Source organism: Triticum aestivum, chromosome 1D (genome assembly GCF_018294505.1).
Source record: "Triticum aestivum cultivar Chinese Spring chromosome 1D, IWGSC CS RefSeq v2.1, whole genome shotgun sequence".
NCBI classification, from domain to species: domain Eukaryota; kingdom Viridiplantae; phylum Streptophyta; class Magnoliopsida; order Poales; family Poaceae; genus Triticum; species Triticum aestivum.
In genome coordinates, this window is record NC_057796.1 from 401,574,779 (window position 1) to 401,863,136 (window position 288,358).

The following is a 288,358-nucleotide window of genomic DNA, read 5'->3' on the forward strand; positions in this document are numbered from 1 at the left end:
CACATTGTCTATCTAGGTCACTCTCTCCAACCCGTATCACTCTTTCGATCGCACGACGACCCACACTCGCCCAATCTCTCTCCCTTTATATATGTAATCAATTGACCTTGCTTCCTCCCACGTACAAAATATATCTACATGTCTGTGACTGGATCATCTCTCAAGCTCTATCTTACAGCCCTCACCCTTCCCAAAAGCTCAATCGGACAATATCTCTCCAGAGCATATATATCTTTTCAATGAATACCGGACCACACTCACTTTGTCTCTCTATCTATATGTCTCTCGATTAACCTCGCTTTCTCACGCCGTATCTTCCACACATTGAAGCTACCTCTCCATCCCTCGCAAAGCCGGAGCTATTTACATTGTGAGGGGGACTCCAACCTTGGATTAATTTGTGTAGGCATTTATTCCGGTGGTAGATTATATTTTCGTAGCATTCGGCCCACAACTACTCCAAACACCATTGCAACCCCCGCACCTCCCCCAATTGATTTCCCTCTGGCTCGGTCATCACTCTCTCGCACGTCCTTTCTCGCCTTCAATGTCGCACCATGGTATTATTGCAAAAAACTCTGATTATTACAAATAAGCTACAAAACTACACACCGATAGTCCACTTGGAATGGAACAAATTTTGACCCACAAATTAAATTTCCACAAACTACACACCGAGGGGCCCACCTATCATGAAACAAATTTGGACCCATATACAAATTAAAAAATAAAGGACGAGGATCGAACATGCGACGAGGGCCTTCAAGCCGCACGTCAATAGGCAACATACGTAGAACAACAATGTTTGTTGTACCCCCCTTTGTTCATATAATGTTTTGATATTACCACAGCCTATTTAATGGATAACATGTACTCCCTCCGTTTCTTTTTAGTCTGCATATAAGATTTGGTCAAAGTCAAACTTTATAAAATTTGACCAACATTGTTGGAAAAAATATCAACATCTATAATACTAAAGTTGTATGGTATGAAAATCAACTTCATGATGCATCTAACAATATTGATTTCATATTGTGAATCTTGATATTTTTTTCTTTAAACTTAGTCAAAGTTGACAAAGTTTGACTTTGACCAAATCTTATATGCAGACTAAAAAGAAACGGAGGGAGTAATATTATTATTAGTACATTAGTGGGACCGGCTCGTTAGCACGTACTATTCGCCTTCACTTACTGGTGGGTTCCATGTGTGGTCTCTCTCTCTCCTCCCCTTCTGTGTTTAGACGCACGGGCAAACACGAAGAACTCGCGGGCGATGTTGCCGTTGACCATATCTGAACGCGTTCACAAATTACGGCACCAGTTTCACGTACTAGTAGTACTAGTCAATGTGTACGTGCAATGCACGTTAATTTGGAAGTATATTAAGTGCATGCAGATATTAAGTAGGATATTATTTGCGTGTTATTATGTGATTAGCACTATTTTGGCATGAAATTAACTGCACGCTAAACGTGTTGAGCGCTCGACATTGAAGCAGTCTAGGTCGTTGGATGAGAAGGAATACATGTGGCTTGATGACGTTTTATATTTAATTTGATACGGCTCTAGCAGAACATTCAATCGATCAAACCATAGATTTCATTCAGTCTGACTCCGACTTTACATTCATACGATGATCGATCTAAAATAAATGGAAATGATAAACGTTCGGATTTTAAGCATGGCAATCCGAACGTTTTTCATGGCAAATTTAGATTACGCGGCGGCAGCGGGGGTGTCTTGCGGTGGGAAGGGGCTCCTCTGCCGTGCTCTGTGTGTCGCCGGGCCACTGACCGACGGCGACGGCGACGGCGGAGTCTTGCACCGTTGTTGGCATACTCCTGGACATTGGCCCTAGCTTCAAGGAAGGCCACAATGTTCTGGACTTCGGTCTCCAGGAGCGAGTCAACTGGCGGGAGGAGGCGACTGTCTTTGGTTCAAGGAAGCGGTCGACGACGGCCATCCATGCCGCTGAGGGGGGCACTGGCACCCGCGCGGGGATAGACGCTGGCAACGGCGCGGCGGAGACATTCGTGTGCACGGGCACCGACACGGGCGCGCACATCAGTGCACGTGCAGGCGCATGCGCTGGCAGGTGCACGGGCACCGGCACGGGCGTGCGCGTCAGTGCACGCACAGGCGCTGGCAGGTGCATGGGCGCGTGAAAGTCAGCGGGGACCTCGTGGAATCCCGTGGCATCAAGCTCGGCGACAATGTGCGGCTCCCAGCCCATCAATGCCACGGGGATGGGCGTTGGCGCAGTCGGGGCGACGGGAGCCTGAATGGGAGTGGGGATAGGCGCGGCGTCTTCCCGCAAGGCTGGTTCAAGCTCGTCCCAAAGCGCCTTATGTTCTTGAGACTCCGGCTGGGTGTCTTCCTCAGGAAACTGGAAGACTAAGGGTAGACCATCGTGATGCGGCATGGCGTACGTTTACGTCAGCCTGGTTGGAGGTAGACGACAGGAGAATCGGAGAGGGAGAGAGAAGATTGTAGCGATACCGGGTAGTGCGGGGTTGATTTTAAACTGCGGCGCCGGCGACATTAAAAGTGGGAGTAGTTGGGACGAAGGTGGGCGGCGGAGCCTGGTCAAAGGGCTCACCTCCCGGTGAGCTTGCGCAGCGGTCTGCTCGCATGCCTCCCTGTCAGCCGGCGCAGCGGTCTCCTCGCACGCCTCCCGTCGACTCACACGCTTGCTCGGACGGCACCTGCCGATGAGAAGCGGGACTCGTGGCGGCATGTAAACGCCCACGGTTTCAATAGTGAAAGCGTTCGCCTTAACGTGACAGGTCTTTGTTCCAAAATACCTTGGCTCTTCATTTGTGCAACTTGTCATAAGCAGCTTGTCTCAAATTGAAGAAAAAAATTACGAAGGAATATTTGTGCCATATCACGTGACCATGCTCAGTTTCATGAATTTCTGGTCACTTTTGGATTTTATGAAATTTAAAATCCAGGATTCGAAACAACATCATAACATGCATCATGCAATAAATTTTCAAGCGATACATCTGTCCTGTTGTATTTCTTAAGAAAGGATATGGTCAAACATTTTGCTTAGTTAGACTTCAGACAAGTTATATATGCAGAGTAAAAGGATAATCTGTCCGTACCAGTGCATTGCCTGATATATTAACTCAAGTAGTACTAGGAACGAACAAACGGGCTCAATTCTGTGCTCATCCTGGTGTAGTAGTAGTAGTAGTAGTAGTAGTAGTACTAGGCAATGCAGTTGACGGGTGACCTTGGGGAGCGACGACCGAGGGAATTGAACCTTGCTCGGCACGGTAGGTAACGTTGTCTAGTTACTAAATCATCCCTCCTTTGTTCATCGGTAGTCATTATGGACCAGGGACATGAGGGGAATTTCCTAGGGCCGGAATTCAGGCCGCCAGATATTGCGACTCGAAACGCGGAGGCTCGACTAGTTGGGGTTGGCTAATGTGTGTACTACGCACGCCAGCAGAAGGACACGAGCCCGGTTTTTTTTGAGGATTAACATGAGCCAAGGTCTGCTGGTACGCCGTTGGGTACCATTCGAGAATACAAAAGGAATCTTTTAAATTGCCGAACGAATCTATGTGTATTACAATGCCCGTATTTTCCTTGCAAATAGTAATCTGGACATGGTAATTGATTTATGACGAGTTCTTGAATTAGAGTGAGTTTGTGATATAATGATCTCAACGTGGATTTCACATTTCATGGTAACCCTAGTAAGTTTTTCATTGCAAATTCAAATTTAAAAGATGAACAATATGGTGGTGAGAAAACTTTGTATGTATCAAGCATATGCCCCCCCACACACACACACGAACACAACAACAATCCAATAAGTATAGTGCATCTATTTTTCCAAACCATGCATGTATGACACGAATTCAAAAATACTCCTTCTGTTCCTAAATATTAGTCTTTTAGAGATTTCAACAAGTGACAACATACGGAGCAAAATGAGTGAATCTACACTCTCAAATATGTCTATATACATCCGTATGTGCTAGTCCATTTGAAATCTCTAAAAGACTAATATTTAGGAACGAAGGGAGTAAAATGTAAGACATGCATGGTCCTCAATTCAATATTTAAAATGAACAGGAAACTGAAACAGGAATATTAAGTATAGTACTACAGTACATGCAAATGTTGTGTTTAGGCGGAGCTATGTAGATTGTCGGGGGTTAACCCCTCGACCTTAGATAAATTTGTGAAGCTCTATTTAGGAATGTTTAGATTATATTTGTCCCCATCCTAGCTCCCAAACACCGATTGGTCATGCAACCCCGTCCTCCCCGAGATAATATCATCTGCCCCCACACCTTAGATGTTATATGCTGATACGAGTTGCTTGGAGCCTGTAGATCTGAGATATAGCAGCTCACATGATGTCTTAATATTTTTACAGCAAACCTTAATGAGGTTGAGAATTGCAAACAATTTGTACAAAAACTACTCAGATGCCCTTGGATCCCATATCCAACGACCTCGAAGCTCGTATCACCGTAGCATCTAAGATGAAGGAGGACATCATATTCTCCTGTATGTAAGAATATCATGTGCTACCACACCTTAGATGCTTTGGTGATACAAGCTCTTCGGATCCGTTGGATTTTTGACCCAACAACTCCTCGGTGGTTTGAATGGTTTTTTGTAGAAAAGCCCCCAAAGAGTTCGGCCACTGCTTACAAGCACAAAGACTGCTCAGATGCCATTGGATCTCAGATCAAACGACCCCGAAGCTCGTATCACCGTAGCATCCAAGCTGCGAGAGCACCTGATGTTTTCTCGCACGGGTGAATATGAGGTGCTCCCGCACCATAGATTCTATGGTGATACGAGTTCACGAAGATCTAACGGCCCACAGTAGGAGGTTTGAATGTTTTTGTAATATACGACTGAGAGAGTTTGGGAATTGCACAGAAAGTACAAGTACTACGCATGTGCCATCTGATCATAGATCATACGACCTAGATGCTCGTATCACCGTAGCGGCTAATTAAGCTACGGGGAGCACCTAATATGAGCAACGGGGAGCCGTTGGATCCAAGATGCAGCGGCACACACGAGGCCTGAATCCTTTATTTGCAAAAAAACCTTTGGAGAGTTTGGAAATTGCGCATAATTACAAAGACTACTCCCAAGCCATTGGATCTCACTTCCAACGATGTAAAAACTCGTATGATCGTATCACCATAGCATCAAAGCTGCGGGGTGGATGTGATATTCTATGCCGTTGTCATTTTTGTTCATAAACTAGCAAAATACGTGTAACTCGTGCCGTTACTTGTCTAACCGCGCAAAGTGTTTGTTCAAAAAAACCATCCTACACTAAAATATCGGAACAACACACGGGGGTTCCACTTGTTATTGATCAAATTTGGACCTAAAACTAACAATCTGAAAGACGAGATTCGAACTGGCAACCTGGACTACAAAGCGTAAGTCGATAGCCTGAAACAACAACGGTTGTTGGCTTTGTCCCATAACTTGATTTTATACAGTATTACGCTGAGTAGAGTAGAGGGAGTGCCTCGTCAACACGTGCATGACCGTTGACTCACTTACTGGTGGGTCCCAGGTCTGCGATCTCTCTCTCCTCTCCATCGTCTAACCTTTAGATGCACGGGCACACACGAAGAGCGGCGCTAGCTTCCCGTGGTGTTATTATAACTAAACAAAAGCTTGGAAAATAGAAAATCGCCTAGAACAAGAGACGTTGTGGCTGGTCGAGAGCTAACCACACCTATCCTCCGTGCCACGTTAGCATGATGAAGCTGTGTGGCTAGTGGGGTGTTTTGGACCGACTGGCTGGGTCCCGAGGTCGAACCATAGGTACTACTGCGTCTGATATATTTTTACACGCACATTTTTCCTCCGTGCCGAGACGTGGCACACCCTACCGCGCGGTTTCGGGGTCCTCCCAGGTGGTGCTCTCATATATTATTCCTTGCCGAGACGTGGGATGCCCTACCGCGCGTTTTTTGGGTCCTCCTCTATCGTAGCGCCGAAGCAAGTAAATGAGTCATCAAATCATGAAAGACCACCTTTCCCGTCGCGAACATCAGTGAAGAACGGTGGCTAGCTAGTTGGGCTAGTGCGAAAGATTAGCTAGGCCGCCGCCACATTTGTTTTTTCACCCTTTTTTTATATCCTTGCCGGCAGGTAAATTTAAATATCCACCGCGGCGTTGCTCTAGTCTTTGGGTGCGGCAGGCGCAGCAGGATTTTTAATTTTTTGATTGACGGGAGCAGGCGCGGCAGGATTTTTAATTTTTTGATTGATGGGAGCAGGCGCGGCAGTAATTAGTCACGATGACTCCGCCTGTAAAACCCACTGCTCCTTGATGTGAGAAGTCGTCTACTGGTGTTTTCCCATGGTGAAAACCTAAAGATTCCCCGCTCCTCGGCTGGCTCCCTCCGCCTTCCCATAGATTGCATTGCCTTTCAGCCGTTTCGCCCCCTTTGCTTCCTCTCCCCATTGCTTCTACCGGGTGCCATGGCAGCGCAGCAGATCACGGAGTCTGAGGTGAGGCGCCTGACACAGGAGCTTGAGGCCAAGGATGCGGAGCTCGGGGCCAAGGACGTGGAGCTCCGTGAGCTCAAGGAGGAGAGGAGTGCCTGTAAGTGCATCTAGTGCCCCTTAGTGATTTTGGTGTATTGAAGACTTATAGGTTAAGGGACTGATGCGTTTGTGAGTGTACACATGACTATAAGTCTATGAGGAGTTTGATATTTACAGAGAAAGTCGACCCCTAAAAATGAATGTCTTCGACTGAAGACTTTGGATTTCTGAAGACTTTGAAAGTGAAGAAATTGGTGAAACCCTGAAGACTTCGATTTCATGCGAGGAACATGAAGCGTCAAGACTTTTGTTTTCGTAGTTTCATTTTCTCTTTCTTGAGTCATAGGAAACACCGTACTGTTAAAGGGGGTCGAGGAAATACTAAGGAAAAATTTCCAAGTGGTGCTCAACTCAAAATCCTACACCTACCAATCCTTTTGAGTGAAGCCATTGGAAATCTCATACAGTTCAGTCAATTTCTTCAGTGACAGAGACGAAGTTCTTCTGGTCTCTGAGGAATTTGTTCTAACTGAGGAGTTAGGAATTCGCTAGTGCGGATTGCCTACAAGGGAGGAACATGATAGCCCTGAGGAATTTGATAGTCAAATTTCCGACCGTTGCTGTGCTATGCGCCAGCAGTCCCAAAATATCTTCTCCACCTAACGGCCATATCATTGAAGGGCATTTATGTCTTATCATGTCGGGCTGCTCCCTAGGCCATAAATAGCCGCCCCCTACAACCACTAGCTGGTTGGCTGCTCCGAGAGAAACTGACACTTGTCATTTGAGAGCATCCCATCCTCCGAGGACTTTGTGCGAAAATCATCAAGTGAGGAAAACCCAAACCCAAACACCTACAAACCCAAAGTGATTGAGCATCACTTAAGAGATTGATCCTCCATGGATCCGACACTTCTTACCTTTGAAGACTGTGCCTCTTCCAGACGGTTAGGCGTCATGGTCTAGAGCATCCAAGAGGAAATTGTGGATCGCTGAGTGACCGAGTTTGTGAAGGTTTGGAAGTCACCAAAAGACTTACCACGAGTGATTGGGCGAGGTCTGTGTGACCTTAACTCAAGGATAATACGGTGAGGACTGTGTGTCCGGGACTGTGTGTCCTTAGGTTTAAATACCTAGCCGCTCCAACCAGACGTATGATACGTCTCCCTTGTATCTACTTTTCCAAACACTTTTGCCCTTGTTTTGGACTCTAACTTGCATGATTTGAATGGAACTAACCCGGACTGATGCTGTTTTCAGCAGACTTTCCATGGTGTTATTTATGTGCAGAAACAAAAGTTCTCGGAATGACCTGAAACTCCACGGAACATATTTTTGGAAAATATAAAAAATACTGGAAGAAGAATCCACGTCAGGGGGCCCACACCCTGTCCACGAGGGTGGGGGCGCGCCCCCCTGCCTCGTGGGCCCCCTGATGCTCCACCGACCTCAACTCCACCTCCATATATTCACTTTCGGGGAGAAAAAATCAGAGAGAAGGATTCATTGCGTTTTACGATACAGAGCCACCGCCAAGCCCTAAAACCTCTCGGGAGGGCTGATCTGGAGTCCGTTCGGGGCTCCGGAGAGGGGAATCCGTCGCCGTCGTCATCATCAACCATGCTCCATCACCAATTTCATGATGCTTACCGCCGTGCGTGAGTAATTCCATCGTAGGCTTGCTGGACGGTGATGGGTTGGATGAGATCTATCATGTAATCGAGTTAGTTTTGTTAGGGTTTGATCCCTAGTATCCACTATGTTCTGAGATTGATGTTGCTATGACTTTGCTGTGCTTAATGCTTGTCACTAGGGCCCGAGTGCCATGATTTCAGATCTGAACCTATTATGTTTTCATGAATATATGTGAGTTCTTGATCCTATCTTGCAAGTCTATAGTCACCTACTGTTGAGGATATAAACCTAAGAGTCACCCGCCCGGAGGGGCCGGGTTACTCATAATGGTCATCGCCTGAAGCCCGGTGCCAAGCTTGAAGACGGCGGGCCAAAGATGGGCTTAAGACCCGGAGATGGCTTAAGGCCCGTAGTTACAACCGCTATTATGGTAGAACTTGTAGTGTAAGGCAAGAATAGTTGAGAGTCCGAGCCGGACACTCTTATGAACCGGCCGGGACTCTGAGAGCTGCTGGGCGTCAACCTCTCTATATAAAGGGACGACCCGGCGGCGGTTTAAGGACAAGAAAGATCTCATCGAGAGCCAGGCAAAGCAATCAAGCTCCCTGCTCATCGAAACCCTAATCAATACCACCTCAACTGGACGTAGGTTTTTACCTTCACCGTAAGGGGCCGAACCAGTATAACCCTCGTGTTCCTTGTCCCGCTTAACCCCTTTAAGCTTCCTAGTTGCGATGGCTCCACGACTAAGTCCTAGCTCGAGGACATCTGCCATGACAATTCCACGACAGTTGGCGCCCACCGTGGGGCCAGCGCATGGTGGATTTGAGTTCTTGAAGGGCAGCTTCGAAGGGCTCAAGGGATACGCTGTGGGCCGGATGACCAAGAGTCGTCGCGGCAAGCTCTACATTGACGATGCAAACTGGGGCCCCGACGCCGGCTCAATTGAGTACGGGTACCGGGTCCCCTTCGGCGGAATTCATGTCTTCATTGGCAAGATTGGTGAGCCAGGCCCTGAGCCGGATCTCTGCGCCGATCTCATCGAGACGGCTCAGCGCGCACGACCCGCCCGGGCCCTGCCCACCTTGAAGCATGCTTTTGTGGGATGTGTCCATGGAGGGCTCTCTGATGGATCCGGATCTGGTGATGGGACGGCCGCCGGCTCTGACGGCGAATCGTCCACAGACGAGTTAAACTCGTTGTATCAAATTCAAGATGGCAGGCTCAGGGGTTGTTCCGATGGTGACAGTATTCCAGACCCTTTTGAGCCGCCGAGCCGGGTTGGAATCTTCATGGCCGGTGCATAGCCTGTTCAAAACCCTGCCGCCGGGTCAGGAAACCCGGTGCCCTCGCCGGCTCAGGTGCTGATGGATCTCACGGACAAGATGACGGCCCTGTTGACCGCCACGGTTGACCCGGCGGATCAAGCTCAGCATGACGCGGAGGTGGCACAGTTAAAGTTAGATCTAGTGAAAGCCAAGGAGGATCTGGCAGCGGAAGGGATCAGGATGGCTGCGGAGAGGGCGGCTCTCGACGCCCAGACTCAGTTGATTCAGGTGCAGTCCTTCCGGCTCACGATGGATCAGAACGCGTCCAATGAGGTCATGAGAAGGAGGCATCAAAAGGCCCAATCTCGACTCCCTCCGGTCTACGATCCTCGAAACCTCTTCAACACGCCAGGTGTAGGGTCTAGTAACCCGCCGGGGATCATAGTGCCCGGGTCTGGGACCCCTGTTCAGCCACAAGTGATGGGGCCTCCCCGGGTGAACCCTGCCCCGCCTCAGTATGTGCCAATACCACCGGGTCATTATGCTAACCTGCTGGAGAACATGGTCGCCGCAGCAGCACGGCTGGCGGCTCTCCCAATTGACGGCGACTCTCCAACGGCTATTGAAACTCGCCGGGTCAGAGAACTCCTTCAGAGAGCGCTGGCGCAGCAAGAGGCGTACTCTTACAGCCGGGACAGGATACATTCAACCCCTCGTCCGGGCCGGAGCCCGAGTTATAGCAGACACATGGTCTCAGCGACCGGCTCAAGTAATGTCCGACGCCATGATTTGCCCCCTGGCCATGGCCCGGCTCATAACGAAGCCTTTCACGCAACAGACCAAGACAGAGCACGGCAGGAGGCGGAGCAGGTGCCTCAGGTGACGGCTTACCAGACTCCCCCGGCTTATCCGATGACTTCCGTCGACGTGGGTATCCCTATGAGGACTGGAGGTGTCCCTTGTTTAGTGCCAGCTCTCCGCAATGAACGTCTACCCAAGGACTTCAAAGGCCCTAGGAAGGTGCCTAATTACACGGCTGATTTACAACCCGGAGCCTGGATCGAGAGTTACAAGATGGCCATGGAATTGCTGGAGGTCAGTGAAGCGGCGATGGCCAAGTACTTCACCGTGATGCTAGATGGGACTGCCCGCACTTGGTTGAAAGGGCTACCACCGAATTCCATCGGGTCTTGGGCTGAGTTGAAAGCCCGGTTCATCCAAAACTTCAAAGATACCTGTAGGCAGTCTATGTCAATTGTGGATTTGACTAACTGTAAACAGCAGGAGGGTGAGTCTACGACACATTCGGTTCGCCGGGTCAAAGAGATAATACATTCATCTGATAAGATGGATGCCGGCTCTGCAGTCTTAATGTTGGAACAGAATTGTCGTTTCCTGCCCTTGAAGATGAAACTCGGGCGGCTTAAGCGCGACTGCAATGATATGGGTACGCTGATGGCGGCTCTCGTCAAGTACGCCGACTCTGATAGTACCAAGGACCCCGCTTCAGATGATGAAAGGACAGGGAAGGGAAAGAAGAACGACAATGGCAAGGGTCCTCAGCATAACCCGGGGAACCAAGGAGGTGGCAAGCGTAAAGCCGACGGCAGCCTAGAGTTCGTGGCCAACGCCAGCTCACAGGGTAATAACCAGCGACGCAAGGGGAGGCCACCTCCCCGAGCCGGTGGGTCAGGCCCGACGCTGGAACAGCTGTTGAATGAGCCTTGTCCAAGGCATGGCTCTAGGGAGAAGCCAGCTACTCATCTATGGAAGGATTGCGCAATCATGAAGGCCTTTAAGAATTCCAATGCCTTTAATGGCAACAATGGCCCGGGCGGCGGCTCAAATTCTAATCCGCGGAACGGTCAAGGGGGCTTTAATCAGCAGTCTGGCCAGGGTCATCAACAGTAGCAGGGGGGTTATTAGACCAATCCAAAGTAGCTTAACGGTGGACAGTATCATGTATTTACCACCAGTCTGTGTAAGCGAGATCAGAAGCTTCATAAGAGGGCTGTGAATGCTGTTGAGCCGGTGGTTCCACGTTATTTAAGATGGTCTGAGCAACCTATTGTGTGGAGTAGGGAGGATCACCCTCCCCGGGTTGATAATCCGGGTCACTTGGCCCTGGTGGTGGCCCCTCAGGTGGGAGGATATAAGTTCACTAAGGTGCTCATGGATGGAGGCAGCAGCATCAACATCCTCTATTATGAGACCTTCCGTCGTATGGGGTTGATTGATAAGAATCTCAGCCAATCCAATACTATTTTCCGTGGTGTGGTGCCTGGTAAGTCGGCTTATCCAGTTGGTAAGATCGAGTTGGAAGTGGCCTTTGGAGACGAGCACAACTACAGGGTGGAAAAATTAACCTTTGAGGTGGTCAAGATAAGAAGTCCGTATCATGCCATATTTGGGCGGCCGGCTTACGCCAAGTTCATGGCACGGCCGTGTTACGTGTATTTGCAGCTCAAGATGCCGGGTCACAATGGGACCATTACGTTTCATGGCAGCCGGAAGGTGGCCTTGGAGTGTGAGGAAGGTGATGCGGCTTATGCAGAATCTGTTTGTGCAACAGAGGAGTTGAAGTTTTACAAGGACAATGTTGACCCAACAGATATGACCTCTCTGAAAAAGCCAACTACGGAGCATGAGCCGGCAATGAAATTTAAGTCGGCTGATGAGACTAAACTTGTTGATTTCGTTCCAGGTGATTCATCTCAGCAGTTTAGCATCAGTGCCAATCTGGATCCAAAATAGGAAAGCGCGCTCATCGAGTTCATCCGTGAGAATAGGGACATTTTTGCATGGAAACCTTCTGACATGCCAGGTGTACCTAGATAACTCGCTGATCACACTCTCAATGTTGATCCGAAATTTAAGCCGGTCAGACAATTCCTTCGGCGGTTTAATGAAGAGAGGCGGAAAGCTATTGGTGAAGAGGTGGCCCGGCTCTTGGCGGCCGGGTTTATTGTTGAAGTCTTTCACCCAGAGTGGTTAGCTAACCCGGTGCTCGTGCTCAAGAAGAATGGCACCTGGCGGATGTGTGTGGACTACACGGACTTAAACAAGGCATGTCCGGCTGATCCTTTTGCTCTTCCCCGTATTGATCAAACCATTGATGCTACGGCGGGTTGCGAGCGCTTAAGTTTCTTGGATGCTTATTCTGGATACCATCAGATTAAAATGGCAATTAAGGACCAGGAGAAGACGGCGTTCATCACTCCCTTTGGAGCCTTCTGCTATGTGTCTATGCCTTTTGGACTCAAGAGTACACAGGCGACTTATCAGCGTTGCGTGCAGAACTGTCTTCATAACCAGATTGGGCACAATGTTCATGCCTATGTGGATGATATTGTGGTTAAGTCCAGGGAGAAGGAAACCTTGATAGATGACCTAAGGGAAACCTTTGATAATCTCCGGGTCTACAAGATGATGCTTAACCCGGCCAAGTGTGTTTTTGGTGTTCCTGCAGGCAAGCTCTTGGGTTTTCTGGTTTCTAACAGAGGCATTGAAGCTAACCCGGAGAAAATCAAGGCAATCACCACTCTGGCTAAGCCGGTGTGCATAAACGATGTCCAGCGCCTGACGGGTCGTATTGCTGCTTTAAGCTGGTTTATAAGCCGTTTGGGTGAGAAGGCCATGCCATTGTACCAGTTGATGAAGAAAACTGATGACTTTGTCTGGAATGATGCTGCTAATACTGCTTTTGAGGATTTGAAGAGACAGCTGGCGGAGCCCCCAGTCCTTGCTGCTCCGGTTGACAAGGAGCCTTTATTACTGTATGTAGCTGCTAACACACGGGCCGTCAGTGTGGCTGTGGTGGTGGAGCGCAAGGAAGAGGGTAAGGAGCATCCGGTTCAGCGGCCGGTTTATTACGTCAGTGAAGTGCTCATCGAGTCCAAACAGCGGTATCCACATTGGCAGAAGCTTGTTTATGGTGTGTTCATGGCAAGCCGGAAGCTTAAGCATTATTTCCAGGGTCACCCTATCACTGTGGTCAGTTCTGCCCCCTTGGAGATATCATTCAAAACAGAGAGGCCACAGGGAGAGTGGCTAAGTGGGCTATAGAGTTCGGACCTCATGGTCTGAAATACATACCACGCACTCCTGTTAAATCTCAAGCCTTGGTGGATTTCATCAACGATTGGACAGAGCTACAAGTGCCCGAAGAAAAGCCGGATAACACATATTGGACTATTCACTTCGATGGGTCCAGGCAATTGGAGGGCTCGGGGGCTGGAGTTGTATTGGCTTCCCCTAAAGGTGACAAGTTCCATTATGTGCTACGGTTGATGTTCCCTTGTACTAACAATGCGGCTGAGTACGAGGCCTTGCTCCATGGTCTTCGGATGGCTAAGGAGATGAGCTTGAGCCGGGTAAGGTGCTTCGGCGACTCAGACTTAGTGGCTCAACAAGTATCAGGCAAGTGGGATTCCAAGGACCCTCTCATGGCGGCTTATCGCCGTGAAGTTGATGATATTGCTGGACACTTTCAGGGTTACCAAGTAGAGCACATCGATCGCAGGAAGAACGAGGCGGCTGATGCTTTAAGCCGGCTGGGCTCTCAGCGAAAACCGGTGCCGCCTAATACTTTCCTGGACGTCTTGCATAACCCTTCTGTTAAGTTGCCTACAGAGGAAGACTTGGCTGTCCCTGACCCGGAGGCACAGTTGGTGGCGGCTCTCCACATCACCCCGGACTGGACGGTGCCTTACTTGGCTTACATGACCCGGGGAGAGTTGCCTAAGGATGAAACTTTGGCCAGACAAATAACCCGGCGGTCTAAGTCAATGGTTGTTATCGATGGTGAGCTACATCGCCGTAGTGTTACGGGAGCGTTCCAGCGTTGTGTCTCCCGTGAGGAAGGTCAAGAAATCTTGCGTGAGATTCATGAAGGGGATTGTGGCCATCATGCCGGCTCAAAATCCCTTGTGGCCAAAGCTTTCCGCCATGGTTTTTATTGGCTGACGGCTCATGCTGATGCGGAGGACTTGGTCAGTAAATGTGACGGTTGCCAGAGGTTCTCACGACGGGCTCATGTGCCGGCTCAAGAGCTGCGGATGATACCAATCACTTGGCCATTTGCGGTCTGGGGGCTCGATATGGTTGGGCCTTTTAAAAGGTCCAAGGACAAGAAGACCCACCTCTTGGTGGCAGTTGAAAAATTCACAAAGTGGGTTGAAGCAGAGCCAGTTAGCAAGTGTGACACAGCCACGACGGTTCAGTTCATGAAAAGGGTGATCTTTCGCTTTGGCTTTCCACACAACATTATAACTGACAATGGTACTAATCTGTCCAAAGGCGCCATGGAGGAGTTTTGTCAACAAGAGCATATTCGACTTGATGTTTCATCAGTGGCTCACCCTCAATCCAATGGTCAAGCTGAGAGAGCTAATCAGGAGATTCTGAAAGGCATCAAGCCCCGGCTTTTGGTCCCTTTGCAACGGACGCCGGGTTGTTGGGTGGAGGAGTTACCCTCCGTGTTATGGAGCATCAATACTACTCCTAACAGGTCTACGGGTTACACGCATTTCTTCATGGTTTATGGAGCGGAAGCAGTCCTCCCCAGTGACATCCGTCATGACTCGCCTCGAGTGGTGGCTTATGTTGAGGCGGATAATGAACAGGCGCGCCAAGATGCTCTTGACTTGTTGGACGAACAGCGTGATGTGGCAGCAGCTCGCTCAGCGATTTACCAACAAGACCTGCGCCGTTATCACAGTCGCCGGGTTAAGTCCCGTGTCTTCCAGGAAGGTGATCTGGTGCTCCGGCTCATCCAAGATCAAACAGTTGCGCACAAGTTATCCCCGCCTTGGGAAGGGCCCTTTGTGGTCAGCAAGAACTTGCACAATGGGTCATACTACCTTATTGACGTTCGCGAGCATAAAGATTCACGTAAGTCGGAGGAAGAGACCCGTCGGCCGTGGAACATAGCTCAGCTTCGGCCGTATTACACTTGAGCCACCGGCTCTCATAATGTACATATTTCTATAAGCCATGTATATATTATGATAAGCAATAAAGCAGGACCTCTGTCCTTTCTTCTCCTCCAAAGGTAAATGTGTTGTTTCCATTACAAGATCACATAGTAACTTAGAGGTGGATCCGGCTTATGATCGTATTCGAATCTAGCCGTACGCAATATAGTCACTTGGGGGCTTCCTGTTCAAACATAGGTCGTATTCGAACCAAAGAGAACATAGCTGCTGATACCCATTTGATTGGCAAAGTGCCGAGCTCATTGGGGAGTTTTCTTTGATCATATTTGAATCATAGCTCAACCACCTTTGGGAACCGACGTGGATCGTATTCGAATCAACGTCGTTAAACAACTCTTAAGGTCATTTGGGGGCTTCCTGTTCAAACATGGGTCGTATTCGAACCAAAGAGAACATAGCTGTCGGTACCCTCTTGATCGGCATCGCCAAACCCACTGGGGGCTATATGATCGCATTCGAATCTTAGCTTAACCCCTTTGGGACGGGTCTCTGGTCGTATTCGAACCGGAAGCCCCTGAGTTTTGATTTTCTGATTTACAACAAGTTCTTCTGGTTGTATCAGCAGTGTACACGGCGGTTCTTGTTCCGCCGGCTTAACTTTGATTCACAGTGCTAGTCGTACACAATCAGCATTATCAAGACTGGTAAACCGGAGTTGAGGTACCAACCTTATTATCCGGGTTATATAAACCGGAAGTGTACTTGAAGGCCTGTAAGTGTGTTATTACGGTTATATCAAGGACATAATTGAGGACCAGTCTTTCGTGACTTAGATTTATATTCCGGGTTATATGTATGAGACTATGATTCTCAGTGCGGTAAGCCGCCTAGAGACTTGTGATTTGTTTTTCTATGCAGGATAGTTAAAGACAACTATATGACCCGGAGGAATATAAGGAAGCAACTTCAATGGAATTAAGCATTCAGCACGTGCACGATGGCACGACAAAGTTAAAATGTTGGTCCTATTCTATTACAAGACTCCCCGAGTCCAAAAGGGTGAAGCATTGTTTAACAAGCCGCCTAAAGAGTCAAGATGCTTGCCGGGTCGAAGCTTCCGGCTCATCCCTCTCCGCTCCTCCGGCTGTTCCCAAGACCTAGAAGGTTGACGATTTCCAGTCAATGCCGCTCAAAGCTTCAAATTGAGCTTCCTCATCAATTAACCCGGCCGGGTCAATTTCCGGGGCAAAGGTGTGCTTACGAGTCGGCGGGACTAAGCCGATGGCTTCATAACGCGGAGTGGGGATCCTCTGATTCTCTGCATTGTAGCCCGGCTGGTACTTGGTCAGATCAGTGTCATTCCCAATCAGGGTGGCCACCGGGCGCACGATCTTCACACAGGCAGCAAAGTCCTTTTGGTCGAAAGGGGTGCGGTCTTCCTTCAAGCTGGGGTAACCAAGTGCAATGTCCGCCGGGTCTAGCTCTGGAAGGAAAGCCTTGGCCCGGCTCAGAGCAGCTATGGCTCCGGCTCTTGCCGAGGCCCGTCGCAGCTCTTGGACATGCTGAGGAAGAACGGCCAGCCGGCGAAGTACTTCCGCCAGGTGAGTCGGAACCTCATTGGATAGGGCCACCACGGCCAAAGCGCGCTGTGACCCGGTGTAGAGTTGCTCCACCAGGGTGTACATGGCCTTCAGCTTGGTCAGCACGTTCTGATTGAGGTTGGCGCTTCTGGGACCTGTTTAACAAAGTAAGATAAGCCGTTCTCAATGATGGGAGTTATGAGACATAAAGACTGTAAACTTGTTCAAAGCCTGCAGAAGGACTTACCGAAGATTGCGGCGACCATTTGTGACACATGGCGTTTTAAGCCGGAGAGTTCGGCGGTTCTCTCCGTCAGAGCCTTCTCTGCCTGTTCGGCCCGGCTTACAAGAGCAGCCTTTTCTTCGGCCCAAGTTTTCCTCTCAGCTTCAAACTTCTTCTTCAGCTTCTCTTGAGCAGCAATACTGGATTCAAATTTGGCGTTGGCCTTCCGGGTCTCAGTTTCCTGAGTCTTCAGGCGGTTCTTCAGCTCAGAGATATCAACTTCAAATTTTTTCCAAGCAGCCTGCACAATTTCCGGGTTATAGTATGAGCAATTATTATGCGATTTTAAAGTCCCAAGCACTTTCCAAGCAAAGACACTTGGCACTTGGGGGCTAATGCATGTCGAAAGTTTCTATCTACAAATTACCGGTTCATGGAAGTAAGCCGGAAATTAAGTCTACAACATATTCTATCATAAGTCGTAGACTTGGGGGCTAGTATAGTAAAGATTATTATGCAGTAAGCAATAGAGTGGTACCTCAGACTTCTGCTGTATCTGTTTCACCATGTCAATCTCCAAGTCCCGGCTGCTGTGCTACAACATATTCTATCATAAGTCGTAGACTTGGGGGCTAGTATAGTAAAGATTATTATGCAGTAAGCAATAGAGTGGTACCTCAGACTTCTGCTGTATCTGTTTCACCATGTCAATCTCCAAGTCCCGGCTGCTGTGCACTTGATTGACATAGCCGGAGATGATCTCTCCAATGCTCAGGTTGGCGTAGTTGGTGATGTCCAGCTTGGCCCGATGGTGCTCTAGCAACTCTTCCTTCGCAGAGCACTTAGCCAGCGCAGTGGGTCTCCTCGGCTCGACAAACTCCGTCCGGGTGATTACCACGTCCGGCTCATCGGCCGGCTGAGCCGGGCTGGAGATATCCGGGTTGGTGGAAGTCTCCATGGCTGGCTCATCAGTTGAAGTGGTGGATTCAGGAGCAGAGGCAGCTGGTGGCTCTTGAGCTGAAACCTCCGGCTCAGGCAAGACTAGCTCTTCGACCGGCTTATTCTTCTTTGCTCTTTTACTGAGCTTTGCTTCAGCACTGAAAGGACACAAGGTTAGTACAAAAGTATGAGTAAAGATAAGCACAACAAGAGATGATCATCATTACCCGAGTACGGTCTTGAAAGCCGGCAGGTTCGATTGCATAGAGTTGCCAGAGGAGGGTGAAGTTTCCTGATAATTTGAATCGGAAGAATTGAGCGGTTGACGTATAACACCCGCCAAAAGATGAAAAGGATATAAGTTGGAGATAACCTCGGTCCGGCGCTTCCTTGATGCCTCAGGTAAACCGGAGGAGAGGTCAGCATCCTTGTTGGTCTGAGTGTGCCGCCGGCTCTCATGAATCTGTTGCTTCAAAGAAATTGAGGATCTTGATAAGCTAAAGGATGTGAAAATCTTACTTTCCGGGTTACTCTTCGGACTTTCAGCCTTGGCAAGGGCTCCGAGTCAGAGGAAAGTGTCATTACCTCTTCGGTCACCGGGTTACTTGCTCCGGTGTCATCCTGCTGATGATTAGTATCAATAAGGTGGACAGGAATAAACAAGAAATACAACAAGAGCTTACAGGTTCAGGGGTTACCTCTGACTCGGAGCTGTCACTTAGTTGAAGCAGCTCTGAGGCAGTAGGCCTGCTTCCCTTCTTGCGGGGAGCGGCTCTCCTGGCGGCTTTCTTAGCCTTCCTGGCCTTCTTGGCCGCCTCATGGTCATACTTGACCTTCCAGAATTTATCATCTGCCTGAAAAATACAATGAAGATTTCTTAAGGTTCAGATGAAAACTATCTAAAGGAGAAAATAAGATGTTCAGATCAGCGGCTTACCGCTGGGGCCGGGTTGGTCTTGCAGAAGGGGCTTAAGCCGGTCCTCCCGCAGTCTGCCAAGCTCTCATTCAAGAGGGCCTTGGTCATATCTTCAACAACTTCTTCAGGAAGATCGTTGCGGCTATGTCGCAGGGGGTCATCTTTCCGGCCCGTGTAATCACACATTAAGCCGGGGCGGCGGCTCAAGGGGATCACCCGCCACGAGATCCAAACCCGGACCAGATCAATGCCGTTGAGGCCGTTGCCCAGGAGAGCCTTGATCTTGTTGATGGTGGGGATCAGAGGTTGACGCTCCGCCTGAGATAGTTTGTCGAGCAGAGGGTGGTTTGGTTCCAGACGCACGGCACGAAAGCCGGGCAGAGGGCTCTCGTCAGCCGGAGACGTGTCCTGGCAGTAAAACCACGTCTGGTTCCAGTCCTTTGGATGGCTAGGCGGCTCAGCGTAAGGAAAGAGGCAGTCTCTCCGGCGTTGAATGGAGATTCCACCAAGTTCCAGGCTCGGTCCGTTGGCGCACTCATTCTGGCGGTTCAAATAGAATAGCTCTCTAAAGAGCAGAAGGCTGGGCTCTTCTCCAAGGTAGACTTCGCAGAATACTTGGAAGTTGCATATGTTTGACACGGAATTGGGTCCTATGTCTTGTGGCCGCAGATCAAAGAAACTCATCACATCTCTAAAGAACTTTGAGTCGGGCGGTGCGAAGCCCCGGCTCATGTGATCAGCAAAAATCACTACCTCACCCTCCCTTGGTTGCGGTCTCTCCTCTGACGGGTCGGGGGCACGGTAAGACATGACATCCTTCTTGGGCAGGTAACCCGTCTTTACGAATTCAGCTAAGGTGTCGTTGTTGACGTTGGACCTCATCCAGTTGCACGTAATGGGTGCTTTGGGAGCTTTGGGAGGCATTGTGAAAGATGAAGCCTATGACAAAAGGAAAATGTCCGGTTCAATTATAAGCCGGCAGATGTTTACAGTAAATACTCAGATGGCGGCTTATGAGAGGGGCCTAATGACATATGGTTAAGTGCATCGGGTTATCTAAGCTGCTGCAAGTATCGTGAGTAACTCAAATTATCTACGGCTTTATCATACATGAGCCGGAAAAATTTACGGCGCATGGCTTCTTTGAGCCGGAAACATAAGCCGCCATAGCTCAGCAGAGGCAATTTTTGACTAAGTCTGGTGAAAACAAGTTTCACAGATCGCAGTAAATATTTTGGATCAAACGGTTGGGTGAAGAGAATTTTTTTTTAGACCTAGAACTGACGAAGAAGAAGTCCATGGATTCAAAATGGGATCTTCTTTCAAACAAAGGGGATCTACTAGTGTTAAAATGGATGAGCAACAACTACCGCAGGAGTTCTGTGCTAATCTTGGATCGAAACATGGCCATAGTGGCAGAACTACAGGGAACCCGCGAAGAACTTACGAAGAACAGCGAAGAACAGTGGAACCCTAATGTGGATCTATGGTGGAGAGGTGCAGGGACTTACAGGTGCGGAGTTACGGCGGAGATCCGTCGTGTTTCTCTGGTCACGTCAGGGTGATGCAGCGGCCTGAGTTGGTGAAGCTGAAGAAACCCGCGGCGGCGGCGGCGGCGACGGAGCTCGGGCGGCAGCACAGTGGCAAGAGGAAGAAGAAGATGGAGGCGACGAGTGGCACGAGGCTCATGGGCCGGGCTACTTATAAGGGGAAGCTCATAAGTGGGCGCGAGAAACGAGGAGGCCACGGCGTGGTTATCTCTCCATAAAAACGCCTCGATTTTCGGGACGACAATTAAAGATAAGATCCGTTGCGGATATGGTGGAATAAAAAATGGACTTAATGGAAGATGATGTCACGGCGGGTTACCCGGAATCCAGAAGATGACGTCACGACGGGTTATAGCCTTTATACAATTGTAAGCCGAAGATTTTCTATCAAAAGGATTGAAGATTGACATGAGCCGGCTCAAATCAATCTGGGGCCTAATGTTGAGGATATAAACCTTAGAGTCACCCGCCCGGAGGGGCCGGGTTACTCATAATGGTCATCGCCTGAAGCCCAGCGCCAAGCTTGAAGACGGCGGGCCAAAGATGGGCTTAAGACCCGGAGATGGCTTAAGACCCATAGTTACAACCGCTATTATGGTAGAACTTGTAGTGTAAGGCAAGAATAGTTGAGAGTCCGAGCCGGACACTCTTATGAACCGGCCGGGACTCTGAGAGCTGCTGGGCGTCAACCTCTCTATATAAAGGGACGACCCGGCGGCGGTTTAAGGACAAGAAAGATCTCATCGAGAGCCAGGCAAAGCAATCAAGATCCCTGCTCATCGAAACCCTAATCAATACCACCTCAACTGGACGTAGGCTTTTACCTTCACCGTAAGGGGCCGAACCAGTATAACCCTCGTGTTCCTTGTCCCGCTTAACCCCTTTAAGCTTCCTAGTTGCGATGGCTCCACGACTAAGTCCTAGCTCAAGGACATCCGCCGTGACAATTCCACGACACCTACTATGTGTTATGATCCGGCAACCCCGAAGTGACAATAATCGGGACCACTCCCGGTGATGACCATAGTTTGAGGAGTTCATGTATTCACTATGTGTTAATGCTTTGGTCCGGTACTCTATTAAAAGGAGGCCTTAATATCCCTTAGTTTCCGCTAGGACCCCGCTGCCATGTGAGGGTAGGACAAAAGATGTCATGCTTGTTCTTTTCCATAAGCACGTATGACTATATTCGGAATACATGCCTACATTACATTGATGAATTGGAGCTAGTTCTGTGTCACCCTATGTTATGATTGTTACATGATGAACCGCCTCCGGCATAATTCTCCATCACCGATCCAATGCCTACGAGCTTTTCACGTATTGTTCTTCGCTTATTTACTTTTCCGTTGCTACTGTTACAAGCACTACAAAACCCAAAAATATTACTTTTGCTACTGTTACCGTTACTTCCATATTACTGTGCTACTAAATAGTTTGCTGCAGATACTAAGTTATCTAGGTGTGGTTGAATTGACAACTCAACTGCTAATACCTAAGAATATTCTTTGGCTCCCCTTGTGTCGAATCAATAAATTTGGGTTTAATACTCTACCCTCGAAAACTATTGCGATCCCCTATACTTGTGGGTTATCAAGACTATTTTCTGGCGCCATTGCCGGGGATCATAGCTCTATTCTTTGAGTCACTTGGGATTTATATCTGCTGGTCACTATGAAGAATATGAAGGATGCGAAAACAAAAATTTATCCCTCAACTACGAGGGGAGGTAAGGAACTGCCATCTAGCTCAGCACTTGATTCACCTTCTGTTTTGAGTAAGCTTGCGACACCTAAACCTGCTTCTGCTATTCATTCTGATATGTCGCATGTTATTGATGATGCCACTTCTGCTATGCATGATACTTATGATGAAACTACTTCTATGCTTGATACTACTGTGCCACTTGGTGAATTTCTTGATGAACAACTTGCTAAGGCTAGAGAGAATGAAATTATTGAAACTGATAATATTGAAGATAGTGATGATGAAGACTCTCCCCCTAATAAATATGAATTGCCTATTGTGCCTGAGGATTATGTTCTGGATGAAGAATCTGCTAGAGCCATTCTTGCTTGCAATGATAGAAGCGATCTTAAGAAATTATTAGCTAAATGGAAGCAGCGATCTCTTAATGCCAGAATGAAACATGGCCCTGCTTTTGCTACTTCCCCTATCTGTGTTACTGATAAGGATTATGAATTCTCTATTGATCCTGATATAAGTACTTTGGTTGAATCTGATCCTTTTCATGGCTATGAATCTGAAATTGTTGTGGCAAATCTTACTAAATTAAATGATATAGCCACCCTGTTCATTAATGATGAGAGAACTCGCTACCTTTATATCCTTAAAATATTTCCGTTCTCATTAAAGGGTGATGCTAAGATATGGTTTAATTCTCTTGATCCTGGTTGTGTGCGTAGTTCCCAGGATATGATTTATTACTTCTCTGCTAAATATTTCCCTGCTCATAAGAAACAAGCTGCTTTAAGGGATATATACAATTTTGTGCAAATTGAAGAAGAGAGTCTCCCACAAGCTTGGGGGAGGCTTCTCCAATTACTTAATGCTTTGCTTGATCATCCTCTCAAGAAAAATGAAATACTTGATATCTTTTATAATGGACTAACCGATGCTTCCAGAGATTACCTGGATAGTTGTGCTGGTTCTGTTTTCAGGGTGAGAACACCGGATGAAGCTGAAATTCAATTGAATAATACGTTGACAAATGAAAATAATTGGACACTTCCTGAGTCAACTCCTGAGCCTATTCCTAAACCAACTCCGAAGAAGAGAGGTGTTCTATTTCTCAGTCCTGAAGATATGCAAGAGGCAAAGAAATCTATGAAAGAAAAGGGTATAAAAGCTGAAGATGTTAAGAATTTACCTCCTATTGAAGAAACATATGATCTTAATCCTCCACCTATCAAAGAAACTCATGGTCTTGATAACCCGACACAGGTAGTAAAGGTAGATTCTCTCTATAGATTTGATGAAGCTGATATTCCTCACTATAAGTCTGCTAGACAATGCTTAGAAGAGTTTGATAATTTTATTGTCAAACAAGAAAACTTCAATGCTTATTTTGCTAGACAATTGAAATACAATTCCGATACGCTTGAACACTTGAGTAATTACATGGCTAATGTTAAAGGTGAACTTAAACTCATTAGTAAACATGCTTCTATGGTTACCACTCAAGTAGAACAAGTACTTAAAGCTCAAAATGATTTGCTCAATGAATTGAATAGTAAGAATAATGATTATGCTGTTAGAGTGGTTACTAGAACTGGTAAAATGACTCAGGAACCTTTGTATCCTGAAGGCCACCCTAAGAGAATTGAGCAGGATTCTCAAAGAAATAATTTAGATGCACCTAGTCCTTCTAAAAAGAAGAAAAAGAAAAATGATAGGACTTTGCATGCTTCTAGTGAACCTATTACTGAACCACCTGAGAATCCAAATGATATTTCTATTTCTGATGCTGAAACACAATCTGGTAATGAACATGAACCTAATGAAAATGTTGATGATGATGTTCATGATGATGCTCAACCTAGTAACGATAATGATGTAGAAATTGAACCTGTTGTTGATCTTGATAGCCCACAATCATAGAATCAACGTTATGATAACAGAGACTTTGTTGCTAGGAAGCACGGTAAAGAAAGAGAACCATGGGTTCAAAAACCCATGCCTTTTCCTCCCAAACCATCCAAGAAAAAGGATGATGAGGATTTTGAGCGCTTTGCTGAAATGATTTGACCTATCTTTTTGCGTATGCGTTTAACTGATATGCTCAAAATGAATCCTTATGCTAAGTATATGAAAGAAATTGTCACTAATAAAAGAAACATACCGGAAGCTGAAATTTCCACCATGCTTCCTAATTATACTTTTAAGGGTGGAATACCTAAGAAACTTGGAGATCCAGGAGTACCAACTATACCATGCTCCATTAAAAGAAACTATGTTAAAACTGTTTTATGTGATCTTGGAGCCGGTGTTAGTGTTATGCCTCTCTCTTTATATCATAGACTTGATTTGAATAAGTTGACACCTACTGAAATATCTTTGCAAATGGCTGATAAATCAACCGCTATACCTGTCGGTATTTGTGAGGACGTGCCTGTTGTAGTTGCAAATGTTACTATTTTAACGGACTTTGTTATTCTTGATATTCCCGAGGACGATAGTATGTCTATTATTCTTGGAAGACCTTTTTTGAATACTGCAGGGGCTGTTATTGATTGCAACAAAGGCAATGTCACTTTTCATGTTAATGGTAATGAGCATATGGTACACTTTCTGAGGAAACAACCTCAAGTTCATAGTATCAACTCTATTGGAAAAATTCCATCGATTATTTTTGGAGGTTTTGAATTTCCTCTTCCTACTGTCAAGAAGAAATATGATATTCTTATTATTGGGGATGTGCATATCCCCGTTGAGGTAACATAGTGTTATTCGAAATTTCTCCGGTTCCATGTTATTCGGAATGAGTTTGTTAACAAGACTTGATCAACCTTGTTAGTGGATTCCTTCTGATGAGCATGAGATGGATGAAACTAGAAGGCACAACCTTCTGTACCCTCTCTTTACTTTTTGTTATTTAGTTGAAATAAAGTAAAAATAGTAATTTTCTGTCTGTTTTCTGAATTATCCGTGCAATATAAAAATACCCCGAAAATAAAAGTTCTCCAAATGCCATGAAATTGGAATATGATTTTTTCTGGAATATTTGAGAATATCTGGCACTGAGAACACAGCAGGGGAGCAAGCACCTGGCCACGAGGGTCCAGGGCGCGCCCACCCCCCTGGGCGCGCCCCCTGCCCCGTGGGCCCATGGTGGCCCCCCTCCACTTATTCCTGCACCCACACACTTCTTCTTCCTCCCAAAAAAATCACCATCCAGCTCAAGCACGAGTTCTAGCTCATTTTGCTGCGATTTTCGATCTCCTTGCTCAAAGCACCTCTCACAAAACTGCTTTGGGGGATTGTTCCTTGGTATGCGACTCCTCCATTGGTCCAATTAGTTTTTGTTCTAGTGCTTTATTCATTGCAAATTTATGCTGCCTAGGTGACCATGTTCTTAAGCTTGCATGTCAAATTTATATGGTTCCAAGTAGTTCTAATGCTTGATATAGTCTCTAGGCACTTGTAGGAGTAGTTGCTATCAATTTTGTTGAGCTTGGTTCACTTTTATTTTGAAGTTACTAAAAATTTCAGAAATTTTTCAAAGGAAGAAATATGCTTAGGAAAATGTTCCAAGGTGGTTCTTCAAGGAAGCAAGGACCCAGGCTTGCAATGCGTGATGCCGACGATGAGCCACCAAGGGATGCACCAGTGCGGCCTTGTGAATGGCCTTCAGAAAACTTTATGGATCGAGCGGGAATCAAGGAAGAATTTAACGCATATTTGCGTAACGCTGATCTTGTGAGCTTCGAGGAAGAAAAGTGCCGCCAGTACCACTATCTCACTAGTTCCTTTGTGAGGAGGTTTGAATTTTCATCTTCACGTAATTCTCCAACTGTCCTGTTTGATCTTTATGAAAAATCTTATACGATGGACTTAGAGGATTTTACCACTGCTTGCAAACTTCCACATTGGGGTAGTGCTAGTGAATCTCGCAAATCTGCATTTAGAAATTTTCTTGCTAGTATAACTGTGGGGAATCTAGAGATATAGCACAAGCTACCATAGGGAGCATTCATTTTCCTGCTATACATTATTTTGCTCTCTTCATAGGTAGGTGCATAAATGGTAAAGATGAAGCATGTCATATGTGTGTCCCTGACCTCAGTATTCTTAGGAGTGTTGTGTTAGGAGACAAATCTTATAATTTGGGAGCCATTGTTGCACGTAGGTTGCATCATAATAGATTTAATGGAGATTTCTTTGGTGGAATTTATGCAACCCGCTTAGCTAATTTTCTTGGTGTGGACATACATGAGGATGATATTGAGTTGCCTCCTACTTATTTAGACTTTAATGCTATGGTTCACCACCAGTTTGTCGAGAGGAATGAATCACCTCTCCGGTATCGCTTATTCTTTGACAGACGTCGTGCTGTCCGTATTACTCTCCCTGCTCCTGCCTTCTTTGATTATCAGGCGAAAGGAAGACATTTTATTACCAGAGAGGAGGCAGATGAGTATGAGAGGAGGGCGGAGGCAGCTCGCCGCCACGCTGCAGCCCAGGAGGCAATAGCCGCTGCATCTCAGTACGACCCCGGCTACAACTATGGATATCCGCCAGGCCATCCGTGGCAATAAACCAACTTAAGCCAAAAGCCTAAGCTTGGGGGAGTACGTATTCCTCACCGACATTATATTCATGTTCACACACTTATTGCTAGATGTCGGTGCTCATACTTTTTCACTGTAATATCCATGCTAGTTTATTTTCTATTTCTTGCTTTCTTCTTGTGTGTTTGTTAAACCTTAAGAAAAACAAAAAAATTAGTGTAGCTTTTTATTTAGTTTACTTTTCTTGCTGTAGTAGTAATAATTAAAAGAAAACCCAAAAATATTTCCTGTTCTTCTTTTGCTTGTTGGGAGCTTTCCCGTGTAAATAGTTTTATTTCTTTTCTTTTCTTTGGGGGTCGATAGGAGAAGACCATGATGAAATTTTTGAAGTGGCTCTTATATGCATTATTGTTGATTTAACCAAGAGCCCATATTGCCTTGTCTTCTCCTGTTTATTGAATGCTCGCAGATTCCAGCTTAGTTCAATGCACGTGCACTCTTATTATTTTCACATCGTTCGGTCATGCAAGTGAAAGGCAATTATGACGATATATGATGGACTGATTGAGATGAGAGAAGCTGGTATGAACTCGACCTCTCTTGTTTTTTTAAATATGATTAGTTCATCGTTCCTGATTCAGCCTATTATGAATAAACATGTTTGCAATGACAATTAGAGATTATATTCGCTCGTGCCATGCTTAATTAGCTATGAGTTATAATGGTTTACCTTGCGTGCCAACATGCTATTAAAATGGTTGTGATGTGGTATAGTGGGGTGATATCCTCCTTTGAATGATTTAAGTGACTCGACTTGGCACATGTTCACACATGTAGATGAAACAAATCAACATAGCCTTCACGATATTTATGTTCATGGTGGATTATATCCTACTCATGCTTGTACTCAATGTTTATTAATTTTAATGCATGTTCATGACTGTTGTCGCTCTCTAGTTGGTCGCTTCCCAGTCTTTTGCTTGCCTTCACTTGTACTAAGCGGGAATACTGCTTGTGCATCCAATCCTTTAAACCCCAAGGTTATGCCATATGAGTCCACCATACCTTCCTATATGCGGTATCTACCTGCCGTTCCAAGTAAATTTGTATGTGACAAACTCTAAACCTTCAAAGAAATTCTGTTTTGTATGCTCAAATAGCTCATGTATCTTGCAAGTCTATAGTCACCTACTATGTGTTATGATCCGGCAACCCCGAAGTGACAATAATCGGGACCACTCCTGGTGATGACCATAGTTTGAGGAGTTCATGTATTCACTATGTGTTAATGCTTTGGTCCGGTACTCTATTAAAAGGAGGCCTTAATATCCCTTAGTTTCCGCTAGGACCCCGCTGCCATGTGAGGGTAGGACAAAAGATGTCATGCTTGTTCTTTTCCATAAGCACGTATGACTATATTCGGAATACATGCCTACATTACATTGATGAATTGGAGCTAGTTCTGTGTCACCCTATGTTATGATTGTTACATGATGAACCGCCTCCGGCATAATTCTCCATCACCGATCCAATGCCTACGAGCTTTTCACGTATTGTTCTTCGCTTATTTACTTTTCCGTTGCTACTGTTACAAGCACTACAAAACCCAAAAATATTACTTTTGCTACTATTACCGTTACTTCCATATTACTGTGCTACTAAATAGTTTGCTGCAGATACTAAGTTATCTAGGTGTGGTTGAATTGACAACTCAACTGCTAATACCTAAGAATATTCTTTGGCTCCCCTTGTGTCGAATCAATAAATTTGGGTTTAATACTCTACCCTCGAAAACTATTGCGATCCCATATACTTGTGGGTTATCAACGCACAACTGTCACAACAGCTGGAACTGGTCTACCAAATCATTATCTTCACCAAGCCTACTAGTTGTATTTCTTCAACTCTTTCATTTCCTCATAACTGTGTTGTGTGCTTGTTCATATCTGTTTGAAGACTTTGACTGAAGACATTCTCAATTTCCTTAGTTCAATTTCTTTAGTCTGTTTGTCTTCATCCTGTTTATCCTGTGTTTACACTTTCTGTACTCTGTGCGTGTTTTCATTTCATCATGATGACCATGCTTATGCTATGTTATGTTTGCATCTGAGTACTTATTCCGCTGCAAGTAGTTATTCTCTTAGGAATTTCCTCACCCTGAAATTCCTCAGTGAAGAATTCATAAAAACCGCCTATTCACCCCCCTCTAGTCGACTTAACGCACTTTCAATTGGTATCAGAGCAAGGTACTCCCTTGTTCTATGTGATTTTGGTTTAACCGCCTGGAGTTTTAGTTACGTCGACCGCAGGAATGAAGACCGTGCATGCCCTACCTTTGACGGTCACGATTATCCCAAGTGGAAGGCCATGATGAAGAAGCGCCTCATGGAGATGAACAGAGGACTATGGACCGTCACTGAGATTGGTCTTACCGATCTGTGCAAGATGGCGGAAGCCGATGACATTCGCAAGTACACTCCTCTCAACCTCACGGCAAAGGACGTGATGTGCTCATGTCTGTCTCAAAATCAGTTCAGGAATATCATGCATCTCAGCCATGCGAAGCTTATCTGGGACCGACTCTCTGAGGTCTATGAAGGTGATCGAACTCGTCATGATGCTTGGTTTGAGGATTTCAAGGAATCACTCAAAGCTATGACATTCGAACCAGAGTCATCATCCTCTACACCATGTCTTATGGCAAATGGTGCTAAGGTAACATAATGCTACCTATCCGAGTCCAGTGATATTGAATCTGGTGATGAATTTGGACCCAGTTATGCCAAACTTGCTTCCCTTGCCACTAAACAACAAAGAGCTTTGGAAAAAGTTTAATACATGTTGGGTAAGAGCGATGATATGTTGGGTGAAGAAATGGATCAGTCGAAAGCTTTGGCTGATAGTCTTCAGAGGCTTCAGTCTAAGTTTGACACCCTTCAAAGTCATCATAACACTCTCTTATCTGATCATGAGAAGCTTTCTTATGAATTTCTTCAAAGAAAGCAAGATCTTGAGAAGCTAAGGGAGAGTTATGAAGATCTTCAGAAGGAGCGTGGTTCATTACTTGCTCAACAAATCAGCGCTGCTCAGGAAGAATTTGTTCCTCCATGTTTGAAGTGCATTGAACGTGAATCTGCTAATTCTTCACCTGAATGTTCAAATGCTTCTAATGTTACAAATTCTTCACCTGCCTCTGCTATGACTAATTCCTAATCTGAGGACATTGCTAGTATCACTGATGATGCAGGGCTGAAGGAATTGTATATGACAGGCATGTACAAAAGCCTCAAAGGGCATCAGGCTCTTTGTGATGTGCTTAAAAAGCATATCCTCAACAGGAACCCTAGGAAAGAGGGTATTTCCATTGAGAGGAAACTCAATGCTGATGGGACATACTGGAAGCTTGAGCAGTATCCCAAAACCTCATGGGTTGCTGCAAAGGGACCTCCAGTAGATCCATCTACTTTATCTGGCTTTACATGTGAATCTCCTCATTCTCCTGATGAGTCATTTGACTCCAACTATAAACTGTTCAAAAATCAGAATGGTGAAGTATTTGCTAGATATGTTGGTACTAACTGCAGGAACGGTTCCCCTATGAAGAAAATCTGGGTTCCCAAAAGGTGCCTTGAAAGTCTTCAGGTAAATGTCATCATGACACCACCTGTGAAGAATAGGAACCCCAGATCAAATTCTTCATATGGACCAAATTCCTCACGTGGATCAAATTCCTCAAAAGGATCAAAGTCCTCATATGAACATCATCATGCTAACCCTTCTGTTTCGCAGGGAAGAGCTAAGGGCTATGAATATGATCATTATTCTTCTAACCATTATGTTCATAAGTCCTCAAAGAATTTCTCTGCTTATTCATATGCTTACCCTAACTCCTCTTATGTGAAACGAAGTGGACTGGATTCTATGCCACCGTTCTCTTATGGAGCTTGCAGAATGATGAACTCTTTGCCACCCCTTCAGATGTGGGTGGTGAAGAAAAAGAACTAATCTCTTATTCAGGGTCAGGTCTCCAGACGTGCTTAAACGTCTGAAGAATTTGCTGGAGACCTGAAAATGGCCTGAAAGGACGCAGGCTAAACATGAAGAAATGAATCCTCATTTCTCACGTCCTCCTACTGTGTTATCTATTCTATTGATTTGATGAAATTGATGTCATATTATTCATTGATGAAGTATATGAGTTCGTAAGTTGCACTAATTCATCTGCAGGATGATCTACCCAAAGCCGCTGAGTGGGTCCTCGATAGTCAATGTATGAATCACATGACTGGTGACAAGAATCTATTGATGGATGTTCCCTTATCTCCATCGCATTTGAAGCATATCATCTTTGCTAACAAAGGAAAAAGCAAGGTATTGGGTCTAGGTAAGGTTGCGATTTCAAAGGATCGACACATGGACAAAGTCATGCTTGTCGAGTCCTTAGGATACAACCTCATGTCAGTCTCAATGCTTTGTGATCTTGGTATGGTTGTTATCTTTGGCAAGTATCATTGTGTTGTGATCATGGAAGCTGAGAATTCCAAAGTCTTCGAAGGCTTTAGGAGAGGAGATCTGTATATTGTTGATTTCTCTACAGGACCACAACCAGCTATATGTCTACTTGCAAAAGCTTCAGAAGGCTGGCTATGGCATCGACAACTTGGTCATGCTGGCATGAGGAACTTGCACACGCTCGTGAAGAAGAAGCATGTCATTGGCATTGAGAATGTCAAATTCCTCAAGGATCACTTGTGCGAAGCCTGTGAAGCTAGAAAGATTACCAAGGCCAAGCATCCAGCGAAGACTATCATGACTACCACTTGACCATTTGAATTGCTTCACATGGATCTCTTTGGTCCTAACCATTACTCTGCATTCACTAATGAAGCATCTCTATATGGCTTTGTTATTGTTGATGATTACTCTCGTTACACATGGGTGCATATTGTCACTTACAAATGTGAAGTGCAGGCAGTCTTCAAACGATTTTCCTCGAGGGCTTCAACCAACTTTGGTGTGAAGATCAAGCACATCAGAAGTGACAATGGAACTGAGTTCAAGAATACTGGTCTTGATGACTATCTTGATGAACTTGGTATTACTCATGAGTTATCTGCTCCTTATACTCCTCAGCAGAATGGTGTCGTGGAGCACAAGAACAGGACTCTTGTTGAGATGGCTCGCACTATGCTTGATGAATACAAGACGCCTCGTCATTTCTGGATTGAGGCAATTGATACTGCATGCCACATCATCAATAGGGTATATCTTCACAAATTCTTCAAAAATACTGCATATGAACTCCTCACTGACAAGAAACCCAATGTGAGTTATTTCAAAGTCTTCGGTGCTAAATGTTGGATTAGAGATCCTCATCACAATTCTAAATTTGCACCGAAAGCACAGGAAGGTTTTATGCTTGGTTATAGAAAGGACTCGCACACCTACAGAGTCTTCAACAACGTTCACCACAAGGTTGTTGAAATTGTAGATGTGCGGTTCGATGAAACTAATGGCTCGCAAAGAGAGCACCTACCTCCTGTGCTAGATGAACAGTCACCTGAGGAATCCATCGAGTTCAAGGCTACTGAGGATGTCATTCCTACCAAAGAATCTGCTGAATAAGTCATTCCATAACATGAAGAACATCATGCTGATGCACCCGAGGAAAATGGTGCTGAAGAAAATGCTAATCCAATTCCTCGACGACAACCTGCTCATCCTCGCGTTGCAAATGAAGTGCAGATTGAGAAAATCATCAGCGACATCAACACACCTGGTCCTCTCACACGCTCAAAAGCTTCACATTTGTCTAACTTTTGTGGGCACTTTGCTTTTGTCTCTATCTCAGAGCCCACTAAGGTAGATGAAGCATTTCTGGAGCCTGAATGAATTCAAGCTATGCAAGAGGAATTACATCAATTCGAGCTCAACAATGTCTGGGAACTGGTCAAACGTCCAGATCCTCGCAAGCACAATATCATTGGCACAAAGTAGATCTACCGCAACAAGCAAGATGAAAATGGCCTTGTGGTGAGGAATAAGGCACGGCTTGTAGCTCAAGGCTACACACAGGTTGAAGGAATTGATTTCGATGAAACTTTTGCACCTGTTGCTAGACTTGAGGCTATTCGCATATTACTTGGTTATGCTAACCATCATAATATCATCTTATATCAAATGGATGTGAAAAGCGCATTCCTCAATGGTAAGCTTGAGGAAGAAGTATATGTTGCTCAACCCCCAGGTTTTGAAGATCCAAAGCATCCTGACAAAGTCTTCAGACTCAATAAGGCCCTCTATGGCCTCAAGCAGGCCCCTCGGGCGTAGTATGATTGTCGGGTGGTTGGTGCGACATATACCAAGGGATGGCTTATCATTGTGGGAGCCAATAAAACGTCGCCGGTGCCTGGAAACGGGATGAGGCGAAGACATGCACGCCGGCGAATCTTACCCAGGTTCGGGGCTCTCCGAGGAGATAACACCCCTAGTCCTGCTCTGCGGGGTCTCCGCATGATCACTAGATCGATAAAGAGTAGCTACAATCGCTCCTAGAGCTGTTGGGATCAAGGGAGAAGAAGGGCAAGGCTAGCTCTTGCTTCTCTCTGTCTATGGTGTGTGTGTATGTGCTATGCTTGGAAGCCAAACATGCAGAGGGGCGAACCAGAAGCGAACCCTTTGCATGGGTGCTCCAGGGGGGGGGTTTATATAGGACTACCCCCATGGGGGTACAATGGTAATCCGACTGAGAACTGGCCCCAGCCGTCAGTGTCTACGCCTGCCGGCTTCTCCGCCGGCTACTGGGTCCCGCCGGCTGGTGGGTCCCGCCGGCTGCCGGCTACTCGGTCGACAGGCCGGCCCCACCGCCTAGGGTCTTGTCGGCGGCTGCTTACTGTAGCTGCGCCTCTGATGATGAGGGCTTTGTCGAGGTAAGCATGGCAACAGTGATCCGCATCGGGGGCCATCACTGTAGCCTCACCTCGTCTTGTCTCCCTAATGGGGCTCCTGCTTCGAGGAAGGGAGTCGCCGGCTTCTGGAGGCCGGCTATGCTCCTGGCCGATTAGGAAAAACCGGGCCGCCTTCACGCCTCTCTCTGGCTGAAGGGGCCCGCGGTCCTTGGGCCGTACAGGAGGGGGTCGTGAATGACGTCGCGGCTGGCGTGGCTACAGTGCCGGGCCGCGCGGGAGACATCCCTCCCGTACGGCCTCCTGTAGCCATGCCTGCCTCGGGCTTCGGGAGTCGTGGGCCGCACTGTGGCCACACCCCGTCATGTCGCTGTTATGTAGGGGTGGTTGTGGTCTCGGCCGGCTTCTTGGAGTCGGCGTCCTTCTTGGCCGGCTTCTTCGAGTCGGTGAGGCTGGGTCGCCTTCCGGTAGTCGGCTTTAGTGGTAGCCGGCCGGGGAAGGCGGCCCAAATGCTTGGAGTGCTTGAAGGCCCAAAGGCCTGATAAATTTTCTGAAGAGCCAGGGGTAGTCGGTTAGGCTACCCGTGGCCAATTACTCCGACAATGATACTTTGAAGGAATTCCTCATGAAGAAAGGCTTCAAACCCGGTTCACTTGACCCACCTCTTTTCACTAAATCCTATGATGGTGAATTGTTTGTGTGCCAAATATATGTTGATGATACCATTTTTGGGTGTACTGACCAATGTTACAGTGATGAATTTGCCTACATGATGAGTGAAGAATATCAAATGTCTATGATAGGAGAATTGAAATTCTTCTTAGGTCTTAAAATTCGTCAACAGCGTGATGGCATTTTCATATCTCAGGAGAAATACCTCAAGGATGTATTGAGGAAATTCGGCATGCAAGATTGCAAAGGCGTCAAAGTTCCTATGCCCACAAATGGCCATCTATGCACTGATGAAAATGGTATTGACTTCGATCAAAAGGCATATCGCTCCATGATTGGTTCTTTATTGTATTTATGTGCATCTAGGCCAGATATTATGCTTAGTGTTTGCATGTGTGCCCGCTTTCAAGTGACACCGAAGGAATCACACCTTAAGGTTGTGAAGCATATTCTTCGATATCTAGCTCACACACTGGTACCTCTTGAGCACTGCGTTGGTTTTCCCTTGAAGAGGAAAGGGTGATGCAGCAAAGTAGCGTAAGTATTTCCCTCAGTTTTTGAGAACCAAGATATCAATCCAGTAGGAGGCTACGCGCGAGTCCCTCGCACCTACACAAACAAATAAATCCTCGCAACCAACGCGATAAGGGGTTGTCAATCCTTACACGGTCACTTACGAGAGTGAGATCTGATAGATATGATAAGATAATATTTCTGGTATTTTTATGATAAAGATGCAAAGTAAAATAAAAGCAAAGTAAAATGCAACGGAAATAACAAAGTGTTGGAAGATTAATATGATGGAAGATAGACCCGGGGGCCATAGGTTTCACTAGTGGCTTCTCTCAAGAGCATAGGTATTTTACGGTGGGTGAACAAATTACTGTTGAGCAATTGATATAATTGAGCATAGTTATGAGAATATCTAGGTATGATCATGTATATAGGCATCACGTCCGAGACAAGTAGACTGACTCCTGCCTGCATCTACTACTATTACTCCACACATCAACCGCTATCTAGCATGCATCTAGAGTATTAAGTTCATAAGAACAGAGTAACGCCTTAAGCAAGATGACATGATCTAGAGGGATAAATTCATGCAATATGATAAAAAACCCATCTTGTTATCCTCGATGGCAACAATACTATACGTGCCTTGCTGCCCCTACTGTCACTGGGAAAGGACACCGCAAGATTGAACCAAAAGCTAAGAACTTCTCCCATTGCAAGAAAGATCAATCTAGTAGGCCAAACCAAACTGATAATTCGAAGAGACTTGCAAAGATAACCAACCATACATAAAAGAATTCAGAAGATTCAAATATTGTTCATAGATAAACTTGATCATAAACCCACAATTCATCGGTCTCAACAAACACACCGCAAAAGAAGATTACATTGAATAGATCTCCATGAGAGAGAGGGAGAACATTGTATTGAGATCCAAAAAGAGAAAAGAAGCCATCTAGCTAATAACTATGGACCCGAAGGTCTGAGGTAAACTACTCACACTTCATCGGACAGGCTATGGTGTTGATGTAGAAGCCCTCCGTGATCGAAGCCCCTTCCGGCGGAGCTCCGGAATAGGCCCCAAGATGGGATCTCATGGGTACAGAAGGTTGCGGCGGTGGAATTAGGTTTTTGGCTCCGTATCTGATCGTTTGGGGGTACGTAGGTATATATAGGAGGAAGCAGTACGTCGGTGGAGCAACGTGGGGCCCACGAGGGTGGAGGGCGCGCCCAAGGGGGTAGGCGCGCCCCCTACCTCGTGGCTTCCTGGAAGCTTCCTTGACTTAGGGTCCAAGTCTCCTGGATCATGTTCATTCCGAAAATCACATTCCCGAAGGTTTCATTTCGTTTGGACTCCGTTTGATATTCTTTTTCTGCGAAACTCTGAAATATGAAAAAAAAACAGCAATTCTGGGCTGGGTCTCCGGTTAATAGGTTAGTCCCAAAAATAATATAAAAGTGAATAATAAAGCCCAATAATGTCCAAAACAGAAGATAATATAGCATGGAGCAATAAAAAATTATAGATACGTTGGAGACGTATCAAGCATCCCCAAGCTTAATTCCTGCTCGTCCTCGAGTAGGTAAATGATAAAAACAGAATTTTTGATGTGGAATGCTACTTGGCATAATTTCAATGTAATTCTTCTTAATTGTGGTATGAATATTCAGATCCAAAAGATTCAAGATAAAAGTTCAATATTGACATAAAAATAATAATACTTGAAGCATACTAACTAAGCAATTATGTCCTCTCAAAATAACATGGCCAAAGAAAGTTCATCCCTACAAAATCATATAGTTTAGTGATGCTCCATCTTCCTCACACAAGAATGCTCCCCGATGACAAGCCAAACAATTATTTCATACTTTAGTAATCTCAAACTTTATAAACCTTCACGCAAGACATGAGCGTGAGCCATGGATATAGCACTATGGGTGGAATAGAGTATAATGATGGGGGTTATGTGGAGAAGACAAAAAGGAGAAAGTCTCACATCAACAAGGCTAATAAATGAGCTATGGAGATGCCCATCGATTGATGTTAATGCAAGGAGTAGGGATTGCCATGCAACGGATGCACTAGAGCTATAAATATATGAAAGATCAACAAAATAAACTAAGTGGGTGTGCATCCAACTTGCTTGCTCACGAAGACCTAGGGCACTTGAGGAGGCCCATTGTTGGAATATACAAGCCAAGTTCTATAATGAAAAATTCCCACTAGTATATGAAAGTGACAAAACAAGAGACTCTCTATCATGAAGATTATGGTGCTACTTTGAAGCACAAGTGTGGTAAAAGGATAGTAGCATTGTCCCTTTTTATTTCTCCTTTTTTGGGCCTTTTTTTATTTGGCCTTTTTTTCAATGCTCTATTAAATGATGATCATCATTCTATTTATTTACAACTCAATGATTACAACTTGATACTGGAACAAGGTATGACTCTATATGAATGCCTCCGGCAGTGTACCGGGATATGCAATGAACCAAGAGTGACATGTATGAAAGAATTATGAACGGTGGCTTTGCCACAAATACTGTGTCAACTACATGATCATGCAAAGCAATATGACAATGATGGACGTGTCATGATAAACGGAACGATGGAAAGTTGCATGGCAATATATCTCGGAATGGCTATGGAAATGCCATAATAGGTAGGTATGGTGGCTGTTTTGAGGAAGATATAAGGAGGTTTATGTGTGAAAGAGCATATCATATCACGGGGTTTGGATGCACCGGCAAAGTTTGCACGAACTCTCAATGTGAGAAAGGGCAATGCAGGGTACCGAAGAGGCTAGCAATGATGGAAAGGTGAGAGTGCGTATAATCCATGGACTCAACATTAGTCATAAAGAACTCACATACTTATTGCAAAAATCTACAAGTCATCAAAAACCAAGCACTACGCGCATGCTCCTAGGGGGATATATTGGTAGGAAAAGACCATCGCTCGTCCCCGACCGCCACTCATAAGGAGGACAATCAAAGAATACCTCATGTTTCAAATTTGTTACATAACGTTTACCATACGTGCATGCTACGGGACTTGCAAGCTTCAACACAAGTATTTCTCAAATTCACAACTACTCAACTAGCACAACTTTAATATCACTACCTCCATGTCTCAAAACAATCATCAAGCATCAAACTTCCCTTAGTATTCAAAACACTCATAAGAAAGTTTTTACTAATCTTGAATACCTAGCATATTAGGTTTATTTAAGCAAATTACAATGCTATTGAAGACTCTCAAAATAATCTAAGTGAAGCATGAGAGATCAATAGTTTCTATAAAACAAATCCACCACCGTGCTCTAAAAGATATAAGTGAAGTACTAGAGCAAAACTATATAACTCAAAAGATATAAGTGAAGCACATAGAGTATTCTAATAATTTCCAAATCATGTGTGTCTCTCTCAAAAGGTGTGTACAGCAAGGATGATTGTGGTAAACTAAAAAGCAAAGACTCAAATCATACAAGACGCTCCAAGCAAAACACATATCATGTGGTGAATAAAAATATAGGTCCAAGTAAAGTTACCGATGGAAGTAGACGAAAGAGGGGATGCCTTCCGGGGCATCCCCAAGCTTTGGCTTTTTGGTGTCCTTAGATTATCTTGGGGGTGCCATGGGCATCCCCAAGCTTAGGCTCTTGCCACTCCTTGTTCCATAATCCATCAAATCTTTCACCCAAAACTTGAAAACTTCACAACACAAAACTTAGCAGAAAATCTCGTGAGCTCCGTTAGCGAAAGAAAACAAAAGACCACTTCAAGGTACTGTAATGAACTCATTATTTATTTATATTGGTGTTAAACCTACTGTATTCCAACTTCTCTATGGTTTATAAACTATTTTACTACCCATAGATTCATCAAAATAAGCAAACAACACACGAAAAACAGAATCTGTCAAAAACAGAACAGTCTGTAGTAATCTGTAACTAACGCAAACTTCTGGGACTCCAAAACATCAGCCAAAATATGATGACGTAGAAAATTTGTTTATTGTTTAGCAGCAATTGGAATCAATATTTTATCACGTTCTGGTGATTTTTAACAATTATTTTCGTGAACAGAAAGTTTCTGGAAATTACAGCAAGATCAAATACCTATCATCCAAGAAGCTCCTATAGGTTTAACTTGGCACAAACACTAATTAAAACATAAAAACACATCTAACCAGAGGCTAGATCAAATATTTATTCCTAAACAGAAGCAAAAGGCAAAAAACTATATATAAAATTGGGTTGCCTCCCAACAAGCGCTATCGTTTAACGCCACTAGCTAGGCATAATAGCAAGGATAAATCTAGGTATTGCCATCTTTGGTAGGCAATCCATAAGTGGCTCTCATGATAGATTCATATGGTAATTTTATTTTCTTCCTTTAGCGACCAGACCTCAAACAGTCTAGTCTCCATGCATTAGTGTCATCCCTGGATAGGTAATGCTGACACGCACAGTACTTTGAAGGATTTATAACAGAGTAGCAATCACTACCTTATTACATCGAATAGTTCAAGAGAACTCAATACAAATTAATATGGCTTAAGGCCATCTAAAAACGATAACAGCAGAAGGCTTGGAAGATAAAGTGAGTCCATCAACTCCAACGGCATCACTGAGTATAAGACCACGACCTAAGGCTCCTTACTCGTCGTCTGAAAAGTCTGCAACATGCTACGTTGCAGCCCGAAAACGGGTCAGCACATGGAATATGCTGGCAATGTAACACATAGAGAGTAATGAACAGAATAATGCTATCACTACATGCATATTTGGCTAGTGGAAAGCTTTATGGTTACAGTTTTGCGAAAAGCCAATTTTTCCCTACCACAAAGGAATAAATTTTATTTAACTATCATGGTGGTTGTTAAACGTTGAGAAGGTACCTCCAACTCAATCCCAATTAAGAACGTGATTAACCCAATCAAACTAAATTAAGTAGCATGATGATGAGATTCACATGATAATCCAAGAACTAGATACTCAAGATGTCCATAACCGGGGACACGGCTAACCATGATTAGTTTGTACACTCTGCAGAGGTTTGTGCACTTTTCCCCAGAAGACTCGATTGCCTCCGCTTGATTTCTCGCACTACATGGTGTTTGAGAAATGGATGACCGAGACACAGTCTTTCAGAAACAATACTCTTTACTCCGGGTGGACAGTTACACCTACTTTCCCCTACATCTGCTAGCCCACCTCTTCAAGAGATCATGTAACCTACTCAACTATGCTAGAGCCCATAATAGCTTGTGGCTGCACACGGAAGTTTCTAGCATGAATAATCTCATGATCCCTTTGAACCTGGGTGGCGGTCCATAGGATGATCACACGGGTACTCCGGGATATCCAAAAATACAGGCAACACTGGGTTCTCCAGGTGCCTCAATCCACCCAGATGTAAATTAAAGTAGCCACCTTAAGTTGATCCATTAATTAACAATCTCACATCTTTCATGAAATACACTCAAACCCAATCCACGTCTACGAGCATAGCATAGCAATATAAGCAAACGTAGAAGTAACTCCCAAAGGTTTGATAGTAAACAGGGCAATAGGTACTACCTCATCTACTTCCCAAAACCCACATATTAATCAGATCCTAATCATGCAATAGTTTGAGGATTGATCTAATGCAATAAAACTGGGTGGTAAAGAGGTATGATCAAAGTGTTACTTGCCTTGCTGATGTTCCGTGAAACCTAGAGACTCGTAGTAGCACGCTTCGCACTCCGGGTACTCTATCGCAAACAAACAATACATACATAGGCAATCAAGCAAGGGTGCATGAATACAACTCAAAATAAGAGATCTAACCAGAAAGTTCAACTTAAGAACTCTGGTTTGCAAAAGAATCAAATCGAACGAAGCAACGAAACTCAAACGGCAAAAGAAACATGCTTCGTTTACTAATCTGGACCTAAGTCAAATTTTACAATAGCAAAAACTTGTTTGAGTTGGTTAAACAGAAAGAAGGTTTCGAGATGAAACTCTAGGCGCTTGAATCGCCTGATTCCGATAAACGAGCGAAAAGTTAAACTGAAACGAAAATCGGATTAGAAATCTCGATCGAAAATAATCGCGGAAAATCCGAGAAAAAGAAAAACTGACCACGCGCCGTTGGTGTATCACGTGGCCGGAAAGCCTGCCAGCCCACGCGCGTGACGGGACATCGCCGCAGGGAGGGGGCCCGCCACGTCCGCGCCCCGGCCTAGGCGCGGATCCTTTGTATCCCGAAACCGCCCGCACGATCCGTGCGGCAGTTTCGGCTCGCACTTATGCGTAATAAACGCGAGACGTGGGGGGAGTTGGCGCAGTTAATCCCACGTCTCCCCCCACGTCCGGCCTCTTCGGCCGCGTGAGGCTATAAGTAGGGGGAGGTGGAGGGCGGCAGACCCTCGCACGCTCCTCCTACTCCCTTCCCCTTCTCGCCTTGCTTGTTCTTGCGACAGCGCCTCGCCGCCGCGCTCTTCCTTCGCACGCTCCTCCGCCGCCGTGCTAGCTTCCGCTATGCCTCCCCACGTTGAGCAGCTTGGCGGGGATTGGGATGGCTCCATCGTCCACAACGACCACATCGACTTCCTCCGCGACACCCGGCGTCTGCCCAGCGCGGACAAAGTGGAGGTCCGCCTCGCGCCGGAGAAGGAAGTCAGGCCGGCGCCGCGGGATGGCGAGCGGGTGGTCTTCCGCTCGCACTTCCTGTGCGGCTTCGGACTGCCAGTGAGCGCCATCTTCCGCTCCTGGCTGGACTTCTATCAGCTCCAGCTGCACCACCTCACCCCCAACGCGGTGGTGCTGCTGTCGGCCTTCGTCACCCTGTGCGAGGGCTATCTCGGCGTCCTCCCCACCCTCGAGCTCTGGGGGGAATTCTTCCAGTCGAAGCTGGGCACGCGCGTGCGGGGCGTGTCGGCTTAGACCGGCGCCTTCATCGCGTCACGGAGATCAGGCGCCGACAACCCCTTCCCCATCATCACGCTGATCCAATCGGTGAAGAAGTGGCAGAAGTCATACTTCTACGTGCGGAACATCGCTCCACGGGGCGCCTACATCAACCTGCCGGCTTACGTAGCCGGCCCACCGGCGGGGAGGCTGCCCCAGTGGTCCTTCCGGGCGGTGACGCTGTCGCAGGGAGGAAACGCCGCCATCGCCCGCCTGCGGGTGATGGTCCAGTCGGAGGGCCTGACGGGGCCCGATCTCCTGGCCACGTTCGTCACGCGCCGGGTCCTCTCGCTCCAGAGCCGGCCTCATCTGATCTGTCAGATGAGCGGCCAGCTCGATCCGAGCCGGATGTGCACCAGGGAGATGCCGCAGCCCGCCGCCGCCGACATGGTGAACTACCTCGCCAACTGCCAGCTTCCCGACGACTGGCAATTCGGCAAGGAGCCAAACAGCCGCGCCAATCCTCCGCCTATGGTACGCTCCCCTTCTCTTTTTCTCTTTTTCTCTCTCAGCTTTGTCGTCGAATTCCTCTGGGCCGACTCTAACTCAGTCGGCCCGCTCTTTTGACAGAATCCTCTGCTTCGGCCGGCCGGTGGAGCGGACGTGGAGTGCCGCTTCGTCCCCGACCGGACCGAGCACGACCAGGAGGACCCCGATCTGGGGGCGGTCCATATGGAGGACGCCACCGAGCCGGCCGGCGGCCAAGCCGGCGGCGAAGCAGGCGGCGCCGGGCTCTCTGCTACCTTTGAGGACTGGCCGGACGAGGACGAAGCCGAAGCCGTCCCGCATCGCCAGCCGGCGTCCGGACGCGGCGCGGGCTCCTCCGGCGCGCAGCCTGCTCGGGGTAGGGGCCAGAAACGTCGCGCCACCCAGGGCATGTTCGGTAGCCGGACGAAGAAGCCCAGGGGTGGGGCGGCGGCCACCAGGCGGGAAGAGGCGGCCGCGAAGGCGGCTCGCTTCCGCAAAGTGGTGAAGCAGCCGCAGACGGTGTCGGCATAAGTTCTCTCTTTCTATGTATTCTCCTTCTTTCTTTTCTTGGGTGGTTTTCTGAACCTTTGTCTTCTTTTTCAATGATCAGAGCTCCACTGTCACTCGAGCGGGCGGCTGCCGGCTCCGTTGTCGAGTCGCCAGGGGGCTCTGGGAGCACCACCCGCCACGTAGATCCCTGTGCCCCCCTCCTGGAGGCGACAGAAAGGAACGCGCGGGAGGTGCGGGAGGAGCAGGAAGCGCGGGAGGCGGAGGCACGGAGGGCAGCCGCCGCCCAGGCAGCTCGGGAGGAGGAGGCGGCGAAGGCGCTCGCCGAGGCCGCAGCCAAGGCCCAGGCAGAGGCCGAGGCCGAAGCGGCGGCAGGGGAGGCCTTGATGGTCACCCCCTGCGCACCATGGCGCCCGGGGGCGCGGATCCCTCGCCAGGGAGAGCCAGCGGTTCCCAGCCGGGTCTGGGAGGGAGCGGCGACAACGTCATCTTCTTGAGGGAGGCGTCGGGGCCGACTCCTCCGGCTAGGGCGGCCCAAGGCGGCCAGACTGAGCCTGCGCCCGCAAAGTCGGCGGAAGGCGAGCCGGACGCGGGAGCTGAGGTGGCGGTCCGGGTTCCGCCAAGCCGGCGCGCAGGGAAGGCCGCGTCGGAGCCGCAGAAAGCGGCGTCGGAGCCACGGCCGGCCGTGGGCTCCAGCTCGTCGGCCCGAGACGCGGAGGCGGCCAGCGCTACCTCAGGGTGGACGCCAGGCGGAGGGACGGCCGTGGTGAACATCGCTGCACAAGACGTCCGGACTCGGCTCCAGGGCCAAGCCGCGGCGCTGAGGCAGTTCACCGACGAATTCCTCGCCACGCGGGCAGCCATCCGGGTTAGTATTCTCATCTTCTTCTTGATTTCTCTCGTGGGGGCGCGTCAGCGCACCCACTGGGTGTAGTCCCCGAGTTTCGAGTCGGCTGCTGAGCAGGCGGCTTGGAACTTCTTGGAGATTTTGTTTTTGCTGCTTTTGTTCTTACGTCGGTCTTCTGTCCATCTTGCAGGACTACCACAACCTCCGAGCGGCCGCCTTCAACTCCCAGTCTCGGGAGCTGACGCAGAAGACCGCCGATCTCACTGAAAGCCGAGGTATGTGACTTGATCTTTATCTCATGTGGGGGCGCGTCAGCGCACCCACTGGGTGTAGTCCCCGAGATTCGGGCCGACTGCTGAGCAGTCAGCTCGGATCTTCCTTGATGATTTCTCATCGTTCTTCTTGTTCTTCTATCTCTGCAGCGGCCAACGCCGGTCTGAGGGCACAGCTGGGGGAGTCCCAGACTGCTCTTCGTGCCAAGGACACGGAGCTCGCCGCCTTGGTGCAGGAGCGCGACCGCCTGGTCAAGAAGCTGGCCGACCAGGAGGAAGGCCACAAGGCTGCGCTGAAGGCCGCGCAGGATCGCGAAGCCACCCTCCAGGCCGAGTTCGAGACGGAGGCGGCCGGCTGGGAAGAGGCCAGGCAGACCCTGGTCTCCGGCTATGGCCAGATTGAGGACCTGGTTGATGGTAAGTCGTCTACCCCTTCATCCTCTCTTGCCATCTGCCACTTTGGCTTGTTTTTCTGATTTTGGTGCTCTTCTTTTCTTTTCTTCTTTGCGCAGAGTACTTCCCCGGCTATTCCATTGCTGCCAACCAGGCCATCGAAGCTCGTCGCCAGGCGAAGAGGCAAGCCGGCTTCGAGATCTCGCCGACCGCCGGCCGCTCGCTGGAGGAGCAGCTCCTGGCGATCCAGGCTCGTATCCAGCCGGCTCACAGGCTACTCTGCCGGCTTCAGCATGCCGGGTCGCAGGTCTTGGCCGCCCTCTGGCCCGGCCAAGTGGTCCCGCGCACTCCCAGCCGGACCGCCGACTGGCTGGAGGTGGCTGTCGGCTGCTTCGAGGCTTGGAAGGCGTCAGCGGCTCGCTCCGGCGCCAGGCGGGCGCTGGAGTTCGTCAAGGCCTGGTATCCCGGCCTGAACCTGGACCAGCTGGTGACCTGGCGGCAGCAAGCCGACACGGAGCTGGAGCCGGCGCGGCCGGCCATCATTCGGCGAGCTTCGACGATCGCCGACTACACCGACACCAACGTCTTCGCCCCCGAGGTGGACGACAATGGAGTCGCCCAGCCGGAAGATTGGTTCGGGCTGGACCCTGCGTACGGCGAGGACTCGGCGGAGGAGATCGACTCCAGCGACGAGGGCGAGGAGGAGGAGGAGGAGGGTGAAGGCGCCGAGCCGGCTGGTGGAGAAGCCGGCCAGCCTGACCGCGCCTCCAGCACTACGTCGCGTGTGAGTGCGTCTCCTGCCGCGGGAGGTGGTCAAGCCGGGACCAACTAGGCGGCCACTCCTTCAGACGGCGAGCTGCCTTCACCGATCAGTTCGGCCTCCAAGTCGCACCTTAGTCTTCTTTCTGTTGTTTTCCTGTCTTGTTGCTTTGGAACAATGTTTGGTTAAGTCTGCACAATTCCACCCACTGGGTGTATTGAAACTCAAGTCTGTTGCCAGCCTTTAGGCGGCTTTATGTATATAAGTTATGCAATCGGCTTTTCCTTGTACTTTCGCTTTTCTGTCCTTCTGCTTTTTTCCTTTGCCGCCCTCCCTTGGTTGCCGCCTCCCTAGTCAAACAGTTGTTCTACAAACTGTAGCCGGGGAGTGCCTGGCCGATTGGGGAGGGGGAAGTACTTTTAGCTCTGCTGGACTTAATCTAAGTTTTTTAGGAAGCCGGCCAGCCGGCTGCTGTGACAGCCGGCAGGCGTATATGGAGGCCGTCTCTTTGCTATATAGGTTAGTTGTTCCTTAGCCATTTTTCGTGTGGGCGTCTTTTCTGTCTTTCCTCTTGCTAGTCGGACAGTCAGTTCTTTGAGCTGCGACTTTCAACAAGGGAGGACTTGGGAGCCGGCACACTACTTTGCTGACTTCGGGAAGAACTTAGAATATAGCTCAAGGCGGCCAGTCCCCGGGCCGACTAGTCGGACCCGGTGCCGGACAAGAGTTCAAAATGTAATAATACATTCATGGATATGACACTCGTCATTCATAGATAAATAAAAGGCAGTCCCCGAGTACTGTTCGGGGCGCCTGTTGGTTTGTAACTTAATACAAAGGGGGTAGCGTGATACATACTGCTTTTCAGCTGTAAAATCGCCTTAGGAGATTTGCGTTCCATGGTCGCTCTGACTCCTTGCCGGAGTCGTCTCTCTTGCGTGCTCTTGGCTTTTGCGCGTCGATCAAGTAGTAGGAGTCGTTGCGAGTGCCTTGCTGACGACGAAGGGGCCTTCCCAAGGGGCCGAGAGCTTGTGCTGGCCGGCTGTTCGCTGGATCAGCCGGAGCACAAGGTCGCCCTCTTGGAAGGATCTTGGCTTGACCTTGCGGTTGTAGTAGCGGTGTAGGCCTTGCTGGTAGATGGCGGACCGGCTGAGGGCTAACAGCCGGCCTTCTTCCAGTAGGTCGACGCCGTCTTCTCTTGCTTCTTTGGCTTCCTCCTCCGTGTACATGGTGATCCGAGGCGAGTCGAACTCGATGTCTGTTGGGATGACAGCCTCGGCACCGTACACAAGGAAGAATGGAGTGAAGCCGGTTGACTTGTTGGGTGTAGTGCGCAGACTCCAGAGGATAGCCGGCAGCTCTTCGAGCCAGCAGTCGGCCGATCGCTCCAGTGGTACAACCAGTCGGGGCTTGATGCCGGAGAGGATAAGTCCATTTGCTCGCTCGACCTGGCCGTTTGACTGCGGGTGGGCAACGGACGCTAAGTCCAGTCGGATGCCCTGTGTCACGCAGAAACATGCCAGTGCGCCTTTGGCGAAGTTCGTGCCGTTGTCGGTGATGATGCTGTGCGGCACGCCGTACCGAGTAGTGATGTCGGTGATGAATGTCACGGCAGTCGGCCCGTTCAGCTTCTTAATTGGTTTGGCTTCAATCCACTTTGTGAACTTGTCCACCGCAACGAGTAGATGCGTCAAGCCACCGCGGGCTGTCTTGAAAGGGCCCACCATGTCCAGTCCCCAGACGGCAAAAGGCCAGGTGAGGGGAATGGTCTTGAGGGCAGAAGCCGGCAGGTGTTGTTTGGAACTGAAGACTTGACATCCTCTGCAGCTCTTGACTATTTCTTTAGCATCCTCCAAGGCAGTCGGCCAGAAGAACCCATGGCGGAAAGCCTTGGCCACGAGGGATCTTGAGGCGGCGTGATGGCCGCATTCGCCTTGGTGGATGTCTTTGAGGATTGCCACTCCTTTTTCTGGCTCGACGCAACGCTGGAAGACTCCAGTGATGTTGCGCTTCACAAGCTCCCTGTTGGTTATCATGTATGCTGTGGCTCGTCGTTGCACTAGTCTTGCTGCGATCTCATCAGCCGGCAGCTCTCTGCGGACTAGGAACTTGAGGATGGGCTGGGCCCATGAGGGAGCTGTGACTTCTTCTGCTGTTAACGTGGCCACCATGACTCGGGAGGGTGGGTTGGGTGTTGCATTGGAGTAGTCCACCGCTTCTTGTGTCGTTGCAGTCCCCGGGCCGACTGCTGCAGTCCCCGGGCCGGGTTCTGAAGTCCCTGAGCCGGGTGCGACTATGTCAGTCCCCGGGGCAGTCGTCGAAGTCCCCGTGCCGCCTGCGGGATTTCTTGAGCCGGATCCGGCTGTTTCTGGCGCAGGCGGTACGAAGATGGAATCCGACTCTGGAGACGGCTTGATGGACGGCTTGAGGAGGCGCTGGAGGGAGACGCCAATCGGTATGGCTTGTCGGGTGGAGCCGATCCGTGCTAGGGCATCTGCTTGGTCGTTGTTGGCCCTTGGCACGTGAAGGAACTCACACCCTTCGAAGTATCCGCTCATCTGCTGGACGAGGAATCGGTAGCTTGCCATGTTTGCGTCCTTGGCATCCTAGTCGCCAGATGATTGCTGGACCACTAAGTCTGAGTCGCCATAGCACAGGATCCGGCGTATGCCGCGTTCTTTGGCTAGCCGGAGCCCATGTACGAGCGCCTCGTACTCGGCCACGTTGTTGGAGGCGGCGAATGGGATCTGCAGCGTGTACTTGAGCTTGTCGCCTTTGGGAGAGGTGAGGACGATGCCGGCTCCCAAGCCGGTGCGCATCTTGGATCCGTCAAAGTGCATCCGCCAATGGGTAGAGTCGGGAGCCGGCGGTAAGTACTGGGTCTCGGCCCAGTCGATGAGGAAGTCGGCCAATGCTTGCGACTTGATGGCGGTGCGGGGTTGATAGAATATTGTGTAGGGCGCCAAGGCAATGGCCCATTTGGCCACCCGGCCGGATGCATCCCTGCTGCCTATGATCTCGGCGACCGTGATGGGGTGCTCTTGGAAGTAGGGCTTCAATTTCTTGGCAGCGAAGTATACGCCATAGCACATCTTCTGATAGTGCGGGTAGTTTTGCTTTGAGCTGGACAGTACTTCGCTGAGATAGTAGATCGGCCTCTGGACCAGCTGAGCTCGGCCTTCCTCTGGGCACTGGACCACAACAACAGTGCTGACGACTCGGCTTGTCGCGGCGATGTAGAGGAGCATGGGCTCCTTCTCAGTCGGCGCAGCCAGGACAGGCGGAGTGGTCAACATTTTCTTCAACTCGTGGAAGGCTTGGTCGGCTTGATCATTCCACTCAAAGTGAGTGGACTTCTTCATGAGTCGGTACAGGGGGAGGGCCTTCTCTCCTAGTCGGCTGATAAAACGGTTCAGGGAGGCTAAGCAGCCAGTGAACTTCTGCACATCTCGCAGCTTGGTGGGTATCTCCATCCTCTCGATGGCCTTGATCTTGACAGGGTTGCACTCAATGCCGCGTTCGGATACCAAAAAGCCTAACAGCTGGCCGGCTGGCACTCCGAACACGCACTTCTCGGGGTTGAGCTTGATCTGGAATCGGCGCAAGTTGGCAAATGTTTCCTTCAGGTCTTCCAGCAGGGTACCGCGCTTCTCTGTCTTCACCACAATGTCGTCTACGTAGACGTGGGCATTTCTGCCGAGTTGTTTCAAGAGACATTTCTGCATGCAACGCTGAAAAGTGGCACCGGTGTTTCTCAAGCCGAATGTCATTGTCAGGTAGCAGAAAGCTCCAAAGGGTGTGATGAAGGCAGTCTTCAGGCGGTCAGCCGGGTCCAACTTGATCTGATGATACCCTGAGTATGCATCCAAAAAACATAACAGCTCGCATCTGGCTGTGGAGTCTATCACTTGGTCAATCCGTGGCAAAGCAAACGGATCCTTTGGGCAGGCCTTGTTCAAACTTGTGTAGTCTATACACATGCGCCACTTGTTATTCTTCTTCAAAACCAGAACTGGATTGGCAAGCCATTCTGGAAAGAACACTTCCATGATGAAGCCGGCTGCAAGGAGCCGGGCTATCTCTTCTCCCACGATTCTTCGCTTCTCTTCTGATAGTCGGCGGAGGGGTTGCCTGACCGGCTTCGCGTCAGCTCGGACATGTAACTTGTGCTCGGCGAAATCCTTCGGGACACCGGGCATGTCCTTTGGGGACCATGCAAAGATTTCTCGATTCTCACAGAGGAAGTCGGCGAGCTCGCCTTCCTATTTACTGTCCAAGTTTGCCCCAATCACGGCGAACCTCTCCGGGTGCTCTGGTTCCAGAGGTATCTTCTTTGTCTCTTTCGCAGGCTGGAAGGAGCCCTGCGCATCACAGTCCTTGGGGTTGGGGGACAAGGCCGGCTGCTTGCCGGCCATGGCCACAACCCGCTCCAACATCCTTTTCTCTTCTGCCACCACGAGGGACTCGGCCAGCCGGCTGCTGGCCATGGCACACTCGATGGACTTCTTGTAGTCGCCGGCTACCGTGATGATCCCCTTCGAGCTCGGCATCTTCATCTTCAGGTAGGCATAGTGGGGTACAGCCATGAACTTGGCCAAAGCAGGTCGGCCAAGTAGTGCATGATAGGGGCTCTCCAAATCCACCACCTCGAACCATATTGCTTCCCGGCGAAAGTGATCTTTGTCTCCGAAGAGAACATCCATCTTGATCTTGCCGATTGGAGAGCAAGATAGGCCGGGTACGATACCATGGAAGACAGTGCGGCTCGGCATGAGCTGCTTTGCTTTGATGTTCAGCTTGTCCATGGTGTCGCGGTACAGTATGTTGATACTGCTTCCGCCGTCTATCAGGACGCGGGAAAATCTGGCAGCTCGCCTCTCCGTCGCAAGGGTGACGTCCAAGACCATAGCATAGGAGCCAGGCGAAGGCATCACCTCTGGGTGGTCGGCCTAGCTCCAGCTGATGGGCTTTTCCGACCAGTGCATGAACTCGGCGGTGCTAGAGGCGACTGCGTTTACTTCTTGGTGTTGCCGGCGTCGGTTGCGCTTGTCGTCGACTTGACTCGTGAAGACGACGTAGGCGTCGCGCGCCTCGGGGAACTCGTCCTGGATGGCGCCGACTGCCGGCCGGGCCGCCGGCTGCTGGGGAGCTGGAGGCGGCGGGCCGGGAGGCGGAGGCGGCACCATCCCTTCGCCCTTGGTGATGCGGGTGAGCCAGTGGCATTTACGTGTTGTATGGTTGGACGGCTTTGCGCCGCTGTGGAACTTGCAAGGGGCATCGAGTGCTTGTTCGTAGGAGAAGGACGACTGCCAGGGCGGCCGGCCACCCTTCTTCTTGGGAGCGGGCCACTCCTCGGGCTGCTCGTCTTCAATTGTGGCCACCTGCCGACTGGAGGAAGTCGGCATGGGGCCCTTGCGCTTGTGGTCGTTCTGGTAGGGGCGCCGGTTAGGGTCGCCAGCCGGCGTCTTGGGAGCCGGAGCAACTACTTTCCCCGAGGCATCCACTCGGAGCTCGGTCTTCATGGAGGAGTCGGCAGTGGCATACTTGTCGGCGGTGATCAGCAACTCGTCGAGGGTAGCCGGCTCGTCGCAGAGGAGTCAGTGCTTGAGGAGGGTGCCCTCTCGGCACCCGGCAGTGAAGTACTCGATGGCCTGGACCTCGTGCACTCCCTCGCAGGAGTTGGGGAGCTCGGCCCATCGCGTGAGGTAGTCGCGGGTCGACTCGTTGGGCCCTTGGACGCAGAGGGAGAGCTGGCGAGGCTTGGGAGGCCGCTTGTAGGTGCTGGTGAAGTTGCGGACGAAAAGCTCGGTGAAGTCCAGCCAGCTGTTGATGCTGTATGGCTTGAGGCTGTTAAGCCACGTGCGCGCCGTCCCTTGCAGCATCAAGGGGACGTACTTCACGGCAACGCGCCGATTGCCGTTGGCGATGCTGACGGCTGTGGAGTAGTCGATGAGCCAATCTTCCGGCTTCACCGAGCCGTTGTACTTGGGCGTGTCTCTGGGGAGCGAGAACCCTTTGGGGAAGGGCTCGTCGCGGATGCGGGAGCCAAAGCATGGCGGGCCGACATCGTCTTCTTCTTCTAACGCCAAGGATCGAGCAAGGCGGTCGATCCTGTGGCGGGCGTCACTCTCGCCGACTCCTTCTCGGCGGCCGAGTCAGTCGCCAAGAGTCGGATGCGTGATGGGCGGCGGAGTGAGGCGTCTTTCTCTTCGAGGCGGGGAAGGCGGCAGGTTTCCTTGGTGTTCGACCGCCCGAGGGCGGCCATCCGCGTCGCGCTCGATAGTGATGCGAGTCCGGCTGCGGCTGGCAGCCGGCTCCTTGTCTTTCCTCTGGCGCGTGCCGCTTGCAGTCGGCGAGCGGGACGTCGCGGCGTGCTCCCGGCGCGGGGGATGACTATCAGCACGGGCGCCGGCTTCGTGCCGTTCTGCAGCCGCGTCGATCAGCTGCTGGATCCGTTTTTTCATGTAGGGGAGCTCATCGGCTCCCAGCCCATTGAGCTCCTCTGCAGCCGCCTGAGCGGCTCGCAGATTCTCGAGCGGGGTGGCGTAGATGGGGCGATCTGCGCCCAGCATGCTGGCAACGGCTGAAGCCGGCTCGGCTCGGGCCGCTAGGCGGCGGCGTCCCGAAGGCGGCGCGGTCGACTTCGCGCTGGTGGGCTCGGTGAGGCATCTCATCGAGGCTATCTTCTTGCTCTCCGTGATGAGGGCAAGACGGCGTGCCTCCAGGGTCTCGGTGTCGGCGTCGGCCGGGAGGGGGACGGAGAGGTCGTGCATCGCCGCTTGCTGAGCGCCGCGGGCGTCCTCGCCCGAGTTGGAGATGTGGCTGATGACCAGCACTTCGGTGACAGCGCTGCTGCCGCTGTCAGCTCGAGGGAGGGGGTCGTCGAAGACCACCACGTCGGAGGGGTAAGCGTCGAGCGACGCGGTGTCGGAGTCGATGAGCATCGGGTCGGTGGAGCCGACCGACTCCATGTCCGCAGCAGGCTCGCTGGAGACGTGAAGTTGGTCGAGGAGGCTGACGAGGCGGCTCTCGGGGTAATCGGTGCCTGCGTCGGACGCAGGCTCGTCGGAGATGCGGGTCTCGCAGAGCAGATCGGCGAGGCGGCTCGCTGCGCAGGCGTCGTCGACGCCTTGCAGCGCGTCGGGGCAAACGCCATCGGGCGCAGCAGGCTGGCTGCGCTCGCGGGGAAGGAAGAGGGTTCCCGTCCAGAATAGGTCTCCGGACAACGGTGCACCTGGCCCCACGGTGGGCGCCAAATGTCGGGTGGTTGGTGCGACATATGCCAAGGGATGGCTTATCATTGTGGGAGCCAATAAAACGTCGCCGGTGCCTGGAAACGGGATGAGGCGAAGACATGCACGCCGGCGAATCTTACCCAGGTTCGGGGCTCTCCGAGGAGATAACACCCCTAGTCCTGCTCTGCGGGGTCTCCGCATGATCACTAGATCGATAAAGAGTAGCTACAATCGCTCCTAGAGCTGTTGGGATCAAGGGAGAAGAAGGGCAATGCTAGCTCTTGCTTCTCTCTGTCTATGGTGTGTGTGTATGTGCTATGCTTGGAAGCCAAACATGCAGAGGGGCGAACCAGAAGCGAACCCTTTGCATGGGTGCTCCGGGGGGTTTATATAGGCCTACCCCCACGGGGGTACAATGGTAATCCGACTGGGAACTGGCCCCAGCCGTCAGTGTCTACGCCTGCCGGCTTCTCCGCCGGCTGGTGGGTCCCGCCGGCTGGTGGGTCCCGCCGGCTACCGGCTACTCGGTCGACAGGCCGGCCCCACCGCCTAGGGTCTTGTCGGCGGCTGCTTACTGTAGCCGCGCCTCTGATGATGAGGGCTTTGTCGAGGTAAGCGTGGCTACAGTGATCCGCATCGGGGGCCATCACTGTAGCCTCACCTCGTCTTGTCTCCCTAATGGGGCTCCTGCTTCGAGGAAGGGAGTCGCCGGCTTCTGGAGGCCGGCTATGCTCCTGGCCGATTAGGAAAAACCGGGCCGCCTTCACGCCTCTCTCTGGCTGAAGGGGCCCGCGGTCCTTGGGCCGTACAGGAGGGGGTCGTGAATGATGTCACGGCTGGCGTGGCTACAGTGCCGGGCCGCGCGGGAGACATCCCTCCCGTACGGCCTCCTGTAGCCATGCCTGCCTCGGGCTTCGGGAGTCGTGGGCCGCACTGTGGCCACACCCCGTCATGTCGCCGTTATGTAGGGGTGGTTGTGGTCTCGGCCGGCTTCTAGGAGTCGGCGTCCTTCTTGGCCGGCTTCTTGGAGTCGGTGAGGCTGGGTCGCCTTCCGGTAGTCGGCTTTAGTGGTAGCCGGCCGGGGAAGGCGGCCCAAATGCTTGGAGTGCTTGAAGGCCCAAAGGCCTGATAAATTTTCTGAAGAGCCAGGGGTAGTCGGTTAGGCTACCCGTGACCAATTACTCCGACAATGATACTTTGAAGGAATTCCTCATGAAGAAAGGCTTCAAACCCGGTTCACTTGACCCAACTCTTTTCACTAAATCCTATGATGGTGAATTGTTTGTGTGCCAAATATATGTTGATGCTACCATTTTTGGGTGTACTGACCAATGTTAAAGTGATGAATTTGCCTACGTGATGAGTGAAGAATATCAAATGTCTATGATAGGAGAATTGAAATTCTTCTTAGGTCTTAAAATTCGTCAACAGCGTGATGGCATTTTCATATCTCAGGAGAAATACCTCAAGGATGTATTGAGGAAATTCGGCATGCAAGATTGCAAAGGCGTCAAAGTTCCTATGCCCACAAATGGCCATCTATGCACTGATGAAAATGGTATTGACTTCGATAAAAAGGTATATCGCTCCATGATTGGTTCTTTATTGTATTTATGTGCATCTAGGCCAGATATTATGCTTAGTGTTTGCATGTGTGCCCGCTTTCAAGTGACACCGAAGGAATCACACCATAAGGTTGTGAAGCATATTCTTCGATATCTAGCTCACACACTGGTACCTCTTGAGCACTGCGTTGGTTTTCCCTTGAAGAGGAAAGGGTGATGCAGCAAAGTAGCGTAAGTATTTCCCTCAGTTTTTGAGAACCAAGATATCAATCCAGTAGGAGGCTACGCGCGAGTCCCTCGCACCTACACAAACAAATAAATCCTCGCAACCAACGCGATAAGGGGTTGTCAATCCCTACACGGTCACTTACGAGAGTGAGATCTGATAGATATGATAAGATAATATTTCTGGTATTTTTATGATAAAGATGCAAAGTAAAATAAAAGCAAAGTAAAACGCAACGGAAATAACTAAGTGTTGGAAGATTAATATGATGGAAGATAGACCCGGGGGGCATAGGTTTCACTAGTGGCTTCTCTCAAGAGCATAGGTATTTTACGGTGGGTGAACAAATTACTGTTGAGCAATTGATATAATTGAGCATAGTTATGAGAATATCTAGGTATGATCATGTATATAGGCATCACGTTCGAGACAAGTAGACTGACTCCTGCCTGCATCTACTATTATTACTCCACACATCGACCGCTATCTAGCATGCATCTAGAGTATTAAGTTCATAAGAACAGAGTAACGCCTTAAGCAAGATGACATGATCTAGAGGGATAAATTCATGCAATATGATAAAAAACCCATCTTGTTATCCTCGATGGCAACAATACTATACGTGCCTTGCTGCCCCTACTGTCACTAGGAAAGGACACCGCAAGATTGAACCAAAAGCTAAGAACTTCTCCCGTTGCAAGGAAGATCAATCTAGTAGGCCAAACCAAACTGATAATTCGAAGAGACTTGCAAAGATAACCAATCATACATAAAAGAATTCAGAAGATTCAAATATTGTTCATAGATAAACTTGATCATAAACCTACAATTCATCGGTCTCAACAAACACACCGCAAAAGAAGATTACATCGAATAGATCTCCACGAGAGAGAGGGAGAACATTGTATTGAGATCCAAAAACAGAGAAGAAGCCATCTAGCTAATAACTATGGACCCGAAGGTCTGAGGTAAACTACTCACACTTCATCGGACAGGCTATGGTGTTGATGTAGAAGCCCTCCGTGATCGAAGCCCCTTCCGGCGGAGCTCCGGAACAGGCCCCAAGATGGGATCTCGTGGGTACAGAAGGTTGCGGCGGTGGAATTAGGTTTTTGGCTCCGTATCTGATCGTTTGGGGGTACGTAGGTATATATAGGAGGAAGTAGTACGTCGGTGGAGCAACGTGGGGCCCACGAGGGTGGAGGGCGCGCCCAGGGGGGTAGGCGCGCCCCCTACCTCGTGGCTTCCTGGAAGCTTCCTTGACTTAGGGTCCAAGTCTCCTGGATCATGTTCATTCCGAAAATCACATTACCGAAGGTTTCATTTCGTTTGGACTCCGTTTGATATTCTTTTTCTGCGAAACTCTGAAATATGAAAAAAAACAGCAATTCTGGGCTGGGTCTCCGGTTAATAGGTTAGTCCCAAAAATAATATAAAAGTGAATAATAAAGCCCAATAATGTCCAAAACAGAAGATAATATAGCATGGAGCAATAAAAAATTATAGATACGTTGGAGACGTATCAAGCATCCCCAAGCTTAATTCCTGCTCGTCCTCGAGTAGGTAAATGATAAAAACAGAATTTTTGATGTGGAATGCTACTTGGCATAATTTCAATGTAATTCTTCTTAATTGTGGTATGAATATTCAGATCCGAAAGATTCAAGATAAAAGTTCAATATTGACATAAAAATAATAATACTTCAAGCATACTAACTAAGCAATTATGTCCTCTCAAAATAACATGGCCAAAGAAAGTTCATCCCTACAAAATCATATAGTTTAGTGATGCTCCATCTTCGTCACACAAGAATGCTGCCCGATGACAAGCCAAGCAATTGTTTCATACTTTAGTAATCTCAAACTTTATAAACCTTCACGCAAGACATGAGCGTGAGCCATGGATATAGCACTATGGGTGGAATAGAGTATAATGATGGGGGTTATGTGGAGAAGACAAAAAGGAGAAAGTCTCACATCAACAAGGCTAATAAATGAGCTATGGAGATGCCCATCGATTGATGTTAATGCAAGGAGTAGGGATTGCCATGCAACGGATGCACTAGAGCTATAAATATATGAAAGATCAACAAAATAAACTAAGTGGGTGTGCATCCAACTTGCTTGCTCACGAAGACCTAGGGCACTTGAGGAGGCCCATTGTTGGAATATACAAGCCAAGTTCTATAATGAAAAATTCCCACTAGTATATGAAAGTGACAAAACAAGAGACTCTCTATCATGAAGATTATGGTGCTACTTTGAAGCACAAGTGTGGTAAAAGGATAGTAGCATTGTCCCTTTTTATTTCTCCTTTTTTGGGCCTTTTTTTATTTGGCCTTTTTTTCAATGCTCTATTAAATGATGATCATCATTCTATTTATTTACAACTCAATGATTACAACTTGATACTGGAACAAGGTATGACTCTATATGAATGCCTCCGGCAGTGTACCGGGATATGCAATGAACCAAGAGTGACATGTATGAAAGAATTATGAACGGTGGCTTTGCCACAAATACTGTGTCAACTACATGATCATGCAAAGCAATATGACAATGATGGACGTGTCATGATAAACAGAACGATGGAAAGTTGCATGGCAATATATCTCGGAATGGCTATGGAAATGCCATAATAGGTAGGTATGGTGGCTGTTTTGAGGAAGATATAAGGAGGTTTATGTGTGAAAGAGCATATCATATCACGGGGTTTGGATGCACCGGCGAAGTTTGCACGAACTCTCAATGTGAGAAAGGGCAATGCAGGGTACCGAAGAGGCTAGCAATGATGGAAAGGTGAGAGTGCGTATAATCCATGGACTCAACATTAGTCATAAAGAACTCACATACTTATTGCAAAAATCTACAAGTCATCAAAAACCAAGCACTACGCGCATGCTCCTAGGGGGATATATTGGTAGGAAAAGACCATCGCTCGTCCCCGACCGCCACTCATAAGGAGGACAATCAAAGAATACCTCATGTTTCAAATTTGTTACATAACGTTTACCATACGTGCATGCTACGGGACTTGCAAGCTTCAACACAAGTATTTCTCAAATTCACAACTACTCAACTAGCACAACTTTAATATCACTACCTCCATGTCTCAAAACAATCATCAAGCATCAAACTTCTCTTAGTATTCAAAACACTCATAAGAAAGTTTTTACTAATCTTGAATACCTAGCATATTAGGTTTATTTAAGCAAATTACAATGCTATTGAAGACTCTCAAAATAATCTAAGTGAAGCATGAGAGATCAATAGTTTCTATAAAACAAATCCACCACCGTGCTCTAAAAGATATAAGTGAAGTACTAGAGCAAAACTATATAACTCAAAAGATATAAGTGAAGCACATAGAGTATTCTAATAATTTCCAAATCATGTGTGTCTCTCTCAAAAGGTGTGTACAGCAAGGATGATTGTGGTAAACTAAAAAGCAAAGACTCAAATCATACAAGACGCTCCAAGCAAAACACATATCATGTGGTGAATAAAAATATAGGTCCAAGTAAAGTTACCGATGGAAGTAGACGAAAGAGGGGATGCCTTCCGGGGCATCCCCAAGCTTTGGCTTTTTGGTGTCCTTAGATTATCTTGGGGGTGCCATGGGCATCCCCAAGCTTAGGCTCTTGCCACTCCTTGTTCCATAATCCATCAAATCTTTCACCCAAAACTTGAAAACTTCACAACACAAAACTTAGCAGAAAATCTCGTGAGCTCCGTTAGCGAAAGAAAACAAAAGACCACTTCAAGGTACTGTAATGAACTCATTATTTATTTATATTGGTGTTAAACCTACTGTATTCCAACTTCTCTATGGTTTATAAACTATTTTACTACCCATAGATTCATCAAAATAAGCAAACAACACACGAAAAACAGAATCTGTCAAAAACAGAACAGTCTGTAGTAATCTGTAACTAACGCAAACTTCTGGGACTCCAAAACATCAGACAAAATATGACGACGTAGAAAATTTGTTTATTGATCAGCAGCAATTGGAATCAATATTTTATCACGTTCTGGTGATTTTTAACAATTATTTTCGTGAACAGAAAGTTTCTGGAAATTACAGCAAGATCAAATACCTATCATCCAAGAAGCTCCTATAGGTTTAACTTGGCACAAACACTAATTAAAACATAAAAACACATCTAACCAGAGGCTAGATCAAATATTTATTCCTAAACAGAAGCAAAAGGCAAAAAACTATATATAAAATTGGGTTGCCTCCCAACAAGCGCTATCGTTTAACGCCACTAGCTAGGCATAATAGCAAGGATAAATCTAGGTATTGCCATCTTTGGTAGGCAATCCATAAGTGGCTCTCATGATAGATTCATATGGTAATTTTATTTTCTTCCTGTAGCGACCATACCTCAAACAGTCTAGTCTCCGTGCATCAGTGTCATCCCTGGATAGGTAATCCTGACACACACAGTACTTTGAAGGATTTATAACAGAGTAGCAATCACACACTTATTACATCGAATAGTTCAAGAGAACTCAATACAAATTAATATGGCTTAAGGCCATCTAAAAACGATAACAGCAGAAGGCTTGGAAGATAAAGTGAGTCCATCAACTCCAACGGCATCACTGAGTATAAGACCACGACCTAAGGCTCCTTACTCGTCGTCTGAAAAGTCTGCAACATGCTACGTTGCAGCCCGAAAACGGGTCAGCACATGGAATATGCTGGCAATGTAACACATAGAGAGTAATGAACAGAATAATGCTATCACTACATGCATATTTGGCTAGTGGAAAGCTTTATGGTTACAGTTTTGCGAAAAGCCAATTTTTCCCTACCACAAAGGAATAAATTTTATTTAACTATCATGGTGGTTGTTAAATGTTGAGAAGGTACCTCCAACTCAATCCCAATTAAGAACGTGATTAACCCAATCAAATTAAATTAAGTAGCATGATGATGAGATTCACATGATAATCCAAGAACTAGATACTCAAGACGTCCATAGCCGGGGACACGGCTAACCATGATTAGTTTGTACACTCTGCAGAGGTTTGTGCACTTTTCCCCACAAGACTCGATTGCCTCCGCTTGATTTCTCGCACTACATGGTGTTTGAGAAACGGATGACCGAGACACAGTCTTTCAGAAACAATACTCTTTACTCCGGGTGGACAGTTACACCTACTTTCCCCTACATCTGCTAGCCCACCTCTTCAAGAGATCATGTAACCTACTCAACTATGCTAGAGCCCATAATAGCTTGTGGTAGCACACGGAAGTTTCTAGCATGAATAATCTCATGATCCCTTTGAACCTGGGTGGCGGTCCATAGGATGATCACACGGGTACTCCAGGATATCCAAAAATACAGGCAACACTGGGTTCTCCAGGTGCCTCAATCCACCCAGATGTAAATTAAAGTAGCCACCTTAAGTTGATCCATTAATTAACAATCTCACATCTGTCATGAAATACACTCAAACCCAATCCACGTCTACGAGCATAGCATAGCAATATAAGCAAACGTAGAAGTAACTCCCAAAGGTTTGATAGTAAACAGGGCAATAGGTACTACCTCATCTACTTCCCAAAACCCACATATTAATCAGATCCTAATCATGCAATAGTTTGAGGATTGATCTAATGCAATAAAACTGGGTGGTAAAGAGGTATGATCAAAGTGTTACTTGCCTTGCTGATGTTCCGTGAAACCTAGAGACTCGTAGTAGCACGCTTCGCACTCCGGGTACTCTATCGCAAACAAACAATACATACATAGGCAATCAAGCAAGGGTGCATGAATAAAACTCAAAATAAGAGATCTAACCAGAAAGTTCAACTTAAGAACTCTGGTTTGCAAAAGAATCAAATCGAACGAAGCAACGAAACTCAAGCGGCAAAAGAAACAAGTTTCGTTTACTAATCTGGACCTAAGTCAAAGTTTACAATAGCAAAAACTTGTTTGAGTTGGTTAAACAGAAAGAGGGTTTCGAGATGAAACTCTAGGCGCTTGAATCGCCTGATTCTGATAAACGAGCGAAAAGTTAAACTGAAACGAAAATCGGATTAGAAATCTCGATCGAAAATAATCGCGGAAAATCCGAGAAAAAGAAAAACTGACGAACAGGCTAACGAACGAACGCTCGCTGTCTGCGGTTACACGACGAAAACCGTTCGTTAAAACGAACGTCCGCAAAATAAATAAACCAAAAAAATAAACCGAACCGATCTAAACAAAACCGAAACTAGGGTTTACGAAATAAAACCGATCGGTTTTATAAAAAAACCGGCGGCTACCTCTAACTCCAGCGAACGGCTCCGGCGGCGGTGGTTGGCGGCGACGAGCGGCGGGGCGGCGCGGATGGCGGCGCGGGCGGCGGGGCGGCGCGGATCCCGAGGCGGCCGCGGCGGCTAGCGTTTCGGGTGGGCTGGCCGCGCTGGGGCTTGGGGTCTCGGGCTTTTAAAGGCCGGCCCGAAGAGTCCCGCTTGGGTACGGCCCGGAGTCGGTTGACTTTTTTTTAAAGAATTCAGACGTGCAGAAAAAGTAAGAAACGAAATACTAAACGGACTCCAAAAATCCCGAAATAAATTTTCCCCGTCCTCTAAAAATAAGCCGGACAAGATGAACATTTATTTGGGCCTAAAATGCAATTTTGAAAAATGCGTATTTTTCCTAATTCAAATAAAATCAAATATTTTTTTTAATATTTTTCCTCCAATATTTCATTATTTGTGGAGAAGCCATATTATCTCCTCTCATATATTTTGATATGAAATATTTTCGGAGAGAAAAATAATTAAAACAAATGATCCCATTTTCAAAATTTGAGAAAACCCAAATATGAAAATAACGAAATCCCCAACTCTCTCCGTGGGTCCTTGAGTTGCGTAGAATTTCTAGGATCGCAAAAAAATGCAATAAAATATGATATGCAAGAATGATCTATGTATAACATTCCAAATTGAAAATTTGGGATGTTACAAACCTACCCCCCTTAAGATGAATCTCGCCCTCGAGATTCGGGTTGGCTAGAAAATAGGTAAGAGTGGTCCTTCCGTAGATCTTCCTCTCGCTCCCAGGTGGCTTCCTCCTCGGTATGGTGACTCCACTGGACTTTGCAAAACTTGATAACCTTGCTGCGGGTGACTCGGCTGGCATATTCGAGAATCTTGACTGGTTTCTCCTCATAGTCAAATCACTATCCAGCTGAATTGCTTCCAGTGGCACTGTATCTCTCAGTGGTATCTCAGCCATCTCTACGTGGCACTTCTTCAGCTGAGAAACATGGAACACATCGTGAACTCCCGACAATCCTCCGGGCAATTCCAACTTGTAAGCAACTTCACCCATACGCTCCAAAACTTTGTATGGTCCTACAAAACGTGGCGCTAACTTTCCCTTAACTGCAAAGCGCTACACTCCTCGAAGTGGTGATACTCGAAGATAAACTCTGTCTCTGACTTCATAAACTGTCTCCTTGCGTTTAGAATCCGCATAACTCTTCTGCCTGGACTGGGCTACCTTGAGCCTATCACGAATCAACTTCGCTTTCTGTTCAGACTCTTTAATCAAATCTGGTCCAAACAACTGGCGGTCTCCAACTTCGTCCCACAACAACGGTGTCCTGCACCTCCTTCCGTATAGAGCTTCGAAAGGGGCCATCTTCAAACTGGATTGATAACTGTTGTTATAAGAGAACTCTGCATATGGCAAATTGTCATCCCAACTAGATCCATAATCTAGCACACAAGCTCTCAGCATGTCCTCCAAAATCTGATTGACTCTCTCGGTCTGTCCGTCTGTCTGTGGATGAAAGGCTGTACTGAACTCTAGCCTCGTACCCAAAGTCTCGTGCAACTGATTCCAAAACTTTGAAGTAAACTGGGTTCCTCTATCTGATACAATGGTCCTCGGAACTCCATGCAGACATACGATCCTGGTCATGTATATCTTTGCCAACTTAGCACTTGTATAAGTGGTCTTTACTGGGATGAAATGAGCTACCTTTGTCAAACGATCGACTACAACCCATATTGAGTCATAGCCTGAACGAGTCCTGGGCAATCCTGTGATAAAATCCATGCCTAGCTTATCCCACTTCCATTCGGGTATCGGCAATGGTTGTAACAATCCTGCTAGCTTCTGATGCTCTGCCTTTACTCTCTGACATACATCACAAACTGCTACATACTCCGCAATATCCTTCTTCATTCCGGTCCACCAGAAACTGTCCTTTAAATCCAGGTACATCTTGGTATTTCCTGGGTGAATCGAATATGGTGAATCATGGGCTTCTTGCAAGATCAACTTCCTGATCTCCGGATCATTGGGCACATAAACGCGGTCCTCAAACCATAAGGTATCGTGCTCATCCTCACGAAATCCCTTGGCTTTTCCTTTACTCATCCTTTCTTTTATCTCAGCAATTTCCTTGTCTATCTTCTGGGCTTCTCTGATCTTATCCATCAAAGTAGACTGAATCTCCAATGCTGCTACATAGCCTCTCGGAACTATTTCCAAACATATTTCATGAAGATCCTCTGCTAACTCCTTGGGTATCTCTCCGGTCATGAGTGTGTTGACATGGCTCTTGCGGCTCAACGCATCGGCTACTACGTTAGCCTTTCCTGGGTGATAATGCAATCTCATATCATAATCCTTAATGAGCTCCAACCATCTCCTTTGCCTGAGATTCAACTCCTTCTGCGTGAAAATGTACTTCAAACTCTTGTGATCCGTGTACACCTCACAATGGTTTCCGATGAGAAAATGTCTCCATGTCTTGAACGCATGCACTACGGCTGCTAACTCCAAATCATGTGTAGCATAATTCAACTCATGGGGTTTAAGCTGTCGTGAGGCATATGAAACAACTCTTCCCTGCTGCATTAGCACTACTGCAAGTCCTCGACGAGAAGCGTCACAATATACTTCATAATCCTTGCGTTGATCTGGCAAAATCAACACTGGCGCTGTAACCAAACGTTTCTTCAACTCCTGGAAACTAGCCTCACATTCCTCAGTCCATTTGAATTTGGTGTCCTTCTTCAACAACTCCGTCATAGGCTTTGCAGTCTTCGAGAAATTCTCGATGAATCTCCGGTAATATCCTGCGAGTCCCAGAAAACTCCGGATTTCTCCAACTGTCGTGGGTGACTCCCAATTTGTCACAGTGTTAACCTTGGTGGGATCTACTGCTATTCCTTCTCCGAATATAACATGTCAAAGGAATCCAATTTCCTTTAACCAAAACTCGCACTTGCTGAACTTGGCATATAACTGATGTTCTCTGAGCTTTCCAAGTACCAAACGCAAATGCTCCTTATGCTCTTCTTCATTCTTCGAATAGACCAGAATATCATCAATGAACACTACGACGAACTTATCCAAAAACTCCATAAACACTTTGTTCATCATGTTCATGAAATAGGCGGGTGCGTTAGTCAGGCAAAATGACATAACGGTGTACTCATATAGCCCATACCTTGTGGTAAAAGCTGTCTTGGGTATATCCTGCTCTCGAATCTTCAATTGGTGGTATCCTGATCGCAAATCAATCTTGGAAAATACTTTAGCTCCTTGTAGTCGGTCAAACAGATCATTGATCATTGGCAGTGGGTACTTGTTCTTGATTGTTAGTTCATTCAATCCACGATAATCAACAACCATCCTCAACGATCCATCTTTCTTCTCCACTAGAAGTACTGGTGATCCCCAAGGTGATGAACTTGGGCGAATATATCCTTTATCCAGTAACTCCTTAATCTGCTTCTTAATTTCTTCCAAATCCTTAGCGGGCATCCTGTACGGTCTCTTAGATATTGGCCCAGTGCCTGGCAAAAGCTCAATCAAAAACTCAATGTCTCTATCTGGTGGCATGCCTGGCAGCTCCTGTGGAAATACGTCAGGGAAATACTTCACCACTGGTACTTCCTCCTGTACAACTCCTGATAAGGAATTTACTTGAGTCCTCTTCGGCACATACCGGGATACATACTTAATCCTTCTTCCTTCTGGGGTAGTAAGCAAAATCGTCTTACTGGCGCAATCGATGTTTCCTCCATACATCGATAGCCAATCCATTCCCAAAATCACATCCAAACCTTGCGACTCCAAAACTATTAGGTTTGAGGGGAAAACATGCCTACCTATGGCCAATGGCATCTGAAAACATCCTTGGCTTGCCATATACTCTGCTCCTGGCGAGGTTACTAACATAGGTGTTCTGATAACTTTGGTGGGCAACTTAAACTTATCCACAAATCCCCTTGATATGTATGAATGCGATGCACCAGTATCAAAAAGAACGATTGCAGTAAATGACTTAACCAAAAACTTACCTATTACTGCATCAGGCTGTGCTTCAACCTCCTCCACATTAACGTGGTTCACCTGTCCCCTGTTGAAAGGGTTCGGCTTCTTCCCCGAGCTTCCATTGCCATTTCCATTCTTAGCTTCCGGACATTCAGTTGCATAATGTCCAGTCTTCTGGCACTTGAAACAAGTAACGTGGCTTAGATCCCTCTTGGCTGGGGTTGATGGGTTGGTACGGTTCTGTCCATTGCTTCCTCCGTTTCCATTGCCATTCTTCGGGCCACTATGATTGTGTGAGCTCCCTCCATTGTGATTGTGACCTCCGTGGTTATGCTGAAGGTGTCCTCCTGAGTTCGGGGTAAAACGAGGCTTCTGGTGAGCTCCTGTACTGTACTTTCCTTGTCCATACTTCCTCTTACGGCTCTCAACCTGCTGCTGCTTCCCTTCAATCATGAGAGCTCTATCTACCAACTCCTGGTAGTTGTTAAAAGTTTCCACCATCAACTGCATGCTCAGCTCATCATTCAGTCCTTCCAGAAACTTTTCCTGCTTAGCTGCATCCGTAGCAACGTTATCTGGGGCATAACGTGCTAACTTACTAAAATCCTCCACGTACTGGCCAACGGTACGTCCTCCTTGGCGTAAGTTGCGAAACTCACGCTTCTTCATGGCCATAGCTCCTACTGAAACATGGGCAGTACGGAAAGCTTGCTGAAACTGGTCCCATGTGACAGTGTCAATGGGGTGAGTGGCTGTATAATTCTCCCACCATGATGCTGCGGGTCCATCGAGCTGATGTGCGGCAAAACGCACTCTCTCCGCATCTGTGCATCCTGCAGTGGTCAGCTCCCTTCCAACCTTGTGGAGCCAATCATCTGCCACAATCGGCTCGGTGCTACTGGAGAACACCGGCGGATTCAGCCTAAGAAAACGGGCTAAGTGATCAACAGGTGGTGGTGGTGGGTTGTTGTTGTTGTTGCCTTGGTTCTGAACTAGCACTTGCATCAGGCATTCTGCTGCTGAATCAACTGAGTGATCTCCGGTGGGAAAACAAATCCGGTGTCGCATCACGGAGGCATCTGATGGTTTAGAAAAGATGAGAAATAGGATAGAATGAGGTCTAAAGGGAAAACACTAACCATATGCACATGATACAAACACAATCATATCACTCCAATCAATTCAAACAAGGCATACAATCGATCTAACTATCGTTACAAAGTGCTTGAACTATACTATATTCATGGAGGAATACTACTACTAATTTGGTGGTCTACTAGAAAAATTGCTCAGTCGAAGACTCCATGATATCTGCTCCGGCTTCATCCTCCCAATCATCACTGGGGTCCGAGTCAGTGTCGTCGATGATGATGTAGTTCTCCGGGCAAGTAGAATCGTCATCATCTCCTCCTGGTGCGGGGTCTCCCATGAAAACTCCTAGCTTCTGTGTCAGGTCGCCATTCTTCTCCACTAGTGCGACGATTTCCTCCATATAATCCTCGCGTGTAGCCTTGAGTTCTTCCTCCAGTTCCATGATCCTAGTCTTTGCCTTCTTCAGTTCTATCATGTCAGTGCACATCTGGTTCTCCTGACGACGAATGTGCTGGTTTAACTCCTGAATGAAAGCTGCAATAGATTTATCCTTCCTGGTGCTGATCATCTCCCATTTCTCATCTCGGCGCCCACAAATCTGATAGATAGTATCCTTGAGATCATTGTGGTACACTTCTCCAATGCATCCCATGGTGATGTGGGCTGCCATGCTCTTTCCTAGACTCCAGGTTGGTGCATCAAAGGAAAACTCTATGGGCTCAGTGACTGGCATGAACGTCCTTCCTGGAACTTGAACTTGAATCATCCAGTGCTCCTCTTCTGGTAGTGTGCCGTTGTAGGTTCCGGTGGAGCTTGGTATTCTGATGTTCAAGTGTCGTCCAAAAGGTGTATCCTCATCTGGTTGCGCGAACTTGATCCTTGCATCCGCCATCCTAAAAGAGTGGAAGAGAGGAGAGGAGTCCGAAATGAGAAGAGAGTAGTGATCTAGGGCTTTAGCTTAGTGGTCGCGTCCTACAGTCAGTGTGTGCTCTGAACCATCTTTGTAGCGACCAGACCTCAAACAGTCTAGTCTCCGTGCATCAGTGTCATCCCTGGATCGGTAATGCTGACACGCATAGTACTTTGAAGGATTTATAACAGAGTAGCAATCACACACTTATTACATCGAATAGTTCAAGAGAACTCAATAAAATTAATATGGCTTAAGGCCATCTAAAAACGATAACAGCGGAAGGCTTGGAAGATAAAGTGAGTCCATCAACTCCAACGGCATCACTGAGTATAAGACCACGACCTAAGGCTCCTTACTCGTCGTCTGAAAAGACTGCAACATGATACGTTGCAGCCCAAAAACGGGTTAGCACATGGAATATGCTGGCAATGTAACACATAGAGAGTAATGAACAGAATAATGCTATCACTACATGCATATTTGGCTGGTGGAAAGCTCTATGGTTACAGTTTTGCGAAAAGCCAATTTTTCCCTACCACAAAGGAATAAATTTTATTTAATTATCATGGTGGTTGTTAAACATTGAGAAGGTACCTCCAACTCAATCCCAATTAAGAACGTGATTAACCCAATCAAATTAAATTAAGTAGCATGATGATGAGATTCACATGATAATCCAAGAACTAGATACTCAAGACGTCCATAACCGGGGACACGGCTAACCATGATTAGTTTGTACACTCTGCAGAGGTTTGTGCACTTTTCCCCACAAGACTCGATCGCCTCCGCTTGATTTCTCGCACTACATGGTGTTTGAGAAACGGATGACCGAGACACAGTCTTTCAGAAACAATACTCTTTACTCCGGGTGGACAGTTACACCTACTTTCCCCTACATCTGCTAGCCCACCTCTTCAAGAGATCATGTAACCTACTCAACTATGCTAGAGCCCATAATAGCTTGTGGCTGCACACGGAAGTTTCTAGCATGAATAATCTCATGATCCCTTTGAGCCTGGGTGGCGGTCCATAGGATGATCACACGGGTACTCCGGGATATCCAAAAATACAGGCAACACTGGGTTCTCCAGGTGCCTCAGTCCACCCAGATGTAAATTAAAGTAGCCACCTTAAGTTGATCCATTAATTAACAATCTCACATCTGTCATGAAATACACTCAAACCCAATCCACGTCTACGAGCATAGCATAGCAATATAAGCAAACGTAGAAGTAACTCCCAAAGGTTTGATAGTAAACAGGGCAATAGGTACTACCTCATCTACTTCCCAAAACCCACATATTAATAAGATCCTAATCATGCAATAGTTTGAGGATTGATCTAATGCAATAAAACTGGGTGGTAAAGAGGTATGATCAAAGTGTTACTTGCCTTACTGATGTTCCGTGAAACCTAGAGACTCTTAGTAGCACGCTTCGCACTCCGGGTACTCTATCGCAAACAAACAATACATACATAAGCAATCAAGCAAGGGTGCACGAATAAAGTTCAAAATAAGAGATCTAACCAGAAAGTTCAACTTAAGAACTCCGGTTTGCAAAAGAATCAAATCGTACGAAGCAACGAAACTCAAATGACAAAAGAAACAAGCTTCGTTTACTAATCTGGACCTAAGTCAAATTTTACAGTAGCAAAAACTTTTTTGAGTTGGTTAAACAGAAAGAGGGTTTCGTGATGAAACTCTAGGCGCTTGAATCGCCTGATTCCGATAAACGAGCAAAAAGTTAAACTGAAACGAAAATCGGATCAGAAATCGCGATCGAAAATAATCGCGGAAAATCCGAGAAAAAGAAAAACTGACGAACAGGCTAACGAACGAACGTTCGCTGTCTGAGGTTAAGCGACGAAAACCGTTCGTTAAAACGAACGTACGGACGAACGTCCGCAAAATAAATAAACCAAAAAAATAAACCGAACCGATCTAAACAAAACCGAAACTAGGGTTTACGAAATAAAACGGATCGGTTTTATAAAAAAACCGGCGGCTACCTCTAACCCCTGCGAACGGCTCCGGCGGCGGTGGTTGGCGGCGACGAGCGGCGGGGCGGCGCGGGTCGGGCGGCGGCGGCTAGGGTTTCGGGTGGGCTGGCGGCGCTGGGGCTCGGGGTCTCGGGCTTTTAAAGGCCGGCCCGAAGAGTCCCGCTCGGGTACGGCCCGGAGTCGGCTGACTTTTTTTAATAATTCGGACATGCAGAAAAAGTAAGAAAATAAATACTAAACAGACTCCAAAAATCCCGAATTAAATTTTCCCCATCCTCTAAAAATAAGCCGGATAAGATGAACATTTATTTGGGCCTAAAATGCAATTTTGAAAAACGCGTATTTTTCCTAATCCAAATAAAATCAAATAAAATCCAAATAAAATCAAATATTTTTTTAATTTTTCCTCCAATATTTCATTATTTGTGGAGAATTCATATTATCTCCTTTCATATATTTTGATATGAAATATTTTCGGAGAGAAAAATAATTAAAACAAATGATCCCATTTTCAAAATTTGAGAAAACTCACATATGTAAATAACGAAATCCCCAACTCTCTCCGTGGGTCCTTGAGTTGCATAGAATTTCTAGGATCGCAAAACAAAATGCAATAAAATATGATATGCAAGAATGATCTATGTATAACATTCCAAATTGAAAATTTGGGATGTTACACTTCCTAGGAAAGTGTTCCATGCCTTTCTTTAATGGAAATTGGAATCTAATATTCCCTTCCTTCGTATCAATAATTGCACCAATCGTTCTAAGGAAAGGTCTACCAAGACTAATAGGACATGAAGGATTGCAATCTATATCAAGAATGATAAAATCTACGGGCACATAGTTCCTATTTGCAACAATAAGAACATCATTAATTCTTCCCATAGGTTTCTTAATAGTGGAATCCGCAAGGTGCAAGTTTAAAGAGAAATCATCAAAATCACGGGAACCTAGCAAATCACACAAAGTTTTTGGAATCGTGGAAACACTAGCACCCAAATCACACAAAGCATAGCATTCATGATCTTTAATCTTAATTTTAATAGTAGGTTCCCACTCATCATAAAGTTTTCTAGGGATAGAAACTTCCAACTCAAGCTTGTTTTCATAAGATTGCATCAAGGCATCAACGATATGTTTGGTAAAAGCTTTATTTTGACTATAAGCGTGAGGAGAATTTTGCACGGATTGCAACAAGGAAATACCATCTATCAAAGAGAAATTATCATAATTAAATTCCTTGAAATCCAAAACAGTGGGTTTATTAATATCTAAGGTTTTGTTCTCTTCAATCCCACTTTTATCAATTTTAGCATCAAGACCTAAAAACTCCTAATTTTTGGAACGCCTTCTAGGTAAAGGTGGATCATAATTAGTCCCATCATTATCAAGATTCATATTGCAAAACAAACATTTAATAGGGGACACATCAATAACTTTTAGATCTTCATCTTTATTTTCATAGAAATTTGAAGAACACGCTTTCATAAAGCAATCTTTCTTAGCACGCATCCTAGCGGTTCTTTCTTTGCACTCATCAATGGAAATTCTCATGGCTTTGAGAGACTCATTGATATCATGCTTAGGAGGAATAGATCTAAGTTTCAAACAATCAACATCAAGAGAAATTCTATCAACGTTCCCAGCTAGTTCATCAACTTTAAGCAATTTCTCTTCAAGCAAAGCATGGAAATTCTTTTGCGAATTCATAAACTCTTTAACACTAGTCTCAAATTCAGAGGGCATCTTATTAAAATTTCCATAAGAGTTGCTGTAGGAATTACCATAATTATTAGAGGAATTGCTAGGATAAGGCCTAGGATTAAAGTTTCCTCTATACGCGTTGTTACCAAAATTATTCCTACCAACAAAATTCACATCCATAGATTCATTATTATTCTCAATCAAAGTAGACAAAGACATATCATTAGGATCAGAAGAAACACTCTTAGTAGCAAATAGTTTCATAAGTTCATCCATCTTTCCACTCAAAACATTAATTTGTTCTATCGCATGCACTTTTTTATTAGTAGATCTTTCAGTGTGCCATTGAGAATAATTAACCATAATATTGTTTGGGAGTTTAGTAGCTTCTCCTAAAGTGATTTCCATAAAAGTGCCTCCCGCGGCCGAATCTAAAAGATTTCTAGAAGCAAAATTCAATCCGGCATAAATTTTTTGTATAATCATCCACAAATTCAAACCGTGTGTAGGGCAATTACGTATCATTAATTTCATCCTCTCCCAAGCTTGTGCAACATGTTCATGATCAAGTTGCTTAAAATCCATGATGTCGTTTCTAAGAGAGATGATCTTAGCGGGAGGAAAATACTTAGAGATAAAAGCACCTTTGCACTTATTCCAAGAATCAATACTATTTTTAGGCAAAGATGAAAACCAAGCTTTAGCATGATCTCTAAGCGAAAAAGAAAATAGCTTCAATTTAACAATATCATTATCAAGATCTTTCTTCTTTTGCATATCACACAAATCAACGAAGCTATTTAGATGAGTAGCGGCATCTTCACTAGGAAGGCCGGCGAATTGATCTTTCATGACAAGATTCAACAAAGCAACATTGATTTCACAAGATTCAGTATCGGTAAGAGGAGCAATCGGAGTGCTAAGGAAATCATTATTGTTGGTATTGGTAAAGACACATAATTTGGTATTATCTTGAGCCATCGTGACAAACAGGCAATCCAACACACGAGCAAACAAGAGACGGGAAAAAAGAGGCTAACGGAAAAGAGAGGGCGAATAAAACGGCAAGGGTGAAGTGGGGGAGAGGAAAACGAGAGGAAAATGACAAATAATGTAATACGGGAGATAAGGGTTTGTGATGGGTACTTGGTATGTTGACTTTTGCGTAGACCTCCCCGGCAACGGTGCCAGAAATCCTTCTTGCTACCTCTTGAGCACTGCGTTGGTTTTCCCTTGAAGAGGAAAGGGTGATGCAGCAAAGTAGCGTAAGTATTTCCCTCAGTTTTTGAGAACCAAGGTATCAATCTAGTAGGAGGCTACGCGCGAGTCCCTCGCACCTACACAAACAAATAAATCCTCGCAACCAATGCGGGGGTTGTCAATCCCTACACGGTCACTTACGAGAGTGAGATCTGATAGATATGATAGGATAATATTTTTGGTATTTTTATGATAAAGATGCAAAGTAAAATAAAAGCAAAGTAAAAAGCAACGGAAATAACTAAGTGTTGGAAGATTAATATGATGGAAGATAGACCCAGCGGCCATAGGTTTCACTAGTGGCTTCTCTCAAGAGCATAAGTATTTTACGGTGGGTGAACAAATTACTGTTGAGCAATTGACAGAATTGAGCATAGTTATGAGAATATCTAGGTATGATCATGTATATAGGCATCACGTCCGAGACAAGTAGACCGACTCCTGCCTGCATCTACTACTATTACTCCACACATCGACCGCTATCCAACATGCATCTAGAGTATTAAGTTCATAAGAACAGAGTAACGCCTTAAGCAAGATGACATGATGTAGAGGGATAAATTCGTGCAATATGATTAAAACCCCATCTTGTTATCCTCGATGGCAACAATACTATACGTGCCTTGCTGCCCCTACTGTCACTGGGAAAGGACACCGCAAGATTGAACCCAAAGCTAAGCACTTCTCCCATTGCAAGAAAGATCAATCTAGTAGGCCAAACCAAACTGATAATTCGAAGAGACTTGCAAAGATAACCAATCATACATAAAAGAATTCAGAAGATTCAAATATTGTTCATAGATAAACTTGATCATAAACCTACAATTCATCGGTCTCAACAAACACACCGCAAAAGAAGATTACATCGAATAGATCTCCACGAGAGAGAGGGAGAACATTGTATTGAGATCCAAAAACAGAGAAGAAGCCATCTAGCTAATAACTATGGACCCGAAGGTCTGAGGTAAATTACTCACACTTCATCGGAGAGGCTATGGTGTTGATGTAGAAGCCCTCCATGATCGATGCCCCTTCCGGCGGAGCTCCGGAACAGGCCCCAAGATGGGATCTCGTGGGTACAGAAGGTTGCGGCGGTGGAATTAGGTTTTTGGCTCCGTATCTGATCGTTTGGGGGTACGTAGGTATATATAGGAGGAAGGAGTACGTAGGTGGAGCAACGTGGGGCCCACGAGGGTGGAGGGCACGCCCGGGGGGTAGGCGCGCCCCCCTACCTCGTGGCTTCCTTGACTTAGGGTCCAAGTCTCTTGGATCATGTTCGTTCCGAAAATCATGTTCCCAAAGGTCTCATTCCGTTTGGACTCCGTTTGATATTCTTTTTCTGCGAAACTCTGAAATTGGCAAAAAACATCAATTCTGGGCTAGGCCTCCGGTTAATAGGTTAGTCCCAAAAATAATATAAAAGTGAATAATAAAGCCCAATAATGTCCAAAACTGAAGATAATATAGCATGGAGCAATCAAAAATTATAGATACGTTGGAGACGTATCACACACCAACACTTGGATTCTGGTATCCCAAGGGCTCGGCTATTGATCTCATTGGATATTCAGACTCTGACTATGCTGGAGATCGTGTGGACCGCAAGTCAACATCAGGCACATGCCATTTCCTTGCCGATCCTTGGTCTGTTGGTCCTCAAAGAAACAGAACTGCGTATCACTGTCTACTGCTGAAGCTGAGTACATTGCTGCTGGTTCTTGCTGTGCTCAATTGCTATGGATGAAGCAAACCCTCAAGGACTATGGCGTCAATGTGAAGAATGTGCCTCTCTACTATGACAATGAGAGTGCCATCAAGATTGCTCATAACCCAGTTCAGCACTCGAAGACAAAGCACATTCAGATTCGTCATCATTTTCTTCGTGATCATGTGTTGAAGGTCGACATCTCTATTGAGCATGTGAAGACTGAAGAACAGCTAGCCGATATCTTCACAAAGCCCTTGGATGAGAAGAGATTTAGCAAGTTGCGGTGTGAGCTAAATATCCTAGAATCTTTGAATGTCCTTTGAAAAGGACACACATCATAACACTTATGCAAAATTGATGACTTAGATGTGCAACACGCGAAGAAACGTTTTCCTTCAATCAATGAAGACTAACACTCTAAGCGTGAAGAAATTAACGAAGAATTTGATTCTCAGAACCGTACGACAATTGTACGCGGTGTCTGAAATCATCATTCTTATACGGTGGGTCACGCCACCAACAAAAGTTGAAAATCTTTAATTTGAGTTTTTCTTCATTTTTGAAATTCCCCAGTTGTTAAATTTCTTCAACTTTGCATTTTCTTTGGTCTTTCCATTGTTGTTCTTCATTGGCAATATATATATATATATATATGAGTTTATGTCGTCTACAGCATTCACTTATTGCTATTTCTTCAAGTTGCTTTTTCTTCTAAGTGAATGTGATCGGACCCTTCCCCCTCTATGCTAAAACCAACCCAGTCTATTCACAAATTCTTCATGTGCGTTCTACTTGAAACTCATTCAAAATCTTCACCGTGTCCTTGTCAGCTGAAGAATTTGCGAACGAAACATTAATAATATCTTATCTGAATTTTTGGCTTTTGCCGCTCAAACCTTCCCACATTCCACGATGGACTTATCTATTCACCCACGATCTCGCACGATCGCCACCTCTCATTACGTGGGTGACACATGTCACGTGAATGAGAAGGGTCAGGGGCACGTTTGTCTAATTTCCTCGGGCGAGCAGTTTTTTTCCACGGCTATAAATACCCCCTCCCTTCCTCACTTCGTTTTTACTCCGCTCGACCTCGCTCCCTCGCTCGTGCTCTCAAAACCTAGCGCCGCCGCTACTTCCATCGTCGCCGGTGAGGAAGAGCTTCACTGCCTATACCTCGTCGCCGTCGTACTCGCCGGCCGCGGATTTCTTCACTCCGCCGCCGCCATAGTTGTCTTCCTCTGCCAAGTTAGGGCGTGGAAGATCTGAACTGACGAACTTCTAAATCTACACCTCTCAGTTCGTCGTGTTCTTCGTCAAGGGTAATTAAAGTTGCTTTTACTGCCCTTGTTGATTCTGATGTTCTCTTCAAAATATTCAAAAAGGTCTTTATTCTTCAAATCTTCACACACTAAACACCTCACACAACATCTGTTCTTGATCTTTTCCCTAAGCAACATTTTTCTTCAAGATTCCTCAGTTGTGTGGATTTTCAATCTATACAACTTTGGAACCTAAGTCAAAGAACGCTTAGTGAAATTCCTCAAGACTCATCTGGTCTTATTCCTCAAACTTGTCATATTTGCAAAAACCTCTGAGAACGCATATGACCTCTCCAAATTCCTCGCAACTATATTCTGTTCACAGGTACAAATGTCCGCTGCTGAATCTCTAGGTTCTCATCAACTTAACTCATTTGCAGCGTTCCTCGAAGAAAAGTTGCACACCTCTTCAGAGAATTCTATTGTTTAGATTCCTCAGCTGAAGAAAATGGCTGACGGCAAGAAACCTCAAAAGGGAGGAAAGAAATTGGAAGTCAACACTACGTTTGAAATTCCTGAGGATATCTATGATGAATATTGCACTCCAGATGAGGCCAAACATGGCAATGAGACCAAGAATGAGCGCAAAGTGCACATTCAGAGGATAGAGCGGAGATGGGCCAGAGAATGGAGGGAATATCGCTATGTTACACCCAAGTACATGAAGAATTCGCTGTACACCCTCCATGCCCAAGACCTCCATTGGCACTTGGCCAAGTTGCTGATCCCTCTAGCATCAGAAGAGGTGAAGAATCCCCAAAGGAATGGGCTAAGCGTCAAGCCAAGCTGGCCAAAGTGGCAAAAGAAGCAGTGAAGAGATTCAATGAAGATTCCGCTGCTGCTGCTGTTGAGGCCTATGCAAGCAAGCCTAAGAAGGCCATGCCAAAGAAGCCCACACACAAACCCATGACTTCTGCATCAAATTCCTCACAGCCAAGCACATCAGCAATGCCCTCACGGCCTAGCTCATCAAAGCCCTCACGGCCAACTCCTCAAGCTGCACCAGCTCCTCCAAAGTCCTGAGCTCCTCCTTCCAATTCGTCAGCACCTGCGCATCTTGCCTCATGCCAAAGGACAACAGGCATCTCCATTGCCTCAAGAGCCTCTGCAAGTTCTTCTGCTCCTCCGCATTCTTCAATTGGCCCCACTCTACTTAAGACTAAGGCCACTGCGGGACGAGGCTCTCGACCAAGTCCTCACAAGAAGCGGGTCGCCTTCCATGTGCCTTCTGATGATGATGAAGCTGATGATGAGGAACTAGCTGAAATCATCAGAGACAGGCAACACAGGCCGCTAGAGCCAAAGGAAGTAATGTGCCATTGATGCTGGATCCAAAGTTGATCCTTGACTTCATCGACTTGTGGCATAAGGACCCCAACACACCTCTGCCTGAGTTGAACCTCACTCCTGGTCAATGTCATGTGTTGACTGCCTTCATAGATGAAGAAAAATGGAAATTTGAGAAGGCCAGGCAGTTAAAGAAAGCGCAGTACAAGAAGGAGCGCCTTCTGAAGAAGAATATTGTGAAAATGACCACTGGTGAACTCATTGCTGCTCAGACTGAGATCAAAAACCTCAGTGATGAATTTGACGCATATCATGCTGATTGGCTGGGAGCCTAGGTCATATTTGTGAAGTTAGCTGAAAAATTCACTACCAATGTTGCCGCATCAACGCAACAAGAAATTCCTCAGGCTGAGACATCTGCTCAACCTACTGAAGAACATGCCAGCACCACTGATGAAAACTAGGCTGCTGATGAAACTGCTAGTACCAGGGCTGATGATTGCATTCCAGCCGCTAATGACTCTGCCAGGGCAACCACTAGTGTTGCGTCTGAAGAAACTACCAAGACAGCTAAATCTTCGACCGTTGTGCTTGAAGAAACTGATCATGCCAGGGCAACTGCATCAGTTGTGCCTGAAGAAATTGAACCAATTTCCACTGCTCCTCCTGCACCTACACCTAGTCCAATTCTTCCTTCTGCATCAGAAGCTAAGAAGACCAAGGCTGCAGAGCATGCAGCTGTGAAGAAAAGGAAAGCATCAACTTCATCAGAATCTTCAGCTCTGAAGAAGATGAAGAAATTGACCAGCTCTTTTAAGAATCCAATTGATGTTGTTCCAGTCTCATGCATGCCATCAAAGGAACTCGTTCCCTTTGGTGAAGACTATGTGATCCCAAGCGGATCCGATGAAGATATTCCTTCTGCTACTACTTGAGCAGTTGGATGAAGAAATTGAAGTGGATACCATCCCTTCAACTCCAGTTGTCTCATCGCCCATGCCTCAGTTCACAGCTGAAGAGGCCGGCGTTGAAGAAATGAGTGAAGAAGATGAGGATGTGGACATTGCGAGCACAACACTAGTGATGAATGATGACTTTTGGGAAAGTCAGCACCCCAATTCTCCTTTGTTCACTCCTCTACAACAAATTCCTCAGTCCCCAGTACTTACTGAAGTTCAAATGGGTTCTGCCGAACATCACTCCACTCCTTCCATTCATGAAGAGATTCCAGCCACTAGTGCTGATGAAATTGCTGCTGAAGAATTGAAGACCCGGGCTGCAACTGAAGAACGAACTGAAATTCCTCAGGCTGTGGATCCTGAGTGCGATTCCTGAGGTTGTGATGCAATTGACTGACACTCCTCAGCCCAAGCCAAAGGATCCTTTCTCAAAGAAGCAAACTTCAAGGCTGATGACTTCTTCCACGAGCATGTGTTCTTCACGAATTACAACCCATAGGACTCTGCTCGTCTTAGAAGGAAGCGTTTCTAGACTGCCAGCCAAGCCAACTTCTATTCTTCACTGCTTTTCAATAAAGACAAAGTCTTCGACCATGAGCATATTCCTCACGTGGACATGGAATCTCTTCCTTGCTTCACGCCAGTCCTCAGTGTTCTTCATGACGCTGGACTACTCAACTTCTGCACTGATATTGTTGATGGGAATGAAGAGCTAATTCTTCAGTTCTATGCAACGTTGCACATCACAGGAAATGCTGAAGATGTGAACTCTCGGGTGTTGGACTGGATGACAGAAAATACTCACTTCAAAGCACCCGCCTCTGAATTGCTTCATGCCCTGCCTGCCAGTCCTCCCCTTGAAGGTGCTCATTGTATATACCATGAACCTGAGCTTACAGATCACTACATGCAAGTGTTGATGAAGCCGCTGAAGTCCGGTCAAGCCTTAAGGGCCAAATTCCTCGTGAAGGAATTGTAGTATGTGCCTCGGACTGTCTATCGCATTCTGACGAAGACATTGAGTCCAATCAAAGGCTACAACCCGAATGATGAAGAAGTCATTGGCATCATGAAGAATCTGCTTTTCAACATCATTCATGGCGTTCCTGTCAACTACCATGATTTCTTCATGAGGACTCTGGCCAATGTTCCATTATCTCCATTTGAGTTGAAGCCTTACGCTCCTTCGATTATGAGATTCCTCAGACAAGGTCTTCACTCAACTACAAGGCTGACTTTCAAAATCATCTCAGCTACTTGCCCCCCATTGATGTCCTCAAACGGACCTTTTCCTCAGCTGATGAAAAGGGCAAGGCCACTTCTGTTATTGATGAAGGCATTCGTCCATTGGATGGTGAGTTCCGCAAAGCTGCATCCTACTCCACCAATGATGACTCTGCCACTCATGATTCTGCCGCAAATGCTTCAAAGAAAAATCCTCAAGGCACAGCTCCAAGGGTGATGACTGATCGTGAGCTTCTCCTCAGTCTTCACCAGAAGGTTGATCGCAACCACAAATGGGTTAAGCGTCAGTTTGGTTCAATTCTTCACAACATGACTGCTACACACAATGCAGTGAAGAAAAACCATTACTACCTCCATGAAGTCTTCGGTCGCACCTGGGCTGTTCTGTCACATCTTTATGGTGAAGAAGATCTGAAGCAAATGGGTCTCAAGCAGGACTTTGACTGGTCTCAACCACCAGCGAAGAAATTCAAGAATTCAAAGTTCCCTCCTTGGTGGCCAGCTCATATTCTTCATCACGCGACACGGATGAGGATGAAGATTTGGATGACACTGCGGCAGGCCCTACTACAACAACCGACCCCAACAACGCTGGCACTCCTCCTTTATCATGATATTCTTCAGGGGCGCTAGTCCTCATTTTTCGATCCTTTTGGTCATGCGATGACAAAGGGGGAGAAATTTGAGTTAGTCTTCAAGTATGTGCGTTTTTTTTGCTAAGTTACAACTCTCGTTCTTTTTGAAGACTTTGCTGGATCGAGTTGTAAACTTAAACCTGATGGTGGTCTGATACTTTTGCTGTGTTCTTTTGCTTGCTTATTCCTCATATATGTTAATACACGCATGCTGAATTACATCAGTCACCATATATCATCATGCATTTCAAATTCTTCATATCATATGGTAAATGCGTGTATGAATTACAAGATATAGGGGGAGATCTCCATGATTCTGCTCTTCAAGTGTGCATTGCTTCAAAAGCAAATTCCTCACTGTGCACATCTTCAGGGGGAGTTCTTCTATATCTTGCAATCAAATTCCTCAACATCAGTATTTACAGTTCATATGTTCCATACCCGTTGAAAACTTAACCTATATTGTCATCAATCACCAAAAAGGGGGAGATTGTAAGTGCATCTAGTGCCCCTTAGTGATTTTGGTGTATTGAAGACTTATAGGTTAAGGGACTGATGCGTTTGTGAGTGTACACAGGACTATAAGTCTATGAGGAGTTTGATATTTACAGAGAAAGTCGACCCCTAAAAATGAATGTCTTCGACTGAAGACTTTGGATTTCTGAAGACTTTGAAAGTGAAGAAATTGGTGTGTCCCTGAAGACTTGGATTTCATGCGAGGAACATGAAGCGTGAAGACTTTTGTTTTTGTTGTTTCATTTTCTCTTTCTTGAGTCATGGGAAATACCGTACTGTTAAAGGGGGTCGAGGAAATACTAAGGAAAATTTTCCAAGTGATGCTCAACTCAAAATCCTACACCTACCAATCCTTTCCAGTGAAGCCATTGGAAATCTCATACAGTTCAGTAAATTTCTTCAGTGTCAGAGACGAAGTTCTTCTGGTCTCTGAGGAATTTGTTCTGATTGAGGAGTTAGGAATTCGCCAGTGCAGAATTCCTACAAGTGAGGAACATGAAAGCCCTGAGGAATTTGATAGTCAAACTTCCGACCGTTGCTGTGTTACGCGCCAGTTGTCCCAAAATATCTTCTCCACCTAACGGTCATATCATTGAAGGGAATTTATGTCTTATCATGTCGGGCTCCTCCCTAGGCTATAAATAGCCGCCCCCTACAACCACTAGCTGGTTGGCTGCTCTGAGAGAAACTGACACTTGTCATTTGAGAGCATCCCATCCTTTGAGGACTTTGAGCGAAAATCATCAAGTGAGGAAAACCCAAACCCAAACACCTAGAAACCCAAAGTGATTGAGCATCACTGAAGAGATTGATCCTGCATGGATCCGACGCTTATTACCTTTGAAGACTGTGCATCTTCCAGACGGTTAGGCGTCATGGTCTAGAGCATCCAAGAGGAAATTGTGGATCGCCGAGTGACCGAGTTTGTGAAGGTTTGGAAGTCTCCTGAGGACTTACCACGAGTGATTGGGCGAGGTCTGTGTGACCTTAGCTCATGGAGAATACGGTGAGGACTGTGTGTCCGGGACTGTGTGTCCTTAGGTTTAAATACCTAGCCACTCCAACCAGACGTACAACTATCACAGCAGTTGGAACTGGTCTACCAAATCATTGTGTTCACCAAGCCTACTGGTTCTATTTCCTCAACTCTTTCATTTCCTCATAACTATGTTGTGTGCTTGTTCATATCTGTTTGAAGACTTTGACTGAAGACATTCTCAATTTCCTCAGGTCAATTTCTTTAGTCTGTTTGTCTTCATACTGTTTATCCTGTGTTTACGCTTTCTGTACTCTGTGCGTGTTTTCATTTCATCATGATGACCATGGTTATGCTATGTTATGTTTGCATCTGAGTACTTATTCCACTGCAAGTAGTTCTTCTCTTAGGAATTTCCTCACCCTGAAATTCCTCAGTGAAGAATTCATAAAAATCGCCTATTCACCCCCTCTAGTCGACTTAACGCACTTTCAGTGCCATGCTCCTCCGTTATGTGCGAGAGATCACGGAGCTTCAAAAGCGGCAGGCGTCCACCACAAAGATGCTGGAGGCGTCGGCGGCGTTGCTGCAGAAAGCGGGAGATACAATAGGCCGTTAGGGGAGGCGGCTGGAGCGCGAGCCGGCCGATCATGACGAGGTCCAGGATCGCCTTAGCCACTTGGTGGACCAAGTTGCCACGCACGTGTTGCGGCTGCGTGATGCCTACCGTCGTGCCAGCGCGACCATGCCGGCCATCGGGCTAAACCCATTCGACCACCCCGTCGACTTCAATGAGCTGCGGCTTCCTGACCTGGTCTCCTTCTTCACCTATATCTCCGTGGAGCTGAGCCGTCTCCGCGCGATGGTGGGGGCGGAGCTGGACAAGGAGGGGTTGCGGGCTGCTGTCGCCGTTGCCGGGAGAATCCTCTCAGGGCTCCGTCACCGGAATCCATTCATGCCATTGGACGCCATCTTTGACGTGCGAGCTCCGTCGAACGGGAGCAGGCTCTGCGGGCCGTTGCACCCTGCATCACCAACGTCGTGCGCCTCGAGAAGCAGAGGGACTTCGGTGGTATTTAGGCGTCCTCTGCATGGGCATGTCCATGTCTTGGCGCAACATGACCGTTGGATCAAAATCAGACGGTGCAGATCAATCACTGTAGCACAAAGCGTGTGGGTGTGTTTGGTTGCATTATCATCTCAATATAGTTACATTACTGTTCATATAGTTGACATGCGCACAACATAATTTGTTATCGTCATATCTTACTCCTACACTAGCAACAAGATTATGTAGTACTGACGTATGAACCACTGCACATGCCTAGTAGTAGGAGAATTGTGTATGTTCAAGTGGATACCGTGTTTCACACTCCTCCGTCGTAAGAGTGGAAACGCTTGTTGTAATCATTTTTTTTCTTCAGAAAAAATAGTGGACTCGCTCTACCATGCGCATCCTCCTCGACGGTCGTCGGGAACTTTGCTACTCACTTTCGCCGACGTGTGGGACAACCATCATCAGGGTCCACCAGCCATGCACTAAATTACTCTGTAGTAGAGTGCCCAACTACCGGGTAGACTTCCCCGATCGAAGCATCGCAGTAATGCCCAATGAGCCGTCAAATCACAAAACCCCCTCCTTTCCAGCAGTAAGTTGGACCGACGAAGCAACCATCATTTCACTCTTCTCTCTCCTCTCCTCTCTACCCAACCTTCGCTTCTCCCTCATCTTTTTCCTCATTTCTTCAAGAAAACCCCGACCTGCTTCTGCCATTGTTCTTCTCTCCCAAAGAAGGAAAGGTGAGCGCATCAATGGTGTTGATTCTGGCCAAGGCCCGGTCTTGCAACCCCGAGACTGATCCTATAAATCCCTCTCTGTTCTTCTTTTGGGTTTGTGATTATGGTTTCTTTTCTTTTATTTCTATTTGATAGTTTCTTGATGGACGTTGGAGCACCGGCCGAAGTGATGTCTATGGCTCTGGCAAAAATCGTCGAGGCTCATGGTACGAAGAAGCGCAAGCACCCCACTGAGACTACCGCAGACAAGCTCAAAGCCATCGCCCTGTCCAAGCCCCCCTCTCCGGGATCCGTCATTAAGCAAGTCCAGGTAATATCTCTTCTTGATGATCTTTTTCTCGATCTTGATCTTGTTTTTTCATCTAACACGCAGTACTAGTACTAATAGTACCACTTTCTGGGTGATCTTGCATGTGATTTTTGTGTGCCAAATGGCGGTTCTAAATTCCTCTTTTGACCAAAACATGCGAGAGGTTGACACTGATTTCTTATAGATTACTTTCAACTACTTTATGAACATCAATGCTACCTTTGAAGAGGGTATATTTGCATCAGTAACTTGTGTTATGGATATTGCAAGTAATCCCTCTGCTCTCATGCCTTTGAAGACATGTTATAGTGTCTTTGTTCACTCATTTCTGTGCGTATATGTAGTCATATATGGATTAAAATATCGAGAATCATATTATATTTTTGAACGGAGGTAGTAATAAAATATTTGGTTTCCGTCTGAATTAGAACCAGGTGCGCGGTGGAGATGAAGTTCTCAAAGTCATGCCGTGTGAACTGGAAGACCTGAGGATGAGTTCTACTGCTAAACTATCCAGCTGATGTGTCCTTGTCGCCACGTGTCCTGAACTAGTGTTTTCCTGTAGCATTGTTGTCAGGCGTGTTCTTGAGGCTGTACTTGACCACAACAGTTTCCTGGCTGTGCCTTCGATTACGAAGGGTGTGGTTCTTGTAAAGCTTCCCGACAAATCTGATGCGGCCTGTCTTCATCGTCATGTTTATGAGTGGAAATACCACTATGTTAGGTTCTCCAAGGTTGAGGAGATGGTGATGGTGCCGGTAGACATCTCTCACGAAGTCCATGGCCTAGTCAGTTATGCAGGGTTCATCCCGTAGGTCGGTGGCAAGAAATAGTCTGCAGAGTTTAATTAGTGCAACTTTGCTTGTCTGTAGTAAGTACTATTGTTCAGTACTTGATTTGTGTTTGTGAACCCTGTATTGTTTAGTACTGCCGCTTTTGGTGTGTGGTGAGTCCTGAGAACAGACTATGTTAATGTCTGTCCACTCAATTTAGTCTGTATATTTTGAAGTATCCAGCTCATCTTTTTTGTGAGGACGGTTTATCAATTATGGTTACACTCCAATATCTGTATGCATTGCAGGGTTTATCGCACCCACCAGGATTTCCAGTCCCATGGATGTTCGGTCCATACGATTTGTCATGACCTTTGAACTGTCTTGCTTGTGGGAGTAGGCGGGGGCCCTGCATGCCACGCGTAGTTGGACGACCAATCTTCTGTTTAGTACTTCAACATAGTGATTTCCTGGTAAGGATTCACTCGTGTCACATCAAGTAAATCTTATTGATTTACTATCTAAATCTTATTGATTTAATGTCATGTTTTCTTTCTTTTGCTACAATTTTATGATGCAGGTGTTGCCATGTGACATTCATCACAGAATAAACCGTTTGGTTTGCCTACAATGGATATTTTTGCAGGTTTCACTTCTTATGTCGTGTCATTAACGAAGGCACTGTCCATCACTTATATTACTAGAAAAAATTGGCTCAGTCTGTTGTCTGAGTACAAGCTGAATCCCTATGATGAACAGCAGTTTGGTTTAACAAACACGCCACAATTAGTTCATCCTGCGTTTAAAAGAAATGAAGAAAAATACTGGATCACGATCACGGAGCCTAGTCACATTAGAAAGTTGATCATAGCAGACCAGACACGATCGCCGCTGTCTCGCACATCGGTACCACCTTCAGCAACGGATCGAGCACCGGCAGTTGCTCTTGCACTGACAGCGGCAGCAGCTCAGTCTGATCCAGCTGAGGATTGGGCACCGACCGCGTCAGCGGATCAGGATGATCTACCGGAGGATCAGGCATCGACACCGGCACCTGCTCCGACACCGGCACCAGCCCTACAAGGAGCACCATCTCCGGTAGCAGCGGCGGCACTACCAGTCGCACCGGCATGGGCACCAGCAACGGCTTCGGCACCTGCACCAACACTTGCACTTTTTTCTGCTCCGGCCCGTGCAGCGGCAACGGAACCAGCAGTTGCACCGGCAACAGACTGGGCTGCAGTTCGCACTTCATATACCAAAGTTCTTACAAAAACCGACATGTCCACCTTCTTGGTAAGCATTGGTCGCCCAAGTGCTTCGTTCTTTTTTCTTTCCATGTTGTTTCACATGATTCACTGTGTTGATCTAACTGTTTGTGTATGTCGTCTTGTTTGCAAACAGAGAATTCCTAGAGCAACGAGGGAGTCGTTCAACAATCCGGGCGACCGTGGCCAAGTTTCTCTTACCATGCGCAGCCTTGGTGTGAATGAACCTGCTCAATATACCGTAAGTACAAAGGATGGTCGCATGATGATTGATGCTAAAGGATGGTCAAGGTTCAAATCTAAATCATATCTTGCGGTAGGGGATGATGTCAAAATCGAACTTTCACGGCAAGGAGAGCTGGTCCAAATCAACTTTGAAATTCTTTAGTACTGCCGAACTGATCTATCCGCCGAGAGATTTTGATGTAATACTCTGGCATGGTGAAACAAGTGTCCTGTGTGTATAAGTAGTACGACAGTATCGTTGATAGAATTGCAACTCCGATTGTTGGTTAGGAATTGTCGTTAGATTTCATTCCAACAGCTGTCGTGCTTTATTCAATTTTGTGTATTCGCCTTGCGACATCATCTAAAACCAGCGCCGTACCGACCGCTTGCAATATGAAAAGCGCTGAGGTAGAACACATGGGCCCCCAAACATGCAGGCCCACCGGCCTGTGGCCTAAACTCCAAAACCGTGAGCCTGTCTGAGTATTTCTTAGCTGGACCCCCATAATGCCCATGCGTTGCACGTAATATCAAGATGCATTTGTATGCGTATTTTATCTTGTGAGTAAAAAGGATGAACGAGGGAAGGCCTTATTTGCAAATGTGGAGAGGTGTGTGGGTACCTTTTTGCAAAATTACCATAGTTTCCTTCCTATCCGTCAGATATAAATCGGACGGCCTATATTGCAGGATGACATGCACACCATCATCACCAACTCGTCTATACTGTGTTAAAAAAACTCAGTTTTTTATAATTATATATGTTATATATATTCCCCTTGATTTTTCTTATGTATAAAGTTGTGATATAAAAGATCTTTATATTTCTTTACAGAGGGAATATCTCTCTGTCAAAAATATATTTATGTGTAATAACTAGTTACTCCTATCTTTCTACTTCCTTGCGCTGAGATGTGGGGCATCCGGCAACCTCGTCCATGTGCCATATGCACCAAATTAGAGTGCATAACTGCACGGCCGACACACCCCCGTCGTAGCGCCACATTAATGCCCAATGAGCCGTCAAATCACAAAAACCCCCACCTTTCCAGCTTTAGCAGTAAACTGGACGAATGAAGCGGCAATATTTCACTGGGCCTGAATCCCTTCTCCCTCGTCTTCTTGTTCAGAGAAAACCCCCGCTCGGTGATTTCATAGGGTTTTCTCATGGAGAACCTGGTACGAATTCTTCATCCATCCCCGATAAATCCAAGTCCCTTGGTCGCGGGTACTCCTAGGATGGCAGCCGCCGCCATTGATGCATTTTTCTTCCTACTAAATCTAGTGTGTTTCATTTGCAGTGCCCAAAGTGCGAGGACCCTACAGGTTTCTGCGCCCTCGGCGAGACGCCACACTTGTTCCTTCTCATCCTAACACAGGATTTTAAAACGCGCACAGTATGTTCCTAGAATCCTCTTTTCTATCCGGGAGGGTGGGTTTTTGAACATGCTGTCGACTAATTTGGAAATTTGGATTGCTATATTTGAATAAAAGGTACTAGTACCATGGTCAACACTGACGTGAAGGAGGAAATTATTTCTAGATTTGGATATAGGGAGTACATTGTGTTCTCATATTATTTTTCGTGCAGTTCATTCCTTGCTCTGCCAGAACACATGTACTCAAGATGCTCGGCCTTGCCATAACTGAATACACCAGTTTAATGGTAACAGTGATGACAAGCCATGGATATAAGTTTCGAGTTGGGTTCATGGACCAAGAAGATCGCTGCTTTTTTTATGGCCGAACTTGGATAAACTTTCTCAAGTGTTATGGACTGAAAGTTGGCGCAGGAATGTTGATAGAAATAGCAGAACCTGGTCTCATCTTCACTGCGATCTTCCACCCCCACGTTGTTCCAATTGTTCATCCATGTTAGTTTTGTATCTGGTTCTTGCTTCTTGCCTCCATTACTTCTTAATCCACCTATTCTGTCTAACTAATCACAATTTAACTTTAGAAGTAGCAACGAATCTCTCACGAAGATGCTACTTCTAACTAATATTTTCTTATAATTGGTGGCACATGTAGGTTTTTTCAGAGTTAAGCAGGCTACTCATTTGTTATTCTATATGAACTGGGCTGTTACTCATGGCACTGAAGTTGACTTGGACGACATCCACAAGTTCCTACACTTTATTGATCGTCTTGAGGTCCTTGTGGGGCGTTTCAATGGTGGAATGCCATGTGGGATATGTGTGCCACTGCTGCACTCGTTGAACAGGTCCAACTGTGTTGAGTAACTTATGGTACGAGCTATTTTCTGTTATATATGTTGTTCATAAACTCTTGCTTATGCACAATTTTATAGCTGTGATCTTCTTGAAACAGGAACTGCCCAGGTCTATTGTTCCTCTACAGATGCCTGACCATGGTCGGGTCAGACTTGCGCTTGGTCACAACATGATGTTTATGTTGACCTACTCCATTCCCCTTGGAGGTGAAAAGATACTTATTCATGGGTGGTCTCAAATAATGAAGGCCTGTCCATCTTGGAGAATAGGACAGAAGATTATGTTCCTGCTTTTCCATGGCTCTAAAGCGAATATCCTGTTTATTGACCACATTGCGAGATGAAGCCACTTTCAGAAGGTTGTGGATGTGCGGGGTGGCGCCTGGGCCTTGTCCTGGGGCTTGGCGGCCTCACCCTTTGGTTAACTGTAGGCAAAGTAGCACTGTTCGAGGCGTGCTTTATACGATTGAACCTGTATAAGTACTCATACTCCTTTCAGCTATGGTTGTTAAGTTCCCCTGCTGGTTTCAGTTAAGGTTGTTAAGTACTCCTGCTGCTTTTACAGTCTGTCACGTTTCTTCAGTCCTGTCTTCCTCCAGCCGCCAAAACCAAACCAGCGCCGGCGGGGCTGCCTGATTCCGCCTCACACGGCTGGCTGCGCCTCAGCGCACGCATCGCCGCCCCACCGTCTCCTAAATCGTTAACGCCGACCTCCGAGGCCTCGTCGTCGTCCTCCGCGCGCTTTGCTGCGCTCGCCGCGGCGCCGCCCTCTCGCGTTGTCAACATGGTCAACAAACAAGAGGAATCGGCAGAGGACTGTACGTGGAGAGGATGACAGTAGGGGCCCACCATGTCCATTGCCGGACGCAAGAAAGTTCCTCATTTTTTGTTATATATATACACTCCATTGTCAGCGTATGGAAAAAGAAAATGCTTCCTGCTAGTGGTTTCCTAACATCTGGGACCCACGACATTGTCAGCGTATATAGTCAATAGATCAGAGAACAACACAAGATCGGCTGACACCTGGGATGTAGCTGCTCGAGTAGTATTTCTTTTGTTATTGTTGAGATGGAGCAGGGTTTCAACTGGGCTGTGGCCCGTCTAGCCCAGGCTTATAGTTTATGTTCACCACATGACCAGCCCATCTATTTTCTTTTGTGAAAATGAGCCCAGTTTATTTTTTCTGAAGAATACCCAATCCAGGCCTACTTAATTTTCTACGCCTTGATGGGCTGCAACTCTTTCAAGACGCCTGCAAATCTTGAAAGTAATATGAAATGGGCTGTAAATATAAAAACAGATGACAAATTGGCAATTACTTTATAATTTCTGAATTTTTTCACATTTTCAGATTCCAATTTCACTGTGCTTTAACCTAATTTAAATATATCTTCAAAGTACTTTAAATCTGGCTCGACATTTCGGTATTAAAAATAGTTTGGAACCCACAGAAATATGCGAAATTTTGTTTAAATTTTTAACCATAGCCCTGGCCAACAAAAAAAACGGACTGCAATAAATTGTATAAGAAGTTGCAATGAGCTATATATAAATTATTAAAAAATAGGGAATGGTCTGACTTGTGGGCCTATTAAGTTGACGTGTATGATTTTTTTACTTATTATAGACGACAACAAACGATTCTAGCAGACGTAACCATTGGATGTCAATCCAACGGCCGTCGTGTTCTTCAATCTCTGATCTTCTTGCTCCAGCCGTCCAAACCACCGCGTGCTCTTGCCTCCCGTGGCCGGATGTGCTGCCACGGAGGCCTCACCGCCCGCTACTACTCCCACCGCTAGCCAGGCCCTGAGGTGACGGCAGCCTCACACCGCAGCCGAACTAGTGAAGAGTGTACCCTTGTACTCCTCTCCGCATGGGCATCCACTGCCGCGTCTTCCCCGGCTCCGCGTCGGTCCCTTCCTAGGCCTCACTGTCGTCAACCACCTTGGTGCTCTCGGCGCGGCGTGGTCAATGTGGTCAATGAATGACTTCCATCGGAAGAGTACTGTATGTTGAGAGGCTGACAGCTGGGTCCATGGTAGCAGCAAGGAAGTGCCTCCTTATTACGCGCAAAATAATTATTCATCCACCTGACAGCAGGGACCCACCGGACGGGCCACCGTATTTCGCGAAAAATAAATTCCCCCTGACTACTGGGACCCACCATATTACGGGCGAAAAAATGATTCGCCCCCCTGAGTGCTGGGACCCACCAACTACATCTTCGCACGCAACGAAGCGCCTGACAGTCGGGACCCACCCGGTCGAAGCGTACGTTGCGTTGTCATTCTGGTCGCGAACGTGTACGTACATACTGGTCGATCGGTCTGTATGCAGGGTGCAGCGATCAACCATGGTCATGCAAGGAAGGGCACGTGTCGTATTAGAGGCGCGTACGTGTCGTAGTAGAGGCGCGCACGTAGCATGTACACGTACGTACAGCGGCCAGGGTGCAAGAAAGAAAATACGGCCACGTATGTGTTCATGGGGAGGCAACGGAATGCGTCGTGTTCATCGGGAGGCAACGGAACGCGTGCTGTTCATCCGGAGCCAACCGGCTTGGACGGAACAGCTGATGGAAACGAGGCCTGGCGTACCGCAGAACGGAAGAAACGACATTGTGTTCGACCGGCCACGTTTGAAACGGGATCCTGTTCATCGGGAGGGGTCTGGCGTACCGCAAAACAGTGGAAACGGACCTCCTACGGTCGAAACGGGTGTCCTGTTGATCGGGAGGGGTGTGGCGTACCGCAAAACGGAGGAAACGGACTTGTGTTGGAGCGCTACAGTCGAAACAGGGGTCCTGTTCATCGGGAGGGGTGTGGCGTACCGCAAAACGGGACTCCATGGGATACTGTTCATCTCCACCGTCAACTGCCTCCATGGGCTACTGTTCATCCATCGTCGACCTCCTCCAGCCTCCACCTGCGACTGTTCATCCACGGGCTCCTGTTCATCCAGCCTCCACCGCGCGCTCCTCCACCGGCTACTGTTCAACCAGCCCTCTCCACGGGGTCCTGTTCAACCACCCCTCCACGCGCTACTGTTCATCCAGCCCTCCACCGGCTACTATTCATCCAGCCCTCCATGGGGTCCTGGTCATCCAGCCCTCCACGGGGTCCTGTTCAACCAGCCCTCCACGGGGTCCTGTTCATCCACCGGCTCGATCGATCGGGGTACTGTTCATCCAGCGACAACAGCCTCTACTACCACGGGGTCCTGTTCATCCAACCCCCACCGGGAACTATTTATCCAAACCCCCTCAACAACACTCATTGTTCATCCAGGGAAGGAGGCAGCAGTGTTCGATCGGCTTCAGTTAGCAGCAGTAGCGAAGGAATCACTCAGGTTCAGTTAACAGCAAGGGATCGATCGATCGCTCTGGTTCAGTAACGCGTAGCCTGCAGTGCAATCGCTCGGGTTCAGTTAGAGCCCAATGCCTCGCACACACGCACGTACATACGAGAGAAACGCGCATCGCTCGGCCCCCGACCACCGACCGTAACCGGGAACTCCCCGATATTTTCCTCGCCCTGGCTTCTACCACCGTTTTTCCCGTCATGGACGGCCCAAAGAATGTCATGCAGCTGCGTCTCCGGCCCGCCCAGAACGAAAAGCCCATTTTCTGTCATGATTTTTTGTCATAGAAGTAGGACCCCACCACATCTATGATGATACCGGGTTTTGTCACAATTATCGTCATAGAAGTGTCATGAGTATGACAGAATATTTTTTCGTTTAGCCCAAAATGTCACGGATGTGTCTTTTTTTGTAGTGTAGGTTGGCAGTCGCCCATTGCGGTTTCTTTTTTCTATCGTTGGTAGCACATGGACATGGCATTTAAGAAGTTGCACTTCAAATTTTGAAGGAGCTAAGTAAATGACACTCAAATACAAAGAGATTAGGGCATCTAAAACATAAAACACTGGAAGGCGTGGTATAGAATCAGATAGAGGGAGAGAGGCCACACATATTTATTAAGTAATGTATTCAGCATTCAATTGTGACATGAAGTGCTACGCCAAAACAATAAGAACACAACGACTGGATATTTAAGGGCTTCAAGCTAAATACTCAAATTGTAAAATCACCAAGAAATGCCACTCAGTTCCATGGATATTCTTCGCTACCAGTTCATGACATGGTGGATTCTGAGACATGCCCTACAAAGCAATGAGAGGAAGACACTCTTCAACATGTCTCCTTAGAACAGAGACGGGGATACATGCAGAGAAGAGAGACGGGGAGCTTGTCGCCAGGTTTAGTCAACAAATTTGCATTATCCATTTTCCATTTTAAGAGACAACAGAGCCAATAGTCACATTCCTATATATGGGCAGAGATCAGGCCATAAGAATTTAAGACAAACATATAAGCACTAAAGTATGTGGGACGGCCTTCAAAATTTTAGTCAACCTTTCATGCAAACCCAAGCAAATCTAATAAAGCTCCTTAATCGGAGATTGGTGAAAAATGATGGAACAGGAGGTGCCGCTACTTACCTCGTTGTGGTGCCATGGATCTAGAGCTCGGGGGAGAGGGGGCGCCATTGCTTCCCATCTGCCTTGCCTAACCTCGACCGATAGAAGGGGGCTCCTAATGTTATGCGTGTTAGGCTTCTTCAAACTTCCCAGTATCCGACACTCAGATTAGGATGGCAGGTTGGGTCCCGATCTTCAGAAATGAGGCTGGTTGGGTCCTGATATTTCGAAATGACCAACAGTCCCTGATCTCAGCTTAGCAAGGCAGAAATAGTTACAACATGAATTTAGAAATGACATCTAACATTCATATAAGAGACCGATCTCAATAGCTGTAGATACATGAAACGTGTCCAACGTATCTATAATTTTTTATTGTTCCATGCTATTATATTATCATTCTTGGATGTTTTACAATCATTTTATAGCAACTTTGTATCATTTTTTGGGCCTAACCTATTGAACCAGTGCCCAGTGCCAGTTGTTGTTTTTTGCTTGTTTTTTACATTGCAGGAAATCAATATCAAACGGAGTCCAAACGCAGCGAAACTTTTTGTGGATTTTTTATAGACCAGAAGACTCCCGATGGGCGACACTTGGGGGGGGGGGTGCCCCGAGGGGGCACAACCCACCAGGGCGCGCCCACGTGGGTTGTGCCCACCTCAGCCTCCCGCACCCCCTCTTCACCCTATAAATTCCCAAATATTCCGAAAACCCTCAGGGAGAACCTAGATTAGAAGTCCCGCCGCCGCAATGTTGGGATCTATAGTAGGGTGCGACGATTGCAAATTAAAATTTCCTACGCGTAGAACAACCAGGAACATGCTGCGGGAGATGGATCACAGATCGTTACCACTAGACGCGCAGTGCCGTGCAGCGGAAGAAGAGTTGGGGCAGCGCGTCCGCGTGGATCGTCTCCTCCTTGTTTGATCTCCCTCGAACAGCCGGTCGTCGATTCCCACGTACAAGTTCGCCAGAGCGGCGCAAGTGCACTGCCTCTAACGGTATCCACACGTGCAGGAGGAACATCGTGCGGGGGACTGGTAGATCCGATCACACAGTCGGCAGTGAGTGGAGGTGGCTATTCGCAACACATGCAAACCCTAATGACAGCGCCGAAGCGATCAACCGCATGAGTGTGCCGCACCTCCACTTTATATAGGCGTCCGTCGCAGGCTCAACACTTGGGCCTCGCACAGACCCTAAAGCCCACAAGTCTACTCGGCCACAATCCGAATACAGCTCAGATCACATCCGACCAGTGTCCTCGGATCCGACCTCGTAGGTTCCTTCCCTTAAGCGCGCGACCCCTTAGGTTCAAGCCGGCTTGGTCGCAGTTCGGATCACCTCCGAACTGCACTGTTGGTAGCGGCCTCTAGCAAGGCATGCCGAACACCAAGCAGACTATGAAGCTGGTTAGGCGAACCTGTACAATGTGTCACACTTCTGTTCCCTTTGCCACACGATATATGTCGTCGGGCTCAAGGCGATTATGTCATCCTTGTGCTAGCCCGACCTCTTTCTCGTTCCAGTGATGCCGACCACAAACCGGATTATCTCATAATCCTTGTCGCATCTCCATGCTTATGCCGGTTGGATCACACGAGGGGCCCAGAGTATATCTCTCCTGGTCGGAGGGGCAAATCCCATCTTGCTCGACCACGTCTCACAACATGGGTATGGACAAGCCCGAAACCTACCTTTGTAACTACCCAGTCACGGAGTAGCGTTTGGTCGGCCCAAAGCAGGTATGTCACCATCCCGAGTACATGTGCCAGCTCAGGTCTTACGACATAGAATGTATGTTGTACTAGAGACTCATAGATGACATATCGCTGCGTCTCATAGTTGGGTCTGTCCGACTCGGACCTTACGTCAAATCCGGCCAGAGCTTTCCAAGTCCATATTATCCGGTTAACATCCAATGCTGCATGGCTAGTGAGACCAAGCCATCGACCGTGTCATATGCTAGTCTAGTCGGCTGCATGTCCACACAACCCTTTCGACTAGGGACCTTTTAGGACAGTCATCATACAATGCATAGTCCCACAAACAAGTCCCGTACTTGCTGATACACATCATTGATAATGTCCAAGGACTATCTTTATTCATAAACACATAGGAAATATCATCATACATGATTGCCTCTAGGGCATATCTCCAACAGTCTCCCACTTGCACTAGAGTCAATCAAATAGACATCGAATGGCCATAGCTCTAACGTGCCCCTCATGCTTAGCTTGTGGAAGCGGCTTAGTCAACGGATCTGCAACATTTGCATCCGTTTGAATTTTGCATAACTCTACATCACCATTCTTTACGATATTCCGTATCAGGGATATTTCCGATCTATGTGTCTAGTCTTGTGGTGATTCCTCGGCTCCTTGGCTTGTGCGATGGCACCAGAATTATCACAATAAAGGTCCAACGGTTTTACCGAGGCTGGGAAAGTACCAAGATCATCCAGAAAGTTCCGGATCCAAACACCTTCCTTCGCTGCTTCACAAGCCGCAATGTATTCGCCTTTTGTGGTAGAATCGGCCACCGTATCTTGCTTGGAACTCATCCAGCTCACTGCTCCTCCATTCATGATGTACACGAATCCGGACTGTGATCGACAATCATCTCTGTCGGTTTGGAAAGTAGCGTCAGCGTAACCCCTTACGACGAGCTCTTCCTCACCTCCATAAACTAGGAAAATCTCTTTAGTCCTTTTCAGGTACTTCAAAATAGCCTTTACCGCTGCCCAGTGACTGTCACCTGGGTTGGCCTGGTATCTGCTTGTTAGGCTTATTGCAAAATCAACATCTGGCCTTGTACATATCATGGCATACATGATGGATCCAATTGCCGAGGCATACGGAATCCTACTCATCCTGCTTCGCTCATCAGATGTCGAAGGACTCTGAGTCTCGCTTAGCCTTATACCATGTGAGAGTGGCAAGAACCCTTTCTTCGCCTCACTCATGTTGAACCGCTTCAACACTTTATCTATGTGCGTGCTCTGGCTTAAGCCGAGCAGCCTCCTTGATCTATCTCTATAGATCTTAATGCCTAAAATGTACATTGCCTCACCAAGGTCCTTCATCGAAAACTTGCCATTCAATGACTCCTTGACCGAGTTCAGCATCGAAACATCATTTCCGATCAGTAGTATGTCATCCACATACAAGATCAAAAACACCATCGAGCTCCCACTTAACTTCTTGTATAAACAAGAGTCCTCTTCGCTTTTGATGAAACCGAGACCAGTGACGACCTCTTCAAAACGAATGTTCCAACTCCGAGATGCTTGTCTCAACCCATAAATGGATCTCTTGAGCTTGCATACCTTATTAGTGCTAGTCGAATCGACAAAACCCTCGGGCTATATCATATACACGTCCTCGGTTAAATTTCCGCGAAGGAAAGCCATCTTGACATCCATCTGCCATATCTCATAATCGAAATATGCAGCTATAGCTAGTACGATCCTCACCGATTTCAGCATCGCTACCGGCGAGTAAGTCTCGTCGTAGTCAATTCCTTGAACTTGTCCATAACCCTTAGAGACAAGCCAAGCTTTGTGGATCTGAACATTTCCATCCACATCGGTTTTCTTCTTAAAGACCATTTGCAACCAATGGCCGTTACGCGAGGCGGCGGATCAACCAAGTCCCAGACTTGATTCTCATCCATGGACTTTAACTCGGATCTCATGGCCTCCAGCCATGCCTCAGAATCTGGGCTCACCATCGCTTCAGCATATGTAGCCAGCTCATCACTTTCTAGCAACAATACATCACGCACTCTGCGCAATCTTTCTGACCTCTGTGGTTCCGGTGCCGCTTCCACTACGGGTTCCCTGACTGGCTCCGGTATGATCTCATCACTAGCCGAGCCATCCCCGAGTGGTCTTCAAATTTCTTCGAGTCGGACCGTCCTCCCACTGGCCTCCCGACTGAGAAACTCTTTCTCAAGGAAAACCCCGTTCCGAGCAACAAACACTTTGTTCTCTTCCCGGTTGTAGAAGCTATATCCCAAGGTTTCCCTCGGATATCCCACGAATATGCATTTATCCGACTTGGGTGTAAGCTTGTCTGACATAAGTCGCTTGACAAATGCTTCACAACCCCAAATCTTTAGAAAAGACAAACTGGGAGTCTTCCCGGTCCACATCTCATGTGGTGTCTTGTCTATGGATTTTGATGGTACCCTGTTAAGTGTGAAAGCTGCAGTTTCTAGAGTGTATCCCCAGAATGACAAGGGTAAATCCGATTTGCTATCATCGACCGGACCATGTCCAAAAAGGTCCTATTCCTCCGTTCCGACACGCCGTTTCTCTGTGGCGTACCCGGAGGTGTGAGCTGAGGTACTATACCTCGGCTTTTCAGATGATCCTCAAACTCCTCACTCATGTACTCACCTCCACGATCAGATCGTAGAAGCTTTATAGTCTTGCCGAGCTGATTCTCAACCTCGTTCTGAAACTCTTTGAACTTTTCAAAAGTTTCCGACTTGTGCCTCATCAAATAGATATATCCATATCTACTCAAGTCGTCGGTAAAAGTCACAAAGTACTGATAGCCACCTCTGGCAGTTGTGCTCATTGGACCACACACATCACTGTGTATAAGCTGCAATAGCTCGGACGCCCTCTCGCAACTCTTTGCAAAAGGAGACTTAGTCATCTTGCCTAGCAAGCATGATTCGCATGTCTCGAACGACTCAAAGTCGGACGAAGTTAGGAGCCCATCATCATGGAGCTTCTTCATGCGTTTCAGACTAATGTGTCCAAGCCGGCAATGCCAGAAGTATGTCGGATTTATCTCATTTGGCTTATGCCTCTTGACATTCATGTTATAGACTGGTTCCTGTTCCAGATTCAATATAAATAACCCATCTACAATGGGTGCATAGCCGTGGAACATACCATTCAAATAAAACGAACAACCATTGTCCTTTAAATTGAATTCATAACCCCGACTCATCAAGCATGAGGCAGAAATAATGTTCCGACTAAGTGCTGAAATATAATAACAATTATTCAGATCCAAAATAAATCCCGAAGGAAGCTGGAGCTGCATCATGCCGACCCCCAACGCAACCACTCTTGCTTTGTTGCCGACCCTGATGTCAATCTCCCCTTGTTCCACACGCCTAGTTCTTATCAGCCCCTGCATCGAGTTGCAAATATGAACAACCGATTCGGTATCAAATACCCAAGAGCTACTAGGTATGTCAGCAAGGTAAATGTCTATAACATATGCAACAAGTGTACCTTTGCCTGAAGCAGCATTCCCGGCCTTCTTGCCATGCTCTGCAAGCCACTTGCTACAGTTCCTCTTCTAGTGACCAGTTTCCTTGCAATGATATCAAATGGTCTTCGAGTCCGGTCCAGACTTCGGCGCAGCGGCGGAGGTCACCGTCTCTGTGCCCTTTGCCTTAGCCTTTTTCTTGGACCAAATCTTCTTGAACTTGGCCGATTTCTGCACCATCAACACTTGATGCATGCCTTTCTTAATATCCTGCTCCGCCACCTTAAGCACCCCATGCAATTCAGTGAGCTTCTTATCCATGCTATGCATATGATAGTTCAAGATGAACGTCCCATAGCTAGGTGGAAGAGAACCCAGAACTGCATCTGTAGCCAGCTCATCCAAGAGCGGGAAGCCCAACCGATCCAAAGCTTGCACATATCCGATCATCTTGATCACATGTGGGCTCAGTGGATCACCTTCCTTCAGCTTGCAATCCATCAAGGATCGCCATACGTTGAACCTTTCGGTCCTAGCCTGTGTCTGAAACATGCTCTTGAGACTCTTGATCATATCGTAAGCCTCAACATTTTTGAAATGCTGTTGCAAATCAGGCTCCATACAAGCCAGCATCAGACAGCTGATCTCCGTTGATTCATCAACGAGTTTCTGGTAGGCATTCTTAGTTGTGGCATTAGCATTATCAGCAAGTTTCTTTGGAAGTGGATCCTCTAGAACATGTTCCTTTTTATCATGCTTGAGAACAATTCTCAAATTTCTATACCAGGTAGTAAAGTTTGTTCCATTCAGTTTATCCTTTTCCAGAATTGATTTCAATGCAAAGTTGGGTTGAGCAGGTGGTGCCATTGATCTACAACAGAAAATATGCAATCACTAAGCAATGTGTTTATGTAGAGTAATTCTAGCCTAAACAGAAATACTCCCACTGAAGTTGGCATCCCTCTGCAAACTCTCAGTGATTCAGGATCCGACTAGCGCATGCGACTAGTGAGCTTTAGCATCACTGCTAGACAACATGCCTATCCGGTAAGCAACTCCTTGCTAATCGTATCTCTATACGACTCCTGTCGGTCGGGAAGGTATCTCATACCCCGGCCCCCAACCTTCTTTGCCACAAGGCCCAAAACCATTCTGATAGCCTTGTCAAGTTAACCTGATGCAGTGCATGTCCGTGTCTGACACGAACCCTTCAGTTCAAGGACACCGAGCAGCACCTCAATTTTATGAGCCCACTACTAGACGTACTTGACGTGCGAAGGTGCAACATCGGGGATGGCAATCCGCTTGATATTCATGAGGGATCTTTCTACCATTCAAACATGCATAGAAAGTAAGAAGCATAACAATCAGAAATAAACATATATTGTGAAATAGTATGGCTCCTTCATGGATGTTCTTCAAGGCCGGCTCCGACTCCGATGACCATCTAGGAACTCCATCTTGTTTGTCACGCCGGGACGCCAAGCCACCAACCTGATCTCTATTATCCAACTACTACAACTAGTAATGAATATTACATATAGTCACAAGTCGACATGCAGGTCGTTATACATTATAGTGACAACACTTTGGCTCCTGTCGGCTGACAAACATGACACGCAGGCCATGTATAAATTACATACATGCATCACATACACATGAGCCATACTATTCACATCAAACCCTTCAAAATAAAGTTATGCATAGATTCGCATTCTACCGGTTTGTGTGATCGTGTACAAAATACAAGGCGCTACGCACATGTTTTCAGAAATCACAGATACAATCTGAACTCCGATCACGCCGAATTTTCTGATCTGACCGATCTTATCGATCATCGCAAATCCGATTCGGATTTATGTTTCACTGTTAACCCCAATGGCGGATAACTGACCGGTAGGGGTAGGTTGTGTCACGACCACATCGATCCCGATACACAGACAACATCGCCTCATCGATCCCCATGTGCAGTTGATCTCATCAACCATGCACATAGCCAATCTCATAAACGACAACAGATCTCATCTGTCGCCTCCACATATCCAATATGCATACAATCTGAATCCAAATCCTATAGCAGAGGCTCTGATACCACTGTTGGGATCTACAGTAGGGTGCGGCGACTGCAAATTAAAATTTCATACGCGCAGAACAACCAAGAACATGCTGCGGGAGATGGATCACAGATCGTTACCACTAGACGCGTAGTGCGGTGCAGCGGAAGAAGAGTTGGGGCAGCGCGTCCGCGTGGATCGTCTCCTCCTCGTTCGATCTCCCTCGAACAGCCGATCGTCAGTTCTAACCGTACAAGTTCGCCAGAGCGGCGCAAGTGCATCGCCTCTAACAGTATCCGCGCGTGCAGGAGGAACACCGTGCGGCGGACTGCTAGGTCCGATCACACATTCGGCGGCGAGTGGAGGTGGCTATTCGCAACACGTACAAACCCTAATGACAGCGCCAAAGCAATCAACCGCATGAGTGTTCCGCACCTCCACTTTATATAGGCGTCCGTCGCGGGCTCAACACTTGGGCCTCGCACAGACCCTAAAGACCACAAGTGTACTCGGCCACAATCCGAATACAGCTCGGATCACATCCGACCAGTGTCCTCGGATCCGACCTCGTAGGTTCCTTCCCTTAAGTGCGCGACCCCTTAGGTTCAAGCCGGCTTGGTCGCAGTTCAGATCACCTCCGAACTGCACTGTTGGTAGCGGCCTCTAGCAAGGCATGCCGAACACCAAGCAGACTATGAAGCTGGTTAGGCGAACCTGTACAACGTGTCACACTTCCGTTCCCTTTGCCACACGATATATGTCGTCGGGCTCAAGGCGATTATGTCATCCTTGTGATAGCCCGACCTCTTTCTCGTTCCAGTGATGCCGACCACAAACCGGATTATCTCATAATCCTTGTCGCATGGCTATGCTTATCCCGGTCGGATCACACTAGGGGCCGAGAGTATATCTCTCTTGGTCGGAGGGGCAAATCCCATCTTGCTCGACCACGTCTCGCAACATGGGTCTGGACAAGCCCGAAACCTACCTTTGTAACTACCCAGTCACGGAGTAGCGTTTGGTCGGCCCAAAGACGGTCTGTCACCATCCCGAGTACATGTGCCAGCTCAGGTCTTAGGAATACTAGAGACTCACAGATGACATATCGCTGTGTCTCATAGTTGGGTCTGTCAGACTCGGACCTTATCTCGACTCGGTTCTGACTACGTCGAATCCCACCAGACGTTTCCAAGTCCATATTATCCGGTTAGCATCCAATGCTCCATGGCTAGTGAGACCAAGCCATCGACCGTGTCATATACTAGTCTAGTCGGCTGCGCGTCCACACAACCCTTTCGACTAGGGACTTTTTAGGACAGTCATCATACAATGCATAGTCCCACAAACAAGTCACGTACTTGCTGATACACATCATTGATAATGTCCAAGGACTATCTTTATTCATAAACACATAGGAAATATCATCATACATGATTTCCTCTAGGGCATATCTCCAACACGCAAGCCTCTGTATCCACGAAAACCAATCTAGACCCCGTTCCGGCACCCTGCCGGAGGGGGAGATCATCACCGGTGGCCATCTTCATCATCCCGGTGCCCACCATGATGAGGAGGGAGTAGTCCACCCTCGGGGCTGAGGGTTTGTACCAGCATCTATGTGTTTAATCTCTCTCTCTCTCTCTTGTGTTCTTGAGATGTGACGATCTTGATGTATTGCGGGCTTTGTTAATATAGTTGGATCATATGGTGTTTCTCCCTCTCTATCTTGTTGTGATGAATTGAGTTTTCCCTTTGAGATTTCGTTTTATCGGATTGAATACTTTTATGGATTTGAGAGCACTTGATATATGTCTTGCATATGAATACTCGTGGTGACAATGGGGTATCATATTGATTCACTTGATATATGTTTTGGCATTCAACTCATGGATTCCCAAGCTGACATTGGGATAATCCATGCATAGGGGTTGATGCACGTTCTTGTCTTTGTTTCTCTGGTAGATATCTTGGGGCACTCTTTGAAGTTCTTTGTGTTGCATTGAATACTATGAATCTGAATTTGCTTTGGTGTTATTTTAGTATGAACTCTTGGTTAGATCGATCGAAAAGAATAGCTTGGTGTTATTTTAGTACGAACTCTAGGATAGATTGATCAGAAAGAATAGCTTTGAGGTGGTTTCGTACCCTACAAACAATTCCGTCTTATGTTCTCTGCTAGATAGGAACTTTGGACTGATTTCTTCATCGCACTTTGAGGGATGGTTATATGATCCAATTATATTAGCATTGTTGAGAGATTGCACTAGCGAAAGTACGGACCCTAGGCCTCATTTTCAAGCATTGCGATACCGTTTTTGTGCCCGTTTACAATTTGGTACCTTGCTGTTTTTATTTATTCAGATTATAAAAATATATTTCTACCATCAATATTACACTTTTATCACCATCTCTTCGCCGAACTAGTGCACCTATACAATTTGCCATTTGTATTGGGTGTGTTGGGGAGACAAGAGACTTTTTATTCTTTGGTTGCAGGGTTGTTTGAGAGAGACCATCTTCATCCTACACCTCCCACGGATTGATAAACCTTAGGTCATCCACTTGAGGGAAAATTGCTACTGTCCTACAAAACTCTGTGCTTGGAGGCCCAACACGATTCTACAAGAATAAAGTTGCGTAGCAGACATCAAGCTCTTTTCTGGCGCCGTTGCTGGGGAGGTTAGGTAAGCGGCACTCACATTCCGTCAACGAAGCTCTTTTCCGGCGTCGTTGCTGGGGAGGTGAGTGCATGAAGGTATATCTTTAGATCTTGCAATCGAATCTTTTAGTTTCCTGTTTATCACTAGTTTGGCTTACAAAAAGAGAACTACAAAAAATGGAATTGAGGTTGCATCATATTATTCATCTTTATAATGTCTTTCGTGAAAATGATGGAAATAAAAATTGTGCTCAATTGATAGAAGAAGAATTCAATAAAATGTTTGGCATAAATGACAAGCATGATTGCAATGTTGTTGGTATAAATTCTTTGAATATCCATGATGCTAATGATATGCAAAGCTACAAGCTTGGGGATGCTATGTTTGATGAAAATGATATTTTTAGTCCCCCAAGTTTTGATGTTCAAATTTGCTATAATGATTGCATGCCTCCTATTTATGATGATTATAATGATGAAAGTGGTTTTGGAGAGGTCATGACTTTATTTAGTGATGAATCCACTATTTTGGAAGAGGTTGCAATTGACTATGACAACAAAGTTGCTATGTATGATGATTATGGTGATGACATGTATGCTATAAAGAATAATGATAACCATGGAACTTGTCATCATGATTTTAATTTTCACTCCCATGATAGTTATTTTGTTGAGTTTGCTCCCACTACTATTGATGAGAATAAACTTGCTTATGTGGAGAGTAACAAAATTTCTGTGCTTATGTATCATGAAAAGAATGCTTTATGTGATGGTTATATTGTTGAATTCATTCATGATGCCACTGAAAATTATTATGAGGGAGGAACTTATGCTTGTAGGAATTGCAATAATATCAATTTTCCTCTATGTGTTCAAAGTTTTGAAGTTATGCTTGTTTTGCCTTCCTATGCTAGTTGATTCTTATTCCCATAAGTTGTTTGCTCACAAAATCCCTATGCATAGGAAGTGGGTTAGACTTAAATGTGCTTTGCAATGTGATTCATGATGCTCTCATTATGTTTCAATCCCTATCTTTTATGTGAGCATCATTGAAATCATCACGCCTAGCTAAAAGGCATTAAACAAAATCGCTTGTTGCGAGACAACCCAACACTTTTACCTACTGTTTTTGTGTGTTCACATGATTAATCTATTGTAGTAATCATGTTTTATAGCTTTCTTTTCAATAAAGTCCCAAGTAAGACCTTTGGGATGGTCTATGGTGATAGTTGATTTGATCTTGCTAAAAAATAGAAAATTTTGCGCTCAGGAAAACAATTCTCATCTTTAACAGAAGCATGATAAAATACTGATTCTTTTTGCAGAAGATTAATAGACAAATTTCCCAGGCTTTCCTAATTTTTCGTAATTTTTGGAGTAGCAGAAGTATGGTTCGAGTACAGATTACTACAGACTGTTCTGTTTTTGACAGATTCTGTTTTCAATGCATAGTTTGCTTGTTTTCTAGTTTCTATGGATTATATTGCTCAATATAAATTGTGGAAATGATATGCTAAAGTAGGCATTGTGTGGAAACAATTATGAATCTTGTCTTTGGCTGTACCAAAAGTGAGTGGTTTTGCTCCTTATCATACTAACCTATCTCATGAAGTTCCGTTAAGTTTTGTGTGATCGAAGTTTTCAAGTTTTGGGTGAGATGTCGATATGAGGAGAATAAGGAGTGACAAGACCCTAAGCTTGGGAATGCCCAAGGCACCCCAAGGTAATATTCAAGGAATATCCAAGCAACTAAGCTTGGGGATGAAGCTTTTTGAGATTTTACTAACTTATCTCACGAGTTCTTGTTGAGTTTTGTGTGGATGAAGCTTTTTGAGATTTAGGAAAACCGTGATATGAGAGGAATTAGGGAGACACAAAAGCTCAAGCTTGGGGATGCCCAAGGCATCCCAAGATAATATTTCAAGAAGTCTCAAGCATCTAAGCTTGGGGATGCCCCGGTAGGCATCCCACCTTTCTTCTTCAACAATTAACAGTTAGTATCGGTTGAGCCTAAGTTTTTTGCTTCTTCACATAATGTGTGCTATTCTTAGAATGTCATTTTATTTGTTTTTGCTTGCTGTTTTAATAATTTACTTAGATCTGAAAGTTTTTAAATAAGAGAGAGTCCTCTCATTGCTACCTATTTACTTAACTACTCGCTTGATCTTCACGTATATCTTTTTGGAGTAGCTTGTCATTTTCTCTAGTGCTTCACTTATATCTTTTTGAGCACGGTGTGCTTTAGTATTTTTGAAAAAATTATCTCTTGCTTCACTTAAATTAATTTTAGAGAAAGAAATATTATGCTCATGATCTTCACTTATGTTTGTTTGAGCTTATCAATAGCAACACATGAGAATTAGTTCCAAAGTGATAGATATCCAAGAAGGATATAATAAAAACTTTCATCAAGATCATTGGACAAAATAAACTTGATTCCTCGTAATAGTTTTGAGATATGAAGATGTGATATGTGAGTCATGTTGATGAGTAATTATGCTTTAGTAAGAATATTGGTGTTAAGGTTTGTGATTTCCTGTGCAAGCACGGAAGTCAATAGTTGTGCAATGAAATTACATCCTACTTGTGGTGCATTATTCGGTGTTAATTATGCTCAATGCTCCCTTATGAGATTATTCGTTTCTTGGTTGGTCGCTTCTCAATCTTTTGCTAGCCTTCATTTTGCACTAAGTATGATCACTACTTGTGCATTCAAAATCCTTTAAACCAGTTTTGCCACATGAGTCCACTATACCTACCTATATGCGGTATTCTTTTGCCGTTCTAAGAAAATTTGTATGTGCCATCTCAAATTTTCAAAATAATTTCTCTTTTGTGTGCTCGTACCGCTCGCGAGGCGGTGAGGGTGGCTAATATTTTCCATGCTAGATGTGTTATTCTCATGATGAGTGTTTATTCACTTGTCATTGCACGAGACTAAGGCAAAGGTATTAGGGATGCCCAGTCCCGAAATGAAAAAATGAATTTACTTTATGTTGACAAATAATAAATTTCTTGGAAAGTGTTGGTATGGAAGGCACCCGTGGATACGGCTAGCCATGGAAAGTGAAAGTATGGTGGAAAAGGAATAAACTTTATCTTCTATTTGGGAACCGCCTATGATATATATAGCATGGAAAGTGTTGAGAACTCTAAGTCGTTTTCGTTGGTGGGAAAAGTATGCCTCCCAAAATGTTTTTATCTCTATGTTTTTCGCTTTGAGCTCTGGCACCGCTACAAATCCCTACTTCCCTCCATGAAGGGCCTTTCTTTTACTTTATGCAATTTTTATTTCGAGTCTCCATCTTCTCTTATAAAAACACCAACTAGGGGGCACCATTATCGTACTTGAGCATTAGGTATAGCTAATATGCAAGTGTGTTTCATGAATGGATCAATGATTGAGCATGATGGGCTAGGGATAACTTATTTTAGCGTTGATATTTTGAAAGACATGGTTGCTTGTTGGTATGCTTGAGTATTTAAGTCCTCATGTCAAAACTAGACTATTGCTTTGAACCATATAAAAGTCCTAATGTCCATTCTATAAAGAAAATAATATGAGATGACATGTTAGGCAGCATTACACATCAAAAATTCTGTTTTTATCATTTACCTACTTGAGGACGAGCAAGAATTAAGCTTGGGGATGCTGATACGTCTCCAATGTATCTATAATTTTTGATTGTTCCATGCTATTATATTATCATTCTTGGATGTTTTACAATCATTTTATAGCAACTTTATATCATTTTTTGGGACTAACCTATTGACCTAGTGCCCAGTGCCAGTTGATGTTTTTTGCTTGTTTTTTTACATCGCAGGAAATCAATATCAAACGGAGTCCGAACGTAGCGAAACTTTTTGTGCATTTTTTATGGACCAGAAGACTCCCGATAGGCCAGAGCAGCACTTGGGCGGTGCCCCGAGGGGGGCACAACCCACCAGGGCGCGCCCAGGTGGGTTGTGCCCACCTCGGTGGCCTCCCGCACCCCCTCTTTACCCTATAAATTCCCAAATATTCTGAAAACCCTCGGTGGCCTCTGTATCCATGAAAACAAATCTAGAGCCCGTTTCGGCACCCTGCCAGAGGGGGAGATCATCACCGGTGGCCATCTTCATCATCCCGGTGGCCACCATGATGAGGAGGGAGTAGTCCACCCTCGGGGCTGAGGGTTTGTACCAGTAGCTATGTGTTTAATCTCTCTCTCTCTCTTGTGTTCTTGAGATGTCACGATCTTGATGTATCGCGGGCTTTGTTAATATAGTTGGATCATATGGTGTTTCTCCCTCTCTATCTTGTTGTGATGAATTGAGTTTTCCCTCTGAGATTTCATTTTATCGGATTGAATAGTTTTATGGATTTGAGAGCACTTGATATATGTCTTGCATATGAATACTCGTGGTGACAATGGGGTATCATATTGATTTGCTAGATATATGTTTTAGCATTCAACTCAGGGATTCCCGAGGTGACATTGGGGTAATCTATGCATAGGGGTTGATGCACGTTCTTGTCTTTGTTTCTCCGGTAGAAATCTTGGGGCACTCTTTGAAGTTTTTTGTGTTGGATTGAATATTACGAATCTGAATTTGCTTTGGTGTTATTTTAGTACGAACTCTTGGTTAGATCGATCGTAAAGAATAGCTTGGTGTTATTTTAGTACGAACACTGGGATAGATTGATCGGAAAGAATAGCTTTGAGGTGGTTTCGTACCCTACAAACAATTCCGTCTTATGTTCTCCGCTAGATAGGAACTTTGGACTGATTTGTTCATCGCACTTTGAGGGATGGTTATATGATCCCATTATATTAGCATTGTTGAGAGATTGCACTAGGGAAAGTACGGACCCTAGGCCTCATTTTCAAGCATTGGAATACCGTTTTTGTGCCCGTTTACTATTTGCTACCTTGCTGTTTTTATTTATACAGATTATAAAAATATATTTCTACCATCAATATTACACTTTTATCACCATCTCTTTGCCGAGCTAGTGCAACTATACAATTTTCCATTGTATTGGGTGTGTTGGGGACACAAGAGACCTTTTATTATTTAGTTGTAGGGTTGTTTGAGAGAGACCATCTTCATCCTACACCTCCCACAGATTGGTAAACCTTAGGTCATCCACTTGAGGGAAAATTGCTACTGTCCTACAAAACTATGCGCTTGGAGGCCCAACACGAGTCTACAAGAATAAAGTTGCGTAGTAGACATCAATACACAACAACAACAACAACAACAACAACAACAACAACAACAACAACAACAACAACAACAACAACGACAACAACAACAACAACAACAACAACAACAACAAGAATATGTGAAAATCAATGAAAGCACAATCTGAGCATCAATGATGGCCTAAAGGAGCACAATCGAAGTACACGGGGATGGACGAGACACGAGAGTTAGCAGCGAGACGATCCGTCTAAATAGGTGCCTAGTGAAACCGGAGTGATGTATGCAACTAGGGCATCATAACGAACGGACAATTTGAACCATGATGCATGTCGTTACTGGGTTCGCGCCATGACTCCAATGTTTGTTTCCCTCTGCTCAAGCACCTAAGAAAGCGCCCTCTAGTGGAGATGGCCCAATTAGTGGTGTCAATGTCTGTGTGCTCGGCTATATGACACAATGTGGAGCAGGCGCTGCTGCATATCGCTCACGGTCAACGAGAAGCGCCGCATCTCAGTCCGGCAGGTACTACATGGCCCTCGGCCGCGAGTGCGACTCTCCAAGAAAGAGAGAGAGAGATAGCGACAGAGAGAGAGAGAGCAAGAGAGAGAGAGAAAGTGAGTAGTTGTGTTCTTTTTTGAGTTGTTTCATTTTCAATTAATTCAAATTTTAAATTTGGGAAAAGCTTCTCAAATTTTGTAAATGGTTTCATGTTTTTTAGTTCAAAAAATGGTCATGAACAAAAAAAGTTCACAATTTCAAAAATATCTTCAAGACTTCATTTTTTTGCAAATTCGAGAATGCTTAGGTGAATAAAAAAATTTCATAAAACTTTTGATAAATGCGAATACTTTTTGAAATTTATTATATAGGAAAATTGTGAACATTTTTGAAGATCCAACCATTTTTTGAACTGTAAAGAATTTTTGAAATTTCAAACATTTTTTCAAAAACATGAATTTTTTTGAAAGTTTGGAAAATTTGTAAAATTTAAAATTAAAATTAAAAATTGTGATTTTTTTCAAAATCCAAAAATGGAAAAATAAGGATTGTAAAAAACAGAAAAGGAAATAAAAGGAAAACGAAAATAGAATAGTAAAAAGAAATCGGTTCCCTTGCTCGCTTTCAGAAGGTTCCTAAAATCGGGTGTAACACTTCGCTCGCTCGCTCTCCAAATTGACCGGCGCAGCACCCACAATGAGCGATACCTAGGATTTGTGACTACGAGTTCTTCTATTTGGCGCATGGGATACATTATAGGGTTGGAAACACGTACCCGCTCCCCAAGGGGCCGCGACCCATTTTGACACAACATTTTTTCGAGCTGTTTAATTTCAATTAATGATAACTTTCAATTTTTAAAAAAATCTCAAATCTGAAAAATGATTTGTGAGTTTTTTGAATTCAAAAATTGTTCCTGGATATAAAAGAGTTCACAGTTTAAAACATACATAATTTAGAAAATCAAGACATGTCTTCGAAAACTATTGATGAATTAATGATTCTAAATTTGAAAATTGTAGGCAGATTCATAAAAAGTTCACGAACTGGTGGAAAAGTTCAGGGATTTTAAAATAAGTTCAGAACTTTCAAAATAACTATGTGAATTTGGAAGATATCACGAATTTGAGAAACATAACAAACGTTAAAAAGTAATTTCTTTTTTGAAAACCTGTGCAAGCATTGGGTGAAAAAGGTGAAAAGATTAAGAAAATAAAAAACAAAAAAGGAACAAAACATGATGCAGAAAAACAGAAACGAAAAAATGGGCAAAACCGGGATGAGTCTCCCGCCAACATGCCTTTTACATGGGCCAGTCTAGCTGCTTGGCTAGTGTGCTCCGAGTAACTTATTTATTGCCATTCGTTACACATAATAGCATAAGATTTAATATGATACGGTATCATGATATGATATGATACGATATCATGACATATGCAAATGCGGTTTATTTCCCTCTTTTTCACAAAAATATGTATGGAAAATAAAAAACCACATGCACATTTTGAAAAATGTCAGGAATTAACAAGTACTCCCTCTGTCCCAAAATAAATGACTCAACTTTGTACAAGCTTTAGTGTAAAGTTAGTACAACATTGAGTATTAAATAAAATTTAATGAAAATCATGAGTTTTAAAATTGTGCATGAATTATATATTTTATATTTCCTTATATCATGATAAATGTTTATTGCTATATGTTGTCATTTGATGAACGGGATCACAGCATTAGGAGAATTGTGTGATGGACAAGACCCATATGTTAGCTTAGCATATTGATCGTTCAGTTTTATTGCTATTGCTTTCTTCATGTCATATACATATTCCTTTGACTATGAGATTATGCAACTCCCGGATACCGGAGGAATACCTTGTGTGCTATCAAACGTCACAACGTAACTGAGTGATTATAAAGATGCTATACAGGTAGCTCCGAAGGTGTTTGGTGGGTTGGCAAAGATCGAGATTAGGATTTGTCACTCCGAGTATCAGAGAGGTATCTCTGGGCCCTCTCGGTAATACACAACATAAGAAGCCTTGCAAGCAAAGTGACTATAGAGTTAGTTGCAGGATGATGTATTATGGAACGAGTAAAGAGACTTGCCAGTAACGAGATTGAACTAGGTATGCAGATACCGACGATCGAATCTCGGGCAAGTAACATACCGATGACGAAAGGAATAACGTATGTTGTCATTATGGTTCGACCGATAAAGATCTTTGTAGAATATGTAGGAGCCAATATGAGCATCAAGGTTCCGCTATTGTTTATTGACCGGAGAGGTGTCTCGGTCATGTTTACATAGTTCTCGAATCCGTAGGGTCCACACGCTTAACGTTCGATGACGATTTTGTATTATATGAGTTATGTGATTTGGTGACCGAATGTTGTTCGAAGTCTTGGATGAGATCACGGACATGACGAGGAGTCTCGAAATGGTCGAGAGGTAAAGATTGATATATAGGATGATGATATTCGGACACCGGAAGTGTTCCGGAGTGTATCGGGTACATATCGAGTCACCGGAAGGGGTTCCGGGCACCCCCGGCAAAAATATGGGCCTTATGGGCCAAGAGAGGGACAGACCAGCCCACAAGGGGCTGGTGCGCCCCCATATAGGCTGAAATAGGAGGATAAGGAAAGAGTGGAAGGGAGAAGGAAAGGGGAGGATTCGGCCTCCCCGTTCCTTCCCTCGTCCCTCTCTCTTTCCTTTCCTCTCCGATTAATAAGGAAGGGGGGCGAATTGGGAGGAACCTCAAGTAGGATTCGCCCTACTTGGGGTGCCCCCTTGGCTGCTCCCTCTCCCTCCCACCTATATATATCAAGGGGGAGGCGCCTAGAACACACAACAACACCTGTTAGCCGTGTGCGCCGCCTTCCTCCACAGATTACACCCTCGGTCATATTCTCGCGATGCTTGGGCAAAGCCCTCCGCGGATCACTTCACCATCACCATCACCATGCCATCGTGCATATGGAACTCATCTAGTTCCTCGACACTCTGCTGGATCAAGAGTTCGAGGGACGTCATCGAGCTGAACGTGTGCAAAACTCGGAGGTGTTGTACGTTCGGTACTTGATTGGTCTCAACGAGAAGAAGTTCGACTACATCAACCGCGTTGTCACGCTTCCGCTTTCGGTCTAAGAGGGTACGTAGACACACTCTCCCCATCTCATTGCCATGCATCTCCTAGATAGATCTTGCATGAGCGTAGGAATTTTTTTGAAATTGCATGCCACGTTTCCCAACAGTGGCATCCGAGCCAGGTCTATGTGTAGATGATATGCACGAGTAGAACACAAAGAGTCGTGGGCGGTGATCGTCATACTTCTTACCACCAACGTCTTATTTTGATTCGGTGGTATTGTTGGATGAAGCGGCCCGGATCAACCTTACATGACCACGTTCATGAGACCGGTTCCACCGATAGACATGCAACTATTTTTGCATAAAGGTGGCTGGCGGGAGTCTGTTTCTCCATATTTAGTTGAATCAAATTTGACTGTGGCCGGTCCTTGTTGAAGGTTAAAACAGCAAACTTGATAAATCACCGTTGTGGTATTGATGCGTAGGTAAGAACGGTTCTTGCTAGAAGCCCGTAGCAGCCATGTAAAACTTGCAACAACAAAGTAGAGGACGTCTAACTTGTTTTTGCAGGGCATGATGTGATGTGATATGGTCAAGACATGATGTGATATACGTTATTGTATGAGATGATCATGTTTTGTAAAAGTTATCGGAAACTGGCAGGAGCCTTATGGTTGTCTCTTTATTGTATAAAATGCAAACGCTATGTAATTGCTTTACTTTATCACTATGCGTTAGTGATAGTTGTAGAAGCAATAGTTGGCGAGACGACCACGACGCTACGATGGAGATCAAGGTGCCGAGCCGGTGACGATGGAGATCATGACGGTGCTTTCGAGATGGAGATCAAAAGCACAAGATGATAATAGCCATATCATGTCACATATTTTGATTGCATGTGTTGTTTATCTTTTATGCATCTTATTTTTCTTAGTACGGCGGTAGCATTATAAGATGATCCCTTAACAAAATTTCAAGGTATAAGTGTTCTCCCTGAGTATGCACCGTTGCGACAGTTTGTCGTGTTGAGACACCACGTGATTATCGGGTGTGATAGACTCTACGTTCAAATACAATGGGTGCAAGCCATTTTTGCACATGCGGAATACTCGGGTTAAACTTGACGAGCCTGGCATGTACAGACATGGCCTCGGAACACTGGAGACTGAAAGGTCAAACGCGAATCATATAGTAGATATGATCAACATAGAGATGGTCACCATTGATGACTACTCCATCTCACGTGATGATCGGACATGGTTTAGTTGATTTGGATCACGTATCATTTAGATGACTTGTGGGATGTCTATCTAAGTGGGAGTTCTTAAATAATTTGATTAATTGAACTTAATTTACCATGAACTTAGTCCTGATAGTATTTGCATATCTATGTTGTAGATCAATAGCTTGCGATATAACTCCTATATTTTTTTTTGATATGTTCCTAGAGAAAAGTTGAAAGATGATAGTAGCAATGATGCAGACTGGGTCCGTGATCTGAGGATTATCCTCATTGCTGCATAGAAGAATTATGTCCTTGATGCACCGCTACGTGACAGACCTATTGCAGGAGCAGATACAGACGTTATGAACGTTTGACAAGCTCGGTATGATGACTACTTGATAGTTTAGTGCGCCATGCTTTACGGCTTAGAACCGGGATTTCAAAAATGTTTTGAAATCCACTGAGCATATGAGATGTTCCAAGAGTTGAAATTAGTATTTCAGACAAGTACTTTGCGTACAAGATGGAGGAGGATAGCTCAGCCAGTGAGCATGTACTCAGAATGTCTGGGTACTACAATCGCTTGAATCAAGTGGGAGTTAATCTTCCAGATAAGATAGTGATTGACAGAATTCTCTTGTCACTATCACCAAGCTACTAGAACTTCGTGATGAACTATAATATGCAAGGGATAACGAAAACAATTCCCACGCTCTTCGCGATAATGAAGTCAACGAAGGTAGAAATCAAGAAAGAGCATCAAGTGTTGATGGTTAACAAAACCACTTGTTTCAAGAAAAAGGGCAAGGGACAAAAGGGGAACTTCAAGATGAACAACAAACAAGTTGCCGCTCCCATGAAGAAGCCTAAAGCTAGACCCAAGCCTGAAATGAGTGCTTCTACTTCAAAGGAAATGGTCACTGGAAGCGGAACTGCCCCAAATACTTGGCGGATAAGAAGGATGGCAAAGTGAACAAAGGTATATTTGATATACATGTTATTGATGTGTACTTTACTATTGTTCATAGTAGCCCCTAGGCATTTGATACCGGTTCAATTGCTAAGATTAGTAACTCAAAACAGGAGTTACAAAATGAACAGGGACTAGTTGAGGATGAGGTGACGATGTGTTGGAAGTGATTCCAAGGTTGATAAGATCACCATAACATACTCCCTCTACTTTCGGGATTAATGTTGAACGTAAATGAATGCTATTTGGTGTGTGCATTGAGCATGAATATGATTGGATCATGTTTATTGCAAAACGGTTATTCATTTAAGTCAGAGAATAATTGTTGTTCTGTTTACATGAATAAAACCTTCTATGGTCATACACCCAATGTAAATGGTTTATTGAATCTTGATCGTAGTAATACACATATTCATAATATTGATGCCAAAAGATGCAAAGTTGATAATGATAGTGCAACATACTTGTGGCACTACCGTTTTGGTCATATTGGTGTAAAACGCATGAAGAAACTCCATGCAGATAGACTTTTGGAATCACTTGATTATGAATCATTTGATACTTACGAACCATGCCTCATGGGCAAGATGACTAAAACTCTGTTCTCCGAAACAATGGAGTGAGCTAATGACTTATTGGAAATAATACATACCGATGTATGCGGTCCGATGAGTGTTGAGGCTCGCGGCGGGTATCGCTATTTTCTAACTTTCACAGATGATTTGAGAAGATATGAGTATATCTACTTAATGAAACACAAGTCTGAAACGTTTGAAAAGTTCAAAGAATTTCAGAATGAAGTGGAGAATCATCGTAACAAGAAAATAAAGTTTCTACATCTGATCGCGGAGGCGAATATTTGAGTTACGAGTTTGGCCTTCATTTAAAACAATGTGGAATAGTTTCACAACTCATGCCACCTGGAACACCATAGCGTAATGGTGTGTCCGAACGTCGTAACCGTACTTTATTAGATATGGTGCGATCTATGATGTCTTTTAACAATTTACCACTATCATTTTGGGGTTATGCATTAGAGACATCTGCATTCACGTTAAATAGGGCACCGTCTAAATCCATTGAGACGACACCGTATGAACTGTGGTTTGGCAAGAAACCTGAGTTGTCGTTTCTTAAAGTTTGGGGTTGTGACACTTACGTCAAAAAGCTTCAACCTGATAAACTCGAACACAAATTGGAGAAGTGCATCTTTATAGGATACCCTAAGGAAACAATTGGGTACACCTTCTACCATAGATACGAAGGCAAGGTCTTTGTTGCCGAGAATGGAACCTTACTAGAGAAGGAGTTTCTCTCAAAAAAAGTGAGTGGGAGGAAATTAGAACTTGATGAGGTAATTGTACCTTCTCTCAATTTGGAAAGTAGCTCATCAGAGAAATCCGTTCCCGTGATCCCTACACCAACTAGAGAGGAAGCTAATGATGATGATCATAAAACTTCAGATCAAGTTACTACCAAACCTCATAGGTCAACCAGAGGATGTTCCGCACCAGAGTGGTACGGTAATCCTGTTCTGGAAGTCATGTTACTAGACCATGGCGAACCTGTGAACTATGAAGAAGCTATGATGAGCCCAGATTCCGACAGATGGCTTGAGGCCATGATATCTGAGATAGGATCCATATATGAGAACAGAGTGTGGACTTTGGTGGACTTGCCCGATGATCGGCAAGCCATAGAGAATAAATGGATCTTCAAGAAAAAGACTGACACTGATAGTAATGTTACTATATATAAAGCTTGACTCGTCGCAAAAGGTTTTCGACAAGGTCAAAGAGTTGACTACGATGAGACTTTCTCACCTGTAGCGATGCTTAAAGTCTGTCCGAATCATGTTAGCAATTGCCGCATTTTATGATTATGAAATCTGGCAAATGGACGTCAAAACTGCACTCCTTAATGGATTTCTTAAAGAAGAGTTGTATATGATGCAACCAGAAGGTTTTGTCAATCGTAAAGGTGCTAACAAAGTGTGCAAGATCCAGCAATCCTTCTAAGGACTGGTGCAAGCATCTCGGAGTTGGAATATACGCTTTGATGAGGTGATCAAAGCATATGGTTTTATACAGACTTATGGTGAAGCCTGTATTTACAAGAAAGCGAGTGGGAGCTCTGTAGCATTTCTGATATTATATGTGGATGCCATATTGTTGATTGGAAGTGATATAGAATTTCTGGATAGCATAAAAGGATACTTGAATAAGAATTTTTCAATAAAAAACCTCGGTGAAGCTGCTTACATATTAGGCATCAAGATCTATATATAGAGATAGATCAAGATGCTTGATAAGTTTTTTCAATGAGTACATATCTTGACAAGATTTTGAAGTAGTTCAAAATGAAACTGTCAAAGAAGGAGGTCTTGCCTGTGTTGCAAGGTGTGAAGTTGAGTAAGACTCAAAACCCGACCTCAGCAGAAAATAGAAAGAGAATGAAAGTCATTCCCTATGCGTCAACCATAGGTTATATAAAGTATGCTATGCTGTGTACCAGACCTATTGTATACCTTACCATGAGTTTGGCAAGGAGGTACGATAGTGATCTAGGAGTGGATCACTGGACAGCGTTCAAAGTTATCCTTAGTTACCTAAGAGGACTAAGGAAATATTTCTCGGTGATGGAGGTGCTACCTCTTGAGCATGCGTTGGTTTTCCCTTGAAGAGGAAAGGGTGATGCAGCAAAGTAGTGTAAGTATTTCCCTCAGTTTTGAGAACCAAGGTATCAATCCAGTAGGAGACTACACGCAAGTCGCCTAGTACCTGCACAAACAATCAAGAACCTTGCAACCAACACGATAAAGGGGTTGTCAATCCCTTCATGGCCACTTGCAAAAGTGAGATCTGATAAAGATAATAAGATAAATATTTTTGGTATTTTTGTTAAATAGATTGGAAAATAAAGATTGCAAAATCAATAAATAGTAAACGAGAATTATAGATCGGAAACGTATATGATGTAAAATAGACCCGGGGGCCATAGGTTTCACTAGTGGCTTCTCTCATGATAGCATATATTACGGTGGGTGAACAAATTACTGCCGAGCAATTGATAGAAAAGCGCATAGTTAGGAGAGTATCTACGCATGATCATGAATATAGGCATCACGTCCGTGTCAAGTAGACCAAAACGATTCTGCATCTACAGTATTACTCCACACATCGACCGCTATCCAGCATGCATCTAGAGTATTAAGTTCATAAGAACAGAGTAACACATTAGGCAAGATGACATGATGTAGAGGGATAAACTCAAGCAATATGATATAAACCCCATCTTTTTATCCTCGATGGCAACAATACAATACGTGCCTTGCTGCCCCTGCTGTCACTGGGAAAGGACACCGCAAGATTGAACCCAAAGCTAAGCACTTCTCCCATTGCAAGAAAGATCAATCTAGTAGGCCTAACTAAACCGATAATTCGAAGAGACTTGCACAGATATTAAATCATACGTATAAGAATTCAGAGAAGAACCAAATATTGTTCATATATAATCTTGATCATAGACCCACAATTCATCGGATCTCGGCAAACACACCGCAAAAAGTATTACATCAAATAGATCTCCAAGAACATCGAGGAGAACTTTGTATTGAGAACCAAAGAGAGAGAGAAGAAGCCATCTAGCTAATAACTATGGACCCGAAGGTCTGTGGTAAACTACTCACACATCATCGGAGAGGCTATGGTGTTGATGTAGAAGCCCTCCGTGATCGATTCCCCCTCCGACGGAGCGCCGGAAAAGGCCCCAAGATGGGATCTCACGAGTATAGAAGGTTGCGGTGGTGGAAAAGTGGTTTCGTGGCTCCCCTGGATGTTTTCAGGGTATAAGAGTGTATATAGGCGAAAGAAGTAGGTCGGTGGAGTTACGAGGGGCCCATGAGGGTGGGGGCGTGCCTACCACCCCAGGCGCGCCCTCCTGCCTCGTGGCCACTTCGTTGCATCTCTGACTTCCGCTCCAAGTGTCCTGGATTGCGTATGTTCCAAGAAAGATCCTCGCGAAGGTTTCGTTCCGTTTGGATTCCGTTTGATATTCCTTTTCTGCGAAACACTGAAATAGGGAAAAAAACAGCAACTGGCACTGGGCCTCCGGTTAATAGGGTAGTCCCAAAAATAATATAAAAGAGCATATTAAAGCCCATTAAACATCCAAAATAGATAATATAATAGTATGGAACGATAAAATATTATAGATACGTTGGAGATGTATCAGCATCCCCAAGCTTAATTCCTGCTCGTCCTCGAGTAGGTAAATGATAAAAATAGAATTTTTGATGTGGAATGCTACCTAACACAATTTTCAATGTAATTTTCTTTATTGTGGCATGAATGTTTAGATCTGAAAGATTCAAGACAAAAGTTTAATATTGACATAAAAATAATAATACTTCAATTATACTAACCAAGCAATTATGTCTTCTCAAAATAACATAGCCAAAGAAAGCTCATCCCTACAAAATCATATAGTTTGGTCATGCTTCATTTTCGTCACACAAAATGCTCTCATCATGCACAACCCCGATGACAAGCCAAGCAATTGTTTCATAGTTTAGTATTCTCAAACTTTTTCAACTTTCACGCAATATATGAGCGTGAGCCATGGACATAGCACTATAGGTGGAATAGAATATGATGATGGGGGTTGTGTGGAGAAGACAAAAAAGGAGAAAGTCTACATCGATGCGGCTAATCAACGGGCTATGGAGAGGCCCATCAATTGATGTCAATGTTAGGAGTAGGGATTGCCATGCAACGGATGCACTAGAGATATAAATGTATGAAAGCTCAACAAAAGAAACTAAGTGGGTGTGCATCCAACTCGCTTGCTCACGAAGACCTAGGGCATTTTGAGGAAGCCCATCATTGGAATATGCAAGCCAAGTTCTATAATGAAAATTTCCCACTAGTATATGAGAGTGACAACATAAGAGACTCTCTATCATGAAGATCATGGTGCTATTTTGAAGCACAAGTGTGAAAAAAGGATAGTAACATTGTCCCTTCTCTCTTTTTCTCTCTTTTTTTTGGTGGCCTTCTTTGGCCTCTTTTTTTATTTGAGCTTCTTTGGCCTCTTTTATTATTATTTTTTATTTTTCGTCCGGAGTCTCATCCCGACTTGTGGGGGAATCATAGTCTCCATTATCCTTTCCTCACATGGGACAATGCTCTAATAATGAAGATCATCACACTTTTATTTACTTACAACTCAAGAATTACAACTCGATACTTAGAACAAAATATGACTCTATGTGAATGCCTCCGGCAGTGTACCGGGATATGCAATGAATCAAGAGTGACATGTATGAAAAATTATGCATGGTGGACTTGCCACAAATACGATGTCAACTACATGATCATGCAAGGCAATATGACAATGATGAAGCATGTCATAATAAACGGAACGGTGGAAAGTTGCATGGCAATATATCTCGCAATGGCTATGGAAATGTCATAATAGGTAGGTATGGTGACTATTTTGAGGAATATATAAGGAGGCTTATGTATGATAGAGCGTATCATATCACGGGGTTTGGATGTACCGGTGAAGTTTGCACCAACTCTCGAGGTGAGAAAGGGCAATGCACGGTACCGAAGAGGCTAGCAATGATGGAAGGGTGAGAGTGTGTATAATCCATGGACTCAACATTAGTCATAAAGAACTCACATACTTATTGCAAAAATATACAATTCATCAAACCCAAAGCACTATGTGCATGCTCCTAGGGGAATAGATTGGTATAAAAAGACCATCGCTCGTCCCCGACCGCCACTCATAAGGAAAACAATCAAAGAACACCTCATGCTTCAAATTTGTCACACAACGGTTACCATACGTGCATGCTACGGGACTTGCAAACCTCAACACAAGTATTTCTCAAGTTCACAATTACTCAACTAGCACGACTCTAAAGTCACCATCTTTATATCTCAAAACAATTATCAAGTATCAAACTTCTCATAGTATTTAATGCACTCTATATGAAAGTTTTTATTATACCCATCTTGGATGCCTATCATATTAGGACTAATTTTATAGCCAAAGCAAATTACCATGCTGTTCTAAAAGACTATCAAAATAATATAAGTGAAGAATGAGAGATCAATAATTTCTATAAAATAAAACCACCACCGTGCTCTAAAAAGATATAAGTGAAGCAGTAGAGCCAAATTATCTAGCTCAAAAGATATAAGTGAAGCACATAGAGTATTCTAATAAATTCCGATTCATGTGTGTCTCTCCCAAAAGGTGTGTACAGAAATGATGATTGTGGTAAACTAAAAAGCAAATACTCAAATCATACAAGACGCTCCAAGCAAAAAACATATCATGTGGTGAATAAAAATATAGCCTCAAGTAAAGTTACCGATAGACGAAGACGAAAGATGGGATGCCTTCCGGGGCATCCCCAAGCTTAGGCTTTTGGTTGTCCTTGAATTTTACCTTGGGGTTCCTTGGGCATCCCCAAGATTAGGATCTTGCCACTCCTTATTCCAAAATCCATCAAATTTTTACTCAAAACCTGAAAACTTCACAACACAAAACATAAACAGAAAATCTCATGAGCTCCGTTAGTGTAAGAAAACAAACCACCACTTTAAGGTACTGTAATGAACTCATTATTTATTTATATTGGTGTTAAACTACAGTATTCCAACTTCTCTATGGTTCATACCCCCCGGTACTAGCCATAGATTCATCAAAATAAGCAAACAACAAACGAAAAACAGAATCTGTCAAAAAGAGAATAGTCTGTAGAAATATGTATCAAATAAATACTTCTGGAACTCCACAAATTCTGAAATAAATTGGTGGACGTGAGGAATTTGTCTATTAATCATCTGCAAAAAGAATCAACCTAAAATCACTCTCCAGTAAAAAATGGCATCTAATCTCGTGAGCGCTAAAGTTTCTCTTTTTTACAGCAAGATCGCAAAGACTTAACCCAAGTCTTCCCAAAGGTTCTACTTGGAACAAACACCAAATAAAACATAAAACCACATCTAAACAGAGGCTAGATGAATTATTTATTACTAAACAGGAACAAAAAGCAAGGAACAAAAATAAAATTGGGTTGCCTCCCAACAAGCGCTATCGTTTAACGCCCCTTGCTAGGCATACGGCAAGAATAGATCTAGGTATTACCATAATGATAAGGCAAATCGCGAAAACTCATCTCATACTCCATATGTTCAGCAGCAAGCTTTCTTTGCGGTAGGGAAAAGTAATCAAAAAGGCTAAATTTAATGGGACAAAAGTCCCCAAGATCAAGCTCGCGAGGTATTGGTTCCTCCTTTGGCCCCTCATATTGCACAACCAATTCATCATTATAAGCATTCTTTTGGCAAAAAGTCACGAGCCTTTGTTCAAGAGGAAATCCTAATTCATTATTCTGAATAGCAAAATTATCATTAAGTTCAGAGATTCTATCAACTAGAACATCGGTAGGAACCTTCTTTCTAAGGTTTTCTTTATAAGCAACATGATCTAAAGATCGTAAACGCATTATGTCTTGTTGATTAAAAAGGATAGCTTCTATGGGAGGACGGCCAGCATCCACCCTATAATGCGCAAAAATTTCATTGGCCTCTTTCATTATAAATCTGAACTCATGTGCTAAAAAGATAGTAGCTGCTCGCTTAACAGAAGAATGCTCAATATTGGAAAATTCTAGAAAAATCCTTTGTATGCAAGGATGCATATGAATAAACTATCTTTCAAGTTCAACTACGAGCAAAGATATATCATCCGCAAGACTACTAGTTCTATTAAGAATAGACCCACCCATGGTGGGCAGGGCACCGGCACAAGTAAAGAAATCTTGAATAACTCCTTTTCCAATAATATTACCACTACCAATCCGAAACTTTTTAGTGTGTAAAATAGTAGGTTTTTCATGAGGATTATCAAAAGCATCAAAGTTTCCCCCGCTTAACAGAAGAATGCTCAATATTGGAAAATTCTAGAAAAATCCTTTGTATGCAAGGATGCATATGAATAAATTGTCTTTCAAGTTCAACTACGAGCAAAGATATAGCATCCGCAAGACTACTAGTTCTATGAAGAATAGACCCACCCATAGTGAGCAGAGCACCGGCACAAGTAAAGAAATCTTGAATAACTCCTTTTCCAATAATATTACCACTACTAATCTGAAACTTTTTAGTGTGTAAAATAGTAGGTTCCTCATGAGGATTATCAAAAGCATCAAAGTTTCCCCCGTTGTTACTATTATCCTTTTCAACGATAACCTCCCCAGTTTCAGACATGATGGCAACAAACCGCACAAAGAGCGAACACACAAACGGAAGCAAAAAGAGGCGAATGGAAAAGAGCGAATAAAACAGCAAAGGTGATGTGGGGGAGAGGAAAACGAGAGGCAAATGGCAAATAATGTAATGCAAGGGATAAGAGTTTGTGATGGGTACTTGATATGTCTTGACATGAGCGTAGATCTCCCCGGCAACGGCGCCAGAAATTGGCAAGTTGACGGGAGATCAAATCTTGACTTGACTTGGCGTAAACCTCCCCGGCAACGGTGCCAGAAATCCTTCTTGCTTCCTCTTGAGCATGCGTTGGTTTTCCCTTGAAGAGGAAAGGGTGATGCAGCAAAGTAGCGTAAGTATTTCCCTCAGTTTTTGAGAACCAAGGTATCAATCCAGTAGGAGACTACACGCAAGTCGCCTAGTACCTGCACAAACAATCAAGAACCTTGCAACCAACGTGATAAAGGAGTTGTCAATCCCTTCACGGCCACTTGCAAAAGTGAGATCTGATAAAGATAATAAGATAAATATTTTTGGTATTTTTGTTGTATAGATTGGAAAATAAAGATTGCAAAATAAATAAATAGTAAACGAGAATTATAGATTGGAAACTTATATGATGTAAAGTAGACCCGGGGGCCATAGGTTTCACTAGTGGCTTCTCTCATGATAGCATATATTACGGTGGGTGAACAAATTACTGCCGAGCAATTGATAGAAAAGCGCATAGTTATGAGAGTATCTAGGCATGATCATGAATATAGGCATCACGTCCGTGTTAAGTAGACCGAAACGATTCTGCATCTACTACTATTACTCGACACATCGACCGCTATCCAGCATGCATCTAGAGTATTAAGTTCATAAGAACAGAGTAACGCATTAGGCAAGATGACATGATGTAGAGGGATAAACTCAAGCAATATGATATAAACCCCATCTTTTTATCCTCGATGGCAACAATACAATACGTGCCTTGCTGCCCCTACTGTCACTGGGAAAGGACACCGCAAGATTGAACCCAAAGCTAAGCACTTCTCCCATTGCAAGAAAGATCAATCTAGTAGGCCAAACTAAACCGATAATTCGAAGAGACTTGCAAAGATATTAAATCATACATATAAGAATTCAGAGAAGAACCAAATATTGTTCCTAGATAATCTTGATCATAAACCCACAATTCATCGGATCTCGGCAAACACACCGCAAAAAGTATTACATCAAATGGATCTCCAAGAACATCGAGGAGAACATTGTATTGAGAACCAAAGAGAGAGAGAAGAAGCCATCTAGCTAATAACTATGGACCCGAAGGTGTGTGGTAAACTACTCACACATCATCGGAGAGGCTATGGTGTTGATGTAGAAGCCCTCCGTGATCGATTCCCCCTCCGACGGAGCGCCGGAAAAGGCCCCAAGATGGGATCTCACGAGTATAGAAGGTTGCAGTGGTGGAAAAGTGGTTTCGTGGCTCCCCTCGATGTTTTCAGGGTATAAGTGTATATATAGGCGGAAGAAGTAGGTCGGTGGAGTTACGAGGGGCCCATGAGGGTGGGGGCGTGCCTACCCCCCAGGCGCGCCCTCCTGCCTCGTGGCCGCTTCGTTGCATCTCTGACTTCCACTCCAAGTGTCCTGGATTGCGTTTGTTCCAAGAAATATCCTCGCGATGGTTTCATTCCGTTTGGATTCCGTTTGATATTCCTTTTCTGCGAAACACTGAAATAGGCAAAAAAACAGCAACTGGCACCGGGCCTCCGGTTAATAGGTTAGTCCCAAAAATAATATAAAAGAGCATATTAAAGCCCATTAAACATCCAAAACAGATAATATAATAGCATGGAACGATAAAATATTATAGATACGTTGGAGACATATCAGGAGGTGATAAAGAGTTCGTCGTAAAGAGTTATGTCGATGCAAGCTTTTACACCGATCTAGATGACTCTGAGTCTCAATCTGGATACGTATTGAAAGTGGGAGCAATTAGCTAGAGTAGCTCCATGCAGAGCATTGTAGACATAGAAATTTGCAAAATACATACGGATCTGAATATGGCAGACCCGTTGACTAAACTTCTCTCACAAGCAAAACATGATCACACCTTAGTACTCTTTGGGTCTTAATCACATAGCGACGTGAACTAGATTATTGACTCTAGTAAATCCTTTGGGTGTTGGTCACATGGCGATGTGAACTATGGGTGTTAATCACATAAAGATGTGAACTATTGGTGTTAAATCACATGGCGATGTGAACTAGATTATTGACTGTAGTGCAAGTGGGAGACTGAAGGAAATATGCCCTAGAGGCAATAATAAAGTGGTTGTTTTATATTTCCTTATATCATGATAAATGTTTATTATTCATGCTATAATTGTATTAACCGGAAACTTGATACATGTGTGAATACATAGATAAAACACCGTGTCCCTAGTAAGCCTCTACTAGACTAGCTCGTTAATCACAGATGGTTAAGTTTCCTAACCATAGACATGTATTTTCATTTGATGAACGGGATCACATCATTAGGAGAATGATGTGATGGACAAGACCCGTCTGTTAGCTTATCATATTGATCGTTCAATTTTATTGCTATTGCTTTCTTCATGTCATATACATATTTCTTTGACTATGAGATTATGCAACTCCCGGATACCGGAGGAATACTTGTGTGCTATCAAACGTCACAACATAACTGGGTGATTATAAAGATGCTCTACAGGTATCTCTGAAGGTGTTTGGTGGGTTGGCATAGATCGAGATTAGGATTTGTCACTCCGAGTATCACAGAGGTATTTGTGGGCCCTCTCGGTAATACACATCATAAGAAGCCTTGCAAGCAAAGTGACTAATGACATAGTTGCAGGATGATGTATTACGGAACGAGTAAAGAGACTTGCCGGTAACAAGATTGAACTAGGTATGAAGATACCGACGATCGAATCTCAGGCAAGTAACATACCGATGACAAAGGGAATAACGTATGTTGTCATTACGGTTCGACCGATAAAGATCTTCATAGAATATGTAGGAGCCTATATGAGCATCCAGGTTACGCTATTGGTTATTTACCGGAGAGGTGTCTCGGTCATGTCTACATAGTACTCGAACCCGTAGGGTCCGCACGCTTAATGTTCGATGACGATTTTGTATTATATGAGTTATGTGATTTGGTGACCGAACGTTGTTCGGAGTCCCTGATAAGATCATGGACATGAAGAGGAGTCTCAAAATGGTTAAGAGGTACAGATTGATATATAGGACGATGATATTCGGACACCGGAAGTGTTCCGGATGGTATCGGGTACATATCGGATCACCGGAAGGGGTTCCGGGCACCCCCGGTGAAGATATGGGCCTTATGGGTCAAGAGAGGGATAGACCAGCCCACAAGTGGCTGGTGCGCCCCCATATAGGCCAAAATAGGAGGAGAAGGAAAGAGTGGAAGGGAGAAAGAAAGGGGAGGATTTGGCCTCCCCCTTCCTTCCCTCATCCCTCTCTCTTTCCTTTCCCCTCCGGTTAATAAGGAAGGGGGCCGAATTGGGGAGGAACCCCAAGTAGGATTCGGCCTACTTGGGGCGACCCCCTTGGCTGCTCCCTCTCTCTCCCACCTATATATATGAAGGGGGGAGGCGCCTCCCTCCACAGATTACACCCTCGGTCATATTCCCGCAATGCTTAGGCGAAGCCCTGTGCGGATCACTTCACCATCACCGTCACCACACCGTCGTGCTGACGGAACTCATCTACTTCCTTGACACTCTACTGGATCAAGAGTTCGAGGGACGTCATCAAGCTGAACGTGTGCAGAAGTCGGAGGTGTTGTACGTTCGGTACTTGATCGGTCTAAACGAGAAGAAGTTTGATTACATCAACCGCGTTGTCAAACGCTTCCGCTTTTGGTCTACGAGGGTACGTAGACACACTCTCCCCTCTCATTGCTATGCATCTCCTAGATAGATCTTGCGTGAGTGTAGGAAAGTTTTTGTAATTGCATGCTACATTTCCATCAGCCACGCCCATGCACGCGCCCTAGGAACCCGTCGTCCAGCACGGCGTTCAGCTCCGCTGTGTCTTCGCGGTCCACCACCGTCGTCTTGACCACCCACTCGAATGGACAGCCGCTCGCCTCTAGACCGGCGCCGATCTCGTGGATCAGCTCTAGCATGGCCGCGTTGCGGTTGCTGAAGGCCATGTACCCACATACACAACCAAGCGCACCGGCTGCTCGTCGAGCCAGGCGGTAGGTGAAGAGGCACCGCCATGTATCGCCTCTTCTATGCTCGTCGACTTTTGCGGGCCGACTACAAACACTGGAGGGAACCCGGAATGACCTTGCTGTCACGCAGGGCCGTGAGTGCCTCCGGCTCTAAGGCGTCGAACGTGCTGAGGAAAACGCCATCTGCCTCGACGATCTCGTGGCCGCTGGCGATGAACTGCTTGGTGAAGAGGTTGTCCGGGTCGCGCAGTGATACGTCTCCAACGTATCTATAATTTTTTATTGTTCCACGCTGTTATATTATCATTCTTGGATGTTTTACAATCATTTTATATCATATTTTGGTAGTAACCTATTGACATAGTGCCCAGTGCCAGTTGCTGTTTTCTGCATGTTTTTTACATCATAGGAAATCAATACTAAACGGAGTCCAAACGCAGCGAACCTTTTTGTGGATTTTTTTGGACCCGAAGACATCCAGTGGGCCAAAGAGGTACTGAAGCGGGAGCCCGAGGTGAGCACAAGACACCAGGGCGCGCCTGGAGGCCTAGGCGCGCCCTGGTCGGTTGTGCCCACCTCGGTGGCCTCCGGAACCGCCTCTTTGCTCTATAAATACCCCAATATTCCAGAAACCCTAGGGGAATCGACAAAAATCAATTCCAGCTGCCGCAAGTTCCAGAACAACCAGATCCAATCTAGACACCATCACGGAGGGGTTCATTATGCCCATTGGTGCCTCTCCGATGATGTGTGAGTAATCTTTTGTAGACCTGCGGGTCCGTAGTTAGTAGATAGATGGCTTCCTTTCTCTCTTTTGATTCTCAATACAATGGTCTCTTGGAGATCCATATGATGTAACTCTTTTTGCGGTGTGTTTGTTGGGATCCGATGAACTTTGAGTTTATGATCAGATCTATCTTTTTATCCATGGAAGTTATTTGAGTCTTCTTTGATCCCTTATATGCATGATTGCTTATAGCCTCGTATTTCTTCTCCAATATTTGGTTTTTTGGCCAACTTGATCTATTTCTCTTGCAATGGTAAGAGATGCTATGTGATGGGTTCGATCTGACGGTGCTTGATCCCAGTGACAGAAGGGGAACCGACACGTATGTATCGTTGCCATTAAGGATAACAAGATGGGGTGTATTTCTACATAAATAGATCTTGTCTACACAATTTCATCGTTCTTATTGCATTACTCCGTTTCTCCATGAACTTAATACACTAGATGCATGCTGGATAGCGATCAATGTGTGGAGTAATAGTAGTAGATGCAGGCAGGAGTCAGTTTACTAATCTCGGACGTGATGCATATATAATGATCATTGCCTGGATATCGTCATGATTATTTGAAGTTCTATCAATTGCCCAACAGTAATCCGTTTACCCACCGTTTGCTATTTTTCTCGAGAGAAGCCACAAGTGAAATCTACTGCCCTCGGGTCTCTTCTTTATTATATTTGTCTTTGCGATCTATTTTTCCTTGCTTTTATTTTTTGATCTATTAAACCAAAAATACAAAAATACCTTTCTGCACTTTATTTTATTTGGCGATCTATCTATCAATTTATTACAACTTTCTCTCATCCATTTGCCAATTTTTGGCGCCGTTGCTCGAAAGGGATTGACAACCCCTTTAATACTTCGGGTTGCGAGTATTTGTTATTTGTGTGCAGGTGTCGTTTACGTACTGTTGCGTGGTTCTCCTACTGGTTCGATAACCTTAGTCTCATCACTGAGGGAAATACCTACCGTTGTTGTGCTGCATCATCCCTTCCTCTTTGGGAAAATACCGACGTAGTTCAAGCTGACATCAAAAGGAATTTCTTGCGCCGTTGCCGGGGAGACATCATCAACATCTACCAGGTTCCTAATCACAAATCTTATCTCCTTGCAATTTACATTATGTGCCATTTGCCTCTCGTTTTCCTCCCCCCACTTCACAAAAATTTGCCATTTTATTCGCCCTCTTTTTCATTTGCCATTTTCTCGTCAGATCTCATGTTTGCTTGTGTTGCCATGTGTCTTCTATTTGCTTGCATCTTTGCTAGATAAAAATCAATTAATATCGATCCACATCCACTTGCTAATCTTTTGAAGAGATCCAATTATGATGAACCCATTGCTAGTGAATTGAGTTCACTAGATCATCTTTATGAAGTTTTGCTTGAGATTCATGAATCTGAAAATTGTGATGAAGTGTTAAAAGAAGGAATTTGTAAAGTGATTCATGATAGTTCCTTAGATGAATAGCATGATTGCAATGATGTTATTATAAATTCTATTAATGTCAGTTGTGATACTAATATGCAAAACCCCAAGCTTGGGGATGCTAATATTGCCATGTCTGCTACTTATTGCAATGATCATGATTGGGGTGATAATGATTCTTATGATCTTAAAATTTTATTTAAACCTCATGATGAATTTGCTTGCGATAATATTCAAAGTGGGTTTGGAAGAGAGTCAACTTTAGTTAAAAATAATCCCACATATTTGGAGAGTCTTCAATCTTATGATTTTTTTATGAAAGTGGGCTTGGAGAGTTCATGACTTTATTTGATGATAATCCCACTATTTTGGAAGAGTGTAACTGTTGCATGCATGTGGATCATGTAGAGAATATGTTATGTGATAGCTATATTGTTGAATTTGAATATGATCCCACATATATTATTATGAGAGAGGGAAATATGGTTGTAGAGATTTTCATGCTACTAAATTACCTCTCTTCATGTTGAGATTGTCTGTTTTTATTCTTCTTCCTTGCATATGCTAGTCTTTGCTTGTTTTGATAACTAGATGAAACCGCGCGCGTTGCTGCGGGATGTTTGGTTAATAATGTTTAAGAGATTGCATTAAGTGCAAATGAGATTATTTTGACAATATTGAGCAGGTTGCTATCTTGTGCAATCCAAACTAAAGTATAGCTATTGAACCATCAACAAATTCAGTTGTTTACGAAGCTTAAAATAATAGTTGAGTCTATAATGATCAAACAGAAGGAGTCTCTTGTTGTGCAATTCCCCCCCTGAAATATATGTGAACCAAATCCATACATAAAATCACTGGCTCTAAAATGTTTCTTGCTTATCTGGTTTTGGCTCAATAGTACAACATCTTAATCAAGAATGAACGTGGCAAATCAGTTTCTTTCTGCTTGGACTCAGATAAGCCAAATATCTTGATAACATGAATACCAAAAGAGAAAATTACAACCCTTTAGTGGAATTAGCATGGAAACATAAGTTGAGAAGGACAAACATAATATGCAGGTTGTAAAACAAATACAACATGAAGTGACTACTACCTACAAATCTTTGCATGTGGTGACTTAAGACACCATCAAAGTAAAAACAATGTCATCTTAGTAGCTCAATGATACCTACATACAAATCCTACTATCTGCACTGGAGATTGCAAAAAAACTGCAAGCATCATTATCAGAAGAAAGTGAACTAAGATACTAATACTCTATGGCCATGCAGGTGCAGCTAACATTCTTGAAGACATAACATCTATTAAGAAGAATTTTATGGAAACGCAAGAGATGAGAAACATGCTTAACAAAAGTATATATCATAATTCTTGCAATAAAAAAATCCATTAAGAGGGCTTCAGAGTTCAGAATAGCATACCTCTCAAAGTTATTTAAACATGGTTAGAATTTCAAAAACCAGCCATGTAAAGGAAAATCCTTACACTATTATATCTCACAATATAAACATCAGAATGTTTAACCATCCACGGGAGGCGAATATAGATGCATCTTCTGGATATACATGATAATCCGATTTATTAAGTATAGGAATGTTCATATGTGACATGAATCACCCTTCATGGATGTCTACAAAAAAAGATGGAAGAAATGATGGTAAAATAGCTAAGGCCATAGGGTTCATATGCTAATTTGGTCTAATGAGAAGAAGAAAACTGAACCCATGCCCTTGAACGTCACCTTGGTTCCCTTCTTCCACTCGGGCTTCACCTGAATAGTCTGCATCACCTCCTTCCTGGCGATCAGCCTGTCAGTCAGGAACCAAATCATGTAGGTGATGGTCAGTGATCAGTACCCAAACACAATGTGAGGTTGACAATGGGATCAGGTGGTACGAACAATGTCACTGTCTCCTGTACCAGCTAGGCCAGCACCCTCACATGAAGACAACATACATGAATTGCACACCACTTAATGCCGTGAAGGACCACACCACGCATTTCGGCAGGTGATAATCTCCAAAGTGGAGGCAATCAACCAAATGGATGAATTACTACATTGAAAAGTATGCTATTGACGTAAAAAAAAGAGTATGCTACGTACCTCTTATTACCTGCCCAAGAATCTCCTTTTTGATTAAATGCTGACGTTGTCCAAAATCCTATGGTTAAATTTTTCAACAAAACGCCTTCAGCATAAAAAAATCTGGGATCTCTCTCACCTTATTGAACTCTAGATGATCATGATTCAACGCCTGAAATTTTGGATCAAATCTTCCAATGATGCAGCAGAAACAAAATATCATTTTCCCTCACCTTTTCGGCAGAGCTCGGTTGAAAAAAGGGGTCATGCATCGTTGCGGTAGTAGCAGGGGTCAGATGTCGTCGTGCCAGGCCGTGCGCCGCCACTGCCGTCAGCAGCCATGCCGCAGGACGGGCATCGTCGGGAGAAGTGAAGGGCCAAGGGCCGCCAGGCCATGTGCCGCGCACCGCGAGCGGCCATGGATGTTGGCCATCTGAACATCGGACATGGACGGAGGCGTAGGGGCCGATTGCCATAGATCATACCGTGTAGACATCGTCGCTACGCCGAGATCTGGTAATTCGCCGCTGCTGCCGTTGGCAGCCGTGTGGCAGGTGGATTCGTTGGAGGGCACCATGTTGTTGCTGTCGGGCTACGCTTGGTGTGGAGAATCACTGGGAAAGGGGAGGGGAGGAGACGCTGATGCATTGGACCTTTGGGTGGTCCGTGGGGAAGGTGGGGAATATAGTGGATGTGTACGGGAGGTGGAAACGGAACGGTGCTAAAGATGTCAATAATTGCTTCGTAAGAGATGCGAAGGGATGGAGTAATGGGTATCTGTTGGGCTGCTTCTTATCGGTTGACGGAAGAAACCTTCTAGAGAGTCGAATCACATGAATAAACATGATTTTTTAAATGTTGATGTGGTAACCTGCATGATCAAAATAATTAAGAGCAACTGATGATGTGGCAAGCTGAGGTGGATAGGCTGCATGTCAAGAGAAATAGGTTAGTGGGGATGAACTATTTAGGTATTATAGATTTGTTTGCTTATAAAATTCCTATGCATAGGAAGTATGTTAGACTTAAATGTGTTTTCACATGCTACATGATGCTCTCTTTGTGTTCCAATTACTATCTTTCATGTGAGCATCATTGAAATCTTATGCCTAGCTAGGGGCATAAAACGATAGCGCTTGTTGGGAGGCAACCCAATGAATAAAATTTATTTTTGTCTCTTTCTATTCTTGAGTGTTTGCACAATTATGCTACTTTTATGATTGTGTTTTTTGTGTTTTAATTAATGTTTGTGCCAAGCAAAGCCTTTAGGATCTTGTTGGGTGATAATTGATTTGATCTTGCTGAAAAACAGAAACTTTTGTGCTCACGAAAATAAGTTTCATTTTTAACAGAAGAGCGATAAAATACTAATTAGTTTTGGACATACAGAAGTATTCGAAATATCCAGATTGCTTCAGACTGTTCTGTTTTTGATAGATTCTGTTTTCTTTGCGTTGTGTGCTTGTTTTGATGATCCTATGGTCTCCTTTGAAGAGTTTTTGCCATAGAAAAGTTGGAATACAGTAGATATAATGTAAGAATAAAATATGAATGGGTTTGACACAGTACTTATAGTAGTGATTTGTTTTCTTATACTAAGGGATCTCACGAAGGTTTTGTTGAGTTTTGTGTGATTGAAGTTTTCAAGTTTTGGGTGATATTATGATGGATGAAGGAATAAGGAGTAAGAAGAGCCCAAGCTTGGGGATTCCCATGGCATCCCAAGCTATTATCCAAAGAGAAGCAAGCAACTAAGCTTGGGGATGCCCGAGTGGCATCCCCTCTTTCTTCTAACGACCATCGGTATTTTACTCGGAACTATATTTTTATTCGTCACATATTATGAGTTTTGCTTGGAGAGTCTTGTATGATATGAGTCTTTGCTTGTTTGCTTTTTTTAAGTCTTGAATCCTTGCTGGACACACCTATTTGAGAAAGCCAAAATTATGCCATGACTTGTTAGAATTGCTCTCTATGCTTCACTTAAATTTTTATGAGCTATGGAATTTCTCTAGTGCTTCACTTATATCTTTTTGAGCATGGTGTGCTTTAGTATTTTTGAAGAAATGTTCTCATGCTTCACTTAGATTTATTTGAGAGTTAGTAATTTTTTTTAAGAAATTCTCTCTTGCTTCACTTAAATTAATTTGAGAGAAAGAAATATTATGCTCATGACCTTCACTTATATTTGTTTGAGCTTATAAAAAACCAACATATGAAACTAGTCTCAAAGTCATAGATATCCAAGAAGGATATAATGAAAACTTTCATGTAGATCATTGGACAAAATAAACTTGATTCCTTGTAATAGTTTTGAGATATGATGATGTGATATGTAATTCATGTTGATGAGTAATTATGCTTTAGTAAGAATGTTGGTGTTAAGGTTTGTGATTCCCTATGCAAGCACGGAAGTCAATAGTTATGCAATGAAATTACATCCTACTTGTGGTGCATTATTCGGTGTTATTTATGCTTAATGCTCGCTTATGAGATTTTTCATTTCTTGGTTGGTCGCTTCTCAATATTTTGCTAGCCTTCATTTTGCACTAAGTATGATCACTACTTGTCCATCCAAAATCCTTTAAACCAGTTTTGCCACAAGAGTCCACCATACCTACCTATATGCGGTATTTCTGTGCCATTCTAAGCAAATTTGTATGTGCCATCTCTAATTTTAAAAATAAATTTCTCTTTTGTGTGCTCGTACCGCTCATGAAATGGTAGGGGTGGCTAATATATTTCCATTCTAGATATGTTATTCTCATGATGAGTGTTTATCTTGTCATTGCACGAGAGTAAGGCAAAGGTATTAGGGACGCCCAGTCCTAAAATGAAAAATGAATTTCCTTTATGTTGTCAAATAATAAATTCCTTGGAAAGTGTTGGTATGGAAGGAACCCGTGGATACGACTAGCCATGGAAAGTGAAAGTATGGTTGAAAAAGGAATAAACTTCAATTTCTGTTTGGGAACTGCCTATGATATATCTAGCATGCAAAGTATTGGGAACTACTCATCATTCTCGTTGACAGGAAAAGCATGCCTCCCAAAATGTTTTTATCTCTATCTTTTTCGCTTTGAGCTCTGGCACCTCTACAAATCCCTACTTCCCTCTGCGAAGGGCCTTTCTTTTACTTTATGCAATTTTTACTTTTTATTTGAGTCTCCATCTTCTCTTATAAAGCACCAACTAAGGGGCACTATGATCATACTTGAGCATTGGGTGTAGCTAATATGCGAGTGTGTTTCATGAATGGATCAATGACTGAGCATAATGGGCTAGGGATAATTTATTTTAGCATTGATATTTTGAAAGACATGGTTGCTTGTTGATATGCTTGAGTATTTAAGTCTCATAGCAAAGCTAGACTATTGCTTTGAACCATATAAAAGTCCAAATGTCCATGCTACAAGGAAAAGAATATGTGATGAACATGTTAGGCAGCATTCCACATCAAAAATTCTGTTTTTATCATTTACATACTCGAGGACGAGCAGGAATAAAGCTTGGGGATGCTGATACGTCTCCAACGTATCTATAATTTTTGATTGTTCCATGCTGTTATATTATCATTCTTGGATGTTTTACAATCATTTTATAGTCATTTTATATCATTTTTTGGTACTAACCTATTGACATAGTGCCTAGTGCCAATTGTTGTTTTCTGCATGTTTTTTACATCGCAGGAAATCAATACTACATAGAGTCCAAACGCAGCGAAACTTTTTGTTGATTTTTTGGACCAGAAGACATCTAGTGGGCCAAAGAAGTACCGAAGAGGGAGCCCGGGGTGAGCTCAAGACACCAGGGCACGCCCCACCTCGTTGGCCTCCCGAAACGCCTCTTTACTCTATAAATACCCCAATATTCCTGAAACCCTAGGGGAGTCGACGAAAATCAATTCCAGCTGCCACAAGTTCCAGAACCACCAGATCCAATCTAGACACCATCATGGAGGGGTTCATCATGCCCATTGGTGCCTCTCCGGTGATGCGTGAGTAGACTTTTGTAGACCTAAGGGTCCGTAGTTAGTAGCTAGGTGGCTTCATGTCTCTCTTTTGATTCTCAATACAATGGTCTCTTGGAGATCCATATGATGTAACTCTTTTTGCGGTGTGTTTGTTGGGATCCGATGAAGTTTGAGTTTATGATTAGATCTATCTTTTTATCCATGAAAGTTATTTGAGTCTTCTTTGATGTCTTATATGCATGATTGCTTATAGCCTCGTGTTTCTTCTCCGATATTTGAGTTTTGTTTGGCCAACTTGATCTATTTATCTTGCAATGGGATGAGGTGCTTTGTGATGGGTTCGATGTTACGGTGCTTGATCCCAGTGACAGAAGGGGAACCGACATGTATGTATCGTTGCCATTAAGGATAACAAGATCTTGTCTACATCACGTCATTGTTCTTATTGCATTACTCCATTTCTCCATGAACCTAATACACTATATGCATGCTGGATAGCGGTCGATGTGTGGAGTAATAGTAGTAGATGCAGGCAGGAGTCGGTCTACTAATCTTCGACGTGATTCCTATATAATGATCATTGCCTGGATATCGTCATGATTATTTGAAGTTCTATCAATCGCCCAACAGTAATTCGTTTACCCACTGTTTGCTATTTTTCTCGAGAGAAGCCATTAGTGAAATATACGGCCCACGGGTCTCTTCTTTATTATATATGCCTTTGCGATCTATTTTTATTTCCTTTTATTTTCAGATCCGTTAAACCAAAAATACAAAAATACCTTGCTGCACTTTATTTTATCTGGCGATCTATCTATCAATTTATTACAACTTTCTCACGTCCACTTGCCAATTTCTGGCGCCTTTACGCCAAAGGGATTGACAACCCCTTTAATACGTCGGGTTGTGAGTATTTGTTACTTGTGTGCAGGTGCCGTTCACGTAGTGTTGCGTGGTTCTCCTACTAGTTCGATAACCTTGGTCTCATCACTGTGGGAAATACCTACCACTGTTGTGCTGCATCATCCTTCCTCTTTGGGGAAATACCGGCGTAGTTCAAGCAGGCATCACGCAGCACCTACAGCTGGTAATCCACCGGGAGGTGTTCAATGCCGGGGACGTCGACGTCCCCGGTGAGGTGATCTGTGTCGGCGCCGTCAACGTAGGTGGGCAACTAGGCCAGGAAGGACATCATGGTCGCGCATGAGATGAAGAGGATGTGGCACAGGAGCTGCAGCTCGTTCTTGGCTACGGGGATGACCTAGGAAGCCATGTTTACGTCGATGACGATGGCCGATGCTTACGACGCGGCACCACAGATGAGCGGGCCAAGGAGGTGGGCGGAGCGGCGCAGGGAATCCCACCGCAGGAGGAAGGGGACCATGCCGGCAAGGGTGGCGGCATCGAGCGGAAGTAGATTGAAGTCGATGCGTCAGATGGTGGGGAACGCCGTGAAGTGGTCGGCCTCGTCCTCGGAGACCGTCGGGAGCACTGTCACGACGGAGATGTCGACTACGCCTTGGCTCACGAGGGCGGCGATGAAGCGGGAGAAAGGGTGGATGTGGCCCATGTCGGCGCTTGGGATGAAGACCAGGTGTGGTTGTGCGCCTAGCCTGGTCACTGGAGCTTGGCGTTGCCGCGAGAGCCATTGAGAGCATCTCCAACAGGCGCGCTAGATTAGTCGCGAGTTGTATAAAACGACTATATTGCGCGTGTGGGACTGAAATTGGTGCTTCAGTAGCCGTGCTAAAATCGCTCGCACGGTAAACTTGGTTCAGCGCGCAAGAGGAGCCCTACACCAAACTCGGTTGCCTACTCCAAGCCAAAAAGACCAAATGAAGAAAAACTAGCAAACGAAAAGAAGAAGAAGAAGAAGAAGAAGAAGAAGAAGAAGAAGAAGAAGGAAGGAGATGAGGAGATAAAGAACGCCATGGAGTCTATTGTGCCGGCAAGAAAGGAAGCAATCGAGGAGAGTAGGGTGGCAAGGAGCCAAGAGTCGGCGCCTGTCGGTGTCAAAACCGGCAGATCTCGGGTAGGGGGGGCCCAAGCTATGAGTCCAAGGATCAATTGTAACAAGGGACAATGGGGATACGGTGTTTACCCAGGTTCGGGCCCTCTTAAAGCAGGTAAAACCCTATGTCCTGCTTGATTGTATTCGATGAGTATAGGGGGTTACAATAGTTGATCTACCTCGAGATCATAATGGCCAAACCCTAGTCGTCTAGCCTATGTTATTCTGATAGCCTCAATGGACTAAACCCTCCGGTTTATATACACACCGGAGGGGCCTAGGGTTATACAAAGTCGTTTCACAGAGGAAAGGAGTATTACACCTGCACACCAAACTTGCCGTCCTACGCACATAGGAGTTCTACCCGGACACAATAGGTGGTCTTCTGCTTCGTCTTCATGACCCATCAGTCCGGCCCATATCGAATAGACCGGACACCAGAGGATCCCCCTAATGCAGGACTCCTTCAGTAGCTGTCGGGGGAAACGAAACCTACGGGATCACGAAGAATCCCTTTTCCTACGGTTGGCGGGCGCGGTGTCGGTGTCAAAACCGGCGGATCTCGGGTAGGGGGTCCCGAACTATGCGTCTAGGATCGATGGTAACTGGAGATGGGGGACACAATCTTTACCCAGGTTCAGGCCCTCTCGATGGAGGTAATACCCTACTTCCTGCTTGATTGGTCTTGATGATATGAGTATTACAAGAGTTGATCTACCACGAGATCGTAGAGGCTAAACCTTAGAAGCTAGCCTATGATTATGATTGTTGTATATATCTATCGACTAGCCTGGCCTTGGTTTATATAATGCTCCAGAGGCCTAGGATAACAAGAGTCCTAGCCGAATACGCCGGTGGGGAGGAGTCCTTGTCTTGATCACCAAGTCTTGTGGAATCCTCTTTGTATGCGGCAGCTGCCCGAACTGGCCCATGAGTATACGGCCATGGGGGTCCTCGGCCCAATCTAACAGATCGGGAGATGACGTGGTGAGTACCCCCTAGTCCAGGACACCGTCAGTAGCCCCCTGAACCAGTCTTCAAGTTAGGGACGCTCCTCGATTCTTCCGAACTGTTCTTCATCTTCGGTCGTCAGTCTTGAAAACTGGTTCAACAAATTTTCCCATCATCTATCTTGAGGATTGCCGAGCTAAATCTGACGAGTTTATACGTCGGGTATCCGAGGAGCCCTTTATGTCTTCGGCCTTTTATCAATGCCTTGTTATTTTTATGCCACGCCTCGGGTTTAATGTTGTTCCCGTGCGGCGGTGTCCTCTTGCATCCGAGCCCCAACGCCGGACTGCATTCGAGGTATCCTTTGCAGCCAAGAACCAACGCCGGACTGTGTCCAAGCTCCAACGCCGGACTGTATCCGAGCTCCAATGCTGGACCATATCCGAGGTGTCATAGATCACCTTGGTTCAAAAAAGTTGAAGGAGTTTAGCCGAGATTAATGCCGGAAATGCCCTCTACGGAGCCAGCCATTCAAATCCGAGCTTTATGCCGGACTACCTCCAAGGTTGTGCACCACCTCGGGCTTGGGCTGTTTGTTTACGGATTTTATTTCCGATGCGCGTAAATTTATTAGCTGTCAACATGTATAATTAGTATCCCTCAAGGTGTGTGTCGGTCTAAAACCCGAGATGCACCTGAAGGAAAACATGAAACCGCTGATCCTGGAAGCCCCTGAGACTCTGGTCGGGTGGCAACTCCTAGCTCGGTAGCACACGTCGGAATAGAAACGCAGTGTAATACATTAGAGATAATAGTGATCGGCGAACGGGCCCCTGAGAGAGGATCGTGAGAAGTCGCCATGATATATTAGCTTGATGCCAGATAGGTCCAGATGGTACTTATTCTTGTCCGAAGACGCGCTTTCCCATAGTTCGATCAGGCCGAACACCGAGCCCTTTGAATTTTCTACATTGAATAGGCAATGCAGTAGCCCCCGAGACACTGGTCGGGTGGCAACACCAGATCAGGGGATTGATGTGCCCCTTTAATATTTGTAAATAATGAGTGCAAAGCCCAGTAGCCCCCGAGCCTTAATGTGGGCACGGGTGGCCGAATTAAGGATTGATATCTAGAGTAAAATCGAGAAATGGCCTGGGCGGTGGCTCAGGCACCGGCGGTTTTCATGGCCCGGGCGGCGGCTCAAATTCTAATCCTCAGAACGGTCAAGGGGGCTTTAATCAGCAGTCTGGCCAGGGTCATCAACAGCAGCAGGGAGGTTATCAGACCAATCCAAAGCAGCTTAGCGGTGGACAGTATCATGTGTTTACCACCAGTCTGTGTAAGCGAGATCAGAAGCTTCATAAGAGGGCTGTGAATGCTGTTGAGCCGGCGGTTCCACGTTACTTGCGGCGGTCTGAGCAGCCTATAGTGTGGAGTACGGAGGATCACCCTCCCCGGGTGGATAATCCGGGTCACTTGGCCTTGGTGGTGGCTCCTCAGGTGGGAGGATATAAGTTCACTAAGGTGCTCATGGATGGAGGCAGCAGCATCAACATCCTCTATTATGAGACGTTCCGTCGTATGGGGTTGATTGATAAGAACCTCGGCCAGTCAAACACTATTTTCCATGGGGTGGTACCTGGTAAGTCGGCTTATCCAGTCGGCAAGATCGAGTTGGAAGTGGCCTTTGGAGATGAGCACAACTACAGGGTGGAAAAATTGACCTTTGAGGTGGTCAAGATAAGAAGTCCGTACCATGCCATATTCGGGCGGCCGGCTTACGCCAAGTTCATGGCACGGCTGTGTTACGTGTATTTACAGCTCAAGATGCCAGGTCATAATGGGACCATTACGGTTCACGGCAGCCAGAAGGTGGCCCTGGTGTGTGAGGAAGGCGATGCAGCTTATGCAGAATCTGTTTGCGCAATAGAGCAGTTGAAGTTTTACAAAGACAACGTTGACCCAACAGATATGACCTCTCTGAAAAAGCCGACTACGGGGCATGAGCCGGCAATGAAATTTAAGTCGGCTGATGAGACTAAACTTGTTGATTTCGTTCCAGGAGATTCATCTCAGCAGTTTAGCATCAGTGCCAATCTGGATCCAAAATAGGAAAGCGCGCTCATCGAGTTCATCCATGAGAATAGGGACATTTTTGCATGGAAGCCATCTGACATGCCAGGTGTACCTAGAGAACTCGCTGAGCACACTCTCAATGTTGATCTGAAATTTAAGCCGGTCAGGCAGTTCCTTCGGCGGTTTAATGAAGAGAGGCGGAAAGCTATTGGTGAAGAGGTGGCCCGGCTCTTGGCGGCCGGGTTTATCGTTGAAGTCTTTCACCCAGAATGGTTAGCTAACCCTGTGCTCGTGCTCAAGAAGAACGGCACCTGGCGGATGTGTGTGGACCACACGGACTTGAACAAGGCGTGTCCCTAAGTTTCTTGATGTTACGGCGGGTTGTGAGCGCCTGAGTTTCTTGGATGCTTATTCTGGATATCATCAGATTAAAATGGCAGTCAAGGACCAGGAGAAGACGGCGTTCATCACTCCCTTTGGAGCCTTCTGCTATGTGTCTATGCCCTTTGGACTCAAGAGTGCACAGGAGACTTATCAGCGTTGCGTGCAGAACTGTCTTCATAACCAGGTTGGGCGCAATGTTCATGCTTATGTGGATGATATTGTGGTTAAATCCAGGAAGGAGGAAACCTTGATAGATGATCTGAGGGAAACCTTTGATAATCTCCGGGTCTACAAGATGATGCTTAACCCGGCCAAATGTGTTTTTGGTGTTCCTGCAGAAAAGCTCTTGGGTTTCTTGGTTTCTAACAGAGGCATTGAAGCTAACCCGGAGAAGATCAAGGCCATCACCTCCCTGGCTAAGCCGGCGTGTATAAACGACGTCCAGCGCCTGGCGGGTCGTATTGCTGCTTTAAGCCGTTTTATAAGCCATTTGGGGGAGAAGGCTATGCCATTATATCAGTTGATGAAGAAAACTGATGACTTTGTTTGGAATGATGGAGCTAATACTGCTTTTGAGGATTTGAAGAGGCAGCTGGCCGAGCCCCTAGTCCTTGCTGCTCCGGTTGACAAGGAGCCTTTATTGCTGTATGTGGCTGCTAACACACGAGCCGTCAGTGTGGCCGTGGTGGTGGAGCGCAAGGAAGAGGATAAGGAGCATCCGGTTCAGCGGCCGGTTTATTATGTCAGCGAAGTACTCATTGAGTCCAAGCAGCGGTATCCGCATTGGCAGAAGCTTGTTTATGGTGTGTTCATGGCAAGCCGGAAGCTTAAGCATTATTTCCAGGGTCACCCCATCACTGTGGTCAGTTCTGCCCCCCTCGGAGATATCATTCAAAACAGAGAGGCCACAGGGAGAGTCGCTAAGTGGGCTATAGAGCTCGGACCTCATGGTCTGAAATACGTGCCACGCACTGCTGTTAAATCTCAGGCCTTGGTGGATTTCATCAATGATTGGACGGAGTTACAAATGCCCGAACAAAAGCCGGACAACACATACTGGACTATTCACTTCGATGGGTCCAAGCAATTGGAGGGCTCGGGGGCTGGAGTCGTATTGGCTTCGCCTAAAGGTGACGAGTTTCATTATGTGCTACGATTGATGTTTCCTTGCACCAACAATGCAGCTGAATACGAGGCCTTGCTCCACGGTCTTCGGATGGCTTAGGAGATGAGCTAGAGCCGGGTAAGGTGCTTCGGCGACTCAGACTTGGTGGCTTAACAAGTATCAGGAAAGTGGGACTCTAAGGACCCTCTCATGGCGGCTTATCGCCGCGAAGTTGATGCCATTGCTGGGCACTTTCAGGGTTACCAAGTAGAGCACATCGATCGCAGGAAGAACGAGGCGGCTGATGCTTTAAGCCGGCTGGGCTCTCAGCGAAAACCGGTGCCGCCTAATACTTTCCTGGACGTCCTGTATAACCCTTCTGTTAAGTTGCCTACAGAGGAAGACTTGGCTATCCCTGACCCGGAGGCACGACTGGTGGCGGCTCTCCACATCATACCGGACTGGACAGTGCCCTATTTGGCTTACATGACCCGGGGAGATTTGCCTGAGGATGAAACTTTGGCCAGACAAATAACCCGGCGGTCTAAGTCAATGGTTGTCATCAATGGTGAGTTCCATCGCCGCAGTGTTACGGGAGCGTTCCAACGTTGTGTCTCCCCTGAGGAAGGCCAAGAGATCTTGCGCGAGATTCATCAAGGGGATTGTGGCCATCACGCTGGCTCAAAGTATCTTGTAGCCAAGGCTTTTCGTCATGGTTTTTATTGGCTGACGGCTCATGCTGATGCGGAGGACTTGGTCAGTAAATGTGATGGTTGCCAAAGGTTCTCGCGACGGGCTCATGTGCCGGCTCAGGAGCTGAGGATGATCCGAGTTACATGGCCCTTTGCGGTCTGGGGGCTTGATATGGTTGGGCCTTTTAAAAGGTCCAAGGATAAGAGGACCCACCTCTTGGTGGCAGTTGACAAATTTACCAAGTGGGTTGAAGCGGAGCGAGTTAGCAAGTGTGATGCAGCCACGGCGGTTCAATTTATGAAAAAGGTGATTTTTCGCTTTGGCTTTCCGCACAGCATTATAACTGACAATGGTACCAATCTATCCAAAGGCGCCATGGAGGAGTTTTGTCAACGAGAGCATATCCGACTTGATGTTTCATCAGTGGCTCATCCTCAATCCAATGGTCAAGCTGAGAGGGATAATCAGGAGATTCTGAAGGGCATCAAGCCCCGGCTTTTGGTCCCTTTACAACAGACGCCGGGTTGTTGGGTGGAGGAGTTACCCTCCGTGTTGTGGAGCATCAACACTACTCCTAACAGGTCTACAGGTTTCACGCCTTTCTTCATGGTTTATGGAGCGGAAGCAGTCCTCCCCAGTGACATCCGTCATGATTCGCCTCCAGTGGCGGATTATGTTGAGGTGGATAATGAATAGGCGTGCCAAGATGCTCTTGACTTGTTGGACGAGCAGCGTGATGTGGCAGCAGCTCGCTCAGCGATTTACCAACAGGACCTGCGCTGTTATGATAGTCGCCGGGTTAAATCCCGGGTCTTCCAGGAAGGCGATCTGGTGCTCCGGCTCATCCAAGATCAAACAGATGCGCATAAGCTATCCCCGCCTTGGGAAGGGCCCTTTGTGGTCAGCAAGAATTTGCACAACGGGCCATATTACCTCATTGACATTCGGGAGCACAAAGATTCACGTAAGTTGGAGGAAAAGACCCGTCGGCCGTGGAATATAGCTCAGCTTCGACCTTACTACACTTGAGCCACCGGCTCTCGTAATGTACATATTTCTCTAAGCCGTGTATATATTATGATAAGCAATAAAGCAGGACCTCTGTCCTTTTTCTCCTACAAATGTGAATGTGTTGTTTCCATGGCAAGATCACATGATAAATTGAAAGAGAATCCGGCTTATGATCGTATTCGAATCTGGCCGTAGGCAATAAGGTCACTTGGGGGCTTCCTGTTCAAACATAGGTCGTATTCGAACCAAAGAGAACATAGCTGTCGATACCCATTTGATTGGCAAAGTGCCGAGCTCATTGAGGAGTTTTCATTGATCATATCTGAATCATAGTTCAACCCCCTTTGGGAACCGACGTGGATCGTATTCGAATCAGCGTCGTTAAACAATTCTTAAAGTCATTGGGGGCTTCCTGTTCAAACATGGGTCGTATTCCAACCAAAGAGAACATAGCTGTCGGTACCCTCTTGATTGGCATCGCCACACCCACTGGGGGCTATATGATCGTATTCGAATCCTAGCATAACCCTTTTGGGACGGGTCTCTGGTCGTATTCGAACCGGAAGCCCCTAAGTTTTTCTGATTTATAGCGAGTTCTTCTGATTATTTCAAGTATGCACGGCGGGTCTCACTTTGCCGGCTTAACTTTGATTTATAGTACTAGTCGAATACAATCGGTGTTATTAAAACTGGTAAACCGGAATTGAGGTGCCAACCTTATTACCCGGGTTATATAAGCCGGAAGTGTGCTTGCAGGCCGGTAAGTGTGTTATTACGGGTATATCAAGGACATAATTGAGGACCAGTCTTTTTTGATTCATATTCCGAGTTATATGTCTAAAACTATGATTCTCAGTGCGGTAAGCCGCCTAGAGACTTGTGATTTGTCCTTCTAGGCAGGATAGTTAAAGGCAACTATTTGAGCTTAAGGAAAATGAATTATGACCCGGAGAAGTATAAAGGAGACAACTTCAATGGAATTCAGCATTCAACATGTGCACGATGGCACGGCAAAGTTAAAGTGTTGGTCCTACTCTATTACAAGACTCATCGAGTCCAAAAGGGTGAAGCATTGTTTACTAAGCCGCCTGCAGAGTTACGATGCTTGCTGGGTTGAAGTTTCCGGCTCATTCCTCTCCGCTCCTCCGGCTGTTCCCAAGACCTGGAAGGTTGACGACTTCCAGTCAATGCCGCTCAGAGCTTCAAATTGAGCTTCCTCGTCAATTAACCCGGCCGGGTCAATCTCCGGGGCAAAGGTGTCCTTCCGAGTCGGCGGGACTAAGCTAATGGCTTCATAGCGCGGAGTGGGGATCCTCTGATTCTCTGAATCATAACCCGGCTGGTACTTAGTCAGAACCGTATCATTACCAATCAGAGTGGCCACCGGGCGTACGATCTTCACGCAGGCTGCAAAGTCCCTTTGGTCGAAGGGGGTGCCGTCTTCCTTCAAACTGGGGTAGCCCAGAGCAATGTCCGCCAGGTCTAGTTCTGGAAGGAACGCCTTGGCCCGGCTCAGAGCGGCTATGGCTCCGGCTCTTGCAGAGGCCCGTCGTAGCTCTTGGACACGTTGAGGAAGAACGGCGAGCCGGCGAAGAACTTCCACCAGGTGAGTCGGCACCTCATTGGATAGGGCCACCACAGCCAAAGCGCGCTGTGACCCGGTGTAGAGTTGCTCCACCAGGGTGTACACGGCCTTCAACTTGGTTACCACACTTTGGTTGAGGTTGGCGCTTCTGGGACCTGTTTAACAGAATAAGATAAGCCGCCGACAAGGATGAGTTCTGAGATATAAAGATTATAAACTTGACGAAAGCCGGTGAAATGACTTACCGAAGATTGCGGCAACCATCTGGGACACTTGGCGCTTTAAGCCGGAGAGTTCGGCGGTCTTCTCTGTCAGAGCCTACTCCGCCTGTTCGGCCCGGTTCACCAGAGTAGCCTTTTCTTCGGCCCAAGCTTTCCGTTCAGCGTCAAAGTCCGTCTTCAGCTTTCTTGCGCAGCAATACTGGACACAAATTTGGCATTGGCCATCCGGGTCTCAGTTTCTTGCGTCCTCAGGTGAGTCTTCAGATCGGAGATGTCAGTTTCAAACTTCTTGCAAGCAGCCTGCATAATTTCCGGGTTATAGGATGAACAGTCATTATGCAATTTTAAAGTCCCCAGCACTTTCCAAGCAAATACACTTGGCACTTGGGGGCTAATGCATATCGAACGTTTTTATTTACAAATTGCCGGTTCAAGCGAGTAAGCCGGAACTTAAGTCTACAACATATTCTATCATAAGTCGTAGACTTGGGGGCTAGAGTATGGTAAGAATAATAAGATAACTATGCAGTAAGCAAGAAGAAAGAAGAGTAGTACCTCAGACTTCTGCTGAATCTGGTTCACCATCCCGATCTCTACATCCCGGCTCTTGTGCACTTGGTTGACATAGCCGGAGACGATCTCTCCGATGTTCAAATTGGCGTAGTCAGAGAGGTCCAGATTAACCCGGCGGTGCTGTAGCAATTCCTCCTTGGCGGAGCACTTGGCCAGTGCAGTAGGTCTCCCCGGCTCAACAAACTCCGTCCGGGTGATTACCACGTCCGGGTCATTGACTGGCTGAGCCGAGCTGGAGGTCTCCGGGTTAGCAGAAGCTTCTGCAGTTGACTTGTCGGTTGGAGCGGTGGCTTCGGGAGCGGAGGCAGCTGGCGGTTCTTGAGCTGCTACCTCCGGTTCAGGCAAGTCCGGCTCTTCGACCGGCTTGTTCTTCTTCGCCCTCTTGGTGAGCTTTGCCTGGGCACTGAAAGGACAAAAAGGTTAGTACAAAGGTATGAGCAACGATAAGCACAACAAGAGATGATCATCATTACCCGTGTACGGTCTTGAAGGCCGGCAGGCTTGATTGCATCGAGTCACCAGAGGAGGGTGAGGTTTCCTGATAGTTTGAATCAGAAGAATTGAGCGGTTGACGTATAACACCCGCCAAAGGATGAAAAGGGTACAAGTTGGAGATAACCTCGGTTCGGCGTTTCCTCGATGCGTCGGGTAAGCCGGAGGAGAGGTCAGCGTCCTTGTTGGTCCGGGTATGCCGCCGGCTCTCATGAGTCTGTTGCTTCAAAAGAAATTGAGGATCTTGATAAGCTAAAGGATGAGAAAATCTTACTTTCCGGGTTACCCTTCGGACTTTCAGCCTTCGCAAAGGCTCCGAGTCGGAGGAAAGTGTCATTACCTCTTCAACCACCGGGTTACTTGCTCCGGTGTCATCCTGGTGATGAACAGTATTGATAAGGTGGACAGAAATGAACAACAAATACAACAAGAGCTTACAGGTTCAGGGGTTACCTCTGACTCGGAGCTGTCGCTTAGTTGCAGCAGCTCCGAAGCAGTAGGCCTACTTCCCTTCTTACGGGGAGCGGCTCTCTTGGCGGCTTTCTTAGCCTTTCTGGCCTTCTTGGCCGCCTCATGGTCATATTTGACTTTCCAGAATTTGTCATCAGCCTGAAAAATACAATGATGATTTCTTAAAGATTCAGATGAAGGTTGTCTACAGAAGAAGATAAGATGTTCAGATCAGCGGCTTACTGCTGGGGCTGGGTTGGTCTTGCAGAAGGGGGCTAACCCGGTCCTCCCGCAGTCTGCTAAGCTCTCATTTAAAAGGGCCTTGGTCATGTCTTCAGCAACGTCTTCAGGAAGATCGTTGCGGTTGTGTCGTAGGGGGTCATCTTTCCGGCCTGTGTATTCACACATTAAGCCGGGGCGGCGGCTCAGCGGGATCACCCGCCACGAGATCCAGATCCGGACCAGATCAATTCCGTTGAGACCATTGCCCAGGAGAGCCTTGATCTTGTTGATGGTAGGGAGCAGAGGTTGGCGCTCCGCCTGAGTTAACTTGTCAGAAAGAGGGTGAGTTGGTTCCAGACGTGAAGGGCGAAAGCCGGGCAGCGGGCTCTCGTCAGCCGGCGACGTGTCTTGGCAATAGAACCACGTCTGGTTCCAGTCCTTTGGGTGACTTGGCGGCTCGGCGTAAGGGAAAAGGCAGTCTCTCTGTCGCTGAATGGAGATGCCGCCAAGTTCCAAGCTTGGCCCGTTGGCGCACTCGTTCTGACGGTTCAGGTAGAAGAGCTCTCTGAAGAGCAGTAGGCTGGGCTCCTCTCCAAGGTAGACTTCGCAGAACACTTGGAAGTTGCATATATTGGACACAGAATTGGGTCCTATGTCTTGTGGCCGCAGGTCAAAGAAATTCAGCACGTCTCTAAAGAACTTTGAGCCGGGCGGTGCGAAGCCCCGGCTCATGTGATCCGCAAAAATGACCACCTCCCCGTCCCTTGGTTGTGGTCTCTCCTTTGATGGGTCGGGGGCACGGTAGGACATGACATCCTTCTTAGGCAGGTAACCCGACTTCATGAAATCTGTTAAAGTCTCATCGGTGACGTTGGACCTCATCCAATTGCATGTGATGGGAGCTTTGGGAGCTTTGGGAGGCATGGTGAAAGTCGGATGCCTATGATAAAAGTAAAATGTCCGGTTTAATTGTAAGCCGGAGGAAATTTACAGTTCAGTGTTTAAAGTGGCGGCTTATGGAGGGGCCTAATGACATATATATCTAAGTGCATCGGGTTATCTAAGCTGCTGGTGTGCTTGAGAGTAATTTAAATCGTCTACAGCCTTGTTGTAAGTGAGCCGGAAAATTTTACGGCGCGTGGCTTCCTTTGAGCTAGAAGGTTCTACGGCGCGTGGTTTCTTTAAACCAGAAATGTAAACCGCCATAACTCAACGAGTGCAGTTTTTACTAAGTGTGGTAAAAACAGGTTTCTCACATTGCAGTAAATAATTTGGATCAAAATGGTCGGCTGAAAAAGAAAATTTCTAGACCTAAAACAGATGCAGGAGAAAGTTCGCAGGTTCAAATGGGACTTCTATGTAGTAGAAAGGGGTCTATGAGCATTGGAATGGGTGTGAAACCACTACCGCGGCCGTCCTATGCAGATAGATATCAAGAAAGGCAGTAAAAATAAAAGCTACCAAGAACTCGCGAACGACGGTGAAGAACACGGGAAGAACAGCGGGAGCTTAACGCAGATCTATCCTACGAGGAGGAAGGAACTTACGGATGCAGGGGTTCGCCGCGGTTCTCTGGATGGTTCAGGGTGATGCAGCGGCCAAGGACGACGAGGACGCGGAGCTCTGTTGCGGCGGTGGCGACGGCGGAGCTCGAGCAGCACGGGAGCTGTGAGAGGAAGGAGACGACAGAAGAGGGAGAATGAGAATGACCCGAGGGTCGGGCTATTTATAAGGCCAGTCTCATAAGTGGGCGCGAGAAACGAGGAGGCCGCGGCGCGGTTATCTCGCCTGAGAGGCGCCTCGATTTTCGGGATGGCAGTAAAGATAAAGATCCGTTGCGGATCTGGTGGAGTAAAAAATGGACTTAATGGAAGATGACGTCACGGAGGATTACCCGGAATCCAGAGGATGACGTCACGCCGGGTTATGGCCTTTACACAATTGTAAGCCCGAAATTTTCTGTCGAAAGAATTGAAAGATTGACATGAGCCGGCTCAAATCAATCTGGGGCCTAATGTTGAGGATATAACCCTTAGAGTCACCGCCCGGCGGGGCCGGGTTACACTTAAGGATCATCACCTGAAGCCCGGTGCCAAGCTTGAAGACGGTGGGCGAAAGATGGGCTTAAGACCCGGAGCTGGCTTAAGGCCCGTAGTTGCAACCATCATTATGGTAGAACTTGTAGTGTAAGGCAAGAATAGTTGAGAGTCCGAGCCGGACACTCTTATGAGCCGGCCGGGACCCTGAGAGCCGCTGGGCATCAACCTCTCTATATAAAGGGGCGACCCGGCAGCGGCTTAGGGGCAAGAAAGATCTCATCGAGAGCCGGGCATAGCAGTTAAGCTCCCTGGTCATCGAAATCCTAATCAATACCACCTCAACTGGACGTAGGCTTTTACCTTCACCGTAAGGGGCCGAACCTGTATAAACCCTCGTGTTCCTTGTCCCGTTAACACCTTCAAGCTTCCTAGCGGCGATGGCTCCACGACTAAGTCCTAGCTTGAGGACATCTGCCGTGACAATTCCACGACAGATTATGTGTAATGATTCTATGTATCCAAGTAATTTACATCATTATTTTGACTCCATTGCGACCGTTTATCAGTTGAAAGTGGCCCATCGTTGACTTCTATCCCTTTGTAGATACTACGCAGGGTGCTTCCGCAATAATAAGAGAACCCTTAGCCGACGTCTCGGTGCTCGAAGGCGGTTGTGTTAGCGGAAACGAGGCAATCAGATATGCGGGCTTTATAACTTTCGCTTAGTCATAGGAGCTTTAAACTGGGGAAGCTAGCTATGAGCCCCCGGTTAGTGTTCAGCAACATCCGAGGTCAAGCCGTAAACACTTCGGCCAATGTTATGAACGACCCGTCATTTAACATAGTCATCGGATCACTGACCAGTTTACACTTATTGTGACAGACAGTTTTTGGCTTTCTCCACTGAGGTGCTTAACCATATGAGCTGGAAGCACAATCGCAGTGGTTCTCCCTTTGCACACCTAGCCGAACAAAGCGGAACGTAGGAGGCAAGCACAGGAGCCGGGCAACCCAACTATTGACCAAAGACACAATTCGAAACTAATGCATATATAGTAGTGTCCGAGAATGTTTTTGCCGAATCTCTAAAGGTGTCCGGCGTTGCACTGCGAGACTTATGCTGGAAACACACAAATAGTTTAAAAGTGCCATAGGCTTGGAAAACCAAAAAAACTTCAGTAAAAACTGGACGTCCGAACTACAACAAGTGTTCGGTTCCAAATCGAAACTTGGTCTTAAAAAAAAGGTGCTTCTGTCGTGCTTTAACATGACACATCCTATCTCAAGACTCCAAGCGGGTCAGCCTACGGCTTCAACCTCCTATCCCGAAGGCGGAGTACTTCTCGTTAGGCCAGTTTAGTAAACTGATCTTTAGCGGTTTTGTGAGAGAAATTAGGCTCCCCGGCTAGTGAACACACACTCGTGTCGAAAAAGGGAGTGGTAAATAATAATAATAAAAAAACTTTGCAATGACTAAGAAGAAGAACACTTATTATAAAACGGCTCATATAAATTTAAGAGCCCCCAAGTGACTTGGGTAAAAGAATTTTATGTATAATGATTGTATGTACTGAAGTACTAATATCATATCTTTGTTCACCCGAACTTTAAACGCGTCTTAACCGACCGTCGGCTTCTCCCTCTTTGGTCAAGGACCGAAAAGTGCTATGTACTCCACCTGTCGAAAATATTGACGGTGTTTCCGATAAACAGGCAATCAGGCCATAAGGCTGTAACAGACAAAGCGCGCTCAGGGAACTTATGTTATATTAGTGACAAAGTGTAAGAAGCATCTTCGAAGAAAATAGTACCCCCACCGATACCTTTCTTCGGTTGCTCATTGCTACTATGAGACTTGTGCAATAGATTTTACTCATGAGTTCCGTTGTGTGCCGACCATAATTGAAAACAATAAGAGCGCTAGCTTTCGGCTTCACCCAGTCTGAGGTCCGGCTCGGATGACCCAATCATGACAATCGCAGAGGTGCTCCCTTTACTCCCTAGCCGAACAATCGGGAACGTAGGGGTAAACACAGGAGCGAGGCAACCCAGCTTGTGAATTGCTTAAGTCAACATGGTGCATATTGTGGCGTAATACACGAACAAGGAACGAAGCCGTACAAGTATAATCATATGCAAGAGGAAAAGCTTCATAAAGGAAGCCCCCAAGTAAACGGGGTATTTGAATTTGTGTGTCACAAACAAAGTTTCGACAAGGAAGTTTTTCACAAGCCACTTTTTGCCAAAAAGGTATAATGCTTGGTCGAATCGAACAAAATTTAAAACTGGGAGTTTTTGAGCGTCAAAGCGACTTAGCTGGGTAATGTGTTCGGCATTGATGACGCGGTACGAGCTTCGTGCGGGACAAGGTCTCAGCCCCCACGCCCGATGTGGCCGAGCGAAGATCTTGGCACTCCGAAGAGGTGACATAGCGCGACCAATGCAGGCCGCCGAAGTCCCCGGCGTGGGTTAATGAGGTGTTGACGAAGCCCCCCGTCCAGCCGAGGTGACGTGGTATGTCAGTACGCCGAAGTGATAACACTGCCCGACCCGAATCATTTACCTGTGCACAAAAAATAGTGCAAACCGGAGATAATAATAATAATGATAAATTAAAAAAATGTTGCATAATAAATAATTTATGCAAAGTGAGTAATAAAAGGATATGTCTTGGCGCCGAAGTCAATGTCGATAAAGGGCGTCGGCGTGATGCGGTAAGGGTGTGGTAAAGCCTGAATTCACAGGTCGGTCCGAGTTCCGGATGCGGCATTCGCCGGACTATGTACGGAAACTGACCAAACCACCACGCGACCGTCGTTAATGCGGCCATCATTTGATAGACCTGTGTACAGATGATGGACAAATCAGAGTAATGATTCCTTGGGAAAAATAAACCCAAACAAGCAAAAAATACTAGGATTAATAGCACCTGGTTTATTTGTTGTACCAATTGAAAGAAAAGTGACTCCCAAAATTGGGACTCGGTCCGCATTCTCATTGCTTGATGGGCGGTGAAGCGACGGCATGGCGATGCTGGTAAAGGTTGGCTCGCCGAGGCAAAGCCCCCGGTCCAGCTAACGTGACGAAGTCGGTTGACTGGTGACGCTGAAGTCTCCGGAGTAGGTTGACAAAGAGGTGGCGGAGCCCCCGATCCAGCCGAGGTGTTGAAGCCTCGATGTCAGCCGATGAGTCGAAGTAGGTCGGCGTGATGGACATCGGCTTGAAAAAGTAACAGTGCGGCCCTCCCGATGCAGGTCGTGACTCGTGACGTGGTCAATGCTGGCTTGATGAAGTGACCGTGCGGCGATGCCGGCGTGCTCGCTCCGTGTAATCCATGGGGCAGCGATGTTGGTGATGATTTATCCTTCGCGATGCCGGACTCCTGTTCGGCTCGCCGAGATGATGATCCAAAGAAGTTGAGCTCGGCACAACAAAGAGACGACATGTCTAGCGCAGGTCGGCAGCCGTGGAGCAATATTGCCGGACTGGTTTGACACCAGCATGGTGGTGAAGATCATGTTCAAAAGATTTTAAAGTTAGTGGGATGTGTTCGGGAACAAAGCACAATACCCCATACAAAACTTCCTTCAAAAAGGATGTCCGAAATCCCGTTCATAAAAAAGACAAACTCGGGTCGGATTCGTTTTCGCGCAGAAAACAGATCCGAAAAGTGATGCACTAATCGGAAGGTTCCCGAAGTTTGGACGGTCGGATCGAGCCGAAATTTTGAGGGGTGGTAGATATAGGAATTCCGCAGCCGATCAACAATTGGATCTTCCAAAGGACGTCCGAGCTAGAAGCTGGACACCACGCCCTAAACTCGTCCAGATTCCCGTCCAGATTTTACACGGCTCCGGTATTATCGCGGATTGCCAGAGATTCCTCCGTCGAAACTCGACGAAAATTTCCAGGGTTGTTGTAGACTCAATTCCGCACAATTCCACCGAAGCAATCATTAAAACGACACTTGAGGAGGCGGTGGCAGCGGATACAAGTTCGCTATTCAGAAAAACAGCACGGTCGCCCGAGGGCAACGTTGACGTTGAGCCCCCGGGCTCCCTGGATGATTCCTCCATGATCTTGGAAGAGATCGGAGTTGATGTTGATGAAGGCCCTCATCCGAACATGACGATCGGAGGTAGGGTGCAGTCCTCGGTCCAGCCAAGGTGACCAGCTGAGCCGGTGACGAAGAAGCCGACGTCGCAGTTGATCTGCAGTCGAGCCATTGATCCTTTTGCCGATCACACAGCGGAACTCTCAATGAAAGCACCAATGTCGGTGTCAAAACCGGTGGATCTCGGGTAGGGGGTCCCGAACTGTGCGTGTAGGATCGATGGTAACAGGAGATGGGGGACACAATGTTTACCTAGGTTCGGGCCCTCTCGATGGAGGTAATACCCTACTTCCTGCTTGCATGATCTTGATGATATGAGTATTACAAGAGTTGATCTACCACGAGATCGTAGAGGCTAAACCCTAGAAGCTAGCCTATGATTATGATTGTTGTATATATATCGACTAGCCTGGCCTCGGTTTATATAATGCACCAGAGGCCTAGGATAACAAGAGTCCTAGCCGAATACGCCGGTGGGGAGGAGTCCTTGTCTTGATCACCAAGTCTTGTGAAATCTTCTTTGTATGCGGCAGTTGTTCGAACTGGCCCATGAGTATACGGCCATGGGGGTCCTAGGCCCAATCTAACAGATCGGGAGATGACGTGGTGAGTACCCCCTAGTCCAGGAACCCGTCACGCGGGGTTGTGGAAAGAGCGGGATTAGAAGATCAGCGCGCGGGGGGGGGGGGGTGGGGGGTTATCCAGGTTCGGGCCGCAAGTGATGCATAATACCCTACTCCTGCTGGTTTATGTTTATCTGGTGTTCTTGGACTAGCTACAAAGCATGCAGGGTCCAAAAAGCCGAATCTTCTCTCAGTATGCCGCGGGCCTCCTTTTATAGGTAAAGGGGCTGCCACAGTGGCACAGAGGAGTTGGAAAGTTGTACAGTAGTCGAGTCAATCTCCTGGCACCGTAAGACAAACGCATTTAATGCGCTGCCGACGTGCCCTTCTTGCTTTATCGGGGACGATGAGGAAGCTCGTCCCAGCTGTCGCCGCCTCGCCTGGCCTCGACGCGCGTCTGAGCCGATGAGGCGTGTAGTGCCACGCTGGCTGGCTGGCTGCTGAGTTGGTGCGGTGGCAGAGTCTTCACGAAGATCTGCATGCCACCATGCAGGTGCTTGCTTAGTTGGCCTAGAGGCTGCACATCGCCACGCAGGTGCTCGCCTAGTAGGTGGGCTCGCAGCTGTGTGGGAACGGCGGTGGAGTCTTGGCTGGTGGGGGCCTGGCTGTGGCCCCGCAGATGTCTTGGGCAAGAGTCTCCCTGGGTCCCCGGCAAGGGTCTTGCCGCGGCGTCGTAGGCGTCCCCGGCAAGGGTCTTGCCGGGGTGGTCTTGTGGGTATCCTCGGCAAGGGTCTTGCCGAGGATCTGCGTCTTCAGATTCTCATCTAGTCTTGTATGTTCTTGGTCTTCACAAGGATCTGCATGCCACCATGGAGGCGCTTCCCGAGCTTTGGTTCCAACGTGGTTGAGGGCGTCGGAACTCTTAGGCTCAAGGGTGGCAGCCCTGCTGGCGTTGGGCAAGTTGCCCCGGCAAGGTTCTTGTCGGGGCTGCGAAGACCGCACCGGCAAGGACCTTGCCGGGGGAGTTTCACCTCGCCCCTCAGTTCTTCATCACTACAAAGAAAATACACTTCTGTGATGATACGTGTTTGTCACAGTAGGTCACGTTTTCTGTCATGCATGTACATCCATGACAAATTTATGACAGAATCAAGATAGTCATATCTGTGCTGTCGTAGAAGTGTTCCATGACATTACCAAAATTATCATCACGGAAGTGTCCACTTCCATGACGATAAATCGCGTGTCACAGAAGTGCTTTCGTCAAGGGTGACCGACACGTGGCATCCACCATAATGGAACGCCGTTAAGCTATCGGGTCCGTTTTGGATCCGATAACCCGTTAATAGCCCCGACCAATGGGGATTTTCCACATGTAAAATCATCATTGGCTGGAGGAAACACGTGTCGGCTCACCGTTGGGAAAGATGTCATCCACTCATTGGACCCAAAAGCCTATGATACGTCGACACGTGGCATGGCCCAACAGAGGCCCATTCCTATGAAAAGGCCGGCCCATTTGACTTGGTCAAAAGGTGGCGGGCCGGCCCACGGCAAGCCTGTTAACGGCCTGTTCGCATATAGCCCATTTACAGCCCGCTATCCCAGGGCCCGTTTACGGCCTATCCTAATTAGGCCCAGTAGCGTCATCTGGGCCGTTCAATATAATTCCAACCCGCTTTAACTTCCGGTCCATGTATGGCCCATGACGTCTTTCGGCCTATATGAGGCCCTTAGTAACCCTTGGCCCCTTAACGGCCCGTGGTAAAACTGGCCCGTAATGAACAGTGTATCACTTTATACCCATTAACGGCCCATTATTCCGTTGGGCCATTTCCAGCCCATGTTGTCTTTCGGCCTTCTCAGGGCCCATTTATTCTTGGGCTCATTTCCAGCATTCGGTTACTTACGGCCCGTTACTGTCATTTTCTACTAGTGTGGGCCAAATTCAGCCCGTGGTTACAGTCGACCCGTTTGTGGCCCGTTAATACATTGGGCCATTTTCATGTCGAAAAAAACCCGTTGGGTTGTTTTCATAGAGTTATCAAATACGGCCTATTAACGGCCCATTATTGTCCACGAATAGTACGGCCCATTATTGGCGAAATGATGATACGCCCCATAGAAGGCCCATGGATCGTACGGCCCGTAGAAGGCCCATGGATCGTACGGTCCGTAGAAGGCCCATGGATCCTACGGCCCGTAGAAGGCCCATGGATCATACGGCCCGTAGGAGGCCCATGGTTACAACAGTCCATGTGTTTCCATGATTATTTTGGCCTAGTTTCCAAAAATAGGTTATTGTGGCCACTAGAAAAACACAGAAAAAGAACTGCAGTGACTACAAGCAAACAACTAAACAAGACAATAAGGAAATAAATAAGCAAGCAATTAACACTAGCCTATTAACACTATTACACATATTACATCCATTGGGCATCAAAGTTTGCCACCAGTGCAAATATAGGGAACAAAGCAGCATATTACATACACTGGCCGTCAAAATTGGCCACCAGTGCAAATAAACGCGGCAGCAAAACAAGAGAATAACTGAAACAACTTCAGAAGAGCTCAAGAAACGTGGTCTCCACCATGCTGGCAATAGGCTTAGCAAGCTTATTAGCTTTGTCCTGTTTGGCGCTAAAATCCTCCAACGCTTGCTGTTGCACTAGGAAGTATGCATCTGAATGCTCTAGGGACTTCCGCAGTCCTTCCGCTTCTTGTCGCAGCACAGCTGATCGATGTCTTTCAGCTTGTAGTTGAGACTCAAGAAACCGAACTGATTCAGACAGTGAGTTTGAATAGCTTGTGCAAGCGGTAGTGGCCAGTAACTCGAACACTAAACCAAGATAGGACTTTGGGGTTTTCTCACTGTCTTCGAGATAGTCTTCCTTAGCTGTTTTATCAGCTTTGTTGGAGACCAACAAGGATGTGTCACTATCCTGAACCTTATCTGCATTACTTCCTTTACCATTTCTTAATAAGGCACTCTTCCCCAATATTCTATCAGCATTCTAAAAGAAGAAACAAGCAGACACATAACAGGTTTAGCATGTACTAGTATATGAAACTCATTTCGGTGAACAGTTCATTAGTAAGGTGGACAGGATTAAACTACCAAGTCTTCTATTGCCAAGTACTAGTACATAATAAAAGCATCAAACAAACATATATCTATGTCCTATGGTCACTGCATTGTCTTGCCAAATCAAAATAGAGACACGGTTCAAATCATATCAGTTCAAGACAAAGCAGCAGTGAAAGAATACAAAGCATGGGAAACTACACGGCACAACAAGATTTCAGATGGGTACCACGGGTCTACATGTACAACAACACTATTGGCTCTGTTGTGATGCTAGTAATGTGCATGATATGAGAAGTCAACTGTATACACAATTGAAATTGAAATCAACAGAGCTATTGATAAGAGCAAGCCTATTAAAGAAACATGTGTGAACATACCTGCTGTGCCATTGGAGTTTCGATTGTATCCTTCAATTTAAAAATAAGTTTGTATGAGTAAATACAGTGATACAAGAGCAAAGTAGTATGCACGATTGTAATCATAGTTAAAAAAGGCGCGCCTAAGCGAGCGCTTAAGCGCACCTAGGCTCTAGGCGTTGGCGAAACGCATTGCGCATAACTACGCTTAATCTGTGCATAACTGCGCATAAGCATGCGCTTTGGTCAGTAAAGCGCAAGGCGGTGGCAAAACGCACAATTAACGCCTAACGCTTTTTTGAACTATGATAGCAATGGAATCTTAAATTAGAACATTTGTTCTTCAGGTTTAGGCACTTGTTCTACATGAACAGAGTACAGTAAGACGCAAGAATATAGTACTTAAAAATAGAAAATGAGCTCAAAGACCTTACCACATTCTTGGTTCGGGACCAGTATAGAACAAGGCGTTCCCGGTCATCATCCAGTAAATGTGTCTCAGGAGAACGTAAGGGAATTTGATGAGTTTCTTTGCCGGTGAAGTACGTTTTCTTCAGGTAATTCCGATACTTCCACCAAGCATTCTTGAAGATAGCAGAGGTATTAGCACAGGTTACATCATCCCGAGTTTCCAAATCGGTCCTTCTCTATAGATACTGGCCCTTTGGGTACTGGAGCCGCCTTACTAACTGCTCTTGTTTGGGACTCTGTGGTGGAGATGGTGCTGTGTCAACAGGAATTGGGTTACTATCTGCTGGGGTTGGGGTTAGATTGGGTGAAGCTGGTTCTCTGTCCATCACAGTATGGGTACAATCTGCGAGAGTTTGGGTTATGTGTGGTAGGGCTGGTTCTCGTGCATGTAAAACCAGGGTGCTATCTCCACCAAGAGGTAGCACTGTTTTATTTGAAGACCGTGTTTTTAGTCCGCTAGATGTTGGCATCACCCGCTCCAATTCAAATGGCTGATAAACAGGAAACATAGTTGAATGTACAGACATTGTATGAGAGACAGATGCAATAGATAATGTGGAAAAAAGAGGGCATGAAATAGTTGACATGTATATTGTTTAACTAAAATGGATAGCATGACATAATTTCAAATATATGATGTCTACCTAAACTGGATAGCATAGCATAACATAATTCAAAGATATGATGAATAACTAAACAGGATCGCATGACATAATTCACCTACATGTTATCTAAGTAATCAGGATCGCATCATTTAATTCACATATGTGATTTATATGCTAAACAGAGGGCATTAGATATGATGTCTGAACTAAGAACATGGTGTTGAATATTGTGTATATGATGCCTAAACTATGCAATGCAAGACACCATATGCATGATATGAGCAGTATAACCGTGCCAAGTTAGAGCATACACCTCGGTGGGGGAATAGGACTGGTCATCTGTCTCTGAATCCATCTCTGAGGAGCTATCGGGACCCAACAAGAGATCTGCTTCGACAGGTAGCACTGTCTTCTCTGAAGGCCTTGTTTTCACTCCAGATTTTTCAATCTCCCACCCAAATAGCTGATTCACAGGAAGAGTAGTTTAATGTACAAACATTGTCGACAAATGGAAATATAATGAAGAGAAGGATGGGCAAGATATCATTCAAATATATGATGCCTGGTTAAACAGGATGGCATTGCACATTTCACGTATATTATGGCTGGCTAAAAGACATGAGACTGCATAATTCCCATATATGATATAGAAACTAAACAGGTGGCATTACAGAACATGTATAAATTAAGCAGATGACATATATGATGTCAAAAGTAGGCACTGCAAGGCAACATATGCATGATATGACTAACATCATCATGCCAAGGTAGAGCAAACACCTTGAGGGGTAAATAGGAGTGGTCAGCGGCGTCTGAATCCACCTCAGAACAGATATCTTCCTCTGGATTACAATCTGGAAAGGGGTGGGGAGGGTTTGCCATTGAACCCACCATGGAGCGATGTCTGCCTGACATTGTATTGCCGTGCAAAACTCTTCTCTTTTTCTCTACATGTTCAGCATGACTGTGTACAATATCTGACATGCATACGAACAAAATATGGTGAGATTATGTAAGGAGAGCATGCAGAAATTTAGAGTGATGGTAACAACCAGTGGATGGATCCACAAACAATGATAGCAGGCTGATGATTGCTTTAATTTAATAAAAAGACAGATGATGATTGCTTTACTATTTGTTTCCCACCCAAGATGAACAACATAGGCATACCCTAGGTGAACCAGATATTAGACAGAGATACTATTCATTGCTTCCTTGATATGTGCTCCACAACTAATTTAGAACTCAAGTTTGAACATTAATTTGGACCTGACTTGGAGTCCAAGAGGTGAACATGACGATAAAGTAGCAGGTAATTTTAAGCAATGCATAACATAAGCAGAAACAAAAGAGTGCGACCTCTCTTGTGGACCCGTGTACTCCTCAGGTTCATCTGCTGAGTCGATGATGGTGATGCCGTTGCGGTGGGTGCCGGCGGTAGGGAAGGAGATCTGAGGCGGTGAAAGACGGTCAGGAGTCGTGATGTCTGGTTTGGTGGATGTTTCTATCGATGGAGCAGCTCAGTTGAGGTGGACGACATCGCAGCAGGAGCAGGAAAAACCACACAAAGTTCCCTTCGACACCTACCTGTAATTGAAGTAATTCTGTAAGGGCTCATTTGGCTTGCATGATTCTAAAAACGCAGTGATAGGAAAAACACCGGAATAGGATAGGAATGCACATGGTAAACATAGCATTTGTAAACACATGATTTCTGTCAACTAGAGTGTTTGGTTTACAGGAATTGGAAGAGCAGAGGAATGCAAAGAAACATGGCCAAAATAAAGTGAAACCATATGAAAGTGTGTACAGTTAGAATGTTATTCTGCCACTAATGCACTTGGTCTTGTTTCATGCATAGGATTTTGAAAAGTAGGTCAAGGTGGATGTTTTGCTTCATTCCTTTCAAAAAAATGCATGAATAATTGAATAGTAGAGTGCCGTTGGAAAATTCCCTATTGCTATGTTTTTCCGTTGTACAAAAATAGCTCTAATGGATCTACATGAATGTATAGTAATAAGTGATGCAACAAGTGTACAACCTCTTTGCCGTAGCCGTGTCGACCTCAGCATCATTGGGTTGGTCACTGAAGCAGTTGAGGCAGAGGTGGCTGTCGGAGGTGTGGAGGAAGATCTGAGGAATATGTAGATGGCGTCCAGGGCACTGCTCTTTTGTGATGGATCGTTCTGTCATTGCAGCAGCCCCGGTGAGCCGTAAGACGTCAAGGCTGAAGCAGCACAAGACAGACATCGTCAATCTCAGGTGGGATTCTAATAGCATCTCCAATAGATGATGTAGAATAGTTGTAAAATTTACATCACCAAAAACCACCTGACTACAACAGATGAGGTAAAAACTGTTGACTCTGAACTTAACTGTCGGAACTGAAATTTACTGTGGAATCTTAGTGTTACTGTCGAACTGAACACAATGGTAGTAGAGAGGCACTTGACATGTAGTTTAGGGAGGGCCTGCGGTTCATCTTCAACCTGCACCCCCTGAGCCGCCAGCCATCACCGGCCGAACCACCGGCCCCACCGCCGCCTCGCCACCCCGAAACAACTCCCCACCGCCGGTCCGCCGCTGCCCCGGCCAACCCTATAGGCCCCCCGCCCCACCCTGAACCCTAAGATAGATAGTGGGGTACCTCTCCGGCGAGCCCCTGTCCCCGCTGCGGGTGGTTCTTCCTTAACTCCGGCGAGCCCGCCACCCCCTGAAAATCGACTGACCCAAAAGTCGATTCAGTTGACTAAAGTATAGCTAAATCGGAGTAGAGCAGCAGCACGAGCGAGGGGGAGAGCAGCAGCAGTAGTGCGAGCGAGCAAGCGAGAGCCAGAGCAGGAGCAGCAGATCCAGCTGGTATGGACGCCGCCGCCGAAGGGGCCTCACACTGGGGGAGAGTCGCCGTGGAGATGTTGCCCGCGGTGGCGGCTTCAAGGTAGCCGCTCCATGGGGGTGCGGGATGGAGCACCATCGGTGTCGGGAGGTCGAGCTAAGGAGAAGGTGCGATGCGATGAGTGTACAACCTCTTTGGTGGCGCCGAGTAGGCCTCGACTTCGTCCGAGGTGTCGGTGAGGATGTTGCGGTTCCGGTGGAGCAGGTTAAGGAGGTGATTTGGGGATGGAGTAGCCGTGATAGACAAGGCGATCGTCAGAGCAGCTCCTTGGAGGTGGAGGACGGGGCGGCTGAACCGGCGGGACGACGAGATGGATGAGGGATCCTCATCTGGGGAGGTGGATGTGGGACGTCGAGTTGTTGCGATGGACGACGTCGTCGGGGAAGAGGCTCCGGCTGGGCAGCGGTGAGGTGGCGGACGAAGGAGGGTGGGGTTTCACGGCTGGAGCAGAGAGGTTATGGAGGCCTGGGATTTCGAATGGCAAAAAGGAGGCGATGGGAGGGGGTGAACCATGACTGAGGGACATGCTTGTCCAAAATGTAGGGTGTGTTACAAAAGTACCCCCCACCGATTTGAACTAGCGGCCCTTTCAGCTCAGGGTTAGAAGGGGGATTTTGCGTGTCGGGATTTGGCAGCTGGAGGGAGTTTTCGCGCGCGTTGTACTTTCGGGATAGCAAGGCGCAGGTTGTGAAGGCGCCAGTTTTGGGAGCACGATATATGAATTTTCGGGATTTAACAAGGCGCGGGTTCAATTTTAGGGACAAGCCTAACGTGTAATATTGTACTTGTACGTACCAAATCAATTCGCACTTCCCTCAACCAAAAAGAAAACAAAAAAATAAAACTATTCACACCACACAAAGAGAGAGTCTTGCCCCGTTTTACTATAAAAATGCTATTCAAAGCTACTTCCTCCTTCTATCTATATAGGGCCTAATGCGTTTTTCGATGCTAACTTTGACCAAATATTAGAGCAATAATATATGACATGCAACTTACACAAAGCACACCGTTAAATTCGTCAGTGAAAGGTTCTTTCAATGATATAATTTTCACATTGTGCATGTCATGTACTATTAATCTTGTCGATAGTCAAAGGCGGTCTTAAAAAATGCAGTACGCCCTATATAGATGGAAGGAGGGAGTATGAATCCATGTTATGTCCAATTAAATTTTTTCGCTTGCTGTATAATGCATCTAACCTACTCATACCAACATTTTAGTGCATTCCAAATGTTTATACTACCGCTGCAATTCGAACTGAATTTGAATTCGTTTCTCTATTTCAATAAGAATCTACAATCATGATTGTTGCCAACTTCAACCATCATTCGTGTATTACCTTAATAACACACCACATGATTACTATAGAGATAGATATGAACTATGTCTACTACATGCACTCGAATTCTATTTTTTGAATACACTTGATGTTGATTCCAAATAATAGTACAATTGATGTACTAACTATATATTCATAATCTAAACCATGTTCTATACTTGTACACCGTGTTTATCACACATAGTATAGGGCCCCGCCCCCTACATTATGACAAGTATTTAGACCTGAGCTGCAAAAGCCACACATTAGCCCAAATTATGATCAATGTTCTATATATTATACGTAGTACTAGCAAGATGCCCATGAGTTCCACAGAACATCAACATGATTAAGGGGAGGCCTAATTTGCAAATATGGAGAGGGGTGTGGGTATCTTTTTTCAAAATTGCCATAGTTTCCTTCCTATCCGTCAGATATAAATCGGACGGCCTATATTGCAGGATGGCAGGCACACCATCATCAACAACTCCGTTTTTTATAAGAGTAGAGATAAAATATATTATATGTAGTATAACATGTTCATAACCACACCATGTGTATCACCGTTATATATATTCACACATGCGTCGGTTTAAAACACTATGATAAATTCTTCAAATATCTGAATTCGCTTTTTATAATGAAGTATGATCTCTATTCATCTTTTACACCCACACAATCCTCTTATCTTTGTAGCTAGCTAGCGTTAACTTTCTCTCGTGCATGCACACGCCCACATCCCTCTCACCCTCCCTCAGCATTCTCTAGCTCCATCGCGCAAATTCGTCTGTTCACTTTAGGTCGTTCACCCACGGTGTGTGTAGGCCCCCAGCTCCTTCTTTATGGCACACATCGATCGATATGCCTCTCTAGCCAGGTGTGCCTAGCACAAACACAAGCTTCCCCTCTTCTCTTATTACCATCCATGCCTCACTCCCACCACTCTTTTCATCGATCTCGTACTCGCGCACTCCTTCCCCCTCGATATAGTATGACTCCCGCACCACCTCCTAGCTGCATCCCTCTCTCTCTATCCTTCTCCCCATGCCTCATTTGCTTCTAACACACACATGCATGTATACCGATCGATCTCCCAACATATACCTAGGTCGACTTTAACTACCCCCCCTCGATCGACGTACCTCACAAGTTATGTCTCTCCTTTCTCTCACAAAGGATGATTGATCTTCCTATGTAGTTATGTCTGCTTAGCACAACCATATCGTCCCCCCTCATCATTCGTGCATGCCTCCTGACCCGTCTCTCACACGCACGTGCATAGACTGGCAGCCATCCCCTCTCTTATTGATATTGCAGGCGTGTCCTCCGGTTGTCTAGCAAGCCTATCCCACCATTTGTTAGAAGCAACTCCACTACCACCCCCTCCAACACTCTAGCTCTGTCTCTCTCCCAACCTTATTCCTCTCCTACACATATGCATGGATGCCGATCGATCTCCCTTAATACATGAGGTAGGCCTCTCTCCTCCACACATATACCAGCCATTGTACCTCTATAGTTAATTAGGCCTCCCTCCCACCCACCACACACTGATAGTCGAGCGCTGTAGGTAGGTATCCATGCCACAGAGACAAATTGCACCTGTCCCCTCTCTCATTCTAGTAGGCCAGCCACTCTATATCTTTGATGTGGGCACACACAAATTCGATGGCACTCTTTATCGACCGCGCGCGCGCACACACACACATCATCCCTCTCTTCTATTCTATGGACACCTCAAGTCGATGATACCTCCACTCTCTTCTCGTGGATCGCCCCCTCTATATATATCATATATCCAGGACTTTATTTCACACACATTGCATATGTTACATTTTTTGATTGACCCCCCCCAAAAACTCTCACGAACCCACACACTATATCTCTCTACGTTTGTATCTCTCTCACACAACCCCAGGTAGGTGATGTACGTATACAAGAAGAGAATAGGTGCACCGTGCATGTACTCACGCTTCCTGCCCAGCCACACCCGCGCGGGTACACGATGGAGCTCATTTCTATACGAAATGGCAGCCCACGTGCTAATTTGAACGCGTATAGTGGTTGTTTACCTACGGAAGTCGTGTACCACGCATGCACGAAACAAAGTTCGACTTGATGCATTGGCGCGTTATTTTTAAATAAAGTTATATCGCTCAATTGCACGTACACAGAATATAAAATGATTTTTATGGAGAAAAAGGTAGTCCGCTCCACTATATACAATGGAGCCTCCATGCCTGGTTTGTCTCTCTTCAGAGTATCTCACACAAGGCTGCGGTGACCTGTCTCTCTCTCACCGTTGGTCACTGATCCGGCCGCATCCCGTCCGCCGGCGGAAATGGAGGACATGCATCGTTTCTCCATTCGACGGCGCCGAGGCAGCAAGTCCCGATCTGCGGTACACGCCGTTCACTCTGACCAAGCTCTGGCGCAGTAGGGCCTACGCCACCTGCTCGCTGCCGCAGTATGGGCAGATTCCGCCCGCAGCTGCTCACCTAGTTACATCCCGACGACTTCCAGGTATCCCCTCTGGCCTTGCTCCACTGCCCGTCTTCCCACGTCGCTGCATGTGGATCTTCCATAGTTCTTTGCACAAAACGTAGCTCGTCCGGCGTACTTTCCATATTGCAATCTCGTCCTCACACCGTTTTAGACAAACACAACCGTGTTGTTATCTTCCCTTAGGACAAGGAATATGCTTCTTTTTTGTCGTCGCAACTGTCATCAACAATATTTGTCTTTTTACAAATTTCAAATGGGCATATTTTAGAGTTTAGATTCACTCATTTTGCTTCGTATGTGTACCCCCTCCGTTCCTAAATATTTGTCTTTCTAGAGATTTCAACAAGTGACTACATACGGAGCAAAATGAGTGAATCTACACTCTAAAATATGTCTATATACATTCGTATGTAGTAGTCCATTTGAATCTCTAAAAAGACAAATATTTGAGTAGTCACTCGTTGAAATCTCTAGAAAGACAAATACTCCGGAGTATATTTAAGAACCGAGGGGGTAGTGCACAGCCGCATGGGAGACTCAGACCGGTCGTTGCGCCGCATTAATAGTGAGTAATGAGCAGTCAAATCATAAGCCCCACCTTTCCCACTGTAAGTTGCTCGGAAGAAGCAACCATCAATACGCTCTTCTTTGAATCCGCTCATACTACTCCATCCGTCACTGTTCATAGAGCGCGCTTCAGAAAAAGAGAAAATCTCTGGGACCAAGGCGACTAGCGATCAGCCTGAAAAATAGCATTGGTAGTTATAACACGGCGTCTATTACTAGAGGAAATAATGTGTACACACATGCATGCAGTGCTTCCACCTCGGGTACACACATGCATGCACTTACTCCACTCCGTAGTACTACATCGAGATAAAATTGCGGTTACCACGCCCTAATTGATTGAGCATTAAACCAAACGCGTCTAAAGTCTCTCTGGTGGTGGAAATCCATCATAATGAAGCATGCCCTATAAACTGTGACGGAGGGAGGAGTAGTATGAAGGTGCAAAACCAAGTACGCGTATGGCCAGTCGGTCAACGCACCTCCTCTTGGCATATCACTGACATGTGGGACCGGAGTGTGAGCAAACCGATCCCAATTGATGGCAAAATGGCCAACCCTCCGTCCCTTGAGAGAGACAAGGAGCGAGAACACACAGACGGGCTCGCACGGAGGCCAAGCTATATTCGAGCATGGTTGATCGATATCAGCATTACATGTTGGGCTGCCGTTTTCCGCCCTTCTCCGGAATAAATGTGTACTTTATCAGAGATTAAAAAATAAGAGTACAGAGGCTCCACCATGCGGTTCTAGTAGTAGTACTACTCGTACTACTAAACCTTGTGCTTGGCTCTTCGCCTCTTCGTGAAGTCGAACAATGATGGTACTCCGCATGTTCGGTACTACAGTGTATGCCTCTGGCAATCTAACACCGAATGAACCGATGCATGTCCACCGCTTGGGCGAGGGTACGTTGCATTAGTCAAAAGGCGTAAGCGAGCTTCACCTTGTCCTGCAAGCTTCTCCTTGTTCTGCAAGTTGACGGGACACACAAACAAGTAGTGCTAGTCCATACTCCCTCCTTTCCGGTTAATATGGCTTAATCTTTTTTGCGGATAAATGAGAGAGCTTTATTCATATATAAGCATTCTTAGGACGATCAGCCAAGACACTGGTCACTAGGAAGCGAGGTACCCCGCAAAAAAAGAAGTAGGAAGCGAGGTGTTTCATCAATCCAGCTCTCGGCCACATTCAAAGTGCAGCAAGCACGGTTCGCACAAAGATGCGCCGCAAGGTTTGCTGACCTGTTTACATGCTAAATAACAAAAAAGTGGAAATATTACCGAGCGCTCCTATTTGTAACACGATATGAGCCTGAATTAAGCGAGAATCGTGGCGAGTGTTCCATGCAATCAACTTCCATTATCACATGCGAGAACCCTCGAAGAGAACCAAATGTGTTGAAGACTGCTTTATCACATTTTAAAAATATAATAAGAGTGCAGACGCTCCTCCATCCGGTTCCTAGTACTCCCTCCGGTCCTCATTAGTTTGTGTTCTAGAAAAATACCTCTATAGACTATAGTAGTAGTACTAGTACTAGTACTAGTAAACTTTGCGCTTGGCTGTTCGCCTCTTCGGGAAGTGCAACAATAATAGTACTAGTATAGTGTATGCTTCTGGCAATCTGACACTGAATTAACTGTTGCACGTCCACCGCCTGAGAGAAGGAGAGCTTGCATTATTCAAAAGTTTCTCCTTGTCCTGCGAGCCACCGCGCGCAAGCTTCTCCCGTCCTGCAAGCTTCTCCTCGTTCGACAAGTTGACGGGACACAGCAAAGTAATGCTAGTCCATGCTGCCTCTCTCCCGTTAATATGGCTTAATTTCAAACGAGATAAATACACTATTTGTCACTGTATATTTGTAAAAATACGGTCAGTGGACTTCATAATACGCTCATTGCGCTCAATATATACATTTTCCGGTGTTTATACGGTCACTACCTCACCTTGGCTGACTATGTGTGTGCATGCACGTGTAGGTTGAGCACTTGAGCGTGACCGTGTGTGTTCCGTCGTGTGCTCGGACATGCATGCATTAGGGCGTTTTTGCGTCCATGGGTACGTGTGACTGTTGCATACACGTAGGGGGAGTACGTATAGGGGCCACTAAAGGAGAAGTCAAATCACACAGTAAGTTAGTTGGAAGAAGCAACCATCATTTCACTCTTCAATGACACGTATGCAATAGAAAATGGTTGATATGGAGAGAAAAGGAAAACCACAATATATACACTAGCAGGAGCCTAAGCTACAAGCCTGCTTGCTTCGGTTGCTCTCTTCACAAGCATAGAACGACGGTGGCCACACCGCTGGTCACATATCCAACCTAATCCCGCAGCTGGGGGAAGGGAACAATGTTCTGCGTGGAGGCGGTCGACATCGGTGAGGGAGAAAATCCACAGTCGGTGCGTCCCAATCGGGGGTCACCCCGGTATGGGCCGATGTCGCGTCCCAACCGCCCTTCTAGCTACAGCCCGACGTCCGTTTCGAAAAAAGCATATAAGCTGTTATTTCTTACCCAAAGGATCTTTATATCCAACAGACACAAAATATCCATTCGACTATTTGAAATTACTTTCACTGCTGATCTGATGTCGAGGTAATTGTTGCATCGCCACCAAAACCCACCATCCCTTAAGCAGACCGAGCTAACCCCTATATTAGCATATTACTAAGATAAACAGAAGGCACTGTAGAATCATTTAGGACGTGAGCTTGTCAATCTGAATGTGGAGGGACACCAGCTTAGCCCCGGCCAACAGCTTGGGCGAAACTGTGAAGAAGGTCAGCTCCTGCACGGCGACGTCGCCGGGATCCCTCCTGCTTGTCACCTCCATTTCCACCTTGACAGCGTCGGTCCTGCATTTGGGCTCCCCCGGCGGGCCATTTTCCCACAGCTTGGCCACGTAGTGCGGCAGTGGGGACGCCCCTGCTCTGATGCAGACGACCGACATGGCGATAGGCGTGCCGATGTCGAGCACGCCGCCGACAAAGAAAAACACGCGGCCGTCCTCCTCCGCGAACAGCAAGAGCCGTGGCTCCGACAGTGGCACTTGCAGCTGGAGCGCCTTGCCATACTAGATCTTGTGCACAGGCATGGGTTGCACGGTGCTGATGTGGTGGGAGAGCACCGGCGGCGGGCCTTCGTAGCCGCAGACGGGCACGGGGCATTTGCAGGGCGCAAGCGGACACACGCTCTGGTGATCGGCGAGCTTGTGGTAAGTGACGTAGAGCCCACAGCCTTCGTGCGGGCACTCCACCCTCACAGAGGAGAGGACGGCGTCCACCGCCATGTTACGCACGTCGAAGCACCCGCCACGCTCGCACTTCTGGCACTGACGCTGGTTCCTAGGGCGCTCGACGCGGTAGTCCGCGCACGCCAGGTGCCCTCCCTTGCACCGCACAAATCAGTCGAACAACACATCAATCAAGAAACCTGCACCTTGCTCATTCAGCCGAACGGACGAGGTGTATTCGAACCTCATACACTGGAGGCTTCAAGGGGCGGAGGCACAAGGGGCAGTGGAGTAAGGTGAGGTCCATCGAGACCATAGACAGCTCCATCGTTGGGTCCTGTTCCGTCTGCATGATCTCGCCCTCCTCGTGCACAACCATCTCTCACTTTATTAGGGCCGGGGCATTATAAAGCTTTACCGTCACATATTCATACTACTTCAAGGTGCATTAAATCAACACATGAAAGTATCAAAAGGAGAGTCATGGCATGCATGCATGCGTTGTAATTAATGCATCAGTAAACGCAAATTATTGAAATATATCGAGTGCAGTGCTTTGATGTGTTGCGTCAACTCGTACAAGATCGAGAAGTTTGATTACTACAACGCCCTCTTGCCTTAACCGCACCTGCCTTTGGCTGCATGACAGGTGGGTCACTGACCTGTTGGGCCCACCTGTCATGGACGCAAAGGCAGGAGCAGTAAGTCAATGAAGCTGCGTCCCTCCCTCGCCCATGAGCGTGGTGGCTGGCAGGAGTAGGAGAAGCTTTCGTTCGCTACACGCTCTCCCTCCCGTATGCGGTGGACATGCAGCAGTTCAATCGGTGTCAGATGGCCAGAAGCATACTGTAGTACTCCTCCACTTCAGTAGTACTCCCGAAGAGGCGAAGAGCCAAGCGCAGCCCGGACGCTCGTGTGGCAGTTTCATCTGTAGAGTAGTCTAGGATAGTGTGTATCGTGCTTGTAAGCTTAAAATTGTTGGGGTCGGCTCCATGCTATATTTTTTGATTAAAATAATCTTCTGGCCCTACCTGTCATCCTGGTGATTCTAGTTTTCACGCTCATCTGGTCAAGACAGGAATATATATTTTAAATTGTGGTGGGGTAAATGTTAGAGGTTGCAGCAAATGGAGTATTGTACACTGCGGGTCTTTCAGCCAAGTTTAGAGGCAACCATGTGGGGCCAGTGCTATGATGTGTCGCGTCAACTCGTGCAACGAGGAGAAGCTTGATTTTACTACTACACGCCTTCTCCCTCGCCCATGCACGCGGTGGCTCGTAGACAAGGATAGGTTTTTGCTTATAGTACTACAACAAGCTATCCCTCCCGCTCGCGGTGGATGGACATGCAGCAGTCGATTCGATACTGTAGAAGCAGTAGTAGTAACATCATTGTTCGTCTTCTCGAAGAGACGAAGAGCCAAGTGTAACCTGAACGTGGCAGTTGCGAACCTTGGAGCACACATATAGCCAGGCTCTTGCATCAGACAAAATTGCTATGTCAGCCCACTATTGTAGTACTCCCTCCATCCGAAAATAGTTGTCATCAAAATGAATGAAAGGGGATGTATCTAGATGTATATTAGTTCTAGATACATCTTTTTTATCCATTTTGATGACAAGTATTTTTGGACGGAGGGAGTACTTGCTAGTATAGCCCTGTAAACCAGGAAGGAGTATTTGCCTTTCTAGAGATTTCAACAAGTGACTAGACTACACCGAGACGGAGTACATATGGAGCAAAATGAGTGAATCTACACCGTAAATAAATACGTAGTTCTCTCGTTTTCCTCTCGGCCTTGGTCGCGGTGCACAATATTGAGTATACTAGTACTATCATCTTGAAATTTACGAAGTCACCATAGGCACCTCGTCGTCGACGGGAACGTCTCCTGACACGCGATAGACGCGAGCGACAGTCGCTTCCATAGGTGCTTGAATGCCAAGGAGGGAGAGGGTAGAGGTTCCCGAGACGTTGAACGGTCAATGATGCATCCTCAAATTACTCTACATGCAGAGGGAATTAATTGGAGAAGCAGAATAGAGCCAGCACGATGTGAATGCAACAGAGTTTGGATTCTCATATAAAGGCGCCCCACCACTCCAATCCATCTACTCCTTAGTCTCTGCGCAACGCTGCTCACTCCAATCCAAGACCAAGTGACCAGAAGCCAGAAGCACCTATGGAGGCGATGGTCGCGAGTGGCAGTCGGCTATGCCAAATCATCCAAGGCGCCGACCTGTGGCCTCGCACTGTGCAGCGTTTCTAGACGGTGCTGGCGACCGCCGGCGTCACAGCCCTCCCCGACGCCGGCTTCGCCTCTCGCATGGACGACATGATGGTCAACTCCATCCGCAAGTTCACCTTCGTCAAGAAGCATGTAGCGAAAGCTCCTACTAGTCCTGCCAGCCACCATGCTCAGGCGCGAGGGAGAGACGCAGGTTCATTGACTTACTGCTCCTGCCTTTGCGTCTATGACAGGTGGGCCCAACAGGTGGTTGGCCCACCTGTCATGCAGCCAAAGGCAGGTGCAGTTAAGACACCGGAGCTCAGTCCGCGAGGGAGAGGGCGTTGTAGTAATCAAACTTCTCGGTCTTGTACGAGATGACGCGACACATCAAAGCACTGCACTCGATATAAGTCTTTTTACACATTTCAAATGGACTACTACATACGGATGTATGTAGATATATTTTGCTTCGTATGTAGTCACTTGTTGCAATCTCTAAAAATACTTATATTTGGAAACGGAGGGAGTACAACGCATGCATGCATGCCGCGACTTCCCTTTTGATACTTGCATGTGTTGATTTGATGCACCTTGCCAAATTTTGACTATAAATTTGACTTACCAAATATTCATGCATGTCACAAAAAATTATGGGGCTGTTTGGATTGTGACTATGTTTGTGTGTAACACCCCAAAATTTTGACCTTGTTTTATTAATTAAAATTTTGCCAGGAAATTAAATTTTTATTTTGTGGATTTATCTTTTGATTTCAGAACCCCTCTTCTCTTTAATATTGTGGGTTTTACCTCAGGTGGAAACTTTCCAAAAATATTATTGGACTTGTATACTCTCTCAATAAAACAATTCTTTATCAGTGGATTTATTTGCATAATTATTTCTTCTGAGCTTTATTTCCTTAAAAGGGATTTGTCATGAGTCTTAGAGCTCTATTTGCACTACAACCTATTTAAATATTCCTTTAAAAATTCTTCCAAGTGTTTGGAGATGTCAGTAGATGCATATAGTTCAACTTTATGCAAAAACCCATTGGTGTTCTTTGAAAAATTTGAGTGAATCAACCTCATTTTCATTCTGGTCCAGCTTAGTGATTTGTACTGCAACCCTAAATTATCTTGTTCTAGTAACCATGAGCTTTTTCCTACTTATAGACCACCCTGCAAAACCCTTAAGTCCAGGAGAGTGGACCCATTGGAGGGTTTTAAGTGCATGCAATAAGGCCTTTTTCTTTCTGTCCAAAGCTGAAGGTTTGCAAAACTTGCACGAGCAAGTTTCTGGTTTTTCCCAAATGATCTTGCCATCATCACCTACATCTAGGGAGACCCTGATCTGGAGATTTTGGCCACTCCAAGAGTTGTCTAGGAGCCCTTGTCATTTTGTCAAAAGCTTGGTGTGCATAGTCAGTTTTGACATGATTTTTAGTTTGCACTGTGTACTTAATCCACTGACCCAGTAACCTTGTCCACTAAGATCCTAGCTACTCCTAATCTAGGTCTGCTAATTGCCAGCCTCACCCAAGCCCTGTGGCGCGCCCAGAGCGCACGTTTTGCACGCGCGTGCACCGAACCGCCGCGTCTCGCTACCGCCCACCCCCGCGCTCGTGCTGACCCTTCCCGCTCGCATCTGACGTGCCGCGACCCCTCCCTCGCCGCAGAGCCGCCCCGGCCCCCTCCTGGCGCCCTACAGCGCCGCCACCGCCACCCCGACAACCTCTGCCCTGGACGGCGCCGCCCGAGCTACACCAGCGCACCAGCTGCCCCTGGAGCAGCTCAAGCTTATCCTGAAGCACGTCCGCTAGCGCCCGTCGCCGCCACGCGCCCCCAACTACAGAATGGCGGTTCGCCGGCGATCCTATCCACGGCCGCCGCGGAACCGACCTCGAACGCCTATATAAGGGGACCCCGAGCTTGACCAAGCACTCAGGCAACCTCGTTCTATCCCCCTAGTGCCCCCAACACCCAGAAATCGACGTCGGGAAGCTTTCTTCCCCGTCTCCGATCAGTTCGGTCGCCGCCACAATCCAGTGCAGTACGACGCAACCAGGGCCTCCCCCACCCATCCAACGCCACCGTCTGACTCTCCTCGACTGTGCGGAGTCGCCCAGCCTCTAAGCATCGATCGGGAGCCACCACAGCCCAAATCCCCAATCATGCCCGAAGCCTCCGCCGCCGCGAAGCTCGCCGCCGAAGATCCCCCCGTCCCCGGGGCCCTTTCGACTACCGAAAGGATCGCCCTGGAGCGGCGGATCCTTCCTCACCCTCGGATGGCTCCTAGGAGCCGTCGTTCGCCGGCGTCGATCGCTGGAGCCCCCGCCTCGGCTCGGACAGAGGAGGAAGAAGTCTGGGGACTAGTCAAACCTGACTAGTGGGCCCGCTGGACCCACTGTCAGTGACCCAGCCCCGCCACCACGTGTTTAAGTGGACGCGTAAACCCCTGTAGTACGTCTCCTCTGCTTCGAAAACGTATTTTCCCCCGAAACGTTTTCTTTTTCTGGTTTTTATTAAAAACAGAACATTGACTAAACTTTGACTAGCTATATCTTTTTAAATAAAACTCCAAATGAATTAATTCTTTTTCCTACCTCTCTCAAATTCCACCTAGTTTATTTTAAGATTTATTTAAAAAATATCTAGGACAACTTTTTGCGCTGTTTTTAAAGTATGTGTTATTTGAATATGTTTGAAAATAGGAATTTGGAGGGGAGATTATAACCTTCAAAAGTTTTGGAGTGCACCTCACCCCTCCACACCTTGAAGGCAAGCATTCTGAACCCTAGCATGATATTTTTGGGTGTTGTTTGATACGGTTACAACACCGCTTTGACATGGAGCATTCGTTATTTTATGTGACAATACGATCATACGCGTGAGTGCATAATGAGATTGTTGCTGTTAGAAATGGATATACTGGTGATCGTAATCATCCTCGTAAGCTTTTCATGCATACCGGAAGGAAGCCGGGAAAAGTCGCTGTCTTGGGTAGACACGAGCTTGTCCCTAGTTCCTCGTCGAGACGAGTATGTCCGGTATGGCATGTTGAGGTATGATGAGCGGTCATTCTGTCTGTTAATGGAAATATATCTGTTATGCAAATCATACAGTGAATACTTGGACCTCCTGAGTCGGCCGTAGATCGAGTCTTGTTCCAGTAACCCCCATTCTTGTTTCGTACTACCACTTGTCCCTGCCGCCGGTAGGGTACGGTTCAGTAAGTTGTCAACCCCTTCAAGCACACACCGTACAGAGAGGCCATGGTGGAAGATACCGGAGGCATCCGGTAGGCATGCCACCTGGTCCGGGGGCATGGGTGTTTCCGGTTGTAGCCGAGGGGAGTGGCTTCCCTAGTTTGCGCGCGTGATCCCATGCTAATCGAGGTTGTAGCCTCCCCACTTAGAGTTTTGCTTGAGAGGTGTCGTGGGTGATTCCAGACACCGGTAAGTTAGGCTGGTGTGTGCGGTCAGGTGTGTTTTCAATTAAAAGACCGTAGGCGGAATTAGTCCCGAGGGACTAAATAAATCCGTTACTCGTGGGTAAAGACTACACCCTCTGCAGAGGTTAAACCTATTCGTATAGCTGTGTCCCTGGGTAAGGACTACAGTCTGAGATGGGTCAAGTGTCGGTCTTAGTGTCGGTCTTCGGAGGAAAAACTGCTAGACCAGAACATTTATTATGACCTGTGACATATGAGGATTAGGATTATTATTATTGTGGACTAACCATTTGCATTATTTGAATTATTGAGTATCCCTGGGACGGTTCTACCTCCTGGATACTCACTGCGATTATTATTTATAAGCCCTTTATGTGGTGTCGCATAGACGCCCGACTGTGCCATGCTTGTTATTCCTGTTATTTATAAGCCCTTTATGTGGTGTCGCATAGATGCCCGACTGTGGCATGCTTGTTATTCCTGTTATTTATAAGCCCTTTATGTGGTGTCGCACAGACGCCCGACTGTGGCATACTTGTTATTTCTTTTATTTATAAGCCCTTTATGTGGTGTCGCTCAGACGCCCGACTTAGGCATGATTTATCTTATTGTCCTTTCGAGGCGTCACTTCAGACACTCGATCGGTGCATTCTATTTCCTACTCCCGTATTGCATATTCGTATTTTATATGAACGACCTGCATGCGTGCATCATGGATTTTGTTTATTTCGTGACTGACGTTATGATCATAGAATATTTCGGAGCATAATTATCCCTTGTTATATTATACCCGTGTTCATAATGTTTGCGAGTACATTCAAAAGTACTCACTGGCTTGTCCCTGGCTATTGTCTTGACCAGATTTCTTGCATGGAGAGGAGCGTTGCGGTGACAGCCCCGGAACCTACGCAATGATGATAGCAGCCTCGCGAAGATAGGAGTTATCCTGGTCAGCTGTTCCTGTGGGAAATGGAGTCCCATAGACGCAGATGAACCACAAACCGCTTCCGCCATCAACCACTAGAAACCATTTGTTGTACTCATAGGCCACAATGGTCTTGTACTACATATTTTGTACCTTGCTTGGAATTTCTGTATCGAGTTGGTGCCTCATCAGCTAACAGTAATCCTGGGGCTGGTGAGCACAAAGGCCATTTTCTGGGAAATTAATATCCCGAAAACTGGTCGTGACAAACTTGGTATCAGAGCCAGGCTGACCATTGGCTAATCCTATCTTAGCCAGGTCAATAAGCCTAGGTTAACCAACCCACCAGACCTTAACCTAACCCCAGCCAAGCTTCTCGTGAAAGGTAGCCACACAGTGACCCCGACGCTTTTGGAAGTCGGTGCCCAACCTATCAGCCTAGCCTGTCGATCACGCGCCAGTGACCGACACCTAATTTGTCTCATTCGCAAGCGTGCGAAGGAAGGCTCCGTCCCCTTTTCTATAAAAAGGGCACGCTAGCCTCAACACAGCACAGCACAGCCTCTTCTCCCAAACCGAGCTACGATGCCTGGACCCATCGTGCACCATGAGACCACAGCAACCAACCTTGGAGGTTTTGTGACCGTGCTCGCAAACCTCACCCGCCATGCCTATGCATTAGAAGAGCCCCCTGAATATGTTGTATACCAAGGACCCATGAGCGGTGAGAGCCGGCAATTCTGGGCCACTGTGCACATCTATGGTAGGGGTCTATCATCAGAACACCCCTACAGATTCACTGGAAGGACAACTTCCTTTGAGCCACAAGCCATCGAGCTAGCTGCTCGAGAAGCTATAGTTCAACTCCGGCACTCGTTGCCCAGAGTTAACTATCGCTTGTTCTACTACTACCCCAGCCGTGACGGGTATGGTAGGCCGCCCCAGGTTGCCAACGGAGATCACGAGACGGATCCTGCATTGTTGCATCTGGTGCGCTATGTAAGCGCACTAGAGGAACTGTTCGATCAGATCACCCTTGATCTGATCGCAGCTCGTGGAGAACTGGTTCGCCGAGCCCCGGCAATTGGAGAAGATGAGCCCGAAGCCGACAACCCAGTCGTGCTGTTCAGACACCCGATCGAGGCCCTGAGGTCTGCCCCAGCCATCGACCAAAATACTTTGGTGTCCCCAGAAGTGCTTCGTTGCCTTTTGGGAACACGCTCCAACGGGATTGTGGCTAACAACCCCCGCGATGCGCATCACCGCTACCCCGACCTTGCAGCCCCTCAACCTCATCCAGCTAATCCCGACGGTGAAAATTGTGGAGAAGCCTCGACGTCCACAAGGCAAACCCGTTTAGATATTAACGGAGTAGACTAAGTCGCTCGAGTAGTACCGAGCCTCAGTGTTTCTACGCCTTGTAATTGTGTGATCCTGTATCACCATTATTAAATGTTGTCTGCTTGTGCGCCACTAATTTTGAATAGTGGCCATGCATAAGTACGTCAGCGTACAGTTGCATTTTTTTAAATTCCGGGCGCAACTACCAGAACCCCACCCGACGACACCCACAGCAAGACGTCACATTTATGAGATATGTGTATCTGTGGCATTGACCCCGGCCCCAAGAGCAAAACCGACAGACTAGTTACCTTCACCACGGTAAATAACCCAGCCCTCATGCTTTATAAAAGGCCACCTCGTGACCTTGCCAAGTACCCCTCACCTTGGGCACAACACTCATAGCCATTCCTTTGCCATGCCGACCCCCAGTATTTATCTGAGGACTCCAGACGCAACCCGGGTAGTTTTGTCAAAATATTGTGGGACTTTACCTGCAGTACCATGAGTGCTATCCATCCACCCCAGTACGAGTTGCTCAAATCGAGGATCACCCCATCCACCTCGAAATATTGGGCAGTGGTGCACATCCCTCCCGCAAACCCAAACCAAGACCCAACGGAAGTCTCCTTCGTGGGGAAATCCATGCCGACTCCGCATATGGCCATAGAAGTTGCTGCGAACGAAGCGCTGGCTCGTCTTCGATTCGCGGTACCCTATGCCAGCGAACGAGGGTATTACTACTTTCCAAGTCGTGCAGCATCCGGAGAAGTAGCATCTTTTCCCGGTGGACGAATTGAGAGAGATCCAGTACTGGCCAACCTTGCCCAGTATGTTATCGCTCAGGAACGCTTGACTCAGCGGGTAATGGGTTATCTCCAGAGCCTCGCTGATCTAAATCTTCAGATCGCTATTGGCAGACCACTGAGGCCCGACCAGGAGAGACACATCCATCGACTAGTCAATCCGCTTCCTCCGATAGAAGAGGAGTGTGCCCCAGTACCAGAGACGTTTTCTCAGGACCCTGTAGATTTACCGTTTTCATTGTAGGCGGCACCGCTATGTTTATCATCCCAGCATTTATTTATGTGTTGCAACTTGTGCGTGGTATCCTAAATTTGTGCGACGGATCAAATATTTGGTTTCAGTTATGTGAGTAGTTTTACTGCTGTTAATTTTGATTTAACTAATTTTCACTCACGATAAATTTTCAAATGAGATTTCTTTCCCTGAGTTGTTGCAGCGTATACCTCTTCACGACATAGATTTTATTCACGCAGCACCATAGCAGCAGACTCACAACCACAACCACTCGACCTCGTGCACTAATTACAAATCCTCGTACACATTTTGCACCTAACTGTTCACACCCGAGCAGACCACAGTCTTAGTAGGAGAGATTTGTGGGTAACTATTCAGGTGCAAGTGGCCTCCAACACACTGACAGCAGTTAGCACTCGATGCCGCACTTAATCCTCGTGATCACCGCCGCCGCGGAGAGCCAACACTGGAGCGGCAGCATCACGACGATCATCAAGGATCATCGCGCACAGGAGCACGGAGAACCCCAGCAACGTCGCCAAACCTCCGCACATCAGGACCACGTACCAGTCCGGCATCACCTAAGCCATTAGAGCCCCGCCTCGAGCTCCTGCAAACAGAAATGGAGGAGAATGAAGGAGAGGGAGAAGCGAGGCCAGGTATGAGGAAGAAGAAGGAGCACCGCGATCATTTTATAGCTCGAGATCGGTGTACGGTGGGCGAAGTCCACCAGTGCCGCTCCTCGCTCGATCGCCGGTGTTCGGAGGCGAATCCGTGAGCAGTGCCGACAGTGCACTGGCCCGCGAGGTGAGTGCACGCTGCACCGGCAGCTAGCACGCCGCGCACTACCGCAGTACGGCCTAGATGCCCTAAGCGCTAGACGTCGCCGGTGGAGAAAGCGCGGGAATGCACGCGAGAGAGAGAAAGAAGAGAGAGCTAGAGGTAGAAGAAGAGGCCGACAGTGGGCCTAGGTCCACCTGTGAGCCAGAGGGAGCACTGTGCTCTCGGGTACGACCAGCGTATTTTAGTAATTTAGAATTTATTCTAAATTTACTATATGCAACGTAGAAATATCTCGTTTTTCCCCAACCATGGATTTTTCCATGCAGCGCCAGTGTTCCACACTGTAGTTTTGCACCACTTATTGCCCTCTCACTGTAGATGCATTTTATTGCATAAGTAGGATGATTTTTTTGTAAGAGCGATGTTTGTTCAAAACAGCTTTTCACAACTCTCGAGGACGAGATTTTTCTTAAGGGGGGTAGTGTTGTAACACCCCAAAATTTTGACCTTGTTTTATTAATTACAATTTTGCCAGGAAATTAAATTTTTATTTTGTGGATTTATCTTTTGATTTCAGAACCCCTCTTCTCTTTAATATTGTGGGTTTTACCTCAGGTGGAAACTTTCCAAAAATATTATTGGACTTGTATACTCTCTCAATAAAACAATTCTTTATCAGTGGATTTATTTGCATAATTATTTCTTCTGAGCTTTATTTCCTTAAAAGGGATTTGTCATGAGTCTCAGAGCTCTATTTGCACTACAACCTATTTAAATATTCCTTTAAAAATTCTTCCAAGTGTTTGGAGATGTCAGTAGATGCATATAGTTCAACTTTATGCAAAAACCCATTGGTGTTCTTTGAAAAATTTGAGCGAATCAACCTCATTTTCATTCTGGTCCAGCTTAGTGATTTGTACTGCAACCCTAAATTATCTTGTTCTAGTAACCATGAGCTTTTTCCTACTTATAGACCACCCTGCAAAACCCTTAAGTCCAGGAGAGTGGACCCATTGGAGGGTTTTAAGTGCATGCAATAAGGCCTTTTTCTTTCTGTCCAAAGCTAAAGGTTTGCTAAACTTGCACTAGCAAGTTTCTGGTTTTGCCCAAATGATCTTGCCATCATCACCTACATCTAGGGAGACCCTGATCTAGAGATTTTTGGCCACTCCAAGAGTTGTCTAGGAGCCCTTGTCATTTTGTCAAACACTTGGTGTGCATAGTCAGTTTTGACATGATTTTTAGTTTGCACTGTGTACTTAATCCACTGACCCAGTAACCTTGTCCACTAAGATCCTAGCTACTCCTAATCTAGGTCTGCTAATTGCCAGCCTCACCCAAGCCCTGTGGCACGCATTGGCATTTTGACGAACAGTTGGCGTGCACGCTCTGGGCGCGCCCAGAGCGCACGTTTTGCACGAGCGTACACCAAGCCGCCGCGTCTCGCTGCCGCCCACCCCCGCGCTCGTGCCGACCCTTCCCGCTCGCAGCCGACGTGCCCCGACCCCTCCCTTGCCGCAGAGCCGCCCCGGCCCCCTCCTGGCGCCCTACAGCGCCGCCACCGCAAGCCACCACCGCCATCCCGGCAACCTCTGCCCTGGACGGCGCGGCCCGAGCCACACCAGCGCACCAGCTGCCCCCTGGAGCAGCTCAAGCTTATCCTGAAGCACGTCCGCTAGCACCCGTCGCCGCCACGCGCCCCCAACTACCGAATGGCGGTTCGCCGGCGATCCTATCCACGGCCGCCGCGGAACCGACCTCGAACGCCTATATAAGGGGACCCCGAGCTCGACCAAGCACTCAGGCAACCTCGTTCTATCCCCCCAGTGCCCCCAACACCCAGCAATCGACGTCAAGAAGCTTTCTTCCCCGTCTCCGATCAGTTCGGTCGCCGCCACAATACAGTGCAGTGCGACGCAACCAGGGCCTCCCCCACCCATCCAATGCCACCGTCCGACACCCCTCGACTGTGCGAAGTCGCCCAGCCTCTAAGCTTCGACCGGGAGCCACCACAGCCCAAATCCCCAATCATGCCCGAAGCCTCCGCCGCCGCGAAGCTCGCCGCCGAAGATCCCCTCCGTCCCCGGGGCCCTTTCGACTACCGGAAGGATCGTCCTGGCGCGGCGGATCCTTCCCCACCCTCGGATGGCTCCTAGGAGCCGTCATTCACCGGCGTCGATCGCCGGAGCCCCCGCCTCAGCTCAGACAGAGGAGGAAGAAGGCGGGGGACTAGTCAAACCTGACCAATGGGCCCGCTGGACCCACTGTCAGTGACCCAGCCCCGCCACCACGTGTTAAGTGGACGCGTAAACCCCTGTAGTACGTCTCCTTTGCTTCGAAAACGTATTTTCCCCCGAAACGTTTTCTTTTTCTAGTTTTTATTAAAAACAAAACATTGACTAAACTTTGATTGGCTATATCTGTTTAAATAAAACTCCAAATGAATTAATTCTTTTTCCTACCTCTCTCAAATTCCACCTAGTTTATTTTAAGATTTATTTCAAAAATATCTAGGACAACTTTTTGCGCTGTTTTTAAAGTATGTGTTATTTGAATATGTTTGAAAATAGGAATTTGGAGGGGAGATTATAACCTTCAAAAGTTTTGGAGTGCACCTCACCCCTCCACACCTTGAAGGCAAGCATTCTGAACCCTGGTGTCACGACCGGATTTTGGGATATAAATTCCCAGAAAAACGGCCTGTGTGCTCACCAGCCCTAGGATTACTGTTAGCTGATGAGGTACCAACTTGATACAAGAATTCCAAGCAAGTACGAAAATATGTAGTACAAGACCATTCAGGCCTAGGAGTACAACATTTGGTTTGCTAGTGGTTGAGGGCGGAAGCGATTGGGTACATCTGCGTCTATGGGACTCCATTTCCCCACAAGAACAGCTGACCAGGATAATTCCTATCTTCGCGAGGCTGCAATCGTCGACGCGTAGGTTCCGAGGTTGTCACCGCGATGCTCGTCTCCGAGCGAGAAATCTGGCCAAGACAATAGCCAGGGACAAGCCAGTGAGTACGTTTGAATGTACTCGCAAACATTAGGAACACGGGTATAATATATCAAACATGCTCCGAGTTAAACTAGATAAAACACACATCTGCCACGAAATATATGAAAGGTCATGATGCACACATATGGTTAAAATATACCAAAATAAAATACTGGGTGCCAAGCGAGTGTCTGAATGACTCCTCGAGCGGAAAATGCAGAAATAATAATACTGGTGCCAAACGAGTGTCTGAATGACTCCTCGAGCGGAAAATGCAGAAATAAAAATAATGCCGCAGTCGGGCGTCTGAGCGACACCACATAAAGGGCTTATAAAAGATAAATGAATAACACGCATGCCGCAGTCGGGCGTCTGAGCGACACCGCATAAAGGGCTTATAAGAAAAATAATTACAGTGAATATCCAGGAGGTAGGACCATCCCAGGGATACTCAATAATATACATAATATAAATGGTTAGTCCAAAATATAATAAAGATCACAATCCATACGTGTCATAGTCATAAAAAAAATTTAGTACAGTCGTTTCTCCATCCAAAAAACCGATAATCTAGTCAGGCCGTATCTCCATCCGAATACCGTTACAGAGTTCTAGATGAATCGTTCTCCATCCGAACACCGTTACAAGACTCAACTCAGACTGTGGTTTCTAATCAAGAACATGACTATGTGATAGGATGTATCCTCTGCAGAGGGAGTACCATTTTCCACGAGTAACGGGTTTACTTAGTCCCTCTGGACTAATTCCGTCTACGGTCTTTTGATTGAAAACACGCCCGACCTGCACACACCAGCTTAACTCACCAGTGCCTGGAATCACCCACGACACCTGCCAATTAAAACTCTAAGTGGGGAGGCTACAACCTCGACGTAGCATGGGATCACAAAATTTATACCGCGCGCAAACTGGGGGAAGCTATCCCCTTCGGCTACAACCGAAACACCCATGCCCCCGGACCGAATGACAGGCTTTAATCCGTGGCCACGGGACCTTCATCACGGCCTCTCTGTACGGTGTGTGCTTTGGACAGGGGTTGACAACCTACTGAACCATACCCTGTCCCTGTAGGGACAAGTGGTGGTACCGACAAAGAAGGAAGCTATTGATCAAGACTTGGTCTACAACCGACTCAAGTGGTCCAGGCACCCACCAAACATATCACCACTAGTGAAATAAATCATCACTCCTCGAGCCTCACCAAGCTATGCCGGGCATACTCGTCTCGACCACGACTCTCCCGGCTTCCTACCGGTGTGCAAGAGAAACTCACGAGGATGACCCAAATCACTAGTGTATCCACCTGCTGACCACAAAACAACTCCAAAGTGCACTTATGCACGAGACTATATCGGTACATAAACTATCACACACTCCAAGTCAAAAGGTGTTGTGATCACATCCAAACACCACAACAGAATATTATGCCAGAGTTCAGAAATGCTTGCCTTCAAAAGTATGCAATGGATGCACTTATTGGAAGCTTTCCTTTCCCTTCAAAAATCCTATTTTGCAAAATACACAAATACAAATATTTCAAACACAGTACCAAAACTTGTCTCAAATATTTTTGAAATAAAACTTAAAATAAACTAGATGAAATTTGAGAGAGGTAGGAAAAAGAATCAACTCATTTGGAGTTTTATTTTAAAAGTTATAGCCAGTCAAAGTTTGGCCAACTCTGTTTTTAAAATAAAACAAGAAAAAGGAAAACGCTTCGAGGGAAATACGCTTACGCAGCAGGGAAAACGCATTCGGGGTTTTGCGCCTTCACTTAACTAGAGAGAGGGCGGACGTGCGGGTCACTAACAGTGGGTCCAGAGGGCCCACTAGTCAGGTTTGACTGGTCTCCCTCTCCCTCCTTTCTCTGTGCCCGAACGGTGGCGAGGCTCCGGCGATCGCCGGCGACGAACGGCGGCTCCTCGAGGGCAACCAAGGGCGGGGATGGAACGGCAAGACCGAGGCGGTCCTCTGGGTGGTCGTTGGGTCGGCGGAGGTGGAAGGAATCGCCGGCGGCGAGCTCCGCGGCGGAGGAAAGCTACGGTGGTGAAGTGACTTTCGTGCTCTGGTGGTCTCCGATCGAGCTTGGGCAGCTGGGCAGCTCCGCAAGGCTACGGGGAGGATCTTGGTGGCGCTGGATTGGCGAATGGGTGGCCGGTTGCGACGAATCGCGCCGGGGCTTAGCGGCGGCCGAGCTGGCCGGAGTTGGGGAGGGCGGTCCTCTCCGGTCAATCTACTGCTAGGGGAGCTCTACGGGGTGGTTCTGAGGTCGCGTGAGTGCTCGGAGGGGCTCGGGGACCCTTTATATAGCGTGGCGAGGCTAGACCGTGGCGGTAGAAGATAGGATCGCCGGCGACAGCCGTTGCTGTAGTTGCAGGGCATCTTGGCGGCGACGAACCCGTTCCGACGAGTGGGAGGATAAGCACGGCCTGTGCTCTGAGGCAGCTGTCGTGCGCTGGTGGCTTGGGCGGTGCCGTCCGCGGCGGAATCCGCTGCCGACGCCGGCATGCCGCCAAGGGCGCGGCCAGCGGTGCAGCAGGACGCCAGAGGGATCGTGGAGCAGGGGGGCGGCTAGTGCGCGGCTCAGCGATGCAGAGGGGGCCAGGGTCGGGTCGCGTCGAGCGCGGCAGTGCGGCGTGTCGGCGTAGTGCGCGCGCGTGCAAAACGTGCGCTCTGGGCGCGCCCAGAGCACGCACGGCACCTGCTCGACGAAATGCCAGCGCGCTCTAGAGCTCGAGGGTGGAGCTGGCATTGCACAGGATGACGGTAGGGGAAGCAAGACACTTAGTGGACAAGGTGGATAGGTCAGGAGTCCAAGTCCATAATGCCAACCAGAGAGCTTGCCAAAAGTGGCTGTGCACACCAGGTGTTCGACAGAAAGCCAAGTGCACTTAGATAACTCTTGGAGTGGCCAAAATCTCCAGATCAGTGTCTCTTTAGATGCAGGAGATGGTGGTACCATTAGTTTGGCAAAGACAGAAAGTTGATAGTGCAAGTTTTGCAAAACACCAGTTTTGGACAGAAAGAAAAAGGGTTTAGAACATGCACTTCAAAACCTCCAATGAGCCCAATCTCCTGGACTTAAGAGTTTGGTAGGGAGGGCTACAAGTAGGAGAAAGCTCAGGGTTATTAGGGCAAAGAAAAACATGGTTGCAGTACAAATCACCAAATTGGACCAGAATGCAAAAGAGGCTGATCCACTCAAATTTTCCAAGGGACATCACTGGGTTTTTGCTTGAAGATGAATGGTATGCATCCACTGACATCTCCAAACACTTGGAAGAATTTTCAGAAGAATATTTAAATGGGTTCCAGTGCAAAAGTGCCTACTGGACCAGATTGGAAAAGTTGGTGTAGAGCTCAAAATCTCCAATGGCCAAGAGGTATTTTTGCATGAAAGTGATGTGGAAACATCACATGACATCTCCAAATTTTGGTGGAACTTTTGAAAGCATTTATCAAATGGTTGCAGTGCAAAGCAGGCTCCAAATGCAAAAGAAATCATTTTAAAGGAATAAAGCTTTGAGTAAAATAAGCCTTGCAAATTTGGATCCACTGATGAGGAATTGTTTTATAAAAGAGAGTAAACAAATCCAACAATACCAAAAGGGTCACAAAAGGTAAACTTGACAATAATGGAAAAGTTTTATTTCCTGTCAACATTTTAATAAATAAAACAAGGCCAAAATTTTGGGGTGTCACAACACTACCCCCCTTAAGAAAAAAATCTCGTCCTCGAGATTTGTTAAAGGCTGTTTTGAACAAGAATTGTTTTGAAATAAAAAATCTGTTTTTATCAAAGAAATCCTTCAACTGCACAAAACAAAACGGCTACAGTGAGAGGGCAATAAGTGGTGTAAAACCACAGTGTGGCACACTGGTGTAGTGTGGAAAAATCCACGGTTAGGGAAAAACGAGACGTTTCTACAGGGATACAGTAATTTAGAATAAATTCTAAAGTACTAATATACGCTGGTCGCACCCGAGAGCACAGTGCTCTCTCTGGCTGACAGGTGGGCCCAGGGCCCACTGCCGGCCTCTTCTCCTTCCTTTGGCCCTCTCTTCTCTCTCGCGCGTTCTCCCGCGCTTCCTCCACCGGCGATGCCTAGCTCGTAGGGCATCGAGGCCGTACCGTGGTAGTGCGCAGCATGCTAGCTGCCGGTGCAGCGTGCACTCACCTCGCGGGCCAGGGCGCTGTCGGCACTGCTCGCGGGCTCGCCTCCGAACACCGGCGGCCGAGCGACGGGTGGCACTGGTGGACCTCGCCCACCGTACACCGATCTCGCGCTATAAAACGGTCGCAGTGCTCCTCTCTTCTTCCTCACACCCGGCCTCGCTCCTACTCCTCCTTCCTTCTTCTCCATAGCTGCTGGCAGGAGCTCGAGCCGAGGCTCTAATGGCGGAGGTAATGCCGGACTGGTATGTGGTCCTGGTGTGTGGGGGCTTGGCGGTGCTGCTGGGGTTCTCCGTGCTCCTGTGCGCGATGATCCTGGACGATCGTCGTGATGCTGCTGCTCGAGTGTTAGCTCTTCGCGGTGGCGGCGATCATGTGGATTAGACGCGGCATCGGGGCTGACTGCTGTCGGAGTGTCGGGGCAGCTTGCGCTCGAATGAACACTCACAAGTCACTCTCACTGAGACTGTGGTGTCCTCGAGTGTGGTTAGATAGGCGCAAAAAGGTGCTCAGAGATTTGTAACAGTGCTCATGGTCGAGTGGTGGCTGAGAGTTTGCTGTAATGATGATGCGCGAATAATAATAAAAAAAATCTATGCCGGGAAAAAGCATATATATGCAGCAATGACTCGGGGAAAAGAGATCTTCTCGAAAAACATGTTGCGAGAGAAGAAATAATTTAAAACAAAACTAACAGCGGCAACACCGCTCACAAAACAGGAATTAAAGAAAAATTGGATCCGTTGCATAAAGGTTTTTACGAACATGCTGCAACACATAGATACAAGTACTGGGACAATAAATACATCGGAGGCGTTTACAAAGAAAAGGGTAAAGCGACAGGGTCCTGAGAAAACGCTTCTGGCACCGGGGCACACTCCTCTTCTATCGGGGGAAGCGGGTTAACCAGTCGATGAATGCGCCCTTCTTGGTCAGGCCTCAGTGGTCCGCCAATAGCGATCCGAGGATTTAAATCAGCGAGGCTCTGGAGATAACCCATTACTCGCTGAGTTAAACGCTACTGGGCAATGACGTACTGGGCAAGGTTGGCCAGTACTGGATCCCTCTCGATGCGCCCACCGGGAAAAGATGCAACTTCTTCGGGTGCTGCACGGCTCGGAAAATAATAGTACCCTCGCTCACTGGCATAGGGCACTGCGAATCGAAGGCGGGTGAGCGCCTCGTACGAAGCAGCTTCTATGGCCATCTGCGGAGTCGGCATGGATTTCCCCACGAAGGAGACTTCCGTTGGGTCTTGGTTTGGGTAGGCGGGAGGGATGTGCACCACTGCCCAATATTTCGAGGTGGAAGGAGTGATCCTCGATTTGAGCAACTCGTACTGGGGTGGACGGGTGGCGCTCATAGTACTGCAGGTAAAGTCCCACGATAATTTGACAAAGCTACCCGGGGTTGCGTCTGGGGTTCTCAGATAAATGCTGGGGGTCGACATGGCAAGGGGCGGCTGTGGGTGCTGCGCACAAAGGTGAGGGGTGCTCGGCAAGGTCACGAAGTGGCCTTTAAATAGCACCGGGGCTGGGATATCTACCGGGGTGAAAGGTAACTGGCTGACGATCCTGCACTCGGGTCAAAGGCACAGATATACATATCACATAAAGGTGACGCATTACTGTGGGCATTGACGGGATTGGTCTAGGTAGCTGCATCTGAAAAAAATAAAAAAATAAAGCAATTGTACGCCAACGTACACGTGCATAGCTACTACTCCAAAAACAAGGGCGCTCAAACAGACAGCATGCAACAACAGCGATACAAGGCCACACATTACAAAGCGTAGAAAACTAAGGCTCGATACAACTTTGAGCGACTTAGTCTACTTCGTTAATGTCTAAGTGGGCTGGCCTTGCGGACGCCGATGCTTCTCCACGGCTCTCACCGTCAGGATTTGCTGGTTGAGGCTGAGGTGCTGCAGGGTCGGGGAGATGGTGATGACCATCCCGGGGGTTGTTGGCCCAAATCCCGTTGGAATGGGTTCCCAAAAGGCGACGAAGCGCTTCTGGGGTCACCAAAGTGCTCTGGTTGATGGCTGGCGCAGGCCTCAAGGGATCGATCGGGTGTCCGAACAGCACGACTGGGTTGTCGGTGTCGGGCTCCGCTTCCCTTCTCGCCCGGGCTCGACGAACCAGCTCTCCACGAGCTGCGATCAGATCGAGGGTGACCTGATCGAACAGTTGCTCTAGTGCGCTTACATAGCGCACCAGATGCAACAGCGCAGGATCCGTCTCGTGGTCTCCTTTGGCAACTTGGGGCGGCCTACCATACCCGTCACGACTGGGGTAGTAGTGAAACGAGCGACAGTTAACTCTGGGCGACAGGTGCCGGAGTTGTACTATAGCTTCGCGGGCTGCTAGTTGGATGGCTTGTGGCTCAAAGGAAGTTGTCCTTCCAGTGAACCTGTAGGGGCGTTCTGGCGACAGACCCCTACCGTAGATGTGCACAGTGGCCCAATACTTACGGCTTTCACCGTACATGGGTCCCTGGTACACAACATACTCAGGAGGCTCTTCTAACGCGTAGGCACGGCGGGTGAGGTTTGTGAGCACGGTCACAAAACCTCCAAGGTTGGTTGCTGTGGTCTCGTTGTGAACAATGGGGCCAGGCATCGTGGCTGGGTTTGGGGGAAAGAGGTTGTGCTGTGCCGAGGCTAGCGTGCCCTTTTTATAGGAAAAGGGGACGGAGTCTTCCTCCGCACGCTGGCGATAGAGACGGGTTGGGGTCGGTCACTGGCGCGCGAGCGACGGGCTAGGCTGATAGGTTGGGCACCGTCCGCCGAAAAAGGGCGTCGGGTCACTGTGGGGCTACCTTACGCGGGAAGCTTGACTGAGGGTTAGGCCAAGGTCTGATGGTTTGGTTAACCAAAGTCTATTGACCTGGCTAAGATAGGATTAGCCAATGGTCAGCCTGGCTCTGATACCAAGTCTGTCACGACCGGATTTTGGGATATAAATTCCCAGAAAAACGGCCTGTGTGCTCACCAGCCCCAGGATTACTGTTAGCTGATGAGGTACCAACTTGATACAAGAATTCCAAGCATGTACAAAAATATGTAGTACAAGACCATTCAGGCCTAGGAGTACAACATTTGGTTTGCTAGTGGTTGAGGGCGGAAGCGATTGGGTACATCTGCGTCTATGGGACTCCATTTCCCAACAAGAACAGCTGACCAGGATAATTCCTATCTTCGCGAGGCTGCAATCGTCGACGCGTAGGTTCCGAGGTTGTCACCGCGATGCTCGTCTCCGAGCGAGAAATCTGGCCAAGACAATAGCCAGGGACAAGCCAGTGAGTACGTTTGAATGTACTCGCAGACATTAGGAACACGGGTATAATATATCAAACATGCTCCGAGTTAAACTAGATAAAACACACATCTGCCACGAAATATATGAAAGGTCATGATGCACACATATGGTTAAAATATACCAAAATAAAATACTGGGTGCCAAGCGAGTGTCTGAATGACTCCTCAAGCTGAAAATGCAGAAATAATAATACTGGTGCCAAACGAGTGTCTGAATGACTCCTCAAGCGGAAAATGCAGAAATAAAAATAATGCCGCAGTCGGGCGTCTGAGCGACACCACATAAAGGGCTTATAAAAGATAAATGAATAACACGCATGCCCCAGTCGGGCGTCTGAGCGACACCGCATAAAGGGCTTATAAGAAAAATAATTACAGTGAATATCCAGGAGGTAGGACCATCCCAGGGATACTCAATAATATACATAATATAAATGGTTAGTCCAAAATATAATAAAGATCACAATCCATACGTGTCATAGTCATAAACAAAATTTAGTACAGTCGTTTCTCCATCCAAAAAACCGATAATCTAGTCAGGCCGTATCTCCATCCGAATACCGTTACAGAGTTCTAGATGAATCGTTCTCCATCCGAACACTGTTACAAGACTCAACTCAGACTGTGGTTTCTACTCAAGAAAATGACTATCTGACAGGATGTATCCTCTGCAGAGGGAGTACCATTTTCCACGAGTAACGGGTTTACTTAGTCCCTCTGGACTAATTCCGTCTACGGTCTTTTGATTGAAAACACGCCCGACCTGCACACACCAGCTTAACTCACCAGTGCCTGGAATCACCCACGACACCTGCCAAGAAAAACTCTAAGTGGGGAGGCTATAACCTCGACGTAGCATGGGATCACAAAATTTATATCGCGCGCAAACTGGGGGAAGCTATCCCCTTCGGCTACAACCGAAACACCCATGCCCCCGGACCGAATGACAGGCTTTAATCCGTGGCCACGGGACCTTCATCACGGCCTCTCTGTACGGTGTGTGCTTTGGACAGGGGTTGACAACCTACTGAACCATACCCTGTCCTTGCAGGGACAAGTGGTGGTACCGACAAAGAAGGAAGCTATTGATCAAGACTTGGTCTACAACCGACTCAGGTGGTCCAGGCACCCACCAAACATATCACCACTAGTGAAATAAATCATCACTCCTCGAGCCTCACCAAGCTACGCCGGGCATACTCATCTCGACGAGGGATTAGGGACGAGCTCATGTCTACCCAAGACCACGACTCTCCCGGCTTCCTACCGGTGTGCAAGAGAAACTCACGAGGATGACCCAAATCACTAGTGTATCCACCTGCTGACCACAAAACAACTCCAAAGTGCACTTATGCACGAGACTATATCGGTACATAAACTATCACACACTCCAAGTCAAAAGGTGTTGTGATCACATCCAAACACCACAACAGAATATTATGCCAGAGTTCAGAAATGCTTGCCTTCAAAAGTATGCAATGGATGCACTTATTGGAAGCTTTCCTTTCCCTTCAAAAATCCTATTTTGCAAAATACACAAATACAAATATTTCAAACACAGTACCAAAACTTGTCTCAAATATTTTTGAAATAAATCTTAAAATAAACTAGATGAAATTTGAGAGAGGTAGGAAAAAGAATCAACTCATTTGGAGTTTTATTTTAAAAGTTATAGCCAGTCAAAGTTTGGCCAACTCTGTTTTTAAAATAAAACAAGAAAAAGGAAAACGCTTCGAGGGAAATACGCTTACGCAGCAGGGAAAACGCATTCGGGGTTTTGCGCCTTCACTTAACCAGAGAGAGGGCGGACGTGCGGGTCACTAACAGTGGGTCCAGAGGGCCCACTAGTCAGGTTTGACTGGTCTCCCTCTCCCTCCTTTCTCTGTGCCCGAACGGTGGCGAGGCTCCGGCGATCGCCGGCGACGAACGGCGGCTCCTCGAGGGCAACCAAGGGCGGGGATGGAACGGCAAGACCGAGCCGGTCCTCTGGGTGGTCGTTGGGTCGGCGGAGGTGGAAGGAATCGCCGGCGGCGAGCTCCGCGGCGGAGGAAAGCTACGGTGGTGAAGTGACTTTCGTGCTCTGGTGGTCTCCGATCGAGCTTGGGCAGCTGGGCAGCTCCGCAAGGCTACGGGGAGGATCTTGGTGGCGCTGGATTGGCGAATGGGTGGCCGGTTGCGACGAATCGCGCCGGGGCTTAGCGGTGGCCGAGCTGGCCGGAGTTGGGGAGGGCGGTCCTCTCCGGTCAATCTACTGCTAGGGGAGCTCTACGGGGTGGTTCTGAGGTCGCGTGAGTGCTTGGAGGGGCTCGGGGACCCTTTATATAGCATGGCGAGGCTGGACCGTGGCGGTAGAAGATAGGATCACCGGCGACAGCCGTTGCTGTAGTTGCAGGGCATCTTGGCGGCGACGAACGCGTTCCGACGAGTGGGAGGATAAGCACGGCCTGTGCTCTGAGGCAGCTGTCGTGCGCTGGTGGCTTGGGCGGCGCCGTCCGCGGCGGAATCCGCTGCCGACGCCGGCGTGCCGCCAAGGGCGCGGCCAGCGGTGCAGCAGGACGCCAGAGGGATCGTGGAGCAGGGGGGCGGCTAGTGCGCGGCTCAGCGATGCAGAGGGGGCCAGGGTCGGGTCGCGTCGAGCGCGGCAGTGCGGCGTGTTGGTGTAGTGCGCGCGCGTGCAAAACGTGCGCTCTGGGCGCGCCCAGAGCACGCACGGCACCTGCTCGACGAAATGCCAGCGCGCTCTAGAGCTCTAGGGTGGAGCTGGCATTGCACAGGATGACGGTAGGGGAAGCAAGACACTTAGTGGACAAGGTGGATAGGTCAGGAGTCCAAGTCCACAATGCCAACCAGAGAGCTTGCCAAAAGTGGCTGTGCACACCAGGTGTTCGACAGAAAGCCAAGTGCACTTAGATAACTCTTCGAGTTGCCAAAATCTCCAGATCAGTGTCTCTTTAGATGCTGGAGATGGTGGTACCATTAGTTTGGCAAAGACAGAAAGTTGATAGTGCAAGTTTTGCAAAACACCAGTTTTGGACAAAAAGAAAAAGGGTTTAGAACATGCACTTCAAAACCTCCAATGAGCCCAATCTCCTGGACTTAAGAGTTTGGTAGGGAGGGCTACAAGTAGGAGAAAGCTCAGGGTTATTAGGGCAAAGAAAAACATGGTTGCAGTACAAATCACCAAATTGGACCAGAATGCAAAAGAGGCTGATCCACTCAAATTTTCCAAGGGACATCACTGGGTTTTTGCTTGAAGATGAATGGTATGCATCCACTGACATCTCCAAACACTTGGAAGAATTTTCAGAAGAATATTTAAATGGGTTGCAGTGCAAAAGTGCCTACTGGACCAGTATGGAAAAGTTGGTGTAGAGCTCAAAATCTCCAATGGCCAAGAGGTATTCTATGCATGAAAGTGATGTGGAAACATCACATGACATCTCCAAATTTTGGTGGAACTTTTGAAAGCATTTATCAAATGGTTGCAGTGCAAAGCAGGCTCCAAATGCAAAAGAAATCATTTTAAAGGAATAAAGCTTTGAGTAAAATAAGCCTTGCAAATTTGGATCCACTGATGAGGAATTGTTTAATAAAAGAGAGTAAACAAATCCAACAATACCTTCGAAGGTTTTTCCTACTTGAGGTAAAAATCCAAGGTCACAAAAGGTAAAACTTGACAATAATGGAAAAGTTTTATTTCTTGTCAACATTTTAATAAATAAAACAAGGCCAAAATTTTGGGGTGTCACACCTGGCATGATATTTTTGGGTGTTGTTTGATACGGTTACAACACCGCTTTGACATGGAGCATTCGTTATTTTATGTGACAATACGATCATACGCGTGAGTGCATAATGAGATTCGTTGCTGTTAGAAATGGATATACTGGTGATCGTAATCATCCTCGTAAGCTTTTCATGCATACCGGAAGGAAGCCGGGAAAAGTCGCTGTCTTGGGTAGACACGAGCTTGTCCCTAGTTCCTCGTCGAGACGAGTATGTCCGGTATGGCATGTTGAGGTATGATGAGCGGTGATTCTGTCTGTTAATGGAAATATAATTGTTATGCAAATCATACAGTGAATACTTGGACCTCCTAAGTCGGCCGTAGATCGAGTCTTGTTCCAGTAACCCCCATTCTTGTTTCGTACTACCACTTGTCCCTGCCGCCGGTAGGGTACGGTTCAGTAAGTTGTCAACCCCTTCAAGCACACACCGTACAGAGAGGCCATGGTGGAAGATACCGGAGGCCTCCGGTAGGCATGCCACCTGGTCCGGGGGCATGGGTGTTTCCGGTTGTAGCCGAGGGAGTGGCTTCCCTAGTTTGCGCGCGTGATCCCATGCTAATCGAGGTTGTAGCCTCCCCACTTAGAGTTTTTCCTGACAGGTGTCGTGGGTGATTCCAGACACCGGTAAGTTAGGCTGGTGTGTGCGGTCAGGTGTGTTTTCAATTAAAAGACCGTAGGCGGAATTAGTCCCGAGGGACTAAATAAATCCGTTACTCGTGGGTAAAGAGTACACCCTCTGCAGAGGCTAAACCTATTCGTATAGCTGTGTCCCTGGGTAAGGACTACTGTCTGAGATGGGTCAAGTGTCGGTCTTCGGAGGAAAAACTGTTAGACTAGAACATTGATTATGACCTGTGACATATGAGGATTAGGATTATTATTATTGTGGACTAACCATTTGCATTATTTGAATTATTGAGTATCACTGCGATTATTATTTATAAGCCCTTTATGTGGTGTCGCATAGACGCCCGACTGTGGCATGCTTGTTATTCCTATTATTTATAAGCCCTTTATGTGGTGTCGCATATACGCCCGACTGTGGCATGCTTGTTATTCCTGTTATTTATAAGACCTTTATGTGGTGTCGCATAGACGCCCGACTATGGCATGCTTGTTATTCCTGTTATTTATAAGCCCTTTATGTGGTGTCGCACAGACACCCGACTGTGGCATGCTTGTTATTTCTTCTATTTATAAGCCCTTTATGTGGTGTCGCTGAGACGCCCGACTGAGGCATGATTTATCTTATTGTCCTTTCGAGGCGTCACTTCAGACACTCGATCGGTGCATTCTATTTCCTACTCCCGTATTGCATATTCGTATTTTATATGAACGACCTGCATGCGTGCATCATGGATTTTGTTTATTTCGTGACTGACGTTATGATCATAGAATATTTCGGAGCATAATTATCCTTTGTTATATTATACCCGTGTTCATAATGTTTGCGAGTACATTCAAAAGTACTCACTGGCTTGTCCCTGGCTATTGTCTTGGCCAGATTTCTCGCATGGAGAGGAGCGTTGCGATGACAGCCCCGGAACCTACGCAATGATGATAGCAGCCTCGCGAAGATAGGAGTTATCCTGGTCAGCTATTCGTGTGGGAAATGGAGTCCCATAGACGCAGATGAACCACAAACCGCTTCCGCCATCAACCACTAGAAACCATTTGTTGTACTCATAGGCCACAATGGTCTTGTACTACATATTTTGTACCTTGCTTGGAATTTCTGTATCGAGTTGGTGCCTCATCAGCTAACAGTAATCCTGGGGCTGGTGAGCACAAAGGCCATTTTCTGGGAAATTAATATCCCGAAAACTGGTCGTGACATTGTCTTATGTTGCCACATTAATTTTCCCACACTTGCCTAACTTGAGTTGCTCAAATTGTTAGACACACTTTGGCTTGCCTAAGGGAATCTTGCCACACTTTTTGTGTCTATGACATGTGGGGTTCACTGCTAATAAAAAAATTCTTGTCTTAGGTGTGGCTAATAAAAAAGACTTATATTTAGGAACGGGGGGAGTAGAAAATATAAATAATAATGCATGTTGGGGCAACCCACGTTTCCGATAATTTTAGCCGTGGGCTTGTTCACAATTTTTACGAGGGGGTGGTTGTTCATTTAATGGAGGGACTTGTACCAGACTTGAACGATACAAAGTGCGACCTAGCACACCGTAACACCACTTGGAACAAGCGGGTAGCTATCTCAAAAAACAATCAACCACTAAAAAACGGCGTCCTGGCACGTAGTACACAATTTTAAACGATTTTTTTGATGGAGTGAAAAAGGAAAACAACCCCACTACGTATATATAGGACGGAGCCTCCGCGCTTGCTTGCTAGGGTTGCTCTATTCACACACTCTCATCCTCTCCAGATGTAAACAAGATAGGGGTGGTAACATTGTCTTTCTCCCTTCAAAAAACACTGTCTTTCTATCCTCACCGCTGGTTATAGATCCGGACGTATCCCCCTCCGCCGGTGAAGGGGAGGAGGGGCAGCGTTTAGGCCGTCGTCGACAGCGAGGGAGGAGACCCACTGCCGGCCGCACCATTATCTCTTGTCGAGCGCCGGCGCGGGAGGTCCTCCGATCCCTTCGTCATTGCCCTAGTGTGGGCGGATCCGGCCTCCCGCCGCCCACCTATCCACATCCTGACGACCTTCAGGTATATCTTCCTTCGAAACCGCCTTAGCTCTACTTCCCCTGCTCGCTACGTCGCTGCATGTGCATCATTTTCTACCTCTCAGCCCCTCTCGATCGGATGGTCCAACGTCACCTATTTTTTTCTTCTATTGTTAGAGGTAAAGCTACTTCATGGAGTCGAATCTTGTACTTGGTTCAAACAAGAAATAAAGTGGGGGTGGGGGAATTTAGTATGTAGTACATCAGACTTGGTACAAACAGGAAGGAAAGGGGGTGAAAGTAGTACAAACTGGTCGTCCAACCGGTCTCTTGGTCGAAAAGGGAAATATAGGGGTAACGCTGAACACAGTGGTATGACCAGGACTAGATTTGCTACCCACACATAGGAGTAGGTGGCTAGAGTGAACAAAAATGGGACCAACCCAGATATGTTTCTTGGATGTTTGTTTCTCGGGGCAACAAACAATGAATCACCACTTTATGCCCCTGTTTAGGTACATGGTGCTGGACTGCTGGTGCACCCACTGTCCCATGCCCTTATACCAAATATTTAGTTGTTCTTAATCTAATGCCCCTGGTAAAAATGAAGCCATGCCACTGTTATAAGCCATGACAAGTTTAGCCAAATGTTTTTGCCTGTAATTGTTTGAGACTCTGACTGTTTCCTCTGTAGCTTTTTGTGTAAACAAGGATATCCATTTCACCTAGTTGCTGTTGTGACCTTTTGGTGCACTGCACAAAACTCTTCTTAAAAGAAGTGACTTTTGTGATGTTTAACTGGAATGTCAGAACAGAACAGTTGGTTCATTTTGGTGGAACTGCACAAAGGGAGATCTGTGTTCCAATCCTCATCATCCATATTGGCACCATAACCTTCCTTCAGGTAAGAATGATATTTAATGCATGTGTTCATCTCTAGTTTGCGACTGCCATGAGAAAATAATGCTATTTTTACCAGTACACTTGTACTCCCTCACTAACAAAACCAATTCTGAAATAGAAGGCCAATCATGTACTTGGTTTCACCACCTGGTGAGGAGAATGAGAAACAGAGCATGAAGAGGAAGAAGAAGAAGAATAAACAGTGCCAAGGCGATCTTGCTGAAGCCAGAGGCCTCAGTCGAGGCCATTCAAGGGCTCTGGCAACGACTACCTTACATGTGAGACGATCCTCCAGGGAGCCCTTCCACTTCTGATGTCTCACTTAATTAATTAGGATTACTTAAGTACCACTAATTTATTGATGCCTAATTTTCATGTCGGAGTTAAACAAATCTTTAGTAGCACCCTATGCTGAATCATGTATGTGTGTATGTTTGTCTATGGAGGTGAATCATGTGGTGGAGCAGGGAGGGAATATTATTAGTGTCATGACATAATAGTGCTATTGTTTTGCATGTCAATTTATTGCCATTGGTTCAATGAGGCAATGTTTTGCGTATTGTCCATCATGAATTTGAAGCTACTACTAGAGTAATATGCTAATGTCTTTCTATCCTTTCTCACTAAGCTAATGAAGGTTTCACCTTGTTCCTACTTGTGCAAACAGGGATCATGTTGTGCCAATCATACATTTTAGTGCAACTACGCAAGACAATACAATGAACTGTATCCCAGCCTGTGCTTTAATTCTGCTGGAAGTTCTTGATAATCTTTAGATATAATCTCAGCACAGGTAAACAAGAGTGATTTCAACCATACATTTGAAGTGCACAAAAATATATACTATTGAGTGATTCCAGTGAGTGCTTTATCATCTCTTATGGGACTACATGAATAAGCTTTTTTCCTTAGGTTGGTACAGGCCTAAGGCCTTCATCTATATTAGTTTGTTGTCATCTCTATTTGTATCGTGCTACTGTCATGAGAAACTCCTTTATCTTTGCACGTTAAAGTTTTGCAACCTATGATACATGGCAATGCTTTGAGTGTTGAGCTAATTGCCACTGATTAAATAAACTAATACCTCTCTTTAAGCAAGAGTACTATGTTGCTAACTTTACCCATTAAGATAATGAGGGTGCTTCTATTTGTTAGTGTATGTTTCATCAACTAGTCCCACTATTACAGTAATCTCACGCTCTCAATATATGTGCCAAATGGGATGCTCGATTTTGGTGGAACTGCACAAAAACTTTGGGGGCTTCATTGCCTCGACAGCTTCTGTCCTTTCCTGTCAGTCGCTAATCTGGGCTTGCTTTCTTCCTTTGCTTTTAGTCACTTCGCTTATCTCGGCTTCTAGTCAAAGGAAAAAGTAATTGATATGCTACCTCACACAGGTTGGTACTGGTCTTTATCCTGATTATTGTGCTTGTCATGTATTGGTAATTTGGTATTGTGCTACTGTTTGCCGATTTTATAAAGGAGTAACTTGGAGCCTGAACTCGCAGGCAAATCATTGCATTGGGTGATTTCAGTAGAACTGCGCAAAAAGATCAGATGGTCAGATACTTCTGCTGCTGCTATGTACTACAAAGTTCACTCAGACAAGCATCAATGTTGACAAGAAGTTCCTATATTCATTCGAGTATCAACCAACGTCAACCAGTTGTCAAACTCCAAGTATTAGGAGAGTGAACGCTAAAAATAGTGCTTGGCGCATAGCCCAGAAAAACACAGTCCAGTCTTTGGTCCCAACTTGTGCCTTTTGGTTATCGGCAGATATGGTAGCGAACTGTATGGCATGGAGTCTAAAGATTCCAGACAAGTTGGTTGACGCGTATATTCATCTGGCACTTAATCAGTCTGCACGCTAGGGATGCTCCATTTCACTTGAACTGCACAAAAAATTTGGGTGGTTCATTTTCTCAACCGCCTCCTTTCTCGTCTGCAATGTAGAATCTTGGCGAGCTACAGGACCATGATGAGCCAGTAAACTAGTTGGATGAAAGTAGTGGCCAAGTTGCTCAAACCTCCCTCGGCACAGGGCCACTATTTGAGGATAAACCTACAAGCAAAGTTCAGATTGTCTATGCTGCCTCTTATGTACTCGAAAGTTTACTCGTACAAGCATTAATTTTAGAAAGAAGTACCTCCGATTGAACACTATTTACTAGTCTGCAATGTAGAATTTTGGCGAGCTACATGACCAAGATGAGCCAGATAACTAGTTGGATGAAAGTAGTGGCCAAGCTGCTCAAACCTCCCTCGGCACGAGGCCACTATTTGAGGATAAACCTACAAGCAAAGTTCAGATTGTCTGTGTTGCCTCTTATGTACTCAAAAGTTTACTCGTACAAGCATTAATTTTAGCAAGAAGTACCTAGGTAATTAAAGTTCATCCATGGATCATATCGGCTGTGATCTCAATCATTTGGATGCATAAACATACTGAACATGTGTATATCTGAATCTTTTTGTGAATTATCTATGAATATTGTTGTGTGATCTATCAATCATTTGGATCCATAGACATGCTGAACTTGTGTATATATGAATCTTTTGAGTTGTTGATAGTGAATGTTGGCTATGAACATGAACGTGTCCTATGAACCTGAGTTTGATACGAATGTTTACCTTTTCTGTTGTGCTTGTCTGTGAACTTGTTAGTATGCCTACTGTGGGGTATGTGACGTGTGGGTGTCAACGGCACACCTTCTTCCCGAGAAGAATTGCACCTGCTTTGTTAGGGTAGCAACGACGCATCAGCTCTTTTTAATCTTTTTGCTCTGTCTTGCCCCCTCCCCCGCTCAACCCCTGCCGTAATGTTTTAGGCCTCAAAACAAACATAGTATTGCGTTGTTTTTGGGGCTTGATGAAAAATTGAGTGCTGGTTTCTCTAGGTTGGCCCGCCCAGCAAATGGGTTGCTGGTCCACCACGGACTGGGAGGCTAAAAATACAAGTTGTATGGTGCAGAGGCAAGTAAAAAAACGCCATCGAGAGCCATCCACTGAAGAAAAAAATCACTCCTGATGTGCTTCTTCAGTCGTGCCGCCGGCCCCCTCTATAATCCAGTCTGCTCGGGGATCTGGTATCATTTTTTCCAGAGTGCGAACAAGTATCAGCTAGGCCTAGGTTTTGTATTTAACATGCGCAGCCCACGACATATGGTGACAGTGGTTTCAACTTATTTTTTGTGGACCATACCGGCCTATGGGCTTTTTCTTAAAGATCGGCAGCCCAATGTATTTTTTAACCACATTATATATATTTATATTATTACTATTATCATATATTTTAAAGAGACTTATATATACATTGTAAAAACATCCCACATGTTATTAACTTATAAAAGTAAATGTTTAACAGAAGTTGGCAAGGAAAATCCTGGATGTTTTTTACTCACAGGCAAGGAAAATCCTGGTGATTGCGTACAAAAGCTTGCGAAGATTTGAAGGACCAATGTAATAATAATGCGCTCATTTTTATTTTGAGCAATAACTCGCTAATTTGTTAATTATGTATATAAAAAATGTGCCTCTCCGGTTTATTTTTGATATTAATTGCTCCTTCTAACATAACATTATATATATAACGAGCCCAGCTAATTCGTGTATTTGAAGGAAGTGCAAATGGGCTGGGATTTCTTAGATAATATAAATGGGTCGCATTGAGGCAAAATTATTTATTCACCCAGCCCAGCAAATGGACTGTACATTCTAGAAAACATGGGTTAAATATATGCCACATTTTTGCAGGCTGACATGTGGGCCAATAGGTCGAAGCCTACGTAGGGCATTGTCAACTTGGTCGGCATGCACCTTCAATCTCTCGTCTTCTTCCTCCAACGTCGCCGGGACCGCCTGGTCCGGCCTCCGGCGGCTAGCGGCTCTGCTTAGCACGCATCACTGCGAAGCGCTACCCCACCGCCGGCCAGGCTATCCCTCCACCCCTCCACACCGCCTGTTATTCTCCACCGACTGCAGCCCCACGCCGCACCAGAACCAGTTATAACCCTTCTCCTCCACTCAATCTGTAACTCGACTGCCGCGTCTTCCCATCTCCGAGTCGTTCCCGTCCGGGGCCTCGCCGTCGTCCACCGCCTCGCTACGCTCGGTGCGGCATGGTCAACAAACGAGAGTCATCGGAAGAGGACTGTACGTGGAGAGCCTGACGGCTGGGACCCACGAGGTCCATGGTCACACGCAAGGAAAGTTCCTCCTTATTAAGCTGAAAAAATGTTTCCTCCACCTGACAGCTGGGACCCGCCGGCTGTATCTTCGCACGGAAGGAAGTGCCTCCTTGTTATGTGAAAAAATTATTCCTCCCGTTGACAGCTGGGACCCGTCAGATTTGGTGGCTGACTTGTGGGCCTACTAAGCGGACGTGTACGCAGGCCTTTGTCAACTTAATCAACAAATGATTCTAGCAGCTGGACCGTTGGATGTTAATCCAACAGCTGTGCTCCTTCTTCAACCTCTGGTCTTGCTCCTGTCTCCCGTGGGCGGCACCGCGGCTATGCTGCCGCGCACCCGAACCAGTCAAGTTTCCCACTCCTCTCCATCTGCGACTGCACTGCCCCATCTTCCCCATCTCCGGGTCCTTCCTGTCTGGGGCCTCACCGTCGTCCACCGGCCTTTGGTGCGCTCGGCATGGTCTGGTCAACGTAGTCAACAACCGAGAGTCATCGGAAGATGACTGTATGTGAGAGACTGACAGTGGGGACGCACCACGCCCATGGACGCATGCATGCAACAGAACGCGGCATGGTCAACGTGGTCAAGGAACGAATTCCATCGGAAGTGTACTGTACGTGGAGAGGCTGACAGCTGGGTCCACAGCCGCAGCAAGGTAGTGCCTCCTTATTACGCGGAAAATAATGATTCCTCCACCTTACTGCAGGGACCCACCGGACGGGCCACCGTTTTGCGAAAAAATGTTTCCCCCTGACTGTTGGGACTCACCGGACGGGTCACCGTATTTCGCGAAAAAACATCCCCCCCGCTGTCAGCTCGGACCCACCGGAAGTGCCTTGGTGGGAGGCTGACTTGTGGGCCTACTAAGTTGACGGGGATGGAGGGCTTTGTCAACTTAGTCAATATGAATGATTCTAGCTCCAATGACCGTACGATGTCCATCCAACGGCCGTAGTGCTTCTTCACCCTCTAGTCTTCTTGCTCCAGCCGCCCAAACCAGCGCTGGTCGTGCCGCGTGCTCCTGCCTCCCGTGGCCGGCTGTGATGCCGCGGAGGCCTCACCGCCCCCTACTACTCCCACTGCTGGCCAGGCCATCCCTCTACTCACCCACACCCCCTGTTATTCTGCGGCGACGGGAGCCTCACACCGCAGCCGAACCAGTGAACCCTCGTACTCCTCTCTGCGCGGGCTTCCGCTGCCGCGTCTTCCCCGGCTCCACGTCGTCTTCTTCCTAGGCCTCGCCGTCGTCCACCGCCCTGGTGCTATCGGTGCGGCGTGGTCAACGTGGTCAAGGAACGACTTCCATCGGAAGAGTACTGTACGTGGAGAGGCTGACAGCTGGGTCCACGGCGGCCGCAAGGAAGTGCCTCCTTATTGTGCGCAAAATAATTATTCCTCCACCTGACAGCAGGCACCCACCGCACGGGCCACCATATTTCATGGAAAAAACGTTTCCCCCTGACTGTTGGGACCCACCAGCTACATCTTTGCATGCAAGGAAGTGCCTGACAGTCGGGACCCACCTGGTCGAAGCGTACGTAGCGTTGTCATTCTGGTCGCGAACATGTACGTACATATTGGTCGATGTAGAGGCACGCACGTGTCGTAGTAAGAGGCGCGCACGTAGCATGTACACATACGTATAGCAGCCAGGGTGCAAGAAAGTAAATACAACCACGTACGTACATACGGGCGGGGTCTTGAACGCCTACTCGCGCGTACGTACGGCCAGGGCTTGTGTACATGGTTGGGTCAGAACGGAGAAACAGCGTCGTCGTCATGTTCATGGGGAGCCAACCGGCTGGGTCGGAACGGAATGCGTTATCGTGTTCATCGGGAGGGCTTGGACGGAACAGCCGATGGAAACGAGGCCTGGCGTACCGCAGAACGGAGGAAACGGCCTTGTGTTCGACCGGCCATGTTCGAAACGGGATCCTGTTCATCGGGAGGGGTCTGGCGTACCGCAAAATGGAGGAAACGGACCTCCTACGGTCGAAACGGGGGTCCTGTTGATTTGGAGGGGTGTGGCGTACCGCAAAACGGAGGAAACAGACTTGTGTTGGAGCGCTACGGTCGAAACGGGGGTCCTGTTCATCGGGAGGGGTGTGTCGTACCGCAAAACGGGACTCCACGGGATACTGTTCATCTCCACCATCGACCCCCTCCAGCCTCCACGGGCTACTGTTCATCCACCGTCGACCTCCTCCAGCCTCCACCTGCGACTGTTCATCCACGGGCTCCTGTTCATCCAGCCTCCAACGCGCGTTACTCCTCCGGCTACGGTTCAACTAGCCCTCTCCACGGGCTCCTGTTCAACCACCCCTCCATGGGCTACTGTTCATCCAGCCCTCCACCGTCTACTGTTCATCCAGCCCTCCACGGGGTGGTCCTGTTCATCCAGCCCTCCACGGGGGCCTGTTCATCCAGCCCCAATCGGCTCGATCGATCGGGGTCCTGTTCATCCAGAGGCAACACCACAGGGTCCTGTTCATCCACCCCCACCGGGAACAGTGCATCCAACCCCCCCAGCAACGCTCACTGTTCATCCAGAGGCAACACCACGGGGTCCTGTTCATCCACCCCCACCGGAAACTGTTCATCCAAACCCCCCAGCAATGCTCACTGTTCATTCAAAGGCAGCATCGATCGGCTTGAGTTAGCAGCAGTAGCGAAGGAATCACTTGATCGGGTTCAGTTAACAGCCATCGATCGATCGCTCGGGTTCAGTAACGCGTAGCCTGCAGTGCAATCGCTCGGGTTCAGTTAGAGCCCAACGCCTCGCTCGGATTCAGTTAGAGCCCAACGCCTTGCACCCACGCGTGTGCGTGTATGAGAGAAACGCGCATCGCTCGGCCCCGACCACCCACCGTAACCGGGAACACCCTGATATTTTCCTCGCCCTCGCTTCTACCACGGGTTTTTCTGTCATGGACGGCCTAAAGAATGTCATGCAGCTGCGTCTCCGGCCCGCCCAGGACGAAAAGCCCATTTTCTGTCTTCATTTTTTGTCATAGAAGTAGGAGCCCACCTCATCTATGATGATACCGGGTTTTGTCACAATTATCGTCATAGAAGTGTCATAAGTATGACAGAAAAAATTTCGTTCGGCCCAAAATGTCACGGATGTGTCTTTTTTTTGTAGTGCATGCTTCTGGTCTTCAGCACAGCTCTGGTAATCTTTGCTTCTTCTGCCCCGCCAAGCGTGGCCACAGGCGTGGGGCTGCGACTGCCCGCGCACAAGTTAAGGGGTACAAAAAGGGACCCCTACTTTTGTACGCCCATAGGAGCCCCCGGGCCTGGGCCACATATAAGCGTGGGGCATTATTGGGCCAGGCCCAGAATGGTGCTTGGGCACGTGCGCGGCGGAGTTTTTACTGCACTAATTCCCCTCGCCAGTTGCGCCGAACACAAGGAGTACACGGAGGGAATAAATCGTTGGGTCAGCCGCCTCGCCGACGTCGCGGGCAGGACCACCACGAAGCTGGCTGCCATTGGGATGCCAAATGTGAGGTACTCCCCGGAGCCGAACGTGAGTCCCAACGCCAAACTGACCCTGTTCTTCGAGGGTGTTCTTGGAGCCCTGGAGTAGCTCCGATCCAACCGAGTAACTTATCTGGCCAATGAGTCCCGGAGGCTCTGCTGGGGCGCCCTGACCAAGGTGCTCACCAAGGTAGCGTTCTGGAACCCCACCATCAACTTTGCCAACGCGTTGGAAAGCTTGCCGGAGGAGGCGGACCTCGCGGTGCTCAAGGAGCGTATCAAGCCCATCATCAACTGCGTCGATGGAGTTGAGAGGGTGGAGGGCCAGCGCCGGGACTAGGCACCCTATTTCTCGTCGCCACTGTGAGTTCAAGACCAAGACAATTTTATCTTAAGTTAGAACCGCATCGATTATTTGATGTAATATAACTCTGTAGTACTTCAATATCACGCATGCTATCTTCCCGTTAGATCTTTCTTTGTATGTTTGCACCCTACGCTTGGTGAGATAAGGCTGCCGGCGCGTAAACCCATGCCGTGGTGCTTTGAGGACGGATCCTTAGCACCCTGCCGGGAGGGCGCTTGCTGCCGGGCAAACCACCTTGCCGTTCTCGGCGCGGCTGTCGGTGTTAAAACCGGCGGATCTTGGGTAGGGGGTCCGGAACTGTGCGTCTAAGGTCGATGGTAACAGGAGACAGGGGACATGATGTTTACCCAGGTTCAGGCCCTCTCTATGGAGGTCATACCCTACTTCTTGCTTGATTGATCTTGATGAATATGAATAATATAAGAGTGGATCTACCACTAGATCGTAACGGATTAAACCCTAGAGGTCTAGCCTGTATGACTATGGTAATGAGTATTTGTGCTTTCCGGACTAAGTCCTCCAGTTTATATAGACGCCGGGAGGATCTAGGGCTACATCAGGTCGGTTACAAAGAAAGGAATCTACATATCCGGTCGCCAAGCTTGCCTTCCACACCAAGGAGAGTCCCATCCGGACACGGGTGCAGCCTTCGGTCTTCGTATCTTCACAGCCCATCAGTCCGGCCCATGGCTAACAGGCCGGACGCCCAAGGACCCCTTAGTCCAGGACTCTCTCAGTAGCCCCTGAACCTGGCTTCAATGACGAGGAGTCCAGCACGCAGATCTGTCTTCGGCATTGCAAGGTGGGTTCCCTTTTCCGAACCCCAAGATAGTCTCCGGACGGATGATTGTATCCGGAACTGGAGCACACATCACACATAACCACAGAGAGAATATAATATTAGACAAGTCCAATCCACTGACCACTTTTTATAACATGATGTCATATCTGTCCGGTCGTAATTTCGAACCGTTGTTCATCTTCCGCTCCACGTTCCGAGACGCGGTTGTCATTGGCACGTCTTGTCAAAGCAGAGATCGTGTCCCCTTATTGCAGGATTCTCATCAATACGGGTGTGGGTAACCCAACCCTGCCGTTTACACAGCCCTTGGGAATAGGCGAGTTTTAGGGCGAGTGGGGAGGCGTTTGACATTCGCGGCCTTTATAAGGGGATAAGGATTCGTCCTCATTCGCCTACGCCTTCTCCTTCCTCTGCCCATCCATTCTTGAGCTCTAGCACCCAAGCTCTAGCTTTCCCCGCCCGAGAAAGCGCTCCAACCATGTCCGGATTTGGAGCTGGAGGCAAGTGGATGGCCTCCTCCGTTACGAAGAGAGATATCAAGGAACTCCGAGAGGCCGGATACCTGGCTAAGGAGATCGTTCACTGACTCCCGGCCAAAGGGCAGATCATCCCTACCCCCGAGCCTCATGAGAGGGTGGTGTTCCTTGCACATTTCTTCCGCGGGCTGGGATTCCCTCTCCACCCGTTTGTCCGCGGACCGATGTTTTACTACGGGCTAGACTTCCATGATCTAGCCCCCAACTTTATCCTCAACATCTCGGCATTTATAGTCGTGTGTGAGGCCTTTCTCCGCATTCCACCTCAATTCGGCTTGTGGCTGAAGACCTTCAATGTGAAGCCGAAGGTGGTGAGCGGTCAACAAGCAGAGTGCGGAGGTGCCATGGTGGGCAAGATGCCCAATGTCACCTGGCTCGAAGGCTCCTTTGTGGAGACGGTGAAGGGGTGGCAGTCAGGGTGGTTCTACATCACCGAGCCGCGCGATACCAACTCGGCGGTGGCCCCCGAATTCCGATCCGGAGTTCCGATGCGGCTCACCTCCTGGCAAGAGAGGGGACTAACCTGGGGTTCTTTGAACGAGCTGACTGGGCTCCAGACGTGCGTCTAGAACATGATAACTAAGAAGGTCAAACTTGTCAACGTGATCCAGGTTATGCTTATTCTCTGGATCCTTCTGTGTCAACGCCGGACCTGCTATTTGTGGGAGTTCGATCCGACCAAGCACCAGACACTGCTAGAGTTCTTCGGCACGTCGCATGAAGACATCTGGAAAGTGCTCCTCAAGGCCTGCGAGACACCACCGCCTACGACCGAGGATCATGGGCTTAGCTTAAAGTGTCAGGCTAATTCGGTAAGCTCTTTCATGTTTTCAAGGTATAGCCTTTACTGCCATATTTTGAGGAAAGGGTTTAAGCCTTCCTGTCAATTTCTTTTAGGCCTGGACTGACATAGCGGGGCGGATTAATTGTCCAGCTCTGCTACCCGAAGATGAAGAGACCCCACTCCCGACGAAGATGTTGTTTCCGGTGCCTTATGATGTGCTGGAGAAGAAGGCCAAGAAGACGTTCAAGGCGACCAGGAGTGGCCTTCGCCGAAAGGGTGCTTCGGACATGTCGTCCGAAGACAAGACTGACTCTTCGGCCGCCACAAACCTGGAGGCGAAGGCGCCCAAGAGGAGGAAGGGCTCCCTTCCGGATAACTCCGCGTGGGATGTCGATAGCAGTCCGGAGCAAATGCCCCAGACCAAGCCCCGGGCTGCCTCGTAAGTACCCCAAATCTTATGCACATCAGATGCCTGGCCTTTCTGCTTTGTAATATTAATAAGTTTAAATGGTGCCATTGCTGTCCGTCCCGCGATCCTCAACAGAGGGTTCGCTAGACTCAAAGGAGATGGCTAGCATGTCACCGCCGCCCGCCCACTCTGTCTCGCCCAAGGGTGATGAGGTGGTGTCCCAAAGGACCTTCCCAGACTGAGGGGAGGTTCCGGAGATCGTCAGGGTGGCGCCCCAGGATGACTCCTCGGCCGACGGACACATGGGGGAAAAAGCCCCCATGGGGACTGGTGATGGGGGCCAAGTTCCATTCGGCCCTCAGTCAGATACCATTCCAGAGACCTACACGGCTCCGGAGTTCAGTGAACGGCCTTCCCCGAAAGGAGGAGCTGTGCCTGTTCCGCCGGTGACCTCTGTCCAACCAGAGGTATCGGATAATCTGCTGGAAGCGCTGCGAGGCGCCTCCACTATGGATGAACACCATGCCCTTATGGGTACGGGGATCGACAAGGTTCAGTCCGCCAAAAGCGGACTGACCGAGGCCTCCGCTAGCCTTTTAACAGGCTTTGAGGTAATAATCGTAGAAAGAATATCACAGTGTAGACAGTAGCCCCTGATGTTCTATTCGGTGTTCAGAAAGAAAAAGCCGAACAGAAGATCAAAACAATTTTAGCAGGAGTCTAAGATAATATGTCTATGTAAATAAGCAGGCGTCGATGCTAGCTGCTGCCACTCATACTGCAGAGGTCTCCGGCCTGAAGCAGAGCCTGGAACAGGCCAACGAAGAGCTCGGCCTCGTAAACAAGCAGCTTGAAGACAGCCAAGGTATGCAGTAACCTGCGCGCATATTATAGGAAGAATGAATGTTTCATGCGGACTAAAGCGTCATGAACTTTGTTAGGGGCCACGACCGAGGTGGCGGCCCTCAAGAAGGCGTTAGCCGAGGCCGAGGACAAAGCGGCCAAGGAGCGCGCCGCACGCGAGAAGCACGAGGCCCAGGTCGGCCTGGTCCAGCAAGAGCTCCAGGACGCCGTCAAGAAGTACGAGTCATTGGAGCGTGATTCTAAGACGCAAGCGTCCGAACTTGGGAAGGCCCGCCAGAGCACCCGAGATGCCCGAGCCGAAGCCCAGAGCACCCTCCAGGAAATCCAGGCGGCCAAGATGATCGCGGCGGGTAAGGCTTTCATTATGCAAAGCAAGTCTGTGAAGGAAACACTCCTTTTACTTACCCGAATTTGGAGCTCTCCAAGGGCGTTTACGGATTTGCCACGCAGCATATCGGATGCTGCCGAGTTCTATCGAGCCGAAGAAGGGAGTTCTTCGGAGAAACTGTTCTGGTCTCAATACCTCGGATCAGAACATTCGGTGCCCTTCAGCGACCAGCTGAAACAGCTGGTCGAGCTGCATAATGCGGTTGAGCTAGCCATGAAGGACTTAATAGTCCGGCTATGGCCTGCCGAGCCTATGCCCAGCAGCTACTTCGGACTTGTGAAGCGGCTTGTTAGTGCCTGCCCGTGGCTTGAAGTCATAAAGCGGTCGATCTACATTGAAGGTACACGGATGGCCTTCGCCCGCGTCAAGATGCACTGGGTGAAGATGGATGCCAAGAAGCTGATGACCAAAGGTCCGCCTGAGGGCAAGGAGCACCGCCGACCCGAGCTATATTTTCATGGTGTCCTGGAGGGATCCTGCCTTGTGGCGGAGCAATGTGCGAAGGATGTTATATTCCCATGAAAACATTCATGTTATCCTGTCTTGTAACATGAAACAAGGTTGTTATGTAATATAATGCTTGTGACTCTTGAAATTTTACCTCCTGTGTGGCCGTTTATGTAATTTGAGGGTTAACCAGTCGTCGGCTTCTGCCCCCATGTAGATACTACGGGGGTGTCCGGGATAAATCTAAACACTCTTTACTCTGCATTCTGGTCCTTAAAGGAGGTGTTTAGCGCAATGAACAAGGCAATCAGACTATACGGCTTTTATCGCCCTCACGTAACCATAGGGGTTTGACAATAAGAATCTTGGCGAAGCCCCTGGTATTCGGAAGACTGAGCTAGGGTGCTATACATGCCTGATCGGATAAAAACCGATTCCTCGCATAAAGCAGAAAAAATCTCTAAGGATTTGAAACCTCTCGAATAGCTGACCAGCTCTCGCTGCATCATGACAGTCAGTTTTCGGCTTTCTCTACTGAGGTGCTTGTCCGGAAGAACCGGGAAACAATCGCAGTAGTTCTCCCTTTACTACCCGAGCCGATATAGCGTAACTAAGGTAGTAAGCACAGGAGCCGGGCAAACCAACTATTGACCAAAGACATGATTCGGAGCCGATGCATATAATGCTATAAGTTCGGGGTGCCGAACCGTACTATAAAAAGTGTTCGGACTTGATTACCGTACTGCGGGGCATGATGAAGCCCCTGGCGAAGTGATACATGCTAGAGTGTATGGGTTCGATGAGTAATAAATAGAAAGGGAAGGAAGAAATCAAGTAATAAGCTGATGCTACCATTTATTTACCATTGTAATGTGATTGATACGTCAATGCGTACTTGTACAAGAAATGCGATAAGCAATTAAGGCTATTTAACATGCCATGACCGAGAGCGAGCTGCGTGCGGGTATGTAAAACAGGTATAGCAATCGTTAGCAGAGACCACCTAGCGATTCCCTTGTACGCCAGAGCTCCTTGCTTCCTTGGTGTATTTCCTCCTTTGACAGGGCCAGTAGTCCGGCCGTCGAAGAAGGCCTATGTAAAGGAATATCTGAAAAAGGAAAAGGAAATAGTGGAAGTATTCGTGTGTCCGGGATTGGTCAAGCCGAACTATGGATCACAAACTGTCTGTGCCTCCGTCGATGCCCATGGAATGTCGAGTGCGTAATTATGTATGCGTGGTACGAATGCCACTACTTGATCGGGGCTAGGACGGAGGCCGAATTGCCAATCGAGCTCTTGACAAGCTGAGATGTCCTGTTGCAGCATAGTCCGGACTCCTTTAACGGTGTCCAGGGCCTCGGCAGCCGGATTACAGTTCTGCATGGAAAGGCGGCTCTATACTTCTGCCGCTAGGGCGGCGGTGTGCTCCTCTGCACGGAGGGAGCGTTCCGTGTTTCCGTTGACCGTTATAACGCCGCGTGGACCGAGCATCTTGAGCTTAAGATAAGCATAGTGAGGTACCGCATTGAATCAAGCAAATGCGGTTCGTCCAAGCAGTGTGTGATAGCCACTGTGAAAGGGGACGATATCTAAGAGTAATTCCTCGCTTCAGAAGCTGTCCGGAGATTCGAAGAATACCTCTAATGTGATTGAGCCCGTACAGCGGGCCTCTACACCTGGTATGACTCCTTTAAAGGTAGCCCTTGTGGGTTTGATCCGTGATGGGTTAATGCCCATTTTGCGCACTGTATCCTGATAGAGCAGATTGAGGCTGCTGCCACCGTCCATGTGGACTCGTGTTAGGTGGAATCCATCAATGATTGGGTCCCGGACTAGTGCGGCTGATCCGCCATGCCAGATACTGGTCGTATGATCCCGACGATCAAAAGTGATCGGGCACGATGACCATGGGTTGAATTTTGGGGCGACTGGCTCTATCGCATAAACGTCCCTTAGTGCGTGCAAGCGCTCCCTTTTGGGGATGTGTGTAGCAAATATCATGTTCACCGTTTTGACCTGAGGGGGAAACTTCTTCTTTCCCCCTGTGTTTGTCTGCCAGGGTTCCTCGTCATCGTCCTTGCTCTGCGATCCTTTTTCCTTGGTCTCCGCATTTAACTTGCCAGCTTGCTTAAAAACCCAGCATCTCTGTTGGTATGGTTGGCTAGTTTGTCTGGGGTGCCATGGATTTGGCACGGACGGTCGAGTATGCGGTCCAATCCAGATGGCCCCTGATTGTTCCTTATATGAGGCTTTTTCCGCTGATCGGACTTGGAGCCTCTGAATCCGGCGTTGATAGCAGTGTCATCGGTGTTGTCGCCATTGCTTCGGTGTTTGTGCCTGTTGCGTCGGAGCTTGCCGTTGCTGTTCTTGACCTCAGAGGGGCCTGCCTCGCTGGTTGTGTTTTTGCTACGAGCCAGCCAACTATCCTCACCCGCGCAAAAGCGGGTCATGAGCGCCGTGAGGGCTGCCATGGATTTTGGCTTTTCTTGGCCGAGGTGGCGGGCGAGCCACTCGTCACGGATGCTATGTTTAAAGGCCGCTAGGGATTCGGCGTCCGGATAGTCAACGATCTGGTTCTTTTTAGTTAGGAATCTAGTCCAGAATTTCCTGGCTGACTCTCCAGGCTGTTGGACTATGTGACTTAAGTCATCGGCGTCTGGTGGCCGGACATATGTTCCTTGGAAGTTGTCAAGAAAGGCTTCCTCCAAGTCCTCCCAGCTGCCGATGGAATTTTCAGGCAGGCTGTTTAACCAGTGCCGAGCTGGCCCTTTGAGCTTCAGTGGGAGGTATTTGATAGCATGGAGGTCATCTCCGCGGGCCATGTGAATGTGGAGAATAAAATCCTCGATCCATACCGTGGGATCGGTTGTTCCGTCGTCTGATTCAATATTGATGGGTTTGAACCCTTTGAGGAATTCATGGTCCATTACTTCATCAGTGAAGCACAGAGGGTGTGCGGCGCCTCTATATTGAGCCGCGTCGCGACGTAGCTCCGATGGAGTCCGTCTATGGTTATCGGCCCAGGCGTGACTAGATTTGTCATGTCCGAATAGGTAGCCGTCGTCGCGTGTCAAGGCACATCCTCGCGATCCATAGATCGATCTTGTATGTCCTGCTCTGCTGTCCAGGTCTTGACGAAGGTCATATGTATAGCCCCGAGCTGTCTTATCCTTGCCTTTACGGCGAGGTGGAACAGTCTGTTTTTCGGCTCGTGTTGCCGTTTTATCCCGGCCGCTCGGTGGCCGATCGACCGCATTGCGTGATACTGGTGCGGGCTCTGGCACCTCATCATCGAACTGAGGTAGCAATTTGCGCTTTGGGTAACTTTTGGATGGGCGTCTGAGGTCGTATTCTTTGGCTGCCAGGACATCAGTCCATCTGTCGATGAGCAGATCTTGGTCAGCTTGAAGCTGCTGCTGTTTATTTTTCAGGCTCCTTGAAGTGGCTATTAGCTGGCGCTTAAAGCGCTCCTGCTCGAGAGGCTCCTCAGGCACGATGAAGTCATCGTTGCCGAGACTTGCCTCCTCCTCGGAGGGCGGATGGTAACTACCATCCTCCGAGTCTTCTTCTATTGCCTGTTCGTCAGGGCTGACTTGCCCATCTTCCCGATGGTCTTGTTCGGCAGTGTGTTCATCGGGTTCTTCTGTGTCTTCGGCACCATCCAGAGTGTTATCGTCTCCTGTGGCAGTGTTGTTGTCCCGGCTGCGACGGGATTTAGTGCGGCCCGCTGACGCCGGCGCTTTGGTTGTGTTTTAGGAGGGTCCTCCTTTGTGGGGTTTTCCTTGTCGTCGCCACTATTATTTTTCGGTGTATCTACCATGTAGACGTCGTATGAGGTTTTGGGCCTCCTCGTCTCCGGCATCATCTTCCATAGCGTCGATGTCTTCGGAGTCGTAGTCAAGCGTGTCGGTTAAATCTTCAACAGTGGCTACGAAGTGGATGGTGGGTGGGAAGCGAAATTCTCCTTCATCATCAGCCTCCAGTTCGAGCCGGACATAATTCGGTTGTGAGTCCTCCGCCAAGGACAAGTTTTTTAACGAGTTCAGCAGATCGCCCAAGGGCGAGTGATGGAAGATGTCTGCGGCGCTGAACTCGAAAATCGACAAGCGATCAAGTTCGGTATCCGCGGACTCACGCGGTTCGGAACTTATACCCGGAGAAGAGTCCGGAGCTCCGGTGATGCGAGTATTGTGTGAGGTTAAGTCCATGTGCGGCTCTAGCGCCGGGGAGTCTGTGGCCTCCGTGGTGGGGTCGAGCCTCTGATCCTGGGATGCCGCAGTGTGTTCTGGATCTAAAGCCAGAGGGGTTACAGGAGCTATCTCCTAGGTGCGGTCTGACGACAGATTTAGGTCATGTCCGTCAAGGTGACCAGGAGCAGTCGCCGCGGTCTCGAATCCGGCGAAGATCAAATCTCCACGGATGTCCGCAACGTAATTCAAGCTCCCAAATCTCACTTGATGGCCAGGGGCATAGCTATCGATCTGCTCCAGGTGGGCAAACGAGTTGGCCCGCAGTGCGAAGCCGCCGAACATGAAGATCTGTCCGGGGAGGAAGGTTTCTCCTTGGACAGCGTCATTGCTAATGATTGAAGGGGCCATCGAACCTTTTGGGGACGGCACAGTGGAACTCTCAATGAAAGCACCGATGTCTGTGTCAAAACTGGCGGATCTCGGGTAGGGGGTCCCGAACTGTGCGTCTGAGGTCGATGGTAACAGGAGACAGGGGACACGATGTTTACCCAGGTTCACGCCCTCTCTATGGAGGTAATACCCTACTTCCTGCTTGATTGATCTTGATGAATATGAATATTACAAGAGTTGATCTACCACGAGATCGTAATGGCTTAAACCCTAGAGGTCTAGCCTGTATGACTATGGTAACGAGTATCTGTGCTTTCCGGACTAAGTCCTTCGGTTTATATAGACGCCGGGAGGATCTAGGGTTACATCAGGTCGTTTACAAAGAAAGGAATCTACATATCCGGTCGCTAAGCTTGCCACCCACGCCAAGGAGAGTCCCATCCGGACACGGGTGCAGTCTTTGGTCTTCGTATCTTCACAGCCCATCAGTCCGACCCATGGCTAACAGGCCGGACGCCCGAGGACCCGTTAGTCTAGGACTCCCTCAGTAGCCGCCTGAACTGTCGAGCGGACTCGAGACAGAGACAAGGGCGTTGCTAATAGCGATTAGGCCACCTTGTCGTTCTCAGCGCGGCCGCATGAACTGTCGAGCGGACTCGAGATAGAGACAAGGGCGTTGCCAATAGCGGAAGGGTCCCATTGCGTGCAGGTTTCCCTTACAAGGAAATGAGATCTTTCGAGGAAGAAAGAATTATATAAATGAAATTAGCCAAAAAAATTGCATGACTTAGCTTTTCGGGGCCACGCGGATGGCTGTCGATGCTGTGGACAGCACCAGAGGGCGGCTGATCGATGTCGCCCTCTCCCTTCGAGCCATCCTCATGAAAGAGTCGTTGCGTCGGCTCCAAAACCAGATTTCCACGGATTACGCCCCCTACCTGGCGCGCCAAAGATGTCGGGGGAAATGACACCTACGGGATCATGAAGAATCCCTTTTGCTAAGGTTGGCGGGCGCAGGGCTGTGGAAAGAGCGGGATTATAAGATCAACGTAGGGGGGGGTGTTATCCAGGTTCGGGCCGCAAGTGATGCATAATACCTTACTCTTGCTGGTTTATGTTTACCAGGTGTTCTTGGACTAGCTACAAAGCGTGCAGGGTCCAGAAAGTCTAAATCGTCTCTCAGTACGCCGCGGGCCTCCTTTTATAGGTAAAGGGGATGCCACAGTGGCACACAGGAGGTGGTAAGTTGTATAGTAGTCGAGTCTATCTCCTGGCACCATAGGACAAACGCATTTAATGCGCTGCCGACGTGCCCTTCTTGTTTTATCGGGGACGGTGAGGAAGCTCGTCCCAGCTGTCGCCGCCTCGCCTGGCCTCGACACGCGTCCGAGCCGATGAGGCGTGTAGTGCCACGCTGGCTGGCTGCTGAGTTGGTGCGGTGGCAGAGTCTTCAAGACCTGCATGCCACCACGCAGGTGCTTGCTCAGTTGGCCTAGAGGTCGCACGTCGCCACGTAGGTGCTCGCCTAGTTGGTGGGCTGGCAGCTGTGTGGGAACGGCGGTGGAGTCTTGGCTGGTGGGGGCCTGGCTGTGGCCCCGCGGATGTCTTCGGCAAGAATCTTGCCAGGGCCCCGGCAAGGGTCTTGCCGCGGCGTCGTAGGCGTCCCCGGCAAGGGTCTTGCCGGGGGGTCTTGTGGGTATCCTCGGCAAGGGTCTTGCCGAGGATCTTCGTCTTCAGATTCTCATCTAGTCTTGTATGTTCTTGGTCTTCACAAAGATCTGCATGCCACCATGGAGGCGCCTCCTGAGCTTTGGTTCCAATGTGGTTGAGGGCGTCGGAACTCTTAGGCTCAAGGGTGGCAGCCCTGCTGGCGTTGGGCAAGTTGCCCCGGCAAGGTTCTTGTCGGGGTTGCGAAGACCGCCCCGGCAAGGACCTTGCCGGGGGAGTTTCACCTCGCCCCTCAGCTCTTCATGCTTCTGGTCTTGAGCACGGCTCTGGTAATCTTTTCTTCTTCTGCCCCGCCAAGCGTGGCCACGGGCGCGGGGCTGCAACTGCCCGCGCACAAGTAAAGGGGTACAAAAAGGGACCCCTACTTTTGTACGCCGACAGGAGCCCCCGGGCCTGGGCTACATATAAGTGTGGGGCGTTATTGGGCCAGGCCCAGAATGTTGCTCGGGCGCGTGCGCGGCGGAGTTTTTACTGCAGTAATTCCCCTCGCCAGTTGTGCCGAACAAAAGGAGTACGCAGAGGGCATAAATCGTTGGGTCAGCCACCTCGCCGACGTCGCCGGCAGGACCACCACGAAGCTGGCTGCCATGGGGATGCCAAATGTGAGGTACTCCCCGGAGCCGAACATGAGTCCCAACGCCAAACTGACCCTGTTCTTCAAGGGCGTTCTTGGAGCCCTGGAGCAGCTCGGATCCAACCGGGCAACTTATCTGGCCAACGAGTCCCAGAGGCTCTGCCGGGGCGCCCTGACCAAGGTTCTCACCAAGGTGGCATTCTAGAACCCCACCATCAACTTTGCCAACGCGTTGGAGATCTTGCCGGAGGAGGCGGACCTCGCGGCGCTCAAGGAGCGTATCAAGCCCATCATCGACTGCGTCGACGGAGTTGTGTTGGAGTAAATGGCCACGGGTAGCCTAACCGACTGCCCCTGGTTCTTCTGAAAAAATTATCAGGCCTTCGGGCCTCCAAGCACTCCAAGCATTGGGCCCCTTCCCTGGCCGGCTACCTCTGAAGCCGACTCCCGGAAGGCGACTCAGCCTCAGCAACCCCTCCCCAGGACAACTACGGGGTGGCCGACTCCAAGAAGCCGGCCAGGAAGGACGCCGACTCCAAGAAGCCGACCGAGGCCACAACCACCAAAGCAGCACCCACATAACGGCGACAAGACGGGGTGTGGCCATAGTGCGGCCCACTACCCCTGAAGCCCGAGGCGGGCATCACTACAGGAGGCCGTACGAGACGGCCGTCTCCCATGCGGCTCGGCACTGTAGCCATGCTGGCCTCTACGTTATCCACGACAGACTCCCGTACGGCCCACGGGCGGCGGGCCCCTTCAGCCAGAGAGAGGCGTGAAGGCGGCCCGACCTCTCCCAGTCGGCCAAGGGCGTAGCCGGCCCCAGGAAGCCGGCTACTCCCTTCCTCGAAGCAGGAGCCCCATTAAGGAGACAAGACGAGGTAAGGCTACAGTGAGAGCTCCCGAGGCGGTCCACTGTAGCCACGCTTACCTCGACAAAGCCCTCGTCATCAGAGGCGAGGCTACAGTAAGCAGCCGCCGACAAGACCCTAGGCGGTGGGGCCGGCCTGTCGACCGAGAAGCCGGCAGCCGGCGGGACCCACCAGTCGGCGGGCCCCAACAGCCGGCGGAGAAGCCGGCGAGCGTAGACACTGACGGCTGGGACCAGTGCCCAGCCGGATTACCATTGTACCCCCGGGGGGTAGGCCTATATAAACCCCCCGGAGCACCCATGCAAAGGGTGGGCTTCTAAGCATAGCACACACACATACCATAGATAGAGAGAAGCAAGAGCTAGCCTTGCTCTTCTTCTCCCTTGAACCCAACAGCTCTAGGAGCAATTGTAGCTACCTTTCCTTGATCTAGTGATCATGCGGAGACCCCGCAGAGCAGGACTAGGGGTGTTATCTCCTCGGAGAGCCCCGAACCTGGTTAAGATCCACCGGCATGCATGTCTTCGCCTCATCCCGTTTCCAGGCACCGGCGACGTTTTATTCCACAATGATAAGCCATCCCTTGGCATATGCCGCACCAACCACCCGACATTTGGCGCCCACCGTGGGGCAAGGTGCACCATCGTCTGGAGACCTGTTCTGGACGGGAACCCTCTTCCTCCCCCGCGAGCGCAGCCAGCCTCCTGCGCCCGTTGGCGTTTGCCTCGACGCGCTGCAAGGCGTCGACGACGCCTGTGCAGCGAGCCGCCTCGCCGATCTGCTCGGCGAGACTCGCATCTCCGACGAGCCTGCGTCCGACGCAGGCACCGACTACCCCGAGCACCGCCTCGTCAGCCTCCTCGACCAGCTTCATGTCTCCAGCGAGCCTGCTACAGACATGGAGTCGATCGGCTCCACCGACCCGATGCTCATCGACTCCAGCACGGCGTCGCTTGACGCCTACCCCTCCGACGTGGTGGTCTTCCACGACCCCCTCCCTCGAGCTGACAGCAGCAGCAGCGCTGTCACCGAAGTGCTGGTCATCAGCCACGTCGCCAACTCGGGCGAGAATGCCCACGATGCCCTGCAAGCGGCGATGCACGACCTCTCCGCCCCCATCCCGGCCGACGCCGACGCCGAGACCCTGGAGGCACGCCGCCTTGCCCTCATCGCGGAGGGCCAGAAGATAGCCTCCATGAGACGCCTCACCGAGGCCCACCAGCGTGAAGTCGACCGCGCCGCCTTTGGCACGCCGCCGGCTAGCGGCCCGAGCCGAGTCGGCTTCATCCAGAAGCGCGGCGCAGCCGTCGCCAGCATGTTGGGCGCTAATCGCCCCGTCTACGCCACCCCGCTCGAGAATCTGCGAGCCGCTAAGGCGGCTGCAGAAGAGCTCAATGGGCTGGGAGCCGATGAGCTCCCCTACATGACAAGATGGATCCAGCAGCTGATTGACGTGGCTGCGGAGCGGCACGAAGCCGGCGCCCGTGCTGATAGTCACCCCCCGCGCCGGGAGCACGCCGCGACGTCCCGCTCGCCGACTGCGAGCGGCGCGCGCCAGAAGAAAGACAAGGAGCCGGCTGCCAGCCGCAGCCGGACTCGCGTTACCATCGAGTGCGACGCGGAAGGCCGCCCTCGAGCGGTTGAACACCAAGGAAATCTGCCTCCTCCCCCGCCTCGAAGAGAAAGACGCCTCACTCCGCCGCCTATCACACACCCGACTCTTGGCGACCGACTCGGCCGCCGAGAAGGAGTCGGCGAGAACGACGCCCGCCACATGATCGACCACCTTGCTCGATCCTTGGCGTTAGAAGAAGAAGACGATGTCGGCCCGCCATGCTTTGGCTCCCGCATCCGCGACGAGCCCTTCCCCAAAGGGTTCTCGCTCCCCAGAGACACGCCCAAGTACAACGGCTCGGTGAAGCCGGAAGATTGGCTCATCGACTACTCCACGGCCGTCAGCATAGCCAACGGTAACCGGCGCGTCACCGTGAAGTACGTCCCCCTCATGCTGCAAGGCACTGCGCGCACATGGCTCAACAGCCTCAAGCCCTACAGCATCAACAGTTGGCTGGACTTCACCGAAGTCTTCGTCCGCAACTTCACCAGCACCTACAAGCGGCCTCCCAAGCCTCGCCAGCTCTCCCTCTGCGTCCAAGGGCCCAACGAGTCAACCCGCGACTACCTCACGCGATGGGCCGAGATCCGCAACTCCTGCGAGGGCGTGCACGAGGTCCAGGCCATCGAGTACTTCACCGCCGGGTGCCGAGAGGGCACCCTCCTCAAGCACCGACTCCTCTGCGACGAGCCGGCTACCCTCGACGAATTGCTGGTCATCACGGACAAATACGCCACGGCCGACTCCTCAATGAAGACCGAGCTGCGAGTAGACGCCTCTGGGAAGGTGATTGCTCCGGCTCCCAAGACGCCGGCTGGCGACCCTAATCGGCGCCCCTACCAGAACGACCACAAGCGCAAAGCCCCCATGCCGACTTCCTGCAGTCGGCAGGTGGCCACAGTTGAAGACGAGCAGCCTGAAGAACGGCCCGCTCCCAAGAAGAAGGGTGGAAGGCCGGCTTGGCAGCCGTCTTTCTCCTACGAACAAGCTCTTGATGCCCCTGCAAGTTCCACAGCGGCGCGAAGCCGTCTAACCACACAACCCGGAAATGCCACTGGCTCACCCGCATCACCAAGGGCGAAGGGATGCTGCCGCCTCCGCCTCCCGGCCCGCCGCCTCCAGCCCCCCAGCAGCCGGCGGCTCGGCCGGCAGTCGGCGCCATCCAAGATGAATTCCCCGAAGAGCACGCCGCCTATGTTGTCTTCACCAGTCAAGCCGACGACAAGCGCAGCCGACGCCGACAGCATCAAGAAGTGAATGCAGTCGCCACCAGCGCCCCCGAGTTCATGCACTGGTCAGAAAAGCCAATCAGCTGGAGCCAGGCCGACCACCCAGAGGTGATGCCTTCGCCTGGCTCCTATGCAATGGTCTTGGATGTCACCCTCGCGACGGAGAGGCGGGCTGCCAGATTTTTCTCGCGTCCTGATAGACGGCGGAAGCAGTATCAACATACTGTACCGCGATACCATGGAGAAGCTGAACATCAAAGGGAAGCAGCTCATGCCGAGCCGCACCGTCTTCCATGGTATCGTCCCCGGCCTGTCTTGCTCCCCAATCGGCAAGATCAAAATGGATGTTCTCTTCGGAGACAAAGACCATTTTCGCCGAGAAGCAATATGGTTCGAGGTAGTGGATTTGGAGAGCCCTATCATGCACTGCTTGGCCGACCTGCCCTGGCCAAGTTCATGGCTGTGCCCCATTACGCCTACCTGAAGATGAAGATCTCGAGCTCGAAGGGGATCATCACGGTAGCCGGCGACTACAAGAAGTCCATCAAGTGCGCCATGGCCAGTAGCCGGCTGGCCGAGTCCCTCGTGGTGGCAGAAGAGAAAAAGATGTTGGAACGGGTTGTGGCCATGGCCGGCAAGCAGCCGGCCTTGTCCCCCAACCCCAAGGATTGTGATGTGCAGGGCTCCTTCCAGCCTGCCAAAGAGACGAAGAAGATACCTCTGGACCCGGAGAACCCGGAGAGGTTCGCTGTCATTGCGGCGAACTTGGACAGTAAATAGGAAGGCGAGCTCGTCGACTTCCTCCGTGAGAATCGAGACATCTTTGCATGGTCCCCAAAGGACATGCCGGGTGTCCCTCGCCGAGCACAAATTACATGTCCGAGATGATGCGAAGCCAGTCAAGCAACCCCTCCGCCGACTATCAGAAGAGAAGCGAAGAATTGTGGGAGAAGAGATAGCCCGGCTCCTTGCCGCCGGCTTTATCATGGAAGTGTTCTTTCCAGAATGGCTTGCCAACCCCGTTTTGGTTCTGAAGAAGAATAACAAGTGGCGTATGTGTATAGACTACACCAATCTGAACAAGGCCTGCCCAAAGGATCCGTTCGCTCTGCCGCGGATTGACCAAGTGATAGACTCCACAGCCGGATGCGAGCTGTTAAGTTTTTTGGATGCGTACTCAGGGTACCATCAGATCAAGTTGGACCCAGCGGACCGCCTGAAGACTGCCTTCATCACACCCTTTGGAGCTTTCTGCTACCTGACTATGACATTCGGCTTGAGAAATGCCGGTGCCACTTTTCAGCGTTGCATGCAGAAATGTCTCTTGAAACAACTCGGCAGAAATGCCCACGTCAATGTAGACGACATTGTGGTGAAGACAGAGAAGCGCGGTACCTTGCTGGAAGACCTGAAAGAAACATTCGCCAACTTGCGTCGATTCCAGATCAAGCTCAACCCCGAGAAGTGCGTGTTCGGAGTGCCAGCCGGCCAGCTACTAGGCTTCCTGGTCTTCGAACGTGGCATTGAGTGCAACCCCGTCAAGATCAAGGCCATCGAGAGGATGGAGATTCCCACCAAGCTGCGAGATGTGCAGAAGTTCACTGGCTGCTTAGCCTCCCTGAATCGTTTTATCAGCCGACTAGGAGAAAAGGCTCTCCCCTTGTACCGACTCATGAAGAAGTCCACTCACTTCGAGTGGAATGATCAAGCCGACCAAGCCTTCCATGAGTTGAAGAAAATGCTGACCACTCCGCCTGTCCTGGCTGCGCCGACTGAGAAGGAGCCCATGCTCCTCTACATCGCCGTGACTAGCCGAGTCGTCTGCACTGTTGTTGTGGTCCAGCGCCCGGAGGAAGGCCGAGCCCAGCTAGTCCAGAGGCCGGTGTACTATCTCAGCGAAGTGTTGTCCAGCTCAAAGCAAAACTACCCGCACTACCAGAAGATGTGCTATGGGGTGTATTTCGCTGCCAAGAAACTGAAGCCTTACTTCCAAGAGCACCCCATCACGGTCGTGTGCACTGCCCCGCTTGCCGAGATCATAGGCAGCCGGGATGCATCCGGCCGGGTGGCCAAATGGGCCATTGCATTGGCGCCCTACACAATCTTCTATCAACCCCATACCGCCATCAAGTCGCAAGCATTGGCCGACTTCCTCGTCGACTGGGCCGAGACCCAGTACCTACCGCCGGCTCCCGACTCTACCCATTGGCGGATGCACTTTGACGGGTCCAAGATGCGCACCGGCTTGGGAGCCGGCATCGTCCTCACTTCTCCCAAAGGCGACAAGCTCAAGTACACGCTGCAGATCCTCGTCCAGCAGATCAGCGGATACTTTGAAGGGTGCGAGTTCCTTCACGTGCCAAGGGCCGACAACGACCAAGCAGATGCCCTAGCACGGATCGGCTCCACCCGACAAGCCATACCGACTGGCGTCTCCCTCCAGCTCCTCCTCAAGCCGTCCATCAAGCCGTCTCCAGAGTCGGACTCCATTTTCGTACCGCCTGCGCCAGATACAGCCGGATCCGACTGGAGAAACCCCGCAGGCGGCACGGGGACTTCGACAACTGGCCCGGGGACTGCCGTAGTCGCACCCGGCCCGGGGACTTCAGAACCCGGCCCGGGGACTGCAGCAGTCGGCCCGGGGACTGCAACGGCACAAGAAGCAGTGGCCGACTCACCCAACCCACCCACCCGAGTCATGGTGGCTACATTAACAGAAGAAGAAGTCACAGCTCCCTCATGGGCCCAGCCCATCCTCAAGTTCCTAGTCAGCAGAGAGCTGCCGGCTGATGAGATCTCAGCAAGACTAGTGCAACGACGAGCCGCAGCATATACAATAATCAACAGAGAGCTTGTGAAGCGCAGCGTCACTGGAGTCTTCCAGCGTTGTGTCGAGCCAGAAAAAGGAGTGGCAATCCTCAAAGACATCCACCAAGGCGAATGCGGCCACCACGCAGCCTCAAGATCCCTTGTGGCCAAGGCTTTCCGCCATGGTTTCTTCTGGCCGACTGCCTTGGAGGATGCTAAAGAAATAGTCAAGAGCTGCAGAGGATGCCAAGTTTTTAGTTCCAAGCAACACCTGCCGGCTTCTGCACTCAAGACCATTCCCCTCACCTGGCCTTTTGCCATCTAGGGACTGGACATGGTGGGCCCTTTCAAGACAGCCCGCGGCGGCCTGACACATCTACTTGTTGCTGTGGACAAGTTCACAAAGTGGATTGAAGCAAAGCCAATCAAGAAGCTCAATGGGCCGACTGCCGTAACATTCATCATCGACATCACTACTCGGTACTGCGTGCCGCACAACATCATCACCGACAACGGCACGAACTTCGCCAAAGGAGCACTGGCACGTTTCTGCGCGACGTAGGGCATCCGACAGGACTTAGCGTCCGTTGCCCACCCGCAGTCAAACGGCCAGGTCGAGCGAGCAAATGGACTCATCCTCTCCGGCATCAAGCCCCGACTGGTTGTACCACTGGAGCGATCGGCCGGCTGCTGGCTCGAAGAGCTGCCGGCTGTCCTCTGGAGTCTGCGCACTACACCCAACAAGTCAACCGGCTTCACTCCATTTTTCCTCGTGTACGGTGCCGAGGCGGTCATCCCAACAGACATCGATTTCGACTCGCCTCGGATCACCATGTACACGGAGGAGGAGGCCAAAGAAGCAAGAGAAGACGGCGTGGACCTACTGGAAGAAGGCCGGCTGTTAGCACTCAGCCGGTCCGCCATCTACCAGCAAGGGCTGCGCCGCTACTACAACCGCAAGGTCAAGCCAAGATCCTTCCAAGAGGGCGACCTTGTGCTCCGGCTGATCCAGCGAACAGCCGGCCAGCACAAGCTCTCGGCCCCTTGGGAAGGCCCCTTCGTCATCAGCAAGGCACTCGGCAACGACTCCTACTACTTGATCGACGCGCAAAAACCAAGAGCACGCAAGAGAGACGACTCCGGCAAGGAGTCGGAGCGACCATGGAACGCAAACCTCCTAAGACGATTTTACAGCTGAGAAGCAGTATGTATCATGCTCCCCTTTTGTATTAAGTACAAACCAACAGGCCCCCCGAACAGTACTCGGGGACTGCCTTTTTATTATCTATGAATGACGAATGTCATATCCATGAATGTATTATTACATTTGATTTCTTGTCCGGCACCGGGTTCGACCAGTCGGCCCGGGGACTGGCCGCCTTGAGCTATATTAAAAGTTCTTCCCGAAGTCAGAAAAAGTAGTGCGCCGGCTCCCAAGTCCTCTCTTGTTGAAAGTCGCAGCTCAAAGAACTGACTGTCCGACTAGCAAGAGGGAAGACAGAAAGGATGCCCACACGAAAAATGGCTAGGGAACAACGAACCTGTATAGCAAAAAGACGGCCTCCAAACATGCCTGCCGGCTATCAAAACAGCCGGCTGGCCGGCTTCCTAAACACTTAGCTTTAGTCCAGCGAAGCTAGAGTACTCCCCCCCCCTAACTGGCCAAGCACTCCTCCAGCTACAGATTGCAGAGCAACTGTTGGACTGGGGAGGCGGCAACCAAGGGAGGGCGGCAAAGGAAAAAGCAGAAGGACAAAAAAGCAAAAGTACAAGGAAAGGCCAAATGCATAAGTTATATATACATAAAGCCCCCAACAGGTTGGCAACAGACATAAGTTCGAATACACCCAGTGGGTGGAATTGTGCAGACTTAACCAAACATTGTTCCTAAAGTAACAAGACAGGAAAAGAAAAAGATGGCAGACTAGGGCGCGACATAAAGGCCGAGCTGGTCGGTGAAGGCGGCCTCGCCGGCTGAAGGAGTGGCCGCCTAGCGGGTCTCGGCTTGACCACCACCTACGGCAGGCGACCCACTCGCGCGCGACGTGGTGCTGGAGGTGCGGTCAGGCTGAGGCTGGCCGGCTGCTCCACCAGCCGGCTCGGCATCCTCACCCTCCTCCTCTTCTTCACCCTCGTCGCTGGAGTCGATCTCCTCCGCCGAGTCCTCACCGTACGCCGGGTCCAGCCCGAACCACTCCTCCGGCTGGGCGACACCGTTCATCCACCTCGGGGGCGAAGACGCTGGTGTCGGTGTAGTCGGCGATTGCCGAAGCCCGCCGGATGATGGCCGGCCGTGCCGGCTCCAGCTCCGTGTCGGCTTGCTGCCGCCAGGTAGCCAGCTGGTCCAGGTTCAGGCCGGGATACCAGGCCTTGACGAACTCCAGCGCCCGCCTGGCACCGGAGCGAGCCGCCGAGCCCTTCCAAGCTTCGAAGCGGCCGACTGCCACCTCCAGCCAGTCGGCAGTCCGACTGGGGGTGCGAGGGACCACTTGACCGGGCCAGAGGGCGGCCAAGACCTGCGCCCCGGCACGCTGAAGCCGGCGGAGCAGCCGGTGAGCCGGCTGAATGCGAGCCTGGATCGCTAGGAGCTGTTCCTCCAGCGAGCAGCCGGCGGTTGGCGAGATCTCAAAGCCAGCCTGCCTTCGCGCTTGGCGACGGGCCTCGATGGTCTGGTTGGCGGTAGTAGAATAGCCAGGGAAATACTCTGCGCAAGAAAGGAAGAAAAGAACACCAAAATCAGAAAACAAGTCAAAGTGGCAGATGGCAAGAAAGGACGAAGAAGTAGGCGGCTTACCGTCAACCAGATCTTCGATCTGGCCATAGCCAGAGACCAGAGTCTGCCTGGCCTCAGCCCAGCTAGCCGCCTCCGTCTCGAACTCGGCCTGGAGAGTGGCTTCGCGATCCTGCGCAGCCTTCAGTGCCGCCTTGTGGCTTTCCTCCTGGTCGGCCAACTTCTTGGCCAGGCGGTCGCGTTCCTACACCAAGGCGGCGAGCATGGCATCCTTGGCACGAAGGGCAGTCTGAGACTCCCCCAGTTGTGCCCTCAGACTGGCGTTGGCCGCTGCAGAGACGGCAGGAAAAGAAGAACAGTAAGAAATCGTCAAGGAAGATCCAACCCGACTGCTCAGCAGTCGGCCCGAATCTCGGGGACTACACCCAGTGGGTACGCTGACGCGCCCCCACATGAGATAAAGAACAAAGCACGTACCTCGGCTCTCAGTAAGGTCGGCGGTCTTCTGAGTCAGCTCCCGAGCCTGGGAGTTGAAGGCGGCCACTCGAAGGTTGTGGTAGTCCTGCAAGATGGACAAAAGACCGAAGTAAGAACAAAAACAGCAAAGACAAATCCACCAAGAAGTTCCGAGCCGCCTGCTCAGCAGCCGACTCGGAACTCGGGGACTACACCCAGTGGGTGCGCTGACGCGCCCCCACGGAAGAAATCAAGATCAAGAAGAAATCAAGATCAAGAAGAAATCAAGATCAAGAAGAAGCAAAGATGGGAATACTAACCCGGATGGCCGCCCGCGTCGCGAGGAACTCGTCGGTGAACTGCCTCAGCGCCGCAGCTTGGCCCTGGAGCCGGGTCCGGACGTCCTGAGCAGCCACATTCACCACGGCCGTCCCTCCGCCTGGCGTCCACCCCGAGGTAGCGCTGGCCGCCTCCGCATCCCGGGCCGACGAGCTGGAGCCCACGGCCGGCTGTGGCTCCGACGCGGCCTTCTGCGGCTCCGACGCGGCCTTCCCCGCACGCCGGCTCGACGGAATCCGGACCGCCGTCTCAGCCCTCACGGCCGGCTCGCCCCCCGCCGACTGTGCAGGCGGCGGATCAGGCCGGCCGCCTTGGGCCGCCCAGTTGGCGGGGTCGGCACCGGCGCCTTCTCCAAGATGATGACGTCATCGCCGCTTCCCCCCAGCCCTGGCTGGTCGCCGCTGGCTGCCTCTGGCTAGGGCGCCATGGGCCCCGGCGGCGCAACGCGCAGAGGGGTGACCATCAAGACCTCCCCCGCTGCTTCTGCTGCTGCGGCCTCTGCTTGGGCCCTGGCTGCAGCATCGGCGAGTGCCTTCGCAGCCTCCTCCTCCCGTGCCGCCTGGGCGGCGGCCGCCTTCCGCGCATCCGCCTCCCGCGCCTCTCGCTCCGCCCGCGCCTCCCGCGCGTTCCTTTCTGTCGCCTCCTGAAGGTCGGCACGGGGGTCCACGCGGCGGGTGGTGCTCCCAGAGCCCCTCGGCGACTCGACGACGGAGCCAGCAGCCGCCCGCTCAAGCGACAACGGAGCACTGATCATTTGGAGAAAAAAGACAAGGTTTCAGGAACCACCAAAGAAAAGAAAGAAAGAGAGTACACAAAGAAAAATTCGGACTTACGCCGACACGGACTGCGGTTGCTTCACCGCCTTGCGGAAGCGAGCCGCCTTTGCGGCCGCCTCCTCCCGCCAGGTGGCTACCGCCCCGCCTCTGGGCTTCTTCGTTCGGCTGCAAACAAACCCTGGGCGGCGCGACGCTTCTGACCTCCACCCCGAGCAGGCTGCGCGGCGGAGGAACCCGCGCCGCGTCAAGATGCCGGCTGGCGGCGCGGGACGACTTCGGCCTCGTCGTCGTCCGGCCAGTCGACAAAGGTGACTCCGAGCCCGGAGCCGCCTGCTTCGCCGCCGGCTTGGCCACCACCCGGCTCGACGTCGTCGTCCATACCGACCGCCGCCAGGTCGGGGTCCTCCAGATCGTGTTCGGCCCGGTCGGGGACGAATCGGCGCTCCGCGTCTGACCCGCCGGCCGGCCGAAGCAGAGGACTCTGTCAAAGAGCAAGCCGACTAAGTTAGAGTCGGCCCAGAAAAGCTCGGCAACGAAGAGAGAGAAAAAGAGACAAGGAGAGCATACCGTAGGCGGCGGATTGGCTCGGCTATATGGCTCCTTGCCGAACTGCAACTCTTCGGTGAGTTTGCAGTTCGCAAGGTAGTTCACCATGTAGGCGATCTCCTCGCGCGGCATCTCTTTGGTGCACATTCAGCTCGGATCGAGCTGGCCGCTCATCTGACAGATCAGATGAGGCCGGCTCTGGAGCGGAAGAACCCGGCGCGTGACGAACGCGGCCAGAAGATCGGGCCCCGTCAGGCCCTCCGACTGGACCATCACCCGCAGTCGGGCGATGGCGGCGTTTCCAGCCGGCGTCAGCGTCACAGCCCGGAAGGACCACTGGGGCAGCCTGCCCGCCGGTGGGCCGGCTACGTAAGCCGGTAGGTTGATGTAGTCGCCCCGTGGGGCGATGTTCCGCACGTAGAAGTACAACTTCTGCCACTTCTGCACCGATTGGATTAGCGGGATGACGGGGAAGGGGTTGTCAGCGACCGATCTCGGTGATGCGATGAAGGCTCCAGTCTGAGCCGGCACGCCCCGCATGCGCGTGCCCAGCTTCGACTGGAAGAACTCCCCCCAGAGCTTAAGGGTGGGGAGGACGCCGAGGTAGCCCTCGCACAGGGTGACGAAGGCGGACAGCAGCACCACCGCGTTTGGGGTGAGATGGTGCGGCTGGAGCTGATAGAATTCGAGCCAGGAGCGGAAGAAGGCGCTCACTGGAAGGCCGATGCCGCGCAAGAAGTGCAAGCGGAAGACCACCCACTCGCCCTCCTGCGGCTCCGGCCTGATTTCCTTCGCCGGCGCGAGGCGGACCTCCACCTTGTCCATGCCGGGCAGCCGCCGCGTGTTGCGGAGAAACTCGACATGGTCGTCGTGGACGTTGGAGCCATCCCAATCCCCGCCATGCTGCTCTGTGGCGGGAGGCATGGCAAAAACAAGCGCGGCGGCGTAGGAATGCGAAGTGGAAGAGTGCGGCGGTGAGGCGCTGTCGCAAGGACGGGAGAGCGAAGAAGATGGTGGAGGTAGGAGGAGCGTGCGAGGGCCTGCCACCCTCCACCACCCCCTACTTATAGCCTCGCGAGGCGAGGCCGAAGAGGCCGGACGTGGGGGGAGACGTGGGATTAACTGCGCCCATTCCCCCCACGCCCCGCGATTATTGCGCATAAATGCGAGCCGAAACTGCCGCACGGGACGGGCGGGCGGTTTCGGGATGTAGAGGATCCGCGCCTCGGCCGGGACGCGAACGTGGCGGGCCCCCTCCCTGCGGCGATGTCCCATCACGCGCGTGGGCTGGCAGGCTTTCCGGCCCGCGGTCCGATGCACGCACTAGCGGGCTCCCGCCCTCCGACTCCGGAAGATTTCGACTCAGGCGGCGTGCCTGACCAAGGCCGGCTCCCAGCTGCCGGCTCGCTAAGGAGGGAAGCTGATCGAGCTTCTCAACCCCTACTCCACCTCGAAGCCCAATCAGCTTCGGGGACTACTGTCGGAGTAAATGGCCACGGGTAGCCTAACCGACTGCCCCTGATTCTTCTGAAAAAATTATCAGGCCTTCGGGCCTCCAAGCACTCCAAGCATTGGGCCGCCTTCCCTGGCCGGCTACCTCTGAAGCCGACTCCCGGAAGGCGACTCAGCCTCAGCAACCCCTCCCCAGGACAACTACGGGGTGGCCGACTCCAAGAAGCCGGCCAGGAAGCACGCCGACTCCAAGAAGCCGGCCGAGGCCACAACCACCAAAGCAGCACCCACATAACGGCGACAAGACGGGGTGTGGCCACAGTGCGGCCCACTACCCCCGAAACCCGAGGCGGGCATGGCTACAGGAGGCCGTACGAGACGGCCGTCTCCCGTGCGGCTCGGCACCGTAGCCATGCTGGCCTCTACGTCATCCACGACAGACTCCCGTACGGCCCACGGGCGGCGGGCCCCTTCAGCCAGAGAGAGGCGTGAAGGCGGCCCGGCCTCTCCCAGTCGGCCAAGGGCGTAGCCGGCCCCAGGAAGCCGGCTACTCCCTTCCTCGAAGCAGGGGCCCCATTAAGGAGACAAGACGAGGTAAGGCTACAGTGAGAGCCCCCAAGGCGGTCCACTGTAGCCACGCTTACCTCGACAAAGCCCTCGTCATCAGAGGCGAGGCTACAGTAAGCAGCCGCCGACAAGACCCTAGGCGGTGGGGCCGGCCTGTCGACCGAGAAGCCGGCAGCCGGCGGGACCCACCAGTCGGCGGGCCCCAACAGCCAGCGGAGAAGCCGGCGAGCGTAGACACTGATGGCTGGGACCAGTGCCCAGCCGGATTACCATTGTACCCCCGGGGAGTAGGCCTATATAAACCCCCCGGAGCACCCATGCAAAGGGTGGGCTTCTAAGCATAGCACACACACACCATAGATAGAGAGAAGCAAGAGCTAGCCTTGTTCTTCTTCTCCCTTGAACCCAACAGCTCTAGGAGCAATTGTAGCTACCTTTCCTTGATCTAGTGATCATGCGGAGACCCCGCAGAGCAGGACTAGGGGTGTTATCTCCTCGGAGGGCCCCGAACCTGGGTAAGATCCGCCGGCGTGCATGTCTTCGCCTCATCCCGTTTCCAGGCACCGGCGACATTTTATTGGCTCCCACAATGATAAGCCATCCCTTGGCATATGTCGCACCAACCACCCGACAAGTTGAGAGGGTGGAGGGCCAGCGCTGGGACTAGGCACCCTATTTCTCGTCGCCACTGCGAGTTCAAGACCAAGACAATTTTATCTTAAGTTAGAACGGCATCGATTATTTGATGTAATACAACTCTGCAGTACTTCAATATCACGCACGCTATCTTCCCGTTAGATCTTTCTTTGTATGTTTGCAACCTACGCTTGGTGAGATAAGGCTTCCGGTGTCGGTGTCAAAACTGGCGGATCTCGGGTAGGGGGTCCCGAACTGTGCGTCTAAGGTCGATGGTAACAGGAGACAGGGGACACGATGTTTACCCACGTTCGGGCCCTCTCTATGGAGGTAATACCCTACTTCCTGCTTGATTGATCTTGATGAATATGAATATTACAAGAGTTGATCTACCACGAGATCGTAATGGCTAAACCCTAGAACTCTAGCCTGTATGACTATAGTAATGAGTATGTCCGTTTCTGAACAAAGTCCTCCGGTTTATATAGACACCGGGAGGATCTAGGGTTACATCAGGTCGGTTACAAAGGAAAAGAATCCACATATTCGGTCGCCCAGCTTGCCTTCCACGCCAAGGAGAGCCCCATCTGGACACGGGTGCAGTCTTCGGTCTTCGTATCTTCACAACCCATCAGTCCGGCCCATGGCTAACAGGCCGGACGCCCGAGGACCCCTTAGTCCAGGACTCCCTCAGTAGCCCCTGAACCTGGCTTCAATGACGAGGAGTCCGACGCGCAGATTTGTCTTCGACATTGCAAGGCGGGTTCCCCTTTCCGAACCCCAAGATAGTCTCCGGACGGATGATTGTATCCGGACCTGTAACACACATCACACACAACCTCAGAGAGAATTTAATATTACACGAGTCCAATCCGCTGACAACTTCTTATAACATGACGTCATATTTGTCCGGTCGTAATTTCGAACCGTTTTTCGTCTGTGGCCCCACGTTCCAAGACGTGGTTGTCATTGACACTTCTTATCCAAGCAGAGATCGTGTCCCCTTATTAAGGGATTATTTTATCGACACGGACGCGGGTAACCCAACCGTCCTTAGGGTACAACTCCTTGGGAATAGGCAAATTTTAAGGCCCGGGAGAAGGCGTTCGATATTCTCGGCCTTTATAAACGGGCTTAGACCCATCCTTCCTCTCCACGCTTGCTCCTTCCTCGACTCTTACTCCCTCGAGTTCCAACACCCAGTTTTCACCCTCCGTAAGCCTCAGTCGTGTCCGGATCTAGCCGTCAAGGCCGGTGGGTGGCTTCTTCTGTTACAGACGAGGGTATCGCAAAGCTTCGGGCGGCAAGATATCTGACCGCGGAAATCCTCCATCGGCTTCCCGCGGAGGGGCAGGTTACCCCTACCCCCAGATCCGGTGAAAGGGTCATGTCCGTCTCCCACTTCCTCCAAGGGTTAGGTTTCGCCCTCAATCCCTTCGTCCGGGGGCTCATGTTCTATTACGGGTTAGATTTTCATGATCTCGCCCCGAACTTTGTTCTTCTCATCTCGGCGTTTATCGTCACGTGCGAAGCCTTCCTCTGAACTCCTCCACACTTCGGCTTGTGGCTCAAGACCTTCACTGTGAAACCGCAAATGATAGAAGGGGAGCAGGCAGAATGCGGTGGTGCCTCAGTGAGCAAGCTTACCAACGATGTCTGGCTAAAAGGATCTTTCAAAGAATCTTCCGACTTATGGCAGCAGGAGTGGTTCTATATCACCGAGCCCCGTGGTTCCAAGTGGGCAGCTGCGCCTGCATTTCGATCCAGCCCCCAAATTCAGCTTGCATCGTGGATTAATAAGGGGTTGGACTGGGGATCATTTGACGAGGTGCGGACTCTACAAAGTCGCATCCGAAGCCTCATTGAAAAGGATATCAATATTGCCAACGTTTTTCAGGTAATGCTAGTCCGCCGTACCCTGCCATGCCAGCGATGGCCTCTCCGCCTTTGGGAGTTTAACCCAGAAGGGCCACGAACTCTTCAGCACTTCTTCGGCACTACGCACGAAGGAATGTGGGAATTATTCTTCCGGAGACGAAAACAATGGCCGGACACCACCGAGGATACTGGCCTAGACTGTAACCATCCAGACACCCCGGTAAGTACTCATCCGCTGAACACCTCATAATCAGATATTCCATGGTAAGACACTGAGCAAACCATCTTCTTCCAGGGCTGGATAAAGAAAGCGGAACGGATTAGTTGTCCGGCCCCTCTTCCCGAAGACTCAGCGGACCCCGTGTTAACAAGGATGCTGGCACCGGCACCGTACCAGCGCCGGCAGGGGAGGGCAAGGTGGAGAGTGAGAAGACCCGGGGTGACCTTGGTTCCGGAGGTAAATTAGATACTAAGTCCGGAGAAATCGACATTTCCTTGCCCGAAGACGAAGGCGAAAGAGAAGCCAGTATCCCTTCTCCATTCAGGAGTAAAAGGACCGCCTCCGAAGGTTGGGAGGGGCGGTCTCCTAAAAGAGGCAAGATGTCACCGTCGAGCGGCTCGGGATTGGAAGGCGATGCCAGTGAACAGCTCCGTCATGAGGACAAGCCCTCAACCAAACCATAAGTGAATCCGGGGTATTTTGATAGTGTCCCGCTTCTTTCCTGTTACCGAAGAGATACATAACGTGCCTGTGTATTTTTACAGTCCGGCACAGAGTTTTTCTGGGCACTCCTCTTCTTGGGAGATCTCCTCCCACAGATGATGGAAAGCGAGGTGCCTCCCCCGACCTCCTCACCCAATAAGACGGATGACTCCGAAGTGTCATCTCGGAGGGTTATTCTTGATCAACAAGCGGTGCAGGGGATGAAGGAGGCAGTACCCGAAGGTGGACCTCCAATTGTTCGGGATTCGGGGGCCAATAATGAAGGCCCCGGACTGTCCGCTTTATAACCAACGATGATTCCGAAGACGGGTGCACGGGTTCCTTCAAAGGATGGTCGTGCTCCCAGAGCGGCTTCCGGAGACCCGACGACGCCGGATATATTGCGGGATATGCTGCGGAAAGCATCTGTCTCGGAGGAACAGCGTACCATGATGGGTACGGTGGTTGAGAAGATTCTGTCCGCGAAAAGCGGATTGAATGAAGCCTTCATGAGCCTGCTAAGAGGCTTCAAGGTTTGTAATGTAATGTTTTCAACTATATTTTATTCTCAAAGATGCACATGTTTATAGGTAGTAGCCCCTGAGACTCGGGTTGGCTCCCCATGGGAGGCGAACGGAGGATCAAGAAGAAATAATCAAGGACTAATCTGATTAACTAAAACACAGGCTGCTTCCCCCTGGCTACTTCCCAGACGACGGATGTTGCCGAGCTGCAACGGAAGCGTGATGTGGCAGGGGATGACATTGTGTTAATCAATAGGCGCCTGGACAATTCGCAAGGTATGTATTTGGGGCAGTCCCTTCACATACACTTTTGTTATATAAGCATGACGCTGAAGGTTATATACTGGAATATGCATGACTGCATATGGTGTTGCCGCCGTTGAAATACTTCGGCCGGAGCTGGCCCGGGCCAAGGAGCAGGCCCGGTTTAGTAATGCGGCTGCCGAGAAGGCATTGGGTGAGTTAAAAGCCGAACAAGCTGCTCGGCGCCAAGACGTGGAGAAGATACCCACTATGGCGCTCGAATTAAAAAATGCTGCTAGCCGCTGTGAACTTCTTGAGAAGGAAAATGAAGCCAAAATGGCTGAACTTGACAAGGCCTTACGAGAGGCGAGAGAAGCGCGGTCTGAATCCAGAGCAGCCCGTGAGGAGATCCGACAAGCTGGGAGATTGCGGCCGGTAAGCCCTTTAGTCTACAGGCTAAGTTTGATGATCCGAACTATGCTCAGCTTAACCAAGTGTGGAGTTCTCCGGACGAGTTTTTAGACTTGCCGAAGAGTTCTTCCGATGCGGTGCAGTACTCTTATCAAGCACGAGAGGGGTATGCAACGGAGAAGCTTTCTGGTCACAATTTGGTGCGTTGAAGCGCCCTCTGCTGCTGAATGAACAGATGTCCCAATGGGTCGAGCTTCATAGGATATCGGGCGCTACTATGAAGAACGTCATAATCTGGATGTGGCCGACTGAGCCTGTTCTGAATAGCTACTTCGGCTTGGTGCAGCGGCTCATTGATACGGTGCCACGTATCGACGCTGTGAAGTGGTCTGCGTGCGTTGAGGGTGCACAGATGGCCTTTGCCCGTGTCAAGACATTCTAGGGGAGGATGAAGGCCATCGATGTTGCGGCGAAGAGTCCACCCAAGGGCAAGGACAGTTATGAACCGGAGCATTATTTTGAAGACATCCTAGAGGCCGCCTGCTTGATAGAGGGTCAATGCTCGAAAGACATAATGTTCGAGTGAGGTGTATGAGAATTGTAAAAGACAATTTTATATTTTGCTCGAAAGCTTGTGTTCCTCCTGTGCGGCCGTTTTAATATAATCTGAAAGTTTTCTAGTCGTCGGCTTCAGCCCCCTTGTAGGGAGTACGAGGGTGTTCGGAAAAGCATTTGATCACTCTTGACCCAATGTCTTGGTCCGTGAAGGACGTGATAATGCGGCGAACCAGGCAATCAAACTATAGGGTGTTAACACTTTCACTTAGCCATAGGAGTTTTATAGGGGGGACTATGATATAGCCCCTGGCATGCATACAGCTTATTCCAATATGGTGCGTTACATGTATGACCAGGAAAAAAGGTCCTTCGTGTGACACAGAGGGAATCACGACAGATTCCGATAAGTTATCGAGTGGTTGACCAGCTCTCGCAGCATCATGACAGTCGGTTTTCGGCTTTCTCTACTGAGGTGCTTGACCAGATGAACCGGAAGCACAATCGTAGTAGTTCTCCCTTTACTACCCTAGCCGATAGAGCGGAACGTAAGGTAGCACGCACAGGAGTCGTTGACCCAAGACATGATTCGGAGCTGATGCATATAAGGCCAAACTCGCGACACCGAAGTACGCTGTAAAGCTGTTCAGACTTTGTTGGCAACTCATTTGTTCCCATACCGAGCCCCTGGTAGGTTATGCCGAGGTATATCTGTGAAACACCCATAGGAGCCATATTCATTGGCGAAAAGACACGAATGATTAATTCGGATAATGTTTACTGGGACCTCAGCGATATGCCAATGATTACTTTATATATATAAAGACCACAACCCTAGCTATTTGGCATGCCTGGGGTCGAAGGCGGAGGAAAAAGGCATATTACAGGCTCGAAATAAAGAGTGCGGTCTACAAAAAGTTATTTTGGACCTCCTGTCGCACGTCTGCGTCGCCTATCCTCGACGAGGGGAATACTTGACGGAAGTAGCCCCTTAGGTGAGTGTACGGATCCGAACTCCGATGTAGTCGGTTTAGATGCTTGTCCTTTGCGTCACCTATTTTTAAGATATAATGAAGAAAGAAGTAAATTAGAAAGTAGATAAAAAATGTTACTCGAATGCTTGCAGGCTTGTCTGTATTGTGCTTCAGCCAATGCCCATGGTATCTTGAGTGTGTAGTGATGTATGTGCGGTACAAATTTTGCATATATATGAGGTGGGCGGCGGAAGCCGAACTGCTACTTCCGCTCCTGGGTTGATCGATCCTCGGGGGGAAATTGCTTAGGACCCCCGGTGTTTGGTTGGTGAACCTCTCCGTCGTCCCTATCGCCTGGCGGCCTCCTCCCCTTGTGTTCGGCGTTGAGCTTGCCGGCCTGCTTGAAGACCCAACAGTTTCTGTTGGTATGATTAGCTGGTTTATCGGGGTGGCCGGGAATCTGGCGGGGTCGGTCCAATATCCTGTCTAGGCTGGATGGTCCATCTCGGTTCGCCTTGAGTGGCTTTTTCCGTTGACTGGGATTGGGATTGCTGAATCCAGCGTTGACCGCTGTGTCGCGTGATCTTTCATTATCATCGCGACTGTTGTGTTTGCTTCATCGTGGTTTGCCATTGCCGTCTCGGACTTCGGAAGTGCCCGAGTCGCTGGCACTGTTGCTTCTACGAGCGAGCCAGCTGTCTTCTCCCGTGCAAAAGCGAGTCATTAGAGCGGTAAGGGCTGTCATGGATTTAGGTCCTTCTTGACCGAGGTGGCGTGCCAGCCATTCATCCCGGACGCTGTGTTTGAAGGCCGCAAGGGCTTCCGCGTCTGGACAGTCGACGATTTGGTTCTTTTTAACTAAGAACCTAGTCCAGAGATTCCTGGCTGACTCTCCGGGCTGTTGGACAATGTGACTGAAGTCATCGGCGTCCGGTGGCCGGACATATGTTCCTTGGAAGTTGTCGCAGAAGGCGTCTTCCAAATCTTTCCAGCTGCCAATAGAATTTTCCGGCAGACTGTTTAACCAGTATCGAGCTGGTCCTTTGAGTTTTAGTGGTAGGTATTTGATGGCATGAAGGTCATCTCCGCGGGCCATGTGGATATGGAGGAGGAAGTCCTCGATCCATACCGCGGGATCCGTTGTTCCGTCGTATGATTCGATATTCATGGGTTTAAACCCGTCTGGGAATTCATGCTCCATTACTTCATCTATGAAGCAAAGAGGGTGTGCGGCGCCTCTATGTTGGGCCACATTGCGACGTACCTCCGATGGAGTCCATTTGCGGTTTTCGGCCCGGACGTGGCTAGGTTTGTCACGTCCAAATAAGTAGCTATCGTCGCGTGTCGAGGCGTGTCCTCGCGATCCGTAGATCGATCTTGTGTGTCCTGCTCTACTATCCAAGTCCTATTGAAGGTCGTATGTACATCCCCGAGCTATTTTATTCTTGCCTTTACGGCGAGGTGGGGCGGTCTGGTGTTCGGCTTGAGTTGCCGCTTTATCCGGACCAACTTGTGGTCGACCTGCCGCATTGTGCGATGACGGTACGGGCTCCAGCGCCTAGTCATCGCACTGAGGTAGCAATCTATGCTTCGGGTAGCTCTGGGCAACCAAGGCTGAATTCTTCAGCGGCCAGGACTTCGGTCCATCTATCATTGAGCAGATCTTGGTCCGCTTGAAGATGCAGCTGCTTCTTTTTCAGGCTTCTTGCAGTTGCTATTAGCTGGCGTTTGAAGCGCTCCTGCTCGAGAGGTTCTTCGGGCACGATAAAATCCTCGTTGTCGAGGCTTTCCTCTTCCTCGGAGAGCGGAAGATAGTTACTCCTCTGAGTCTTCGTGTATGGCATGTTCATCCTGTTCGGAGGTTGCTCCAACAGGGTCTTCATTGTCTTCGGCATAGTCCGTAGTATTGTTTTCTCCGGTGCCGGTGTTGTTGTCTTTTGTACGATGTGACTTAGAGCGGCGCCGCTGATGCCGGCGACTGGGCTTTGTCTCGGTATGTTTGTCTTCAACTGGATCCTCTTTGTCATTGTTGTTAGTTTCTTTAGGCGTATCCACCATGTATATGTCGTAGGAAGAATTGGTCGTCCATCACCTAATGAATGGCGGGTTTTGGCCCTGCTCCTCGTCGGCATCGTCGTCCGTACTGACGATGTCTTCGGAGCCATAATCAAGCATGTCGGTTAAGTCCTTGGCAGTGGCTATGGAGTGGGTGGCGGGTGGGAAGCAAAATTTCCCATCATCAGCCCCTAGTTCGAACCGTACATAGTTCGGCTGTGAGTCCCCCGCCAAGGACAAGTTTTTTGATGAGTTCAGCACATCGCCCAAGGGCGAGTGCTGGAAGATGTCTGCGGTGCTGAACTCGAAGAACGATAAGCGATCAAGTTCGGTATCCGCGGACTCACATGGTTCGGAACTTACACCCGGAGAAGAGTCCGGAGTTCCGATGACACGAGTATTGCGTGAGGTTAAGTCCATGTGCGGCTCCAACGCCGGAGAATGTGTGGCCTCAGTGGTGGGGTTGAACCTCCAATCCTTGGATGCCGCAGTGTCCTCTGGATCTAAGGCCGGAGTGGTTACAGGAGCTATCTCCTGGATGCGGTCTGACGACAGACTTAGCTCATGTTCGTCAAGGTGACCGGGAGTGGTCTTCACGGTCTCGAATCCGACGAAGATCAAATCTCCACGGATGTCCGCAACGTAGTTCAAACTCCCGAGTCTGACCTGATGGCCAGGGGCGTAGCTATCGATCTTCTCCAGGTGGCCAAACGAGTTGGCCTGCAGTGCGAAGCCGCCGAATACGAAGATCTATCCGGGGAGGAAGGTTTCTCCTTGGACAACGTCATTGTTAACGATTGAAGGGGCCATCGAACCTTTTGGGGACGGCACAGTGGAACTCTCAATGAAAGCACCAATGTCAGTGTCAAAACCGGCGGATCTCGGGTAGGGGGTCTCGAACTGTGCGTCTAAGGTCGATGGTAACAGGAGACAGGGGACACGATGTTTACCCAGGTTTGGGCCCTCTCTATGGAGGTAATACCCTACTTCCTGCTTGATTGATCTTGATGAATATGAATATTACAAGAGTTGATCTAGCACGAGATCGTAATGGCTAAACCCTAGAAGTCTGGCCTGTATGACTATAGTAATGAGTATGTCCGTTTCCGGACAAAGTCCTCCGGTTTATATAGACACCGGGAGGATCTAGGGTTACATCAGGTCAGTTACAAAGGAAAAGAATCCACATATTCGGTCGCCAAGCTTGCGTTCCACGCCAAGGAGAGCCCCATCCGGACACGGGTGCAGTCTTCGGTCTTCGTATCTTCACAGCCCATCAGCCCAGCCCATGGCTAACAGGTCGGACGCCCGAGGACCCCTTAGTCCAGGACTCCCTCAGCTGGCACGTAAACCTGTGCCGTGGTGCTTTGAGGACGGATCCTTAGCACCCTGCTGGGAGGGCGCTTGCTGCCGGGCAAACCACCTTGCGGTTCTCTCCGCGGCCGCCCGAACTGTCGAGCGGACTCGAGACAGAGACAAGGGCGTTGCTAATAGCGGTTAGGCCACCATGCCGTTCTCAGCGCGGCCGCATGAACTGTCGAGCGGACTCGAGACAGAGACAAGGGCATTGCCAATAGCGGAAGGGTCCCATTGCATGCAAGTTTCCCATACAAGGAAATGAGATATTTCGAGGAAGACAGACTTATATAAATGAAATTAGCCAAAAAAAATCATGACTTAGCTTTTCGGGGCCATGCGGATGGCTGTCGAAGCTGCGGACGGCACCAGAGGGCGGCTGATCGAAGTCGCCCTCTCCCTTTGAGCTATCCTCATGAAAGAGTCGTTGCGTCGGCTCCAAAACTAGATTTCCACGGCTTGCGCCCCCTAACTGGCGCGCCAAAGATGTCGGGGGAAACGACACCTACGGGATCATGAAGAATCCCTTTTGCTACGGGTTGCGGGCGTGGGGCTGTGGAAAGAGCGGGATTATGTTTATCTGGTGTTCTTGGACTAGCTACAAAGCGTGCAGGGTCCAAAAAGTCTGAATCCTCTCTCAGGACGCCGCGGGCCTCCTTTTATAAGTAAAGGGGCTGCCAAAGTGGCACACAGGAGGTGGAAAGTTGTACAGTAGTCGAGTCTATCTCCTGGCGCCGTAGGACAAACGCATTTAATGCGCTGCCGACGTGCCCTTCTTGCTTTATCGGGGACGACGAGGAAGCTCGTCCCAGCTGTCGCCGCCTCGCCTGGCCCCGATGCGCGTCCGAGCCGATGAGGCGTGTAGTGCCACGCTGGCTGGCTGGCTGCTAAGTTGGTGCGGTGGCAGAGTCTTCATGAAGATCTGCATGCCACCACGCAGGTGCTTGCTGAGTTGGCCTAGAGGCCGCATGTCGCCACGTAGGTGCTCGCCTAGTTGGTGGGCTGGCAGCTGTGTGGGAACGGCGGTGGAGTCTTGGCTGGTGGGGGCCTGGCTGTGGCCCCGCGGATGTCTTTGGCAAGAGTCTTGCCGGGGCCCCAACAAGGGTCTTGCCACGGCGTCGTAGGCGTCCCCAGCAAGGGTCTTGTCGGTGGGGTCTTGTGGGTATCCTCGGCAAGGGTCTTGCCGAGGATCTTTGTCTTCAGATTCTCATCTAGTCTTGTATATTCTTGGTCTTCACAAAGATCTGCATGCCACCACGGAGGCGCCTCCCGAGCTTTGGTTCCAATGTGGTTGAGGGCGTCGGAACTTTTAGGCTCAAGGGTGGCAGCCCTGCTGGCGTTGGGCAAGTTGCCCTGGCAAGGTTCTTGCCGGGGCTGCGAAGCCCGCCCCGGCAAGGACCTTGCCGGGGGAGTTTCACCTCGCCCCTCAGCTCTTCATGCTTCTGGTCTTGAGCACGGCTCCGGTAATCTTTGCTTCTTCTGCCCCGCCAAGCGTGGCCACGGGCGTGGGGCTGCGACTGCCCGTGCACAAGTAAAGGGGTACAAAAAGGGACCCCTAATTTTGTATGCCGACAGTAGCCCCCGGACTTGCCTTCAATGACGATGTAGTATCTGGCTTATGTCTTCAGCTTTGCAAGGCGGGTTCTTCATCATACTCCGGATTGACGACAGTCCGGTTTTGACCTCCACGTTCTGCCTTTACGATTCCTTCCTGTCGTCACCTCGACTTCCACACGCTGAGTGAATGCGAATGGTCCATAATAATCTTTTACAAATAAGCCCCTTACCATGCAAGGGCGGCATCTATATAAGGAGGTTAGATCCCCGAATGCCATCCACACCGCGCAAAGATCATCAGAGCCAACCACGAAAAACTTCAAAACATGGCCACCGCTCCAAGCTCTTCCTCGCGTCCTCATGGCCCCCAAGCGGGTGATTGGCAAAGCTGCTCCGTGTCTCACCTCCAGCTGAATCGACTTCAGACGGAGGGATATCTCCCTCCCGCAGATCTAGTCTCCGTACGGGCGGGATTGGCCTCGATTGGCAATGATGTGCTAGCAGAGAATTTCCCCAACCCCAACAAGGAGGAGAGGGTGTGCTTTGTCTCGTTTCTTCTGAGGGGCCTGGGATTTCTGATCCACCCCTTCCTCAGAGGTCTATCGGAATTTTCTCGGATCCAGGTGCACAACCTCACACGAGGTTCAATCCTGGACATTTTGGATTTTGTCGCTCTCTGCGAGCTATTTTTGGCTGCAAGGCTCATTTCAAACTATGGAGAAAATTATTTTGCCTCGTCCCTCGTTCCCAAGCGGGTTTCTGATACGTCTCCATCGTATCTATAATTTTTATTGTTTCATGCCAATATTATACCACTTTCACATACTTTTGGCGACTTTTTATATGATTTATTGGACTAACCTATTGATCCAGTGCCCAGTGCCAGTTCCTGTTTTCTGCATGTTTTTTGTATCGCAGAGTATCCATATCAAACGAAGTCCAAATGCAATAAAATTTCATGGAGAATTATTTTGCAATATATGTGATTTTTGGGAGTTGGAATCACCGCAAACGGAGGCTTGTGGTGGGCAAAACCCACCAGGGCGCGCCAAAGGAGCCAGGCGTGCGGTGGTGGGTTGTGCCCACATCGTACGTCGGTTGGACCTCTACTTCGGGCGCAAGGAAGCTTATATCCGGAAAAAAATCATGTTAAAATCTCAGCACAATTGGAGTTACAGATCTCCGGGAATATAAGAAACAGTTTTTGGCCAGATCTGGGAAACACGAAAAAGAAGAGAACAGAGAGGGAGATCCAATCTAGGATGGGCTCCCGCCCCTCCGCCACCATGGAGGCCATGGACCAGAAGGGGGACTCTCCTCCCATCTAGGGGGGGCAAGGAAGAAGAAGAAGGAGGGGGGCTCTCTCCCCCTCTCTCCCGGTGACGCTGGAGTGCCACCGGGGCTAGGATCATGACGGTGATCTACACCAACAATCTTGCTACCGTCAACACCAACTTTCTCTCCCCCTCTATACAGCGGTGTAACACCTCTTCTCCCCGCTGTAATCTCTACTTAAACATGGTGCTCAACTCCATATATTATTTCCCAATGATCTACGGTTATCCTATGATGTTTGAGTAGATCTGTTTTGTCATGTGGGTTAATCATGATCTTGGTTCGTATGATTGTATATTTTATTTATGGTGCTGTCCTACGGTGCTCTCCGTCTCGTGCAAACGTGAGGGGCCCTCGCTGTAGGGTGTTGCAATATGTTCATGGTTCGCTTACGGTGGGTTGCGAGAGTGACAGAAACTTAAACCCGAGTAACTAGGGTATGACGTATGGGAGTAAAGAGGACTTGATACTTAATGCTATGGTTGGGTTTCACGACCTTAATAATCTTTAGTAGTTGCGGATGCTTGCTAGAGTTTCAATCATAAGTGCATATGATCCAAGTAGAGAAAGTATGTTAGCTCATGCCTCTGCCTCATATAAAATTACAAGAATGATTACCGGTACTTGTTATCGATTCCCTAGGGACAAATAACTTTCTTGTTGACAAAAGCTCTTTACTAAAACTAACTTAGTTGTGTATTTATCTAAACAGCCCCTAGATTTTATTTACGTGCTGTTTATTATCTTGCAAACCTATCCTATCACACCTACAAAGTACTTTTAGTTTCATACTTGTTTCCGATAAAGCAAACGTCAAGCGTGCGTAGAGTTGTATCGGTGGTCGATAGAACTTGAGGGAATATTTGTTCTACCTTTAGCTCCTCGTTGGGTTCGACACTCCTATTTATCAAAAAAGGCTACAAACGATCCCGTATACTTGTGGGTTATCAAGACATTTTTTGGCGCCGTTGCCAGGGAGCAATAGCGTGGGGTGAATATTCTCGTGTGTGCTTCTTTGGTTTATCACTAAGTAGTTTTTATTTCCTGTTCTAAGTTGTTCTCTATCTTTAGTTATGGATATGGAACACGAAACACCAAAAAAAATAGTGGTACTCGCTACTCATGGAGATGGGGAACCTCCTAAAACCCTCGATGCTCATTATGTAAAAGATATTATGCACTACTTTGATAATTGATACGTCTCCAGCGTATCTACTTTTTCTCACGCTTTTCCTCTTGTTTTGGACTCTAATTTGTATGATTTGAATGAAACTAACCCCGGACTGATGCTGTTTTCAGCAGAACTACCATGGTGTTGTTTTTGTGCAGAAATAAAAGCTCTCGGAATGGAACCAAACTTTTTGAGGATTTTTTATATCAATAAAGAGAATTTTTGGAGCCAAGATCTACCAGAGAGGGGCCCCTGGGTGGGCACAACCCACCAGGGTGCGCCCCTCTCCTGGCGCACCCAGGTGGGTTGTACCCACCTGGTGGCCCCGCTGATGACCCCCCTGATACTATAAATTCATATTTATAAAAAATCAGGGAGAAAGCATTATCGCGATCCATGAGATGGAGCCGGCGCCAAGCCCTGTTCTTCCTCGGGAGGGCAGATCTGGAGTCCGTTTGGGGCTCCGAAGAGGGGGATCTTTGTTCTTCATCATCATCAACCCATCTCCATCGCCAATTCCATAATGCTCCCCACCGGGAGTGAGTAATTCCTTCGTAGGCTCGCTGGTCGGTGAGGAGTTGGATGAGATTCATCTTGCAATCGAGTTAGTTTTGTTAGGGCTTGATCCCTAGTATCCACCATGTTCTTAGATTGATGTTGCTATGACTTTGCCATGCTAAATGCTTGTCACTTTGGGCCCGGGTGCCATGAACTCAGATCTGAACCATTTATGTTATCATCATTATATCCATCTTCTAGATCCGATCTTGCAAGTTATAGTCACCTACTATGTGTTATGATCCGACAACCCCAGAGTGACAACAACCGGGCCCACTCTCGGTGAAGACCGTAGTTTGAGGAGTTCATGTATTCACTATGTTTTAATGCTTTGTTCCGGTTCTCTATTAATTGGGGCCTTAATATCCATTAGTTTCCAATATGGACCCCGCTGCCATGGGAGGGTAGGACAAAAGTTGTCATGCAAGTTCTTTTAATAAAGCACGTATGAGTATTTACGAAATACATGCCTACATTATATCGATGAACTGGAGCTAGTGCCGTATCGCCCTAGGTTATAACTGTCACATGATGAATATCATCCAACAAGTCACCGATCCAATGCCTACGAATTTATCCTTATTTATCTTGCTGCGTTACTATTGCTATCTTCACTGTTACACTCGCTACAAATTACTGCTATCACTGTTACTGTTACTGTTGCTACTATCACTACTATCAAAACTATCAAACTACTTTGCTACTGATCATGTTGCTACAGATAATTAATCTCCAGGTGTGGTTGAATTGACAACTCAGCTGCTAATACCTTCAAATATTCTTTGGCTCCCCTTGTGTCGAATCTATAAATTTGGGTTAAATACGTACCCTCGAAAACTGTTGCGATCCCCTATACTTGTGGGTTATCAAGACCTTTTTATGGCGTCGTTGCCGGGGAGCATAGCTATATTTGTTGAGTCACTTGGGATTATTATCATTTTATCACTATGAAGAATCTGAAGGATCCAAAGACTAAGATTTATCCCTCAAAGACGAGGGGAGGTAAGGAACTGCCATCCAGTTCTGCTTTATATTCACCTTTTGTTATGAGTAAATTTTCAACGCCACCACATGCTATTAATTCTGATATGTTGCAAGTTGTTGATGATGCTACTTCCACTATGAATGATGCTTATGATGATGCTAGTACCTTGCTTGACGATGATGTGCCACTTGGTGATTTTCTTGATAAACAAATTGCTAGAGTTATGCAACATGATGTTGTCTAATCTGATGATGAACTTGAAACTGAAACTCCTGAAACACCTGCTAGAACTAGCCCTCCTAGATATGAATTGCCTAAGGTACCGTAAGGTTATGTTATGAGTGAAGAAGCAACTAGAGATATTCTTGCTTGCAATGATAGAGATGATCTAGAGAAATTACTATGCAAGTATAAGAAAAAATCTCTGAATGCTAGAATGAAATGTGATCCTAAGTTTGCTACTTCACCTATCTGTATTGCTGATAAGGATTATGAATTCTCTGTCGACCCAGAGTTAATTACCTTGGTTGAATCTGATCCTTGCCATGTTTATGAAATTGAAACTGTTGTGGCACATCTTACTAAGTTGAATGATATAGCTGCCCTTTTTACTCATGATGAGAAATCTTGCTATTACTTTATTCTCGAATTATTTCCTTTCTCGTTAAAGGGTGATGCTAAAGCTTGCTACAATACTCTTACTCCTGGTTGTGTGCGTAGTCCCCATGATATGGTTTATTACTTCTCTGAAAAATATTTTCCTGCTCATATGAAACAAGTTGCCTTACAGGAAATATTTAACTTTGTGCAAACTAAAGAAGAGAGTCTCCCACAAGCTTGGGGGAGGCTTTTCCAGTTACTTCATGCTTTGCCTGATCATCCTCTTAAGAAAAATGAAATACTTGATATCTTCTATAATGGACTAACCGATGCTTCTAGGGACTTCCTAGATAGTTGTGCTGGTTGTGTTTTCAGGGAAAGAACTGTTGCTCAGGCTGAAAAATTGTTGAATAACATATTGAAAAATTATGATGATTGGACTATTCCTGAACCACCGCCTAAACCCACTCCGAAGAAGAGGGGTATATTATACCTCAGTCCTGAAGATATGCAAGAGGCAAAGAAATCTATGAAGGAAAAAGGTATTAAAGCTGAGGATGTTAAAAATTTACCTCCTATTGAAGAAATACATGGGCTTAATACACCACCACTGCCTAAGGTGGTAGAGGTAAATTCTCTTATGAAGTTCAATGAAAATGATAATCCTCACAATATGCATCCTAGTCAATGCCTTTATGAGTTTGAAAACTACATTAGAAAACAAGATCACTTCAATGCAAATGTTATGAAACAATTGAAATACAATTCTGATATGATTGCTCGCTTGAGTGACTTGTTATTTAGAATATCAAATGATGTTAGAGGTGTTAGAAAACATGCTTCTATGGTACAAACTCAATTAGAACAAGTTGCCAAATCACAAAGAGAATTGCTTGATGAAATGAATCATAATATGCATGACTTTGCTGTTAGAGTTGCAACTAGAGGAGGTAAAATGACTCAGGAACCACTTTATCCTGAGGGACACCCAAAAAGAATTGAACAAGATTCACAAAGAGCTAACACTAGTGCACCTAGTCCTTCTAGAAAGAAAAGAAAAAAAAAAATGATAGGACTTTGCACACTTCTAGTGAACCTGAAATAGAAAAACCTCCTGATAATGAAAATGAAACTTCTATCTCTGATGCTGAAACTCAATCTGGTAATGAACACTCACCTAATGATAATGAAAAAGATAATGATGAGGTTCATGAAGACTCTCAACCAAAATAATAAAGAACCAGATAATGATGTTGAGATAGAACCACCTGTTGATCTTGATAACCCACAACCTAAAAATAAAAGGTATGACAAAAGAGACTTTGTTGCTAGAAAACACGGTAAAGAAAGAGAACCGTGGGTTCAAAAACCTATGCCTTTTCCACCCAAGTCAACTAAAAAGAATGATGATGAAGAATTTGAACGCTTTGCTGAAATGCTGAGGCCAGTCTTTTTGCGTACTCGCTTGACTGATATCCTTGAAAATGCCTCCTTATGCAAAGTATATGAAAGACATCATCACAAATAAGAGAAAAATATCGGAAGCTGAAATCTCCACTATGCTTGCTAATGATACATTTAAAGACGGAGTACCTAAAAAACTTGGAGATCCGGGTATACCAACTATACCTTGCTCTATTAAAAAGAATTATGTGAAAACTGCTTTGTGTGATTTAGGAGCTGGTGTTAGTGTTATGCCTTTCTCTTTATATAAAAGACTTGACTTGAATAAACTCACACCTACTGAAATATCTTTGCAAATGGCTGACAAATCAACTGCCATACCTATCGGTATCTGTGAGGATGTGCCCGTTGTTGTTGCTAATGTTACTATTTTAACTGACTTTGTTATACTTGAGATGCCCAAGGACGACAACATGTCGATTATCCTTGGTAGACCCTTCTTGAATACTGCAGGAGCTGTTATTGATTGCAATAAAAGCAAGGTCACTTTTCATATTAATGGTGATGAGCATATGGTGCACTTTCCGAAGAAACAATTCCAAATGAATGGTATTAATGTTATTGAAAAATCTCCGACAATCACTATTGGAAGTTTTCAAACACCTCTACCTACTGTCAAAAAGAAATATGAAATGCTTATTATTGGGGAAATGCAAATGCCCATTGAGTTAACTTAGTGATTTACGAAAGTTCTTCGGTTTCATGCTAACCGAAAGTGGTTGTTAATAAGACTTGACCAACCTTATTAATGAATCATTTTTTAGTGCTATGAAGTTGATGAATTTAGTAAGCACTACTTTCTGTCCCTACTTTTATTCTCTGTTTTATTAGTTAAATAAAATAAAATGCCATGTTTTGTCTGTTTTCTGAATTTCCCGTGCAATATAAAATGACCCAAAAATAAAAGTTCTCAGAATGCCCTGAAATTTTATACGATTTTTTCTGAATATTTAAGAATTTTTTGTGCAAAAATAACCAGAGGGGGTGCACCTGGTGGGCACGACCCACTAGGGCGCGCCAGCACCCCCTGGCGCGCTGTGGGGGGTTGTTGTCCCCATGTGGGCCCCCTCACTTACCCCTTCATCCCACATCATCACTCTCCACTAGAAAAAAATCACTCCCACTCTCTCTCCCGAGTTCTTGCCCATTTTGCTGCCATTTTCGATCTCTTTGCTCGAAGCTCCATTTCTGAAACTGTTTCGAGGATTTGTTGCTTGGTATGTGACTCCACCATTTGTCCAATTAGTTTTTGTTTTTGTGGTTTATACTTTGAATAAATAGCTACTCTTGGTGCTGCTGTAGATGTGCTTGCATGTTCAATTCTTGGTGTTCTAAGTAGTCTGAATGCTTGCTATGGCCTCTATGTATCCCTATGAGTAGTTGCTATTAATTTTGTGAAGTTTTGTTGGAAAATTATTGTGAACTAAAAATTTCAGATTTTTGTTCATAGGAAAAATTGTACGCGGACATGAATATCTTCAGGAAATTTGGTTCTAGGAAGAACTCCAAGGGTGTTATTGGGGAGTCTTCTGACAATGATCTCCACCTTTGGAGGTTGGCGGAGGTACGACCGTGTGAATGGACGCACATTCCGTTCCTACAAGAAGTTGGAATTCATGAGGAGTTCATGCAATTCATCGCCAACGCTCGTCTCACCGACTTCACCGCAGATGAGTGTGACCAGCACCAAATCCTCACAAATGCATTTGTTCAAAATTATATTCGTGCCTAGAAATAATTCTCCTGAAGTGAGCTTTAATTTATATGCTGAAAACCACCAGATACCACTTACTGAATTTTGTGACATATGCATGATCCCGTCTGATGGGAGTTTGGCTGAGCCTAGGCCGGCTGATCAGTTTGAGGATTTCTGTCGCATTTGACAGTGGGTGATGAGAGGAGAGTGTCAGCCATCACTGCCGGTGGCTTACATTTTCCTGTTGTTCGTTACTTTGCATATTTCATTACCAAATGCTTGCTTGCTAGGGAGAAGGTGGGTGCACTTAGTTCACCAGACCTTGCTGTTTTAAGTCGTGCAATAGAGGACAACAACACTTATAGCTTGGGAGCTATTGTGGCTCGTCGCCTCCATCTTAATAAATCTCAGGGTAAAATACATGGTGGGATTTTTGCTACCCATTTGGCGGCTCACTTTGAGGTTGAGATACGCCCTCATGATGTCCCTCTTACCACAGTTTACCTAGACCGTGCAGCCATGGATCACCATCACTTTCTTGCACATGATCGCCCTGATCTTGCCATTCCTTATAACTTGGTCTATAACGTTAACACTCGTGATGTTATACCCTTGCCTGCACCTGCTTTGTTTGATTCTGTTGACAGGGGCGGATACCGGATTATGCCTACGGACATCCTCGCCTTCTGGAATGCTCACGCTGCTGCAGAGGCTGCACAGGCACCTCCACAGTGGGATCAGTGGATGCCTGCTCCTCAGGACCCCTATTAGCCTCCAGGCTACTGATCGATTAGCAACTTAGGCCAAAATCCTAAGCTTGGGGGAGTATGTGTTTCTGATCGACATTATATTCATGCTCGCATATCATTTTATCTCTCGGTGTTCACACTTTTTCATCGTATCATCCATGCTTAGATTTATTTTTCTTGCCTTCTTCTTGTGTGTTTGAAAAACTTCAGAAAAACAAAAAAATTACTTGTAGTAATTTACTTTCCATGCATGCTTAGTTGTAGTACTAAAAAGAAAATCCAAAAAGATTTCCTTGTTCTTCTTTTGCCTGTTGGGAGCTTTCCCGTGTAAATAGTTTTTCTCGTTTTTGCTTTTATTTGCTTGTTGAAGAAAACAAAAACTCCAAAAATATTTCAGTGTGTTTCTCTGAATTTCTTTCCTTTTATTCGAGTCTTACCAAGGAGAAGACCACGATGAAAATGTTGAGTGGCTCTCATATGAATAACTGTTGAACTAATAAGAGCCCATTTTACCTTGTCTTCTCCTGTTGAATAAAATGTTTGCAGATTCCAGCTTAGTCCATGGCATTCTTGCATTATTATTATTTTCATATCATTCGGTCGTGCAAGTGAAAGGCAATAATGACGATATTCGATGAGCTGGCCGTGGCAAAGAGAAACTGGTATGAACTCGACTTGTTCTTGTCTGTGTAAATATGTTTAACCTAGTGCCCATGATTCAGCCCATTATGATTAAACATGTTTGCAATGACAATTAGAGATTATAGTTTCTCATGCCATGCATAAGTAGCTGGGAGTGATAATGATTTATCTTGGATATCAACATAGCGTTAAAATGATTGTGATGTAGTATGATGATATGGTATCCTCCTCTGAATGTTCGAGTGGCTTGACTTGGTACATGTTCATGCATGTAGTTGAATCAAAACCAACATAGCCTCTATAATGTTTATGTTCATGGTGTTCATATCCTACTCATGCTAGTGTCCAATGTTACTTATGCATAATGCCTGGTTATGATCGTTGTTGCTCTCTAGCTGGCCGCTTCCCAATCTTAAATTGCTAGCCTTCGCCTGTACTAAGTGGGAATTCTGCTTGTACATCAAAAACCTTGAACCCAAAGTTATTCCAGATGAGTCCACCATACCTACCTATATACGGTATTACCCTGCCGTCCTAAGTAAATTTGCATGTGCCACCTCTAAAAACTTCTAAAAAATTATCCGTTTTGTGTGCCTGGATCATTCGTGGAATGACAGGAGGTGGTCGATATCTTCCGTGCTAAGCATGTTATCCTCAGGTTGAGTGTTTATTCACTCGCCATCACACGAGGAAATGGGCGGTAATAGGGATGCCCGGTCCCAAAATGCAAAATACAAAAAGAGTTCATCTCTTGAATAATCAAACAAAAACTCCCAATGGAGTCAAAACCTTTACTTTCCGCTTGGGGACCACCACTAACGTGCTTAGCATGGAAGATGTTGATAACTGATGGTCGTGAAGTGAATAAGAAGGGTGCATGTCTCAAAATATCATTTATCTCTGTTTTAAAAATTGAGCTCTGGCACCTCTGCAAATCACTGCTTCCCTCTATGAAGGGACTTTCTATTTATTTTTATGTTGTGTCATCACCTTCTATAAACAAGCGCCAGAAACTGAGCAGAGCACAGCGGTCATGATTTATGCATTGTGTATAGCTAATGTTGGGTGCATCATGACTGGATCTTTTCTACCATGAATTACAATGTTTAGTCGCTTCTTGAACTTTGGAGGTGCTCTTCTTTATGTTTTGCGGTCTCAGAAAGGGCTAGCGAGATACCATTATTGTCATGTTATATCATGATTGTTTCGACAATGTGTTGCTATTTGAGATATCTTATTATTGCTCGCTAGCTGATTGTGTTATTGATATGAGTCATTATAATCTTTAAATTTTATCGTTGACATGGTTAGTTATAATGTTGGCTGAAAACCTGGGAGCTGTTTAAGCTTATTTATACAAACAATAGCAAAAGAGTTCGTAAAAGTTCTTCTTTCTCACATTCAGTTTATCAGCTGAATTGCTTGAGCACAAGCAAAGGTTTAAGCTTGGGGAGTTGACACGTCTCCAATGTATCTACTTTTTCTCACGCTTTTCCTCTTGTTTTGGACTCTAATTTGCATGATTTGAATGAAACTAACCCCGGACTAACGCTGTTTTCAGCAGAACTACCATGGTGTTGTTTTTGTGCAGAAATAAAAGTTCTCGGAATGGAACAAAACTTATTGAGGATTTTGTATATCAATAAAGAGAATTTTTGGAGCCAAGACCTGCCAGAGAGGGGCCCCTGGGTGGGCATAACCCACCAGGGCGCGCCCCCCTCTCCTGGTGAAGGAAATATGCCCTAGAGGCAATAATAAAGTTGTTATTTATATTTTCTTATATCATGATAAATGTTTATTATTCATGCTAGAATTGTATTAACCGGAAACTTAGTACATGTGTGAATGCATAGACAAACAAAGTGTCACTAGTATGCCTCTACCTGACTAGCTCGTTGAATCAAAGATGGTTATGTTTCCTAGCCATGGACATGAGTTGTCATTTGATTAACGGGATCACATCATTAGAGAATGATGTGATTGACTTGACCCATTCCGTTAGCTTAGCATTTGATCATTTAGTATATTGTTATTGCTTTCTTCATGACTTATACATGTTCCTATGACTATCAGATTATGCAACTCCCGAATACCGGAGGAACACTTTGTGTGCTACCAAACGTCACAACGTAACTGGGTGATTATAAAGGTGCTCTACAGGTGTCTCTGATGGTACTTGTTGAGTTGGCATACATCAAGATTAGGATTTGTCACTCCGATTGTCGGAGAGGTATCTCTGGGCCCTCTCGGTAATACACATCACTATAAGCCTTGCAAGCAATGCAACTAATGAGTTAGTTGCGGGATGATGTATTACGGAACGAGTAAAGAGACTTGCCGGTAACGAGATTGAACTAGGTATTGAGATACCGGCGATCGAATCTCGGGCAAGTAACATACCGGTGACAAAGGGAACAACGTATGTTGTTATGCGGTTTGACCGATAAAGATCTTCGTAGAATATGTAGGAACCAATATGAGCATCTAGGTTCCTCTATTGGTTATTCAATGCAGACCTGTCTCAGTCATGTCTACATAGTTCTCGAACCCGTAGGGTCCGCACGCTTAACGTTCAGTGACGATCGGTAATATGAGTTTATGTGTTTTGATGAACCGAAGGTAGTTCAAAGTCCCGGATATGATCATGGACATGACGAGGAGTCTCGAAATGGTCGAGACATAAAGATCGATATATTGGATGACTATGTTTGGACTTCAGAAGGGTTCCGGGTAATTCGGACAAATACCGGAGTACCGGGGGGTTACCAGAACCCCCCGGGGAGCATAATGGGCCTCATGGGCCTCGGTGGAGAAGAGGAGGGGCAGCCAGGGCAGGCCGCGCGCCCCCTCCCCCTCTGGTCCGAATTGGACAAGGAAGGGGGGGCGGCGCCCCCCTTTTTCCTTCCCCCTCTCTCCTCCTTCCTTCCCTCCTACTCCAACTCTTGGAAGGGGTGGAATCCTACTCCCGGTGGGAGTAGCACTCCCCTTGGGGCGTGCCTAGGAGGCCAGCCCCCTCCCCCTCCTCCACTCCTTTATATACCGGGGAGGGGGCACCCCATAGACAGACAAGTTGATCATTGATCTTTTAGCCGTGTGCGGTGCCTCGGTCATATCGTAGCGGTGCTTAGGCGAAGCCCTGCAGCGGTAGCTTCATCATCACCGTCATCACGCCATCGTGCTGACAGAACTCTCCCTCGTAGCTCTACTGGATCGTGAGTTCGTGGGACGTCGCAGAGCTGAACATGTGCAGATCGCGGAGGTGCCGTATGTTCGGTACTAGGATCGGTCGACCGTGAAGACGCACGACTACATCAACCGCGTTTTCATAACGCTTCCACTTACGGTCTACGAGCGTACACGGATGACACTCTCCCCTCTCGTTGCTATGCATCACCATGATCTTGCGTGTGCGTAGGATTTTTTTTGAAATTACTACGTTCCCCAACACTTGGCGCGCCCAGGTGGGTTGTACCCACCTGGTGGCCCCGCTAATGACCCCCCTGATACTATAAATTCACATTTATCTAGAAAAAAATTAGGGAGAAAGAATTATCGCGATCCACGAGACGGAGCCACCACCAAGCCCTGTTCTTCCTCGGGAGGGCAGATCTGGAGTCCGTTTGGGGCTCCGGAGAGGGGGTCTTCGTTCTTCGTCATCACCAACCCATCTCTGTCGCCAATTCCATGATGCTCCCCACCGGGAGTGAGTAATTCCTTCGTAGGCTCGCTGGTCGGTGAGGAGTTGGATGAGATTCATCATGTAATCGAGTTAGTTTTGTTAGGGCCCGATCCCTAGTATCCACTATGTTCTTAGATTGATGTTGCTATGACTTTTCCATGCTTAATGCTTGTCACTTTGGGCACGGGTGCCATGAACTCAGATCTGAACCGTTTATGTTATCATCATTATATCCATGTTCTAGATCCGATCTTGCAAGTTATAGTCACCTACTATGTGTTATGATCCGACAACCCCGGAACAACAACCGGGCCCACTCTCGGTGATGACCGTAGTTTGAGAAGTTCATGTATTCACTATGTGTTAATGCTTTGTTCCGGTTCTCTATTAAAAGGAGGCCTTAATATCCCTTAGTTTCCAATATGGACCCCGCTGCCACTGGAGGGTAGGACAAAAGATGTCATGCAAGTTCTTTTAATAAAGCACGTATGACTATTTACGGAATACATGCCTACATTATATCGATGAACTGGAGCTAGTGTCGTATCGCCCTAGGTTATAACTGTCACATGATGAATATCATCCAACAAGTCACCGGTCCAATGCCTACGAATTTATCCTTATTGATCTTGCTGCGTTACTATTGCTATCATCACTGTTACACTCGCTACAAATTACTGCTATCACTGTTACTGTTATTGTTGCTACTGTCACTACTATCAAAACTACCAAACTACTTTGCTACTGATCATATTGCTGCAGATAATTAATCTCCAGGTGTGGTTGAATTGACAACTCAACTACTAATACCTTCAAATATTCTTTGGCTCCCCTTGTGTCGAATCTATAAATTTGTGTTAAATACTTACCCTCGAAAACTGTTGCGATCCCCTATACTTGTGGGTTATCAATAATCCTGAGAAAACCCCATTCAACTATATAATGGGAGTAACATTGGATCAACATGAATACTTTAGGGATTATCGCTTGACTCATAAAGGGAAATTGCTATGGGATCAAATTCATATGTGCATTGGTATGCTCGGGAGCTATGCTTGAGATATGATTATACTTGTTGCTCTAGGATGAACGCTCCACATCTTCCCTTTTCACGTGAATTTAATGATAATGAAACCTTGGTTTCTTATGCTAGAGGTATATATGATTACTACGATGTGGAACGAATAGAAGAATTTGTTGCTCTTAAGGGTGCTTATGAAATTGAATCTTTGTTTGAAAAGTTTGAAGATTTTGATGATTCAGTTTATAGACCTGAAAATTTTGCTATCCTTAAATATTGCTATGATATTATAAATACAATTCCGATATTGATGAATTCATTGAGAAAGCTCTGTTGTCCAAGAAGAGACTAATATTTTGCAGGAGTCTATGGAAGAAGAAATTGATGAAACTGTGAGCTCATTGGATGAATAAGATGATGAGGAGGGTGAAGAACAAAAGGAGGAAGATCGTATTAGCTACCCGTGCCCACCTTCTAATGAGAGTAACTCTTCAACTCATACATTATTTACTTTCCCTTCGTGCTTACCGAAGGATGATTGCCATGATAATTGCTATGATCCCATTGATTCGTTTGAAATATCCCTTTTTGATGATGCTTGCTATGCTTGTGGACAAGATGCGAATATGAATGATGCTTATGGAGATGAACTTGCTATTGTTCCTTATGTTAAACATGAAATTTTTGCTATTGCACCCACACATTATAGTCCTATTATCTTTTTGAATTCTCCAAACTACACTATATCGGAGAAGTATGCTCTTATTAAGGATTATATTGATGGGTTGCGTTCTACCACTACACATGATGATTGATGAATATAATATGAATGTGATTGCTGCTCCTACTTGCAATTATTATAAGAGAGGAACTACATCTCCGCCTCTTTATGTTTCCAACACGAAAAATTGCAAGAAATTGCTTATGCTATGTATTGGCCTTTACTTGATGCGCATGAATTGTTCTTGTATGACATGCCGATGCATAGGAAGAGAGTTAGACTTCGTCATTGCTTGATATATGTTGATTTGTGCTCACTACTAAATGCCAAATCATTACTAATTAAAATTGTCTTTGATATACCTTGGGATCCAGGTGGATCCATTACTTGAGCACTTTATGCCTAGCTTAATGGCTTTAAAGAAAGCGCTACTAGGGAGACAACCCGGAAGTTTTAGAGAGTCATTTATTTCTGTTGAGTTCTTTTATAAAGTTTAAAAACAAAAAAATATAGAGGGGAACACAAAACTTTTCAAAAAGGAAAGTGAAAGTGAAAGAGACAAGCATTGTTGAAGTGGGGGAGCTCCTTGAACTTTGTTCATGCTCACGGAAACTTTGTGAATCTTAATTATAGAAAATTTTCAACAAAAATAATTAACCCCTTGTACAATTCCATTGTATTATAAAAATAATGTGGCAAGATTTGCCTTTAGGATGTTTACATTGCTTGTTGGTTTGTGCGGTGCAAAACAGAAACTTTGGCTGTAGTGCGCGATTTTACATTTTTTACTGGAATTTCAAACGGTTCTGAAACTTTTTGCACTGTCTTTCTATACAAATTTTTTTATTTTTCCTAATTTTTTTCAGAATTGTTGGAGTACCAGAGGTATGGTGAATGTTCATATTACTACATACTGTCCTGTTTAAGACAGATTCTATTTTTGATGCATTGTTTGCTTGTTTTGATGAAACTATCGATTTTTATTGGTGGTATAAGCCATGGAAAAGTTATATTACAGTAGCTACAATGCAAAAACAAAATTTGAATTGGTTTGCAACAGTACTTAGAGTAGTGATTTGCTTTATTATACTAACGGATCTTACCGAGTTTTCTGTTGAGTTTTGTGTGGATGAAGTGATCAAAGATCGAGGAGGTCTCGATATGAGGAGAAGGAGGAGAGGCAAGAGCTCAAGCTTGGGGATGACCAAGGCACCCCAAGTAAATATTCAAGGAGACTCAAGCGTCTAAGCTTGGGGATGCCCCGGAAGGCACCCCAAGTAAATATTCAACAAGTATCGGTATGTTTTCGGTTTCGTTTCGTTCATGTGATATGTGCAAACCTTGGAGCGTCTTTTGCTTTTAGTTTTCATTTTTCTTTTATGCACCATGCTGGTATGAGATAGTCCATGGTTGATTTATAGAATGCTCATTGCACTTCACTTATATCTTTTGAGTATGGCTTTATAGAATGCTTCATGTGCTTCACTTATATCATTTGAAGTTTGGATTGTCTGTTTCTCTTCACATACAAAACCGTTGTTTGAAGAATGCTCTTTTGCATCACTTATATTTATTAAAGCATGGTCTTTTGTAGAAAGAACTAAACTCTCATGCTTCACTTAGGTCTATTTAGAGAGTTAAAAGGAATTGGTCAATTGCATGGTTAGTCATAAAATCCTACATAAAACTTATGGATCACTGAATATGATATGTTTGATTCCTTGCAATAGTTTTGCGATATAGAGATGGTAATATGTGGGAGGTACTAGTGAATGGTTGTGTTTAGTCAGAATATTGGTGTTAAGGTTTGTGATTCCCGAAGCATGCACGTATAGTCTCTCGTTATGCTATGAAGTTGGAGCATGATTTATTATTGATTGTCTTCCTTATGAGTGGCGATCGGGGACGAGCGATGGTCTTTTCCTACCAATCTATCCCCCTAGGGGCATGCGTAGTAGTACTTTGCTTCGAGGGCTAATAAAATTTTGCAATAAGTATATGAGTTCTTTATGACTAATGTGAGTCCATGGAATATACACACTCTTAGCTTTCCGCAATTTGCTAGCCTCTATGGTACCGTGCATTGCCCTTTCTCACATCGAGACGTGGTGCAAACTTCGCAGGTGCATCCAAACCCCGTGATATGATACGCTCTATCACACATAAGCCTTATTATATCTTCCTCAAAACAGCCACCATACCTACCTATTATGGCTTTTCCATGGCCATTCCGAGATATATTGCCATGCAACTTCCACCGCTTCTATTTGATGACTTGAGCATTCATTTTCATATTGCTTTGCATGATCATATAGCTGACATAGTAGTTGTGGCTCAGCCACCGTTCATCATTTTTCATACATGTTATGCTAGATCATTGCACATCTTGGTACATTGCCAGAGGCATTCATATAGACTATAGAGTCATATTTTGTCATAGATATCGAGTTGTAATTTTTATTTCTTTTGAGTTATAAGTAAATAGAAGTGTGATGATCATCATTATTCATTTTTAGAGCAGTGCCACAGTGAGGAAAGGATGATGCAGACTATGATTCCCCCACAAGTCGGGATGAGACTCCGGACAATGAGAGAAAAAAATAAAAAAAGGAAAAAAGAAAAAAAATAAAGAAAAAAAAGAAAAAAATAAATAAACAAAGAGAGAAAGGGCATTGTTAGTATCCTTTACCACACTTGTGCTTCAAAGTAGCACCGAGTTTTTCGTATGGAGAGTCTCCTATGTTGTCACTTTCATATACTAGTGGGAATTTTTCATTATAGGATTAGATGCACACCCACTTAGTTTTCATATTGAGCTTTCATACACTTATAGCTCTTAGTGCATTCATTGCATGGCCATCCCTAATCCTCACGTTGATATCAATTGATGGGCATCCCCATAGCCCGTTGGTTAGCCGCATCGATGTGAGACTTTCTACCTTTTTGTCTCCTTTATATTTACCCCTATCATTATACTCTATTCCACCCATAGTGCTATATCCATGGCTTGCGCTCATGTATTGCGTGAGGGTTGAAAAAGCTGAAGTGCGTTAAAAAGTATGAACCAATTGCTCGGCTTGTCATCGGGGTTGTGCATGATAAATACTTTGTGTTAAGAAGACAGAGCATGACAAGACTATATGATTTTGTAGGGATAACTTTCTTCAGCGTTGATATTTTGAAAGACATGTTGTTTATTGGGATGCCTGAGTATTGATGTCTTCATGTCAAATTATAGACTATTGCTTTGAATCACTTATGTCTTACTATTCATGCCATGATTAGATATATGATCAAGGTTATGCTAGGTAGCATTCCACATCAAAAATTATCTTTTTATCATTTACCTACTCGAGGACGAGCAGGAATTAAGCTTGGGGATGCTGATACAGCTCCATCGTATCTATAATTTTTGATTGTTTCATTCCAATATTATACCACTTTCACATACTTTTGGCAACTTTTTATATGATTTATTGGACTAACCTATTGATCCAGTGCCCAGTGCCAGTTCCTGTTTTCTGCATGTTTTTTATATCGCAGAGTATCCATATCAAACGAAGTCCAAATGCAATAAAATTTCACGGAGAATTATTTTGGAATATATGTGATTTTGGGAGTTGGAATCACCGCAAAACGGAGGCCCGTGGTGGGCACAACCCACCAGGGCGCGCCAGAGGAGCCAGGCGTGCGGTGGTGGGTTGTGCCCACATTGTACGTCGGTTGGACCTCTACTTCGGGCGCAAGGAAGCTTATATCCGAAAAAATCATGTTAAAATCGTAGCGCAATCGGAGTTACGGATCTCCGGGAATATAAGAAACGGTTTTCGGCCAGATCTAGGAACATGAAACAGAAGAGAACAGAGAGGGAGATCCAATCTCGGAGGGGCTCCCGCCCCTCCGCCGCCATGGAGGTCATGGACCAGAGGGGGGACTCTCCTCCCATCTAGGGGGGCAAGGAAGAAGAAGAAGGAGGGGGCTCTCTCCCCCTCTCTCTTGGTGGCGTCGGAGGGCCACTGGGGCTAGGATTGTGACGGCGATCTACATCAACAATCTTGCTACCGTCAACACCAACTCTCTCCCCCTCTATGCAGCGGTGTAACACCTATTCTCCCCGCTGTAATCTCTACTTAAACATGGTGCTCAACTCCATATATTATTTCCCAATGATCTATGGTTATCCTATGATGTTTGAGTAGATCCGTTTTGTCCTATGGGTTAATCGTGATCTTGGTTGGTATGATTGTATATTTTATTTACGGTGTTGTCCTACGGTACCCTCCATCTCGCGCAAACGTGAGGGGCCCTCGATGTAGCGTGTTGCAATATGTTCATGGTTCGCTTCCGGTGGGTTGCGAGAGTGACAGAAACTTAAACCCGAGTAACTGGGGTATGACATATGGGAGTAAAGAGGACTTGATACTTAATGCTATGGTTGGGTTTCACAACCTTAATGATCTTTAGAGCATGTCTAACAGAGCCCTCAACAACTCAACCTTCAAAACCAGTTTGAGGGCTGAGAAAATTTCGTTTTGAAAGGCCGAAAATCCCTGGCGCAAATCATTGCCCTCAAACCAACCCTTAAAATAGAATATTCTATTTTGAGGGTTGGTTTGAGGTCACTGATCTGTGCCCGGGCCTTCAAACCTTCAAAACAGGACAGCAACATAAATCACTCTCAAATTTGCAAATGATCATGCACATACATGAAACAAACTTGCAAATCATCATCATCACATAGTAAATCTCATGGGCATCATAGCAAAACATACAACGTGCAAATGATCATCATCACATAGTCATCGGAGACATCATTCGCAAAACATAAAACGTACGAACAACTTCAAGCACCGGTGAAGTTGTCCACACCTCCATCGCCTCCACCACTCATCGGAGACTCGCCTCGGAGAGTAGACGACGCACCACTACCAGCACCACGCAGTAGCCTCTTCCCGTCCGCGATGTTCTCCTTTTACTCCTTCCACCACGCCAATTTCTCTTCATCCATGTCCTTTCTATACATCATCATGTGCTCCTTCTCCTCGGCCATGAGCTCCTTCCATGCTTTTGCTTCCTTGAGCTTGATCATCCTCTCCTCCATGTCGGCCTTGCACTTGGCATCTTCTCGCCTTGCTTCCAATTGTGCAAGTTTCACCTCTTTCTTTCTCTCGGTGATAATAAGCTTTGTCTCCAATGCCTTTATTGTCAATGTCTCCTTTGACTTGATCATTTGATCAATCTTTTCCCTCAAGCTTTATGCCTCCGCTTCCATCTTCATCCTTTCTTTTCCCTTCTTTGTTCCGTCGGGCTTGTCATGGTTTCTTCCTTCTTCATCACTATCATCCATTTTGAGCATATCCGATTTCTTCGGTGCAATCTCTTGATCCCTCAATTTCCATTTGTCAAGATGTTGGAGCAATGCCCAACAATGCTTGAATGGGAAGGATTTGCCCTTGGAACCGGCCATGTCCCTGTACCTCAAGTCGGCATATTTCTCCTAAAACATATCATCATTGGGAGCATATCAAAATCACAACCAAGCATAACCAACAAGTAAATAAAGCATGAACCAACAAGTAATAAACATGATATTTGTACTCACATAATCACTCTCAACGCAGCCACTTGGGGGTTGATCCCTCACTTGATCCATAGCCACACTCCAACGAGCACAAGCGGGTTTCATCAACTCCCACCGGCCTTGAAGCAATCTGTAAGAACGAGCTCTCAATGTGGCAGTCTTGGGTTTCAGCTTGCAATACATGTCCTCAATGCATTGCCAATAACGTTTCCCGGTTTGATTGGTGCCGGTGACCGCATCAACCCCACTTGCGACCAAGCCTTGACCAAGAGGACATCTTCAACCTCCGTGTAGTTCGCCGGCGAATTGGCCTTCGAGCACCACCTCCCACTTCAAACACTTCCTCTCCGATCTCGTTGACATCTTCATCTTCTTCCTCCTCCTCACCCGCCTCCTCCTCCTCACCCGCCGGCTCCTCAACATGGAAGTCGAAGGAAGCAAGTGGAGGAGACCCAATGTTCACCTCCGCGACGTCGAGCAAGGCCCTATATGACACGGTTGGTGCGGACATTTCATCGAACACGTCGGTCGCGGTTGGCAGCGTTCGAGCGGCCGTGCTCGGCGGTGGCGGTGGCGGTGCCGCGTATGCTCTGCCCCCCGCTTGCGGCTTGCAAGCTGCTTCTCCTTGCGCTTGGGAGCAGCCGCGGTGGAGGTTGCCGGCTTGGCGGGCTTCGCCGCCTTCACCGCGGGGGCGGGCAGGGCGGCTTGCTTGGCATGACGTGGGTGCCCGCCCGCCTCCGTTTTTGGCCGATGTGGGTGGCCGCCACCACCTCCGCCATGGCGGCGTCGGTCGAGGTGGCCGGAGGCGGGAGGTGCGGGGCGGGGGCGGGCAGGGACGCGGCCACGGGCGCGGGCGTGGATGAAGCCGGCGGAGGGGGTGGTCGGGGGCTGGAGGGGCTCCATGGCCGGCGACGGCGGCGCGGATGAAGCCGGCGGCTGGGAGAGGAGGCTTGGGAATTTTCCCTCCAGCGCACAGAGTTGACCAAGTGAGGGTTGGGCCTTCAACTTGCCCCAAACCCTTAATAGTGCAGGTTGGCCTCGAACTTGAGGGTTCAGCCTAGAAATTTTTTGAGGGTTTAGGGATTTGAGGGTACTGATCTGCGCCTTTTTTTCTGCTCAACCCTCAAACTGGCAGTTATTTTGAGGGTTTGACCAGTTTGACGGCTCTGTTAGACAGGCTCTTACTAGTTGCGGATGCTTGCTAGAGTTCCAATCATAAGTGCATATGATCCAAGTAGAGAAAGTATGTTAGCTCATGCCTCTCCCTCATATAAAATTACAAGAATGATTACCGGTACTTGTTATCGATTGCCTAGGGCAAATAACTTTCTTGTTGACAAAAGCTCTCTATTAAAACTAAATTAGTTGTGTCTTTATCTAAACAGCCCCTAGATTTTATTTATGTGCTCTTTATTATCTTGCAAACCTATCCTATCACATCTATAAAGTACTTCTAGTTTTATACTTGTTTCCGATAAAGCAAACGTCAAGCGTGCGTAGAGTTGTATCGGTGGTCGATAGAACTTGAGGGGATATTTGTTCTACCTTTAGCTCCTCGTTGGGTTCAACACTCTTATTTATCGAAAAAGGCTACAAACGACCCCCTATACTTGTGGGTTATCAGTTCCATATTTGAAGTGGGCGGCGCCGAAGTATGGCGCATAGCCGGATCGGGTTACCTCGTAGGAACTCCCATGAAGGAATCTAAAGATTGGACTTCGGAATGGTTTTATATTGAGGACGTTCCCCTTCCGGACCCAGTTCGGCACGGGCTTCCCGAATTCTCTAGCGCTCCTTTGAAGAAACGCTTCAATTAGCGCCCCCGGAGCCCCAAGCAAGGAGACAGTGAGGAAGTAAAGAGGCTAGTCAACAAGGTCAGGGTACTCGCCCATTCCAAACTCTCGATAATCGAAGTTATGGCCATCGCGATAAAGCGATGCCTCCAGCCCCTTCAGTCCATAGATCACCCTTTATGGTGTTACAACGGAACGGATGACGCGTCTCGTTACAAGCGCGAGGGCCCGGATACCCCAGCGGCTCTGGCCGCCATTCTCACAGATCTTTATAAGGGGGAGAAAGAAGAATTCACCTGTTTAAATTGTCGGGAAGGTTTCTCCATGTATAACCCCATTGAATGGGTAAGTTTTTGATTATCAGCATTGTCCTACCTCATTATCGAGGTGCGCTAATCAAATTGTTCTGGTCGTTTTAAAAAGGACATGGAGGAAGGTGGTCGAATATGTTCATTGCCCCTCCCCGCAGCTAGAGGACTATGCTCGTGACGAAGACCCCGGCTTCCGCAAGGATCCGGGTATATTTATAGAGTTTGAAGATGGAGTTTTTTACCAAGCGAGCCTTGACGGCTCAGAAGTGGCCATTATGGCCGATTACCCCGGCCTTCTCCCTTTCTCCAATGTACGTATTCGGAATTCATCCTCAAAAAAGAAGCTCCCTACTTGCGCCTCACCCATCGCACTGAATCGCGCTTCAAAGGGTCGGCGCTCAGCGAGCCACACTCCTTCGAGGGCGGCCTCTAGGAAGATAGCATCTACGCAGTGTGGACCTTCAAAACGAAAGGAAACCAGGAGTGTCGCCGAGCCCCCTCCTTCACCAAAGAGGTATAACCTTTAATGTGTGCTTAGGCATAAGACCAGATTGTCATATTTCTCCTTCCATCTTATTTCAGAAGGAGCACCAGGTGAACCGTGTACGAAGAGGCAGTTAGCTGATCGGCAGCTAATCCGGCATCGAACTCATCAACTAGGACGAGAGCCAATATGGATGTAGCGCAAAATCATCCACCTCATGAGAATTCGGATGACGTATCCGTCACAAATTCCGAAGTGGAGAGCGTGATGAATCATCGTCGACTAAAAGAGACCATGCGCGCTCCAGTTTTTACTGAGCAGGAATTCACTACCCTCAGCTCCATGGATGCATATATCCGAGCCGCCCGAGACGGACTTGCAGGAGTCGCTCACCTATTTTCCAAGGATATACAGATAAGAGTTTGTGTAAATTTGATAGATATATGCCAGTAGCCCCCGAGACATGAAGCGGTTAGACCAACCGGTTTAAGGATCGTTATGACCGCAGGTTCTCAAAGAGAAGAACAATGCGTTGTCCCAGGAGCTTGAAACGAGCCGGACAAAGCTAAATGCCGCCACCATAGAGCTAGAGGAAATGAAGAAGTTCACGATGACCATTGATCAAAAGAACAAATTGGAGGAGGAAAAGGAGAAGCAAGCCGAAGAGATAAAGAGCTTAAAGGCTCAATTATCGGACGCAAAAAAAGAGAATAAAAAGTTGAAAGGCGGCATATATGCTATGACCTTCGAACCATCCAGGGGACTCGTATTATCCGGTAATTTAGAGTTTTATAATGTTGTTCTTGCAGGTCTGTTAACCGGGCGTCATGAAGAAGAAGTATCCGGATTCCGAGGCGACGTTCTAAAAGAGCTATCCATAGTGCATGAGCGGGCCCGGAAAGCGAGGAAGAGTACGGTCAAAGCCTTATGGCCATCCGACGCCCCTCCAGAAAGTATGGAGGAGTTGGCGAACCTGTTCAAAGGTGCCCGGCGCCGTTTTGAGCTATGGAAGGCGTCAGCATGCCAGGAAGGTGCACGAGAGGCATGGGCGATGGTGCAAACACGCTACAGCGGGCTCGATCCGTCGTATGGCCCGAGTTGGGCCTCGGGGACCGGACAGAAAAGAGATTCTCGTGAACTTGGTATATGACCAAGTGATGATAGCTGCGAAATATTCGCAAGAAGACTGTAGCTTAAATAGTCTTATAGATGACATAGATAAAGAGTAGGCGTTTGATTCAATGTATCAATGTACTTTATCATCGAACTTATCTGCAACAGAACTTGTCAAAATTTGTCATCGCAGGCCTTCGGTTTCAACCTCCAAACCAAGAAGTTGGAGTGTTTCCGGATACCATGTTTGAACTTAATAAACATTCATTATGTCCGGAAACCAGGCAATCCGTTCATATTGCTCAAGCAGACAGAATTTGTTCGGGGAGTTATGTTATATTACTATTTAACGTAGAAACATCTTCCAGGGAAAATAGTTCTATTAAGGGTTCCTTCCCCTAGGGCAGCATGCTTAATTATGCATGCCTAGGCTTTGATCTGAAAGATAGAATTACGGGCAGCCTATCCCTTATTTTTTAGAAAAATGACATAAACATAAATAATCTGTCGTTCCTTGCCGACCAATTATTCCCTTAAGAATGCTAGCTTTCGGCTTCGCCCGTCTTAGGTACAGATCAGGATTACCCGGTTGTAACAATTGTAGAGGTGCTCCCTTTACACCCTAGCTGAACAATCGGGGATGTAGGGTATAAACACAGGAGTGAGGCAACCCAGCTTGGCAAAAACTTAAGTCATATAGGTGCATATAATGGCAAAAGGTGTGTAGAACAAACGACGTAAACAATGTAAGCAACAAGCTTTTAGCATTAAGCTTCATCAAAGAAGCCCCCAGTTACGGTGGGGTGTGTACATTTAAAGATGTGTACCCCTAACAGTTCGGTTGAACTGAACATACCCTGGGATATTTAAAAAGGAAAATAAAAAAGGAGAGGAGGAAAATGAACCTAGTCAAAGTAAAAAAGAAAAAAAGGGGTGCTTCCGAACTATCCGTAGAATCGTCGGAGCCGAGCAGCGTTCCATGGATTCGGCTCAAAGTGATTATCTGATGCATTACGAAGGCGATAGGCTCCTCCTGTGAGAACTTCGTCGACAATGAAGGGGACCTCCCATCGTGGTTTGAGCTTATCCTTTTTCTTCTATGGGAGACGCAAGACGAGATCGCCAATGTTATATGTCTTGGCCCGCACTTCTTTGCTTTGGTATCGCCGGCATGTTGTTGGTAAGATGCGGAACGAGCTTGTGCAATATGGCGCTCCTCTTCGAGGCAGTCTAGGTCATCCTGCCGATCGAGCTCGGCTTCTCGCTCTTCGTACATGCGCACTCGAGGTGAGTCATGAATAATGTCGCAGGGCAGGACAGCTTCTGCGCCGTACACCATGAAGAAAGGTGTGTATTCATATGTCTCCAACCTATCTATAATTTTTTTATTATTCCATGTTGTTATATTATCAATCTTGGATGTTTTATAATCATTTTATAGTCATTTTATATCATTTTTTGGTACTAACCTATTGACATAGTGCCAAGTGCCAGTTGCTGTTTACTACATGTTATTTAAATGGCAGGAAATCAATACCAAACGGAGTCCAAATGCATCGAAACTTTACAGAGAATTTTTTGGACCAGAAGACACCTAATGGGCCAAGGCTGCGCCTGGGGGTGCTCCGAGGAGAGCACAACCCACCAGGGCGCGCCAGGAGGCCCAGGCGCGCCCTGGTGGGTTGTGCCCACCTCGGGTGCCCCCTGGACCGCCTCTTTGCCCTATAAATACCCCAATATTCCAGAAACCCTAGGGGAGTCGACGAAAATCAATTCCAGCCACCGCAGAGTCCAGAGCCACCAGATCCAATCTAGACACCATCACGGAGGGGTTCACCACTTCCATTGGTGCCTCTCTAATGATGCGTGAGTAGTTCTTTGTAGAACTTCGGGTCCGTAGTTAGTAGCTAGATGGCTTCCTCTCTCTCGCTGAATTCTCAATACAATGGTCTCTTGGAGATCCATATGATGTAACTCTTTTTGCGGTGTGCTTGTTGGCATCGGATGAACTTTGAGTTTATGATCAGATCTATCTTTTTAGGGAGAATTCCATTTATCTCCCTAACTTGAGCCACCACCTGGCATTTGCCCCTAATTTTCAGGTATGCTCAAAAATACCCCTCTTCCGTCAAGTCACCTTACAGAAATGCCCTTGCCGTCCGGTCAAAGGGGTTTGACCGTCTGATGAATAGTAACATGGGCAACAGTAAATTCGAAAAAATAGCAAAAATCAAAAAAATCTGAAATTTTTTGGGATCGAAGATACTTAAGGGCGCAAGGTATGTGCAAATTTTCGCGTTGTTTGGACATTCCAGGAACTCGTGGGAAAGGAAAAAATTTAAATCTATATGCTGTGAACAGTAAATTCAAAAAAATAGCAAGAAAATTTAAAAAAAAAAATATGTTTTCTTGGCATCAAAGAGATATGTTTTTTGACACGGGCTGCTGGAATGTCCAAACTGTGCCAAAATTTGCACGCGCCTTGCTCCCCTGAGTACCTTCGATCCCACAAAATTTCAGATTTTTTGAATTTCTTGCTATTTTTTGCGAATTTACTGTTCACCATTTACTATTCACCAGACGGTCAAACCCCTTTGACCGGACGGTAACGGCACAGAAGGGCATTTCTGTAAGGTGACTTGACGGAAGAGGGGTATTTTTGAGCATACCTGAAAATTAGGGGCAAATGCCAGGTGGTGGCTCAAGTTAGGGGGATAAATGGAATTATCCCATCTTTTTATATCCATGAAAGTATTTGAGTTTCTTTGATCTCTTATATGCATGATTGCTTATAGCCTCGTATTTCTTCTCCTATATTTGGGTTTTGTTTGGCCAACTTGATCTATTTATCTTGCAATGGGAAGAGGTGCTTTGTAGTGGGTTCGATCTTACGGTGCTTGATCCCATTGACAGAAGGGGAACCGACACATATGTATCGTTGCTACTAAGGATAAAACGATGGGGTCTATCTCTACATAGATAGATCTTGTCTACATCATGTCATCGTTCTTATTGCATTACTCCGTTTCTCCATGAACTTAATACACTAGATGCATGCTGGATAGCGGTCAATGTGTAGAGTAATAGTAGTAGATGCAGGCAAGAGTCGGTCTACTAATCTTGGACGTGATGCCTATATAATGATCATTGCCTGGATGTCGTCATGATTATTTGAAGTTCTATCAATTGCCCAACAGTAATTTGTCTACCCACCGTTTGCTATTTTTCGAGAGAGAAGCCACTAGTGAAACCTACGGCCCCCGGGTCTCTTTCTCATATTATTTGCCTTCGCGATCCATTTTATTTGCCTTTTTATTTGCAGATCTACTAAACTAAAAATACAAAAATACATTGCTGCGTTTTATTCTTATTTATTTTATTTGGCGTTCGATCTATCAATCTACTACAAAATTTATTCACGTCCGTTTGCCTATCTTGAGGCGTCGTTACCCGAAAGGGATTGACAACCCCTTTAACACGTCGGGTTGCGAGGATTTGTTATCTGTGTGCAAGGACTATTTATGTTGTGTTGCTTGGTTCTCCTACTAGTTCAATCATCTTGGTTTCATATCTGAGGGTAATACCTACTGCTGCTGTGTTGCATCATCCCTTCCTCTTTGGGGAAATACCGACGTAGCTTCGAGCTGCATCATGCATCCGGTTGTTCGGTTAGGTGTAGTCCACAGCCCCCAGAGCATGGAATCCAGTTCCTCAACCCAGTGCTTGTTTGACTCCCGCAGGGAGCGCACCAGCCGGGGTTAAATGCCGCTCATTATCACGCCATTGGCCCATTCCACCCGACCGTTTGTTTGAGGATGGTAGACAGATGCATAGTCGAGCTTAATGGCCAATTTAGCACACCAGTTTTTCACCTCATCGGCCGTAAAATTGGAGCCATTATCAGTGATGATTCTGTGCGGGACACCGTAGCGGTGTACCACGCCGGATATAAAGTCAATCACTGGTCCTGCTTCAGCCGTTCTTACTGGTTTGGCCTCTATCCACTTAGTGAATATATCCACCATAACCAGTAAATATTTCTTTTTGTGGCTGCCCCCTTTAAGGGGTTGAAGGAAATATGCCCTAGAGGCAATAATAAAGTTGTTATTTATATTTCCTTATATCATGATAAATGTTTATTATTCATGCTAGAATTGTATTAACCGGAAACTTAGTACATGTGTGAATACATAGACAAACAGAGTGTCACTAGTTTGCCTCTACTTGACTAGCTCGTGGAATAAAAGATGGTTATGTTTCCTAGCCATAGACATGAGTTGTCATTTGATTAACGGGATCACATCATTAGAGAATGATGTGATTGACTTGACCCATTCCGTTAGCTTAGCACTTGATCGTTTAGTATATTGCTATTGCTTTCTTCATGACTTATACATGTTCCTATGACTATGAGATTATGCAACTCTCGAATACCGGAGGAACACTTTGTGTGCTACCAAACATCACAACGTAACTGGGTGATTATAAAGGTGCTCTACAGGTGTCTCTGATGGTACTTGTTGAGTTGGCATAGATCAAGATTAGGATTTGTCACTCCGATTGTCGGAGAGGTATCTCTGGGTCCTCTCGGTAATGCACGTCACTATAAGCCTTGCAAGCAATGTAACTAATGAGTTAGTTGCGGGATGATGCATTACGGAATGAGTTAAGAGACTTGCCGGTAACGAGATTGAACTAGGTATTGAGATACTGACGATCGAATCTCGGGCAAGTAACATACCGTTGACAATGGGAACAACGTATGTTGTTATGCGGTTTGACCAATAAAGATCTTCGTAGAATATGTAGGAACCAATATGAGCATCCAGGTTCCGCTATTGGTTATTGACCGGAGATGAGTCTCGGTCATGTCTACATAGTTCCCGAACCCGTAGGGTCCGCACGTTTAAAGTTTGGTGACGATCGGTATTATGCGTTTATGTGTTCACGGACATGACGAGGAGTCTCAAAATGGTCGAGACATAAAGATCGATATATTGGACGACTATATTTGGACATCGGAATAGTTCCGGGTAAGATCGGGAATATACCGGAGTACCGGGAGGTTACCGGAACCCCCCGCGAGGTATATGGGCCTTATTAGGCCATAGTGGGAGAGAGGAGATGGGAGCAAAGGAGGGGGCACCCCCCCACAAGCCCAATCCGAATTGGGAGGGGGGTGGCCCCCCCTTTCCTTCCTCCTTCCTCCTTCCTCCTCCTCCCTTCCACTCCTAGTCCAACTAGGGAAGGGGGGAATCCTACTCCCGGTGGGAGTAGGACTCCCCATGGGGCGCGCCATAGGAGGGCCAGCCCTCCCCCTCCTCCACTCCTTTATATACGGGGGAGGGGGCACCCCGTAGACACACAAGTTGATCATTGATCTCTTAGCCGTGTGCGGTGCCCCCCTCCACCATAATCCACCTCAGACATATCGTCATAGTGCTTAGGCGAAGCCCTGCGCCGGTAGCTTCATCATCACGCCATCATGCTGACGAAGCTCTCCCTCGATACTCTGCTAGATCGTGAGTTCATGGGACGTCACCGAGCTGAACTGTGCAGATCGCGGAGGTGTCGTACCTTCAGTACTAGGATCGGTCGATCGTGAAGACGTACGACTACATCAACCGTGTTGTCATAACGCTTCCGCATACGGTCTACGAGGGTACGTGGACAATACTCTCCCCTCTCATTGCTATGCATCACCATGATCTTGCGTGTGTGTAGGATTTTTTTTTGAAATTGCCACGTTCCCCAACAGTGGCATCAGAGCCAGGTTTATGCGTAGATGTTATATGCACGAGTAGAACACAAGTGAGTTGTGGGTGATACTAGTCATATTGCTTACCAGCATGTCATACTTTGATTCGGCGGTATTGTTGGATGAAGCGGCCCAGACCGATATTACGCGAACGCTTACGCGAGACTGGTTCTACCGACGTGCTTCGCACACAGGTGGCTGGCGGGTGTCAGTTTCTCCAACTTTAGTTGAATCGAGTGTGGTACGCCTGGTCCTTGTTGAAGGTTAGAACAGCACATACTTGACGAAATATCGTTGTGGTTTTGATGCGTAGGTAAGAACGGTTCTTGCTCAGCATGTAGCAGCCACGTAAAACTTGCAACAACAAAGTAGAGGACGTCTAACTTGTTTTTGCAGGGCATGTTGTGATGTGATATGGTCAAGACATGATGCTAAATTTTATTGTATGAGATGATCATGTTTTGTAACGGAGTTATCGGCAACTGGGAGGAGCCATATGGTTGTCGCTTTATTGTATGAAATGCAAACGCCATGTAATTGCTTTACTTTATCACTAAGCGGCAACGATAGTCGTAGAAGCAATAGTTGGCGAGACGACAACGATGCTACGATGGAGATCAAGGTGTCGCGCCGGTGACTATGGTGATCATGACGGTGCTTTGGAGATGGAGATCAAAGGCACAAGATGATGATGGCCATATCATATCGCTTATATTGATTGCATGTGATGTTTATCTTTTATGCATCTTATTTTGCTTAGTTCGGCGGTAGCATTATAAGATGATCTCTCACTAAATTTCAAGGTACAAGTGTTCTCCCTGAGTATGCACCGTTGTGAAAGTTCGTCGTGTCGAGACACCACGTGATGATCGGGTGTGATAAGCTCTACATTCACATACAACGGGTGCAAGCCAGTTTTGCACACGCAGAATACTCGGGTTAAACTTGATGAGCCTAGCATATGCAGATATGGCCTCAGAACACTGAGACCGAAAGGTCGAACGTGAATCATATAGTAGATATGATCAACATAGTGATGTTCACCATTGAAAACTACTCCATCTCACGTGATGATCGGACATGGTTTAGTTGATATGGATCATGTGATCACTTAGATGATTAGAGGGTGTCTATCTAAGTGGGAGTTCTTAAGTAATTTGATTAATTGAACTTTAATTTATCATGAACTTAGTACCTGATAGTATTTTGCATGTCTATGTTGTTGTAGATAGACCGTGTTGTTGTTCTGTTGAATTTTAATGCGTTCCTAGAGAAAGCTAAGTTGAAATATGATGGTAGCAACTACACGGACTGGGTCCGTAACTTGAGGATTATCCTCATTGCTGCACAGAAGAAGTACGTCCTAGAAGCACCGCTAGGTGCCAAACCAGCTGCAGGAGCAACGCCAGATGTTATGAACATCTGGCAGAGCAAAGTTGATGACTACTCGATAGTTCATTGTGCCATGCTTTACGGCTTAGAACCGGGACTTCAACGATGTTTTGAACGTCATGGAGCATATGAGATGTTCCAGGAGTTGAAGTTAATATTTCAAGCAAATGCCCGGATTGAGAGATATGAAGTCTCCAATAAGTTCAATAGCTGCAAGATGGAGGAGAATAGTTCTGTCAGTGAGCATATACTCAAAATGTCTGGGTGTAACAATCACTTGATTCAATTGGGAGTTAATCTTCCGGATGATAGTGTCATTGACAGAATCCTTCAATCACTGCCCCCAAGCTACAAGAGCTTCATGATGAACTATAACATGCAAGGGATGGATAAGACAATTCCCGAGCTCTTCGCGATGCTAAAGGCTGCAGAGGTAGAAATCAAGAAGGAGCATCAATGTTGATGGTCAACAAGACCACCAGTTTCAAGAAAAAGGGTAAAGGGAAGAAGGGGAACTTCAAGAAGAACGGCAAGCAAGTTGCTGCTCAAGTGAAGAAACCCAAGTCTGGACCTAAGCCTGAGACTGAGTGCTTCTACTGCAAAGGGACTGGTCACTGGAAGCGGAACTGCCCCAAGTATTTGGCGGATAAGAAGGATGGCAAGGTGAACAAAGGTATATGTGATATACATGTTATTGATGTGTACCTTACTAATGCTCGCAGTAGCACCTGGGTATTTGATACTGGTTCTGTTGCTAATATTTGCAACTCGAAACAGGGACTACGGATTAAGCGAAGATTGGCTAAGGACGAGGTGACGATGCACGTGGGAAATGGTTCCAAAGTCGATGTGATCGCGGTCGGCATGCTACCTCTACATCTACCTTCGGGATTAGTTTTAGACCTGAATAATTGTTATTTGGTGCCAGCGTTGAGCATGAACATTATATCTGGATCTTGTTTGATGCGAGACGGTTATTCATTTAAATCAGAGAATAATGGTTGTTCTATTTATATGAGTAATATCTTTTATGGTCATGCACCCATAAAGAGTGGTCTATTTATATAGAATCTTGATAGTAGTGATACACATATTCATAATATTGAAGCCAAAAGATGTAGAGTTGATAATGATAGTGCAACTTATTTGTGGCACTGTCGTTTAGCTCATATTGGTGTAAAGCGCATGAAGAAACTCCATTCTGATGGACTTTTGGAATCACTTGATTATGAGTCACTTGGTACTTGCGAACCATGCCTCATGGGCAAGATGACTAAAACGTCGTTCTCCGGAACAATGGAGCGAGCAATAGATTTGTTGGAAATCATACCTACTGATGTATGTGGTCCGATGAATGTTGAGGCTCGCGGTGGGTATCGTTATTTTCTCACCTTCACAGATGATTTGAGCAGATATGGGTATATCTACTTAATGAAACATAAGTCTGAAACATTTGAAAAGTTCAAAGAATTTCAGAGTGAAGTGGAAAATCATCGTAACAAGAAAATAAAGTTTCTACAATCTGATCGTGGAGGAGAATATTTGAGTTACGAGTTTGGTCTTCATTTGAAACAATGTGGAATAGTTTCACAACTCACGCCACCTGGAACACCCACAGCGTAATGGTGTGTCCGAACGTCGTAATAGTACTTTACTAGATATGGTGCGATCTATGATGTCTCTTACTGATTTACCGCTATCGTTTTGGGGTTATGCTACGGCTGCATTCACGTTAAATAGGGCACAATCTAAATCCGTTGAGATGACACCTTATGAACTGTGGTTTGGCAAGAAACCAAAGTTGTCGTTTCTTAAAGTTTGGGGCTGCGATGCTTATGTGAAAAAGCTTCAACCTGATAAGCTCGAACCCAAATCGGGGAAATGTGTCTTCATAGGATACCCAAAGGAGACTGTTGGGTACACCTTCTATCACAGATTCGAAGGCAAGACATTCATTGCTAAGAATGGATCCATTCTAGAGAAGGAGTTTCTCTCAAAAGAAGTGAGTGGGAGGAAAGTAGATCTTGATGAGGTAATTGTACCTGCTCCCTTATTGGAAAGTAGTTCATCACAGAAATCTGTTCTTGTGACTCCTACACCAATTAGTGAGGAAGCTAATGATGCCGATCATGTAACTTCAGATCAAGTTACTACTGAACCTCGTAGGTCAACCAGAGTAAGATCCGCACCAGAGTGGTACAGTAATCCTGTTCTGGTGGTCATGTTACTTGACCATGACGAACCTAAGAACTATGAAGAAGCGATGATGAGCCCAGATTCCGCAAAATGGCTTGAGGACATGAAATCAGAGATGGGATCTATGTATGAGAACAAAGTGTGGACTTTGGTTGACTTGCCCGATGATCGGCAAGCCATCGAGAATAAATGGATATTCAAGAAGAAGACTGACGCTGACAGTAATGTTACTGTCTACAAAGCTCGACTTGTTGTGAAAGGTTTTCGACAATTTCAAGGAGTTGACTACGATAAGACCTTCTCACCCGTAGCGATGCTTAAGTCCGTCCAAATCATGTTAGCAATTGCCGCATTTTATGATTATGAAATTTGGCAAATGGACATAAAGACTGCATTCCTGAAAGGATTTCTGGAAGAAGAGTTGTATATGATGCAACGTGAAGGTTTTATCGATCCAAAGGATGCTTACAAAGTGTGCAAGCTCCAGCGATCCATTTATGGACTGGTGCAGGCATCTCGGAGTTGGAATAAACGTTTTGATAGTGTGATCAAAGCATATGGTTTTATACAGACTTTTGGAGAAGCCTGTATTTACAAGACAGTGAGTGGGAGCTATGTAGCATTTCTAATATTATATGTGGATGACATATTGTTGACTGATACTTGAATAAAAGTTTTTCAACGAAAGACCTCGGTGAAGCTGCTTATATATTGGGCATCAAGATCTATAGAGATAGGTCGAGACGCTTAATTGGACTTTCACAAAGCACATACCTTGATAAGGTTTTGAAGAAGTTCAAAATGGATCAAGCAAAAAAAGGGTTCTTGCCTGTCTTACAAGGTGTGAAATTGAGTCGGACTCAATGCCCGACCAGTGCAGAAGATAGAGAGAAAATGAAAGGTGTTCCCTATGCTTCAGCCATAGGCTCTATCACGTATGCAATGTTGTGTACCAGACCTGATGTGTGTCTTGCTATTAGTTTAGCAAGGAGGTACCAAAGTAATCCAGGAGTGGATCACTGGACAGCAGACAAGAACATCCTTAAATACCTGAAAAGGACTAAGGTTATGTTTCTCGTTTATGGAGGTGACAAAGAGCTCATCATAAATGGTTACGTCGATGCAAGTTTTGACACTGATCCGGATGACGCTAAGTCACAAACCGGATACGTATTTATATTGAACGGTGGAGCTTTCAGTTGGTGCAGTTCTAAGTAAACCGTCGTGGCGGGATCTATGTGTGAAGCGGAGTACATAGCTGCTTCGGAAGCAGCAAATGAAGGAGTCTGGATGAAGGAGTTCATATCCGATCTAGGTGTCATGCCTAGTGCATCGGGTCCAATGAAAATCTTTTGTGACAATACTGGTGCAATTGCCTTGGCAAAGGAATGCAGATTTCACAAGAGAACCAAGCACATCAAGAGACGCTTCAATTCCATCCGCGATCAAGTCAAGGAGGGAGACATAGAGATTTGCAAGATACATACGGATCTGAATGTTGCAGACCCGTTGACTAAGCCTCTCTCACGAGAAAAACATGATCAGCACCAATACTCCATGGGTGTTCGAATCATTACTGTGTAATCTAGATTATTGACTCTAGTGCAAGTGGGAGACTAAAGTAAATATGCCCTAGAGGCAATAATAAAGCTGTTATTTATATTTCCTTATATCATGATAAATGTTTATTATTCATGCCAGAATTGTATTAGCCGGAAACTTGGTACATGTGTGAATACATAGACAAACAGAGTGTCACTAGTTAGCCTCTACTTGACTAGCTCGTTGAATCAAAGATGGTTATGTTTCCTAGCCATAGACATGAGTTGTCATTTGATTAACGAGGTCACATCATTAGAGAATGATGTGATTGACTTGACCCATTCCGTTAGCTTAGCACTTGATCGTTTAGTATATTGCTATTGCTTTCTTCATGACTTATACATGTTCCTATGACTATGAGATTATGCAACTCTCGAATAGCGGAGGAACACTTTGTGTGCTACCAAACGTCACAACGTAACTGGTTGATTATAAAGGTGCTCTACAGGTGTCTCCGATGGTACTTGTTGAGTTGGCATAGATCAAGATTAGGATTTGTCACTCCGATTGTTGGAGAGGTATCTCTGGGCCCTCTCGGTAATGCACATCACTATAAGCCTTGCAAGCAATGTAACTAATGAGTTAGTTGCGGGATGATGCATTACGGAACGAGTAAAGAGACTTGCCGGTAACGAGATTGAACTAGGTATTGAGATACTGACGATCGAATCTTGGGCAAGTAACATACCATTGACAAAGGGAACAACGTATGTTGTTATGCGGTTTGACCGATAAAGATCTTCGTAGAATATGTAGGAGCCAATATGAGCATCCAGGTTCCGTTATTGGTTATTGACAGGAGATGAGTCTCGGTCATGTCTACATAGTTCTCGAACCCGTAGGGTCCGCGCGCTTAACGTTCGGTGATGATCGGTATTATGAGTTTATGTGTTTTGATGTACCGAAGGTAGTTCGGAGTCCCGAATATGATCATGGACATGATGAGGAGTCTCTAAATGGTCGAGACATAAAGATCGGTATATTGGACGACTATATTTGGACATCGGAATAGTTCCGGGTGAGATCGGGAATATACCGGAGTACCGGGAGGTTACCGGAACCCCCCGGGAAGTATATGGGCCTTATTGGGCCATAGTAGGAGAGAGGAGAAGGGAGCAAAAGGAGGGGGCACGCCCTCCCCAATCCCAATCTGAATTGGGAGGGGGCCGGGCCCCCCTTTCCTTCCTCCTTCCTCCCCCTTCCTTCCACTCCTAGTCCAACTGGGGAAGGGGGGAATCCTACTCAAGGTGGCAGTAGGACTCCCCATGGGGCGCGCCATAGGAGGGCCGGCCCTCCCCCTCCTCCACTCCTTTATATATGGGGGACGGGGCACCCCATAGACACACAAGTTGATCATTGATCTCTTAGCCGTGTGCGGTGCCCCCCTCCACCATAATCCACCTCGGACATATCGTCGTAGTGCTTAGGCGAAGCCCTGCGCCGGTAGCTTCATCATCACCGTCATCACGCGGTCGTGCTGATGAAGCTCTCCCTCGACACTCTGCGGGATCGTGAGTTCGTGGGATGTCACCGAGCTGAACGTGTGCAGATCGCGGAGGTGCCGTATTACGGTCTATGAGGGTACGTGGACAATACTCTCCCCTCTCGTTGCTATGCATCACCATGATCTTGCGTGTGCGTAGGAATTTTTTTGAAATTACCACGTTCCCCAACAGGGGTCTGATACGTCTCCAACATATCTATAATTTTTGATTGCTCCATGCTATTATATATTCTGTTTTGGGTGTTTAATGGGCTTTATTATACACTTTTATATTATTTTTGGGGCTAACCTATTAACCCAAGGCCAAGTGCAAATTGCTGTTTTTTGCCTATTTCAGTGTTTCGGAGAAAAAGAATATCAAACGGAGTCCAAACGGAATGAAACCTTCGGGAGCGTGATTTTTGGAACAAACGTGATCAAGAGGACTTGGAGTGGACGTCAAGCAATCAACGAGGAGGCCACGAGGCAGGGGGCACGCCTACCCCCCTGGGCGCGCCCTCCACCCTCGTGGGCCCCTCGTGGCTCCGCCGACCTACTTCTTCCTCCTATATATACCTACGTACCCCGAAACCATCCAGGAGCACCACGAAAACCTATTTCCACCACCGCAACCTTCTGTACCCGTGAGATCCCATCTTGGGGCCTTTTCCGGTGCTCCGCCGGAGGGGGCATCGATCACGGAGGGCCTCTACATCAACACCATAGCCTCTCCGATGATGTGTGAGTAGTTTACCATAGACCTTCGGGTCCATAGTTATTAGCTAGATTGCTTCTTCTCTCTCTTTGGATCTCAATACAAAGTTCTCCTCGATCTTCTTTGTGACACCCAAGTTTTTATTTGAATTTTTCAAAAGATTTTATTTGACTTGAAGGGAGTGATTTAAAAATTTTTCTTCAAGAAAACTCTCACTCTCAAATATTTTCTTTATGACAAAAATTTTATTTGGATTCACCCAAGATCTTCCTTTGGTCATGGAGGTTCTTGCTTTTCATTGGACTCAAAACAAAATGGTTTTCATTTGGGAAAATAACTTTTGAAAACCTTTTCTTGATTATGCACTATGGCTTTTGGAAAGTCCTTTGCCACTTTCAACTATTCTTTCTTGCCATGGCCCTAGTGCAAATGATCTCCCCTAACTCATCCCTCACCTCTGGATCATGATTTACATCAAATCCAGCAAGTTGGACCTCCCCATGTATTTATTTCCATTCAAATTCTATTCAAATAAATTTCTGTCCTCTCTTATAGCACTTGGAGATTTACAAAGGAACTCCTTTTTCTGTTTTGACTTTTACCACCAAACGTCTTTCCCCTCCTAGTCCTTTGAACCCTCAACCTGGAACCATGAAGATCCACTGGTCTCCAGTTCAAAATTTTCAAACTACATCAGCTGCAAGTTTGGACCAGATTTGCCAAATTTGGTGAAATTCATTCAAAACTTTCTCCGAAAATTCCAAGTAAATTCATGCAGCCCCTGGGTGCTTTGAGTGATCATCTCACCAAGTTACAGCTCCAGAAAAATTTATCTCTTTACCAAACCTACTGTCGAACACCTGCATTGCTTGGTCATGTCAAGTTTCAGTAAGTTCAGACAACACTGCAGTGCTCACTGTCGTTTTCTTCAGAGACGGGCGTCGATCTCGCCAGTGCCCTCTCGTCGCCTTGCTCCTCGTCCTCGCCCACTTGTTCCTGCACCGCACAAGTGCCTGGCATCTTGCGGGCGTCGGCGACGAGCAGCAGAAGGTGCGCCGCCCCGTGACCGACGCCGGCGGCGGCTTTGCGGACGCCAGCGGGAGACACGGCGCCACCGACTCCACCCAGCGCCGCCCAAACCACCGGAGCCCGCCGCGTGGCCGTCCACTCCCCCGAATGCGCTGCCGCTCTCGTCGTGAACCCTAGGGCGCGGAGCGCGCTCTCTGCCGCCGTTGAGCCCGTGCGGTCACCTCACCGTGGACAGACGCCATTACGCCAAGACCAACCCCGTTCAGCTGCAAAACGAGTCCAGTAACACCCACTGATGCTGCTCGACCGCTCAAACCCCCTGCCAACCCACTGCTCCGCCGTAATCGCTCGCCGGAGATTCTCCGTTTACGGCCGCCCAGTCGATCTGCCTATAAATAGGGGCCCCGAGCTTCAACTCGAGCACCCACCAGCCCTACACTTCCCCTAGAGCACGCCTAGCCACTGGAAGAGCCCCGAGGAGGTCTTCTTCCTCGACTCCGGCCACCGCGATCCGCCACGGGATCCAGCCCGATTCGCCCCCGTGTGTGCTCCGCAGCCCCCATTCTCTTGCCAGTAGCTTCTCCTTGCACCACCCGTTCTGACCCGCGCCTCAATTCGTACTTTGCAGCCCTCCACCGGAGTTCCCCAACCTCACCCGAACCGCCGTCCGCCGGAGATAGTGTCGCCGTCGACGTGGTGCTCCCCGTTGGACGAGTCCACCACCCACCGACGCGGAAGAAGACACTGAAGCTCTTGGTACCCTCCGTTTCTCCTAACTCGCCGTGGTTCGACGCCGGCATCCACCGCCGTCTTCGGGCGCCGGCGAGCTTTCAAACCTGACACGCGGGCCCCGCGTGTCAGCCTCTGTTTTATTTCCCCGAAACGTTTTCTGTTGGCGCCTTCGGGCAAAATACGTCTTCTCTCTTGCGCTTGCGCATTTCCAAACGAACCGTTTTCTGTTTTCTCAGTTAAAACCCTGGAACTTTTCTGTTTCATTACAGAAAGGTCCCTGGACAGAAACCTTTATAACTTTTTAATGAAAAGGTATTTTTGAGTGATTCTTTTTCTGACAATCTTCAAATTTTATCTAGTTTTTTATGGGATTTATTTGAAAAATATTTGGCAAGGTTTCTGTGCATGTGTTGGTTTTCACGTTAGTACCCCGTTTCGTGATTGCCGTAGGTTCCGGGAGAGGTGACGGAGCCGCGAACATCGCCGAGCTAGACTCCGACTTCTCCGAACCAGGCAAGCATGTTTGAACATTTGATATGGCAGATGTTTTGCATGTTCATGTGAAAGTTTGTGCGTGGCATGTGAGGGTCGATAAATACCTCATTGCTTGTAAGGCAACGACCCGGTTGTTCCGAAGTTGCGATGACCTCTGATGAGAGGTGGCCTAATCATGTAGCGACATGAAGGGCAGCAAGGTGGTACTGTTGTAGCATTCCAGCCTTGCGTCATCCGACTTTCTTCGGCGTTAACGTGGTTGGAGCCACGTTATCGATCTTTTCCCCGCATGTTCCAAGGTTGCGATGACCTCTGATGAGAGCTGGCCTAATCATGTGGTGACATGAAGGGCAGCAAGGTGGTACTGTAGCATGCCAGCCTTGTGTCATCCGACTTTTTCGACGTTAACATGGTTGGAGCCGTGTTATCGTCCCTTCCTCTTTCCGTGCTACCACATGTCTCATTGCCAGGATACGGTTTAGTAAGTTGGTAACCTCTTTCCGTGTACACACCAAACAGAGAGGCCGGGATGATGGTACCTTGGCCCAGGATTAAAGCCAGTTATTCGGTCAGGGGGCATGGGTATTTCCGGTTGGGACCGAGAGGGGGGCACCCCCTTATAGCGCGCGTATAGAAATTTGATCCCATGCTACGCGAGGTTGTAGCCTCCCCGACTCAGGGTTTTTCCTGAATGTTGCCGAGGGTGATCCCTGGCTTCGGATGGTTAAATTGGGTGTGTACTGGTTAGACGTGTTCCTTCCAGAACACCGTAGACGGAACTAGTCCCCGTGACTACTGAAATCCGTTGGCTGTGGTTAGGTACAAACTCTGCAGAGTCAATTCTTTCCAAATCATCGTATCCATGATCAGTAATGTAGACCTTACATCCAAATCTATCCGTGTGAAAACTTGCCCCCGGTGAACAAGCTCAAGTGGTAAATTCAATTTCATTGTTATTCCTGTGGATGGACTAACATTATATTTGTCTCGTGCTTGTGATAAGTTATATTCCCGAACTATTGTATTGTTGTGTTACAATTTAAGCCCTTTATGAGACGTCGCTCAGACGTCCGACTGTGGCGTGTACTCGTTTCTCACTTTAAATATAAGCCCTTTATGCGATGTCGCTCAGACGTCCGACTGTGGCATGTACTGTCTTTACTTTCTGTTATAAGCCATTTATGTGGTGTCGCCCCGACGCCCGACTGTGGCATTATTGTTCCGCATTTTCCGCTCGAGGAGCCTTTCAGACACTCGTTTGGCACCAGTATTATTATTCCGCATTTTCCGCTCGAGGAGTCTTTCAGACACTCGCTTGGCACCAGTATTATTACCCCGCATTTTCCGCTCGAGGAGTTTTTCAGACACTCGTTTGGCACCAGTATTATTATTCCGCATGTTCCGCTCGAGGAGTCTTTCAGACACTCGTTTGGCACCAGTATTATTATTCCGCATTTTCCGCTTGAGGAGTCTTTCAGACACTCGTTTGGCACCAGTATTACTATTCTGCAGTTTCCGCTCGAGGCGTCATTCAGACCCTCGCTTGGCACCCAGTATTTATTATCTCTATGTCTGATCGCACTGGTTAACTTATTCATGTGCTTCATGTTTGCATTTGTTATACCTTATGTCCGAACTGTCTTGCGAGTACTTTCATAGTACTCACCTGGCTTGTTGATTTGGCCAGATGTTGACGAAGGCGATCTCTTGGATGAAGAGTTTGATAGCGCGTCCGACGCCTAGAGGAGTCCCAGTCAGTCCTGCGCGATCCCGGATATTGGTCACTTGTATCGTTTACGCTTCCGCCACCCGCAATAAGTCTTCTCGAGCCTCACTCCGACGCTCGAAGAGTTGTAGTAGTCTGGAATCATGTCACTCGCTTCGCGATGATATCTCCACCACCGTTTTTATCGTGAGTTAGTAGTTTGCCACCCTATCCGCCGTATTGTTTTATCGGCGTGCATGTAATAAATTGTTGGGCAGTCTCTGCTCAACTTTGTATTATATTTAGTACCCCTGGTATTTTTCTTCTGTGACCAATGTATTGTCTATCAGTGAGAAGGAATTATTCCTCGCTGGTCCGTAACAGGGATTGGTTTCTCAATAATTATTTTATTGAAAAACCGGTCGTGACATTCTTGGAGATCTATTTGATGTAACTCTTTTTGCGGTGTGTTTGTCGAGATCCGATGAATTGTGGGTTTATGATCAAGATTATCTATGAACAATATTTGAATCTTCTCTGAATTCTTTTATGTATGATTGGTTATCTTTGCAAGTCTCTTCGAATTATCAGTTTGGTTTGGCCTACTAGATTGATCTTTCTTGCAGTGGGATAAGTGCTTAGCTTTGGGTTCAATCATGCAGTGCTCGATCCCAGTGACAGAAGGGGAAACGACACGTATTGTATTGTTGCCATCGAGGATAAAAATATGGGGTTTATATCATATTGCTTGAGTTTATCCCTCTACATCATGTCATCTTGCCTAATGTGTTACTCTGTTCTTATGAACTTAATACTCTAGATGCATGCTGGATAGCGGCCGATGTGTGGAGTAATAGTAGTAGATGCAGGCAGGAGTCGGTCTACTTGTCGCGGACGTGATGCCTATATACATGATCATGCCTAGATATTCTCTTAACTATGCTCAATTTTATCAATTGCTCGACAGTAATTTGTTTGCCCACCGTAATACTTATGCTAGCTTGAGAGAAGCCACTAGTGAAACCTATGGCCCCCGGGTCTATTCTCCATCATATAAGTTTACATCTATTTTATTTTACGTTCTTTACTTTTAATCTTTATCATAAAAAATACCAGAAATATTATCTTATCATCCCTATCAGATCTCACTTTTGCAAGTGGTCGTGAAGGTATTGACAACCCCTTTATCGCGTTCGTTGCAAGGTTCTTATTTGTTTGTGTAGGTACGAGGGACTTGCGTGTGGCCTCCTACTGGATTGATACCTTGGTTCTCATAAACTGAGGGAAATACTTATGCTACTTTGCTGGATCACCCTTTCCTCTTCAAGGGAAAAACCAACGCAGTGCTCAAGAGGTAGCAAGAAGGATTTCTGGCGGCGTTGCCGGGGAGGCTTACACCAAGACAAGTCAAGATTTGACCTCCCGACAACGAGCCATTTCTGGCGCCGTTGCCGGGGAGTCTACACACAAGTCAAGACATACCAAGTACCCATCACAAACTCTTATCCCTCCCATTACATTATTTGCGATTTGCCTCTCATTTTCCTCTCCCCCACATCACCCTTGCCGTTTTATTCACCCTTCTTCTGTTCGTCTTTTCGTTTGCTTTGATGTCTTACTTGGCTCGTTTGCTCGTTTGGTTGGAATAGTTGTTTATTTATTGCTAAACAGAGAACCTAAGATCTATGGATCCTCATCCGCTTGCTAATCTTTTTAAGAGATCCAATTATGATGAACCAATTGCTAGTGAGTTTTGTGCACTAGATTATCTTTATGAGGTTTTTCTTGAAATCCGTGAATCTAAAAATTGTGATGAAGAAATTTATGAAGAGATTCACGATAGCTCCTTGAATAAAAAGCATGATTGCAATGATTTTACTATAAATTCTCTTGATGTCAATTGGGCTAATAATATGCAAAACCCTAAGCTTGGGGATGCTAGTTTTGCTATGTCCACTACTTGTTGCAATGATCATGATTGGGGTGATTCTTCTTATGATCTTGAAAATTTATTGAAGCCCCATGATGAATATGAGATTGATAATAATGTTTGCAATAATACTGAAAGTGGGTTTGGAAGAGTGTCAACTTTAGATCCCACATATTTGGATAATGTTCAATCTTATGAAGTTTTTGATAAAAGGGGGTTTGGAGAGGTCATGACTTTAGTTAATGTTAATCCCACTATTTTGGAAGAGTGTCAACTTTACATGCATGTGGATCATGTTGAGAATATTATATGTGATAGCTATATTGTTGAATTTGATTATGATCTGCATGTAATTATTATGAGAAAGGAAAATATGTTTGTAGAAATTTTCATGTTACAAAATTACCTCTCGTTATGTTGAGATTGCTATTGTTCCTTTCTTCTTCCTTGCATATGCTAGTTTTTTTCGCCTTGATAATTTGTGTGCTTATAAAATACCTATGCATAGGAAGTATGTTAGACTTAAGTGTATTTGTCACATGTTTTATGATGCTCTCTTTCTGCTTCAATTCCTGTCATTCATGTGAGCATCATTAAAATTATCAATGCCTAGCTAAAAGGCTTTAAAGAAAAGCGCTTGTTGGGAGACAACCCAATATTATTGCTTGCTGTTATTCAATAAATATTTGATCTAGCCTCTGTTAGATTTGTTTTTAGGTTTTAATTAGTGTTTGTGCCAAGTTAAACAACCTATAGGATCTTCTTGGTTAATAGTTATTTGATCTTGCTGAAAATTCCAGAAACTTTCTGTTCATGAAAATAATTGTTAAAAATCACCAGAACGTGATAAAATACTGATTCCAATTGCAGTAGATCAATAAAAAAATTATCTAGGTCTTCCTATTTTCATAGATTTTTCTGAGTTCCAGAAGTTTGCGTTAGATACAGATTACTCCAGACTGTTCTGTTTTTGACAGATTCTGTTTTCCGTGTGTTGTTTGCTTATTTTGATGAATCTATGGCTAGTAATAGAGTTTATGAACCATAGAGAAGTTGGAATGCAGTAGGTTTGCTACCTCTTGAGCACTGCGTTGCTTTTCCCTTGAAGAGGAAAGGGTGATGCAGCAAAGTAGCTTAAGTATTTCCCTCAGTTTTTGAGAACCAACGTATCAATCCAGTAGGAGGCTACGCGCGAGTCCCTCGCACCTACACAAACAAATAAATCCTCGCAACCAACGCGATAAGGGGTTGTCAATCCCTACACGGTCACTTACGAGAGTGAGATCTGATAGATATGATAGGATAATTTTTTTGGTATTTTTGTGATAAAGATGCAAAGTAAAATAAAAGCAACATAAAAAGCAACGGAAATAACTAAGTGTTGGAATATTAATATGATGGAAGATAGACCCGGGGGCCATAGGTTTGACTAGTGGATTCTCTCAAGAGCATAGGTATTTTATGATGGAAGATAGAAAGACCGACTCCTGCCTGCATCTACTACTATTACTCCACACATCGACCGCTATCCAGCATGCATCTAGAGTATTAAGTTCATAAGAACAGAGTAACGCCTTAAGCAAGATGACATCATGTAGAGGGATAAATTCATGCAATATGATAAAAACCCATCTTGTTATCCTCGATGGCAACAATACAATACGTGCCTTGCTTCCCCTACTGTCACTGGGAAAGGACACCGCAAGATTGAACCCAAAGCTAAGCACTTCTCCCATTGCAAGACAGATCAATCTAGTAGGCCAAACAAAACTGATAATTCAAAGAGACGTGCAAAGATAACCAATCATACATAAAAGAATTCAGAATATTCAAATATTGTTCATGGATAAACTTGATCATAAACCCACAATTCATCGGTCTCAACAAACACACCGCAAAAGAAGATTACATCGAATAGATCTCCACGAGAGAGGGGCAGAACATTGTATTGAGATCCAAAAAGAGAGAAGAAGCCATCTAGCTAATAACTATGGACCCGAAGGTCTGAGGTAAACTACTCACACTTCATCGGAGAGGCTATGGTGTTGATGTAGAAGCCCTCCGTGATCGATGCCCCTTCCGGCGGAGCTCCGGAACAGGCCCCAAGATGGGATCTCGTGGGTACAGAAGGTTACGGCGGTGGAATTAGGTTTTTGGCTCCGTATCTGATCGTTTGGGGGTACGTAGGTATATATAGGAGGAAGGAATACGTCGGTGGAGCAACGTGGGGCCCACGAGGGTGGAGGGTGCGCCCAGGGGGGTAGGCGCGCCCCCCTACCTCGTGGCTTCCTGGAAGCTTCCTTTACTTAGGGTCCAAGTCTCCTGGATCATGTTCATTCCAAAAATCACGTTCCCGAAGGTTTCATTCCGTTTGGACTCTATTTGATATTCTTTTTCTGCGAAACTCTGAAATAGGCAAAAAACATCAATTCTGGGTTGGGCCTCCGGTTAATAGGTTAGTCCCAAAAATAATATAAAAGTGAATAATAAAGCCCAATAATGTCCAAAATAGAAGATAATATAGCATGGAGCAATAAAAAATTATAGATACATTGGAGATGTATCAAGCACCCCCAAGTTTAATTCCTGCTCGTCCTCGAGTAGGTAAATGATAAAAACAGAATTTTTGATGCGGAATGCTACTTGGCATAATTTCAATGTAATTCTTCTTAATTGTGGTATGAATATTCAGATCCGAAAGATTCAAGATAAAAGTTCAATATTGACATAAAAATAAAAATACTTCAAGCATACTAACTAAGCAATTATGTCCTCTCAAAATAACATGGCCAAAGAAAGTTCATCCCTACAAAATCATATAGTTTAGTCATGCTCCATCTTCGTCACACAAGAACGCTCTCATCATGCACAACCCCGATGACAAGCCAAGCAATTGTTTCATACTTTAGTAATCTCAAACTTTATAAACCTTCACGCAATACATGAGCGTGAGCCATGGATATAGCACTATGGGTGGAATAGAGTATAATGATGGGGGTTATGTGGAGAAGACAAAAAAGGAGAAAGTCTCACATCAACGAGGCTAATCAATGAGCTATGGAGATGCTCATCGATTGATGTTAATGCAAGGAGTAGGGATTGCCATGCAACGGATGCACTAGAGCTATAAATATATGAAAGCTCAACAAAATAAACTAAGTGGGTGTGCATCCAACTTGCTTGCTCACGAAGACCTAGGGCACTTGAGGAGGCCCATTGTTGGAATATACAAGCCAAGTTCTATAATGAAAAATTCCCACTAGTATATGAAAGTGACAAAACAAGAGACTCTCTATCATGAAGATTATGGTGCTACTTTGAAGCACAAGTGTGGTAAAAGGATAGTAGAATTGTCCCTTTTTATTTCTCCCTTTTTTGTTGGGCCTTCTTTTTTTTATTTGGCCTTTTTTTGGGACAATGCTCTATTAAATGATGATCATCACACTTCTATTTATTTACAACTCAATGATTACAACTCGATACTAGAACAAGGTATGACTCTATATGGATGCCTTCGGCGGTGTACCGGGATATGCAATGAACCAAGAGTGACATTTATGAAAGAATTATGAACGGTGGCTTCGCCACAAATACTATGTCAACTACATGATCATGCAAAGCAATATGACAATGATGGACGTGTCATGATAAACGGAACGGTGGAAAGTTGCATGGCAATATATCTCGGAATGGCTATGGAAATGCCATAATAGGTAGGTATGGTGGCTGTTTTGAGGAAGATATAAGGAGGTTTATGTGTGAAAGAGCGTATCATATCACGGGGTTTGGATGCACCGGCGAAGTTTGCACCAACTCTCAATGTGAGAAAGGGCAATGCACGGTACCGAAGAGGCTAGCAATGATGGAAAGGTGAGAGTGCGTATAATCCATGGACTCAACATTAGTCATAAAGAACTCACATACTTATTGCAAAAATCTACGAGTCATCAAAAACCAAGCACTACACGCATGCTCCTAGGGGGATAGATTGGTAGGAATAGACCATCGCTCGTCCCCGACCGCCACTCATAAGGAGGACAATCAAAGAACACCTCATGTTTCAAATTTGTTACATAACGTTTACCATACGTGCATGCTACGGGACTTGCAAACTTCAACACAAGTATTTCTCAAATTCACAACTACTCAACCAGCACAACTTTAATATCACTACCTCCATGTCTCAAAACAATCATCAAGCATCAAACTTCTCTTAGTATTCAAAACACTCATAAGAAAGTTTTTACTAATCTTGAATACCTAGCATATTAGGATTATTTAAGCAAATTACCATGCTATTTAAGACTCTCAAAATAATCTAAGTGAAGCATGAGAGATCAAAAGTTTCTATAAAACAAATCCACCACCGTGCTCTAAAAGATATAAGTGAAGTACTAGAGCAAAAACTATATAACTCAAAAGATATAAGTGAAGCACATAGAGTATTCTCCTAATTTCCAAATCATGTGTGTCTCTCTCACAAGGTGTGTACAGAAAGGATGATTGTGGTACACTAAAAAGCAAAGACTCAAATCATACAAGACGCTCTAAGCAAAACACATATGATGTGGTGAATAAAAATATAGCTCCAAGTAAAGTTACCGATGGAAGTAGACGAAAGAGGGGATGCCTTCCGGGGCATCCCCAAGCTTTGGCTTTTTGGTGTCCTTAGATTATCTTGGGGGTGCCATGGGCATACCCAAGCTTAGGCTCTTTCCACACCTTGTTCCATAATCCATCAAATCTTTCACCCAAAACTTGAAAACTTCACAACACAAAACTCAGCAGAAAATCTCGTGAGCTCCGTTAGCGAAAGAAAACAAAAGACCACTTAAAGGTACTGTAATGAACTCATTCTTTATTTATATTGGCGTTAAGCCTACTGTATTCCAACTTCTCTATGGTTTATAAACAATTTTACTAGCCATAGATTCATCAAAATAAGCAAACAACACACGAAAAACAGAATCTGTCAAAAACAGAACAGTCTGCAGTAATCTGTAACTAACGCAAACTTCTGGAACTCTGTCGGGTGGTTGGTGCGACATATGCCAAGGGATGGCTTATCATTGTGGGAGCCAATAAAACGCCGCCGGTGCCTGGAAACGGGATGAGGCGAAGACATGCACGCCGGCGAATCTTACCAGGTTCGGGGCTCTCCGAGGAGATAACACCCCTAGTCCTGCTCTGCGGGGTCTCCGCATGATCACTAGATCGATAAAAGGCAGCTACAATCGCTCCTAGAGCTGTTGAGATCAAGGGAGAAGAAGAAGAAGGCTAGCTCCTGCTTCTCTCTATCTAAGGTGTGTGTGCTATGCTTAGAGGGCAACTCTATGCTCAGAGGCCAACTATGCTTGGGTGCGAACCCTTTGCATGGGTGCTCCGGGGGGGTTTATATAGGCCTACCCCCTGGGGGTACAATGGTAATCCGACTGGGAACTGGTCTCAGCCGTCAGTGTCTACGCTCGCCGGCTTCTCCGCCGGCTGCTGGGTCCCGCCGGCTGGTGGGTCCCGCCGGCTGCCGGCTACTTGGTCGACAGGCCGGCCCCACCGCCTAGGGTCTTGTCGGCGGCTGCTTACTGTAGCCTCGCCTGTGATGACGAGGGCTTTGTCGAGGTAAGCGTGGCTACAGTGGGCCGCCTCGGGGGCTATCACTGTAGCCTTACCTCGTTTTGTCTCCTTAATGGGGCTCCTGCTTCGAGGAAGGGAGTATCCGGCTTCTGGAGGCCGGCTGTGCTCTTGGCCGACTTGGAAAGGCCGGGCCGCCTTCACGCCTCTCTTTGGCTGAAGGGGCCCACAGTCCTTGGGCCGTACAAGAGTGGGTCGTGGATGACGTCGAGGCTAGCATGGCTACAGTGCCGAGCCGCACGGGAGACGTCCGTCCCGTACGGCCTCCTGTAGCCACGCCCGACTCGGGCTTCGGGGGTAGTGGGCCGCACTGTGGCCACACCCCGTCACGTCGCCGTTATGTGGGAGTGGTTGTGGTCTTGGCCGGCTCCTAGGAGTCGGCGTCCTTCTTGGCCGGCTTCTGGGAGTCGGCCACCCCGTTGTCATCCCGTGGCCATTTACTCCGACAGTAGTCCCCGAAGCTGATTGGGCTTCGAGGTGGAAGGGGATTTGAGAAGCTCGATCAGCTTCCTATCATGACAAGCCGACAGCTGGGAGCCGGCCTTGGTCAGGCGCGCCGCCTGAGTCGAAATCTTCTGGAGTCGGAGGGCGGGAACCCGCTGGCACGTGCACCGGGCCGCGGGCCGGCCACGGGCCGTTGGCGAGCCACGTGGCCGGAAAGCCTGCCAGCCCACGCGTGTGACGGGACGTCGCCGCAGGGAGGGGGCCCGCCACGTCCGCGCCCCGGCCCAGGCGTGGATCCTTTGTGTCCCGAAACCGCCCGCACGTTCCGTGCGGCAGTTTCGGCTCGCATTTACGCGCAATAATCGCGAGATGTGGGGGGAGTGGGCGCAGTTAATCCCACGTCTCCCCCCCCACGTCCGGCCTCTTCGGCCTCGTGAGGCTATAAGTAGGGGGAGGTGGAGGGCTGCAGGCCCTCGCACGCTCCTCCTACTTCCACCGTCTTCTCCCCTCGCTCGTTCTCGCGACAGCGCCTCGCCGCCGCGCTCTTCCACCGCACGCTCCTCCGCCGCCGTGCTAGCTCTCGCCATGCCTCCCCACGTAGAGCAGCTTGGCGGGGATTGGGACGGCTCCATCGTCCAAGACGACCACGTCGACTTCCTCCACGACACTCGGCAGCTGCCCGGCGCGGACAAAGTGGAGGTCCGCCTCGCGCCGGCGAAGGAGATCTCGCCGAGGCCGCAGGAGGGCGAGCGGGTGGTCTTCCGCTCGCACTTCTTGCGCGGCTTCGGCCTGCCAGTGAGCGCCTTCTTCCGCTCCTGGCTCGACTTCTATCAGCTCCAGCCGCACCATCTCACCCCAAACGCGGTGGTGCTGTTGTCCGCCTTCGTCACCCTATGCGAGGGCTACCTCGGCGTCCTCCCCACCCTTGAGCTCTAGGGGGACTTCTTCCAGTCGAAGCTGGGCACGCGCATGCGGGGCGTGCCGGCTCAGACTGGCGCCTTCATCATGTCGTGGAGATCGGGCGCTGACAACCCCTTCCCCGTCATCACGCTAATCCAATCGGTGAAGAAGTGGCAGAAGTCATACTTCTACGTGCGGAACATCGCGCCGCGGGGCGACTACATCAACCTGCCGGCTTACGTAGCCGGCCCACCGGCGGGCAGGCTGCCCCAGTGGTCCTTCCGGGCTGTGACGCTGTCGCAGGCAGGAAACGCCGCCATCGCCCGACTGCGGGTGATGGTCCAGTCGGAGGGCCTAACGGGGCCCGATCTTCTGGCTGCGTTCGTCACGCGCCGGGTTCTTCCGCTCCAGAGCCGGCCTCATCTGATCTGTCAGATGAGCGGCCAGCTCGATCCGAGCCGCATGTGCACCAAGGAGATGCCGCGCCACGAGGTCGCCTACATGGTGAATTACCTCGCAAACTGCCAACTCACCGAAGACTAGCAGTTCGGCAAGGAGCCGTACAGCCGAGCCAATCCTCCGCCTACGGTACGCTTCCCTTGTCTGTTTTTCTCTCTCTCTCTCAGCCTTGTTGCCGAGTATCTCTTGGCCGACTCTGACTTAGTCGGCTTGCTCTTCGTCAGAGCCCTCTGCTTCGGCCGGCCGGCGGGTCAGACACAGAGCGTCGCTTCGTCCCTGACCGGACCGAAAACGACCTGGAGGACCCCGACCTGGGGGCAGTCCATCTGGACGACGCCGTCGAGCCGGGCGGTGGCTCAGCCGGCGACGAAGTAGGCGGCTCCGGGTTCACTGCTACCTTCGACGACTGGCCGGACGAGGATGAAGCCGAAGCCGTCCCGCACCGCCAGCCGGCCTCCGGACGCGGCGCGGGCTCCTCCGGCGCGCAGCCTGCTCGGGGTAGAGG